General features: G+C 44.2%; 1 protein-coding gene across 1 annotated transcript; it reads right to left on the reverse strand.

Annotated features, from left to right (window-relative positions):
- Positions 1-13,264: 13,264 nt before the first annotated feature.
- LOC144772139 (TRPM8 channel-associated factor homolog) lies at positions 13,265-238,719 on the reverse strand. Its single transcript, XM_078656294.1, has 8 exons — positions 238,633-238,719; positions 209,052-209,687; positions 183,223-184,163; positions 85,166-85,260; positions 73,310-73,523; positions 72,705-72,941; positions 68,756-69,093; positions 13,265-14,906 (listed from the first exon to the last, which is right to left on the reverse strand). The coding sequence occupies exons 2-8, from the start codon at positions 209,666-209,668 to the stop codon at positions 14,664-14,666; spliced, it is 2,685 nt and encodes an 894-aa protein (XP_078512420.1). The 5' UTR covers positions 209,669-209,687; positions 238,633-238,719; the 3' UTR covers positions 13,265-14,663.
- Between the last annotated feature and the right edge of the window lie 49,639 nt (positions 238,720-288,358).

Consider the following 288,358-nt stretch of genomic DNA (forward strand, 5'->3'; position numbering starts at 1 on the left):
CACAAATATATAAGGATCAAGTCGGAACGCTTGTACTTTACTTTTGTGGATCTTTCATCAGCGTTCGACTGTGTGTCGCACACCAAACTGTGGGCAGTTATGAAATCTCTGGGTGTGGATACGATCACCATCTCTTTCCTGAGGGAATTGTACAGTGGAGCCACAGCATCTGTTCGCTACGGCAGGGGGGGCGAATGCTCCAGACAATTTAGTGTGGGCCGTGGAGTGCGACAAGGATGCGTTTTAGCACCTTTTCTTTTCCTGCTCTACATTAATGGGCTTGAGCACCACCTGATGCACGAGTGCGGGGTCATGCCCAGAGTGGGGAGGAGGGCAATCCCTGCACTAATGTATGCGGATGATGCCGTGCTTATGGCACGCACTCCCCGGGCTCTGCAAAAACTAGTAGTAAGCTTCGAGAATTTTATGCTTAACCTAGACCTGCTAGTTAATTGTAGCAAAACTTTTACAATGAACTGTGGTCCCAAATCAGGTAAACAGATGAAACGAATGATTTTAAACAACGTTCCACTAGACAATACCCCAACTTTTTCATATTTAGGTATTTTATTCCATGAGTCAGGTTCCTGGACAAGTGCCATCAAGGCGAGAACCCTTTTATTTATGAAAACTATCATGGCTTTAAAGAATTTTGTAAGAAAACTGGGCAGGAAGCCGATAAAAGAAATGATAACCATTTATAAAGCAACATGTGTATTGGTGGCTATGTACGGCTCGGGGTTGTGGGGCTACTCAAATGTTGATCCAATTCAGGTTGTGGAAAACAAATTTTTGAGGGAAGTCCTTGCTGTTCCACAGTGTGTGGCCACTTTTAATTGTCACGCTGAACTTGCCCTGTCTCACATAACTGATATTATTAAAATCCAACCCATTTTGTTGTGGCACAGGGTATGGACTACAAATGAATGTGTTATGAACCGGGCTTTATTACAGGACACCCTCAATTTGGATCACGTGGAGAGATCACAATGGCTTGCCTACGTTAAGAGCTTTTTGACTGAGATTGGGTGCTATTCTTATTATTCGGATCCACCAACATTGGATAGCATCTCAAGGCGCTCACTGAAGGTCCTCTGCTTGGCTCATCTTGAAGCTAAGAGGAAGAGAGCAGAATCTCTAAAACACTCAGTACAGTCACATCTCCTGACCCTATGTGAGGTTAAGTCTGTACAGCCATATCTATCCCTGCCTATGACAAACTATGATCGTTTTCTTTTAACTCGATTCAGATTTTGTATATTTTTTAGATTGGTGTCACTTCCAAAAATGAACTCATGGACACGTACTTTACCCTTCTGCCCATGCGATGTCACCTCACAACAATCGGATATCCATATCCTTTTCTTTTGTAGATTTTATAGTGCCTTACGTAGAGAAATCATAATCCCCTTTTTAAAAGAAATGAATTTTATCAGATGTCGCCCAGCCTTTTTAGAGCTCCAGAGAATGGACACGGTTTTATCTGTATCTGTGGTCTTAACATTTTTAAAGAGTGTTTTTAAATCACGGAAACATATGATAACAGAAATCTGATTAATGCCTAGTTCTCTTTCCGTTTTAAGTATCTGTCTTTTTGGTCTTCGCTATTGAACTTACTCTAAAAGCTGTAGTTATTGTAATTTGTTTTGATGTTTGTCTCTTTCTTGGTTACTTGTTTTTAACCGAATAAAGATCATTGAATCTGAATCTGAATCTGACTGCAGTCCAGACTTTATATATGCTGACCAGCACCTTGAACTTGACCCACGTAAAATAAGCAAAATCAATCTGTCGCAATAACAAGCCCCTGGGCTCTACCCCACAAAGAAGTTGAAAAATCGAGCATCCAAAGTCATCTGAATTAGCACCATTTATCAGTTCGGCAGAGTACTTCAAAGTGGTGGCCCAATCATAGATCTGAAAATTAGGAACGGACCCCCGCCCCCCTACCCCCATCTCTCGGCAAAGTCATATATCGTAAAGCCCGTCTTGGGCGCTGCCCCGCCCATAAAAACCAAGAAATGACCTGATCAAATTTCCGGAACCAAGCTTTACTAAATTCCAGAGGGATAGCCCTAAAATAATAAAGAATTTTTGGCAAAAAAATCATTTTAATGACGTTACTTCGCCCCATAAGTGTCAAGTGTAGATTACTCATTCTCTTAGTATGAGTTTTCATTTTTCCTAAGAGTGCACAAGATTTAGATCCACAATTGTGGCTGGGTCAGAACTAATCTCGACTCGAGATATCTTGCGCTAGGTACAATCCGTGGATCAGCCATATCTACCTTCTCATTAATCACTATTTGAGTTTTGGTTTCATTCATATGGTAGCCAAAGATTTCCCCAAATCGAGATGTAATGGCCCCAAGCTCAGCTAGAGTCTCCTGTGGAGCTGGAGTAACTATTGCTAGGTCGTCAGTATATCCTAACATTTTTACCTCCCCTCCTGGAGCACATACGGATTTAATTGCCTGGCTCTCTTGTATTAATCTGATTAGGGGGTCAATATAGATTGCAAATAGCAAATAGTTCCAACAAGATTGGGGCAAGCTGCATGGCGAATTTTTTAAAGAATTCTCCTGACCAAAAAATCAAGCCCAGCAGCTTTACCGGATGGAATTGATTCTAGAGCCATACAAAGCTCAGCTAAGGTGATTGGTGCTTCCAGCATACCCAAATCTATGGGGGAGAAAGGTTTAATTGGAACTCGATCAAGGAATCCCGATATCTCATCCTGCAGAGTTAAAGTATGAATCCTTTCCTCTGAGTATAATCTCTGGTAGAATTTTTCAAAAGCTAGAAGAATAGTATCAGAATCTTTTACAAAACCAATATCTGGATCATTGATTCCCATGATCTGGGCTTGAGCATCCTTTTCCCTAATACGTAGAGAAAGGCTATGTCCTGTTCTCTCATTGCTTTTGTACATTTGCGTGCACCAGGCAAGATATCTGGCAGCTGCCTTACTAGCTGAGATCTCGGTTAGAGTAGCTCTAGAAGTTGCAATCTGCGTTTGTGCCGCCTCAATATCCCCTTTATCCAGAATCACCTGGCCCAGGTTTAATTCGTCTCTGCTCAATTCCGCATATTGATTATTAATATTATCCGTCTCAAGTTTTTGAGCCTCCCATCCGAACTGTGTCGTCTCCCCTCTAACCCCGGTTTTTAGCGCGTCCCAAACAAATTGCGGACTAGTGCGCCCACAATTTTCCGCAAAAAACCTAGTGAACCAGATGCCTATATGTTCCACATATTGGTTATCGCTCAGTTTCCCGCTTCTTATTGCAGCCCACACATCTACTAGCCCATGGAGCTCTCTCATTTGGCACAAAGACCTGAAGACCTTCGGTTTCCGCCCCTGGTAACCGGCTTTGGATGAATTCTGTACAGCGCAGCACAAATTTATATTAAAATCACCACAAATAATCAGTGGGAGCGGCCAGCCCTCCAATTCTGTGTTCAGCCAGTCATATACCTCAGTAGCATCCAATACCGGGCCGTAAACAAAGCAAAGGGTGAACACATTATTATCTACAACACATTGAGTCATGGCCCATCTACCATATTTGTCTGAGATTGAGCGTGCAAAGTTCGCCAAACCCCTGCGGGCAAATATAGCAACGCCCCTAGTCTTGGTCTCCTGTTTTGAACATATCACCAACTGAAACCCATCTAATTTCAAAATTTGAATTTTACTAGCTTGGATATGAGTCTCCCGGAGACCGATAATATCGGCCCAGAGAATTTGAATGTCCTCTTTCATCCTGTCCCGCTTGACTGGGTCATTCAAACCACATATATTAATCGTGGCTATCCGGACACCCCTCCCTTGCTTATATATATTGTACCAACAATAAACACAGCGAAGACCTATAAAAAGCACATAAGTTCTGATAGCTACTTTCCACATGCCCATTGCCTTACCCCTCTTACTAAGGATCCACCCACCCCCACCCCGGTCCCCCCCAGACCCTTGTGATGCCTCCCACGTTGAGCGCCCCTGTTGCTCCCTGACCCCAAAAAAAGAGAATAATAACAAAAACATAAGGCAAATGCCCTGGCTGGGCCTATATCAAGGAAAATACAGCCCCCAGATCCCCACTCCATTAACACTTGAAGTCTCCATCCGATAGAATACATCAAGAATACCAGTGGAGTACAGGAGGTCAAAGTAAGGAAGATGAATAGACAAAATACAAATAAATAGCTCCAAACAAGGTCAAATAGTCACCATACGTCAGAGAAAAAAGTACTCTGTAGAAGTAAATGTGGGGGGAGACAAGAACACATTGGCCCCATGTCCCTCTTTCCCTACCTTAACAAATCCCTATATCCCCCCCAGTGCTCCCCTTGCTCCCCTTGCAGCCATTCTTCAAACACCCAGTCCTATTCACCCATAGCTCTTTCAGATAATCCCCCGCTTGGATCTCAGACATAAACACCCTTGAAAGATCACTTTCAAGCGAGCAGGGTTCATCAAATAAATTTCACAACCAAGTTTCTGGATTGATGGAATCATCTGCCTCAGACTCCACCGTCTCTCCACCGTGGTGTGGCAGAAGTCCGGCCTCACAAAGAAAGTCTGCATTTCAGCGGTTTTCTTGGCGTCTGGTCTAGCCTTTTCAAAGACTGCCTGACGCAAAAGAAAGTTCCCCAAAACAATAAGAATGGCTCGTGGCCTCTGATCTTGCCCAGCATTTTTCATGACCATTAGGGGGAACCGATGAACACGCTGGATCTCAACTTCCCAGTTCCAGGATGATAACTCTGGGAAAGCAGACTTGAAAAGCTTGATTACAAAGCCGCGTATGTCCCCCCCTCGGCATTCTCTTCAGTACCCAACAGGTGCAGATTGTTTCGCCGCTGTCTATTCTCCGACTCCTCAAGCTTCCACAAAATGTCCATCATTCTGGCATCGTTAGCAGAGGTCTTCTGCTCGGAGCTCCTAAAGCCAGCTTCAAGGTTCACCACCCGTTCCTCCAGCGCCGTTGTACGAGCCATGACTTCAGTACAGGCTTATGCAGTCTTTCTGATTGCCCCCTAAAAAAATGTTGGCGCCATTTGGGCCCTTTTATGTTCTTGGCGGGCCTCCAATTGCATCGCTTTAAGAGTTGCATATATAAGAGCCTTTGAAGGTCCCTGCCCATCCTTAGTCCCAGATGCCTGGGGGTTCTCTTGAAACCCACGCCCTTCTTCTTCCCCTTCATGGCCGAGATTAATGTTAGAATAGTCCCACTGTAGATGTTGATATGAATCAGATTGGGCACGGGTGTTTTTTTTTGGCGCCCACCCTCCTCTTAGCATGAGTGCCAGCCCGTCTGAGTGTTTCCACGGTGCTGGGTGCACTGTCAGTACCACTGGCATCTGCTGACCCTTCCCCCTCAGAAGACTCTATGTCCAGATCACTTCCCGCGGCAGACTCTGAATCCTCTGCCATGGAGAAATATTTATCTCCATCCGGGGTACCGGGTATTGTGCCCCCGCCATCCTGTGCCTCTGAGAAAGAGGTCAGCTCTGGTTCTAGGCATCTTGAGTCAAGGCCAGCATTCTCCCCTGTCTGACTTAAGGCTTGAGTAGAGAGAATAGATAAAGCAGGACTATCGTTCTCCGACCCTAGTATATCGATTATCCCCATTGATGCCATGGCAGGGGGCACGGGCGACATAGCTTGGGCACCTTCACATAAAGAAATAGCGCTGGCAGGGTTTGACGAAATACTCGGTATTTGAATAGAGTCAGATCCAGAGCCAGGGGTCTCCGTCACACTTGTGGCTTCTGCACCCCCCACCCCCCGGCATAGAAACAGGGGCATTTGTAATTATTTTCTTACTCCTCAATAGAATAGGCGTACGTTCTGCGATACCCTTGGGCTGTGGTAGCGGCTTGCGGCATACCGGTTTTCCTGAAAATATGCCAAGGACCGTCAGAGTTTTCCTCTTGGTTCCTGGATCTGGAGTGTGATCTGTGCGGGCTTTTCCAGCAGCCGTTATGCTGCCGTCCTTGCTGCTGGGAGCCACATCCTTGGCCCCTTCCTTAGCCACATCCTTAACCCCATCCTTAACCACACGGGGGGCCATTTGTTGCCGTCTGAAGAAACTCAAATGGAAAGCTGTAACACACTGCCTCCACCCGACTCCGCTCCGCAAAGTCCGAAAGCGGAGTTTCACCAATTGTGTCCTGGCGATCCTGGCAATCCACAATACAACCATCCACTTTGCACAGCCACAAAATTCTCTTGAAGCCTCAACCACTGCGGAACCACAATGCCGCCAGGGGAGGGAGACAGCTGCCACCAAACAGAGAAGGAAAGCTAAAAATCGAATCCGTCAAAAATCCGCTCCGCACCAGCTGCCACTCTGAGTATGCAGCACGCCCAGGAGAGCCGCGGGGAGAGCCGCGGGCGAGCCTCGGGAGCTGCGGGAGAGCCGCGGGAGAGCCACGAGTGCGTTGGCGAGGTAGGGCAGACAGTTTTCTCTCTTCCTGGATCAGGTAGCCGGTTGCAGTCAGTTACAGGCAGGTCTGCCAAGGCATTAAACTAGCAGGTCAGGGAGCAATCCTTCGCGCTACCTCACGCGGCCACCATCCTGCCTCATCTGAGGAGGTTTTGTTTTCAAGTGAGCTCTGTATTCCCATGTAGGCAGTGTCAGGAGTCTAGTCAACAATAAATTCCACAGGGCTTGTCTACCAAAGGCCACTCTCAAGTATGGCTGGCAAAGAAAGTCATCATGGGATTTGTGCAGCCAAATGGCACCGCGGTGTGTCTGATTTTATTTATACCTTGTTTCTTAAACAGGAGCTTACTCTATTCTTTAGTATGCTTTTTAGGTGCTGCGGTATCACAGCATGACTATTAAGGCATTCTGTATCCAAATTGAATGTGATTGAATCACTTTTGAAATACCATGGAGTCTGCATCTGCTTGGATCACTCAATGGTTAAATTTTACTACATTCTTTTTGCAGTCAACATCCATGTTCACCTGTCCAAATTCCAATCGTGTCAAAGTGTTTCTTGTTGTTTTAGGGAGCCCAAACATTTTCATGTAACCAGCTTAGTGACAATGCCCTAGTGTGTCTGTGAGCATTTCAGAGAATGCAAGGTGCACTTAACTTACAGTGGGTAGCAGTTTGGCACATGTTACTATTCAAATCCCATCAGCTGTTGGGCTCTTTAATTTGTGACAAAGTTCGGTTAAGGCAAATAATGTTTTGGCTGCTTTTCCCTCACAGGCATTTGCCTGATGTAAGGGTTTGCCTGTGTTCTACAGCAACTGCCAAGGTAAATATATTTACCAGCAATGGTTATGGTTAAAGGATCCAGGTTCCAAGTCAGCTGGAGTTTTTTGGCCCTTTGTAAAAAAAACAAGACTTTGGATTTTACAGCATTTGCTGAAAAAGAGCACCTCAGAATTGTCTACGTTCAATTTGAAAAAGTTGGTGTCCATCCAATTGGAAATGCCTTTAAAATACTCTTTGAAACTGAGAAAGGCCGCTTCTGAATGTTCTCTAAATGAGAACATTAATTGTGTATCATCCGAGTAAGAAACAACCTTCACTTCCCAGGTCTTTAAAGGGTGGGCTTGAAGAGCAGCAGAGTGAGGGCAGAGCCCTGCGGCATCCCACAGACCCGTGGTTTGGGAGAAGATGAGAATGGGTGAAGAAAAACACTCGAAGAGCTATCTTCCAGAACAGATTCCATCCAGGATAATACAGTGCCCTGAAAGACAAGAAGGCTTGGTCTATTAAGCAATGTGAAATGTGCTACCATGTCGAATGCTGCCAACACGTCTTGCATCACCACCATGGAGGAGACACCACCATCCATAGTTTCTCTGGTAGTCTCTGCCACTTCCAAACAGGCCTTCTCTGTGCTGTATGCCACATGGAAGCCAGATTGAGTGGCGTGAAGCAGATCAATAGCTACAACAGAGGAGGAAAGTTGTGCTTTTTCCAAGTATCCCAAACTCCTCTCAAGTTGCATTCTAGGGTAAAGATCAGTCTTGCTGGTGTTGGAGTGTTTCGATGTCCATCCTCTTCTTCATCAGCTATCGGGGGCGGTGGTTCAAATATGGGTCCTTGTTGGCTCTCACCCATCCCTTCCAGGCGTGCTCCTTTGTTTGTTGGGGAGGTTTGATGCTCTTGTTCCGCCATCCTTATTATTGTTATTGGTTGATGATCATTTACCCACAACTCCACTGACTGCTGGTTTTCGTCTTCAGTACAGGGAGAACTTAGTTGCACTTGGGCACTGCCCTAGGTGTTATTGGCAACAACCTGTGAGATGGACCCTGAACCCATGTATACATTGGTTTTGATTCTCCTTTTCTTGCACCTTTGTATGAGGCATCAGATTGGTGCTTGTTTGTGCAAAGGCGGCTCCAGGGGTATTTATATGCTGATCTTCTTGTGGAGACTGTTTTTGTGAATCCTTTGGAGTTGTCTTCAAGTTTAAGATTGGTTTAGTGCCCTCTTCCTCCACTCTACTATCATCGTCTTTCCCTTTCTAATTCATTGCTGTATGTGGTCGCTGCTATGTCATATACATTTTGTTTTGACTGTTATGAATTTGCTTTTTTACTTTTATTATTTTTCCTAGACTTCCGCAGTTTATTTTTGTTTCTCATCATGATATTGGTCTTTGAGTATTCTCCGCTACTGGAGGTCGACTGTCATTCATAGACTCTGTTAGCCTCTCCGTTGTATTGTTGCCGGTCAACTGCATATTTGCTACACTCATAGCGGAGCTTGCTCTATTCAGTCCTCACTATTTATATTGTGGTTACCCAGTTGACTAGTGAGGACTAGGGCTGCATTCTGTAAATTCCCACTAATAACGCTTTAAGTTTCCTTGCAATGTGTCCCTTTATTTGATGGCACTATGAGTAGCATGGATTTTGGGTTGCATTGCAGATCCAGATCTGTGTGAGCAGGACTCCCAGTGGGGCCTACCATAGTTGCATTGCCTGCATGTTCCAGGGTCTCCCCTTTTGCGTGATTGTCTCCTAGAGCAGTGTCTCAACCAAGTCTTGTGCTGGGCTGTGTAGTCTGTAGACGATTCACTAGAGTTGTCAGCAGCTCCAGCAGAGTAGCTAACGTATTAATAGCACGTTTGTTCATTGACATTTCAAAGATTATAAGAATATAGTACAATATTAACATTGAATCAGTTTCCTAGGTTTACAATTATTAGCCTACCTTGTACAGGCAGGCACAAAAAATACCCATAAGGGATGGGGTTATAGTCACACTTTTAGAAGGACTAGATGCCATAAGATAATATTAATATACATTTAAAATACAAATTCTTGTCACAGACTGTGAGAACAACATCACTGGCTGGGATGTGGGCAGGGAAGGGCAATCCACTATACTTACGGCAGTTCTAGGACCTGCACAACCCAATCCTAACAGTGTTTTCACTCATTTTCGCAGCCAGGACTCAAACCCACTCTCTGCCCATCCTCAGGGTCAACTGCTCTTCCAGCCCCAGGGGACAGAGTAGCTAAGTTATCTAATATAGCATGGTCAACCGCTCCGTCTTCTTCCTTATGTTGGTTCACCCAGGAGTCTAGTTTCTGTTTGAGCATATATCCAGTTGCATGTCTAGCACCAGTACACTATGGGCGAGCATTTTTATGAGCTGCACTTGGAGTTCTAGTTTGTGTGACTGCCAGGTGAGAGCCTTGACAGCTCCTAATAATGAGGAATTGATGGTCTTTATGTTGGAATCAGGTACATTATCCCTGCTCGAAATGTATTGCAGGGGGGGCTTCCCCTAGTCGTGTGGAACTAGATTTGCTCTGGGTTCGGCCCTCTATGTACACAGAGTTTGCCAATCCAGGTTGTTCCAATGTGTGTTTTTACAGGATTCCAAAGTTTAAAAACTAAGAGCCCCCCACCCAAGGGGCCAGGGAAATCCTGCTCACGGGATTTGTGGGAATTTGCTAGGCCCGCTGTGCCCCCCTAGAGTAGTCTAGTGGGGCTGTGCATTCCTGATTGTATCTCTCAATTTCCATGAACTGTGAGTTGTAGAACTGGGGTCTAGTTGAGTGATGAACCTGAGCCACTATTTTCTGCCTCCTAAATGGCCCGACAGAGTTTGCCCCTTTTAAGTCGTCTATGTGGTCAGTCTGCATATGGTCATGATGAAGGGTCCTTTGACTCATGTCTCCTTTGATCATTGTTGAGGAAAGCTATATGACCTGAAAAAGTCAAGAAGGGACCAGAGGAGAGCAGCACTGAGGCCAAAAATCATGGAAATCATGGAATTTTAAGTATTGATTTCAGACAGCTTGCTTTACAGCCCTGAATACCCTGAGCGGGGCAGTACACCTCGCAAGATCAAGTCCATTTTTGACTTGGCGTTGAACTCACACTGTCACTGCCGCTGCAGCTGTTGCTATGTGCACATTAGGTGACCTTAGGCTGCCTTGCCTCCTTACCACAGGTACGAGGAGTGAGGAATGGAGGACGTGGGTGTTGGTGGGCCTCCCTGCAAGCTGCAAGCTTGGAGCATAGACCAGGATGTTGCGACTTGGCTGGTATGTCAGGTCTGTCTAGGCTTGCGGCTCACTCACTGCTCCCACTGCCATAGGACACGGCATAATGTTGTGCCTCCATCCGAGGCAAAAGGCAGTGGCTCAGGTCTCCATCCTCTTCCTCCCTAAAACGACAGAGGTCAGGGGATGGAAACTGAGCACTCGGCGAGCCCAGCACTCGGCGAGCCCAGCACTCAGGCAGCACTCGGCGAGCCCAGCACTCGAGCAGCACTCGGCGAGCCCAGCACTCAGGCAGCACTCGGCGAGCCCAGCACTCAGGCAGCACTCGGCGAGCCCAGCACTCACGCAGCACTCGGCGAGCCCAGCACTCGGGCAGCACTCGCGCACACCACAATTCCAAAGCTCTGTTGCACTCCGCCTACAACCTCCGTCTGCTCACGTCCTACTCAAATCAGACTTCTCATGTCCAACGTTAGGAAAGGAAGAGTAATCCACAAAATATAGTGCCTGAATCCCAGTATTGAAACACTTTTTCATTCTCCCATTTTACTACACTTATAGAAGATTGCATGAGGGGTATAAGAATAGCCCTGCACTCTTTGAAGCAAGGATTATGGAGATCTGACAAGAAGATCCTGAAGCGTTATTGTGTATTGACATCGACATTACCTATGAAGTCAATGATATCACTATCCTGTCCACCCTATCTAGGGGCCTGATTCACAGAACTAACTTAAGACAAAATCCTAAACTTACTACCATTTTGGTATTCACAGAAGGCACTTACTCATTTCGGTATTCACAGAAGTCATTTAGGAGTCCTAAAGTTAGGAGTCCTAAATGTACTACTCCCAAACTGAGAGAAATCCTAACTTTAAGACTTTCGGCATTCACAGAAGGCATTTAGGTGTCCTAAAGGTAGGAGTCCTAAATTATTTACTACTCCTAAACTGAGAAAAATCCTAACTTCAAGACTTTCGGTATTCACAGAAGTCATTTAGGAGTCCTAAAGTTAGGACTCCTAACTTTAGTACTCCTAAACTGAAAAAAATCCTAACTTTAAGACTATCGATATTCACAGAAGGCATTTAGGAATCCTAACTTTAGGACTACTAAGTGCCTTCTGTGAATAGAGAAATGAGTAAATGCCTTTTATGGATACCAAAATGGTAGTAAGTTTAGGATTTTCTCTTAAGTTAGTTCTGTGAATCGGGCCCTAGGTTTCCGGATATGCCACCTAGAGGGAGTGGTCAGGATAGCGACTCTTAATATGATTTTATTTGGTTATGAATGATATAGTGAGGTTAAAGGATTGCCAGTTGACTTCATGCAGTAGCATGCTTCTTTCCAACCTCCCAAAAAGTTTCAAGAGGTTTCTTAACTTCACGACACATTACGCTGAGCAGGTTATGCCTCTGCACAAATTAACTACTTCAACATTTTCTGAAAAGAATAGTATGAAAACATAAAACTATCTAATATAGACAAGAGGCCTCATTTAATAGTTTTTGAAGCAAGGCAACGCAGCAAGTAACTCTTTGTGATGGTCTGGTGGCGCTAAGCCTTTCGCCTTATTTACGTGGCTTAACACTGCCTTGTGAAAAAGGCCCCTTTTCACACAACACAGCGTGAAAGGAGCAGGCAACTCGTGTTGCAGTGGGCGTTCCGTCGTAACACCCATCGATTTAGACACTGTCCCCTATTTACAAGGGGGGCGCAAATAGGAACCTGTGCCAAAAAAAAGCGGGGAAACCCTGGTCTTAACTATTATTTTCTCCTCTTTTTGCTGTTTCTGTGTGTCCTGCATCCTGCAGCACACATAGAAACAGCAAAACGCCACTAGTAATTGTTCATGTACAGGAAGGTGTCCCTTCCTGCATATAAATAATCATTGAAAAAATGACCAGTTGCAACTTTTAGGTGTGCTGCATAAAGCAGCACACTTAGAATTTATAAATCGCCATTACTGATTGTTTATGTGCAGGAAGGGACACCTTCCTGCACATGAACAATCATACCCCGCAACGCAGGCACGTTTGCACTCTGGTGCAAGGGTGCCTGCATTGGTGCAAAGCAGCTACATTTTACACCAGAGCTAGGAGAAGCACTGGGGTGCACAGCACTCTTGTAAATATCGAACATCCCAGGGTTTTCATAATCATGGAGCACGTGTTAGCAATTTTGGCTTGAAGTCGCACTCCGCCTTTCTCTTGTAAATATGCCCCCAAAACTCCAGGCTGCCCAAGAGGGAAAGGGGCCCAGACCAATGACTTACTTCTAAAACACCAGCTCCCGTGTGTATATTTAGAGACTACACTGATGATAGGCTGACCGGAGAAGACTCATGGTTCCCTGGAGAAACACTTAACTTTTTCTCAGGGCTCAATGTATTTGTTAATCAGATGCCTCATTTATTATATCCAGCTAGGTGTTACCTTGGGAAAAATACATCAAAACATTAGGAATAACCACAGGGGAGGACACTTGCATCACAGGCTCAAATAGGATGTAGCTCAAGAAAGGTACAAGCCATGACCTTAAAAATCAATCAATGAATTCTTTATTTTGTATTTAAGATCAGTAAAGCATGCATACAACATCTCTAACATCATGTGTGCCCCGATACCCTGTGCAAGCAAGCTGGTGTCTGAAATAGCGACAGTGAATGAAGAAGTGGTTGAATGATGCTGAGTATCTGCTGGGTGGAAGCCTGGGGAGGTGGTGCTGCTGGAGGAAGGACAAAGCTCTGATAGGAGTATAGACATGAAGCTGCACCTAAGGACTAAACATGAACTTAAGAAGATACCTCCCTCCAGATGAGTGTCTTACGACTCATCAGTATTGGACCTCCCTCTAGACCTAGCCATATGATTTTAGCAATATTACACATCCCATTACCAATATACGAGCAGTTTAAAAGGAAACTCCTGGGATACAAATAGTTATAAAACTTTAAATGTATTCAGCTCACCACACAGTAAGAATAGATTCAACTATAGGTAAAATATCAGAACAATAAAGAAATCACATGGCACCCCTTTAATAAGATATGTACTGTTGTACTACACAACCCACTGCCTACACCACATCAACATGTGAGCAATCCTACAGGGAAGAACATAAACTACATGCAGTCTAGACCACTTCAAGGGGATAACATCCCTAGGTATGGCCACACATATTATATACACTACCTGCTGCTTAGTACACTTCATGAGATGAGTAACTCAGGAGGGAAATACACATGTATATATATCTGTACCCACTATAGGTTACATGCTGCCTAGTACATTTCACAGCACGAGCACTATTCGGAAGAACAGCACCTCTATGTATATATGTTCCCACTATACACTATTCGCTTCCTAGTCCACTTCAACATTGGAGCAGCACTAGGGGGAACCATGACCACCTATTGGGTGATGTACTTGAAGATACTAGAAATGTCTCCTGTAGCGTCTTTCCCAAAGAGAATGCCCATGATATTATCGCAGAAGATGTATACTCGACTGTCATTCTTTTTCCCCTGTGAGTGGGGGGGGGAGAGGGGAGTTGTGGCATTAAATACTGGGCATGAAGAAATATTCTGCCGCTAGGTTGCTCTGTTTCTCACAGTGAGTCTTGCACTAGCAATACATGCTTTCAGTGGAGGTTAATGTTAATGGGAAACCCTGGAGGCTTGGTTCTGGATCTATTGAGATGTCTCTTGGATCCTGAAGGAAACTAGTGTGCACAAATGCTTCTCGTGTTCATTGAGACTCCCAGGTATAATGCATTAATTCAGCAGCTTGCTCATCATGCTGGCTCTAGGCGCAAGGCTGTGAGTGAGTGTGCACTTACACCGAGCTAGCACAGTGCATGTTAAGATTTTGTATTGACCAACATTGGTGCCTCAGCCACCACACTTTGAAGACCTAGTTGCAAACATAGTGACAGTATTTACTTGGACATTCCTGTCTCTTGCACCACTGATAAAGAACTTACTTCACAATACAGCTATAGCAACCTTACACATCCACTTAATCAGAACATATGCAATCAAGTTGATCATGATCCAAGCTTCTGAGAAGATGCGTGAAAACCATGGTCACATCTTAAAGCGATTAATTTGAATATGCTGAGCACTCCGCTGATGGACCATGTGTCTCCATAATTGCTGCCTTCACACAAATTTCTTCATTGGGTTCTCGTCCCACTCCGGCAGCGAAGACACTTTTTGGGTGGTACTGTCAGTGATCGGCCAGCCCCACATCTTGAAGAACGGGACCAGATTCTTCTTCACTTGTTTGGAGAACAATTCTGCCCAGAGGTTCATCTTGTACTTCTTTTCATTCATAATGTCATTCATTTTCTGGTAGTCGGAGAAGAGCTGGATGAAGGGAGCCCAACCAAAGCCTTCCTGCAGCTGGAAGACAAGGAAAGTACTAGGCATGAATCTGATGTCCCTAAATCAGCACTCAGTGTTGTGTGTTGTATTTAATTATAGAACATAAACCTATGTAAAAAGCAAAAGAACACCATATAGAGTTGGGAGGTGCAAGGGCGATTGTTAATTTTACACGTATAAATGGATAAAAAGAAACAAAGGGCTTACATGTAACATACAGATGAGAAGTGAACTTCTACATAGGAGAGTATCTGCTGATGTGGCCCTACAGGGGGACCAGATGAAGTTGCCCTGCCTCTTCATTCTCATCTAGAACCTGCCTCATCAGTATTCATGAGCGAGGATATTGGTGGCCATAAAAGGGATCATGGCCAGCTTGGTCAGCAGACTACCATGTCTGTGATGATTTTTTAAATGTTTTCATTAATTGCAGTCTGTTTTCCTGCTAGGCAACAGAGCTATATATAAAAGTTTAAATTTAAAAAAAAGTTCCTTTGAGAGTAGACAGTGGTCCGCCAGACCCCACGATTGCATATCATATTCATCTACATTCACAGCTCACAGAGCGGTAGTAATTTATTTAAAGCAGAGTTTTGTTTGCTAAATATTGTGATCCAATTCTGATAAAGAAGGACTTAGGGTTACAGATGCAATAGCTATTGAGCGAAATGTTTCTAAACTAGTTAGCTATTATGGTCCCAATCATGAAGAGTGTATTTTACATTGATGCAATGTCCTGGTCATCGGATAGTTATAGGATACTTACATTAATTACAGGAAATCAATATTGATTCCTCTTAAAAAGATAAGACACATCTAAAACCCTAAACTGCAAAATTAAAGTACATTTTGAAGGCAGAATATGGTTTGATCGACCCTTGGGGAGAGGATAATGATTTACATGTTACTCAAAGAGATTTATTTTGGTTGTTCGAGTACATTTTTTGGGGGGTTCTCAGAATACTGTTAACAAATAAACTGAAATCATTGCAAATAGCTTTTCAGATTATCCCATTATCCAGATTGAAATTAATCAAATTAATTGAAACAACGACATGTGAGAAAAGATTACTACAGGATCATCAATAGATATGGTATATGTGTTTTATTACTGAGTTTTTTTCTAACGAATCTTGAAACAGCAGAGATATCTATTATCTGGGACGCATTCAAAGCTGCTTTGTGGGGGAAAATTATCCCTTATGTGGTTAACCTAAGAAGAATAAGTCATTCAAAAGTTAAAGAAATGCAAATAACTATAAATGATGACATCTCTCAAATGTTAATACAAGGAGATGAAGGACGGAGTGCTGAAACTTTTCAGACACTCACCCCCAGTCACAGATCAGAGTTGAATCCTTCATCATTCTTTAGCTTACTTCCCCACCCCAGGTCAGACCGAGCAATATGCAAATCAGTCTTGACTCTGTTCCGTATGAGAATTATCCAGCCCGAACTGCTAAGCCAGGTTTTCCCTGGACCGAAAACATGTTGATCATGGGTTCTGCTGTGAACAAAAATAATTGGGAGCAAGCCAGACAAGTATTACAAAAAAGTATTTTAATGAGCAATTAATTAATGATCACACCACTAGGCAAGGCTCATATGAAGAAAATGAACATGCAGGAAAATACCAGCTATACTTAGCACAGAAATTCTAAAGCCGGCATCTGTCAAAATTATGAAACAATGTCAAGGTATTACAGACATTATTCTTCAGAATTATAATTTGCTCTATTTTGTGGCAGAAAATATCTCAGAAAATCAGATAAAAAGATATTTAGATCATTTCCAGATCCCTAAAGTAATTCCAAGATAAACATAATTAACGCAACAGACTTTTTTCAGATTTCGCCGCTCCCCCTTTTTGCTACCATTTTGTCCACTAGGTATTGGTGTAAAGGCTCTGAAATGTTATGAGCGCTGCTGCACCAACGTGGACTGCACCTGGTGGCTAGCAAAGGAGAACGGGCTGTGCTTGCTGTGTCCCGGTCATGGAGAAGTTGTTTCAGAATGTTTTGCAATTGCTATTTAAGGCTGTTGACAGGATCCAACCCTCTATTCCTCAAACAACTACATTACAATTCTATACTGATGAAATTTTCTTATATCTTATAGGCAGAGAAAAATTATCTCTTCTACATTAAATCAGATTCAATAATTTGTTATTGAAGAATAGAGGGTAAGTCATGAAAAACAGAAAGAATATGATTCAAAACCTCTGCAGGTTGACTACCTGGCAGTTGAAGTGGGAAATATAATCCTAATTGGTATGTTAGATATCTCAGTATTGATTTCACTGCAGATTATGCCAATTTGTTCAAAATAAATTATGTCCCAACATTTAATAAAGTATAAAGTTAAAACAATGCTAACTATAATAGGATGAATAGTACTAATCAAACTGTACAACTTGCCCCTTTATATTCCTGATCGCAAACATAGAGTCCACATTCATTTTTTTTACTCAATTTGATAAATGATTCACAAACTTTACACGGAAGTGTCAACACCCACATATAAGATTATCTAGGAAACAAATTGATTATCAATAGGATGGATCATTCCTCCCTAATATTCAAATATATTATTTTGCCCCTCTAGCAAATATCCTGTCTGAACAATATTGCATTACATGCTTTAGTATTCACAACAATGATATAATTAAGTTAATGGTTAACAAACTCTCTATGGATATGTCCTTACTAATGAAAGCCTCAAAATCTTCTAAAGAGAATAGATATATCATAATCCAGGACCTGTCTTTTATGAAAGAGAGGTTTTTTTCGTTATTTAAAATTCACAAAAAGTAAGAATATACAGCATTAGGAGATTGTAAACTTCTAGGCCTCAATATTGGAGCAGGTGCTGTCATGAAATTGTAAAAGTTTGGCTTTAGGTACATTTTTTATTTGGATAAAGACCTAATTTGAAAAACCCGGGAGGAGGTTAAGCATTAAAAATCAGTCTTGGTATTGGTTTTTCTGATTTAACTGATTATAAAACCTTTTTTTGAAGTCAAGAAGGAATACTCCCATAATACTGTTAAAATGTTATTTGAGACTTCAAGAAACTGTACAGATTTATAATGCAGGATAGAGTCGGAATGTATTAATTCAACACTTTGATGGATCTGAATGAGAGAATGAGATCAGGAAAACAACTAAATTAAGGTTGAAATCTCACAGTTCAATTACAAATCTTTTTGTGTGGCTAATTTTAGATGCAGTAATTTTTACTAAAGATGGATGCTATCCTCCCAAAGCCCTTAATGCACTTTGGAGCATATTTACAAAGAGGCGGCTCAATACAGAGCAACAAGCAAAGTTGCTGTCCTGCGTTGTGTCATCTGGAGAGAGCAGTACTGCACCATATCTTCAAAGAAATGGTGGAGTTCTGCTCTGTGCATGTCCTGGTGCACTTTGTGCTGCCTTGGACCCGTGCACTATGGTGCAAGTGTGTCTGCGTTGTGGGAACGATTGTTTTTCTGCCGCAAGGGATACCTTCCTGCACAAAAACTATCCTTTCAGGCTATTTCATGTTTGCATGTGTGCTGAATGTAGGAAAGTACCTCCTGCCGCTACTAAAATACCGCTCACTCTACAGTTTTCTGATGACTTAGCAAACGTCTTTAGAAATAAAGTTGAGGTAGTTTACAACAACTTTAACCTCAACAGGGGGACTGCTGCATCACTCCCAGCTGCCACTCCCTTAGATCTCAGCCCTTCAGCTCTTTGTGAGTTTCCCATTATTTCTACTGAATGCATGATCGAGCTAATACATTTCACAAACTTCAGAGTCCCCAAGGACCCTTGCCCTGCTAATGTGTTGCTTAAATAGAAAAATTCATTGCATCCCCACTGGCTTTGCTGCTTAATCATATCTTGATCTCTGTTCTGCCTCTTCTCAGAAAGCCAACTCTAGATCCCCTAGAGGAAAAGGACTATCAGCCAATATTCTGCCTCTAAGTTACTTTGCTCCTTTGCCTCTAAGTTACTTTGCTCCTTTCTTGATGGGGAGCAAGCAGACAACATGGGAGATTTTAGTTCCAAGCGTTTCACTGTACCCTGTGGCATCCTGAAAGGGTCTTTGCTTAGCCCCACACTATTTATTATATATGTGGCTCCTCTTCTGGAACTTAAAAAATTAAAAATCTTTTCCGCTGTCTCCTACGCTGATGCTACCCAAGTTGTGGTACCCATGAAAAACAACATTGAAGAGGTGGTTTTCGATTTACCAAGTGCATGAGTGCAATAGTCAACTGGATGAGCACCCATTGTCTGAAATTGAAGACCGAGGTGCTCCTCTTTGGACAGGACACTTCCTTTTGGAACAATACCTGGTGTCCGCAGCTCTCGGCTCTCTCTAAAAATTGTTGAGGAAAAATATTCCCTTCCTTTCCTTTTGACTTGCAGAAAACAGTGGTCACCTCTTTTGCATTATCAAAGTTGGATTATTGTAATGCCCTATATGTTGGGGCTAAGCAGGGCCTCTTGAGAAGACTTCAGAGACTACAAACTGCTGCAGTCCGGGGGGCATATTATCAAGGGGGTTTATCTCCGCTTTTTTGGCTTTAAAAGCCAAGCGAGCGGAGATAAAATTATCTCCCTATTACCTAGCTGTCGCTAACACCAGTTAGCGACAGCTAGTAGGAGATAGCGACCATTTTGGGCCCCACTTTGCATGTCAGTGATATTTATCACTAATGATATGCAAAGTGGGCGTGCCAAGATGTTAGCGACTGGAAACAGTCGCTAACATCGCTATCTCCTATTACCAACTTTTGGAGATATTCATGCTAAGCGCGAATATCTCCAAAAGCTAACACTTGCCCCAGAGCAGTTCTTAGCCATGTTATCCAATGGGAGGTGGATAACATGGCTATGAGCATTAGCTCGGTAATGCATGAATATCGCTGACTTTTCAGCGATATTCATGCATTGCGGCCGTTTTTTATCGCATTTGCGATAAACCTTGGTAATACCAAGGTTTATCTGCGGTAAAAATCGCCGCAGGTCAGCGGTAAAATTTTCTCTCTAACTAAGCAATAGCGATAATTATCGCTATTGCTTGGTAATATGCCCCCGGGTTCTTAAAAACATTAAGAAATTCAAACCAGTCTCCGAAGGCCAGGGAAGAACTTCACTGGATACCCATCAAAAAGAGAGTTGTCTTTAAAGTACTCTGTATAGCATACACAACGCTTAACCACACCGGTCTTGATTTTCTTAAGAATAAAATCTCCTGATGCACCCCTAGAAGATCACTTCATTCAACCACAGCTAGTAAAGTGCCTGTACCATACATTCATAAAGCTTCTTGGGGTGGCAGATGCTCCTCTCATGCTACCTCCTGTCTCTGGAATAAAATGTCATGGCATCTGAGGAATCAACCTAACTTCTTTGCCTTCAGAAATCCCTTAAAACTTGGCTGTGTACTCTTCTCTGGAAGTACTGATTTCTGGAAGTTTTCCTCTTTGAAGCTCAAGGCAGTGGCAAGAAGGCCATGGGCAAACACCATACGCTATAAAACTCAAATCAAATCTTTTTGCATGATCACCTCCACGTTTTGGCCGGATGACAGTTTTTTTTTCTTCAAATGCACTAGGGCCTTCTGCTGAGGCCTAAAAGCATGTGTGCCTATCCATAAACGTACCTATAAGCAAAGGGCTTATCCCTGATTGGCATAAGGAAGTAGATGATACCCTGGGTAACAAGATTCAGAAAAGGGGGTGGTGATGAACAGAGTGCCTGAATTAAGCAGACCACTCTTACCCAGTCCAAAGATCAGGGCTTGATCCATCACCGTTTTTTAGCTCACTGCACCATCCCAGCTCAGAACTTGGCTATATACAAATTAGTCTGTTCCTGCCCCAGTGCATGATGGGAACAGGGCAAACCAAACTACCAAGCCAATTCTTGTACTGGGAAGGAAACAAGCTTCCGGGGACCGGTTTCTGCCATTTCAGGCGTCGTCGGCCCAGCTTGCTTGAATCCTGATGGTGCAATGAGCAAGGGACTCACATCTGAGTATACCCTTCCACGCTTATGGTGGACAAAATGATTCAGAAAAGGGGGTAACAAGGGCAGGTCAGTTGAAGGCCACCACTGTTGAGAAAAGAAAAATGATAACTTTAGGTGTGCCACTGCAGCCTAGAAACATGGCTGTTTGGCACAGCCATTGTGACCTGTTAAAACAACCTTTTAACATGCTGTATACATTCCTTCCCCTATCTCTAAGAAACTCCTAAGTCAGGCCTTATAAGCCCACGGAGTATCTGTTAGGGTAGAAAAGGAACATGCACATTGAGTATTTATCATGTTCTAGGAGTAAAAGACCCTACTGTTGTTTTTACTGTTGAAAGGCTAGCCTTACCATACAATAACATGGAGTGGCATCTTTGCCACCGTAAAGTACCAGTGATGGAGCAAGGTGGAGAAGCAAAATTTTGTGTACCCCTTGCAAAGTCACATTTCCATAACTATAACTTGAACTAATTGAATGATGTGTGTAATTAATCAACTTAGAATAAGAAATACACCTACACGAATACACGTGGGAGCTAATTTTGCTTATGTTGCAATCATAATTAACTTATTATGTGATTTTGTCGTGTCTTAAACTAACAAGCAGCCTTGAGATAATGGAATGCGTCATAAATGTGCTTTTTTTTAAAGTATTTTGTGGCAAAATATGGGAACAGGTGAGTATATTACACCTGAATGTTGCTTATTTGCTAGGTAACTACTAATAGGGAATCCCTTAGTAAGGGGGGGTAAACAGAAAGGTTACATTTATAAAATGAATGTTCCTTTGTGTTTGTTTCTATGATGGTTCCCATTCTGGCCAGTGAGGCCTACAAAAAGATGGCTGACTTGTTGAATTGCGAATAGAAAAATAAACTGAGCATGCGCAAGCCCAAGTCGGAGTTTGAATGCGAGCTGCTTATGCCTGGAGTAAATGCAGTTCAAGGACGATGTGGCCTGGAAGTATAGATGGCTGCCAAAAAGATGAGCACAATGGTTCTGACCGTGAGAAAAACCTGGGAGGTTGCTAATTGAGAACAGGACTAGGCCGGACATGGACAAAAACAATGACCCATTTGAAAATCTAGCTGACGGAAGAATAACAAATATTGTAAGGATGAGGTGATGCTCATCCACCCCAAATTGTCCAATCAGAACTTGAATTTAAGCTGAAACTTACTCTTTTCGATAGATAGAGCGAGTGAAAAAGGTATAAAAAGTGCTGATTTTATTGACGACAAATTCTTTTTTCGATTTCCTCGAGAGATGCTGTCGGAATGCTGATCTTCCTGAGATGTAGGACTTTGAATAATTTTCTATTTCTTCTGAATGAGATCTGAACTTTAGGTGATGTTATTAGTCAGGGAAGTTAGGGAAGTAGGAGAAGATGAATTTGGGAACTATCTGTCTTTTGCTAATGCTTGCATTTCTAAATTAAGATAAAATGTCTATTTCTGAATTTCTGAAATAAATGAAATTAATTGTCCGAAATAAGTTCTTATTTCCTTTAAATGTCGTTTTTGAATAAAGAAATAAATAAAATGAAATTAATTTGGACATGCTAAAATTTGCTTTTAATAAAAATTAGATAAATTGAGAATTCAGCTGGTCTTGAAGGTAGGGAAGTAGTAGAAAATGAATTTGGGGACTATCTGTCTTTTGCTAATGCTTGCATTTCTAAATTAAGATAAAATGTCTATTTCTGAATTTCGGAAATAAATGAAATTAATTGTCCGAAATAAATTCTTATTTCCTTTAAATCTCTTTTTTGAATAAAGAAATAAATAAAGTGAATAAAATTTGGACATGGCTTTTAATAAAAATTAGATAAATGGAGAATTCAGCTGGTCTTGAGTTTTCCTACGCCTATTTTTTTACTAGCAGATTCGTCAACATTAGTGGTGGCGTGTCAAAATAAATGTTTTGTTAATGAAAACCATGGTAAATTCATTTAAACTGCAGGTGTAAATAGAATAAATATCTAGTTTTGATTTAGACAGTCCACTATGATACAGCAGCTCTCCTTTGAATTTCACCGATCCATGAAGTAGGGTGTAAGTATTTTGTGAGTGACTCGCGGTGTTATGGGCCCCACTGACGAGTAGATGTATGGTTTTGTGCTTCAGGGATAGGTGACATGGTATCAGAAATTATTTCCAGAGTAGCGCTGCATCACCAGCTTCCCTTTTGGAATGGCTAGAAGGTGAATCCAAAGACTCAAATTAACTGGGGCTCCAAACCCGACAAGATGGCATGATTGAATTTGATGTCACCATTAAGTGTGGTTTTTAAAAACTCCCAACCATTTCCCCTTGGTCTCTATTAGTATGAACAAGGGTGGTAGTTATCTCCTGAGATGACTATCTTCCCTTCTATAGTGTAGGTGTGGATGCTCCCAGAACACTAGAACAAAGGATTTGTGTAGGAGGGGGTGTTTTCTCACCCTGAGCAGAAGAAGCCTGTGCTCTGTAGGATTCTCACTTCTGCCACGACTCCCTCTTGTTGCTCTTGACCAATATTTCTCCCGGTCGGGAGAATTAGGTTGTGAAATCTGTTTTTCTGGAGGAGGGCCCATTTTCATGATTACCCCCCATTGGGGATGTGTCCAGTGAAATGACCTAGATGGGAGTAATGTTGCCACTTTGATTAGGGCACATATAGGGCACTGTGAGATACCTAAGTACACTTGCCCACAGGAAATGATGTCAGGGCATGTAGGGTTACACATGGGAACCCTTTGCCCATTCGTGAAGGCATTGTCCTCACCCACAAGGCTCAAGTTGACATAAAAGGGGACACTGCTGGATCATCAGGAGAGAGTCGTACAGGACTGGACAAAGCGAGAAGAAAGACTGGCAAGCTGATTCCCAGAACCACGCAAAGACAGACTGCATCAAAGACAGACTCGAGGATGATGACCCAATGACAGGAAATGCCATTCCTTGTGCCAAAGATGTGAGAAGTGACTTCAAGAACTAGTTAAGCCCCAGGTTAAGCATCAGTGACATCAAAGCTGGAAAGCTTGCACCACTGAGAGTCAAGCTGACCAATACCGATGTGACTATCACTGGATGCTGCAGTGCATCCTGGGAGACAGAGACCTGACACTCAAGAGGTGTCCCCGAGGTCACTTGGTGTGTATTGGTATACGATATACGACAGGAGCATCCTTTATGAGCATTCAGTATATACTCAAAACAATAGTTCGCCTGAAACTCATTTATACAAAATGTGTAGTTAGGCAAAGAAATCTATTCTAAGCATACAATTAATGTAGTAAAACCACTAATGCACTCTAGACTCATGGGCTTTTAATTAAACCGTAAAAGTATAGTAACTGCATGTGTAGTGTTGCAATTTGTAGATCACATAAAACAATTACAAATGTCACGTACAAGATACAAAAAGAAGACAAAGCAACAAATGTGTGCTGATTCCAAATGTGAAAAAACACACAAAAGTGAACAGGTGACAATGAGACAACAGAAACACTCATTAAAGTATAGTCATGAGGTCATGATTGGATGAAGGAACCAGGATGTGTACGAGTTCCAGTGACACCCAAAATGTGAAAGATAAAATGTGCTCACTCTGTTGTGATTGCAACCAAGTGAAGTCAATGTGGGCAACTGATGTGCTCTTTGACCCCTTGAGTTGGTTAATAGGGGACCAATGTCCTCTTAGTTAAGAATATACCCTGCATGGAGCTAGTACATAGAATCCAGGCTGACATTGACTAAATTAGTCCAAAGGTGGGGAGTGGGAGAACAGTGCCATGTCACTATCTCCAGCAGTGAATCCTCTCAACCCATAACATTAGTCAACGTGTCCTCTGGTCCCCCTCCAAGCAAGCCTTCACCAACCACAAGAGTCCAACGAGAGAGCATCACCAGTAGGGCCAGCTGACCAGTGGTGACCAGACCATGGCTGGACCCATCTGAAGCGTTGGATTAGAGACAGTCCTAATGCCGGACGCGACAGTCGAAGTTCAAGGACCCCGGGGAGACACTTGGGAGAACTCTCCCCATCTACATCAACTCATCAGTAGCCTCGAATAAAAGAGATAATGGTGTGGAGGGAGAACCTGAGGCTACCACCCGCACACACGCGGCTAAGGGAATCCGCCTCCCCGCATCCCTGCCCGGATCCGATTTGTTGCCCTCCCCGGCTGTCAAGGAGCCTAGAACGCTGGCAGGAGCTATTTGTTCATTAATGTACCCCTTTTCCCAGGTCTGTGTGGACCCTGTGATTGGTCCCCAACCTGTAACTGGCCCCCAACCAGTTCATCTGCCGTTTATTGTAGTTTGAGACCTTAAGTGCTAGGCTCGTTTCAAGACGTTGCAGTGAACCACAGTCAGTTATTGCCTATTTTTGAAAGCTAGTAAAAATCATTCCTCCCGTTGTGTAAATTCAATTTATGACATTTTGGTCTCCATTTGAAGAAGCAAATACATTATACTTTTTTCCAATGAATCAGAAGGTGATTCGTATTGTCTCATACGTTTCTTTCATTGATGGTTTGGTATTTCTAAATGGTTTACACTTTCCTTTAAGATAAGCCTGACTGCTCTGTGCCAAGCTTTGAAATGGTTGAACAGTGTTTAAATTAAAAGTACGCTAACTGGACCCGACACAGAATTGAGACATTATTATATGTTGAGGCCTCACAACCACAGCACATAATAATCCACCCTCTCATGCTGCAGGATGCAGAACAAATGCAAAGAGGAAATAACCAGGAGAAACAAATACCTCTCTCTGTTACGCCAGCCTCAGGCAGGTGCACCATTTTGGCGCCAATCCATGTCTACAAGCCTTTGTAGATATGGTTTTGCATCAAAATCCATGGGTAGATGTGCGAAAACGCCCATGCACCACCCATGGAAAGCCACCCTGCGGCAAAAAACTAGTAGTAACTTTTCTTTGTGAATACCGAAAAGTAGTGAACTACTTTTGGTCAAAGTTTACCTTTGCGAATGCCGACAAGCAGCAAACTTACACAAAAGTGCAAGCTTACTTTTGTAAATCGGGCCTGCTCTGTGGATGTTGAGGGCCCTTTCAACCACATCATCTTAGGGAACTGAAGGATAACCGTGTACAGAGAGAGCTAATATGTATGAACTTCTCTGCCATCGACCCGTATCTGGACATTGTATGATTCTAGAGCTACTTGATCTAAATCTGGGGTTGTTATATGAATAATATCTTTGCGTGCCCAGGGGCCCTACAGTATTACAGAAGAACTTTTACCCCATTGGTTAAGGAGTAGCCAGGAGTTTCCCCAACCCACAGTCTAGCACTGGGCATAAATGTAGCATCCACAGTACCCTCCTCAGAACACTGCTTGATTAGAGGAAGATTCAGCAGATATGTGAGAGTTCTGAGAAGACTTCACCTCCTTCCTTTGTACTCAGGTTCCCAGAAGTAACTCCCAGGGTCATAAGGAAGGTTTCCTGTTTACCTACAGGGACACAATAAGTTTCAGGAATTCCCAGCTGACCAGCTCCACCTGGACCTATTCTGGACCTTGCCGTTGGTCTCTGGTGGAGTACGTCTTGACCCCCAAGTGCAGTTCCCAAGGTTCTGAACCCTTTGTCGTGGTCAAAGTGTGCTCCTCCTTGCCTAACCCTAAAACCTGGGACTTGGAAACGTTTTGCTAACTTTTTTTCTGTGAACCGTCGGTGGTAAGGGCCATCCTGCTGAGCCTATCAGATGAAGGTACATTGCCTCTGGGCCAAAGATTACAGCTGCACTCACTACATTCTTCTCCACAGCACCAAATCCAGTTCAGCAGGATCTTGCAGAGAAGGTTTCGATCCTTGTGGAACCCTCCTTAGCTACAGCCTGCACCTTACCTCGCTGGAAGAGTACCATAAAAGCTATTTGGTCTGAAGGTAGAAATCTTCACTGGACAACAGCGTGAAAAGTATCAGGCAGCTGAGGGGCCATCTGTGGGTATGAAATTCACATTTCTCCCACTCTGAGATTTCTCGCCAAAAGTCCTCGTCCAGTGGCTATCCGACAACATAAAGCACCCTTCAGCCACAGTCTGGTGCCTTGGCCCACTGATGATTTTTTACTTTGATTCCAGAGACTAAGCCAGAAGGTAAAACTTCTGACCGGAACAAATCTGATCACTATATCCGACACAATATACATCATAGTTGGCCTTAACTTTCACCTTATTACCGGTGAAGCACAACCAGATGACTGTGGTTGGCGCAAAATGCTTTTTGGAGCTATTTTTAACTTCATAAGTTCTTAACTCTGGTCCTACTGACTGATTTTTCTCATTTTAATGTAATTTTATTTATTTATTTTAGTTCTTAATGTTTCTAATTTGGTGTGGGATTTTTCTTGTGCTGTGTTTTGACTTTGTTACTGTTTTGATACTGCATAAATACTTTACACATTGCCTCTGTCATGTATTTCCTTTAGGCCCACCGCATTTTCTCCCTTATGTTAGACTAACTGAAGGAATAGGCTGCTTCTCCTTTGCACACGATACAAAAGAACACACTTACTTTTGTGCTACACATTTAGATGGAACTGGGATGCACATAAATTGTTATTTTGTTCTTCCTTGGAACCCAGACAGAATGTATCTCACACAAACACGGTGGTCTGTTTTCTTGGTGGTCGGACACTGATGCCTAGACATAATGGACAAGGCCAGGTGCTGTTTTGAACAAACTGCTGTTGTCATATAACCCAGGTCTTGTCGTTTTGAGAAATTCTCGTAGATCAAAGGTCCTGTGACAAGGAAGATTTCCACAGCCTGAACGGTAGAACAGCTACCTATGTACAACAGGGATGGGGTCCCCGGCTAAGCCTAGAGATCTCTAATATATATAATAGTATTTCTACAGTGAGGGTTGACCTAGGCAGAACTGTCTTTCATTATGATAGGGCTATTTATTATGTATAGTTTGCTATTGGACTTATCACATATTTCTACTAATTGCAGCACTGCCATTTCAATATGGGGCGCAATAACTAAAATTGTAAGATATTCCTTGTGCCTCCTTTCTGTTTATTGTGGACATGAATGAGTGGGAGAATGAAAGATGATGTCCTTATATCACAATCCCTGTGAGGGTCTAGAGTGCTGTGATCTGGGGTGCCGGAATACTTGTTCCTCTGGAAGCGTTAGTAGGGTGAGTAAGGCGCTAGGAGCTTGTCTGGATTTGGGCTCATAGGTACTGATTTGGTATGGTGACTAAGCTCCTACCTACAGATGGTCTATGACTCAGCATAGTTCATTTTCTGAGCATTATACATGCAACATAGCGCCACCAATGTTTGGTCTGGTACTTATTCAAGCGTTTTCCTAAGTAGTGCTTGTGTGTATCCACAACACTGGAGATAGCCGTGGTATTGGGGATTCGTCTTCCACAATATTTAGGAAGTAACTTTTTCTGTTGGTTTTTCAAGCTTCAAAGTTTCAAAGGATAATAACCTGTTTGTGTTGCACTTTGTCTTACATTCTGTTTCTACCATGACATAGCCTGTGGCCATTCCTGTAAATTGCAACCCTGCAGTGCATGCACATGTAACGCAACATGGACTTACTAAAGCAGGCGGTGCCTTAATTTTTGTAGTGGAAGTGAATCCCATTTTCTGCTTTGAAGTTTTTAATTCATGGGCCAATCTTCCAGCTGTGGATGCTAATTCTAACACTTTTCATACCTACAGTACACCTCCAGCACCAAATCTATAATGACCTGTAGGAAAGTAGTATCAGTTTTTATGGTTACCCCCACATTTTGCCTGGTGCTATGCAGTTTCTGACTAGTCTGGCTGCAATCCTGCTAATCAGGACCCCAGTCTCTGTGCTTTCTCCCCTATATTGGTATCGGATTGGATACTGGTGTGTCCTTATCAGTCCCTAGTAGATGGTACTGAGGTACCCAGTGCATAGGTACACCAGGGGTCCCCCATAGGCTGAATCATGTATTATGCCACCCATGGAGGACCACTTAAACTGTAACTACAGGCCTGCCTTTCAAGCCTGTGTAAGCTGGTGCTAGCATCACTTACAAAAGATATAGGTTTACCTACATCTCAGGTCACTGCACTTAAAACCTATAAGTCACTCCTAAAGCAGGCCTTTCAATCCTGAAGGCAGGGTGCGCAGAACTAAGTTTGTGGGTGCCCCTGCCTGAGCAGGTCACCCCTACAACTTTCGGAGTCCATTCTCCTGAATTGTAAGTGCATCAGCCATTACTATACATAGAGTGGCCATCCATCATTACGCAATGACCAACTCTAAACTGGCTGTGCGGAACCCTGTCAAACATGTTGGAATCATACCCTCTCATGGAAAATGGTGTGGGAGGTATGATTCCATGCACTGGAAAGCTCCTCTGGGAAGCCATCAGTGCTCCCGGTACCAGTCTTCCAGACCCATACAGCACAACATGGATGCTGCAGGCTAGAAGCACAATTCTGCCCTCCTGCTGCTGAGCCATGCTCGTGCAGGGGAAGGCATAACAATAGGTATCCTGTCACAGGGAGTTATGACGACCTCCCAGACAGGGTTTAGTGTATTGGGACAGGGTGGGGGTGCTGGCCAGCACCACTCAGTTTGCTTGAAGGGCACATTATGTGCCCTCCTTGCATAGTCCAGTTCAAACCAGCTCAGGAAGCCGTTGGCCCCCACTCTGGCATGAAACTGAACAAAAGACATGAGAGTATCCTCCCTATTGTCCAACCCCTCCCCTGGAAGGGAACCTTGATTTGTCCCAACCATTTCCTTAGGGTACTTAATGGCTCACCTGTGGGTGAGTCTCTAGATTTGTTGTGGGATAAGATTAATTTCAAGACACCACTTCATCTTCGACCGTGTTGGCATCGTGGCCTTCACTGGACTTGGCTCTGGACATCAAGACTGCAACTGGTTCTCTCTGCCATGCTCGTCTGCTGCAACGTCTAAGCCTGTGCTCCATACAGGAACCTTCCAATACCTGTGGACATCCAAGACAAATGAAGGAATTTCCTTTGAAGTGAAGGAATCACTTTCCTGCATCTTCAGGCGCTGCAACTAAACTGACTGGTCTGCTGATTCTGGACTCCCATGGACTCCGAAAGGCTCTGCAAAATAAGTGGTGGTTCTTTACATCGCTTGAGGTCTGCCCCAAGCTCTCACCAAGTTTGAAGCCAGTATACCTCGTCTGAGTCACAGGAACCGAACCCCTATACATCGTGTTGACTTGTTGTTGCAAAGTCTTGTTGGCTTCCTGCCAGCAAGATTTCAGGCTCCAAGTAGCCCCACCCTCAAGCATCTCCTGTGACCAAGATCTTCATCCTCACCGCGTCACTTCCACCATGGGCTTGCATCTTTGGTGAGCTGCTCGAGGTCCTCTTATGACTCAAGTGCCTCCAGCCTGTGTGTCTCCTTTAATCTATGTGAGCTCCCCTGATTGCTTGGGTCCCGCCCTTACTCCCCTGCTTGTGGTGAGTCACCTCTCCTTGCTGGTCCTGACACTGCACCTTCTTTGCTTTCCATGTTGTTTGCAGTTGGCAAGGCTCCCGACGGACACCGTCCCCAAAACTCTCAACATCCAATTCAGACAGCTTGTGAACAGCTCCAGGTCTTTCACAGCATCCCCTGGTCTGCACAGCTGCATCTCCAAGGCCACCATCAGCTCTCCTGCAGCACCCAGCATTGGTGGGCATTTGTGTCCTGGTCAATCCTGATTGGCATAGGCTTTGGCCCCTCTGCTTGCAGGAACTTCTCATCTTGAATCCACCTTTGGGGTCCACCAGACACTTTCACCTTCTCCAGCAGAAGCATCTTCCTGAAGTCCTCTATTGGGTTCGACTGCGGTTTCTGACGCCACTTCACACCTACGCACCCAACTTCCCTGGTGTAGGTATCCTGGTTTCTAGGGTATTCACAGGTGGGTTGGCTCTCCAACCTTCTGTCTTCCACAGAGTTTCTTCAGGGTCCACTAGGATAGGTCCTTCTTCTTTAAATTTGCAACCACGACTTACCCATTGACTTTTATTGAAACCGAAGTCATGTCCCCACTCTGCACACGGTCTCCGTGGGGTTCCTGGTTACTTACCTCAGGTGGTTCCTTGGGCCCCCAGCACTTCTCCATTTTCTGGGTATAGTCTTGACTCGAGTCGTGGTTCGCATACCACTATTTTTGTACATGGTTTGGTCTCTGCCTGCTGACCACTGTGGGTTTCATGCTACTTACCTGTTTCTATTGAAAAGTATTGTGTGCATTGTGTATTTCTCTGGTTAGGAGATATCTGTATGTGTTAGTCAGTGTTCTATAATAAATACGTATTTGTATAAATACATGTGGTTCTCTCTCACTTAACCTATACCTATAAGATTATGTTCTGATAAAACAAGCTGCTTTACATTCCTTCTGGACTAAGCCTTAAAGCTGCTCTCCACAGATACCACTTAGAGAGCTTTCTAAGGTTATCTAAGACCACTAAAATCACCATAAGTGTTGTCTGGATTGGTACAGGGTGCCTTCTTACATAAGTGTACACTATATAGCAAGCCAGCTTCTCACAAGACCATACCAGCTCATGGAAATAACTTTAATTTACTGGGAACACAATACTTGGTTCCCTGGTGCCCTCCCATGTCTACCTGCCCCTGTATGCATGGGTCCCTTCAGTAATGATGGTGTGACCTGGCTGGCATTAGCCAGATATAAGTCCTATCATTTTATAGCGAACCTTAATTTGGCTCAGACACTGATGCTTAACTTAGCTGCAACAACCAGCAAGGGTCATCCTGCTAGGTCAAGCTCAGTTGCCTGCACTGACTACAATAAGCCCTTTCATTGTTAATTCTGTTATGGGAGAAATGCCCACTAATCATGAGGAAGTTCCATTTTGGATCACCCAAAAGTAGCCCAACTTGAAGCTGTGTTTCCCCTTACAGGACCACAAGACAAATATTGACTATGTGCTTACTCCATGGGATGATTCCTACTATTGGAGACTGTAATATCTAGGGGACAGTATTTGCAGCTGTCTATACAATCAGTCACAGCACTCCCTCAATGTCTGTCTCACCAGACATTTTAAAACAAATACAGAACAAACACGGGGCAGCTGCTGCCCTAGATTTGGGGAATAAACTAATGGGTAATTTTCCCATATTGTCTGCAAATACTCTGTCAAACAATAAAGGTGAAGTGGCTTGTCTGGAATATATGCCAGCAACTCACAGTGGTTGTGGTAGCCGATTGTGCACATGAGTTGCCTATAATTATTGCTGACATGACTACATCCTTAGGACGCAATCATTTGGAAACCAGACCCACTAAACCAGCTCTTGGCAAACATAGCACTGACAAGGAATCCAAACAAGCCCATGATTCTGTGAAGAAACCATGGGACAAATCTAAGCAAACACCTAAATGGTAAACTTTGTGGAGGATTTTTGCTGCCGGAGTCCTCTGAGATGTAGTATGATTTTCATGATCACATTAAAGCCAAGACTCCAGATAGGTATCAGATTCCTGATTAACCCTGGGCGAAGTACTACGCTACGCTCACGTAGTTTGCGAAGTTTGCGCTACTTCACACAGTGCAAACATGAGTAGCATAACGGTCATTTTTTGCTTGCTCACGGTCCTCAACGTCAAGTTGGTGACCGCGAGCGAGCAAATTGACATTCTGGCGAGACATTTTTCCCATTCGCGATCAGCAACATCAAGTTGCCGATTGTGAGTGTGGAAAATAAACCTCCTGGTGAGATTCTCAACGCGGGGAGGTCAGTTTTCTCATTGCGAGTGGTCGTGTAAGCTCGCGACCGCTCGCAATGAGAAACTACTAGTCCGCGTTGAGAAAGCTGCTGCTCGAGGAGAAATCTTTTTGAGTGGCAGAAAACAATCGCTTGCACTATGCAAGATGCAGTTTGCACTTATTGCACAGTGCGGACAAGCATCGGGCACAGTGCAATCAGTGCGAACAGCATTTTGCACAGTGCACTACGCAGTTCACGTAGCTAAGGGTAGCTCGAGTAGTGCGAAGTGCACTTCGCGCAGCTAAGCATATCAATCCTACGCGAACTACGCCCAAGGTTATTCCTGATACACGTTCTCCTCATTCCTTTCGGGAATCATCTGACATGCAGTATGACAGAGGAGGATGATCTGAACGCAGACAAGAAGAGTATGTATGTGCGACAAAAAAGGAGACACAGCATTCGTCTGACATGAGGATTAACAAGGAGGAAAAACCTTCTCAATATAAAGCCCCTTTTCAAAAAAAGAAAGTTGAGGCTATAACCGCTCAATATGCTGCAGATCCTCCTCCTGAAAAGGGTTTTTAGTGGTGGTTCTACTAAAAATCGCTCCTGAAGTCACCATAGTATGCCGGAATCTCCAAGAGTTCATGGTAGCAAAAGCAACTGATTTCATTATTACAGCTGAAATCCCAGACAAACACGTTGCCCCTCCAGATATATTACATAATCTTGACATTCAAAACGAAGGTGGCATACAACGCACCATCAAAGCTGCATTCTTAGAGAATTTAACTTTGCGTTATGACATTCTTCTAGCAAAGGTCGATTGGCTCCCACAGTTTGTACAAGCCTCCCCACTAGGTATAATACTACCCTCCTTTTATGCTTTTGGCCCTGACTCAGGAAAACACGCTTATGCGGAAGAATGTGGTCTTGCACTAGCCCCTGCACTTCACTGCAATTATGTCTCTGGGACAAGGATTCTCCTTAACATGGTATCCCTATTCGGTCCAGCCCACAAGTGCAACAACAGTACCCAATTAAACGGAATGCTAAAGCACATGTTAGAGAAAAACTCTCCAAATTGGAGGGAGTAATTAAACCCTGTTCACTAAGATGAACAATCCTCTTTTTTGTGTTCTGAAACTGGATGGTTCCTGTCATATATTTTTAGACTAGAGACATTTAGATAGTCATACACATACTCTTGCAATACAAAAGAGACTTAATATCGCATTTATTAACAATATAGTCTGTAAAAAATATAAAACAACCATGGGCATTTCCAATGGCTTTTTTAATCAAAATCTCGCAGAAGAGAGCAGAGATTATACCACATTTTCAGCCCTTCGTTTTCAGCATCGATTATCATGTCTGGCCATGGGCTATGAGAACAGTCCTGGACTGGACATCAGAACACACAGATACACTCAGATCATTACAATCTGATTTGCCTGCTACACCTCACTAACATACATGTGTAAATACAACAAACCTGGTGATCCGGATTATACCAGGTTCCATTAGTTTTACCTATATTGTATTGGATTGAAATTGCATTTATATCGCGCTTACTACCCCTGACGAGGCGTCGGAACGCTTTTTCGGCGGATGGTGATGGAGCGAGATAGAAAACAGAAATCTGTTTAAACTCGTGAAGTCACATTTCCATAACAGAAATAATAATATTAATGATTTGTGATATGTTTTGCTAACACAACCTAGATTAAACTCATTACACGGGGACGGTAACACGTGTGCTCATAAACGTGCATAAATGTTGCATCTTTTGTTCGTGCAAAATTACAAATTAATTTTGTCGTTTTCATTTTTGTCATTACTAACTGCAGCAGAATTAAAAAATGGCATGTGCTTATTTTGCTTTCCTTGTCTATGTGGTGTCATTTCTACTATTCTAGGTGCACATAAGGTTTTATGGATTCATGAAGACTGGTAGATATAAAATGCTGCTTATTTGTTGCTTGGTGCTAGGTAACATTAGACTAATTGGGAGGGTTAATCAATTAGTAAACAAGGGGTGGATACAGAATAAATGATATTTCTTACATTAATACTTTTCTTGTGTTTGTTTTATACTAGAAAAATAAGTTGCCTGCTTTTGGGCCTAGTTTGCTCGAGTTTGCTAAACGATGAATTTAATTCTGCATGGAGCACGAGATGTCTATTTTGAAAAAGTGTTCGTCAAAGTCGCATTCACTGAACAAAGTTGATGTGCTGTCATCATTCTGTCGGACGTGGCCAAGGTCAGAAACCGGTAGAAAAGAACAATTTTGTTAACTTGGCATCCGCGGAAGTGGAATGGAGTCAGTGAGAACTATTGCTAAAATTGTTGCAAACCAAGGAAGCTTTGGAACACGTACAAGAAAGGCAATGGTCCTAAAGAATATGACCTAATGGAAGTTTTGAAATGTGGGTGACATGTCATTTGTCACTCTTTGACCAATAGGACATCGACTTTTGCAGAAAATTTTCCTTTACTTAGATTAGCTAGCATAGAAAGGTATAAAAAGTCCATGCCCTAGGGTTGGGCTGGCTGCTGCTTTCTGACTTTCCGATGAGGGTGTCGTGCCGCTGGACATTGCGTGGAGCACGTAAGATTCCTCAAAGAACTTTACTTTATTTCCATTTATTTTAGCTTAGTTAGAGATTTAGGATTTTAGAAATGCTAAACTTATATCTCCTTACTTAAACTATATTTTCTCATGATACTTTTCAAACATGCTTGCTTTATTGCTAATAAAATTACATTTATGAAACTATATTTTGAAATATCTACAATTAGTTAATAAAATCTAACTTTTGAAAACAAGCTGGTCTTGGTTATTCAGAAGCGCAAGGTTACTATTAGCTAGATGTCATCGCCATGGTGGTCATTTAAATAGTTAGGATTTGTTCATGTTGTCATCATTTTCCGCGGATGTATATATAATTTGTAAATAAGGTGTATTTAGGTTTAATTTGACCACCTGATTCAGTAGGCCAAAATATGTCATATTTGGTTAATGGGTCCATGAGTTAGAGTGGTATATTATGAAGTAGGTTATAGAGTTGGGTAGCGTTGTTTATGATATATTTCCTATAAGCCGCTGGATCAATTCTTCTGGTAGCAGAGGATGGTTGCTAAGGGTAACCAAGGTGTTATGGTGGTTGCTAAGGGTAACCAAGGTGTTATGGTATAGAAATAGGATTGATGTTTAACACATGTTGAGTTCGTTTTCGTGCTATATGTAAAGTTGTACCGGTACAGATTGTGTGATGAGAAGGTAGTCACGCAAGACATCTGATCTGTTTGTGATATCGCCGTGTATCACAAGTGATATCGCCGTGTATCACGTGTTGTCGCCGTGCAACACAGTGTTGTGGTCGTGCAACACAGTTTTAGGGCTAGGTGTAAATCTTGTATAGTGAGGATTTTCTAAGAAATTAGAGCAGCATGAGAATAGGGACAAAGCGCCTGTTGTAAAACTCACTGTGATAAGAGTATTAGTTATATTCGAGCTTGAGTGAAGGGTAGGGTAACGTCGGTGCATGATTATCTATAAACAGGTGAGAGTCCTGTAGGGGTACATGTTTTATATCTATAAACAGGTGAGAGCCCTGTACGGATAACGTTGTTATTTTGCTAACGGTGCATGATTTCTATAAACAGGTGAGAGTCCTGTACGGATTTCGTGTGTGTTTGAAGTTAGGGATTTTTTCCGTGTGAAAGTGCGAGTTTGTTTTGTAATTTATGTTCAAGTGGAACTTTCGAACAGTCACTTAGTTGTGCGTTCTGAGGGAAATGAATTCATATTTTACTTGATAGAAGGGTAGAGTAATAGTTGCTCTACTGGCGATTGAAAATTATTCTATGAGAATAGCGCCGACTATTCCGAGTTGTGAATACTTGAATGCATGCAAACTATCCTATTTAGAGAAACAGACAGATGAGTCCTTATTGTCATTGTTAAAAATTAATTTTAACCGAAAAAGTGTTCTCAAAATGGCGCTGTGAAAAGATTTTGTGAAGGAGGGGTAAGCGCTAGGAGTGAGAAGCGAGAAACCGCAGCTGCTGTGTACGTCACAGAGCCGCGCTGGGATTGGGTGACATACGTCACAAGCTGTGTTCTGATTGGTTCTTGAATATCTGACGAACTGTGAGCTGATTGGTTCTTTCGAAAATTTCCATTTTTATTGGTTGAGTAGAAAAGTGACGTAGCTCAACTCTCATTGGCTTGTTGGTGTGTTTCGCGCACGGATTGGTTGCTTTTGCGGAACATCCCGGAAATATTTTACGAACGAATTTGTTAATTGAATTTAACTCTTAAAAATGAGTTATTATTTTAAACACGTTGAGAAAAAGCCAACGTTGTTTCAGAAACGTAAAAATTTTATTTCGCCTGACAAGAAAATTGAAACGCGAGGTGGTAAATTACTTCATAAGTACAAAACACCTGCAGCGTATATGGAAGGTGAATATGGTTATCATGCTGTTTTGTGGTTTGATAGTTGGAAACAATACACAAAGGATGACGGTGTTTTGACTTGGCCTGATGATGGTTCGTTTAATGTAAAGGTTTTGAGAAATTTGAGAGAGAAAATGAATGCTCTTAAACCCAAGCCGAGACCAACTCAATTTGAAGCTTTAGTTGAATGGGAGGATGAGATGTACCAATTACAAAGAGAAGCAAGCGGAATTAAAAGACCTTTTAAACCTCCAAGTTATAGAAGAGAAACACATGAAGACAGGATGAGAATGTGGAGACAGGGAAGCATGAGTGAGGGACTTTATGTAATCAGAGAAATGGTTTTAGGTTCTCCTGAGGGAAAAAGACATGAAAAGAGAAATAATGCCCCTGTCGAAAGTGAATCTGAAGATGCAGTTTTAGAGGAAATTTACACTACAGATAAAAGGAATCAGCCTTTGAGACCTCCTAGGTCATGGTCTACTCCGTTGGTTTCTACAGAAACTACACCAAGTGCACCACCAATTAATGAAGCTCCTAAACTTTATCCAAATAATTGTGAAATTGTTGAAACTCCAAGAAGACCAGAATCTGAGACAAATGTAAATGTCCGTAATGAAGGTAGACATTCTTCATTAATTCCAAGATCAAGAGAAGCTCCAAAAAATTATGTGAGAGAAGCCAGAAATGCGGAGGCTGGAGATTCTTCTGAGTATTTACGATCAAAGGAAGAATTAATCCGACAAATAACAAAAAGCATGGAAGCTGTGACAGTTCCAGTAACAATTGGTCCTGTTCAGCCTGTTTTTGAGCAAAGAGAAGCTAATAAGACAGGGTTGACTGTTCCTTTAAATGCAGAGAGTTGCTGAAAAATTTTACTCAGACATATCTGAAATAAACTCTTCAAGATCGAGAATGCCAGATTTAACTTTTAATGAGGATTTATCTCCAAAAACACCGATGGGTGCAGAATCTGATGCTGAGTGTCCTGAAGTCAGGGTGACCAAACCTAAACTTGATGTTGCAAAATTAAAAGCAAATATTGAGGAATTAATAATTGGTACGATTGGTCCTGACAGTTTAAATTATTATCGAGATGATGAACTACTGTTCATTTGCAAGAGTATGCAGTGGAAAACGAAAAACAAATATGACCAGTTGGAAGAACTGGCAGCTGAACTTGAAATTGATGTGAGCAGGCAAAAGAATTTTGCAAAACATTACAGATTAGACTTTTCAGAAGGTGACATTGAAAGTTTGAATTCAATGGGAAGAATAATGCACATAAAAGATTTGATTGTTTACATTAAAAAACTGGGAGAATTGAGCAAATGGAGAGTGAAATGGACGAAAAAGAAGGAAGATGAGAAATTAGAAAAATTGTCAAAACAATTTCCAATGAGAGAGATTGCAGGTGGAGGATATGTTCATGTCCCATGGTCAAGACAGGACATATTGCTATTCACAAATGATTTTCCAAAACTGAGGGAGAAGCCAGTGGAGTGGTACAGGCAAGTAGACAGGTTTAATCAAAGTCTCAAAAGTTCTATGGATTGATCTGGATGGATTTTTTGACATCGTTGTCCCATCAGATCTTTGGACAGAATGCAAAATATCCATAAGTTGGCCAAAAGTAGAACCGGATCGAAATAAAGAAACAGGTGCTCCAAATCCCCTTGTAATGGATTTTTATGAAAAAGTGATTTACTGGTTGAAAAACAAAATTCCACCAAAAGAGGTTGATTGGGTTAAAATAGAAAGGACAAACCAGGAAACAAAAGAATCAGTTCATTCATTTTACGAAAGGTTACTGTTGATTTTTAAACAATACAGTGGCTATGAGAAATTGGACGAGAAAGACATGAGTCATTTTGTCTATAGATTTGTTTATGGCCTGAAACCAGAAATTGCAGACATGATCAGAAACAGTATTGTCGGATGGCAAGCACTTTCCGTTGATGACATTTTGAGAAAGGCAAAATACTGCAGTGATGAGTTAGAAGTCAGACAAAAGAAGCTCAAGGAGAAAGCCATGTGGGCTCAGGTAAAAGTGGCTGAGCAACAGATTGCCAGTCTTGGTAATAAAAATACAAATTTTGTTCAAACCACAAATTCGAATCAAGGGCAAGGGAAGTTTAAAAATAATAATTTTGTGAGGAAAATTAACCCAGAGATTGAAGAGATGAAACAAAAATTACCTTGTTTTAATTGTGGCGAGCTTGGTCACTGGAGAGACGAATGTAAGAAACCACCTAGAAATTTAAAAAGTCGATTATTAAATCCACAGATGCAGAATGATGTTGACCTGCAGCAACAGCTACAGATGCAACAAAGTTTAAACGAATTAAACCTTCAGCGACAGCTGCAGCAACAGGTGAATCAGGTGAATAATAACCGTCAGAATCAATTGCCACAGCCACCGTTTCCGAATTGTGGGGGAACCCAGAAATATAATTCAGGTGTGGGATTTCAAGGAGATGATCAGGTAATAAAACCGCAAAGACAAAGAGTGCAAAATGCAGCACAACAATTTTTGTTAACAGAAGGGCAGGAGAGTGATTCTGATGATTATTACTGACGGTGCCCGAGAGAGGAGGAAGAGTGTGTTGTTGGAGCCACTCTTGAGGTTGACCAGTCTGGTCCAATTGTAAACGGGAAAGTTAATGATGTAGACATCACTTTTCTAGTGGACACTGGTGCTACCCGTTCTACTGTTAGATCAGTGGAAATCGAAAACCTACCTCTCTCTGGGGATACCATCCAAGTTGTTGGAGTAAGCAATCAACAAATCAGGACTGATTTGACTGATCCAGTACCAGTTGAAATTGGAAATTTCAAAGACAAACACAGATTTGTGGTTTGTAACAGTAGTCCAGTGAATCTATTGGGCAGAGATATATTGTGCAAAATGAATTGCAGAATATATTGTTCTCCTGAAGGAGTTGAATTACAAACAATGGAGGAAGATGGCTTGTACAGGATGACAATGATGCTGATGGAAACAGAGGAAACAAAAATGTTTCCTACGTTTGAAAAAGAAAATCTGCCAGAAGAGCTCAAGGAAACAGTGAAATCAGAAATTTGGGATTTGACTGGGAATGAGATGGGTCTGATGAAACATGTCGATCCAGTCAAAATCACATTGAAGCAGGAAATAGAATTTCCTAATATTCCGCAGTACAAAATGAAAGCAGAGACAATTGAGGGAGTCATACCTGTGATTGAAAAATTCATTAAACAAGGTGTTTTAAAAGAGATTGAGAGTAGTCCTTGTAATTCACCGATCATGGGAATTAAAAAGTCGAATGGAACGTATAGGATAGTTCAAGATTTGAGAAAAGTTAATCAGATCGTTGTTCCATGTTGCCCTGTGGTTCCAAACCCAGCAGTGATCTTGTATCAGATTCCACATGATGCTGAATGGTACACTGTCATTGATCTTTGCAATGCATTCTTTACTGTTCCTCTACATCCAGAGAGTCAGGAAATTTTCGCTTTCAGATTCCAGAGTAGGACCCTCGCATGGTGTAGAATCCCTCAAGGGTATACAGAGAGTCCTTCAATCTTTAATGAGTTGTTAAAAAGATCTTTGGAGAATTTAGATTTACCTGGCAGGTCTACGTTGGTGCAGTATATCGATGATTTGTTGATAGCTGCTAAAACGAGAGAAAATTGTGTGACAGACACAATTATACTTTTGAATCATCTTGCAGATGAGGGACATAAGGTGTCTCCAGCAAAATTACAGTTTTGCAAACAAGAAGTGAAATATCTTGGTCACAGAATTGCAAAGGGAAAAAGACAGGTGACAGTTGAGAGAATAAAAATGATTCAAGCAATGCAACCTCCAAGAACACAGAGACAGGTAAGAATGTTTTTGGGAATGGTTGGCTACTGTCGACAATGGATAAGTGGATTTTCGGTAATTGCGAAACCACTACAGAGACTGACAAGGTCTGATGTGATAGATCCAATTACTCTCAATGAAGCTGAGATGGAATCTTTTGAGAACTTGAAAAAGACCTTATGTCAAGCTCCTGCTTTGGGCATGCCGAATTATGAAAAAGATTTTGAACTGTATTGCAGTGAAAGAGAAGGATGTGCATTGTCTGTGTTAATTCAGAGACATGGGAATCTAAAGAAACCTATTGCATACTTCTCTGCAGTTCTTGATCCCATTGCAAAAGCATTACCAGGATGTTTGAAAGCAGTTGCAGCTACAAGTGTCAGTCTTGAGCAGAGTGAAGGAATCATTATGGGTTTTCCTGTGAAGGTTTTTGTACCTCATTCGGTTGAAATATTACTGACAAGAGGTAAAACTCAGCATTTGACAAGCAGCAGATTGACTAAGTATGAGAAAATCATAATAGGAGCAGACAATGTTTCCATTTCAAGATGTTTGAATCTGAATCCTTCTACATTACTGCCTGATTCTGAAATTATTGATGAAAGTGAAGTGGAACATGAGTGTTTGGATGTCATGGAATTTTGCACCAAACCAAGGCAGGACATTAAAGATGTACCTTTGCCTGAATCAGATGTTGTCTACTTTGTAGATGGCTCCTGTCTGAGGACGGAGGGAGGTTTTTTAAAAGCATCATATTCGGTCTGCACAGTTGCAGATGTCAAAGAAGCATCATGTCTTGAAGGAATTCGTTCAGCACAGGTGGCTGAATTGATTGCTTTGATTCGTGCTTGTGAAGTGTCAAAGGACATAAGAGTTACCATCATTACTGATAGTCAGTATGGGTACGGAGTTGTGCATGATTATGGACAGCTCTGGTCTCAGAGAGGTTATTTGACCTCAGCAGGGTCGCCGATTAAAAATGCAGTTTTTATCAAAAGATTAATTGAAGCCATACAGTTGCCAAAAGAAATCGCAATTGTAAAGTGTGCTGCACACACAAAAGGAGTGGATTATATCTCAAAAGGCAATGCCTATGCAGACGAGACAGCGAAGTACTGCGCGGGAAAAGGTTGTGCATTTAATCGGGGAAAGAGTGAAGAATCTGATTCAAATTCATTGATGCTAACAACTGTTGTAGAGACATGGCAGGAGATTAGAGATTTACAAAATGAAGCAGATGATGAGGAAAAAGATCTATGGTTACGAGCAGATTGTAGACCACGTGATGAAGATGGAGTGTGGGTCTATAAAGATGGCAGAGTAGTCTTACCAAATTGTTTGATTGCTGATATGGCCAGATTGTATCATGGCCCAGCACACCTTGGAAGAGATTCTATGATCAGACTTTTCCGAGAAACTTGGTTCAATACTAAATTCAGAACGATTGCAGAGTCTTTTTGTCAAAGGTGTTTGTCATGCCAACAAATGAACCCAAACAGAAAATCAGTGGTGGGTACAGGAGTAATTGGTCGAGAGGGTGGTCCCTTTACCAGGTTGCAGATGGATTTCATTGAAATGCCCCTACACAATTGTTTGAAATATGTTCTTGTGATTGTGTGTTTATTTTCAAGATGGGTGGAAGCATTTGCTACACGACATTGTGATTCAATTACAGTGGCAAAATTGCTACTCAGAGAAATCATCCCAAGGTACGGTTTTCCAGTCACTATTGAGAGTTATGGAGGAAGCCATTTTGATAACAAATTGATGAAGCTGATATGTGAGGCATTAAGCATTGAGCAGAAAATACACTGTGCATACAGACCAGAGGCATCTGGGGTGGTTGAACAGATTAATGGGACAATTAAAAACAGAATTGGAAAAATGTGTTTGGAAACAGGTGTAAAGTGGACTGATGCTCTTCCACTTGTTTTGATGTCATTGAGAAGTACACCTGATAAAAAGACAGGTTTGAGTCCTCATGAAATACTGATGGGAAGAGTCATGAGACAAGCTTTTGTACCTGTAGGCAAATTATTGAGCATAAATGACAGTGCTATTTTGGATTACTGTAAAAGGTTATCTGATATAGTGACTTCTGTGTCTAATCAGGTGGGAACGGAAGCACAATCAAATGAGAAAGTTCTGACACACGATTTGAGACCTGGTGATTGGGTCAGGACAAAAGTACATCGGAGAAGAAATTGTCTGGCTCCTAGGTGGCAGAAACCTAGACAAATAATTCTGGTCACTACTAATGCAGTGAAATGCAGAGGATTGAAACGGTGGATTCATCCTAGTCATACTATTCCAGTACCAACTCCTGATAGTTCTGATGTTGAAAGTGATACTACAGATGATTCTGATTCTGAAGTAGAAGGTGAAACAAATCCAGATTCTGAAGATCGACAGGGAGGTCGACATCTGGAACATGTGCCTGTGAATGGAGAATTGACAAAGAAAGATCTTGAAATAATTGAAATAGATTCTGGTGAAGAAGAGAATCTATCGAAAGGAAAAACAACTGAGGATTCAGTTGAAGAGATTAATGGAGTGAATTCCATTGAAAACAGAGAAGCAGAACCAAAAGAAATTTCTGACCAGGACAGTATCGAAAAGCAGAAGATAAGCTCTGGAGTAAGGAACAGAATTCCAGAATCTGGGAAGTTAAAGGTGATTGAAGAGGAGGAGGAAGACGAATTACCGAGTACCAGTGATGGAAGACAAAGTATAGTTCCTGAAGGAGTGAAACTGCCGAATAGAGAAGTTCCTGAGTCAATAATTGAAGTTTCAGACTGCGAAACTGAAGAAAGTGATGTGGATGGTGAAAGTGGAAGTGCCAAGAAAAGATCTTGGAAGTCGGAGACAAATGCTTCAGAACCGAAGAGAAAATTTGTAAGAAAAGCAGACTACTGGCCTGGGGGAAGATTGAGAGTCAGGTTGATCAAAAAACCGAAGGAGCAGGTGGAAGAAATCAGTAGTCAAAAGGGTTCTGGAAAAGAAGTTGGAGTTGGAAGAAGAATTGAAGTAGTGACAAGAAAAGGAAAGAGGATAATAAGGCCGAATCAGAAATACAAATCTCCTGAGTGGACTTATTTAGTAATTCCACCTGTTATTGACATTTACGATAGTAGTCAAGAAGAAGGAGAAATTGAAGAAATTAGTGACAATGATTGAGGTACAGAATTTTTGATTGGATTTTTGGGTTTTTAATTTTTGGCAAAAGGCTGAAGAAATCTTGTTAGGTGACATAAGGTTGAAGAAAAGTTGTTTAGTTGAGAACTTATTTGTGATATAAGGTCGAAGAAATACTGTTAGGGTTTAAAAAAAAAAATATATATATATATATATATTTTAAAAGGGGGGTGTAAAAAATTAATTATTTCATTTTTAAAATAGTTTTTTTTTTAAGGCAAAACTAATCAAAGATGCCTTATGTTATGGAACAGAGTACTTCAAGGTGTTCCATTTTTAAGAGATGCTGTAAGATGACTCTGGTGTGTTTGCTCATTTTAATTCTGCTCTGGTTAGTTTTAGCTGTTATTATTCCATTTGAATTTAACAAAGATTTTCACAAAGTCAACATGACAAGCAAAGCTTCAGTTAGTCAAAACAAACATAGTGCAACAGGCAAAGTTATTGATCATCAACCTAACATTCATCAGGTCAAATCTATTAGTGATTTTTCAAGCAATACATTCACAAAGCTTTTGAGTGAATATGTCAAGGTAATGGATGCAAAAGATTGTTATGTCTGTGTTAAGTTACCTGCTTCTGTTTCTGAGGGAGTGACATACAATATGCTTCCTCTTACATATGGTGTGACATGCAGTGTATTAGCTAGCTTGTTCTATCAAACTGGACGTTTAGAATACTATTATTCAGATTTTGACGAGATTTTTGCAAATTTAAAAATTGAGGGTGCTTTAAAATAAGCATAAGAAAGCAAAACAGATGAGGGAATTTTTCCTTGTTACTAATGAACTTACCTATGAGTATGCTTACAAGAACAATTTACCCTGCAAACTAAGTGCTGAGGGAAAGAAATTTTTGAACCTGGTTGAAGAGAGGAGAGCAATTTACAAGAGAAATGAAATAGTCAAGCAGATTAAGTCCAGGTTCTGGCAGAAAGAGGATGAGAAGCTTAATGGCAAAATGCTTGAAAATGTTGCAATTCACATAGACAAACCAGTTAGTGGAAAGCTTTGCATTAGAAGAGACAATACACTTTTTGATAATTACTTTGTGGGTGCAAGTAATTGTGAAGATACTTATCAGATCTTGGGAGGTTGGGGATTTAAAGGTGGAAAAGATCCAATTTTCCCTGGGATTTATTTTGTTTGTGGTGACAAGGCTTACTACAACCTTCCTGATCATTGGTATGGAACTTGTTATGTTGGGATTGTTTTTCCTAAAATGTTCCATGTTGACAGAGATTCGGAAGGATTATTCAAAATTCACAATTATGTAAATAGAGTTAAAAGAGAAACTTTTACAGAGGTTTTGGGAGATATTTTTCAAGCAGTGATACCTTTTGTAGGTATAACCCTGAACGCAGGAAGAATCAGAAAATTGTCCACAATTGTTGACAGATTGTCAACAGATACTGCTGATGGTTTCCAGTTGGTGAATGTTGAGGTCATTGCAATTAGATCCATGGTGATTCAAGATCGCCTTGCTTTAGACATACTCCTAGCAAAAGAGGGAGGAGTCTGTGGCATTTTGCATGTGCAACATTGTTGCACATATATCCCCGACGAAAGTAAGAACATTGAGATGTACATTAAAAACATCACAGAGATGCATTCAGAGATAATTCCATTGGAAGAAGAAGATTTTACAGGGAGACTTTCAAAGAGATTTCAAACAATTAAAAATTGGTTCCATAACATTGGAAGTTCAGTTCTTGGCAAGATATTGGCACCTTTGATCGTGATAATTTTCATTTTCATTTTGACAAAAATTGGTTGTTTGTTGCACAAGAGAAAGAAACAAATGAAAGAAAAAAGAAGAATTTATAAACTCAAAAAAGAAGAGGAAAGGGAGATTGAGTTACAAGAACTACACAGAGCTCGTTATGACAATTGCAAGGATTTTGCAGAAACAGGTTTTTAGGAATACTGACTCAGATGAATTTGAATCATTTTCCAGAAAGTCTAAAATTTCCAAATTTTGGGTGGTTGTGTGGTGATTTGTTAATCACCAGATGAGGGAGTTGATGGAGCGAGATAGAAAACAGAAATCTGTTTAAACTCGTGAAGTCACATTTCCATAACAGAAATAATAATATTAATGATTTGTGATATGTTTTGCTAACACAACCTAGATTAAACTCATTACACGGGGACAGTAACACGTGTGCTCATAAACGTGCATAAATGTTGCATCTTTTGTTTGTGCAAAATAACAAATTAATTTTGTCGTTTTCATTTTTGTCATTACTAACTGCAGCAGATTTAAAAATGGCATGTGCTTATTTTGCTTTCCTTGTCTATGTGGTGTCATTTCTACTATTCTAGGTGCACATAAGGTTTTATGGATTCATGAAGACTGGTAGATATAAAATGCTGCTTATTTGTTGCTTGGTGCTAGGTAACATTAGACTAATTGGGAGGGTTAATCAATTAGTAAACAAGGGGTGGATACAGAATAAATGATATTTCTTACATTAATACTTTTCTTGTGTTTGTTTTATACTAGAAAAATAAGTTGCCTGCTTTTGGGCCTAGTTTGCTCGAGTTTGCTAAACGATGAATTTAATTCTGCAAGGAGCACGAGATGTCCATTTTGAAAAAGTGTTCGTCAAAGTCGCATTCACTGAACAAAGTTGATGTGTTGTCATCATTCTGTCGGACGTGGCCAAGGTCAGAAACCGGTAGAAAAGAACAATTTTGTTAACTTGGCATCCGCGGAAGTGGAATGGAGTCAGTGAGAACTATTGCTAAAATTGTTGCAAACCAAGGAAGCTTTGGAACACGTACAAGAAAGACAATGGTCCTAAAGAATATGACCTAATGGAAGTTTTGAAATGTGGGTGACATGTCACTTGTCACTCTTTGACCAATAGGACATCGACTTTTGCAGAAAATTTTCCTTTACTTAGATTAGCTAGCATAGAAAGGTATAAAAAGTCCATGCCCTAGGGTTGGGCTGGCTGCTGCTTTCTGACTTTCCGATGAGGGTGTCGTGCAGCTGGACATTGCGTGGAGCACGTAAGATTCCTCAAAGAACTTTACTTTATTTCCATTTATTATTAGCTTAGTTAGAGATTTAGGATTTTAGAAATGCTAAACTTATATCTCCTTACTTAAACTATATTTTCTCATGATACTTTTCAAACATGCTTGCTTTATTGCTAATAAAATTACATTTATGAAACTATATTTTGAAATATCTACAATTAGTTAATAAAATCTAACTTTTGAAAACAAGCTGGTCTTGGTTATTCAGAAGTGCAAGGTTACTATTAGCTAGAAGTCATCGCCATGGTGGTCATTTAAATAGTTAGGATTTGTTCATGTTGTCATCATTTTCCGCGGATGTATATATAATTTGTAAATAAGGTGTATTTAGGTTTAATTTGACCACCTGATTCAGTAGGCCAAAATATGTCATATTTGGTTAATGGGTCCATGAGTTAGAGTGGTATATTATGAAGTAGGTTATAGAGTTGGGTAGCGTTGTTTATGATATATTTCCTATAGGCCACTGGATCAATGGCACGCTACTCCAGGACCCATAGAGGATTAGTGTTGAATTAGTATAGTGAAACATGCATGTACATTTTAAGTGGTGGATGGGTTTGTCAGTTATTTGGATTTGGAATGATAGCAGAAGGAAAGAGAAGGAAAAAAAAGGTTTGTATTTATATAGCGCTTGTTACACCTTATGGGGTGTTGAAACATGCTATTCAGGAAGCCCATAAAGGATTAGTGGTGAATTAATATGGTGAAATATGAAAGTAATTTCAGTGGTGGATATTAGTCAGTTATTTGGAGTGAGAAGGATAGCGGATAAAAGGGGAAGAAAGGTTTGCATTCATATAGCACTTGTTACCCCTTATGGATGTTGAAGCGCTTTTCTCGCGAGTAGCATGGCACTCCGGAACTCATCAGGATTAGTGTTGAATTAGTATGGTGAAACATGAAAGTAATTTTAGTGGTGGATATGTTAGTCAGTTATTTGGATCGAGAAGGTTTGGGGAGGGGTAGAAAAGAGGGAAGAGTTTGGAAAGGTTTGTTTTGGGGGATCAGTATAGTAAAAGTGGTGTAAGATAATGCAAGGAGGGGTAGAGTAGGAGATCATAGTAGTGGTTTGGGGTTAAATAAAATAGTGGATGTAGAAGATATATTGATCGAAGTATAGGCTCAGAAATAGGGAAGTGCTTTGGAAATGCTATAATAGAAGAAAGTGATAAATATTTAGATCCATAAGTACATTGAAAGTATATAGATGGATAATGGAGGTAAGTATATTGAGCAGCATTTCTGGCCCTGGCCCTGGTCTGTCTTGAACAGGCTCAAACAGGCAACTGCCCTTGTCCTCTGTGCCCTTAACAGGCTCAAACAGGCAACTGCCCTTGTCCTCTCCGCCCTTAACAGGCTCAAACAGGCAACTGCCCTTGTCCTCTCCGCCCTTAGCCTCGACGCCCGGACTGAGACGCCCTAAGCCTGGCCTTTTATTGCCTTAGTAATCAGGTGACCCAGTCAGCCAATGGGAACCCTAGCCCTAACACTATCCAATCACAACACTAGCCCTAAAAATCTAGAACCAATAGGAGACCAGGACTTTACAGCCAATCTTGGCCATGGTACAAGCACCCAATCAGTTCAAAAACCCTAATCTCTACGTACAATAGAGTCCCTAGCCCTACCAGTAGTCCCACCCCAAGTCTAAGCAACCAATGGCACAGGAAGCCCTTGTCCCTACTTCCAATAGAAAGCCTAACCCTACTCTTAGTCCAACAACCAGTCCAGCAACCAATCACACCAGGAGCCCTAATCGCTACTTCCAATTAAAAGTCTAACTCTAGCCCTAGCCCCACCCTAGTTCCAACAACCAATAACCTACGCAACCCTGGTCCCTACTTCCAATAGAAATCCTAACCATAGCCCTGGCCCCAACCCTACATTGATTGAATCACAGATCCAGAAACCAATCAGAACACTCAAATACCCAACCAATGAGGATACTAACCCTAATCCAATAGAAACATCAGATACAACCACCAATCAGTGTACACATGGACCAAACAATATCAGACCATATAAGGTCACAGCGACCTCAGACAAGGTTTGCTGACTAAGGAGTTGGAAGCTGCTCTTCCTGTTCAGAATCTCCTAGGAGACAGACAGGCTCAATCCACACTTTGGACTTCTGCAGGTAAAGGCCTCACTAACTTGAAATCTAGCAATACTGTTCGAATAAAACTTTACTCCTTCTACTGGCCAAAAAAATGAAGTGCACAGTCCCTAGTAAACACAGTTTAAACAGCTCACAGAAGCACCCTCTGATGTGGAATATCCCTGTTGCTGGGGGGGGGGCAGGAAGGCTGGTTTCACTGGCTTGTGAACACAAAATGGTGGCTATGAAGCTTTTGCGTTTATGGATTATTGCTGTAAAACTTAATTAACTATTTAGAACTTAACTCGCGCTCCAGTGATCTTTTTCCCACTATCTATTAGCTGTGCTTCAAAACTAAAAGCATTAACTATATAACATACACAGCATGCCTCAAGTTGTCTTCGGCATGTATTGCCTATCAACCAGTTTGTACTACATGTCCCAGCATGCACTGAGTAATGGCTAGAAAAGCAGGGACAACTGTGGCTTTTGGGATGGCATACCCCTTACAGCTATTACAGAGGTGAGCTCAGGAGGGGGAGGTTGGGCACTGACTGGTACTCACCCCCTCCCGTTACTCGCAGTGACAGGGATACAAAGGGCACAGTGTGAGATTGTGGTTCTTTAAGAAAGGCCACTCACACAAGGAAAACACATTATTGTTGTTCATCCTGTGCTGGCCTTAGAGGCTGTCAGAAAAGCCAGCATTCCTAACACAAAGGCCCTCACTCCTAGATGGATACAAAGAGCAACATCCTTATCACCTGTTGATGTAGACTTCACCTACAACCCTTCTTTAGAGACACAAGGATTTTTTCAATACGAACATGTATATTCCATGCCCACTTCTCTCTTATCGCTTGATATATAATATCTTATTTGAACTGATAGCTCAGGCCAACCTGCAATAGGTTCTAAACAACATTATTCAGCGGCATGTGAACCTGTTGTTGGTGTCATGTTGGATGGGATATTCCAACCACAAAAAACTCACATACTGTCCCTGGGAGATTGCACTTTACAATTAGCTGAACTGAAGGATTTACCTCTTGCACTTGAACATAAGGATCCTGAATTCCCCACGCTTTTAGTGTGTGATTCGTATTGGTGTACAATCTTTTAATAATAATTTACATAATTGGAGAATGAATGACTTTAAAGATTCCAAAGGCAACACAATCAAGCATAAGACGCTTAGGCTAAAGGTGGCAGACCTCAAGGATAGGTTGCCACGGACTCATGTTACTCATACATTGAGTCATCCGTGTGTGAGCATTCACGTTTTAGGAAATTCTCTGGCTGATGAGGCAGCCAAATCTGTAGCCACAACTGCTACTGTTTCTGCCATTACTCATTCTAAGAAGAAAATAGGATCAGAAATATTGGCTTCCCTTAGTGCAAACAAAGACTGCACTCCCTTACCAAAGGGATTTCCATCCAAGTACACCTATCACTTGAGACCCTTCGGATGAGTAGCTGCGCTTTACAAACCTCCTGATTGATTGACACTAAAGTGAACATTCTTCCTTCCATGACAATTCCTAGTGTTGATGATCGCTTGATGCCCAACCAAGACCGCAGACTAGCATAAGTGATAGCTGCGCATGAGGGTGTCACTTCTGCACATGCAGGTATGGCGGTTACTATTTTGTTGTTACAGCAACGTTATTGGTGTGTGGGATTGTATCAACAAGCTAAAAAATATGTGTTCTATGCTGTGACATTTGTTGACAAATTAAATCTTCTGCTGTGGCTCACCCACTGCAGACACACCTGTTAATTTCCAACGAACATTTTGAGTGCATTTATTTGGACCGCCCTTATCCCCTTGTTTCAGACACAGTGTTTAAATGTATCCTAGTTGTAGTTGATTCACACTCCTTGTTCCTCTGGGTTTCCCACAGTGCTCAGATGACACTCGAACTGTAATTAAAGACCTGCAAACCGTTATCAGGACATATGCGTGTGATACACTCCACTCGAACTAGGGCCTGGCTTTTGTGTTGAAAGCGTACCAGGATACTATGGAATCTCTGGGTGTACACTAGCGTTATTCTTCCCCATAAAGACCAGAGGGCAATTCTGTTTTGGAAAGAGTGAACCACAACATAAAGTAGTTCTTAACTGCTAGAGTATTAGGCATTGGCCGTAGCTGGATCTATCACCTATATGGGGTACAACAAGCTCTAAATAACCTCCCTAGGAGATCTCTGTGTCTGCGGACAGCAAACCAAGTACTTTTTGGCATCAAGGTGTATGTTCCAGACCTTGACGGTCCAGACATTGCAGTAGCTGCCAATCCCTTTGACGGAGATAATTGTTGTGCTGTCTAACAAGATCTACATAATTTCTATGACACCAATTCCATTGAACATTTGAAGACATCTACCGCTGCAAGAATTTTGGAGAAAACGGAAACCCCGAGCTGGATTCCAAAAATTGAGGATCCCGTTTGTGAGAGGTTTGCAGTAAAAAAGGAGTTGGGGGGTCTCTGAGACCGCCAATGAAATACCAGACCTTGGGAGATCGCTCTATTTTGTGGCTCTGTCTAGTGGTGGCCAAAATGGCCATAGCATTAAAGAAACCTGAATCTCCATCTATTTTCCAATGGCACTCCTGACACTGGCGAGCCCTCGCTATGGAACGTATGGCAGATATACTGGCTGACACAAGAAAGGGATTTGACTATATTTGGGACCCTTTGGTACAGTTCCTCTTGAGGTGGCTTTCCCTCTTCTCGTGCCAAATCTGAATAAGAGCGCTTCATCTCTTCCATATTTAGATCAGTCCCAGCCGCTCCCTTCCCATAGGGGGAAGAGAAAATACCCCTCAATTGTCTCTCCTACTGGGAGAACACTCCCATCTCCTGGGATTCTTGTCACATTTGCTGAACCATGCTTGCATGTTTTGTTGAAGTTTTATTTTCTAAATTGAATGTATCTGTATCTATTGATATTTTGATGTTTTATTTAAAACAAAGGGGTACTTTCCGAATCTACGACTCACAACACTGACATTTTTTTATGTTGTCTTAATACATGATTTGTTTATATTGAGTCAATCTTTTAATTGTCTGAAACTGTCATAAGCATATCATAGCAGTTGGATTAACGCATCAATGAAAATATAATGCACTGTAGTGATACCTTATAAACTCAATAAAAGCAATTTGACAAAAAAAAGTAGTTTGGTCCATCATACCAAGCACTGGTGCCAGTCCTGTTATCTTTGAACTACCTTGAGGGTCCAAAGACAAAAATGTTGTCTCTATTGATCATGTCAAACTACACCATGTAGCTGATTTTGAGTAGTAAGCCAGGAGGAGTCCTTGGTAGTTCCTAAGTCCTCTCCCTACCAGGCAAGAAATTCCTCTGCAGCTGGTAAGCTACCAAAGTTGTTTCTCCCCAACAGGGGGGGCAGAGAATGTACTACATTTATTATCTGCATCCTCAACCAGAAGCACATCTGAAGTGAGTATTGATGTTACTTCTGCCTCTTCTATAACTGATGTTGTTTGTATTGATCCACATTCAGTGAACCCACCTCTTTTGGATTTTTCAAATTCTCTCTCATTACTGGAGCCACCAGTTTTTCAGCTAATTGCTACTAGGTATCACATCGATCAAGATTACTTTTCTTCAGACAGTTCCTCAGCTTTTGACACTCCTCCTTTACAGATCTGTGTTTTAATTTATTTCATGATTGTAGCACACTTATATGGTTCCACCTTGGATATATGTTTGGATAGCACTTTTCTTGGTTTTACTATTTCTCTGGATTGGCTTTGTGGCAGTTTTTTTCCTGCTGATTCATGGCCATTATCTTCCAAAACATTATGTTACAGAACTGGCCGATGTGGTTTTGGCCCCCCACTTTTCTTCACAAAAGTTGAAAATAGAATTGTCTCTTGTGAACATTTCATCCATTCCAGTACCAGATGGGACTGGGGGGATAACGTTCATTTCTATATACTCAATCCTACAGAGATCCTGAGGTTTCTATAGGTGATGTAATTGTACCTGAGTTACATTCATATGATTGGGATGTTGAAACAGTGAACTCCGTGCTCCCAGAGATGGAACATTATACTGTTTTTTAATATGAGGACTTGTAATTAAATTCTGCTAATTATGTGTAAATGTTCTGTTATCACCATTATGCCATCATTTCTTAAACCGTGCCAATGTCCAACACCCCATTTTCAATTATACACAATGGCAACATTGCCTGACTCCCTCTTACGGGAGTTCTAAAACTTACAAAGAAAATTTTAATTTTTTCAGGACATGATACATCAGACCCAAAGACATATTATTTTAAATTAGTCCCTACGCCATCAAAGGAATACATGCTTACAGAAACCAAGCTACTGTATGCAACTTTATTTTACACAGAACTAGCCATTAAAGGATATGATTATTGGTAAGATACCATTGTAATGATATAATTTTGGGATAACAATTTTTGACAGGATCAGGGGAAACATGCCTTGTTGAGAGTATGTCTAATTGCGACACAAATGATCGTTCTGAATGACAACGTCCAACAGACTACATGTCTGGGACTGGATAAGATAAAAAAAATGAGCGCTTAAATTATTACCTCTAATGTCGACTTTCACAATTGGTAAAACCTTACAGAATACACCAAAGACCAATTCAATAGTATGTTGCAGAATGGTACATCTGACTCCATACGTTCAGATCCTCACTGGTGGGTATTGTGGCCAATAGACACCAATGGTTGCCATAGTAATTTTCTTAACTCCTGTTAGATGTGGGGCTCTCTAGTTGGCACAGGTAGGTACTTGTGACAAATAGGGACCATCTCCTCTAGTCAGGATAAGGGTAAGGGGGATTACAATCCTAAAATAACCCCTGCTCACCCCCTTGGTATTTTGGCACGAGCAGACAGGCTTTACTTCAGAGGCGTTGTAAGTTAAGCATTTGTGACCACATACAGTAACCCAGTGACAACACTACAAATGGACACCACATAAGGTTTTTTATATAAAAAATAAGTAGACTTTATATAGAGTTACCACACGACCATAAACGACAAAAATACAAAATACTAATATTTTAAGATGGTAGATTTAAGCTAAGTTGAGTTCAGTTCTTAGATGCGACACTTTGCGTCAATGTACCTTCGGTTGCTTTGCGCTTCCACGACAAGCAATGTCGCAGCGAGGGAAATGCGGCAAAGTTCAGGTGCAAAGCAATAAAGACCTGAAGATCTTCCAGGTGCGGCCTGCTTCTCAGCGATACGAGAAATTCTCAGTTCGATGCGTGGACTACATCGGCAACAATCAAGATGCGACGCCAGCAGCTCCAGCAGCGACGCTCTTCTCCCACGATGCGTGAAGCTTCCGCACGATGCGACAACTACAGCGGCAACATTCAAGATGCGACGACAGCAGCTCCGACGGCGGCGCGCTTCTCGGGGATGCGAGGTGCTCTTCTTCGATGCGGCGCAGTGCGACAGTTCCAGCGGCAAAACCCTCCTTCAAAGTTGCGACGGCAGGCACAGCGACGGTGACACGCTTCTTCTCATTGAGTTGCGCTTCCTGCTCCTTGCGACACGCAGTTCCTACTTCATTACAAGATTCTTCTCCTGATGCGGTGCAGTGCGACAACTACAGCGGTGACACCCTCCTTCGGAGTTGTGGCGGCAGCAGCAGCAACGGCGACACGCTTCCTCTTCGTTGCGGCATGCTTCTCTCCGATGTGGTGCAGTGCGACAGTTCCAGCGGCGAAACCCTTCTTCGGAGTTGCGACGGCAGGCACAGCGACGGTGACACGCTTCTTCTCATTGAGTCGCGCTTCCAGCTCATTGCGACACAGAGTTCCTCAGAAGGCCCAAAACAGCACCAGGCACTTCCAAAAGAACTCTGGGGAGCTGGGCGTTGTTGTCCCTGAGACTTCAGCAGGAGGCAATCTCTTTTCCAAGCCCCTGTTGATCCTTCACAAGTGAAAGCAAAGTACACAAAGTTCCTTTCTCCTTCCTTTGGCAGTAAGGCAACCACTACAGGCCAATCTCCCAAGCAGCACTTCAGCTTGGGACTAGTCTCTCCTCAGTTTCTTCAGGTTCCTCTCCTCAGTAAAGGTTTCTTCTTGTAGTCCAAAAGTGATCTAATTTCATGGGATCAGGGTCCCAATATTTATATCCCAAAATACTTTGTTCTCTGAGGGGAGAGGGCCTATGCCTAGTCCAAACCAGTTCTTGAGCACTTTGTTTACCAGACTTCTCCTTTCCTTTCATAGTGCAGGGCAGAAAAATCAGACGCCCCACAGGAGGTGGAGCCAGCATTGTTGAAGGCAAGTACAGTCCTGGGGCACTTTGTTGACAGGACTCCTTCTCTTCTTTCAGTGTGCAGGGCAGAGACATCAGCCGCACCACAGGAGGTGGAGCCAGCATTGTGGAAGGCAGGCATAGCCCTATTCAAGGTTCAGGTACAACTCCTCCCTCCCATCTAGATGCATATCTCTCTATTCACCACTGGGTGTCTCATCCTGTCTCTTGGAATCCCCCAGCCCTGTTACTCACAAAACCAGACAAAGGAATACACAACCTAGCAGAGGCAGGCTTGAAAGGTTAGGCAAGCAAATACCTACTTTCTAAAATGGTATTTGCAAACACAGAATATTACAACCAACTTCACTAAAATATGTATTTTATTATTCTGAGTTCAGGCTTACTAAACTCGAATTTCTACCATGTTCTCTGAGTCAGTTAGGATTATAAAATGTAATAATTCTAACAGTCCATTCTGGCCTATGGAGAACAGGCCTTGCAATAGTGAAAAACGAAAACGGCTGTAATTCACTATTAGGATATGCCACACACATCAGGGCTTGTCCTACCTTTTACTTACAATGCACCCTGCCCTTGGGCCTACCATAGGGGTGACTAATATGAAGAAAAGGGAAGGTTTAGGGACTGGCAAGTGGGTGCACTTGCCCAGTCAGCATGACAGTACCAGACTGCATGCAGGCTCTGCAATGGCGGACCTTAGACACATTTTACAAGGCTGCTTCTGTGGGTGGCACAACCAGTGCTGCAGGCCCACCAGCAGCATTTGGATTTACACGCCCTGGGCACACTCAGTGCACTAGACTAGGGCCTGACAAGTAAACCAAATAGCCAAACATTGAACCACTGATTAATACATCAATTTACAATAGGGAGCACAGACAGCAGTGGCCCAGTGCCCAAGGCATCTAACACCAGCAAAAATACATGAGGCAACAGCAAAAATGGAAGGGAGACCCACACCAATGGTGCCAGGTGTAACACTCCACACCAGGGTTTAAGGTAAGCAGACCTGACCCACGATATACCCACTCTCAACATTGAGGTGTCGATACCACCTATTCGTTGGGGAAATTGTACAGCAATGGTTGAACCATTCCACACTACAGTGAAACAACATTTTTCGCTCCTGTCAGAGGACATGGATTTGTCAGATTTTTTTATTAGGTCCTATACCTTCACATGCTAAAAGATTTATTAATGCTACCTATAAAGCAATTTGGAAAATATCACAAATGGTTAAGACAAATTGAGCAAGATAATTTGGATAAAGGGTTTGCTGTTGTTGATTATAGTATTAATATGCTGTCTTCTCAAATTTATAATGTGAATAAATGGTTCCATCTGTTATGGATATTATCCAAAGTGACATGTCAACATTGTATCACGGGCAAAATCAATTTAGATCTGTCAGGCAATTTAGCTGGATATTACAGACCCTTAAAAATGGGCATGTACCATGGCGCTATCTGAATGTCAGTAACCTCTTCTTACCTTTCAATTTCATATGTAAACAACAACTCATGGTGAAGAAAGATGCCACCTATACAATGTTGCATTTAGAGATCTTAGAACAGCTCCCATATTACAGTGGCTGAAACACATTCAGCTACCTGGTTATTACAAAGGGTAATATAATTACCCATCTCAACATTTTAATTCCTACCTGCATGAAACATTTGTCAGTCGGTAAATCTGAACCCTTAGGAGGCAGTTACATACAGGTTATTGTTACTTCCGTTCTCTTATCATTGTGAACGTGCTAATAAGGAGGTCTTCCATACTGGAGAGGAATGTGACTCCTCTGTGGGAAATTCACTTGTTTGTAAAGATGGCGCATGTAATGCTTCTGTATCAAATTTGGCCTGTTATCTAAATGAAATACCAGCCCAGGACATATTTACCCTTTTCACGGTCATTTCAAATGTTAGCTATTTAATGCCTAGTGATCAAGACTGCTGTGAAATGTGAGCAGAAATACCCTATATTTTGCTGGCTTCCCAGCTCATCACCTGTTGCAACAATGTCCTGTCCCCACCTACGCAGGGAGCTATTGATAACTCATTGTGGACTTCCATTCCAACTTTGAAGGCATATTTTAACAAACTAAGCAGACTCAAAGCACTATTGTTTCAAAAGGAAGTCGCTCTCACATATGCTCATGGGACTTTTGAATTGTAGGGGGTCGCTGCAGGAGCACTATGGTACGCCGTGAGGGGAACCGCTTAACGTACCTGCATTTCTCCCTTTTCCTGCCGTGAGGGCAACGGCATCTCCACTCCATCATGTGCCGTGAGGGAAACGGCTGCAGGGTGACCACGCCGGACCCGCTGCCAGTGGGCGGACTACAAATCCCAGAAGCCCCGGGGTCTGGCGCAACGCTAGTGACGCCATCAACGTGCCCGGAGGCGCATTAATAGCCGGGAACGCCTCCCGCCCCGCGGGACGCGCGCGGGCGGCGCTGGGCTAAGCCCGGGCAAAGGGCGGGCCCTCTTAGGCCCTCAGAGGCCAGAAGAGACTGGGCTGGGCCACAGACCTTGATTTTGTTATGATTTGTCCAAGACTTGTTAAATTCACGTGAGACTTCGGTGTTTAGTTTTTAATCTTGAACTGTGCATAGTGCGTAAGACATTTTCCGACTGTGTTCTTTTATATTGCATATATCTTCTACTGTGTAGGGACAGGACTGTGTAATGTCCAAATCTAGAGCAGACAAGTCTGTTCTCGGCTCGGGCCCCATGGATAATTACCTTGTTAAAAAGGTGAACCAGATCAACACTGAGAGAAGGGCTTTGTTGGGACTAGTTGGTCTCCCCTTGCTGCATGATGAGGTTTTACCCCTATCGGGGGATATTCCACCAAAAAATAGCTATGTTATAACTGATCAGGCTACTAAAACCGCAGTAGTACAGGTACATAGGGAGTTACTTGATGTCCTGCCTGATACTTCTATGGAGGAATCAGAGCAGGTGCCACCAGTAAGTATAGCAAAAAAAGACCTGACCCTCCACGAGTAGTCTGCAATGGCCCTATTTTAGGACCTTGCCCTGTGGATGGAAATAAAGAGGAGGGTATGCTCATTCATTCTGAGCAATTTGAACTACTTGTTAGCTCTATAGTAGCAAAAATAGAGGCCAAAATGGAAGACCTGTTGAGACCCCTGACCACTAAGCTGGACACTGTCTCGCTAGAAGTGGATATTGTCAGCATATTTGGCAACAGCTCCAGCTGGCCCTCCCAAGGTAGTAGATAAGGGCCAGAGTGTTAGGAAAGAGAATGTGCAGCAGATCGGTCAGCAAGCACTTGCCACTGAATCTGCTCCCCCGGCCCAACAACTAGCAATTGTACAGAATAGACAACCTTTAGTAGACTCTGATGCCAGGTCCGATTTCAAACATATAAGGAAAAGTCGTTATATTAATTTGCCCCCGGATTGTGCTCCTTTTGTGGCAGTATTAACAAACGTTCCGCCCATTGATGATCTCTCTGCCCAGCCTCATGGGGAATCTCACGATTCCTTAAAAAATAAAACAGTTGCGTGGCTGAATAAAAATTGTGGATCTCCAACTAAATACTCAGACCAAATACTATCAACACGCAGGGTGAACTGGATAGGAACATCAGTCAAGAGTACCAGTGGGGACTGCATTGTTGTAAATTTTAAGCATCCACAACATGTGGCAACAGTATTATTAAGGGCGGCCTCTCTAGTTTATAACACGAACAGTGTATGCGTACGCCCACTTGGCTATTTTTATGCCCACCTGATTGTTGCACCCCCTGAATCTAGGAGATTCAGACCATTGTCCCAGTCCTTGACACCGGTTCTGAATATATATAAATCTTTGCAGTGTACTCGCTCATGATATACTTATTTATGCATTCTATTTCTTTTTAGAATTTTCAAGTGGTTCTCCCGAAGAAGGCGTGTGTAACGCCGAAACGCTCGTAGAGATTATCTATTCACCCACTTAGTTGTTTTTATGAATATATTTTGTTTTTTATTTATGTATGTAAATTGATTTTAAATACGATGAATGAAATATACTGAAAATGTTTCATATTTTGTGTTAAAAAGTTTTTTTAATAAACCTATGTCATGTATGTATAAATAAATAAGATTCATACCATATTGTTTTTCCATTTATCTGTCTTGTACACTGCTTCATTTTATACCCTTATCATTGTTGTGTCTTATTGTACCTGATATCCTCACAGGACCACATAGTTGCCTAGGAATTGTTATTTTGATAAATATTGTGCCCTGACCTAGGAACTTGCCACTAGTTTCAGGGGGTCCCTTTCTTATATATTCAACCTGTTCTGAAGACACCATATTTGCATAATGTTAATACTCACTGTTGGAATGACCCCACTGTGGAAATACTTAATAGTCATAATGCTGCGATCCAAGGTGGGAATGGTTTTAATGTAGATATTCAGAACAGATATGACTTGCTCTCTGGTCTGGAGGTGTGTGATTGACGCAAGGAGTGTGTGGAGCAAGGACAGGAATATGTGGTAGAAGAAGGTCTGGAACATATACCTGAAGTGTTAGCAAATTGTAGTAATGTCATTTGTTGGAACATTGCGGGATTGGGTTCAAAGATGGGTGATTGTAATTGGATTAGGTTCATCAAGCAATATCAGATTATTTGCCTCCAGGAGACCTGGTCAATTGAATGTGACTTTTTCCTTGAAGGTTACAAATCATTTTATGTTCCTGCGTCTGCACAGGCAAGGGTAGGCCAAAGGGGGGTTTAGTCATATTCATTTCTATTTCTTTACCATATAATATACGCAGAGTTTTAACTAATAACCCAGGTATTATTGGGCTGATTTTATCTGAAGATAACTGTTTGGCTGGCATGGTTAATTTCTATAATGGTGTAAACCCATGCTCAGTTCTTAGTCAAGTTCTGGCACTAAATAATTTTATTCGCCTTTCTATGAAAGAATGTCTCCATAACCTCTTGATTATGGGCGAATTTAATGTCCATCCATGTGGTGATCTCTTGTTGAAAAGCATTTCGGATGTGCATTGTGTACGCTCCCATGGCCTACACATGGAACACACACTGGAAGGGGAATTACTCAATGATCTATTGAACGATCTAGACCTAATAATAGCTATGGAACTGAGGGACCCTGATAAGTGTTTTCTTAACCAAACCTTTAAAGGGCATGGACGGGGAACCTTCAGTGACTTTGTGTTACTCACATTGCCAATGCAGTCTTTTGTGGATTGCTTCTCAATCGAAAATAGTGAATTTAGTGATCACAACCCGCTCACTTTTCAGTTGAAGGGCCCCTGGGTGGTTAAGGAAACTCGGAACTGTGCTTTAGGTAGGCTTAGCACAACTGACAGAAGACGCCGCCTCAAATGGTCTATGATCGCTGCGGACGTGCTATACAGAAAAATAATGGACACCTGTACAGATGAAATCTTGAGCTGTACTTCAGCTGGGACAGAACCAATTAGGTTCCTGGACGCTTTTCAAAATCTGTCGGACAAAGTATCTCAGCTGATGCTGGCCCCTGCAAAAAATACGGAAGTCAGGGGACCTAGATGGTTTAATCAGGAGTGTTCGAGAGCAGTACGCAATTTAAGGTTGACTCTGGCAGCTAAACCCAGAGTAAAACTGTTCAAGCATGTAGGAAAGAATATAAATCAGTTATTGCCACACACAAGGACTTTCTAAGAGAGGAGGCATGGGATGAGATCCTTGACCCTGATATCTTGCAGTGTAGCTCCAGATTTTGGGCAATGATAAAGAAACCCTTCCTGGTGCAGGATTTGGGTGATGGCCTGGAATCTTGCATAACTAAGGATGAGTGGGTAAATCATTTAAAAAAAGTATACTGTTGCACGTCAACGGAAACTTCTAATTTTCCTCCTGGCGATAGCGATAGTGTTACTAGGTTTGAAAGAGCCGAGATTATGGAGGGCATAGCTGGATTGACAGCGGGGAAAGCTCAGGGCCCTGATGGAATCCCCCCTGACCTGTATAGATCTGACCCTAGTTTTTGGGCACCCATACTGGAGGCGGTCTTTAACGCGGCTGCAACAGCTGGTTGTCCACAATCATGGGGGGTATCCACAATTGTCCCGGTTTTTAAGAAGGGGGACAGGGGTAGTCCACTCTGTTATAGGCCAATCTCACTGATTGATTCTATGGTTAAAATAGTTGGCAGAATGCTACTGCAGAGATTGTCGGACTGGGCATTGGAAAAGAACATCATGTCCATTGCGCAGTATGGCTTCTGCAGTGGACGTTCGACTATAACACAGTGCCTCAATCTCTTCTTAATTTTAAGCAAGTATACTATAGCACAGAAGGGTACAATACACCTTGCCTTCATGGATTTGTCATCTGCCTTCGACTGTGTCAACAGGGGAAGGTTGTGGCAATCCATGAGGGCAAAGGGTGTTGATAATGGGATTGTTAATTTTCTTGTTGATCAACACAGCAACACTAGTGCCAATGTAAGGTATTCTAAGGATTTGGGCGTAACCAGTAATTTTGAAATCAGAAAGGGTGTGCTCCAAGGTTGCATTTTAGCACCCTTTCTTTTTAATTTCTATATCAATGATCTTGATAGCGACCTGCAGAATATCCATGCCGACTGTCCTAGAGTCAGTAGGCGGGGTATTCCTGTTCTTTTATATGCAGATGATGCGGTTTTAATTTCTAGAACTGAGAGGGGACTCCAGGCCCTGCTTATGGCTTTTAAACAGTTCATGTCAGATAGAGACTTATTGGTCAATAATTCTAAATCTTATATAATGCAAGTTGGCCAACAGCCAAGTAGAAACTTTCTGTTTAAGCTAGATGATGTAGTTATTCCTGTATCGAAATCATTCTCGTATCTTGGGGTCACTTTCGATAACAAACTTAGTTGGGGTCCACATCTTCTCAAGAAGAAAGGCGAATTGGCCAGGGTGAACGCTTCTATTTTTAATTTTGCAGCAAAGCTTGGGAAAAAACCCACCAGTGCCATGATGAAACTTTATAATGCGAAATCAGTGGCAACTGCCGTTTATGGAAGTGAACTGTGGGGTTATGTTGTGGGGGAGCAGTTACCCGACTGCTGAGAACTCTTTCATGAAGCGCCTTTTGTGTGTACCAGCCGGAACTTCTAATTTCACTCCCCTTCCACATGCTCCACAACCAGCTATGCCAGCCAATAAAGTCTGATGTCACAAGCTGATGGTAGCGAGAATATGGGGAAAGTAGCATGCTTCATTAACCCAACACTCCTTCCTGTCAATATAGGGGAATCTGGAAGTGTTAAGAGGATTGTAAAGCACTAAAGGGCTTTGGTGTATCTGCATCTCAAATATTTTGATCCAATCAGATGGCCACACAGCTCAATATGGAGAAGCATCTCCTAAACTTATGTGTAGGAAGCTGGCTCTGTATATACTATACCAAAGTAAGGTATAGTGTGCACAGAGTCCAGTGGATCCCCAAAGGTTTACAGAGGTTAAAGTAGATAATACCTTACTCTCCATTTGTGGTAGTGTGGGCAAGCAGTAAGGCTTCATCAGTGTGCAGTGTTAAGCATTTATTGTACACTTACAGGCAACAAAAGATGTCACACTCAAAGATTGAACTCTGACCAATTTGTTTTGCACACATATTATTTAGTTGTATTTTATTTCTAGTACCAAGCAAGGCCTGACACAAGAAAGTGTAATAGTACTTTGCAAGACATAATGCAGTTGAATGCAATTGGTTTGGTTACAGGTAAGTCAAATGTTCATAAATAGTTACAATTACTATACAGTTACTTTATAATTAAATTGAGAGATGTTTGTTGGATTACTTTTCAGATTACCTTTCTTACTCAGTGTGGTATACCTAGATACCACACTGTGACATTTTCTGGATAAAGGTAAGTAATGCAATGTGTTATAAAAACACACACTTGTATGACTTTTCATAGAATTTCCAACTCCGCGCTTAGAACTTTTTCATAGAAAATCAGTCAATGCAAATCTATTGGAGGAAATTAAGTTATTGGTTTACAGGTAAATACTTGGTTTTCGGAGTTGGGTTTCTGGGGTTAGAACAAGGATCCCCCTGGGTCAAGGATGCACTCAAAGAGCACCCTCAATGGCACTAGGGTGGCCGGTTGCAGAGTGCTGAGGCCCAATGTTATCCAACAGGTGATAGGGGATCTCCGGTTGTTGGCTGCTCAGGAGCAGGCCACTAGGTTGAATGAGCAAAGCTCCTGGAGTTAATCTCAGGACAAAGGGGGGTTAAAGTTAGCACCCAAAGTGCACCCACAGCGGCACAGTGGCAGCCGGGTGCAGGGTGCTGTTTCGGTGTCAGGTGCCCAGTTGTTTTCAAAGGGGATTCTCCGGTTTCAACAAACACTGCAGGCTCGAGCACAAAGATCTTTTGGAGACGACCACGAGTTAGAAAGGTAAGTTGGAATGCCATGGGATGCTGGGACACCGCTGGTTGGGCCACCCAAGGCCGTGTGGCTTATGGTGCAGGGCTGTCTTCCGGCGTTGGGTTTTCCTTAACGGCTCAGGTCATGATCAGGGGGATCCTCCAGAAAGGTGCTGCAGGATTCATTGGGAGACTTGAGCTAGGTCAGGGGCCACCAGATCCCAGGACAGGATCACCAGGGAGACTTTGTGGTGTTGGGCCACTCGAACTTGGGCCGTAGGCGTCGGGTGCTGAGTGATGCAGACTCGTGGATTTCACCGGAGACAGTGTCCGTTGGTAAGCAAATACAGTGCTCACGGGAGACACAGTCTTTTCAGTGAAGGCAGAGCAGGTCCTCAGGGTTCTGGGGGGCTGCTGGCTGCAGGAAACGCTGGAATTCTGCTGGACCAGGTCGAGGTCGGGACAGGCCAGTAGGGCAGGAGCCAAGTCAGTTGATGTCCTCCTCTTCTTCCTTCAGCAAGGCTCTTTGGTCCTTCTTGTTCTTCTCTCTTCTTGTCTGATGAGGCAAGGTTTGGAGTTCCCCCTAAATAATAGATTTAGGGGTGTTTCAGTCAGATACAGGTTGGGAACAATGGGTCCTTTCCTTGGGGTGGGTTCACCGACTATAATGCCACCCTCCAGTGGGAGGGAGGCATATGCCTCTCTCTGGTTGGCTGGGTCGCCCATCTTCAAGATGGAGGGGACATAGAGCTGCGCTTCACCTCGCCTGCCCCACCTGAGGGGTGGGGTTGGCAAAGGTGGGCACACCTCTACTCCTATCTTGGTTTTCACACCAATTCTCCTTCCCAAAGTGGGGGGCAGAACCTGTGGAGGCCAGTTGATGGGAGCTTCAAATGGCTGGGTCAGTTCACAAAGGCGGCAAGCCTTTGAAGGTTCCCCTTCGAGGACCCTGCCCATCCTAGGGGAGGAGTCTTGGCACCAGGGTGGCAGTCAGTCAGTCAGGACACTAGAGTTAGGTCATTTTACCCAGGTTTCATTAAAGCCATTATGGTGCTGTGGAGTTCATTAGGACAAACTCCCAGACCACATACTCTTTATGGCTTTACTTCACTTACGTTGTCTAAGAACAGACTTTATCACTGTAGGGGTACATGGCTTATGCACTTGTACCCTCACCAATGGCATAGTGCAAGCAGCTAGAGGGGAGGCTGACCTCAGCCATAGGCAGTGGGTTGTAGGCATGGCACACAGGGATGTGTTTCATGATGACTCTTCACTTTTCTCTGCACCAAAACACAGCCTGCAATGCCAACGTGTGTTTTAAGGTCCAGGACCCTTGGTTCATGCGGTACCTTTAACAAGAAACTGCCATGTGGCCTGGGAGGTGCCAATATGGGGGTACACATTAGAGTTTTAGGGAAAGAACATAGGCTCTGGTACCTGCTTGGCAGGAACACAGGGCACACTCATTCAAAGAGCATCAGGCAAAAAGTGGGAGGCAACCATGCAAAAAGAGGCACTTTCCCACATTATAGCAGCATTGTTTCACAGGGGTGCACCAACATCTACATTTTTACATATTTTTACTTTCCTGTTAGCCACTGCCCATGACTGTTCAGGGTAAGTTGGAATCACCAGTAGGATCATCATTCCATAGTGAGCCTTTTCCTGGGAAGTATTGAACATATTTCTGTTCCATTCTTGCCCACATCAGAGAAATATGACAGGAAGAAGCCTTTACACCGCTACTCCAACCATGCTGGGCATTAACATTGCGGTCTGAACCATGAATGCATCTTTACAACGCATTCCTTTACCACACAGGTCATTACAACAACTTGCCATACCATAAGGATTGATTTTGGACTTTAAGTCCAATACTTTCCCTACTGTTGCACAGAGTTGAAATGCATTTCCTGTTCAGACTGCATGATTAACGCCTGCGTGGTTCCTACATACATCCGATTACGATAAGCAAAGGCTATAGAGCAATTTTGCTAGTTGGTGTATTATATGATATCCAAAAAAGTCAGGTAATTGGAGGGCACTGGATGGGGTGGCAGCATGCAACATGGTGAGTTCGAGTCTGGGCGTCCTGCTCCGTACAAACACTCTAATTCCCTTATTAATCAGTAGAAGTACTCATTTTGGGTAGGTGATAGGTTGCATGTTCAACAGATATGTATGCTTTGCTGCCTCTACCATATTAATTACTGGGACTCAACTCTGTAGGGATAATTGTAGTGAAGACAACTTGGCATATTCATTCTCCATTTGGGTTATGAGAGTTTACTGTTGTCAGTCACAATTCCATCTGTACCCTTATTCACTAGGAGTATTTTAGCTTTAGTAGTAAGCAACGAAAGCCCTAACCTTCTGCAGTCACTCTCATTGTACATCTGGAGGGGGAGCTGGGAATCGCTCGTATCCCAATTTATTTTATATCCAGAAAATAGGACAAATTCAGAAATCAGGGAGAGTGGTGATGACCCAGAGTTCCCCTGGGGGAAGTAACAAATTATCTGCATAAAGTAGAGGTTTAGAGAATCCTGCTGCTGTATTCACTATTTGCTCACTGCATGTTCAAGTTGTGTCTAATGGCTGCCACCCATTTGAGTGCCAGCAAGAATAGCATAGAGACTAGTGGGTAACCTTGCCTCATTCCAGTGGTATTATAGAAGGAGTCAAAAACAAAACATCCACATTCAATTTGGGCTGATGGGTTTTTCTCACATGGCTGGTAACAAGTTTTCCCAATACATTCTGATTGCTTGTTTTTTAAAGTTAGGAACATGTAGCTGGAGAAAAGTAATGGATCTCTGACAGTTGTATATGAGACTTGACGGTGCTTTTTTGATCTCTTTCCAGATTCTATCCCTCTCTTCTGCTTGAATACCTAGGAAAAAACTGTGCTTTTTAGGGCATGTTGAGTCTATAAAATGTACTAGGAAGTCCCTCATCACCCAATGCTTTACTGTAGGGCACATCTGAGATCATAATTTCAATTTCTTTTTAAAGTAATTTCTCCTTCCAGCAGGCTTCTTCCTTTCTTAGACAAGAAAGGGAGGGGTACCTTTAATAAGAACGTTAATTAATCTTGAGGGATGTAATTAAGATGCAAAAGTCTGTTACGTCAAATGGCTGTGTAAAAAAAAATACTGAGTTATGAAATATGCCAGATATGGCAGAATACCCTCCCTCTGATTCAACCAGGCTGCCAATACGCAAACATCTTTCTCCTCTTGCTCATAGTGCATCAATGCATTTTTCTCCTATGATGTAAATAAAAAGCTTAGGGTGAATGGTGTTGGGTTAGACTTGGCTAAGAATGAAAATATGTTCTTTGCCTTAAGGCCCTCCAATTCAAATGTTGTTCCACCTTCTTTTGCCTTCTAAATCAACAGTTTATCCATGTAGAAGCCATCATTCTTTGTCTAGGTCCCGTCGTTGTGACATTGGTCCAGGTGGTCTTCTTCTGTCAACAGAATGTGATTTCATTCAGAAGGATGCCAGATCTGCTATTAATGACCTCTCTTTGGTGGCTGTGTATGCTGTATCCTCAAAGACATAACCCATAAAGGTTGTGATAGATGTGAGTTCCTTCAGTAACATTTCCTATGTAATCTCAGAGTCCCCCAGAGGCTGCTTATGTAGGAGACATTTACCCTCCACTTCCTACAGGAATAGGAGCTGACGGGACTAGTTTGGACATGAGACTAGGATTCCATTTCTACATGAAGTGATAGTCTATTCTGAAGTGCAAAAGTATGTCAGAGAAGACTTGTAATCAAAGGGTTAATCTGTGTCACCCAAATCAACATAGTACTGTCAACGAATAGGAAGGGGCCAGAAGCACAGTCATAGTTCCCAGTAACACATTTCTTAGTGACCCGCATCTAGGAAGGATAGTAGATAAATAGTTTCCTTCCCTCTCTCTTGTATGAACATAAACTCCCTGTCTTGCTATGCTGTATTCTAGGGATTCTAGCATTTGCCATGAAATGTTTCCTTCCATTATCTTACTAGTAAAGGGACCAGGGGTTAAAGGCAGGTCTGTAAATTGCTGGATCCATTGGGTTGACCACAGTTATTACAGCATGTTGTAGAACCTCAAGGACCATGGTTTGTTGTAGAGACATGTTTAGAATAGTTTGTATCTCCAGTTCAAGCACAGAGAAGTGAAATTTTACTCTGTTGGCTGTGCAGTACCTGGATGAGATATTTGAGGCTCCGAGTAAGACTGCAGTTTACTTGCTTGTTATGGGATTAAAATTGAAAAAGAAAGTAAAGATAGAACTTGGGGAAAGCCTACCCATTTATGGCACCTTCATATGTTCTGATATATCCACTCAGATCCCCAGTATATTATTCTCAAAGAAGTTTTTCACAATGCTTATCTGAAACAATTGTGTCATTCTATACTATCTGTGTCTTCTCACAAAGTGCTGAATAAGTTCCTTTTTCAGTTCATTGCCTGAGTAATCTGTTCAGTTTCTGAGAGGAAGCACCGTGTTATGTTTTTAGGATTGAAGGTCCAATTTGTGCAGAAGAAGTGAAAGTAGCCATTTTTTAGATGGGGAACTGTGATTGAAGTGTCAATGTGTGGAATATTCTGAATGCATACGTTTACCATGAAGATCATTCTGGAGACTTGATTATATAAATCTATGTTAATTCTGCCCTTTATAGTCATGCAAACAGATCGCAGTCACACAGTATGCCTCCTATCGCCCCAAAGCTCACCTGCAGATATGTCTCCAGAGCCGTCCAGACAGTCCAATCCTCCAGCTTGGCACCATTCCTGATGTAGTTCTTGATGGCTTCCGTTCGGACTGCTGGCTGAAGGGCCTCATGAGCTTTGCTTCTTGGGATCCCCAACACCTTTTCGCTTATGTAGACAGACCAGAGGTTGCAGGTGGCCTCTGTAGTATTAGGTGCGATGTTCCAGCCCCAGCATTGCTGATTGTGCCCCAACTCATGGAGGGGACCCCATGTACCAACACTTTTAATGTGCTCCAGGTCTATGAGGTCTTTCACTGATTGCAAATGACACATAATAGGATAGCCAGAGTGCATCCATCCTGCAATGAGAAGACAGCGGAACCAATTACCACAAATCGCATTAGACACGTGCAAACACATTGTTGAGCTTATACAATAATCTGAGGTTGCTGTGTTTTTCCCTAGATTCTGCAGAGAGCCCAGCCTTTGCAGAAGCCACAGACCATCACTTGCCCACCACTATCTCCTGCTTCAACAGACTCAGGCACGCTTTGGATTGTTGGACTAAGTGTAAGCTCCTTGGCCTTGTAGCGGTAATTGAACACACGCAAGATAGGGGTGCATGACGTGACACAGATCTGAAACATGCAAAACGTTTTCCATGATATTAACATCAAAACAATCCACACAATGCTGTGACCACTAAGCTGTATCACTGCAGCACCCTAACTGAAATCAGTGATAGCCTTCTAGAGAAAGCCCTACTTTGGCAAGATTCAGCCCCAAGACTTAGTTCCCAATATGACACAGAGGACTGTATGAGCCTGGCATGTTCACACATCAAGAAGATGTGTCAATCTGATGCCCTCATGAGCAAAGTTTCAGAAAATATGCCTGATTGCATTACAGCTTAGATTCTTGAGTGAGCTCTTGAAACCTAAAGAAAGAACATCATTGACATGTCTATCCCAAAAACCCTTCTCACTTAGGATCATCAATCTTCAGCCTCAGAAGCAAATCTCTAAAGCTGTGAGTAGGAAAGACATAATTCACTTTTTGATATAGTGCGAACTTGACACAAAGGTATCAGGCATCAGAGTGCTTTATATGAGTATCAGTCGCGTTACACAAGGACACATTCATTTTTGTTAGGCACGGGGAGATTAAGTGATTTGACCAGTATCACATGATGTTGAGCGTCATTGTCGAGACTTGAACCTGGTTCCCCAGCTTTGAGATTGACCGCCCTAGCCATTAGGCTAAATCCTCCCCCCATTTAATGCCTTCCAGAAATTGAGGAAGCTGGTTTTGTGAAAGAGGCTTTACCAGACATTTGGACAAATGATGTCCTTCTGTGGCCACTACCCAAGCACATTAAAGTCTAGGCGCATATTTGAAAAGCAGCTGAATCTTAAATGATAGTAGAATAATTATTACATTTCTGAAGATGTTACATAGATTGGGAGATACATAGGGTGCTGCGAATCAGGGGCCTAGGACTAGATGTAAGGCTCTGCATAGAAAAGAAGAGGCTGGAAAATCAGGATGAAAACTCAGGTAGTGAAATTTAAAGTGTGGATGGTGTTGATGGAGCAAGGATGTGCACGTAACGCGACTTGCTTGCACTCAGTCCTCTCGACACAATATTAATATACTAATCAACATGTTTGTTTTATTAATATCGCATTACACGACATCCGAGGGAAGATTGCATATGTGCTTTTACTAATGATAATCCGCTTGCAATAAAATGGCTGCTGCAATGCGGGATTTTTTACTGCACATGCATCTGTCATACTCACGTGACATGACGTATCTTTCGCTTGGGGGGAAACTTTCGCTTCTGCGCACTAGAATCAAAATGGCTGCTCTGTGTAACCGCATGCATGAAGCTTACTCAGCTGCTTTTGCTAAGCTGTTCGTTCTGCTTAACCTTAACGCAAATAGTTAAATATAAAATAATGGGAATAGAGTAGAGATAAGTGGTATACAGTGCATTCATTTATTCTGTGTTCTCAAACTGTTCTTTTTCTATTCTTACATGTAAATCATTTTGGTCCTGACGCCTATCGCTGAACTCCATATTGAAAGAAACTGCGTCTGCGCAGAAGAGACACAAACCCTGAAGCATTGGCATTGAAACCCGGCCAAGTCATGACTTGCTAGAAGATGTTCCTGGGAAAGTCAACTTCCGACCCCTGTGAAGGAAGCTAAACTAAAATATGGACTACATTGTAATTATTATTGATACATTCACTGCTGGGTGGAATAAAACATACGTGAGAAAATAAAATGATGGGCGGGAATGCAAACTTTAATATTCATATAAAATGTGTAATTTTGGTGTGGTGTGATGACCTCTCCTCATTCTTCGTCCAATCAAAATTGGGGATCCTTATACTTGCAACATTGAGGGGTGGTACACTGACCTGGAAAATAGTATAACAAGGGTAGGCTTAGTTAGTTAATTTGTCCGACTTGTTCGAATAGCTGATCTGTCTCTGACTCAATGCATTCAATAGGTGACCAAGAGCAGAGGGCTGCGGAGCACTCTATCAGACGATTCGATAACCCAATCGGGGTTCGGGTAGCTGAAGTGATGACTAAGCACTTTGATGGTGAAATCGATAACCCAATCGGGGCTCTGGCTGTTAGCTGCAGAGAGGGAGTAGCGCAGACGTTGCAACTGAACTGCGGGTGCTGGTCTTACACTTTGGTGGTCCTGTCCTGATCCAATTTGGCTTTACCTGTCCTGGTTCTGATCTGCACCTGCTAGCCTATTGGCAACTGCAACTTTCGGGGTTCCGTCCTTTTAAACTGACCCGTCGCCAGGGTTGGTCTTCACACCATTCTAGGTACACATACATTTGTGTGGGTTTGTCAATGTATTGTTCCCTTTCTCTTTACCCTTCCTACCGTTAAAGTATTGATTACATATGTTCCCTTCTCTTACCCTCCCCTTTTGTTAAAAGCTCGGAATCATTTGTTTAATTACATATTATGTTTTCTTTCTTACCCTCCCTATTGCTAAATGTCTGAAAACTGTTTAATATCTCTATTACATAGCTATATAGTGATTCTGATTTTCGTCATTGAGTCTTTTGGTGTTTAATTTTTGGATCATGACCATTTAAGAAAATTTAGATAAAGAGTTTAAAACTTTCCCGAATCTGTAGTTATTATATGAGTGCAAATGTTATTTTTCTCTATCTATCTTCAAATCTAACACCCTGATCCTATAGGTTTACAGGTACCAGCGCCAAGGATTGGTAAATCAATAGTATTGAATCTAGTAAGTGAAAATAACTGGTAGTAGAGCGAAGGTTACCTGATTAAGTGATGAGTTATTGATTATGGGCCCAGGTGAGTATGGTAAATTTATAGTCGGGTGACCTGCGTGCTCTATCAGTGTATATGCAACTGAGAGACTTGGGTGCAGTAAGAAGCAGAGGATCTTTGTGAATAGCTAGTCCAAGCTATAAGTTCAAATACTAATATGTATTTACTTAAAGATATCTGACAAGATAATTGTAGATATTACTGTATTCTATCATTTAGAGAATTGTTCATTTCCTAAATTAAATGAGTTTTGAAAACATCTCAAACTTGTGATCCCTCCTACTCTCTTGAGGAGGAATTAATGCCTGATCGTGTGAACTGGAATGAATGCCTGACCTTGTGAGCTTGAATTAATACCTGCTCCTGTGAGCTGAAATGACACCTTATTATTTATTGCCAATCATTTTCAACTTAAACCTGATGAATCTGTTAACGCTGCTCATCCAATCATTATTTAACAAGTCAACTTTGAATCAGAGAAGGTTCTGTGTCTGCAGGAGAAAAGAGGAATTTGCTCAATTGAATAGTTGAAGTGCACTGTGCATAGACACTATACTGGCCTTCCTGTGTGGGATAACCTCGCCCTACCTTTGGCACTGCCTGCCAGTGAATGCCAAGGTGCAGTTCTTACCAGCTGATATTTGGACATCTGCCACAATTCTCTCCGGCCTCAAAAAGGATGGGATGGCAGCTAGCTCTGCAATAGGTGCCATGATGCGGTCCCATGTGGACATCAGGGCACCAGGGTTCTTCACCAGGCAGGCGTTCTCCGCAGGGACAGTGAGAATGATGTTCTCAGTGGCAAACTCTGCCCAAGGGGCAGAGTAGTGGCGGACAGTGTCCAGCCAGGCAGACTCAGTGGTTTCTCCTGAGGCGGAAAGAAAGATTATGTGACTTGTAAACCTAGATTGAACATAAACACCAGGCATTTTATATAAGTTGATCTCACACAAGTACTCCTGAGTGGCAGGATTTGCTTCTGGGAAGAATTTTCAACCAGAACAGAGCAATCACATGGCCAAATAAGTAATGATCTTATGTAAAGAAAAAAAACACTAGGACGAACTTCAAATTCTTAACTTCATTCATTTACATGCAAAACATCTCTTTCCATTTATACCTGAAAACTTAGAAAGTAATCATGTACCACTGATTAATTATTCAATAATGGGGTGAGAAGAAAAGCTTTGTATTTTATTCAATGACGCTTTAATTCTAATAGCATAGTCTACCCACCATGTTTATAGAAGGGTGCATGCACTGCCCCTTGTATGGTGACTTGCACAAATCCAAGCTGGCATCCAGAAGGCACCAGGATATAGATGAGACCGCCCCACAGGTTAGAGATGGTCATCTTCTCACTCTTAACCTGGTAAAGCTTGATGACCACTGGTGGGCGACAGAACTCCTCCGCATCACTTAGGTTATCCGAATGGCATCCAATCTGTACCTAGAGGAGGTGGAGTCAGGATGCGGGAATGGTTACCATTTATACCAAATTAACACAAGTGAGAAACAGCAGACCACATAGATTATTGTTGCATGGATGGACTCTTCAAAGAAGTGCTGTCATTGCTCAGCAATATCATGTGGATATAATTTCATCAATCAACATGATTAGGGGTCCAGCATACCACACACACACTAATGTAATCAATGAATAGTATCTTGGGAGATAAAGATTCCCTTGTATATGAACTGACCTGATTGGGGGTACAGCAGACCAAACACATATTCTAGAAATGTGGAAGCACTTCTTTGGTGTGGAGGTTACATTATTGTGTAGAAATGGGATCACCTTCAAGCTCCATACCCACGCACACAAAGTACTCCACAACATCGGACCGGCATACCTCAACAGGCGACTCACCTTCTATATCCCGACCGCCAGCTCTGCTCCGCCGACCTCGCCCTCCCCACTGTCCCCTGCATCCGAAGAATAACCTACGGCAGACCCAGGACCCACCCAGGACCTACTCACCTTCAGGAGGCTACTCAAGACTTGGCTATTCGAGCAGTAGCAGCTCCCCCTCCCCCCAGCGCCTTGAGATCCTCACGGTTGAGTAGTGCACTTTACAAATGTTCTGATTGATTGATTGATTGATGTACTTCCCCAGTACATGGATTAATATGAGTGGAGGTACAGCAGACCACATGCATGCTATAATAGCTTGGAAGCACACTTTTAGCCAGGAGGTTGAGTTATTGTATGGGAATGGGTTGTGCCTCCCTTGTGTATGAACTCAGATGAGTGGGAGTATACATACTTTATAAGTGGTAAAGACCTCTTTGGCAAATAGGTTGAGTTATTGTATGGGAATGGGCATGCTTCCTGTGTATGAATTGACATGAGTAGGGGTACAGTAGACCACCATGTACTCTAGACATCTTTGGTGACACATTTCCATTATAGTACGGGAATGGAGTGAGCTTTGCCTGTGCATGACATGAGTGGGGTACAGCAGACCAGACACACATTAGAGTAACATGGAAGCAAATCATTGATGAGGAGGTTTTGCTATTAAATGGCAATTGGGGATTCCTTCCATGTGCATAAACTGACATAAATGGTGATACAGAAAACCACACATACTACAGTAGCATAGAGGCACATCTTTGGAGAGGAGGTTCAGTCATTGCGTGGCAATAGATTGTGCATCTATTGTGTATGAACTGATTGATTGTGAGTACAGAAGACAACACACAATAGAAGTACGGAAGTGTATGTGTGGCAAGGAGGTTTCAATATTTTGTAGAAATGAGCTGTTGCTTCCTGTGTGTATGAATTTACATAAATGGGGGTACTGCTGACCACACACTTATTGTAAAAGCTTGGCATCACCTCTTAGGAAGGAATTTCAGTTAGTTATTGGAATGGGGTATGGCTTTTTGAATATGAATGGACTACAGTGGGATAAACCAAGTAGGGCACACATTATGGAAGCTCGGCTGATCTTCATGCAGAAATTTGAATCTTGGGCTCTGTTCTTAATTAATTTCTTTATTTATTTTAGAGGTTTTATATAGCGCTGGCTGGACTCAGAGGTATCAGAGCACTTTACATGGGAAGAGGGCCGTCACTGTATAAAACAGTCAATAGCATATAGAACCAACATGTCAACAAATTAGGAACAGCTTGAGTTTACATAAATCAAATGGATCACTGACATAATATCGGGACAAAATATAGACTACTAAAAATATCGATACCGGAAGGAGCCACGCTCGCAACCAAGATGGCCGCATAAGCTCCCGGCTCCGCCGACCTCTGCCAGCCACTCGTCAATCCTGACAAATATCCTGAATTTGCACCGGGCTCCCACGTGGCTGAAGACTTCCTGAGTCTGGAGATGCAATCCCGAGATTTCCATCTTTTCGGATAATAAAGATATGCCGTGTGTCATTCTCGGCCTAACCCAGTGCGGAAAGCCGGGGCTTCAATTTCGAATCCATCCGGGTTGGAAGTGAACAACATCGGCCGCGAGACTTGGGCCGTGTCCGGTCCCCTGAAGGGGAGTATATCCTGCCTGTTTTGAATGGCGATTTGATGATTGGTTGAATCCGAAGTATAACGGCGTGTTGCACCGGTTGCCGTGGTCGGGGGTCCGCTGCCCGGAGGCTTTGCTGCCCGCCCTGGGTCGACGGGCTCGGGCCCTCGCAGGAGGCAACGGTGTTGATATTGCGACATTGAGAGCGCCCACTGTCTCCCACGGCACCACCTATGCCTATTACCTCGGAGTAGTCGACCTCCGGGGTTCAATACCTGCTCGGTTGTTTTGCCAGTGGGGAGGGAGCGGGTGGAGACTGAGCCGTCGTTGCTGACCGTAATGGCCACCATTGGGGTGTTCCACTCGAGGGTAACCGCCATCATCCAGAAACTGATCGATAAAGCTGACTCTATCAGTCTTATACCGGACACCGGCCCTTCAATTTGTCTCCAACAAGTTTTGTTACCTGCGGAACAGACCATGCCCGTGATTGAGGACCCCGTGCCGCAGCCAGATCTGGCGTTTTTAGCCTATTCCCACGCAACGGATAGTGAGCCCGGGACTACCACACGCTCATTACGATTAATGCCGACACCGCCCGAGATGGACAGAGAAGTTCCTGTACGCTTTACCAAGTTTGTCAGAGACCATGGGAGTGATTCACTCTCCTTTCCCTCCTTATTGTTGCAACCCCTCTCCTTGGACCTTTCTTTTGCGGACAATTGCCATTTGACTTGTGGTCTTCCAGCGCAGATGTCTTGGCTTCTTTCCGGCCAAATTGACTATGACTTTGTTAAACATTTCACCTTTACTATTGATATGGCGGTCCGAGCGGAGAGGGTTCGTACGAAAAGTCGACGTGGCCAAGGTTGATTTGATTGCCTGGGTGTTACGAAAGGGTTTCATTCGACGCGGGATTTGTAGTTTGTACTAATGTGGGAGTCTGGCGATCCTTTTAAACTCCCCCGATGTTGGTAACTGTTGCTTAATATTGTCCTGTTTATGATCGGGGGTGGTTTGCTTCTGGCCGGGGGTACGGGAGACCAGGGGCCTGTTTGTCTTCTCCTCCTCCACTTTCCTTCTCCGTTCTTTTAGGGCACGTTTCTGGGGCGACAGGCACGCTGCTAGTGGGGTAAGGCTGTAGCCATTGCAGGGGTGCAGGGTGGGGGATTTGGGGGGGGTTTGTTATTTTGTCTTTGTTTAGTTCTATGGCCTCTTTTTCTTTTCTTTTCCCTCTTTGCGGGAGGTGTTTCGTATATCCTGAATCGTGTTCTCTCACTCATCTTGGTGTCTACTCTGGTCCTAACTATCCTGAGTCGCGGGTGGAAGGGTACTGCAGACTGTAGTTTATCGAATTGATTGACCGTATTGACTCTCCTGTTCATATAACGCATTCTGTTGGTATATTTTACTTCCATGTACTGCTTTCTCTGCATTTCCTCACACGCCTACCGAATATTGTAATGTAATTGAGTATGACACCAGACTTGTGTAACGTTTACTCCTGCTTTTCTTCAATAAAAATATATATAAAAAAAATATATATATATCGATGCCAAAATATCGACAGTCAAAATATCGACTTCCTATCTACAAACAGGTAAGTACAAAAATATCGACTCCAAAATATCGTTTAAAAATATATATAAATGTAAAATAAAAACATTATTAAAAATAAATAACTAAAATATACTCAATAATATTTAAATAACATTCCAATTATTAAATAATTAATCTAAGTTATAAAAAAGAATTCAATTTTATTTGTTAAAACATATATATATATATATATATATATATATATATATATATATATATATATATATATATATTAACATAATATTATTAAAAAATATGCAATATTATTACGATAGGATAGCGGGAGTGTAAAAATTACTATTCCCACTCCAGAGAGTGCAACAGTAGGGAAATCGTTGGATAGCGTAGGTGTAAAAATTACTATTTCCACTCCAGTGAGTGTAACAGTAGGGAAAGCGTTGGATAGCGTAGGGGTAATAATTACTATTCCCACTCCAGAGAGTGCAACAGTAGGGAAAGCGTTGGATAGCGTATGGGTAAAAATTACTATTCCCACTCCAGTGAGTGCAACAGTAGGAAAGCGTTGGATAGCGTAGGGGTAAAAATTACTATTCCCACTCCAGTGAGTGCAACAGTAGGGAAAGCGTTGGATAGCGTAGGGGTAAACATTACTATTCCCACTCCAGAGAGTGCAACAGTAGGGAAAGCATTGGATAGCATAGGGGTAAAAATTACTATTCCCACTCCAGTGAGTGCAAAAGTAGGGAAGGCGTTGGATAGCGTAGGGGTAAAAATTACTATTCCCACTCCAGAGAGTGCAACAGTAGGGAAAGCGCTGGATAGCGTAGGGGTAAATATTACTATTGCCACTCCAGAGAGTGCAACAGTAGGGAAAGCGTTGGATAGCGTAGGGTTAAAAATTACTATTCCCACTCCAGTGAGTGCAACAGTAGGGAAAGCGTTGGATAGCGTAGGGGTAAACATTACTATTCCCACTCCAGAGAGTGCAACAGTAGGGAAAGCGTTGGATAGCGTAGGGGTAAAAATTACTATTCCCACTCCAGTGAGTGAACAGTAGGGAAAGTAAATACTTCATATATTATTAAAAAATATATCTATATTAAATCTAAAAAAATTAATTAAAAGCAATTACCAATTTAATATAATATAATAATTAATCAATTAAAAATTCTGATTAAAATTAATTATTACAATTAGTTACCTATTAATAAAAATTCATTACAAATTAACAAATAATGAATTAGCAATTTAAAATTAATTAACAATTAATTCAAAATAAATACCAACACATAAATTAAATTATTTAATTAATTATAATTAAATTACTTCCCACCCTATTCCCCTATAGACCCACAACCCGCTACAGAAAATAAATTAGTAAAATTAACATAATTATCAATTAATCAATTAAATAAAATTAATTGACAATTAAAATGTAATTAATTACCAAATAAAAATGAATTAACAATTAATTCTTAATAAATACCAATAAATAAATTTACATATTTAATTAATTTTAATTAAATTACTTCCCACCCTATTCCCCTATAAAACTACAACCCGCTACAGAAAATAAATTAGTAAAATTAACATAATTATCTATTAATCAATTAAATAAAATAAATTGCCAATTAAAATGTAATTAATTACCAAATAAAAATTAATTAACAATTAATTCAAAATCAATACCAATAAATAAATTTACATATGTAATAATTATAATTAAATTACTTCCCACCCTATTCCCTCATAAACCCACAACCCGCTACAGAATTAAATTATGCAAAAATTAAATAACATAAAATTCATTAATTAAAATAAATTATAACATAAATACACATTTTTCACACATATAATAACATAGAAAACACTATAAAAATTCGATATTATTAAAAATTCGATAATTTTAATAACCTATATTATATACTTCGATATTTTGACTATCTATATTTTTTTAATTCAAAATTACATTACTTACCTTAAAAACAATATTTTTGATGACTATATTCTGTCCATTCGATATTTTTTCCATCCTATATTTTGAAGTCGATATTTTGTCCATTCGATATTTTGTAGTCGATATTTTGTCTGTTTACCAAATCAAATACACAGGTGAGGAGGGAGGGTGCTATATACATAAGTAAAACAAGGATGTGGGAGATCAGATTTCGTAAGATATTATGGGAAGGGGAAAGGCATGAAGGGCAGCAAAGGGTAAGCAGTTAGAAGTGAGACAGGGAGGAAGCAAAGGGGGGGAAATTTGGTAGGAGGGGTAATAGTGGGCGAGGATGAGAGAAGTGGGTAAGGGGGGGAAGTTGAGCCAGTAGAGTCTAATGGGTGAGGAGGGGGGGTAGGAGAGACGGTGGGACCAGAGAAGTGTAAGGGGCGAGTTCAGGGTGCTACTATTGAGGAGGTACATTTGAGGTCTTTTTTGAAGCTGGGGTAGGAAGGGTTACATCACAGGTCTGTTGGGAGGGCATTCCGGATGTTAGGGGCATTGCCGGAAAAGGAGCGGGACAGAGTAGATTTATTTTTTAGCAGGGGTGGGACTAGGAGGATACTGCTGATGCTTTTCATGGGTCTGTGCTGCCTGCTATGCAGATTTTATTGGCCAGGTATTGCGAAGTATTTTGATGGAGGACTTTGTGTGTAATGCAAGCAGTTTTGTAAGCGGACCTGCCTTCAATGGGGAGCCATTTAAGGGTTTTGAGGGCAGGGGAGATGTGGTCGATGCGCTTTCAGTCGCTGATGAGCCTAGCTGCAAGTTTCAGCACAGCTTTGATTGGAGCAAGGTGGACCTTGGAGATTCCGGTGAGGATGGCGTTTCAGTAATCAATACGCGAAAGGACAAGAGATTGGACAACAAATTTAAAGTCATCAATAGGGATAAAGGGCTTCATTTTCTTTAGATGATGGAGCGTGAAGGCCCCCCTTTAGCCTGATGTGAACATTGAGAGTTAGGCTATCACCAATGGAGATACCAAGGAATTTTACAGGGTTGATAAGGCTAGGGAGCAGTTGAGGGTATTGAGGTCGGAGATCCAGGTTTGAATGGGGAAATGGATGTTTTTAGAGGAGAAGAGAATGATTTCAGTTTTTTGGGGTCAAGTTTGAGATGATTTAATTGGAACCAGGATTGAATCTTAGTGAGGGGGTTGTTAAGGTGTAAGATGTCAGCATGGGTTGAGAGTGAGATGTTCCATGAAGAGGTTGAAGAGAAAGGGAAAGAGAATGGAACCTTGGGAGACTCCTAGGGAGATCACAGTAGGGTTAGATAAGCAGTAGTGAAGTTTGATTCGCTGTGATCGGTGTTGGAGGTATGAGACAAACCATTTATGTGTCGTGCATTTGAAGCCGAATCGATCTCTGAGAACATTAAGTAGGGCAGAGTGGTTGGCTGTATCGAACACAGCAGAGAGATCTAGGAGGATCAGTAGGCAGGTTTTGCCATTGTCGAGGGAGTGGTCGATGTCATCAACAAAAGGGAAAGCTGTCTCATGTTGATCAGTACAAGTTTTACAGCGTTCTTATATTCGAGGTGCACCACAAACTATTAATCGGTTGTTGACACCCTCTGTAGGAGAAAGCACACATATTTTATAAGGAATATGTGCTCAACAACATGTTAGTAGGTACATGGATGTGTAGCAGACCTTATATACAGCATCTACAACTCTATTATGGGGTGGTGTATATTTTGGACCTTTCCTGCTTTGCTTCATGATTATTTGCACTTACTTTTCGATCGCAGGATTTTTATTGAGGGCACTGATTGCTGGTGCTCTGGAAGACTTTGAAGAACAGTCTTGAAAATAACAGGTGAGATAATTTTTCCTGTGTATGAACTGCAACTGATGAAGCATTTCACTAATGTGTCGCATGCTAGGCAGAGAGTCAACCACTCTGGTTTAACGAATTGTAGATGGACTTTCTTTGTTTAGATGTTAACAGTGAGTGGTGTTACAAAGGATACCAGTGTCTAATTAGTGTTCTTTATATACACAGCTGTGGATCTCACACCACCAGAAGTACAAGAAATCTCTGGTGCTTGATGAACACCTACTGAGCGTTTTGCCAATCGGTGGGTGTCAGGTTTTTGAGCTAGTTGTTTCTTTCGAGGTCCTCAGGTGAACTTCGGGTGATCATCCTATAAACACTGGGTGACTCCATCTCTAGTTTCAATCTTCAATAATAAGACTTTTCAGCTCTTTCTTTCGGTTCTTGGATCTTTTTACTTTCATTCAAAGATACTGATATGAGCCATGCTTGATAGATTATGTAAAACTGTTATAAGAACATGGATAATGATGAAGCCTGTGGATACCAGCAGGTATCATACAAAGGAGAGATTTTTGTCCAAACTTGGATTCTTGCAGTTTCTGGTTTATTATGTTTATGATTAGAAATGTTTTATAAGTACTACAAGACATATGTCTGTGGATATTTAAAAATGTGGGGTAGCCTGTTGGAAATCAGCAGAGACAACTGATTGAACTGTTTTTATATACGTTTTTTATAATCTTGTGTTACAGCCTTGATAAAGTCACAGTGGAGACGAAACACGTGCTGGCATAAGTGGCAACCATTTATGATGGATGTAACAGCAACAAGGAAATAAAAGGAGTCAATTTGAAGAAACTGCGTATAGTGGTCTCAGTTTATCTCGCATGAACTTGGAATTTGGAACGAGCTTCACTAAGTGGCCAAATTGTTTAAGGAATAGATCTCTATTTTTTGGTCAGATACAAATCTCTCAAACTGAAAATTGCTTGTGAGATATAGGAACACTGGAGGGTGTGCATGAGTTGCTCTTTTCTTTTCATTAAGCATGGCTATTTCGGTGCTGTAACCTTTCCTGAAATCTGATTGTAGAGGGTGTAGTATGTTGAAATTTACAATGTGTTTATATAATTGGAGCAGGACAAATTTGTGAGGGCTTTGGAGAGAAGGGGAGGTTAGAGATGGGGCAGAGAATGTTAAGGTCATTGGGGTGGGCCATGGGGTTTTTGAGAATGGGAGTGATTTGTCCCAGTTGAAGGGAGGTAGGGACGCAACCAGTGGGAAGGGAGGTGTTGATGATAGAGGTCCAGGATGGGGTAATGATGTGTTTTAGGTCCTGGACAAGGTTGGAAGGGAGGGGGGGTCTTTGGTGTGGGAGGACGGTTTAAGTTTGGCAATGATGTTAAAAACTGCATGCTCCATTACAGGCTGGAAATTGTGCCAGGAAGCATTGTATTTTAGTGGCGGGATAGGTAGATTGATTTTAGGAGGTGTGGTTATGGGTAAGTGCAGGGAGAGGTTAAGCGGAGGTGATGTAGAGAGAGTGTGTGCAGAAAGGTAAGGGAGAGGAAAAGTAGTATGTAGGTTCTAAGTGGGATCAGGGGGTATGGTGGTTGCGGAGTGAGTTTTTGAGGAGTAGTCAGGAGTGAGATGGGGGTGGTTGGGAGAGTAGTTGAAAGGAAGGATTGATCTATCTTCGTGATTTTTTCAGAGAAGAAGTGGGCGATTTATTCACATCTGGTCGTCGAGGCCATTGGAACTGGAGGTGCGGAGGAAGTTTGATTACGAAGAACGTTGAACAGTTCTCTGGGTCTGTTCTTGGCCCGGTCAAGTTGAGTTCTGAAAAAGGATGCCTTTTCATTAAAAATTTGTTTTTTGTATGTCGATCTAGCTAATGTGAGGAGAGCCAGATGTGAGGGAGAGGGATGCTGTCTCCATGTTCTTTCAGTCAGTGTACATCAATTGGTGTTTAGCTCTGAGTTAAACCATGATTTGGAAGGGATATTTCTTTGATGTTTTAGTTTCAGCTGGGTCAATTGGTCTAAGGTATCGGTTACTGCTTTATTAAAGTGTTCAGTAAGCTCATTTGCGTTTTGTGAGGGAGGGATGAGGAGAAGTTGAGCATGCAGTTTGGACTCGTGTACATCAGGGGGAATGAGATTTAGATTTCTGGTCCATTTCTTAGGTTTAATGATTTTAGTGGCGGGGTGGTATTGAGGTAAGTATGGTGAATAGTATGAGGTGGTGGTCAGACCCCTCGATGGGGACAATATTGGATAAGAAGACCAGATCTTTATTGGTAATGATAGCGTCCAGGGTGGCTCTTTTGGTGTGGGTAGGGGGATTGACATAGTTTTTTGAGGTCATTGATCTCAAGAAGATTGGAGAACAGGGTGATTGTCGGATCATTGGTATCGTTCCAATGGAGGTTAAGGTCACCAAGGAAGAGATTTAGAGTTGGATATTGAGGCTTGCGTCGGAATGTTGGATAATTCATCCACGAAGGGATGAGGATCTCCAGGAGGGTGGTAGATAATATGTAGGTGAATAGGGCGTGAACCTTGTTTAAGTTCTGCTTGAAGGTATTCAATGGTGGAGTGTTCGAATTTCTTAACAAGGAAGAGATGAATTTCTTCTTTCAAGATGATGGCTAAAGCACCACCTATTCTGTCATGTCGGTCTTTCCTAAGGAAAGAATATCGTGGAGGGGAGAGTAGGTCAAGTTTGCTAGTAGAATGGTCATTAAGCTAGGTTTCCGTGAGGAACGCAATGTCAATGGATTCGGTAAGGATAGTTTCGGAAATTTCGATGGCATGCCGGAGAGCGGATCGACAATTCACAAGCATGCATTTTGGGTTAGGGTTGCATTTGGGGGGTGGGCAAGAGTGGATGGTGGTGAGTTGAGGAGGGGGTCTGGGTGAGACCTGAGAGAGGGAGATTCTGTTTGTCCCCTGTATAACGGGAATGTTCGAGTAGTGTGGTGGAGGATTATTGATTGATGAGCTGGAAAGGTTGGAGTTGCATAGGTCAGTAAGGTCGGATGGGGAGAGATGGCAGGAGGTGCGGAGAGGTCTATGCATATTGCTACGGAGAGGAGTAGTTCTCCACGGTTCTTTTTACCTGGGTAAGGGGAGTTAACCCGAAAAAGGAGGGTTCTAGAGCTGTGAGCATTAAAATCTATTCTGAGATGAGTGAGATCTCTCGTCAATGTGGAGAAATCTCGTTCTATGTTGGGTAGAGACTGGGTTATTAGAGTGAGGGGGATATGGTTGGAGGGGTGGAGAAGGATAGGGGGCATTCAGTATTAGCTGTAGAAGGAGGTCCACCATTTGTAGGGAGTGAGAGGTCAGTGGGGGGTAGGAGGAGTGCAATGGTCCTAGGGCATGAGGGGATATGTGAAGGGGGCAGGGGATTCAAGACCTCAGCGAAAGAGGTTTGAGGCAAAGGAAGGGTGAAGTGATTGCAGAGAACATCAGGGTTAGGGAGCGATGTGTATTTCTGATAGTAAGAAGGTGGCTTCGGAGAAGGAGATGATGGGGTCAGAGGTGGTATGATAGGGGATTCAGGGTAGAGATGAAGTGGTTCAGTTTGGGGGGAAGGTAGAAAGGGAAGGGGTTAGAAATATAGGTATTAGGGGTAGAAATGGAGAGGACGGTAGAGTGCGTGTGGGGTTGGGAGCGGGAGTGTGTAGGTGGAGATCAGGAAGAGAGAAGGGGGAGCGTATATATGGAGTTCAGCCATTGAGGGGTGGCATTAGCTGTAGAGGTGTCAGGGCAGGGAAGGAGAGAGGTTATTGATTGGGGGATGGTGTTATCTGAAGGGAAGGTATGGGGGGACAGGGGTAGGATATAATGGAGAGAACAGAAGGGCGTTGTGTGGTTGGGAAGAGAGAAGGCTAGGAGTGGATTTGTAAAGTTGGAGGCTCAAGGTGTTGAAGTGGTGTTCGAAGGTGGTGAGGTGGGATTCTGCAGCTTGAAGGAGGATGTTGCCCATTTTGAAAATTGAGATGTCGATTTCACCAGGAAAAGCTGTGGAGGGCGTGGTAGATAATTTAAAGCCATAGGGGATTTTGATTGAACTGGTGACTTAGAGATATTGGGAGATTACTGCAATATGCTCACAGAAGTGTTTTGGGTTGGTCACCAAACTCCTTATTGTTCATCATTTATCTTGGCCAAATTAATGACAGAATATATTCTTGATAGACATAATGGAACAGCTAAAACTTTAAGGACATTTATTTCTATTATAATTAGTGTCTTACCTGCAGGTCTGCTTCAATGGCAGCTGGTGGGAATACAATGGTTGCATTCTGCAGAGGGTAGAGGTAAAGTCCTGTGCTTCTCCAAGCTGTGGATCCTGCAAGAATTGAGACATGGTTAAAGAACGATTGCGATAAAAAGTATAATACCACACACGGATTGAAGATTGTATATTCAGCATTTGTTCATCAAAATGAACTGTTGTTCACGCCCAGATCCAGTAAGAAAGAGTGGGCAACATTTGTGTGTGGATTACTGATGGAGATGTGAGCACCATGTGCAAAATGGATTGTTACAGGCTGTATTATATGCTCTTTGCGGTCAATTACACAACCATGGTTTGTCATTTGGTAGGATCTAAGAGCCAGGAGCAGGAGGAGTGAAATTTGGGTAATGCGTGGGAAATGTAGGAAGAGTAATACATAACATTTTACAAAATATCTGTTATATATTGTTGACTCTGGCACAATGGTGGTAATTGCTGGGATACTGTGGGCATCTTTGAGGGTAGCCCTGGCATAATGGTGGTTAGTTTGGCATTTGTAATGTAATGTAATGTAAGTATGCTTTTATAGAGCGCAGCTATCACTCCAAGGAGCATCTTGGTGCTGTAGCACGTAACCTAGGATGGAAATAGGCCGAAAAAACTACTCACACATCAGTCTCATCTTCGCATGTATCCTTATGTTTATACCAGAGTCATACATGCTGTATCCGGGAGGTTGAAGATCCAAGTCTTCAGGGCCTTTCTAAATTGGTTCTCAAAGGGATTTGTCGCAATTTGGGTGGAAGCTTATTCCAAGCCCCTGGCACCCAGTACTCCGAGAGATTTTCCTCCCTTCGTGGATAACCTGAACTTGGGAATCAGCAGCAGGTTCATGTTAGAGGACCTGAGGGGAACGAGACGGTACATAACGCCTGAACCGGGTTAGGAAATACTTGGGTCCTTGCTGGTGGTATGCTCTGAAAGTGATGACCAAGATTTTGAACAGTACACGTTTGTGGATAGGCAGCCAGTGCAAGGTCCTAAGCGCAGCCGAGGCAGATGACCTCCTTGGCCAGTTCAGGACCAGACGGGCGGCAGCGTTCTGGACCAACTGCAGTCTATGCAGGACTGATCTATTTAATCCTGCATATAGGCTGTTACAGTAGTCCAGACGAGATGTTATGAGTGCTACCGCCACCGTCTTCCTGGCTGCCAGTGGAAGAAAATCAAAGAATTTTCTGAGTCCTCTGATGATACTGAATCAAGACCCTGCCACAGCCCCTGCTAGTTGCTTAAATGATAATGCTTCATCAAACCTAATCCCCAGGTTGCGGGCCGTATCGATAGTGTTTTGGGGGATCTCCGCGTCTAGCGGCCACCATATTCTGGGGAAAAAAGGGTTTTGGGGCCCGAACGGTAGAATTTCGTTTTTTCCCGTGTTACATTTGAGATGATTTTTCCTTATCCAATCGAAGGTGGCGGCGAGGCAATCTCTAAGATTTTCCTCTGCCTTCACCGTTTCGCCATCTACTACAAGGATTAGCTGAGTATCATCAGCATACGATATGGTGCTGATGTGGAAAGATGTAATCAGCTCGATCAGGGGGGTCATGTACAAATTGAACAGTACAGGGCTCAAACTTGAACCCTGAGGCACCCCTGTTGGCATTGCTTTTTCTTCAGAGCAATACTCTCCCAGCACCGTGACTTGCCTCCTATGGCTGAGGAAATTCTTTAGCCAGTCAAGCATAGTCCCTGCTACCCCTGATGTTACTAGGCTGTGGCTGTACCAGCTGCATTCCCTGGTGCAGCTGTCGTGTTATTGGCTGTTATTGTTCCTCATTGTCTTGTGCTAACAATCTGTGATTTCGTTTGCAAGGAACTCACACTGCAAGCCTTCTACCATGTGGTCTATGCGTTTGGATGCAGCACACTACTAGACTGTATGTGGAACAACAGCCTCAGTATGGACAGCGTTATTCAAGTTTGACATGGCAACAGCATCCCCAGAGGCAGACATTTCATATGAGAGAAGAAGTTATGTGACAGATCCGAAAGACTCTGCCACAGAAACTAAGAAGCACATGATACCTTTCCAGACTGCACCAACCTTGCTGCGGAATGCCTGAGACCAGATGGCAATCCTCAGCTAAGGAGCCTGTACGGATTTCATATCCAAACCCCAGAACATCAGAACCAAAAAGTAACATGAACAAGAATCACATTCCTCTGCTGTTGGAGGGATTATCTGCCTCACCAGGAATACAGCAAAAACATTCCTCAATCAGTGATACTGGGTTAATTTTGGAATACTTACAAAGCAAAACACTTTAAGACAAATTCTCACCTTATTACCATTGAATAATAGGTCAAGACATTAAACTTCAAGATGACAATGCTTCAGGATGTCACCCAAATGATGAAAAAATGACAATGTAGTTACAATATGCATATTTCCACATCCTAATAAATCCAAGGCACCAAGAGAACCTAAAATGTGTGCTAAGTGGCACACATTACAGACAGGTACTTCTGGTTTATAAAGTGTCTAACAGTAGTAAAAGAGCTCCTAAAGGTAGGGAGCATGTGTGTGTGTACCTATGTCAGGAACGTAGTGTCTTGTGAGTTAGAGATAGCGGGACTCTTTTGGTTCTGGATGGACTCTATAGAACAGTGATGTAAGTGCTTGGGTGTGGTTGATAGAATTCTTGATGTAGAATGTTCAGTTAAAAGTTACACGCTGAGGAATAAAGGCGTGCAATAACAAGCTCTGTGTGCTGCATGATCCTTTACATGCCACGAGGCTGGGGAGGCTGCTACACGGATGACTGGAGTGTAAAAAGGAATGTTCCAAATGTGTTTCATCAAAGCCAGAACATCATAGACAACAACAGTTTGATTGTATTCCAGTTAGGCTTCACAGTCAATTTAGAGAAATTGTCTCCAATCTACATATAACATTTGCTTTGACTGGAAATAGACACAGTAAAGCATTTGTGACTCCCTCATAAAAAAGACTAAAGATATTTCATTTCATATTGAATTGAATTGAATTGACTAAAGATATGTCAGCACCACATTTGCCTTTATGAGGGGCCTCAATCTCTGAGCGGTTGTCATATGATTGAAGCTTCATTAGTGTTTTACCCTCCTAGAAGCAGTGCAGTTTAATGGCCCATGCACAGGTTTAAATTGGGATGCACTCTTGCTGTGGTACCTCACGGAGGGGCAGGGGCATCACTAATGTTTCAGTGGATGATGGGGAGCTGCAAGAAAGCCTCAGCCACACCGAATGCTTTTATTAAAAATGCTCCCTAAGTCTCCTCTGGACACATATCCATGACCCGACAAGAGGCTTCTTATTATTTCAAAGCTTCGTGAGCCTGTGCTTTGTACATGAGCTAAGGATGACAGGTTTTTTTGTGGTTGGTCCAATCACTGCTGTACCAGTCTGACTAAAGTAAATGGAAGGGCTCAGATAAATTATTTGAATTTAACCCTTTAAGTGCTGCCGTCGGCCAACGGTCGTCACGGGCACTACCTCCCCAGTGCTGCGTGCGACCGTTGGACGTCCATTCAGCACTGGATAATGGACAGCGCAGCACTGGGGAGGTATATTTACGAAGCTCCTAAGGTGTTAAAATGCTAAATGTATGAAGTTGATGATGAACAATGGAACAATGCAATGTTTACAATTGAAATCATTGTCCATATTGATGTTCCCATCAATCACCACTCTTCCCTAGAAATAACCTCCAGTCTTGCCGCGTTACAACTTCAGCAACTAGTGCTGGCACCAACCCACTCTAAGGGCCACCTTCTTGATCCCATCTTCAGTAACTGTGCAGACCTCCTAGTAGGAAACTCCTCCCCCTTCGCTGGACAGATCACTTCCTAATCCCAATTTCCTGGACTACCCCTCTCACCCACCCGTCTTCCACTGCAGTCACTCGGAGGGAACGCAACTGGTCAAACTCCCCAAGCGGATTGGGCAGCAACTCTTAGAACATCCTTACCAACATGCAATTCTGACCCTATCCTAGCCAATGAAAATTATAACAGCTGGATCACAAACTCACTAGATCTTGTACTTCCCATAAAATGCACCATACCCAAGAGCAGAACTAAAACGGACCTTCGAGAAAAAACGGCAATGCAAAAAACTGGAGAGGAAATGGTGCCTGGACTACTCACCCTTAAGTAAATCCACATACAGAGCTGCAAAAAAAACCTATAAAAATGAAATCAAAACCGTCCAAGCGGCCTTCTTCGAAAAGAAAAGATCAAAGCACCCGCTTCCAGGCTCAAGGAAATCTATCAAGTTGCAAAAACTCTTATTAAACTCCCAGAAAAACCTCCAGATCCCCTCAACGCCCAACCCCGTTGTAATGACCTAGCAGAGTTCTTTTACAATAAGATACAAACCATCTACTCCTCCTTTCCCAACACCCAGGTCCCCACTCCACCCATCAAACCTCCGGAGCTAGGACCCCACCCCCCTGCAACACTCGAAAGTCTACCCCTATCGACTCCTTCGCACTACAAACAATTATGCACCAGGTGAAATCCGGCTCCACCAACGACCCTGCTCCACCGCGCACTCTGGTGACAGCAATCTCACACATCCTACTCACCATTCTCGATCTGATCAATGCCTCTCTGGCCACTGGGACCGTCCCACCCGCCTGTAAATGAGCTATGGTCAAAGCTCTCCTCAAAAAGCCTAACGTAGACCCAAACAACCCAGGGAACTACCGACCAATCTCCCTACTACCCTGGCTAAGCAAGATTGCTGAAAAACATGTCAATAAGATTTTGACTGAGTTCTTAGGGAGCAACCACCTGCTTGACCCCTCCCAGACAGGATTACGACCCATGCATGGGGCTGAGACTGCCCTCGTTGCTGTGACAGAGGAGGCAAGGAAGATCATGGATCAAGGAGGCACCGCAGCTATTATCCTCCTTGACCTAAGCGCCGCCTTCGACACCGTAAATCATAACACCTTACTACACAGACTTACAAATCTCAGAGTCTCAAAGAAAGCACTCACATGGTTCGAGTCCTTCTTGTCTGATCGCTCCTTCCAAGTCTTTGAGGGCGAAATCACCTCCCCCAGCAGACCTCTGGGCTACGGTGTGCCGCAGGGCTCCTCTCTGAGCCCTACGCTTTTTAATATTTACATGTACCCCCTAGCTGAGATTGTCCGCCCCTTTGGGATAAAAATCGTCACTTACGCGGATGATACTCAGCTAGAGGTGGCCCTAAATCAACCTCACACCGAGCCCAACAATCTGAGTGTCTGTTTAGAATCGGTGACCACATGGATGACAACGTCCTGTCTCAAATTAAATGGGGACAAGACCGAGCTGATGCTCTTAGGTAACCCCCCCAGCCCCGCTATTGACTCCTTGTGGCCTTCATGTCTTGGACCCTCCCCCGTACCCAAGGACACAATTAAGAGCCTGGGCATTTGGCTGGATAAGTCTTTTAATTTTAATCACCAAGCAACTAAACTCTCCACTACCTGTTTTGGCATACTTAGGCTTATCCGGAAAATCCTCCCTTTACTACCCTTTAAGGCCAGGCAGATCATGCTCCAGGGCCTCATTCTGTCTCGCCTAGATTTTGGGAATGTCCTCTATTTAGGAGCCTCCCAAGCCACCCTAAACAAGCTCCAGGTCACACAGAACTGTGCATCATGAACCCTCCTGCAGATCCCCCGCCGTCTTCCTGTCAGATCCAGACTTAAGAATCTGCACTGGCTGCCAGTGAGGGAAAGAATTAAATTCAAAAGCATGTGTATCGCCCACCGAGCCTTCTGGAAAACAGGTGCCACCATCAATCACCCCCTGATCACCCCCTACCACCCTGATAGAAAGCTCAGATCAGCCTCCCCCTTCCTTGTGACATTACCCAGGATCAAGAGCGCCAGATGTGGGGGCTAATCATTCTCCTACAATTCAGCCAAACTCTGGAACTCCCTTCCCCTCCCCTTTCGATCTGAACCTAATCTACTGACCTTGCATAAAAAGCTAAAAACCCTGCTGTTTACCAACTCTGACTAGGCCCCTACCTCTCACCCATGCGCGTCTGTCTACAGTGCTAGGATGCCTCAGGGTAGCCATTCCATCCCTAGTAAAAAGGGTACTTATTACTTGAGAAGGACTCACATCCTAATAGCCCAACATCCTACAAGACATTATTAGTGATGCCATCAAGTACGTCATTTAACATGTCATGAGTGATGTAGCATGTGTACGTTATAGTTTACTTAATAAACTATACTGGTGAATTTCCGAGCGCAAACATTACTTTTTGCCTTACTTCAACTTGCAACACACACACACACACACATATATATATATATGTATATATATTGGTCATCCTGCTGGGCACTCGAGCTGGAGTACAGCCCATGTCCAGCAACTGGAGACATCACCTGATGTGAGGAGAGGCTCTGTCACTGCACAAGCACCCTTATGGACTGCATCTACCAGCATGCATTGCTTGGCAGGCTGAAAGCGCGTGTGGTCAAGACATCGCCCTTTGGAGGAGGAGCATGATGACATCATTAAGGAGCAAGTTTCCACTCACATGCACCTTGTTTCAACCAGCAAAGAGAGCGCGGAGACCCAGGAACAGGCACTGATGAGAGCCATTTGGAAGGCTTGAACCGCGTCTGCCTTAGCGTTTCAAGGGGACTGCTAGCACCACGTGCATAATATTTTAATAAAACCCTTGCCCTTGAACTCCGGAGTGTGCTGTGCTTTTTCCGATGAGTAGGAGGTACTGGTTTTATATATATATATAATACATCAGTGAGCAAGGACACGGACGTGCCCGAAACGCATCTGATGACATTCTTTTACCCACATGTTGTAAAATAAAATACAGCAACTTCATACCAACTTGCCTCGAAGTGCTCAATTTGCTGTCTGCGTGCCTTTCTGTGCGGCTAGCACATCGGAGATAGGCTGGATCGATATATATATATATATATTCACTGAAAAAACCATAGGTTATAGACCATATATAGTTAGGAAATAGCATTTAGAAAACCTTATTTTACTCACACAAAACCATTGAAATTCCATATATAGTTAGTTGCACTAACTATATATCGCGCACCTGCAATCCACTGCTGATGATGTCACATATTACATCATTCATGACATGGTCAGTGACATCACTGATGACATCACTGATGACATCTCAAATGACATCACTGATGACATCACTGATGACATCTCATTTGACATTACTGATCACATCACTGATGACATCATTCATGTGATGATACAATGAACCTCTTCAGACTCTAATATAACCTTAGATACACTCAGTGTAAACAGACACTCACAGACTGTCACTCATCCATGGAGTTACTCACACACCTAGTCAGTCTTGCAAAGAATCAATCACACCTCGATTTCCTCAACTATATAGTTATACACACCTTACTTATTGGAACATATAATAACACATATTTACTCTGTTATACAATCCCTGATACAAGTTCACAATAATCCATACAGCCACTCACACATTCACTGGCTCTTATGCACAGTTATTTATATATGTCAACTATCACATGTACTGTGTTTTACATATGTACTTACTTTGACATGTAGCACTGAGATATCCATTCACTCACCAATACACTCATGCACACAGTCAACCGCCCATACAGATGTTTCCACATGCACTTTTGAACCCATACATCTAGTGAATCAACTGCTCACACATCTATGCACAGAGTCATACACCTCCCAGACACCCACACACACACTCAGTCTCCCATACAAATACTTGGGCAACTAATCAATAACCCATATAGTTAGTCATATAGCTAATGATCAACACATGCATCAGATTACAAAACAACAGACACAATGATGCACAATTTAAAACAGTTTTGTCACTAACCCATGCACTCAGTGAGACACATTTAATCACTCACTTATACAGTCAGTCATGCACCTACTAAATCCTTCATCCAGACACTTATACATCCACTCATTCTTCAATATGTAAGACATATTTTAACTTTACAGAAGCATACAGTCACTGGATGTTGTCATCAGTGATGTCATCAGTGATGTCATTTGAGATGTCATCAGTGATGTCATCAGTGATGTCACTGACCATGTCATGAATGATGTAATATGTGACATCATCAGCAGTGGATTGCAGGTGCGCGATATATAGTTAGTGCAACTAACTATATATGGAATTTCAATGGTTTTGTGTGAGTAAAATAAGGTTTTCTAAATGCTATTTCCTAACTATATATGGTCTATAACCTATGGTTTTTTCAGTGAATTTTCAAGGTTTTGTAAATGCTAATTCCTAACTATATATGGTCTATAACCTATGGTTTTTTCTGTGAATTTCATTGGTTTTTTAACAGCTAATATCTGTAGCTGTAAAATGTATTCTTCTTTAAATCCAAAAATATATTTTATATGTTTATGAATAATTTTTTTTTAAAATATTTTTTTTTCTTCGTTCCCGCTTCGCGAATCGGGAAGCTTCCCGTTAGCTGACCTTGATGCCGCGAAATAGACCGCGAGCCGGTAAACGTTTCTTTACCGCAAGTGCCGCGTTAGAAAACAACATCGTGACGCCTCCCGTCCGCATGACGTTCCACGTTGTCGCGTGATACGTCATATGACGTGCTACGTTAGCGAACTGGTACGCGAAGCGAGTGCCAAAGCGCAGGTTTCTGGAAGCAAACCGGGAGGCCCTGCAAAGCGCTTAACGTAAACACAGCAAGTCATGTGACTTGGTAATAACACTTTTCATTGGTTCATTTCACTTTTGGTTTCCTAATGATGTAAGACTAGGTCATATAATCTAAAATGAACACTTTTGATTGGTTGAGAACTCTTGTTTTTCCCAAATGATGAAAATCCCTCCTTCTTTCCTCACTCTGACTTTCATCATTGTGAGAGAAAGACCCTTTGTGATCACTGAGCAATGGCTTCTTTAGTAGCTTCAGCTGGTGCTTCCCCACCACCTCCACCACATCCAAGGAAGAGTGGACCACCTGCTCAAGTTGTAATTCAACAAGAAGAAGAAGAAGAGGAACAGGAGGACGAGCACGAAGAGAGGCAGTTTTTGCCTGAGCAGCCCAAGACGTCTCACCGGAAAGAAAACTTCATTTGGCAATTTTTTAAAATTCCCAAAGGTCAGAAAAAAGTAAATGCAAGATACGTAACTTGCCTTATATGTCAAGATAGACTGTCCAGAGGGACCGACAAAAAATACAGTTTCGGAAACTACACAATGCATCGCCATATGACTAGGTGGCATCCTAACAACTACAGTGCTGCACAGTTTCGGAACGACCTAGATAATCTCCCTATTATGGCCAGAAGATCTGTTGTACCGGAAGTAACGGGACCAGAGGGCAGGGAGATGGTGCCAAATATACAAATGAGATTTGGTGAAGTAAAACACACCTGCGTATTTTGCGATGGATTCATTTCCTACGGAGAAAGAAGCATCACTCTGATCAACAGAGCTATTGACTATCATATGCAAGTTTGTCCGAAACGCCCAAAATAATAAATACTTCTTTTTTTTGTTTTGTTGCTCCTGTTGAGCCCTTTACAATGAATCGTTTTCATTGCCCCCTCCAAGAAAAACCCCAAAAAATATAAAACTGTTCCGAAAAATTCAAAAACAGTAAAAAAATGTTCAGAAAAATAAAAAAAAAAGTTCTTTTCAGAACTACCTCCCCGTTATTAAAAAATTGGTACAATATTTGGAACTGTGCCAACCTCTATTTCTCTTAGTTCGCTTCCTAGTTCGCTCGCTGGTACGCGAACTGGAAGCGAACCAAAAACAGTAAGTATAAGGGAAGGAAACACACACTTATGTTAAAAGAAAGACAGCTATAGGGGAGTAAACTAGAGATACTATTACCCATAATCCACTACTGATGATGTCACATATTACATCATTCATGACATGCTCAGTGACATCATCAGCAGAGGATTGCGGGTTTTTTGGCAACATGCCTTATCCACGGTTTAATAACGCTGCCTTTTGCTTTATATAAGTTTTCAAATTGTATGAAATATATACCAATAGGTCTTTATGAACCTTTAGGTAGTGCTTTTGTTCATGAGGTCTGGTCGCTTCCATACACATACAGATGTTTCAAAGATGATCAAGAAGTTTATCTGAATGGAGAGGAATGCACTGAGACGCCAGATCATTCACTAATGTGTAGGCACATACAGTTACACGATTCATGCAACAAACACCGACCAAATATGGCTTGCGTGTTGCAAGGCACGCCAGTTCCTGCTATCATCCCCACGTTCAAGTTGTTGGAAAATGGTAGTTATTTGATGCTCAATAATGAAGATTGTTCTGAGTTAATTAAAAAGTATTCCTTTTATCGTAACAGTAAGTGAACGGGTTATTTGCTGCAGAAATGTTCTATTTCCTCCCACACATGAACATAGGGAGTTTTCAATCTGGCCACAAATACCAACCTTGGGACACGTTTCAACGGCATGACAAGAATAAGAGCTCTTTTGTCTCAGAGAGAGGTGGCCTTGAGTTCGGCCCGTGAAACTTTCGTACTTCACATAGCGAACACCCGTACACAGGTTTGCCTTTCAATTTCAGCAACATGTTTCCGACTATCTTTAACGCATCCTCCACAAAATCCCTGGCACACTTTTTTAAAGTTGTTACCAGTGGTCTCGTGACTTCATTTGAGAAAATCTTTGGAGTCATCCCTGCTCCCTTTCATTCCATTTTCTCCACTCTGGTTCGTGGATTGCATTTTTACTTGCATTACCAGCGGACGCTCTTGTGCTTTTTTACATTTTTAAATATGGATGTCCCTCCTATGCAACCTCCGACCCTGCAGCTGCTGACACTGTTCCGCAATCGCATGCTAGAATATTATGGCACAATGCCGTTGGCGATATTAAGCACGGCATATGGATTATCTTTTCGGTTCTCCTACTTCACCTGTGTCCAGCCTGTATTTCACTGCCTGACCTGTGATTTCGATTGGGCCATTGATTTGTGTCTCTGCGGACCGGTTTCTCCTGACGTCGACTTTAATCAGCTGATGACTCCTATCATTACTCACGAGTTGATTTGTCCTGGCGAAAGGATTATGGCTGTGGCATTGATGCATGGACTACTTGGTCCCTGGAATTTACTGGCGGCAGCACAGTCTTTCTTGGAACACAGCTTTCTTGAAAACCCACCGAGCTGTCCTCTGATGGTGATAGAGGATCCGGTGCTGGGAGAGCACGTATGTTCTTTTCCGCTTTTAAATTGGATGGCTGAACTGTTTTCGGATGAAGACGGTGACTTCCTATTGGAGGCTGTTGCAGCTTATTTTGCATACACAGTTATGTCATAGACCTTTTTCATGTTTGATATGCTGAGTACTAGCATTTCATTGACAATTCATTGACTTATTTGTCAAGTTTTTATTATTTACCTTGCCTATTGGCTTAAGACTCGATAAAGTACTTGGCTGTTTTATTTTTCTTTAGCATTGAATTTTCCTAGTTTTTAATGCTTTACCTTGCGGACCGTCCACATATAAACTTGCAATCTGCTCTCATGAGATGGCACTTCTATTATCTTATTCAGTTCGTTTCCGGATCATGAGGAGGTGTCATCTAGGTCCTGGATATCTTTACACCGTGTTAAGTTAGCATGGGCTCATTACCGGTTTAAACGCCATTTTTCCTTTTTTGCAACTTCTGCACACGACACTTAGTTGTTGCTTTAGCTTTCCACCTAGTAGTTCATCGTGGTTTACATGAGAATAATATGTTATTGGTCTACTATCTGCTTTACTTGTTAAACTATATCTGTACAGCGAGTGCTAAAGTTTCAAGAACAACACGATACAGAATTGTTATGAGGTCTGATCTCCACGACTTCATACTCATAACATAAGTGCAACTTCTGCCAATTCTGGGCATGAGGCGGGTTTTATATTGCTTTGCCGAACACACATACACAACAGTTGATGCGGTTCACATGAAGAGAGAGCTGGTGTATGCTGATGTGATTCCTTCAAATCTAAGACACTAAAGTATGGACACGCCCTAAACCAACACAAAGAGACCTTCTTAGCAAATAATATAATATGTGTATTAGGGAGGGTGAGATATAAGCAGCCGCGGGCCGTGGAGGGAGTTACGATGGGGCAGGGAGGCGGGGAGGGGGAGAAGCAGGGTGGAGCCCTCTCTACCTTGCCCCTCCCCCTCCCCGCCTCCCTGCCCCACCGTAACTCCCTCCACGGCCCGCGGCTGCTTATAAGTGTTGCTAACTCTTATTCATTTACAGCATGTTAACATACTGTCACCATTCGCTTTTTATGTACTAGTAACTATGCTGGTAATTTTGCTACTGATAATATGTGTACTTGTATTCTCCACCCTGCTTCTCCCCCTCCCCGCCTCCCTGCCTCACCGTAACTCCCTCCACGGCCCGCGGCTGCTTATAAGTGTTGCTAACTCTTATTCATTTACAGCATGTTAACATACTATCACCATTCACTTTTTATGTACTAGTAACTATGCTGGTAATTTTGCTACTGATAATATGTGTACTTTTATTATCTAAGGTACTACGCCTGAGAAGACGGCATTAGTAAATAAACATTTCAAATACACATGTGTTCTTCTTAACTCCATGTTCTGGTTTCTAAGAAATATATAACGACCGACTGTTCATGAGTTCCACGTATCCTGAGGTACTATAAGTTCATATTCTGGATTGTCTAAACATTGAGAGTTTGTTATATCCAATGTGACACTGTACCTAGCTTGCTAAATAGTTTTTGATTACTAACGTGAGTTTTGGGACACCCTAATTCGCCGAGGTTCCAATCCTCTGTCCACAGTTCTGTGTGAGAACAGAAACCCTGCGACAGGGGCACCCCCGACCCTTGCTGGAGCTTCATCACACTTGCGATACAACTCCAGCAATGCGCCACCTTTACGGCACAGATACATCACGCATCTGTGCTGTTTTTGCCCCATGATGCGCCGCATTGTAAATGCAGCACACCATAGGTGACGGAACAGCGGCACAGAATGACTAACACATCCCTGGTGATGCGCCAGTCATCATAAATCTATCCCTATGCTTCTTATCTTGTTAGAGATGAACCGCCATATGTATCATAAAAGTTATTTGCATTTCCTAAATAGCGAACTTTAAGGAATAAATAGCGATTCTTTACCATTCCTAGTTTGCGATGAGCTATTTGCTAATTAGCCGAATGTAGCCCAATGAAGCCCAATGTAGCCCAATGTAGCCCAAAGATGGCCGCCAGACACACAAAAAAACAAATGTAGCCCAAATATCAGCCAGATGTAGCCCAACTATAGCCCAGTGACAGAATGACCAATCAGCTTCGCAAACCTCCGTTACGCGAAGCGGAGCGCTGTTACAGATATATATCTTTTTTTGAACGTTAATTTCTCAAAATCCACTGGAGCACATATATTGAGACCTAGCAAAGGCACATCGGGCTACCAGTCCCTAATATTTTGCCAAGTTTCGTGCAAATCCATTCAGCCGTTCAATTATTATTTTTATTTTTTTTTTTGCCCCGCGGGGCCCTTTTAAAACCTCCACATCAAACCTAGGGGGTCAGCGAGGATCTACTATGCCCCCTTATAGTTATTTCCCCCTTTGTTTTGACCTCCTCTTGTCTCTCGATCCTACCGAGAGACAAGATGGCGGCCGCTACGGACTGTTTGGAATGTTGACAGACGCCGGAGAACCAATCAGCTTCGCTTCACAAAGCTCCGTTGCGCGAAAAGTCCGCGAACCAGAGCGCTAACCGGTCCGCTGTTACAGATATATATCTTTTTTTAAACGTTAATTTCTCAAAATCCACTGGAGCACATATATTGAGACCTACAAAAGGCACATCGGGCTACCAGTCCCTACAATTTTGCCAAGTTTCGTGCAAATCCATTCAGCCGTTCGGGCTAAAAGTGAGGCCAACCGCCCTATGGAAAACTCAATGTTAAAAACACGTTTTGGGACCCCCCTTTTTTCTCGGCCCCCACTGGACGAACCCCCCCCAAATTTTTAAGGGCTGCTCAGAAACAAAATGTGCCATTTTCCTGAAAATTTCAGCCGATTCCGTCCACAAACGCCAAAGTTATTAGACATAGAATTTTCAAAAAACCCATAGAGAAAAAATCCTAACTATATATACCTACTGGCGACCGCCAGTAGGTAATATATATATATGTATATATATATATATATATATATATATATTCACTGCAAAAACCATAGGTTTCACACATGTTATAGTTATCTGGACATTTCACTCATACAAAACCATTGAAATTTCCCCGTTATAGTTAGTACAGCTAACTATAACTTGCGCGCCCGCAATGCACTGCTGTTGACGTCACATATTACATCACTCATGGCATAGTCAGTGGCATCACTCATAACATCACTGATGACATCACTGATGACATCATCCAGTGAATGTGTGTCTTTTTAAAAAATAAATATTTTTATATAGGTATATCTAAAGGTCGATGGAAGGATAAATGGGTAAATAAGTGTCTAAATGGATGTTTTTTTGTAAAATTGATTGTATAACTGACCTATTAAGTGTATCTTAGTGAATACATGTATTATCGAGTAATGTTTAAATCTGTAAATATCTGTATCAGTGTCTCACTTTGTGTATAAGTGGCTGCATGGGTTGGTGAGTCGCTAAATGAGTGTCTATATGGGTTATTAGTTGGTTTTTTGAGTATCAGTATGAGTGTCGGTATGGTTTGGTGGGGGGTATTACTTAGCGTACAGATGCATGAATGACTGACTCACTGTTTGTATGTGTTTTGAACACAGCATGTATGCAGTACTGTATGGGTGGATGAGTGGATGTATGGGTGTGTTAGTGAGTGAATAACTGTCTCAATAGTATCTTTATGAGTAACTACATATGTTTTAAACTAGTATATGTGAGTATTGATGTATATATCTGAGAGTGAGAGATTGCAAGAGTTCCTGTATAAATAAGTATGGGTTTCTATAAGTGATTGTTTAAGAGAGTAAGTATGTGTATGTTTCTGTAGAAGTAAGTGTAGTGGTGTTTGTATAGCTGTATATTTGCATGTCTGAGTTTGTGTGTGAGTAACTCTATGGATGAGTATCAGTGTGTAACAGGATGTATAAGTGTATGAGTACATATGATGAGTGAGTACATGTATGAGTGACTATATAGAACTGTTGGTGAATGAGTGGATGTGTATGTAGATGTTGGAATTACTGAATAGGTTGTTGTAACTGGTATTGGTATCTCCATTTTTTTATAAATGTTAGTTTCCATTTTTGAATGTGTGTATCAAAGGTTATATTAGGGTGAGAGGAGGTCTGCCACTCTTTCACAAGGATGATGTCATCAGTGATGTCATTTGAGATGTCATCAGTGATGTCTGACCATGTCATGAGTGATGTAATATGTGACGTCATCAGCAGTGCATTGTGGGCGCACGAGTTATAGTTAGCTGAACTAACTATAACGGGGAAAATTTCAATGGTTTTGTATGAGTGAAATGTCCAGCTAACTATAACATGTGTGAAACCTATGTTTTTTCAGTGAATTTCTAAGGTTTTTTAAATGCTAATTCCTAACTATAACGTGGCTGAAACCTATGTTTTTTTCAGTGAATTTCAAAGGTTTTGTAAATGATCATTTTTAAATGTATTAATTGTTATATTTTTTTATACTGATTTACTACATTGTATTGATTTTTAGATATTTTATTTTTTAAATTACATTACATATTATTTAATATAAATTGAAAAAAATGTTTTTAAAAATATTGAAATTGTAATATATATTTTTTGATTTTATATTTTTTTAATATATATATTTTATATAACAGGCAATGATATCCTATGGAAGGAAATTCAAGTTACAGTAAGTATGGTTGGATTACTTTTCAGGATCAATAGTGGGCTGAAAGATGCAGCACTGAGGTCTCTACTGATAACAGGTGAGTAAACCGGAATTCGTAGTTTGGCTGATTTTAGAGGAATATTTTGCTGAATAGTGAAGGAAGGGGGCGGGGCCTGAAGTGACATGTGTGCAAACACGCCCTGTGGTGAATTTTAAGTTGGAGAATTAATGCCTCTTCCCTGGTACTTCCAGTATGCGCCAGGGAGCTGCAGAGAGGTGTTCAGAGGCCACGCCCCCTTTTTACAACACTGCAACGCAGCTCCGTGGCACTTACTGAAGGTACCTGTTGGGATAGCTAACATGCTGCTCCCCATGTAGAAAAGCAATCAGCTTTGGATTTTGGAAGAGAGAGCAGGTTTCCTGCTCTCTCTTCCAAAAACCAAAGCAGTTTGCTATGGTGGCGCCCGTCCTACCAAAGCAAACAGCAGGTCCCGGGGGCACGCACCCCTGGACACTGCAGGAGCCGGCCCTGGGGGGTGGCGTTCCCCAGGGCCACCACAAGGCTCCAGGAGGGGGGGCCACGTGGCCCCCCTCCCAACAGTTAAAAGCCCCGGGGTGGTGTCACGGACCCCCCAATTTCAAAATGTAGTTGCCCAGGGAGGTGGCGGTCCCCAGGTCGTGTGGGAGGGCTTGAGCCCCCCACACAGGTTTTTTTTTAAAAAGAAGTCATGGGGGGGTGGCGGTCCCCAGGGCTGCGGGGGGCCTTGTGCTCCCACTATTATACTTACTTTGCCAAGGGGATGCGGTCCCCGGGGCAGTGTGGGGGGGGATTGGGCCCCCCCACACTTTTTTTTATAAAGCCCCGGGATTTGGCCCCCCGGGGGCTAATTAGAAAAAAAGTAGACCGGGTTTTTTTTTCACGGGGTACACATATCCCGTGATTTTTTACATTTTATTTTTTATTTTTTTGGGCCTTGGGGGTTCTTGTGGGACCCCCTGAGCAGGCCTAGGGGGTCAGGGTGTTTCTACCCTGCCCCCTTTTCGCGTTTTTCGCGTTTCTTTTTCTGTTTTCTTGTGCCTCGGTTCTACCGAGGAACAAGATGGCTGCCCACACTTCCTGGTTTGGAGTGTTGACAGCCAATTAGCATAAAGCTCGTGCTCGCGAGGATACGCGTACGGTACTTTGTCTATAGATATATCTATGATTTTACTTTTGATTTTCTCAGGAACTACTGAACGGATTTACACCATTTAACAAAAAGCATAAACTGTGAACCAAACTCTGCCTTTTTGCCAAATATGGTGTAATTCCGTTCTGCAGATCGGGCTGTAGCATCACTTAAATGTCCCTATGGAAAATTGCATGGGGAAAACACGTGATGGGACCCCCTTTTTTTCTCGGCCCCCGCTACACGAATCAACCCGAAACTTTCAGGAAAGGAGCGGGCCATCTTCTTAGAGAATAACACAGAGATTTGTCGACGGGCGCCAAAGTGATTCCACATAGAATGTTGCAGATTTCCTATAGAAACTAGGTCCTAACTATAACTACCTACTGGCGACCGCCTGTAGGTAATATATATATATATTCACTGAAAAAACCATAGGTTTCACACCAGTTATAGTTAGCTGAACATTTTACTCATACAAAACCATTGAAATTCCCACGTTATAGTTAATTGGACTCACTATAACTCGCGCGCCCGCAAACCACTGCTGATGATGTCACATATTACATCATTCATGACATGGTCAGTGACATCACTGATGACATCACTGATGACATCTCAAATGACATCACTGATGACATCTCGAATGACATCACTGATGACATCATCCAGTGACTGGGTGTTTCTGTAAAGTTTAAATATATTTTACATATTGAAGAATGAGTGGATGTATAAGTGTCTGGATGAAGTATTTAGTAGGTGCATGACTGACTGTATGAGTGAGTGATTAAATGTGTCTTACTGAATGCATTGGTTAGTGACTAAACTGTCTGAATGTGTGCATCAGTATGTCTGTTGTTGTGTAAGCTGCTGAATGTGTTGATCAGTAGTTATATGAGTGGCTATATGGGTTATTGATTGGTTGCCCAAGTATTTGTATGTGAGGCTGAGTGTGTGTGTGGGTGACTGGGAGGTGTGTTACTTGGTGTATAGACGTGTAAGCAGATGATTCACCTGGTGTATGGGTTCAAGAGTGCATGTGGAAACACCTGTATGGGCGGTTGACTGTGTGCATGGGTGTTTTGGTGACTTAATGGATATCTCTGTGCTACATTTCCAAGTAGATATGTAAAACACAGTGCATGTGAGAGTTGGCATATATAAATGACTATACATGAGAGCCTGTTATTGTGTGAGTGGCTGTATGGATCAATGTGTACTTGTATCGGTGAATGGTATAAGAGAGTAAGTATGTGTTAGTATATGTCTGTATATTTGAGGTGTTGTCTGTATAACTGTATAGATGAGGAAATGGGAGTGTGATTGATTCTTTGCATGACTGATTAGGTGTGTGAGTAACTCCATGGATGAGTGGCAGTGTGTGAGTGTCTTGTAGGTGTATGAGTGCATGTACAGTGCACTGTAAATAACTATTGACAGGTAGGCGTTTTATAACTTTCGTTTGATGTACACTGGGGAAGAAAACTGTATCTGGAAATAGCTTTTGAAATGTTAGGCGAATTATAACTTTATAAACACTGTGAGTTCGGTGAATGTACTTTTGACGTATATTTTAATGCATTTTTGATAAAAGTTAGATTGTTAAGTAGGCAGGTGGAGTTGAATACATTGCTAACTGATGTGAGTTGTTATGGAAAATTGTAATTATTGTAAATATGTGATTTGTGGTCACAATGATGTAATGTATTTTTCTTTTTTTAAATTTATTTTTCAACAGCCCTGATGATGTCCGTTATCGGACGAAACGCGTCGGCTGTCTGTTGTTTTGATTAGTCTGGATTTACTTGGAATATTAAAATTAACTTTGGAAGCTGTCGTCATTTTGTGACTGATACTTGAATAAAGTGAAAAATTTGGGAATCAATGATCTTTGACCCTGTGATATTTATATTAAGTGGGATCCGCTCCCTCGAATCATTGGAGTTACATTGGACATTTTTGGGATCTTTGGACGGTGGATCAATTTGGGGTATTGAGCGGACAGCATACCAAGAAAAGACAATTCTGTGAATTTCATTTATAAATTTGGTTGTTTTCTGTGCTACAGTGCGTTTTGCCCTCACCGTTGTCTTTTTGAGTATAGTGCATATGATAGTGTTGTATTGATGAGTGTCTGTATGTATGAGTGATTGTATGTGTGAATGAGTGGATGTGTGTGTAGACCTAGGAGTCAGTGAGTGCATATGTAGTTACTGGTATTGGTGTGTCAATAATTTCATGAATGGTAGTTTGTATTTAACACTTGGTGTATCAAAGGTTAGATTAGAGTGTGAGCAGGTGCATCGTATTATCACATGGATGATGTCATCAGTGATGTCATCAGTGATGTCATTTGAGATGTCATCAGTGATGTCATCCGTGATGTCATTTGAGATGTCATCAGTGATGTCATCAGTGATGTCACTGAACATGTCATGAATGATGTAATATGTGACATCATCAGCAGTGGATTGCGGGCGCGCGAGTTATAGTGAGTCCAACTAACTATAACGTGGGAATTTCAATGGTTTTGTATGAGTTAAATTGTTAGACCTGTCAGCCCTAGGGTGGTCTTTCCCTGTGTTTTTTTTGCCCTTGCCTCATTTTTCCCATTATCTTTTTGTTGGCCCTTAGGTCTTCGGGCACCTTTTCATGGCTAATCCATGTTAGGGTGCAGGTGCTCTCTACTTCAAACATGGCTGCCACTGGCCCCTGCTACTGCACAGTGGTCTTTTTAGTCTAGCACCCTAGTTGCCAGGAGCAGGCTGGATCCCCATACAATGTTGCAATGCCAGCCACCCATCCCCTGTCCATAGGTAGAGTGGGGAAGCTCCTGGAACCTTCCAGAAGAAAGGCGGAGCTGATTTTTGCCACCTTAGAGAGTGGTCACCTGACCTGGGCATACTTAAGCAAGGGAGGGAACTTTTTCTAGTCAGTTGGGGCATCATTGACCTGGGGAACCCATGCAGGAGTTTTAGGCGGGAGGGCCTAGTTAGGAACCTCTGCTACTGGGAGTGACAGGATTTAGGTGCTGCCTCTTAAGCTGGGTGAGGTGTCCTAGACTAGCCCCCTGATCTGGCCCAGCGGTAGGGAACCCCAGGGTCCATCTGCAGTGACTGAGGAAAAACTCATCAAGCCTTCAACTCAAACCCCCCCCCCCACTTCAAGAAACAAACATCTAAGGGCGCAGAACCATCCAAGCGCCAGGAAGAATACTTTTCTGTGAGCAGAGACTGCTGGGGGATCGACCAGGTACTGGACTGTGCTGCCCTGCGCACTCCCCACCTTCATCTGGGCCCCTCTGACCCTACCTGTCTCCCCCTGACTGAACTGTGTGCAGTCCCTGCTGAACTGAGGGAGAAACGCTATAGCCTGCTCCCCCCTAACCAGCGCTGGGTCAGAGACTGCCTTCCCTGTCAGAACCGCCGGGGGAGGGGGGCCCCCCACATCGTGAATCACCTGCAGCGCTGTTGCCCCCATCGACTGTGAAGCACTGTGCCCCGGAGCGCTGCTGCGCCTACGCAGTGCTCCCTAAAGTACTCACCCCCACAACCCGTGGTAAGCGCTAGCCTTGAGGCGCTGCTGTCTGCCCTCGGCAGCCCTCGGTGCCAGGAGAGGGCTGCCGCCGTGTTCCCTGAGGGCCGCGCCCGGCCCGAGTGTGTGCAGCTCCCCCGCGGCGGCCCCCGGAGCCTTGGGGAGGCCGCGCCGGGATTCCTGTCAGGCGGCCCTGGGCCTGTCAGGCCGTAAAGCCGTCACTACCTCCACCACGTGACGGGGGGCACCGGGCCTCGTCATTGGCCGCACCCCCGCCTTTCCTGCAATGCCATTGGTCCCACGGCCCGGCCTGGTCCCTGGCCGTGCCGCGATTGGCTGCTGACTCTCCCGCCCCCCGAGAACGCCACCGGATTGGTCCCGGGCCCTCATCATCCCCGAAAAGGAGCTGGGACTGCCCTGGGGGCCGGAGGGAGACCTGGGAAGAGCACGAGTGTGGCGCGGGTCTCCCCCACAGCCTACCACCCCCCCCTGGGGCTTGTGACCACTACAGGAGGGCTCCGTGGGTCGAGGGAGCCGTCCCCTGTGACGGCGAGTGTCCCCTTCATCTGCTCGGCCTGCCAGAGGGCCGAAGCCCTCCCTCTCCCGCAGCGAACCATCGCAAGGGCTCCCGAAGGAGCCAAAGACAACAGGTAACCCTGGGGAGGAGGGCGGAAGGCCGGTTTTGGCCCGAGTTCGCCCCTCCCCCGGGAACAGTGGTGACTGGGCCCCGTTGGCCCCGCATGAGCTTTGAAAGACTGGGAGGCCCTAACTGAGAGTCTAGGTGACTTGGGCCCAGTAACTGTGGATGCCTGAAGAGCAGGCTATACTACATTAACTGTTGCCGGCCCAGGGGACAAGATCTTTTCACCCCCCCTTGACTGTTGGTGCCTGGTGGAAGCCTCATGCTGCCAATACAGCTCATGCCTGTTCAAATGTTTTCAAGCCTGCTAATGGAATTGTGATCTTTTTCATTGTACTAAATTTCTTGCAGGGGTGGGCTTCTACAGTTCCTGATGGGGCCGAACTCTGATACTTGTTGATTCATTTCTGTACTATTTTGATGACCTGAGTTCTGGTATTGAACTGTTGATAATTACAAGGGGGACTGTTTATGATTGCTTCCTACAGGTTAATATAAACATAAGAGGAGTACCATCAGAAAATGTTTAAAGAAAACAGTCTGAGTGGGATGACTACAGAAAGAAGAGAGTCCTTCTTTTGTGCCATCAGGGTGTGCTGCGACACCTGAATTACAGTGGAGCGGGTATTCGTGTGTGAGAAGTGAAAAAAAGTGTTAAAAATTGTCCTGGTATACTTGTGTGAAAAGAATTTTTATTTGCAAGTTACTGGACAATATTAAAATCAAGTGTGTGGATACAAAAAAGGTATATTATGACCATGTGTATCACTATGTGTAGGGTCCACATGTTTCAACCCGTAGTATGGGAGTACCGGGTTTTCATCAGGACTAAAAAGAAGGAAGGTGGGTGGTCAGGACACACTAACGACCTGCCAGTCCTAAGTTCCTTGAGGCTACTGACAAAAATCTGTCGTAGTCAGAATCGTCACACCCAGGTGGGGGTGAGAAAACCAAAAAGACCTGGGGAGGAAAATAAAGGGGGTCACGAATATACATGTTACAAGCCTGTAACGTCGTGCCGTGCTGATTCTCACGTGTCTGCTTGCTTACTGTACATCCCATTCAGAAGATATTACAAACGGTAGTAGTGTGTAAGACTGCACATCATTTGATTCCTAATGATGGTGCCGACACTTATTGTGAAATATAAAAAGCCTGCCTGAGGCTAGACACTCATACTGTATCAATATCGTCGTGCTCTGTGATCAATAAGCCGTTATTTCAACAGTCGACAGCACCCATCGTTTTAGTTGTGCGTGGCTCGGCTGCTCAATGCAAATTTAGCGTAAATCAATAACGGCGTGAAACATTACTCATTTATACATACATTCACATCCGACAAACATACATCAACCACACAAATTGAGACCACATTGTGAATAGGGCTTACACTAACTATGGGTCTTTTGGGCTTCACGGGGTAGAGGGAAGGGAAAAACCACGTGAAATAACGTATTCTGTTGAGGGAAGAAAGATCGTATTATAACGGAGCTCGCGGGTGGTCAAACGATCCATGTGCGGGCTAAGAAAAAGGGGGAGGATAACTTACAGTGACCGCGTGGTACAATTGCCGAGTACCTACTCGCCTCTCCGTGTTTTCCCGCTAAGGCTGTAATGCGCCCGGTAGCGTTTAGTAGGGACGGGCTGGTTTCCAGGGAGGGCGTGGTTGTACGCAAGCGTGATGAAGCTGTGCGGCATACAGGGAAATAGAGAAAAGACTAAGCGTGGTGTTGCCAGGCAACTCTGTACTCAGTGGATACAGAGGAGAAGGAGGAAATGATAGCGAGCAAAAGTCTGCCAGTATAAACCTGATCGATAACAACAAAGATAAGTTAAAAATAAAAACGACAAGGCAGTTAATTATCTCACTAGGCATCAACTTATTCCGAATGAAAAATAAACGGACTGCTGCAGGAAAAAAAGGGTGTTAGTTATCAAACTAAATAGCAGCATTAACGTTGTGCCATAAACTGGATGCGATGGTAGAGGGGAGGGTGCTCTGATTGTAGCACAAGTTGGTAACCCAATGTTCTTCTAAGTATATTTGCTAATACTAGCTATTAATAGGGGCACGTGGGGACAGGACATGGGGCCAGGACAGGAGGTGCCCTGGTTAATCATAGGTGAAGGTGGAGTGGTGTGGCTCACTGGTTAGAGGCGGCAGACCCGGAAGCAGAGGACAACCCGGGACCAGGGTTCTATTCCCGACGTGGCAGGGTCGAGGACCAGGGTCAGCGGACTCGATAATTCTTGCTTCGGGTGCCTACTCTAACCAGGGATCACACTCTGCAACTCTGGGCATTAGCTTGCCTCATCTCCACAACGGCCTCCCACATACGCCAGGGATGCCTGGTTTCACCTTGGAGATACCCAGTAGGGACCATCTCACAGGGAAAGCCAGGACGGGTTCCCCAGCGGTCTACAGCGCAGAGATACTCCTTCGGGAGTCGATTCTAGCGCTTAAGAAACCCACAATTAATTAATTAATTAAAAGGGCAGAACGTAGTTATGAGTTCAGATTGTGCACATCAACACTGTGCAGCAGTTTATATAAAAATGGATTATTACATGACACTGGCCCACGGAATGTTATCGTTCAATCCTGTGACATGGATGGATAGCCTGTATATCCATCTTTGTTCTTTCTCAAATAGACGTTTCTGCAAGTTTGGACCAGGAGTGATTTGCTCAATCACTGTCCATTTCATGTCGTTGGGCGTATGGTTGTTTTCAAGAAAATGATCTGTGAGTCTCGTTGCGTTCTTTCTGCAGAGAATGGTGCTGTGGTGCTCACAAATTCTCTGTTTGACCTTTCTTGTCGTCATTCCCACGTAACGTTTGTTGCAGGTGCATTCTATCAGATATACAACGTTACAACTATTGCAATTTGTGTGGGATTGTTGTCTCCATACTTTGCCGATCTCAATGTTCAAAGTTTTGGTGTCACTAGTTAGGTGGCACACGCTGCAATTGCTACAGCAAAAGTGTCCTGTGACATCAGGTAGACCCCAGATTTTTGTTAGTGAGTTGCTGTTAGTTTGTTGTTTGGTTTTTGGTCTTGTGTTTACTAAGCTGTCTCTCAGGCTGGGTGATTTTTTGTAGGAGAATAAAGGTTTATCCCAGCAGAGATTGCCGGTTCGGAGAATAGACCAATGTTTATTGATGCTTTTAGACACCTGGTTAGAGATGGCATTAAAAGTGTTTACACAGGTGAGTGGAATTTCCTCTCCTCTTGGTGGTTTCTTCTCAAGAAGGGCTTCCCTTGGTTGGTTTCTGGCACGTTTCTGGCATTTGTTTATGATTTTTGTTGGATATCCTCGGACCTGTAGTTTTTCTGTTAGGTCAGATGCTTGTTTCTTATAGTCATTGAGTTTGCTGCAGTTGCGCCTAAGCCTCAAAAATTGTCCATATGGAAGATTTTCCCTGAGAGGACGCGGGTGAAAGCTCTCAAACTTGAGGAGATTATTCTTGGCGGTGGGTTTATAGTGCGTTCTGGTTTCTAGTCGTTCATTCTCCTTCGTGATAATTACATCAAGGAACACTATTTCTTTGTCGTTAAAGCAGTGGGTGAATTTCAGATTTCGATCGCATGTATTGATCCAGGTGGTGAACTCGATCAACTGGTCAACTGGTCCTTGCCAAATGGCAAGGACATCGTCAATATAGCGTTTCCAAAATTTCAAATTGCTTCTGAAAGGATTGTCATCATTTAGAATGTACTTGAGTTTGAAATTATGGACATAGAGCCCAGCTACGCTGGGAGCAAAGACACTTCCCATAGACGTGCCCCCCGTCTGGAGGTAGAGGGACCCTTCGAATTCAAAAAAGTTACGTTTTAATGCTAGTCTCGCACACTCAACGATGAAGGCTCTCGGTGTGTTGAATGTCCAGTTCATGTCCCCTAAGGTTTTCACCAGGACTGATAGTGTGTCATCTTGGGGTATGCTCGTGTAGAGGCTCTCTATGTCGAAACTCAACAGAATCGTGTTCTCATCCACGTTGAACTCCTGGAGTAGACTCAGTAGGCTTTTTGTGTTCTGTAGTTAGGTTGATGTGGATTGCACAATAGTTTTGAGAAAGAAGTCACAGAACCTGGATAGTGGTTCCAATAAAGAGCCAATGCCTGAAACAATGGGGCGTCCCGGTGGTGGTAGTCTCCCCTTATGCATTTTGGGTAGGGTGTAAAAGTACGGTATTTTGCATTCAGTATCACACAGGTAATCAGCCTCTTGTTTAGAAATCTTTCCCATCGTTTCAGCAGATTCCACTAGTTCCTTGATTTCAGATTGGAGAGCACTAGTAGGATCCGATTCTAGGATCTGGTAGTTTCTGGTGTCACTCAGTAGTCGTTGGCATTCTTCCCGATATGCACTCATGTCCATTACCACTAGACCGCCACTAGACCGCCCCCCTTGTCGGCGGGTTTGATTATGATATTGTCGCAGGTGCGGAGGTCATTTAATGCAGTGCTTTCTGCTCGGCTCAAATTCTGGAACAGTGATGCATGACTCATTCTTTCTACATCGTTGTAGACTGCCTGTTCAAAGGTGATAATCTCCACTGGGACTGCATGTACAGGTGGCATAAAGGACGATTTCTTCTTAAGTCCACTCTCATTCGGATTCTCAGTGTTAGTATTGGTTCCTTGCTTCTCAAAGTAAACCTTGAGTCTAAGCTTCCTAAAAAAGTTAGCCAATTCACAATTGCCCACACTTATTGTGAAATATAAAATATAAGGCAGTCTTTTTATATTTCACAATAAGTGTGGGCACCATCATTAGGAATCAAATGATGTGCAGTCTTACACACTACTACCGTTTGTAATATCTTCTGAATGGGATGTACAGTAAAGGCATTGGCTCTTTATTGGAACCACTATCCAGGTTCTGTGACTTCTTTCTCAAAACTATTGTGCAATCCACATCAACCTACCTACAGGACACAAAAAGCCTACTGAGTCTACTCCAGGAGTTCAACGTGGATGAGAACACGATCCTGTTGAGTTTCGACATAGAGAGCCTCTACACGAGCATACCCCAAGATGACACACTATCAGTCCTGGAGAAAACCTTAGGGGACATGAACTGGACATTCAACACACCGAGAGCCTTCATCGTTGAGTGTGTGAGACTAGCATTAAAACGTAACTTTGTTGAATTTGAAGGGTCCCTCTACCTCCAGATGGGGGGCACGTCTATGGGAAGTGTCTTTGCTCCCAGCGTAGCTGGACTCTATGTCCATAATTTCGAACTCAAGTACATTCTAAATGATGACAATCCTTTCAGAAGCAATTTGAAATTTTGGAAACGCTATATTGACGATGTCCCTGCCATTTGGCAAGGACCAGTTGACCAGTTGATCGAGTTCACCACCTGGATCAATACATGCGATCGAAATCTGAAATTCACCCACTGCTTTAACGACAAAGAAATAGTGTTCCTTGATGTAATTATCACGAAGGAGAATGAACGACTAGAAACCAGAACGCACTATAAACCCACCGCCAAGAATAATCTCCTCAAGTTTGAGAGCTTTCACCCGCGTCCTCTCAGGGAAAATCTTCCATATGGACAATTTTTGAGGCTTAGGCGCAACTGCAGCAAACTCAATGACTATAAGAAACAAGCATCTGACCTAACAGAAAAACTACAGGTCCGAGGATATCCAACAAAAATCATAAACAAATGCCAGAAGCGTGCCAGAAACCAGCCAAGGGAAGCCCTTCTTGAGAAGAAACCACCAAGAGGAGAGGAAATTCCACTCACCTGTGTAAACACTTTTAATGCCATCTCTAACAAGGTGTCTAAAAGCATCAATAAACATTGGTCTATTCTCCGAACCGGCAATCTCTGCTGGGATAAACCTTTATTCTCCTACAAAAAATCACCCAGCCTGAGAGACAGCTTAGTAAACACAAGACCAAAAACCAAACAACAAACTAACAGCAACTCACTAACAAAAATCTGGGGTCTACCTGATGTCACAGGACACTTTCGCTGTGGCAATTGTAGCGTGTGCCACCTAACTAGTGACACCAAAACTTTGAATATTGAGATCGGCAAAGTATGGAGACAACAATCCCACACAAATTGCAATAGTTGTAATGTTGTATATCTGATAGAATGCACCTGCAACAAACGTTATGTGGGAATGACGACAAGAAAGGTCAAACAGAGAATCTGTGAGCACCGCAGCACCATTCACTGCAGAAAGAACGCAACGAGACTCACAGATCATTTTCTTGAAAACAACCATACGCCCAACGACATGAAATGGACAGTGATTGAGCAAATCACTCCTGGTCCAAACTTGCAGAAACGTCTATTTGAGAAAGAACAAAGATGGATATACTGGCTATCCACCCATGTCACAGGATTGAACGATAAACATTCCGTGGGCCAGTGTCATGTAATAATCCATTTTTATGTAAACTGCTGCACAGTGTTGATGTGCACAATCTGAACTCATAACTACGTTCTGCCCTTCACCTGTGATTAACCAGGGCACCTCCTGTCCTGGCCCCATGTCTTGTCCCCACGTGCCCCTATTAATAGCTAGTATTAGCAAATATACTTGGAAGAACATTGGGTTACCAACTTGTGCTACAATCGGAGCACCCTCCCCTCTACCATCGCATCCAGTTTATGGCACAACGTTAATGCTGCTATTTAGTTTGATAACTAACACCCTTTTTTCCTGCAGCAGTCCGTTTATTTTTCATTCGGAATAAGTTGATGCCTAGTGAGATAATTAACTGCCCTGTCGTTTTTATTTTTAACTTATCTTTGTTGTTATCGATCAGGTTTATACTGGCAGACTTTTGCTCGCTATCATTTCCTCCTTCTCCTCTGTATCCACTGAGTACAGAGTTGCCTGGCAACGCCACGCTTAGTCTTTTCTCTATTTCCCTGTATGCCGCACAGCGTCATCACGCTTGCGTACAACCACGCCCTCCCTGGAAACCAGCCCGTCCCTACTAAACGCTACCGGGCGCATTACAGCCTTAGCGGGGAAACACGGAGAGGCGAGTAGGTACTCGGCAATTTTACCACGCGGTAACTGTAAGTTATCCTCCCCCCTTTTTCTTAGCCCGCACATGGATCGTTTGATCACCCGCGAGCCCCGTTATAATACGATCTTTCTTTCCTCAACAGAATACGTTATTTCACGTGGTTTTTCCCTTCCCTCTACCCCGTGAAGCCCAAAAGACCCATAGTTGGAGTAAGCCCTATTCACAATGTGGTCCCAATTTGTGTGGTTGATTTATGTTTGTCGGATGTGAATGTATGTATAAATGAGTAATGTTTCACGCCGTTATTGATTCACGCTAAATTTGCATTGAGGAGCCGAGCCACGCACAACTAAAGCGATGGGTGCTGTCGACTGTTGAAATAACGGCTTATTGATCACAGAGCACGCCAATATTGATACAGTATGCGTGTTCTAGCCTCAGGCAGGCTTTTTATATTTCACAATAAGTGTGGGCACCATCATTAGGAATCAAATGATGTGCAGTCTTACACACTACTACCGTTTGTAATATCTTCTGAATGGGATGTACAGTAAGCAAGCAGACAAGTGAGAATCAGCACGGCACGACGTTACAGGCTTGTAACATGTATAATCGTTACCCCCTTTCTTTTCCTCCACAGGTCTTTTTGCTTTTCTCACCCCCACCTGTGTGTGAAGATTCTGACTACGACAGATTTTTGTCAGTTGCCTCAAGGAACTTAGGACTGGCAGGTCGTTAGTGTGTCCTGACCACCCACCTTCCTTCTTTTTGGTCCTGATGAAAACCCGGTACTCCCATACTACGGGTTGAAACATGTAGACCCTACACATAGTGATACACATGGTCATAATATACCTTTTTTGTATCCACACACTTGATTTTAATATTGTCCAGTAACTTGCAAATAAAAATTCTTTTCACACAAGTATACCAGGACAATTTTTAGCACTTTTTTTCACTTCTCACACATGAATACCCGCTCCACTGTAATTCAGGTGTCGCAGCACACCCTGATGGCACTCGGCTATCAGGGTGGACCCCGATGATGAAGCATGTCACCAACTAGGTTGGTGAGTGAGGGGTTTTTAAACAAAAGAAGGACTCTCTTCTTTCTGTAGTCATCCCACTCAGACTGTTTTCTTTAAACATTTTCTGATGGTACTCCTCTTATGTTTATGTAAACTTTGGACCTAGGGGACCAGGAGTACACTCCGTTCGCCTTTGCGAATTGATCCCTTACTCTCTCTTTGTTTAATTATATTCCTACAGGTTAACCCATGGTTTATGAAACTGCCTTCCAGCCTGCTGAATAGTTTAACGTGACAGGCTGTGCATTTGGAGTTTTCTGCTGTACTGAAAGTACTTAATGAAATGTTTTACCCTTTCATAGGAAATGCATTTTGAAAGGCGTTCATGAAATGTTTTAATGTGGTATTTTAAAGTAATTCTGATGATTTGCTAATGCATTATTTGCTTAATCTAAAGCCTACATAAAAGATCTTGATTTTCAAACACAACTAATGGTGTGGTCTCCATTATTGCGCCCACTTCATGTCTCATTGGATGCGGGTGTTGAGTAGCTGCTTTACACGTAAGCCCCTGGCCGCCTTCCTGCTCGAGCCAAGCTACCCTACGGAGAACTGGTGGTTCCAGTTCTTACATTGGTGGCAAGCGGTGGGATCCAGGACCTGTAGCTACCTAACACCCTCCAGTGGGACAGAGTGCGCTGCAATTAATTGGACACCTATCGTGCTACAAGCTAACTCAATTGCCCACCACTGTCTAAGTCTGCAAAGTGTGTAGGAACCTGTGTTGAACCAGCATTGTTGCCCACGTCCTAGAATCTTTCTTTCAGGTTATCTGGGTCGCCACCTGACAGAATGGAGTTCCAGCTGGCTGACCTTGATAGGTACACGGCAGTGCAGTTAAGGGAGTTTTGTCAGGGGATGGGGGTGCCTGTGGGGACGAGAGCTGTAAAAGAAGAGCTCCGTACCGCCTTGAGGGCATGGGTAAGGGCCCACCCAGAGGAAGAAGAGGATGGGGAACAGGTCACACAGAGGGAGGCGGACACTCACGAAGACCCAGGCCTGCTCAACATTGACATGTCAGACAATATATTGCCAGGAAGACGTTCCGGGGCAGGGAGCAGTGTATCTAGAGAGAGTGTGTCACCGCAGGAGTACGAGGACAGGAGGGAGGAGAGGCGATTGAGGTGGCAGCTTGCCCAGTTAGAGCACGAGAGGGAGAGAGAAAGAGAAGATAAGAATCTTGCTTTAGAGAGAGAAAGACTAGCTATGGAGGAAAGGAAGCTGGAGAACGAGCTTCAGCTTAAGGAAATGGAGCTGCAAGCATTGCAGTTGAGTATGCCAGGAAGTCCTAATGGTGGCAGCTTACCAGGAGCTCATCAGGAGCCCAGATGCTGGTTACCTAAGGAGGTGATAGCGAGCTACACCAAGGGGGATGACATTGCCAGGTGGTTGGAGGTGTATGAAGTGGCCTTGACTGCCCATGGGGTGCCTGAGAAACATTGGGGAGGTGGTTTGTACCGGTATATACCTCCTGATGTCAGGGACTCACTCCTGTATTTGGATAAGGCAGACCAGTTTAGGTATTCCCCCATGAAGGAGGCGCTTATCAAGCATTTTGGCCTCAACCCTGAAAGGTATCGCCAGAGGTTTTGTGGCAGCCATAAGCTGTCCACGCAGAATTGGGTGGATTTTCTTGAGTATGCCCGAAAGGCTCTGGATGGTTGGGTGCGTGGCAGCGAGGTGCGTGATTTTGAGGGTCTGTTTAACCTTTTTTTGAGAGAGCACCTCTTGGATAAGTGTTTTCCGGAGTTGCGCCAACATCTGGTGGACCGCAAGCTTACTGATCCCCGTGAGCTTGCGGAAGAGGCGGATACTTGGGTCAGCACCCTGGTGTCACACAAGGGCCCCGGGGGAGATGGCCCGATAGGCGGACAGGGCGCCCCTCAGAAGAAAGAGGGTGGAGATAAAAGACAGGAGTTCTCACGAGGCCCACAAACTAGACAGTTTGGGAAAGGAGTAGGTACCCCACCTCAGAACCGTTCCCCAAAACCCACTTACCCTGACAAGAGTCAGCAGCCAAAGGTGATCCGGTGCTATGAGTGCGGAGAGGTCGGACACTACAAGGGAGATGCCCAGTGTCGCAAACGACCCCCAGCCCCCATTGGTGGCAAGAGTCCCGGGGTGGCTAGTGCAGCGCTTGGGTTGGAGCTGCCCCTAGATAGGGAAGGGGAGTGGACAGGCCTGACCCTGGTTTCACTTGGGGATAGAGAGATGGTCCCAGTGACGCCCTTACCATTGAATACTGCTAAGTACCAGCAGAGGGTGAAGGTCAATGGGGAGGAGGTGGACGCTCTGAGGGACACAGGTGCCAGCAGGACCACCGTAGTGAGGCGGCTGGTGTCCCCTGAGCAGGTTGTTCCTGATGTGTACCATCCGGCCCTGTTGGTTGACGGCAGAATGAGCTACTATCCCGTGGCTCAAGTTCCCTTTGAGTGGGGAGGAGTGTCAGGCCCGTTGAGAGTTGCGATCAGCCCTGCCTTGCCTGTGGACTGTCTGCTCAGTAATGACCTCGAACATATCGCCTGGAAGGAAGTGGAGTTTAAGGCCCACACTGAGATGCTGGGATTACCAGGGTGGACTTGCGTAGTCACGCGGTCCATGGCTGCCCGGCAAGAAGCTCAACCCGGGTTGGAGCCTGAAACAAGGGCCCAACCCAATGCCGGTCCAGAGGAGAGTGTCGTGGAGGACACACGCCGTGTGATGGATGGGGAGCCTGCGGAGGTGAATCTATGACATAATATCGACCACAAAAATATCGAGGGACAAAAATATCGCAACAAAAATATCGAGGACAATAATATCAGGATCCTATCTCTAAAAAGGTAAGTACAAAAATATCGAAAATAATATGTCGATGTCAAAAATATCGTTTTTTAGAAAATATCATTTTTTTAAAATGTAAATAAAATGTAATATTAACAAAATAATACCTATAAATATAATAAACATAGTTAAAAATATATTATAATATTTAAAATTAATACATGATGTAATAAAAACTAATAATAATAAAAATATAATACATAGTATATACTTAATTAATTTTAACTCTAAAATATTTATTTTAATAACTTATAAATAAATTAAAATATAATAAATTACAAATACATTTATATACATAAATTAATAATATAAATAACAATTATTAATAATGTAAAACTAATTAAAAAATTAAGTAAATTTTGGATAGCGTACGGGTAAAAATTACTATGTCCACTCCAAAGAGTGCAACAGTAGGGAAAGTGTTGGATAGCGTAGGGGTAAAAATTACTATTCCAACTCCAAAGAGCGCAACAGTAGGGAAAGTGTTGGATAGCGTAGAGGTAAAAATTACTATTCCCACTCCAGACAGTGCAACAGTAGGGATAGCATTGGATAGCGTAGGGGTTAAAATTACTATTCCGACTCCAGTGAGTGCAACAGTAGGGAAAGAGTTGGATAGCGTAGGGGTAAAAATTACTATTCCCACTCCAGTGAGTGCAACAGTAGGGAAAGCCTTGGATAGCGTAGGGGCAAAAATTACTATTCCCACTCCAGTGGGTGCAACAGTAGGGGAAAAGTTGGATAGCGTAGGGGTAAAATTTACTATTCCCACTCCAGAGGGTGCAACAGTAGGGAAAGTGTTGGATAGCGTAGAGGTAAAAATTACTATTCCCACTCCAGAGAGCGCAACAGTAGGGAGGGTTAAAATTACTATTTCCACTCCAGAGAGTGCAACAGTAGGGAAAGTGTTGGATAGCGTCGAGGTACAAATTACTATTCCCACTCCAGAGAACGCAACAGTAGGGAAAGTGTTGGATAGCGTAGAGATAAAAATTACTATTCCCACTCCAGAGAGCGCAACAGTAGGGAAAGTGTTGGATAGAGTAGGGGTAAAAATTACTATTCCCACTCCAGATAGTGCAACAGTAGGGAAAGTGTTGGATAGCGTAGGGGTAAAAATTACTATTCCAACTGCAGACAACGCAACAGTAGGGAAAGTGTTGGATAGCGTAGAGGTAAAAATTACTATTCCCACTCCAGAGAGTGCAACAGTAGGGAAAGTGTTGGATAGCGTAGTTGTAAAAATTACTATTCCCACTCCAGAGAGTGCAACAGTAGGGAAAATGTTGGATAGCGTAGAGGTAAAAATTACTATTCCCACTCCAGAGAGTGCAACAGTAGGGAAAGAGTTGGATAGCGTAGGGGTAACAATTACTATTCCCACTCCAGAGAGTGCAACAGTAGGGAAAGAGTTGGATAGCGTAGGGGTAACAATTACTATTCCAACTCCAGAGAGCGCAACAGTAGGGAAAGTGTTGGATAGCGTAGGGGTAAAAATTACTATTCCCACTCCAGAGAGTGCAACAGTAGGGAAAGCGTTGGATAGCGTAGGGGTAACAATTACTATTCCCACTCCAGAGAGTGCAACAGTAGGGAAAGAGTTGGATAGCGTAGGGGTAACAATTACTATTCCAACTCCAGAGAGCGCAACATTAGGGAAAATGTTGGATAGCCTAGGGGTAAAAACAACACACTTATAAATAAGTGTTTTATTTTAAATAATAAAAATATGAACTATTAAATAAATATAAACCATTTACAAATACCAATACATAATTATTAAAAACATGTGAACAAAATATATGTAATTTAAAAAATTATTAAAAATACCATTTCATAATATTTAATGAACAATTAATAATTAATTAACAATAAGATAATTAACCAAACTATTAATTAAAGAACATTATTACTTAATTACATTTAAATTACTTCCCACCCTATTCCCCTATGAACCCACAACCCACTACAAAACATTATTATCAATTAATCAATTAATTAAAAATATTTAGCAATTATTTAAAAGTAATTACCAATTAATAAATATTAATGTATAATTCCTAATAATTAATAATGAATGTAACATAATTAAATTACTTACCACCCTATTCCCCTATAAACCCACAACCCACTACAGAACATATTTATCAATTAATCAATTAATTAAAATTAATTAACAATTAATTAAAAATAATTACCAATTAATAAATATTAATTTATAATTCCTACTAATTAATAATTAATTTAACATAATTAAATTACTTCCCACCCTATTCCCCTATAAACCCACAGTCCGCTACAGTACTAAAATACAAAATGTAATTAAATTACATACAAATAAATTAAATACATAATAAATACATAATAATATACACAAAAATAATTTACAAATCGATATTAGTAACATCGAAATTATTAACATCGATATTACTGACATCGATATTTAATATTTCGATATTACTAATATCGATATTTAATTTATCGATATTACTTACCTTCTATATTTTGTCCCATCGATATTTAAACTTCGATATAATAGTATATCGATATTTAAATATCGATATTTTGTCTGCATACCTGCGGAGGTATCCCCGGAGTCCGTGGAGGTGGATGTCGTTCCCGTGGGGGACTTGCCGACCCTTGCCGAGTGGCATGTGGAAGGAGGTCCTACCCGGGAGGAATTCTGTCGGGAGCAGAAGGAGTGCCCCACGCTTGAAGGCATGCGGCGACAGGCCGAAGCCCAAGCAGTTAACCAAGAGACTGGCAGCTATCACGTGTATTGGGAGGATGGCCTCCTGTACAGTGAGCCAAGGGTTCCGGTGCATGGATCTTCGAGGGCCTTAGTGGTCCCCCGGTGCTACTGGGCCTTTTTGATGGAACTGGTGCATGAGATACCCTTAGCCGGACACCTGGGCCAGGACAAGACCTTTGCGAGGCTTGTCCCACACTTTTATTTGCCTAGGATGAGAGTTGCCTCTGACACCTATTGCAAGACCTGCAAGACATGCCACGCCAGTGGCAAGACTGGGGCCAAATTGAAGGCCCCATTGGAACCACTCCCGGTGTTCGGGACCCCTTTCGAGAGGGTCGGTATTGACATCGTTGGGCCGTTGGACCCTCCGACCTCTGCGGGACATCAGTTCATTCTGGTGGTGGTGGACCACGCCACTCGGTACCCGGAGGCCATCCCTCTGAGGACCGTTACTGCACCTGTGGTGGCGCGGGCCCTAATGGGGATATTACTCGAGTGGGATTCCCCAAGGTCGTGGTGTCGGACAGGGGCACAAATTTCATGTCGGCCTACATGCAGGCCATGTGGAAGGAGTGCGGAGTGACCTATCGGTTCTCCACTCCTTACCACCCCCAGACTAACGGGCTCGTAGAGCGCTTCAACAAGACCTTGAAGGGGATGATCCGGAGCCTGACAGAAGACTTGAGGCGGAAATGGGACATCCTCCTCCCTTGCTTGCTGTTCTCGTACCGCGAGGTACCCCAGAAGGGAGTTGGGTTCAGCCCCTTCGAATTGCTCTATGGCCTTCCCGTTAGGCGACCCCTCAGCCTGGTCAAAGAGGGGTGGGAGAAGACTTCGAAGAAGCTTCCCTGTGATGTTGTCAGCTACATGCTGGCATTCCGCAGCCAGATGGCCAAGCTGTGGAAGGAAGCCTCAGACAACTTAGAGGCCAGCCAAGCCGTCATGAAGGAGTGGTATGACCGCAACGCTCGGGCGGTAGAGTTGTACGCTGGACAGAAAGTGTGGGTCATGGAGCCTGGGGAGCTTAGTGCCCTCCAGGACCGGTGGACTGGTCCGTAAGAGATTGTGAAGCGTAGAGGCCAGACCACCTACGTTGTGGACTTGAAGACCCCCCGACAGCCCCACCGGGTGCTCCACGTCAACCGCCTGAAGCCTCATCATGAGCGATCGGAGCTTGCTCTCCTCATGGTGATGGATGGGAGCGAGGAGGAGGAAAGTGAGCCTCTTCCTGACCTTCTAGCGGCTCAGGAGAAGGATGGTTCAGTGGAGGGAGTTGTCCTCTCCCCATCCTTGACCCCAGAACAACAGAGGGACTGCCGCCAGGTTTTGGCACAGCACGCCTCGTTGTTCTCCCTCACGCATTGAATTACACATCTGTGTACCCATGATGTGGACACAGGGGACAGTCCGCCAGTGAAAACCAAGTCTTACCGGCTGTCCAATAAAGTAAAGAACAGCATCCAGGGTGAGGTGACCAAAATGCTGGAGCTGGGAGTGATCGAACCCTCCAGCAGCCCGTGGGCTAGTCCGGTTGTGCTGGTGCCGAAAGCAGCTCCACCGGGCACCACACCAGAACTTCGGTTCTGCGTGGACTATCGGGGGTTGAATTCTGTCACCAAGGCAGATGCTCACCCGATACCACGGTCAGACGAGCTGATCGACCGGCTGGGAGCCGCCAAGTACCTCGGCACCATCGACTTGACATCGGGGTACTGGCAGATTGCCATGGCCGATGGAGCGAAGGAGAAAACAGCATTCTCCGCCCACGAGGGCCACTTCCAATTTCGAGTGATGCCCTTAGGGCTCAAGAATGCTGCGGCCACCTTCCAGCGGTTGGTGAACCAGGTGCTATTTGGCCTGGAGTCCTTCTCAGCGGCGTACCTGGATGACATAGCTGTCTTCAGTAGCACCTGGGAGGACCATCTGCAGCATCTCCAGGAGGTGCTGCGGGCGTTGCAACGTGCTGGCCTCACCATCAAGGCTAGCAAGTGCCAGATTGGACAGGGATCTGTCGTGTACCTGGGACACCTGGTGGGCGGGGGTAAGGTGCAACCCCTCCAGGCCAAAATTGAGACCATCATGGCCTGGGAGCCCCCCAAAACTCAGACGGAGGTCCGAGCTTTCCTCGGACTCACTGGCTATTACCGCAGATTCGTCAAGGGATATGGCACCATCGTGGCCCCCTTGACAGAGTTGACGTCCAAAAAGCAGCCACGCAAGATGATCTTGACGGCTGCTTGCCAGGAGGCATTTGAAACACTGAAGCGCGCGATGTGCACCGCTCCGGTGATGGCCACTCCGGACTTCCAAAAAGAATTCATCGTGCAGACAGATGCCTCAGAGCATGGTGTAGGCGCTGTGCTGTCGCAACTCAATGATGATGGCCAAGACCAACCTGTGGCCTTCATCTCTAGAAGACTCCTCCCTCGGGAACAGCGATGGAGTACCATCGAGCGAGAAGCCTTCGCTGTGGTCTGGGCTTTGAAGAAGTTGAGGCCATACCTTTTTGGCTCTCACTTCCTGGTTCAAACCGACCACCGACCCCTTCGCTGCCTCATGCAAATGAGAGACGAAAATCCCAAGTTGCTAAGGTGGTCCATTTCCCTACAGGGGATGGACTTTAGGGTGGAACATCGGCCCGGAGTTGACCACGCCAATGCTGACGGTCTCTCCCGGTTTTTCCGCCTTAGTGACGAGAACTCCCTAGAGGTTGGGTAGCTCTCCCCACTTTCAGCTGGGGGGGACGCATGTTAGACCTGTCAGCCCTAGGGTGGTCTTTCCCTGTGTTTTTTTTGCCCTTGCCTCATTGTTCCCACGATATTTTTGTTGGCCCTTAGGTCTTCGGGCACCTTTTCATGGCTAATCCATGTTAGGGTGCAAGTGCTCTCTACTTCAAACATGGCTGCCACTGGCCCCTGCTACTGCAGCGTCGTCTTTTTAGTCTAGCACCCTAGTTGCCAGGAGCAGGCTGGATCCCCATACAATGTTGCAATGCCAGCCACCCATCCCCTGTCCATAGGTAGAGTGGGGAAGCTCCTGGAACCTTCCAGAAGAAAGGCGGAGCTGATTTTTGCCGCCTTAGAGAGTGGTCACCTGACCTGGGCATACTTAAGCAAGGGAGGGAACTGTTTCTAGTCAGTTGGGGCATCACTGACCTGGGGAACCCACGCAGGAGTTTTAGGCGGGAGGGCCTAGTTAGGAACCTATGCTACTGGGAGTGACAGCATTTAGGTGCTGCCTCTTAAGCTGGGTGAGGTGTCCTAGACTAGCCCCCTGATCTGGCCCAGCGGTAGGGAACCCCAGGGTCCATCGGCAGTGACTGAGGAAAAACTCATCAAGCCTTCAACACAAAACCCCCCCTCCACTTAAAGAAACAAACATCTAAGGGTGCAGAACCATCCAAGCGCCAAGAAGAATACTTTCCTGTGAGCAGAGACTGCTGGGGGATCAACCAGGTACTGGACTGTGCTGCCCTGCGCACTCCCCGCCTTCATCTGGGCCCCTATGGCCCTACCTGTCTCCCCCTGACTGAACTGTGTGCAGTCCCTGCTGAACTGAGGGAGAAACGCTATAGCCTGCTCCCCCCTAACCAGCGCTGGGTCAGAGACTGCCTTCCCTGTTATAACCGCCGGGGGAGGGGGGCCCCCCACATCGTGAATCACCTGCAGCGCTGTTGCCCCCATCGACTGTGAAGCACTGTGCCCCGGAGCGCTGCTGCGCCTACGCAGTGCTCCCTGAAGTACTCAACCCCACAACCCGTGGTAAGCGCTAGCCTTGAGGCGCTGCTGTCTGCCCTCGGCAGCCCTCGGTGCCAGGAGAGGGCTGCTGCCGTGTTCCCTGAGGGCCGTGCCCGGCCCGAGTGTGTGCAGCTCCCCCGCGGCGGCCCCCGGAGCCTTGGGGAGGCCGCGCCGGGATTCCTGTCAGGGGGCGCTGGGCCTGCCAGGCCGTGAAGCCATCACTACCTCCACCACATGACGGGGGCGCCGGGCCTCGTCATTGGCCGCGCCCCCGCCTTTCCTGCACTGCCATTGGTCCCGCGGCCCGGCCTGATCCCTGGCCGCACCGCAATTGGCTGCTGACTCTCCTGCCCCCCCCCCGAGAACGCCACCGGATTGGTCCCGGGCCCTCATCATCCCCGAGAAGGAGCCGGGACTGCCCTGGGGGCTGGATGGAGACCTGGGAAAAGCGCAAGTGTGGCGCGGGTCTCCCCCCACAGCCTACCACCCCCCCTGGGGCATGTGACCACTACCGGAGGGCTCCGTGGGTCGAGAGAGCCCTCCCCTGTGATGGCGAGTGTCCCCTTCGTCTGCTCGGCCTGCCACAGGGCCGAAGCCCTTCCCCTCCCGCAGCGAACCATCGCAAGGGCTTCCGAAGGAGCCGAAGACAACAGGTAACCCTGGGGAGGAGGGCGGAAGGCCGGTTTTGGCCCCGAGTTCGCCCCTCCCCCGGGAACAGTGGTGACTGGGCCCCGTTGGCCCCGCATGAGCTTTGAAAGACTGGGAGGCCCTAACTGAGAGTCTAGGGGACTCGGGCCCAGTAACTGTGGATGCATGAAGAGCAGGCTATACTACAATAACTGTTGCCGACCCAGGGGATAAGATCTTTTCACCCCCTCTTGACTGTTGGTGCCTGGTGGAAGCCTTATGCTGCCCATACAGCTCATGCCTGTTCAAATGTTTCCAAGCCTGCTAATGGAATGGTGATCTTTTTCACCGTACTAAATTTCTTGCAGGGGTGGGCTTCTACAGTTCCTGATGGAGCCGAACTCTGATACTTGTTGATTCATTTCAGTACTATTTTGATGACCTGAGTTCTGGTATTGAACTGTTGATAGTTACAAGGGGGACTGTTTATGATTGCTTCCTACAGGTTAATCCATGGTTTATGAAACTGCCTTCCAGCCTGCTGAATAGTTTAACGTGACAGGCTGTGTATTTGGAGTTTTCTGCTGTACTGAAAGTACTTAATGAAATGTTTTACCCTTTTATAGGAAATGTATTTTGAAAGGCGTTCATGAAATGTTTTAATGTGGTATTTTAAAGTAATGCTGATGATTTGCTAATGCATTATTTGTTTTATCTAAAGCCTACATAAAAGATCTTGATTTTCAAACACAACTAATGGTGTGGTCTCCATTATTGCGCCCACTTCATGTCTCATTGGATGCGTGTGTTGAGTAGCTGCTTTACACGTAAGCCCCCGGCCGCCTTCCTGCTCGAGCCAAGCTACCCCACGGAGAACTGGTGGTTCCAGTTCTTACAAAAATGTTCCGCTCACTGTAACTGGTGTGAAACCTAGGTTTTTTTAGTGAATTTCAAAGGTTTTTTAAATGCTAATTCCTAACTATAACGAGTGTGAAACCTATGGTTTTTTCAGTGAATTTCAAAGGTTTTTTAAATGCTAATTCCTAACTATAACGATTGTGAAACCTATGGTTTTTTCAGTGAATTTCAACGTTTTTTTAAAGCAAATTCCTTGCTATAATGAGTTTGTAACCTGCGATTTTTAAAGTGAATTATTAAGATTTTTTAGCAGCTGTTTTTCATAACTATTAATTATTAATATTATTATTAATTTTTTCTAGAATGAATTTTTCAATGTATTTTTCATGTTTTTTTTTTTTTTTTATCATTTTGTCTCGGAGCGCTCAGGATGCGCGCACCGGTAAGCTCACCCGAGAGCGTAGCGAGAGCGCTATTCCCGAGTCCGGGAAAAAAAAGTCTGTATTTAAAGTTCAAAAATAATGCAAGACATTCAGCGGCATACTTATAAAAGTAGTATTTTTCATTTTAAATACCCGTATCTTAACTTTAAACGCATTTCCGAAAAGCTAGCAAAACGTCATTCAGGCACGCCGCGTAAGCGCCCCCAGAAGCGCCTACGTTCGTGCCGCGAAAGCGCCCCCGGAAGCGCTCCGGTGCGCGCAGCGTAAGCGCGTCAAGTCATGTGACCTTAAAATAACACTTTTCATTAGTTGTTAACAGTTTTTTTTTTACAACTAATGAAAACCCCACCCATTTCCTTCACTACCTCTTTCACTTTGGAGAGAGCAACACCTATTTTCTTGTACTCTTCCATTCTTTGCAAAAAATGGCTGCAAGACCACCCAGCAGCAGTGAGGACTCAGATGAGTTTCTTCAAGAGGAGTCTCCTCAGCCCAAAGTGAAGGAGCACTTCATATGGACATTTTTTACCATTTCTGAAGGACATAAAAAGGTAAATGCTCCAAAGGGGGAGTGCAAAATTTGCCAAACTGTTCTTTCACGGGGTGATCCTAGCAGAAAATATAGTTTTGGCAACTCCACGATGATTCGGCATGTTTAAAGGAGGCACCCCCAGAACTATGCCCGGGAGAGTGTCAGGGACCTGGCACGTAATCCCCCCAGAGATGTCGCCTCAACTTCTACCGGAGGAGCAACAACATCCGTGAGAGAAAGACCAGTTGAATTAATTCCAAACATTCAACCTGTTTTTACGGACATTGCAATTAAATGTAAGCAGTGTGACGAACTGCTTTGCTACGGAGAGCAGAGTATTCTGCTATTTGTACGAAAAAGGGAAGAACACATCTGTCCTCCCCAGCCCTAATTTTTCCCCTTTTTTTTGCTCCTGTTGAGCAGTTTGCAATTCCCTATTTTTGTTTTTGTTCAGAAAAAAAACAAGAAAATGTAAAAACGTTCAGAAAAAGTAAAAAAAAAACGAAAAACGAAGAAAAAAAACAGTACTTTTTAGAACTACCTCAAATTCTCCAAAAAGAGCTGTATTCTTTACAAATTCAAAAGGAGTGAGTGAAGTGGAGTGCAGTGAGAGAGGAAAGGGAAATGAGTGAGGGAGCAAAGAAAGGGAAAAGAGGGGAAGGGAAATGAAGTAGGAGGATTGAAAGAAGGTGAGTGTGGGAGGTGAGTGGGAGAAGGGGAGTGAACAAGGGGAATGAGGATAAGTGAAGAAAACGGAGTAAGGGAACGGGGGTGAGGAAGGGTAAGAGAAGAGCAGTGAGGTTGAGGAAAGAGTGGTGATAGAGAGTAGATAAAGGCAAGTGAGCGTGAGACAAGGGGAGTGAGGGTGTGAGGAGACAGAGGGAGTGAAGGAAAGAGTGAGAGAAGAGGACTGAGTGAGGGAGCAAAGAAAGATAAGTGAGGGAGTGTGACTGAGTTATAGGGAGTAAGCTTAACAGAAGAGGAGTGAGAGACTAAGAGGACGGAGAGAATGGGGGTAACAGAGAGAGAGTGAGGTAAGGGGAGTGAGTAAGTTAAAGGACAGAGGGATTGAGAGAAGGAGTTACTGAAGTGGAGTAAGGAGAGTAACAGAAGGGAAAAGAGTGAAGGAGTGAAGGAAGGGAAGAGAGAGGAAGGAAAGTAAAGGAGAAGATCTGAAAGAATGTGAGTGTTGGAGTATGACTGAGTTATAGGGAATGAGCGTGACAGAAGAGGAGTGAGAGACTAAGGGGACGGAGAGAATGAGGCTAACAGAGAGAGAATGAGGGAAGGGGAGTGTAGAAGTAAGAGGACAGAGGGAGTAAGAGAAGGAGTTAGTGAAGTGGAGTAAGGAGAGTAAGGGGAGGGAAAAGAGTAAAGGAGTGAGGGAAGGGAAGAGAGAGGAAGGAAAGTAAATGAGAAGGTCTGAAAGAAGGTGAGTGTGGGAGTATGGCTGAGTTATAGGGAGTGAGCGTGACAGAAGAGGAGTGAGAGACTAAGGGGACAGAGAGAGTGAGGCTAACAGAGAGAGAATGAGGGAGGGGAAGTGTAGAAGTAAGAGGACAAAGGGAGTAAGAAAAGGAGTTAGTGGTGTTGTAGTAAGTGGAGTAAGGGAAGGGAAAAGAGTGAAGGAGCGAAAGAAGGGAAGAGAGAGGAAGGAAAGTAAAGGAGAAGGTCTGAAATAAGGTGAGTGTGGGAGTATGGCTGAGTTATAGGGAGTGAGCGTGACCGAAGAGGAGTGAGAGACTAAGGGGACGGAGAGAATGAGGCTAACAGAGAGAGAATGAGGGAAGGGGAGTGTAGAAGTAAGAGGACAGAGGGAGTAAGAGAAGGAGTTAGTGAAGTGGAGTAAGGAGAGTAAGGGGAGAGAAAAGAGTGAAGGAGCGAAGGAAGGGAAGAGAGAGGAAGGAAAGTAAAGGAGAAGGTCTGAAAGAAGGTGAGTATGGGAGTATGGCTGAGTTATAGCGAGTGAGCATGACAGAAGAGGAGTGACAGACTAAGGGGACGGAGAGAATGAGGCTAATAGAGAGAGAATGAGGCTAACAGAGAGAGAATGAGGGAAGGGGAGTGTAGACGTAAGAGGACAGAGGGAGTAAGAGAAGCAGTTAGTGAAGTGGAGTAAGGAGAGTAAGGGGAGGGAAAAGAGTGAAGGAGCGAAGGAAGGGAAGAGAGAGGAAGGAAAGTGAAGGAGAAGGTCTGAAAGAAGGTAAGTGTGGGAGTATGGCTGAGTTATAGGGAGTGAGCGTGACGGAAGAGGAGTGAGAGACTAAGGGGACGGAGAGAATGAGGCTAACAGAGAGAGAATGAGGGAAGGGGAGTGTAGAAGTAAGAGGACAAAGGGAGTAAGAGAAGGAGTTAGTGAAGTGGAGTAAGGAGAGTAAGGGGAGGGAAAAGAGTGATGGACTGAAGGACGGGAAGAGAGAGGAAGGAAAGTAAAGGGGAAGGTCTGAAAGAAGGTGAGTGTGGGAGTATGGCTGAGTTATAGGGAGTGAGCATGACAGAAGAGGAGTGACAGACTAAGGGGACGGAGAGAATGAGGCTAACAGAGAGAGAATGAGGCTAACAGAGAGAGAATGAAGGAAGGGGAGTGTAGAAGTAAGAGGACAGAGGGAGTAAGAGAAGGAGTTAGTGAAGTGGAGTAAGGGGAGTAAGGGGAGGGAAAAGAGTGAAGGACTGAAGGAAGGGAAGAGAGAGGAAGGAAAGTAAAGGAGAAGGTCTGAAAGGAGGTGAGTGTGGGAGGGGAGTGAGGAAAAGGGGAGTAAACGTGGAGATTGAGAATAAGTGAGGGAAGCGCAGTAAGGGAACGGTGGTGTGGGTGGGTGAGAGAAGCGTAATGAGCTTAGGGAAAAGAGTGTTGAGAAAGTATATTGTGTACATCAAACTTACCTTATAAGTAATGTAAACTTAATTACATATTTTCAGTAAATTTAATATCTGTGAAAGAGAAAAAAAAAGTAAGTTATAATATTTACAATATAGATTTTACAATACAAGAGACAAAGCAGGAGATTAAAAGTCATAAAAGGGTAGTAAGAGATAAAGTAGGCGTGAAGGACTCAGAAAGGAAAACAAAGGAATGGTGAAGGTCAGAGAGAGTGAAAAAGAATTAGAGGGAGAGCAAATTACTAAAAGGATAATGACATGGATACATTCAGTGACAGAGAAAAAGAGCAGGAGAGAGAAATGAAGTGACAGTGAGTAAGATACTAAAGGAATGTGCATTAGGAAAACTAAAGGAAGAAAGGGGAGTAAAGAAAGGGGAGTGAGTGACAGGGAAGCAGGAGTAAGTGACGGTGGATTCATGACAATGAGGGATGGAAGGTGAGTGAGGGTGAATGTAGGGTTGTAAGACAGTGAGGGGACAATGGGATTGAGGGTAACAGAGAGGGTGTGAGGGAAGACAAGTGATAATATGAGAGAACAGAGGGAGTGAGAGAAAGAGTGAGTAAAGGGCAGTAAGGTAAGTAAGGTAAGGAGAATGACTGAGGGAGCAAAGGAAGGAAAGAAGGGGAAGAGAAGTGAAGCAAAGGGCCTTGGAAAAGGTGAGGAGAGAAAGAGGAAGGGGAGTTAAGGATGATGAATGAGGATAACTGAGGGAACCGGAGAAAGGGAACAAGGGTGAGGGAGGGTGAGTGAAGGGCAGTGAGGTTGAGAAAAGAGAGAAGATAGAGGGATGATAAAAGCAAGTGAGCATGAGACAAGGGAAGTGAAGGAGTGAGGACATAGAGGTAGTGAAGGAAAGAGTGACAGAAAGGGAGTAAGTGAGAGAGCAAAGAAAGATAAGTAAGGCAGTGTGGGTGAGTTATAGGGAGTGAGCGTGATGGAAGAGGAGTGAGAGAGTGAGAGGACCGAGAGAGAGAGGCTAAGAGAGTGGGAGTGAGGGAAGGGGAGTGAGGATGTGAGAGGACAGAGGGAGTGACAGAAGGAGTGAGTGAAGTGGAGTAAGGTAAGTGAGATAAGGGGAATTATTGAGGGAGCAAAGATAGGAAAGAAGGGGAAGGGGAGTAAAGTAGAGTGACTGACAGCTGGAAAGTGGTGGATTGGAGAGAGGGAAAGGGCAGTGAAGGAATGGAGAATGAGGATAAGTGAGGAAAGTGGAATAAGGGAAGGGAGGTGAGGGAGAGTGAGAGAAGGCCAGTTAGAGTGAGTTAAGAGGAGTGATAGAGGGTGGAAAAAAGGTGAGTGAGCATAAGACAAGGGGAGAATAATATATATTTGATAATACAAAATACAAAATAATTTGTACAACATGTTATATGGTTTATTTTTGCTGTTCTCAGAATATATTGAATTTCACTTAAAACAGTGACTTCAATACTACTCGTCATATAATAGCGGGCAAAAAAAAAACAATCAAAATGATTGTGTTTAAAAAACCCATACAACGTTACAATAAATAATATAAAATTTAGAGAAAACATATCTTAACTCACTTTTGATCCACGTACTTTTCCACGAGGCCAAATAGTATATGGAAAGTCCTTTTCTTTGGAAATTACTCAAGAGTATTCTTAATCTCTCATTTACCAGAGTTTCTGAAAGAAAAGCTCCATCTTTTACATTATGAAAAAATTGTATTATTTCCACCTCTAGTTTACTTTTTATTAATATTTTCTATAATACTCACAGCACACACTACGTGATATACTTATACTACCTCTATGAAAAGTACATGTTTTTTATTAGCTTGATCACTCTCACTCGGAAAGTATTTTTGAACAGCAAACTAAGTTTTATTAACTGCTGCAATCTTCATAGGCCAATTACCTTCCCTAAAATTTCGGTTGTAAGAACACTAGGTAAGAATTTTGTAAGTCAGAAGGCAAACGTTGTTTGAAAGTCAATTGAGTATCATTACAGTGTTTCCAGCCTTTTTGACATTTTAAATAAGCTGTGTAATGTCCTGATGTTGTTGAAGGACCATCATGGTAAATAATTGCTGCAGTTGCAAAGGTTCTTCTTGAAATTGATAATTGAGAAGCCACAACATTTTGAATTAAAGTTGTCAATTTAGTTCCATCAGGTCTACACCGTTGGAACATTAAAATTACATACTGTCCATATCTTTGTATAAATAATGTTGATAGCATTGCAGATTTACATTGAGTACAGACCATGTTTTGATTTGCTTGTCTAACTAGATTATTAAATGACACTGATTTGCAGTCTGGTAAAGTCAAATATATAAATCTTTCAGTGTGTATTGTAGTAGTACTTGAAAAGGAGCAATTGTCGCAGTCATGCTGCCATTTATAAGAAAGGCTAAAAAGATTTTCTACATCTACACCTTCATCTTGCAATACAACAAGCATATACATTAGAAATTCCTGACAATCTTGCTGAATATTCTGTGAAAATTGATTTACACCAGAACATATGTCTAAAACATTTCGAATTTCAGAAACACTTTGTATTTTTGTTCTATCACTGTTACCATTCTCAAACACAGAATTCAACAAACAACAAAATGTTTGATCACGATTTTCAGCAATCTGTTCTTGTACAGTTTGCAGAAAAAAAACAACGTTAACCACTACATTAGCATAGCAGTTGACACCAGAACTGTTTTCAAACTGAAATCCAACAACATCTTTAACTGAATCCTTTTTGTTTCTGCTTACAATTACTGGTTCATCTACTTTTTTTCTTTTTGCTACAAATTCACTACAATTTTTCTTATTTCTTCTTTTTCGGCTTACCACACACTTTTCAAATAGAGGATATTGAGGTAAATTTGGAGCATACTCTCTTCTTAACCTATTATATTCTTTTACACAATTTAGATCTGCATTAATCTTTGTCTCATCAAAATCAATCAAGTACAATCCAGATAAAGTTCTAACTCGAGATAAAGCACCATATGCCATACCCTCCTTGAACACGGAACTTCCAATATTCACCAAGCACTATCTACACTTAAACCTTGAGATTTATGAATAGTCACCGCATATGCCAAAGAAACAGGAAACTGTTTTCTGCGGACATATAAATCTTTCACAAGCAAAAATTGGGCAGAACACTGACTGATTTGTTGTACTTCTTCAATACCATCAAATTTAATTTTTATAAATTCAATTCCATCTCTATTTCGGTAATTCACAAAATCAACAACATGACCCATTGCTCCAATTACTAAACCTCTTTCCACATGTAAATTACGTCGTAAAATTATACGACAATTTAAAGATGCATAAAGAGTCTTTTCTAAACCAGGAGTTTTAGATATTGTCTTCTCTAAAGAATCCAATTTTGATTTCAATTTTTCTGACAAGATAATAGTTGCTCCTTCATGTTTTATTTTATCAATAGCTTCCAGTTTCACAATCTCTTGATTTTCCAACTTTAACATTTTGTTGTTGAAGATTGAACATTCTTGCAGAGTTGGCATCAAGCATATGACAGATTTGTTTTCTGGAATTTTCTTAAAAATATTCTCTGGGAGAATGTTTTCTTTTGGAAACAAATTTGAAATTAATCGTGCATGTAAAGCTGCTTTCCCATGCTCGCTTACTTTTCCAATTCTTACATCTTGTAGAATCTTTTTATAATCTTCATCCTTTGCCTGTCGCATATTTTGTAGCAGTTCTGCATATTTGAAATGTAACCATATGTTAACATTTCCAATGCTTCCTAGGCACTTCCTTGTATCTTCATGTGTAAGCATTTTAAACACTGGTTGTCCTTTCACTGGAGTTAGTTGCAGTAGATCTCCAAAAACAATGATGTGTATGCCTCCAAATAACACATCATACTCTGTTTTAAGAATTTCTTGCATTCTTAAATGCACAAAAGCAAGCATTACATTTGATACCATACTTACTTCATCAATGATAAGAAGTTTCATTTTCTTCAAGACTCGGGAAACTTCACAAGAAGCTTCTCCAGATAGCTTGTGGTATTGTAACTTATTATCATGCTCTACAGGCAGCATCAATAAACGATGTAAAGTAATCCCTTTAATTTTATGTGCTGCCAACCCAGTTGGAGCGGTAACAACACAAGACATGGATGACTCCGTTCTTTTCTGCAGATAAATTGCAATTGCTTTAATCAGAAAACTTTTTCCAGTTCCTGCTTCTCCACTCACGTAGAGTCGGACAGGTATAAATGATGTACATGAGCACTCTTTTTTCTCATGAGATAAACCATGCTCAATCTGTTCTGTGACTTCGTCATATATTTGTCTCTGCTCAACGTTTAGTTCTTTTTCCAACTCTTCTAAGTTAATTACATCCTCCTGAACTTGTTTCATGTCTCTTTCAACTTCATCCATGGCAGTGGCAGCTTCATTTTGTATAATTGGTCCTCCTAGTGGATCCTGACTCAATGAATCAGAACTCTGACTGTCTTGAGAACTGTCTCTAGCAATTTCTGCTGCAATTGTAGCTTCTTGCTGTATTTCCTCGTTCAACATTTGCAGATAATTTGGAAAAACAGGACATTCTATGGTATCCTTGGTTGCATTGAACGAATCTTCATAAGTAAGAAAATCTCCAAGTAGTTCCTGTTCCGTACGCCAATGCTTAAAGAGTTGCAAAAGAGCTAAGTAATAAAATTCTCTTTTGTCTAGAGATTCACAACTCAGTTTTCGATGATTAATCAAATGGCCTTTTCTTTGTTTCACCAGACAGCCTTCAGATCCAATTACAGCATATATACTTTTATTGATATCTTCTGTGACGTTCCTCTTAAAAGTATAGGTTTGCAGAACTTCATAGAGACAAACGTTCTCAAGATGACTACTTCTATTTGGATAGTATGTATCCAACATGTTTGTCTTCAAAATATCTGTACTGTCTGGTTCTTTCTCCGCCAAATACTCTATTTCTTGTACAGATTTCAAAACTCGGTTTCATGTTGCAGCAAGACATAGACTCACCCAAATGATGGTTCTAGATTTGGCATATAGACTTGCTGATGATAACCGATCAGAACATTCATATGCTCCAATTTCTCGATGCAACAACATCTTCAGACTGTAACTGTATAATTTCTTGCTTAGACTCTTTTCATGTGAAATCTCCTCCCACATTTCCTTCAGTTCTGTCTTTTCTGATTTTGTGATGTAAGACGTCACATATCGAGCCACAGCAATAGAGTTGTCAGCAACATATTGAATATCCATGTTAGCATTCCACATGGACAAAATGACTGGGTTGTAGTCATTTATATATTTGGACTCATCATTTCTTCTTAGGTTGTATGTATTGTTAGGTGATTTTCTTGTCACAGTATGGCGCAGAGAAGACATAAAATTATTCACTCTTCCTTTCGATGTTACTGGACGTAGAAATGCAAAACGACATTTTGTGTAGAACTTGTCCTTGGATTTGTATTTTCGACAACAGTATTTTCCACAACGATGGGTTTGAAAGCGTAAAACTTGATGTCTTAAATTGTTTTCTTCTGTACTTTTCAGAACAGCACATGTAGAATACTGTTCAATGAAACTCATCACTTTCTCATCTGAATCTGTTCCAAATTTTGGTGCATCTTTAATCCATAGCAGCATATGTATGTGAGGAGCACCTCTTGCTTGATACTCCTTTCTCCAAAAGAAATCCAAAACCTCTCCAAGCGGAGGATTTTGTTTGTTTGTAATAAAAGACATCATAGCTTCAAACCTATGATTGAAATATCTGCATACATTAACTGGATCCAAAGAGCACAGTTCTCCAGGTGTCTTGTATTCAATATTTTCAATGTTTTTATTTCCATCTCGTAGAAATTCAAGTAAGTCTTCCCAAACATACCATGTAGGAGTTCCTAAGTTTCTTAGCATACATTTTAATTCCCCATGACGACGGTACCAATACTCATTAGTACCATGCTGACATGCCATGAGATTAATTAGGTGAGATTCCAAAACACTGTCTTGCAGATTCACTTTATCCATAAAGTCCCTTGCCGAAACATTTTGCAGATGTACTCCACTTTTCAGTATATGGTTCACTGCATAAGAAAGTACAGACAAGTCACTCTCAAACAGTAGATGGAACAAATATGGAATGCATTGACGAAACCTTGGATCTTCTGCATATATTCTGGATGTCCGGTATTCAGATGCAGGAATTTGAACAGGTCGGTCGTCATATCGTCCACCTTGACCTGTTGGAAATAACTGTGGAAAACAACGATGTTCCAAACTTTCTTCCCATACACTAATGGGACTTCCTTTTGTCTTCTTTCATTTGAAAAAAGTCAATAGCATTCCCCATTACTTCTTTGGAATGCAATGGATGAACACTATAATGTTCATAAATGTATTCACTTCTAGAGACATCAACTTTTTCAATTTGCCCAGCTGAGAAATCACTGTCCTCTTCTACAGTTGTTTCTTCTTCTCCAACATATACATTTTTGTAGTAGTGATTGTTTTTTACCAAATACAACGTTGCCTTTTTGACTTTCCTAACATCCACTAATTCTTGGCAGATTTTCTGACTCTTTGTCGGAACACCATTAACTTGAATAACCAGAGGTTCCTCTTCTACTTTTTCTACAACAATTGTATCAATATTTTTCTTAAAATCTAGAGGCAAATAAACAACTCTTCCCTTTAATCCTCTTTGTAAATCTGAAGGAGGCAATTTCCCTGTCTTAGGCTCCATGCGAACAATAGCCTGAAAAGGATGCACACATTGAATCAGAATAGACTCATAGGTATTTAATTCAGAAGGAATGTCTACCAACACCAGATTATTATGAATAGCCGAACAGGCATTCTGTTTTCATTTAATTTATTATAGCAATATTTACAATTACGTTGATCAGAACCCAAATCAAAACAATTTTCTACCAACAAATAAGTTGCAAAATCCTTCCACTCATTATTATTTACCTTTTCGCTTTTTACATATAAATCAACTAACCTAGTCTGATGCTTATAATGAGTTCGTCGACAACACACACAAGTAAAATTAGGCCTTTCACTTGAATTGACTTTAAACTTTGTAATTTCATGGTCAAATTTTTCTGTACTTGAAATCTCTACCTTCTCTTCTACATTACGTTCTATTACTGTATCCATTTCTGCACTGTCCTCTTTTTCACCAAAGTAACAAAACTCAATTTCTTCACAAATGTTCTTCACATCTAATTCAGTTCCATGCAAAAGAACACTGTTTAACTGTTTTAGTTTAAGTGCTGGACTTTTTGCATAATACAACCTTCTCACTAATTTCCTCACTTTATTATGATGCACTGCTAACATCCTAAAATGGTGAAAAACACTCTGACATACTTTTCTTGAAAGACAAGCCAGTGAATGCCCTTGCAAACCTGTTTTTTCTCTCACTCTACAAGGATCTAACTCTAGCAAAATTTTCATTTTTTGTTTTACACTTTTCTTAGTATATGTCCGTAAGAAACTGTGAAACAAATAAATTGAATCATGTCGCACACTGCAAATACTACTACAATTCCAAGTATACACTGGAGCCTTAGGACATCTCCCTAAAACTTCATCAGCTAACACCTCTTCTGAGTGGAAATACATGTTTTCTTAAAGTCAGTTAGTCTTTAGCATATGTACTAGTAGGGAATCTTAGGCAGCATGTCTGTTAGGCCACTTACTTCAGAAATAGGCTCTAAGCTGTGCAATCATGATTTTAAGAAAGCACCAATCATTTCTTGTTTTTCAAGTGCACTGAATTGTGGAAAAGTAAATTTTGCCATGTTATATGTGCCTACGTGTTCCCCATATTATGCTATATGTGCATGATCGATATGCATGTATCCCCCTGTGACCGATTAAAGACGCAATTACAGTTGTGTCCATCTCTAGTATGCCAGTTTCCAATTCTCGTGAAAGTAACGAGTATTAGGCCTATGTTGCCACATTTTACAGTGTGCACGTTAATTCATTGAATTGTCCCCGTTTCTAGGCCTCAAAAGGGCCCGGACATCTGATTCAAGCTCCAGTCTCCTGAACCCTCTCAGAGGAGCGATACAGCCCCCACCTGCATCCCTGACCCTTCACTTACTTCCTGCCTCGCAGTGCCCGGCCCGGCCTGGCTCTGCCTGCCAGTCTGCCAAGAGTATGTTATGCTTCTAGTTATCAGTCCAGCCCTCCTTCTCTGCATTCCTAAGCTACTGAATCGCATCAACAGTTTCAGTCATGGTCTAGCCTTCCTGTCTCCATGTAAGAGAAATACTGTATTAATATTCATAGAATATTCCTAGCACACGCAATACATATAGAATTATGCACGCACCAGTCTTAGTGTCTAGTAGCCTTTGCCCTGATAACTTTTGGATTCTATCAACATGTACTCCAAACACCAGATACCAGATATGATATAGGTACATGTCGCTCTGACACTACAGACTTTAGTCTCCTCTTCTAGCGCAGAAGTCATAGCCCCCAGTTCTTCCTGGTAACACGTCATTGCCCGTTTGCGCGCACCACTAGGTTAAAGGTCCCAGCTGCTCAGGTAGCCCCCTCCATGTTTCTGCCTCGTTTATGACACTTCTGTGACGTTTACATCACATGTCTATGTATACGCCCTGTACACGCCTTCTTGTTACACCCATTTTTGTCCTTATCTTTCGCGACTGCTACGAGTTACGCCTACTGCTACGCCTACTGTATTGAATGTAATGTAATTGTTTAAGTATATATATACTGTGTACTGTTACTGAAAGTTGCCAATCCCCCGATTCCCATTTTCCCGGCAGCTGCCATCAGTCTATTCCCGTGCAGGCTATCCCGTTCCTGTTCCTGTCCCTTATGCCTGATTAAAGCCTGTAGACTTCGATACCCCGAATCCTGTCTCTTATTTATTGAGCTATCTGTTTTATTCCCTGTATTCAAAAATAGTACCGGTAATTAATTATTTATTTACCACATAAAGGCGCCCGAACAGGGACTTGCCCTTTCCCCACGCGCCGGCGAAGCCACGCAGGCCCCCTGATCCTCTGCAGCCGTGACGGAACCATACCGTGCACGTGCAGATATTTCTGCTTCATGTATCCCTCAGGCCCACGGTATCCGGAGGCCCACCTGTAACTGAAGTCCGAAGTTCGTAGTCCGTCGTCGTAGCAGTCCAGTCCAGTCCGAGGCCTTCCGTTCTTGCTGCCCGGTGAGTACCGTTGCTGGGGTAGTATCTAGACAGGGTCAATTAATTTGTCTCTGGTCCGTGGGTTTGGGTACGCAGATCCAGTCCGAAGTGTTCACCTAGGTGGACGCGGGTCCGACGTGTCTCTTTATGGGACCGGTAAGTTTCGTACTGTTTAGCAGTACATCTAGTCATTCTAGTAAGTTTCGTTCTCGAGAAATTCATGTGTTCTGTTCTCAGTATACCAGGTAATATTCTGTCCGAACTGTTATTTTAAATGTCGTTTAATGTGTTTTCAATGTCGTGGTATGAGTGATTTGTTTTTCCAGTCATTATTGTGTTTATCGTGTATTGTATTGTGTTTGGATTCCAGTCTAGAGAATGCCTCTATTTTCCAAGTTACGTCAGTTAAAAACCAGAAAAGGGTTGCTCGAGGAAGCAGTTCCTGTCCCGCTTAGGGACAGTCCAGGTCATTTTATGTATCATAAGCATGGCTTAAGTGCCATATTATATCTAGACTTATGGGTGGATTATACCAAGGAGTTAGAAGAGAAATATAGATGGCCCATATCAGGTACATGGGATGCCGAGTGCATCATGCAAGTAGAAGAAGCATTATAGAAAAAGAAAGCCAGACAGTCCCAGAAAGATGCCATCGAGTTATGGCGCAAAGAATCTCACAAAAGAACCGAAAAAGAAATCAGAAAAACAGAATTAAGTAGGGAATCCTCAGAAAGAGCCCAAGAAAGGGAATTAATCGAAGTAGGTGAACGAGTTAAAGCAGAACAGTCAGACAGACAGAGAAATGCCCTTATTAAGGGTATGTATCCTCTTCTTGCCGAGGGCTTGCCAAAAGCAACCCCGGAAGCACCATGTAATTTTCCACCGCCATTAGTTCCGATTAAGCTACGTCACAAACCGACCGCAGCTGATATTTTTCTCTCGTCCTATTTGGACGATACAGTCCCGGAATATGCAAATCCTGTCCCGCCTGCTCCCGTAAATAATGTAATTCCTGTTCCTCCAGCCACCGGGGCACCCGTTGCAGCATCTGTTACGGCACCCCCGGTCCAGCCCACAGTACATGTACCCGCTACATCAGTCACTCTCCCAGCACGTACAGTACACACCGACGATTCTAGTTTAGGAGCCACGGGGGGAAGTCCTCCTGGTACCCCGCCTCAACACAGATGTATGACGCTGCTTGAGCTACATGAACGAGCGTTACAGCGTACGCCAAAAATTCAAACATTTACAGATATCAAGCGAGCACTTACCGAATGTCGTTATGATCCAGTTTCAGGCGATGGTAATATGGTCATATATTCATTACGTTTAAGACGGGTGACCGAATATTTGGACACCCTGCCCAATATGAAAGAATATCTAGACAGAATATATCGTTTTATCCGTACAGGAGTGGATCCAGAAAGTGTTTGCGACGCCATGATTCAAAGAAAAGTCGAGATTCAGCTCATGCTTTTAAAGTTTTTAATTAATTGTTTAATAAGAGAACAAGATTATCCGGATAAAGATCAAGAAGAAATGAAAGTCTTGACCAGGTGGAGTGACCATATAACCGAGGGAAGACACAAGACACAGAACTGTATAGAGAGTATGTACAAGAAAATTCGTAGGGAAATAATAAAGTTACACGAGAAACGGGAAGCAGCACAAGTAACCGAGAAAGAAGACGACTCTCCTACTGAAGAGGTAGACGACGAGAATCCCTCCAGAATAGCGTATGTAGGTAGAACTAGACTTCCCGACCGACATTCACGCCTAGATCACAAGAAAGTTTTTCCTCCTCCAGCACCAGAACAGAGTTCTCTTGAGCAAGTATTCCAAGCTACCGATCACATTCTGAAATCACGAATCGGTTATAGTGAACTTGGTACAATGCATGAACAAGAATTAGCCCGATCAGCAGTCCGATGGACAACTGATTCTACCACTTTTCCAGACGAAATAGTGGCACAAATGTTTCTGAAACTGCCCCCAGCCGAGCAGCGACTGGTGGGTATGTATATGATTCAGCACCTCATTACACTGTATGAGGGACAGCATTCTGATCCAGGTCCGTTACATGATGTTTTGAATGAGTTACTCCAGTATAGATGGAGAGGTCTAGGTACTGATTTAATTAGTGTCATTCTAGAACAGCGCCACAAATATAGAACGTTTCTAAATCCGCATTTTGTTCACGTCTCACCTCCAGAAAGTAAATCATTTTACATAGATAGACAGCATCCGTTACGAGAAGTACACCCAGTTAGAGGAGCGGGTGGTGATCTAGAACGAGTATTTGTATACACCCCTATCACAAAAATGGAACTCTTAGAGATGAAAAAGTTAATTCCCTGTCACGATAAAGATCCAGCAGGGTTCCACCGTGAATTAAAAGACATGCTCCGTATGGGAGAATACACGTATCCTGATATCATTAAAATGTTAAAGGTTCTGTTGCCCGCAGGGGTATATGAAAAACTCAAGGAAAAAGAATGGGAGGTGGGAGAGAAAAAGATTGATTGGACAGCTCTAGAAGCTGAAGATGGTTTACGAGTACCAGGTACCGGTCTTGGGGATAAATGTAAAGATTTGCCCGAGTTATTGATACAAGTTTTGCCAAGATTACTAGCCACGAAAAAGGAGGATTGGGATGCAATCTCAGCTTGTAAACAGAAACAAGATGAAGACACTAGTGATTTTTATTCTAGATTAGAATTTTTTTTTATTATTAACAGTGGTCTGAAAACAAGTAGTGAATCGTTCCCTCATCTTTTTGTTACCAAACTAGTCGAGAATTCAAGTCCACAAGTTAAAAATCGAGTTTTGAAAGTCGAAAGTACCTGGCAAGCTAATACTCCGTCACAAATGTTACAAATGCTCCAGTACCACCAGAACAGAATCAGGGAAGAGCAAGAACACGAAAGGAGACGTATGAAAGACACGAAAATGAAAGTATTAGTTGCACAATCTGTTCCACCAGACAGTCAGAAGAGGGGTCCGAATCAAGCCAGTCATCCTGCAGCTCCCGTTAAAGGGACATGCAATCACTGTAAAGAGCCAGGTCATTTTATAAACGAGTGTGCAGTTCTGAAACACAACATAGCTACTGGTAAAACTAAAGAAAGACCACGTCCGCCCAGACAAGAACAAGTTTCACAGACTTCTCAGTCACCACAGAATGCACAACAGACAGTTACAGCACCGCAGCCTATCGCTGCAACACAGCATGTTACACAGCAGATGTACCAGTATGCCCAGACAGAGTATCCAGATTATCAGCCGTATTCATGAAACAGCCTAGAGAGGGAGGTAGGCTTGCCTCTCATCGAGATACCTGTAGATCAAGAGGGTCCCTATGTACACAGTCAAGTATTAGGGAAAGACAGAAAGTTTCTGATTGATACAGGGGCAAGTAGGACTACCATCAGTCATGTCGAGGTTCCAGGGGCTCCGCTCTCAGGCTCTAAAAATGTTTCCCTTGGATTTTCAGGAAAACCTATTGTTAATGAAATTTCGAAACCAGTTACTCTAGAAGTCGGTCCATTGTCCCGAACTACTGATTTGTTACTTACGAAATCATGTCCAGAAAATTTGTTAGGCATTAAGACATTGAAAGAATTAGGAGCAGTTATTTGCTGTTCCCCAGAAGGGGTCCGCTTGTTTTTGAGAGACTTCAAAGGTCATTATGTATTACGTGATTTTGATCCAAGATTGTTGAATGTACCACAGCATTTATGGGCGCAAGGTCCAACTGATGTAGGATGCATGCATATCACACCCCATCGTGTGACTCTGAAGCAAGGTGTAGTTTTGCCACGAATCAGACAGTACAAATTGCCACCTGAGGCTGTAGCAGCCTTATCCAAAATTATTGACGAACTTATTGCTCAAGGAGTGGTTGTAGAAACTGACTCCAATGTATGTAATTCTCCTATCATTCCAGTCCTGAAACGTACTGATCCAAATGCACCTCCAGTATATCGATTAGTGATTGATCTCCGAGAGCTTAATAAATGTATCATATCTCAGTATCCAGTAGTCCCAGATATTTCGTCACTTTTGACAGCCATTGATTCTGAAGCTACGTTCTTCACAGTTATCGATCTCAAGAACGCATTTTTCAGTGTCCCCATTCACCCAGACAGCCAGTACCTTTTCGGTTTTTGTTTAAATGGAAGAAGCTATAAATTCACACGAGCTCCTCAAGGTTTTACAGAAAGTCCTAGTATTTACAGTCAAGCACTTAAGAGACAACTAGACAATATTCACATGCCAACTGACACTGCCCTGCTCCAGTATGTCGATGATCTACTGATCACAGCCCGTTCTGAACGTGACTGCGAGCGTGCGTCACTTACAGTTCTGTATTTTCTGGCCGAGCAGGGGCACAAGGTGTCCCCTTCCAAATTACAATTCTGTGTCCAGCAAGTGGTATACTTGGGACACTTGCTGTCCAAGTGGGGTAGGCAGTTGACACCTGACCGTATCCAGTTAATAGCGAGTCTTCCACAGCCCAAGACACAGAAGGAGGTACGAGCTTTTATCGGCCTCACTTCTTACTGCAGACAATGGATTCCTCAGTATGCATTTCTAGCCCAGCCACTGATACAGTTAACGACACAGGAGGCAGCCGTATCGACTGTCCTCCCTTGGACCCAGGAACATACATTTGGTTTTAATGAGTTAAAGAAAGCCTTATGCCAAGCACCTGTTCTAGCAACACCGAACTACAGTAAGCCTTTTACACTTTTTGTCACAGAACGTGATGGTACTGCATTATCTGTTCTCACACAAGACCAAGCAGGACAATACAAGCCCTGTGCTTATTTCTCAAGCACATTAGATCCAGTGGCCCAGGCTCTGCCTGCGTGCCTCAAGTCAGTTGCAGCCACAGCTCTAGCGATCAGACAAAGTGATTCCATAGTGTTAGGACACTCCCTGACAGTACAAGTTCCACACTCCGTGGAAGTTCTTTTAAACCGAACACAGACTCAGCACTTGACAATTGCACGTTTAACAGGTTATGAACTGACACTGTTCCAGCCACACATAGAAATGAGACGCTGCAACATTCTAAATCCTGCTACACTGTTACCGTCAGTCACTTCCAATCCTGCCACACATGACTGTGTGGAAGTTGTTAACACTATGACAAAGCCAAGACAAGATCTGACAGATATTGCATTACCTGATCCCGACCTGACACTTTATGTGGATGGTTCATGTATGAGAACAAGTACAGGAGAACTAGTAGCCGCGTATGCAGTGACTACTGACACCGAAGTTATAGAAACACGTCGTATTGACACCCTGTCTGCTCAAGCAGCAGAGCTAGTCGCTCTGACCCAGGCCTGCATACGTGCCAAGAACCAGAAAGTAAACATATACACAGATTCACGTTATGCATTCGGAGTCGTACACGACTTTGGAGTGCTCTGGCAAGAACGAGGTTTTATGACTTCTCATGGAACCAAGATCCAGGATGGTCTTCTCATTCAAGCTCTGTTAGATGCAATACATTTACCGACAGCTATTGCTATCATGAAGTGCAAGGCACATACGAAAGTCACTCACATCATTTCCCAAGGTAACGATCTAGCAGATCGAACAGCCAAGCTTACAGCTCAGACTCCAGACATTCCAGTTAACACGACACAGACACTCACTCCAGATCAGACTACTTGTATGACTGTTAAGGACCCTACACAAGATGTCATAGACATACAGTTACATGCTACTCCTGAAGAAATCAAGAAATGGTCCGAACAAGGAGGGGTCCAGACAGATCAAGGATGGTTGACGAAGGGAAAAGCCACATGGTTTCTCCCCGACTCTATGGTTCAAGTCATTATTAATACCGCACATAGTCCAGCACATCTAGGAGAAAAAGCTATGTTAGACAGTATTCAGAACCTTTGGTTCAACAAGCATTTACGAGCTGCAGCCAAACAGAAAGTCCGTACCTGTATGATATGTTGTCAGTTCAATCCAGGTAAAAGTGTCCCGGTGGAACAAGGTGGATTCCAACCTCCTGACCACCCTTTTGAAGTCCTCCAGATGGATTATATTCAGATGGAGCGATGTCGAGGTTTCAAGTATGTCCTCGTAGTTGTATGCGCTTTGTCCAGGTGGACAGAAGCATATCCAGTTCCAGATTACACAGCTGCGACCACTGCCAGACAGTTGGTTCGTGAGTTCTTTCCCCGCTATGGATTACCTAGGGTCGTGTATTCAGATAACGGCCAGCCATTCTCATCCGAGCTCATGAAACATGTTTCCCTTCTGTTAGGGTACCAGTGGAAGTTCCATTGTGTGCGCCATCCTGAAGCAGCCGGTCTCGTAGAGAGACATAATCAGACTTTGAAAATCCGCATTGCTAAAGTATGTAGAGAAAAAGGTGTAGATTGGTTAGTTGCCCTGCCAGTTGCTCTATTCTACATGAGAATGGTTGCACATTCCAGATCAGGCCTGTCCCCGTATGAGGTCGTATTCGGCCGCCCTCCAAACATGTGGGGTACACCTAGACCCTGTAGTATTACAGATGTTTCCAGTAATATGCTGACAGATTACCTAGCTTCCTTGATGTCTGCCCTACACTCTTGTCGTTCACAGGTTGCCGCTGCATTTCCAGACAACACTGAGGTGAAACCGCATGAAGTCGTTCCGGGAGACCATGTCCTGGTGCGCAATTTTGATCGTTCAAGTCCGCTGGAGCCCCGTTGGAAGGAGCCTCACATGGTGTTGTTGACAACAAGGACCGCGGTCAAACTAGAGGGCCGGAAGGGATGGGTCCACACCAGTCATATCAAGAAGTTCCATGGATTACGACAAAAGACATTTATTAAGGACTGCCTTATTCCTAAGGACTGCAAAAAAACAGACTCTGAACTCAAACTTCCCCTGTTAGAGAAAACTCCGCAGCAGGAGTATAAAACGAAACTCCGGTCTAGTAAAATAAGTCAGCCAGTTTAATTGTCTAAGTCCCTCTCGGGTGAAACGGTTAGACAGGTTCCTGACATGTATGAGACAGACCCACATAGTGAGAGAGTTAGTCAAAACTCTAAAAGATGTATCATCGTTCTATTTTTCTTGTTATTTTTGAGTCTTATGATTACCTGCACAAGTTATGCTTTACATTTATGTTTTCCAATTTCACATGTACATATGTTTTCCAATGCTACAGTAGAGCACACATTTAGTGATCTGCCTCCTCACGAGCTATCCTATCGTCTTGCTATGCGTAACAATACATTCATCCGAATGTTACACTATTCACATCAGACCAGCAATGCCACTAATTGTTGGGTGTGTGGTCGACTCCCCCCTTTCCAGACGCCGAAGGGAGTTCTGCCACTCTTTCCTTATCCGTTTTCACATAATGGTTCGTGTGGAGCATGGTCCACGTTAACGTCATCCTCGAATGATATGTCCTTTCTGAATCGAACATGTTTCCCAGACAAGCAAGGTCTTTCCCATAGAACAGGGTTAGATCTAGAAAATGAAGTATATGATTTAGGTAATTATTCTTCGAATTTCATGGTCCTGAATGTTCAGTCCGATACTACTCCAGATTTGCCTGCTATTTCAGTACTACCAGTCAAAGGCGAATTATGTATCAGAAAGAATGGTTCCGCACATGTAGGACATAGTGATTGTTCTACTATTGTCGAGTATAGTGACAGTGGGAAATCTATTTTCAAAGCCTCACGTCATTCTTATTTTATTTGTGGTCAGACCGCATATGTTCGTCTGCCCCTCGATTGGGATGGAACATGTTACATTGCCTTCCTACTGCCACCAGTTTTTCTAGCCCCATCCGATTATCACAGAAACACACATCTAGTACACGTCAGACATAGAAGGGAGATCGAGCCCCCAATTGTCGATCAAACTGAAACTACTCTAGAACAGTATACAGACTTCAATAAAGGTTTCTTTTTCTTTATAGGACCTATCCAGAATAGTAAGTTAATACGTAGGTTAACCAGAACCCTTGAAGCAGTAGTGAATGAGACTACTTCCGCTCTAGGTAATTTAACTGAAGAACAATCTGCTATGCGTTTTGTTGTGCTCCAAAATCGTCTCGTTCTTGACGTCATACTAGCCGATAGAGGAGGAGCTTGTAGAGTCATCGGATCTAGTTGCTGCATTTTCATTCCTAATAACGCGCCGTCTGTTTATTCAGCTATAACCAGACTTCATAAAATTGCCCATCAGTTACACCAGAATCCAGGCACCTGGACATGGTCCGGTTGGCTCTGGAGTATCATATCTGCCTGGGAATGGAAAGTATTGTCATTCCTGGGTATTGCAGTAATGATCGTATTCAGTTGCTGCCTCTGTATACAATGTGGCCCTGCGATTTGCGGCATGTATGCTACCTCTTGTATTCCTAGTCCTAAATCCCGTTCCAAGACAATTCGAGACGAGCAAATGATGCTATATGAAATGATAGATGGTATCATGAATATTGATGTTTCCCGATGGAAACGTAGGGCACAAGGAGGGAATGTGGAAAAGTAAATTTTGCCATGTTATATGTGCCTATGTGTTCCCCATATTATGCTATATGTGCATGATCGATATGCATGTATCCCCCTGTGACCGATTAAAGATGCAATTACAGTTGTGTCCATCTCTAGTATGCCAGTTTCCAATTCTCGTGAAAGCAACGAGTATTAGGCCTATGTTGCCACATTTTACAGTGTGCACGTTAATTCATTGAATTGTCCCCGTTTCTAGGCCTCAAAAGGGCCCGGACATCTGATTCAAGCTCCAGTCTCCTGAACCCTCTCAGAGGAGCGATACAGCCCCCACCTGCATCCCTGACCCTTCACTTACTTCCTGCCTCGCAGTGCCCGGCCCGGCCTGGCTCTGCCTGCCAGTCTGCCAAGAGTATGTTATGCTTCTAGTTATCAGTCCAGTCCTCCTTCTCTGCATTCCTAAGCTACTGAATCGCATCAACAGTTTCAGTCATGGTCTAGCCTTCCTGTCTCCATATAAGAGAAATACTGTATTAATATTCATAGAATATTCCTAGCACACGCAATACATATAGAATTATGCACGCACCAGTCTTAGTGTCTAGTAGCCTTTGCCCTGATAACTTTTGGATTCTATCAACATGTACCCCAAACACCAGATACCAGATATGATATAGGTACATGTCGCTCTGACACTACAGACTTTAGTCTCCTCTTCTAGCGCAGAAGTCATAGCCCCCAGTTCTTCCTGGTAACACGTCATTGCCCGTTTGCGCGCACCACTAGGTTAAATGTCCCAGCTGCTCAGGTAGCCCCCTCCATGTTTCTGCCTCGTTTATGACACTTCTGTGACGTTTACATCACATGTCTATGTATACGCCCTGTACACGCCTTCTTGTTACACCCATTTTTGTCCTTATCTTTCGCGACTGCTACGAGTTACGCCTACTGCTACGCCTACTGTATTGAATGTAATGTAATTGTTTAAGTATATATATACTGTGTACTGTTACTGAAAGTTGCCAATCCCCCGATTCCCATTTTCCCGGCAGCTGCCATCAGTCTATTCCCGTGCAGGCTATCCCGTTCCTGTTCCTGTCCCTTATGCCTGATTAAAGCCTGTAGACTTCGATACCTCGAATCCTGTCTCTTATTTATTGAGCTATCTGTTTTATTCACTGTATTCAAAAATAGTACCGGTAATTAATTATTTATTTACCACAGAATCTCAACCACTTTTTTTCATAATTCCTACTTTCAAACTGCCATTTCATTTCCACAACTCATCTGATTAGAAGCACATCTACCTTCAAGATGCCAAAAGTCTGGTTTGTGGGACATAGCTTTGTCTACTGGAGTGAAAACTTTGCAAGTAACAGAGGTATTTACAACCTTGATTTACCAAATGTGGACATTGTGTGGATTGGACAGAGAGGATTAGGAAGTCACCAATTGATACCATTAATAAAACCCTTTATGCATCTACCACAGCCTGACCTCATAATTGTGCACTGTGGTGGAAATGACCTGGGCCCTTTGACTGGGGTAGGTCTGGAAATGCTTTTAAAGGGCATGTTTGGGCAATTGATGTCTCTTTTTCCAAAAACTGCATTGGTATTTTCTAATATATGCCAAAGGCAAAAATAAAACTATTCCAACCAATTTTGTCTACAGATTGAGAAAGCAAGGAAACATGTGAATAAAACTGTTTCTGCTTTCCTCAGAGACTATGGTATGGGTTCCATATACCACAACGACTTGCGTTACAACATGCAAGGCATCTATAGGAGAGATGGTGTACATTTTACAGATGGAGGGAATAGAGTCTTCCTCTTGAATTTGAGACTCTGCATTGGTACCTACTTGTAGGTACAAAAAACACCCACATGACACAACAGCTCTTTTCAGAGCTACCCTACCTCTAAGCACTCTAAATTTTTTTACTTTAATTTTCTACAATGTTTTTCCCCGTGGTGCGCTCAGGGTGCGCGTACCTGGAAGCGCACATGGGAACGCACCCAGCGCTTACCCCGTGAAAATAAAAAATAAAAAACTTTTTTTGCCCTTCAGGGTCCTTCTAGGCCCCCCTCAGAAAACCTAGGGGTCAGGGGGTGTCTACCCTGCCCCCTTTTATTCATTTCCCCCTTTTTAGTTTCACCTCTTGTGTCTCGGTTCTACTGTGACACAAAATGGCAGACTCTTCGGACTGTTTAGAATGTTGACAGACATCCAACAGCCAATCAGCTTTCCGCTCGCTCACTCCCGTGGCGCGCTGGGTGCGCTCCCCGGTACGCGTACCGGTAAGCGCTCGAAGCGCGCTTAGTGATATATATGTGTTTTTGAAGTTGCTTTTCATAAAAACCACTGGACCAATTTTAAACAAATATAGAAAAGGCCCTACTACCTACCAGTCCCTACCATTTTTCCAAATTTGGTGGAATTCCGTTCAGCCATTCAGGCTGTAGCCGTGTCTAAATGTCCTATGGAAAATTGCATGGGGAAAACACATTTGAAAGTGTTGACATTTAGAACCAATCAAAATGGTACTTAGGTTTTGTATTTGTGTGTGATGAAGTTTGATTGGTTATGTATATATCTAAAATGAGAGGAAAACATTTTGTGATACTACTGTCTGAGGTACAGTTGTGAGGAATTTTGGGTGCTGAATTTGTGGAGTTTGATTTACACAGTACTAACTCTTCTCCTACTTTCAAAAAGGTGAGTTGTTAATTTGTAAGGAGCACTATGTTGTACACTTTAAGATCATTTGAAAAATGTTTTCTATTAGTTATTTACAGTCCTTCTGTAATAGTTATGCATTAAGATAGGCTTCATCACATGCAGTGCTTTATATTTCTAGTTCCTGCCTGATACTATACACTACCCAATTAATTTTAAAGAACTAAATACTTGATAAAGTTAGTTTTATATTATGTATTACTGAAAACGAAAAATGAAAGTGATTATTTTTTTCTGCAATTTACAGCAAGAAATTTCAAAATAAAATGGATCACAATGATGAGACCGTGGAAATTTCCTTTGAATTATCCACTACATTTTTTGAAATTGACAGCACCAATAATGAACTATTTTCACAAGGAGGAGATGACTTGAATGATTTTTTTGATCAATCTCTTGATAACGAATTTATCAAAAGTTTGGAGACCATAGAATTACAAGAATCATCATTGCAGACTTTTCATGAGAAGATTCCTGATGATACGATTGAAGACGAAATTCCTGATGAGGACATGTTACTAGTTCTTTGAAATTATGAAAATTCAGAAGAATAAATTTATATTTAGAAATTTAAAATTGTTTGAGACATTAATCATTTTTATTTCTAATTTATGAGGTAGTGGCGAAGTGATTGTAGTATAAAATGACACTTATAGTATAGAGTGCAACATTTGTATGTTACATAGTAAGTTTACTCATATTTACTTCCCTTCTCCCACTATATTATCTCCAATGTGTATTTGACATCTCTTCTTCATCTCCAGCCTCCTTTCTCTCACTGTCTGTCACTGATGCACCCTATCGCTGCCATTTTGTGTAGTTACAGAAGAGAGAGAAATATAACAGTTCAGACAAGAAAAGGGGGCAAAGTAGACTACCCCTCACCTCCTAGGCCTTTTCAGGCGGTCCCATAAGGATCTGTTCCTACTTTCCTGAGAGACTATGGTATGAGTTCCATGTACCACAATTACTTGCATTACAACATGCAAGATATCTACAGAGGACATGGTGTACATTTCTCAGATGAGGGGAACAGAGTCTTTCTCTTAAATTTTATACTCTGCATCGGTACCTAATTGTAGGTACAAAAAACACCCACATAACACAACAGCTCTTTTCAGAGTTACCCTACCTCTAAGCACTCTAAATTATTTTTAACATTTTTACACTGTTTTTCCCCTTGGTGCGCTAAGGGTGCGCGTACCGGGAAGTGCACATGGGAACGCACCCAGCGCTTACCCCACGAAAATAAAAAAAAATAAAAAAGTTTTTTTGCCCTTCAGGGTCCTTCTATGCCCCCCTCAGAAAGCCTAGGGGGTGAGGGGGTGTCTACCCTGCCCCCTTTTATTTATTTCCCCCTTTTTATTTTCACCTCTTGTGTCTCGGTTCTACCGAGACACAAGATGGTGGACTCTCCAGACTGTTTAGAATGTTGACAGACATCCGACAGCCAATCAGCTTTCCGCTCGCGCACTCCCGTAGCGCGCCGGGTGCGCTCCCCGGTACGCGTACCGGAGAGCGCTCGGAGTGCGCCTATAGATATATATGTGTTTTTGAAGTTCATTTTCGAAAAAACCACTGGAGCAATTTTCACCAAATATAGCAAAGGCACTTCTGCGTACCAGTCCCTGCAATTTTGCAAAGTTTGGCGTAATTCCGTTCAGCGGTTCGGGCTGTTTCCGTGCCAGAACGTCCTATGGAAATTAACATGGGGAAATCATGTTTTGGGTCCCCCCTTTTTTCTCGGCCCCCACTTCACGAATCCCCCCGAAATTTACAGGGAAGGAGGGGAGCAGAGCTGGCCAAAATTTTGGAAAATTACACGCAAATTCCTCAACCGGCGCCAAAGTTATTCCCAATAGAATGTTGCGGATTTCCTATGGTTGCTAGGTCCTAACTATAACAACCTACTGGCGACCGCCAGTAGGTATTATGTATATATATATTTATATATATATATATATTTATATATATTTATATATCTGAATGCTGCCCGTGAACAAGGAAGTCAATTTTGAAACGCGTTGGGCAATTTGAAAATTAATGAGGGAACATACTGACCTTTCCCATGCTGAGCTTTATTTTTGAAACCCGGTGAGGAGTGCACTTGTTTGGGCAAACTGTGAAAAGGAATAGATGCGATTGGTCCGGCCGCTGAGTGCACCTCCGCCAAACATACAGGGCGGTTCTGTGGCTTTGGGAGTATGAAGCCATGCAGACTCCGTGGATGCTATTATTTGGCATGGCTAAGACACTGTGTTTCTTCTACCGTATCAAGGGTATTTATGAAATTTGAATGGTATTGAGCAGCAATTCAGTGTGATTAAAGGAATGGGACTTTATTCACCAGCATGCAATGTGTGACACGTGATATTCACTTGAAACAGGATTAAAGCAGATTAACTAACAGTGCTTTGCGGTCTCTTGTGATTTCAGAATCTGCTGCTGCCCGTGAACAAGGAAGTCAATTTTGAAACGCGTTGGGCAATTTGAATATTAATGAGGGAACATACTGACCTTTCCCATGCTGAGCTTTATTTTTGAAACCCGGTGAGGAGTGCACTTGTTTGGGCAAACTGTGAAAAGGAATAGATGCGGCTGGTCCGGCCGCTGAGTGCACCGCCGCCAAACATACAGGGCGGTTCTGTGGCTTTGGGAGTATGAAGCCATGCAGACTCCGTGGATGCTATTATTTGGCATGGCTAAGACACTGTGTTTCTTCTACCGTATCAAGGGTATTTATGAAATTTGAATGGTATTGAGCAGCAATTCAGTGTGATTAAAGGAATGGGACTTTATTCACCAGCATGCAATGTGTGACACGTGATATTCACTTGAAACAGGATTAAAGCAGATTAACTAACAGTGCTTTGCGGTCTCTTGTGATTTCAGAATCTGCTGCTGCCCGTGAACAAGGAAGTCAATTTTGAAACGCGTTGGGCAATTTGAATATTAATGAGGGAACATACTGACCTTTCCCATGCTGAGCTTTATTTTTGAAACCCGGTGAGGAGTGCACTTGTTTGGGCAAACTGTGAAAAGGAATAGATGCGGCTGGTCCGGCCGCTGAGTGCACCGCCGCCAAACATACAGGGCGGTTCTGTGGCTTTGGGAGTGTGAAGCCATGAAGACTCCGTGGACGCTCTTATTTGCCATGGCTAAGACACTGTGTTTCTTCTACCGTATCAAAGGGTATTTATGAAATTTGAATGGTATTGAGCAGCAATTCAGTGTGATTAAAGGAATGGGACTTTATTTACCAGCATGCACTGTGTAACACGTGATATTCACTTGAAACAGGATTAAAGCGGATTAACTAACAGTGCTTTGCGGTCTCTTGTGATTTCAGAATCTGCTGCTGCCCGTGAAAAAGGAAGTCAATTTTGAAACGCGTTGGGCAATTTGAATATTAATGAGGGAACATACTGACCTTTCCCATGCTGAGCTTTATTTTTGAAACCCGGTGAGGAGTGCACTTGTTTGGGCAAACTGTGAAAAGGAATAGATGCGGCTGGTCCGGCCGCTGAGTGCACCGCCGCCAAACATACAGGGCGGTTCTGTGGCTTTGGGAGTGTGAATCCATGCAGACTCTGTGGACGCTCTTATTTGGCATGGCTAAGACAATGTGTTTCTTCTACCGTATCAAGGGTATTTATGAAATTTGAATGGTATTGAGCAGCAATTCAGTGTGATTAAAGGAATGGGACTTTATTTACCAGCATGCACTGTGTGACACGTGATATTCACTTGAAACAGGATTAAAGCGGATTAACTAACAGTGCTTTGCGGTCTCTTGTGATTTCAGAATCTGCTGCTGCCCGTGAACAAGGAAGTCAATTTTGAAACGCGTTGGGCAATTTGAATATTAATGAGGGAACATACTGACCTTTCCCATGCTGAGCTTTATTTTTGAAACCCGGTGAGGAGTGCACTTGTTTGGGCAAACTGTGAAAAGGTATATATATATATATATATATATATATATATATATATTACCTACTGGCGGTCGCCAGTAGGTATATATAGTTAGGATTTTTTCTCTATGGGATTTTTGAAAATTCTATGTCTAATAACTTTGGCGTTTGTGGACGGAATTGGCAGAAATTTTCAGGAAAATGGAACATTTTGATTCTGAGCAGCCCCTGGAAATTTGGGGGGGGTTCGTCAAGGGGGGGGCCGAGAAAAAAGGGGGGTCCCAAAACGCGTTTTTCCAATGTTAATTTCCATAGGGCGGTTGGCCTCACTTTTAGCCCGAACGGCTGAATGGATTTGCACGAAACTTGGCAAAATTGTAGGGACTGGTAGTCCGATGTGCCTTTGCTAGGTCTCAATATATGTGCTCCAGTGGATTTTGAGAAATTAACGTTCAAAAAAAGATATATATCTGTAACAGCGGACCGGGCAGCGCTCCGGTTCGCGTACTTTTCGCGTTACGGAGCTTTGTGAAGCGAAGCTGATTGGTTCTCCGGCGTCTGTAAACATTCCAAACAGTCCGTAGCGGCCGCCATCTTGTCTCTCGGTAGGATCGAGAGACAAGAGGAGGCCAAAGCGAAGGGGCAAATGACCATAAGGGGGCATAGTAGATCCTCCCTGACCCCCTAGGTTTGATGTGGAGGTTTTTAAAGGGCCCCACGGGGCAAAAAATAAAAATAAAAAAATAATCGAACGGCTGAATGGATTTGCACGAAACTTGGCAAAATTGTAGGTACTGGTAGCCCGATGTGCCTTTGCTATGTCTCAATATATGTGCTCCAGTGGATTTTGAGAAATTAACGTTCAAAAAAAGATATATATCTGTGACAGCGGACCGGGCAGTGCTCCGCTTCGCGTACTTTTCGCGTTACGGAGCTTTGTGAAGCGAAGCTGATTGGTTCTCCGGCGTCTGTAAACATTCCAAACAGTCCGTAGCGGCCGCCATCTTGTCTCTCGGTAGGATCGAGAGACAAGAGGAGGCCAAAGCGAAGGGGCAAATGACCATAAGGGGGCATAGTAGATCCTCCTTGACCCCCTAGGTTTGATGTGGAGGTTTTAAAAGGGCCCCGCGGGCCTGGGGAGTGTAGTACAAGGAAACAAGAATGATTGACTTTTAACTTATTGTATGATTATAGACTTTTTTTTTCTTTTTTTTCTGCTGAGTGACGTCTCGGCCTATCTCCACGGGATGCAGTCCCTACCATCTCGGCGTTTAAGCCCAGGGGGACCGGTAGTGTGGTAGAGATAACGTCTGTTAACGTTCGATTCGAAGGAAATCAGGAAGTGTTGATAAACATTGTCTGCGCCATCTTGCCTTTTTTCAAATGCCACGCTTTTGTCGTGCACGGCAGCCATTTTAGATGCCTTGACCAGACCCACTCTCTGCACGCTGTCGATCCTTAGCATGGCTCCCCACCCTTGCAAGCATCTCCCCCAGGCACTGGTCACCCCCGCTCTCTGTCTTACGCATGGGCAATAAACCTCCCCCCATCTGCGCTGCTCTTCCCTGAGAATCACACCCTGTGCCTGTCCGACACCTCCCTTTCGCCCTATTCACTACCGCACCCTCTGACACTCCTCTTCCTCTGTGTCCGATTGTCCAGGCCGGTCCCAGGCTATCAGCTAGCCCTGCAGATGTAGTTTATGGCCCCAGCTGTAAAGAATCACCCCTCTTCAAAGGAGTTATAGTAGATCAAGGCCCACACCCGATGAGATCCGTCACACCACACGCGTTCCTACTATCTGAAAACCATTCTGTATTGTGATTGGGGAGGGGACCGAGCCTGAAGCGGAAGATTCCAGGGATGCCTCTTTGTACATCAAAGTTTTTACAATTATGTGTCACATTAAAAATATATAGCACTCCAACAAAGTAGTAGGATTATAAAACTTTAATAACTTATAAATATATACAACAAAACAAAAACAGTAAAAACATTTAAACATTTTTAGGGAAAAAGAAGGAAGTAGCGGTCGGTTGTGCGAATAGTCCCAACGCAGCACAACGTCCAGATTTCTGGATGGCACCCAGGTGATGTTGCCTGGGTGCCGCACTGATTTCGGTATCCGGCGTGGGGCGTCGCGGGGGGTGGGTCATCAGTAGCGGTCTGTTGTGCGAATAGTTCCAAGGCAGCAGAACGATGGCACCAAGGTGATGTCCAGTAAGTTGCCGCCCTCCGAATAACGGCGTGGGGCGCCCCGGGGGGGGGTGAGGCGGCGTGAACGGGCCTCCCCAGGTGGAGGCTCGTCTGCTGTAGTGGGGCGCCCCTTTACCGTTTCAGTTGCCATTCCGTCCGCTTTTGGTCCACTGTGTCAAAATCCACCATTCAGCTGAGTTGCGCCCACTCTTGCGGTGCAGCGATAGGCGGCTGCCACAGGACTCTCAAAATGGCGGCAGGCTCTTTCCTTTTTGGGCCTGGTCCACTGAAATGGCCCTGGGACACCTTGGAAATCGGACGCTAGTCTGCTAGGTCTTGGACCCCATTCTCGAAAGCGTTCCCTCAGCCTTGAGGATTGTACAAAAGTCTTGGGGGCCCCCGACTCCTGCAGGCTTCCGGTGGGGAGAGGCTGCCATGATTGCTCGCGGAATGACCACGACGGAGCCACGAGATGGTGGTGCTTTCATGCTGACGCCAGCTTCAGTCTGAAACATCCAGAAACAAGGTGGGGCTTTCATCGTTTGGGAAAAAAGAAAGTTTTCATCCAATGAAAAGTGTTATTTTTAGGTCATATGATCAAGCCTTCCATCATTAGGAAACCAAAAGTAAAATGAACCAATGAAAAGTTTTATAAACAAGTCACATGACCTGTTATGCGGCATAGGGTATAAAAAGCGTAGAAAATCCGTTGGCACGTGAGGCAGCGTCAGTAGCGGACCGATGTGCGAATAGGCCGAAGGCAGCACAACGCGCCAAGATCCGGATGGCACCGAGGTGGTGTCTAGCAAGTTGCCGCACTGGTGTGGCCATCGTACAATGCTGAAAGTGGGCGTGGGGCGCCCCGTTGGCCTGTGAGGTGGCGTCAGTAGCGGACCGATGTGCGAATGGGGCCAAAGGCAGCGCAACGCGCCAAGATCCGGATGGCACCGAGGTGGTGTCATAGTTGAGAGTTCTGAGCAGCGGTTGTAACACTGTCTGAAGCTTATTTGCAGCTGCTGCAGCTTCACTACGCGCCAAGATCCGGATGGCACCGAGGTGGTGTCTAGCAAGTTGCCGCACTGGTGTGGCCATCCTATAATGCTGAAAGTCGGCGTGGGGCGCCTCGTTGGCCTGTGAGTTCGCGTCAGTAGCGGACTGATGTGCGAATAGGCCGAAGGCAGCACAACGCGCCAAGATCCGGATGGCACCGAGGTGGTGTCTAGCAAGTTGCCGCACTGGTGTGGCCATCCTACAATGCTGAAAGTGGGCGTGGGGCGCCCCGTTGGCCTGTGAGGTGGCGTCAGTAGCGGACCGATGTGCGAATGGGGCCAAAGGCAGCGCAACGCGCCAAGATCCGGATGGCACCGAGGTGGTGTCTAGCAAGCTATGCAGCTGAGTTGCGTGCGCACTTGCGGCGAATAGGTCGAAGGCAGCACAACAATATTTTCTGAATAGAAGACACCACAAGGCGCTGAGATTCGGTTGGCACCGAGGTGGTGTCTAGCAAGTTGCCGCATTGGTGTGGCCATCCTACAATCCTGCTCCGAATAACGGCGTGGGGTGCCCGAAGGGGGGGGGGGAGGCGGCGTGAACGGGCCTTCCCAGGTGGAGGCTCGTCTGCTGTAGTCGGGCGCCCCTTTACCGTTTCAGTTGCCATTCAGCTGAGTTTCGGCCGCTCTTGATGCTACAGCGACAGGCGGCTGCAACAGGACTCTCAAAATGGCGGCCTGTCCTTTGGATTTGGGCCTGGTCCACTAAAATGGCCCTGGGACACCTTAGAACTCGGACGCTCGAATTTTTTTTCCTTTCCTCTACATGCAAAAAAGGTAAATTCCCGGTACGTTACACGCTTCATCTGCCACGATGTACTCTCCAGAGGAACCGAAAAAAAATATAGTTATGGTAACTATACCATGCATCGTCATATGGAGAGGTGGCACCGATTAATTATAGTGCTGCATAAAAGAGAGATTTGGAGGAGAACCCCCGACCTGCCAGTACATTCATCAAAGAACTGGCACTGACAGCATCAGAGGCAAGGGAAACGGTCCCAAATATTTAGAAGAACTTTGGAAAGATTAAAATGACATGTTTAGATTGTGGCAAATTAATTTCATGTGGACAGATGAGTGTTACACTAATAAATACAGCATATGAACATCATCATACTCGATGGTTGGTAGAGACATTTTGACTATATCCTGGACCTGCCCGTCCTCGCCCAAAATGGCGCCAGAATAAATGGGAGTCGTAACTCCTTGTTGTGTACTGGTTGCAGAACATTGAAATCACGAGATACGTATGCAGTTTTGAAGCACATGGCGGGCGGGGACGAGAATTGTTTGAATATTTCGACATCCCTATTGATATTAAGTTCTGATGTGTTATTGATTACTGTACTATTGAAAGTTCGAATTAACGTCACCCATGGTACTTGCCCGCAAATGTATATCTAGATAATTTTATTGTAACTGGCCCTGTCGTATTTTAATTATAACATGTACGTCCACCGATTCCGCAACTGTTAGACACCTTAGTTCTTGCAACCTAATGGCCCGCCCGTTACGTTCCTCTACAGTGTAAATGTCTACTCATCATATACGATTACAGTTTGCTCCGTGGCCGGCCCACGTGGTTATAGGCCCGTATTTGTATACTGACATTTTCACAATAAAGGTTTTTAAAAGAAAACATGGTAGTAGTATTTACATTGGTAAAGTTTTTAATAATAGTCACTGTTTTAGAATCAGTAAAAGGCAAGTGAAATAAAGCATTCGAATTACATGAAGGGTAAAAGGTATAATACGCAGGAACGCAGTAAAGATAAATGGTCAAGGGTTGTTGTGTTTTCTACTCCTGCAACATAAAGTGATCGATAAGAATCTGATATTCTGGCGTATCGGCGACTAAGACAGCAGGCCGACCCTCTTTTGCTCAACGGCTCCGTCATGGGACGAAGAAACGCCCTTTTTCTCGAAAAAGGAATATATTTTACTTGCAGGACAGTTGTAAATTTTCCGGGAAAGTACATTAGCCTGGAACATTATAACATATGTTTAAGAAAAAATAATGTTCGAAAGTAATAAAAAGCGTAATTTTTAGGTCATATGACCAAGCCTTTCATCATTAGAATAAGAAAAGTAAAATGAACCAATGAAAAGTTTTATTAACAAGTTACATGATCTGTTATGCTTACGTTACGCGCTGCGCGCCGCGCCCCGGATCACTTCCGGATGCGCTAACGCGGCGCGTCATATGACGCATTACGCGACAACGCAGGTCCAGAATATAGTCAAAATATCTCCACCAACCAGCGGTCGGAACACAACCCCTTTCAGCAGGCTAAATAGTTCTGTTAAATAACAACAGAGGGGACAGGCAACAAGAACCATCAGTCAAAGAGGGGAGGGCAAGTTCTTCTCTACCGGGTCACGTTGGGGCGCTACTGGAACTGATCGAATTGGTAGTCTACAGAGTTTCTGGATGTTTCAGACTGAAGCTGGCGTTAGCATGAGAGCACCACCATTTCGTAGCTCCGTCGTGGCCATTCCACGAGCAATCATGCTAGCCGCTCCCCACCAGAAGCCTGCGGGAGTCGGGGCCCCCAAGACTTTTGTAGAATCTTCAAGGCTGAGGGGACGCTTTCGAGAATGGAGCCCAAGCTCTAGCAGACAAGCGTCCGAGTTCCAAGGTGTCGCAGGGCCATTTTAGTGGACCACACCCAAATCTGAAGAGCCGGCCGCCATTTTGAGAGTCCTGTGGCAGCCGCCTATCGCTGCACCGCAAGAGCGGGAGCAACTCAACTACATGGTGAGCGAGACGTTGTAGTCGAAAGAGCGGGCGGTAAACAGCTGAATAGCGGAAGAGGCACAGTGTAGCAAAAGCGGGCGGAATGGCAACTGAAATGGTAAAGGGGCGCCCCACTACAGCGTGTCTTTAGATGAAACGGATTGTGGGACAAGGTCAAGAATGGAAGAGTTACCAAAAGGCAAAAAGTTCCGCTTGATCCCGGGAGCCGGCCACCTATGTCGGGGGCGATCTCAGGCCACACCAGGAGAACACGACTTGGGGAGGGGGCTGGAGCCAAGCACCCCCTCCGAGTCAGCGCCATCACACCGTCCCTCGGGGGCCTCCGTTAAGCGGTTCAGGGTGGCACCGCATCACATTGTTTACAAATGCAGTAACGTACTCAAACAGCCCCCACTTACTTTTAGAATAGTGAAGATGAAGCAAGTGCAAATAGGCTTCAGACAGTGTTACAAGCACTCTTCAAAACTTTGAATCATCAGAGTGCATGAGTTTCATGCTCGATCGATTGAGCTAGCCGGATCGGGCAACAAAAAGTTTAAAATAGTTATGTAAATAGTTGTTTAATAAAATGTTTTACCCTGTTACTTTGCTGGTGTGTTGTATATATTTGCATAGAGTTTATCGTTATTTTGGGCGGGGTGGGTGGCGGAGCCGAGCTGTCTTGCAGCCATCATGGTGTGGAGTTCAGTTCATCTCACTAGTTTCGTATTTGTCATGAGGGGTTGTTCCTAATGTTTCTATTTTAGCGAGGTCAAAAAGAGATCCCATTAGTGGCCTACTGATTTTGCTCGATTCCTTTTGTTTTTTTACACAATTTTTCGCTATCTGCAAAGACTAAACAGAGTATTGTGACTCTGTGCTTGTTTGTAAATAGAGAATGAACCAAAGAGAACCAATTCTAAAACAGTAAATGCTTGGATAACAATCAATCAAATGGAGAGAGAAGCAGCCACGACGGATTACAACGGGGGCAAAGGCCTGCGTTAACTACCCTTCACTATCTGCAAAGAGAGAGTACTCCTAATAGAAATGAGGGGGGGGCAGCATTCAAAGCAGATCAGTGTGCATAAACACGAAAATGTTTTTTCTTACCACGTACTTGACATTCGACAGCTTATGATATTTGCTATTAAAAAACCATTGAAATTCACTGAAAAAACCATAGGTTATAGACCATATATAGTTAGGAATTAGCATTTACAAAACCTTGAAAATTCACTGAAAAAAACATAGGTTATAGACCATATATAGTTAGGAATTAGCATTTAAAAAACCTTTTTTTACTCACACAAAACCATTGAAATTCCATATATAGTTAGTAGTACTAACTATATATCGCGCACCCGCAATCCACTGCTGATCATGTCACATATTACATCATTCATGACATGGTCAGTGACATCACTGATGACATCACTGATGACATCTCAAATGACATCACTGATGACATCACCCTATTCATGCCCAGGAAGAAGGGGCCTTGAGCCCCGAAACGCGTCGGCAAAGGTAACCAAATGCCGGAGATTGAATATGCAAACAGCACAATTAGGCTGGATGGCAGAGCATGGAGTGTGCCTTCTCAATGCTTGGGGCAATTTGCGGAATTATATATATATATATATATATATATATTACCTACTAGCGGTCGCCAGTAGGTATATATAGTTAGGATTTTTTCTCTATGGGATTTTTGAAAATTCTATGTCTAATAACTTTGGCGTTTGTGGACGGAATTGGCTGAAATGTTCAGGAAAATGGAACATTTTGTTTCTGAGCAGCCCCTGAAAATTTGGGGTGGGGGGTTCGTCAAGGGGGGGCCGAGAAAAAAGGGGGGTCCCAAAACGCGTTTTTCCCATGTTAATTTCCATAGGGCGGTTGGCCTCACTTTTAGCCCGAACGGCTGAATGGATTTGCATGAAACTTGGCAAAATTGTAGGGACTGTTAGCCCGATGTGCCTTTGCTAGGTCTCAATATATGTGCTCCAGTGGATTTTGATAAATTAACGTTCAAAAAAATATATATATCTGTAACAGCGCTCCGGGTAGCGCTCCGGTTCGCGTACTTGACGCGTAACGGAACTTCGCGAAGCGAAGCTGATTGCCTCTCCGGTGTCTGTCAACATTCTAAACAGTCCGGAGCGGCCACCATCTTGTCTCTCGGTAGGATCGAGAGACAAGAGGAGGCCAAAACAAAGGGGGAAATGACCATAAGGGGGCATAGTAGATCCTCCCTGACCCCATAGGTTTGATGTGGAGGCTTTAAAAGGGCCCCGCGGGGCAAAAAAAAACAAAAAAAAAAAGTTTTTTTTGCGTGGAGACGCTTTTGTGCAATGGGCGGTGGTAATCTAAATGATGAGGGGGGGCAGCATTCAAAGCACATCAGCATGCATAAACACGAAAATGTTTTTATCTACCACGTACTTGACTAATCTCTCTGAGATGCATTCCCTTGTGTTTCGGGAATGGTAGTCTGTTCATTACATAGATCGCCCGAGGGCGGTCGTACAGACCGCGCGTAGGAAAGGGTCAAAAGCCAGGGGTATAGGAGTATGTAACAAGCGAGCCATTTAATTGAAAAAAATAAACGTGACAAACGGTTGCAGGATCAGTGAAGGTTGATTTTATAATTGAAAGTATAACAGGATCAGTTACAATAAAATCGTCCATACGCACACCATGGGCGAGTATCATGGGTAACATTACTTCGAAGCTTTATTGATACAATAATCAATAATGAAAAATCGACATCAATAGGGTTGTCCGTAGGCCCAGTCAGTACCCTTCCCCGCCCGCCATGTGCACAAAGACCGCATACATCCCCCATAACGTCAAGGCTAAGTAACTAGAACGTCATAAGGAGCTGCAAGTCGCTCCCATACTGGCGCCATTTTGGTCAAGGCCAGGCAGGTCCAGAGTATAGTTCAATGTCTCCAATAAGTAGCGGCAGGACCAGAATCCCTTTCGGCAGTTCAAAACAGTTCGTTAGCGCCAACAGAAAGAACAGGCAGCATGAACCATGACTCAAAGGCGAGGGAGGCAAAATCTTCCCTACCGGGTCACGCTGAGGTCCCACCGGAGCTGATCAAGTTGGCAGTCTACAGTGTCTCTTAGTAATTCGGACAAAAACTGGTGTCAGCATGAGAGCACTACCATCCTGTGACAATGTTGTGGCCACTTCCGGAGAGCGGGACAGCAGGCGTTTCTCTCCGCCGATGCACTGAATCAGCCTCCCTCACGGCACCAGATGTGGATAAGGCGGCGGACACCCGTGGCAGCGGTATATCCATGGGGGATAGTCGAGCAACAGTGGCGGTTGCCCCCATCGGAAGCCCGCGGGAGTCGAGGGCCAAAGACTCTCGTAGAACCTTTAAAACTGAGAGGACGTCTTCAAGAGTGGGGGCTCATGCCCGAGCAGGCAAGCATTCGAGTTCCAGGGTAGTCCAGAGTCGTTCTAGTGGACCAGGCCCAAATCCGGGGAGTCGGCCGCCATTTTGAGCGTTCCGCAGCAACAGCCGCTCTTCACCCCGGCCACTGGTGCGGGTCCCCGGCCATCCAACTGAGTGGAACGCCAATGGCAGTCATGGTGCAGCGGGGAGTGAAACGCTAAGGGTCGCCCTGCTGCAGCTGACCGTGGGGACGGGCCTTGGCGCGTGGTGTCACCCCCGGGCTATTTGCACAACGGTCCTCCACCCCTAGGCCGCCACCTATGCTACCTCGACAGGAACAGGGTCATGCATTTGGATCGATGTTGCAGCAGGCTGCCATGTAAATAGTTATTTAATAAAACGTTTTACCCTGTTACTTTGCTGGTGTGTTGTATATATTTATAATATTTGCATAGGGTTTGTCGTTATTTTGGGCGGGGTGGGCGGCAGAGCCGAGCTAACTTCTCTTATTTAGTCAGCACATAAATTGACTTACTGGTGCGCATTATTTTGGGTGTACATTTGGAATATCGGTTGGGGTCGGGTTCGTCGTACTGAAATAACCCTTCAAGTTTCTGGTGTAGGCTACTCTCCCATTCACTAGCTCCAGAGAGAGTCGTTCCTAAGTAAGGAAAGTGCTATATTCTTTTTCGTCCTTCACATGCGGATACCATGTTCGGGCTTATTTTTCTCATTCCATTAACCGTTCGATCAACGCCTCAGTCATACAAAAAGCATTCTTTTATTGACCCAGTCGTGCGCCACACATACGCATTCATACCGTACAAATCAGGGCCCATGCGCACATTCATACCATGCAATCTTTCACGCTCCCAGAGATAGCTCGTACATATAATGTACCGTCTCACAGAGCTAGCCTATTTTTCCTCGCGTGGAACACGGTGCGGTTTAGGTATTCTCCATACTTTAGCTGAAATTCCAATGTAACCTGCAGAAAAAGAAAAGAGGGGGGGGGCAGCGTTCAAAGCACATCAGCGTGCATAAACACGAAAATGTTTTTATCTACCACGTACTTGACTTATCTCTCTGAGATGCATTCCCTTGTGTCTCGGCAATGGTAGTCTGTTCATTACATAGATCGCCCGAGGGCGGTAGTACAGACCGCGCGTAGGAAAGTGACAAAAGCCAGGGGTATACGAGTATGTAACAAGCGAGCCATTTAATTGAAAAAAATAAACGTGACAAACGGTTGCAGGATCAGTGAAGGTTGATTTTTTATTCGAAAGTAATACAGGATCAGTTACAATAAAATCGTCCATACGCACACCAAGGGCGAGTATCATGGGTAACATTACTTCGAAGCTTTAATAATACAATAATCAATAATGAAAAACCGACATCAATAGGGTTGTCCGTATGCCCAGTCAGTACCCTTCCCCGCCCGCCATGTGCACAAAGACCGCATACATCCCCCATAACGTCAAGGCTAAGTAACTAGAACGTCATAAGGAGTTGCAAGTCGCTCCCATACTGGCGCCATTTTGGTCGAGGCCAGGCAGGTCCTTTCAAGTGGTGTGGGACCTGCCTGGCTTGGGGAATCTTTCAAGTGATGTGACTGAGGAGCAAATTGTGGACCTCTTTAAAGACTTCAACCAACTACATGTCAAGAAATGTCAAAGCGGAATGAAATGCTTTGCATTTGTAGACTTCAGTTTGGCGAAGACCCAGCAGAATGTTATAAGTAAATGTCATGGCACGAACTTCAGTGGGCGGTCTGTCATTGTGAAAGCTTCAATTAAGTTGAATGGCTGCAAGAGCCCCGATTACACCAGCAGCCCCGTTAATATGCCGATCTTGGAAAAAGTTCCTCTGTTGGATTGCAATGGCTGCAGTGATGGTCTTGGGAAACTGCTTCCGAAAACTCTAAAGGCCACGAAAGCTTGCTATGCTGTTTCTTTGGAATTGCGGTGCTGGGTGATGGAAGTTATTGAAGAGTTGGCAGTGGTGTTTTTTGAGATTTTGGACGCTCTGCCACAGTCCTGGCTTCGTCATTACGAGCACTTGAAAACAAGACATTCTGGGCAATACCACCCTTGACGCAGCCCTTTATGCTACAAGATGGTGTCTTCCATACAGAAAATATTGTTGGCAGCATTTTGAAAGGAAAGATAAACGGCTGTTCTCCTAGTGAGTCTCACATTCTTACATTTATGAAGAATGTTGAAGAGTAGTATGTTGAAAATCTGAAGCCATCGTTCTACAAACTCTCAACCAGCATTGGATGGAAAAATCCTGAAGAATGTACAAACTGAAAACCAGTTTTTGTCTGCATAGCATCAGCAGCAACACTTGAGTCAGCTTTGTGTGAAGCCGCCATCTTGATCCAATCAATACCGTCCCCCCGCACACATTCAGGGACCAGGCCGCATTGCGAGTGCACCGCAGGACGTGTCTTCAGGTCAAACGGATTGTGGGACAAGGTCCAGAATGGAAGATTCACGAAAAGGCTAAAAGTCCCGCCGGACCCCGGGAGCCGGCCGCCTATGTCGGGGGCGATCTCAGGCCACACCAGGGCAACAAGGCTTGGGGAGGGGGCAGGAGCCAAGCGCCCCCTCCGAGTCCGCGCCACCACACCGCCCCTCGGGGGCCTGGAACAGTCGCCCGGTCGGGACGTGAGCCATGAAGAAGGGCACCAGCCGCCATCTTGATCCAATCAACACCGTCCCCCTGCACACATTCAGGGACCAGGCCGCATTGCGAGGGCACCGCAGGACGTGTCCCCAGGTCAAACGGATTGTGGGACAGGGTCCACAATGGAAGAGTCACCAAAAGGCTAAAAGTCCCGCCGGACCCCGGGAGCCGGCCGCCTATGTCGGGGGCGATCTCAGGCCACACCAGGGCAACAAGACTTGGGGAGGGGGCAGGAGCCAAGCGCCCCATCCGAGTCCGCGCCACCACACCGCCCCTCGGGGGCCTGGAACAGTCGCCCGGTCCGGACGTGAGCCATGAAGAAGGGCACCAGCCGCCATCTTGATCCAATCAACACCGTCCCCCCGCACACATTCAGGGACCAGGCCGCATTGCGAGGGCACCGCAGGACGTGTCCCCAGGTCAAACGGATTGTGGGACAGGGTCCAGAATGGAAGAGTCACCAAAAGGTTAAAAGTCCCGCCGGACCCCGGGAGCCGGCCGCCTATGTCGGGGGCGATCTCAGGCCACACCAGGGCAACAAGACTTGGGGAGGGGGCAGGAGCCAAGCGCCCCCTCCGAGTCCGCGCCACCACACCGCCCCTCGGGGGCCTCCGTCAAGCGGCTCAGGGAGGCACCGCAGGCAGCGGTTCTTCAGATCAGTGGCTCTCACCGGCAAGGCTCCCCTCCATCAGCAGCGATCGTTGGCGCTGTGGTTGCGGCCGGAGGCCCCGCCTAGTCAACGCCCCGGCCTCTCCATCTCGTAGGCCGCAGAGTAGTCGGGGAGAAATCCCGGGAACGGCGGCATGCATTACACATCACTAAGATGGCCGGGCCTACGACCCTGGGTTTAGGAGTCTCATGCTCGATCGATTGAGCTGGCCGGATCAGGCAACAAGAAGGTGGGGGGGGTGGCGGCATCAGCAAGGCATCCCCCCACACAACTTGCTGGACATCATCTCTGGGTGTATTGGGGACGAGCCTTGGCGCGTGGTGTCGCCCCCGGGCTATTTGCACAACGGTCCTCCACCCCTAGGCCGCTACCTCGCCGGCTGATGGCCTTTGTAGACTTTCTAAAGCCCACATCCTACTAAAAAGTAGCCCAAAGTAGCCCAGCATTGCTACTTTAAGGAAGGAGGGACAGGAACAGCGTCATGCATTTGGATCGATGTTGCAGCCGGCTGCCATGTAAATAGTTATTTAATAAAACGTTTTACCCTGTTACTTTGCTGGTGTGTTGTATATATTTATAATATTTGCATAGGGTTTGTCGTTATTTTGGGCGGGGTGGGCGGCGGAGCCGAGCTGTCTTGCAGCCATAATGGCGTCGAGCTCGGTTCCTCTCACTAGTTTGATATTTCTCATGGGGGGTTGTTCCTAATGTTTCTATTTTAGCGAGGTCAAAAAGAGATCCCATCAGTGGCCTGCTGATTTTGCTTGATTCCTTTTGTTTTTTCTAACGATTTTTATGTTATAGTTTGCTTGCACGATACAGCGGCTAGTCCGCATTTTATATATATGTCCTTTTTATTAGGGGTGTCCTCCGGTGGAGTCGGATGATCTACCTCTAATAAACGGTCCGGGCTGAACCAACTACCAACAAACGGGGCAGAGATAGGCATGACGGATTACAAAGGGGACAAAAGTCTGCACTACCTATCCTTCACTATCCGCAAAGACTAAACAGAGTATTGCGACTCTGTGCTTATTTGTGAATAGAGAATCACCCAAAGAGAACCAATTCTGAACGATCAATGTTCGGCCAAACAATGAATCAAATGAGGGATAAAAATAGGCACAACGGATTACAACGGGGGCTAAAGCCTGCGTTACCTATCCTTCACTATCTGCAAAGACTAAACAGAGTATTGCGACTCTGTGCTTGTTTGTAAATAGAGAATGAACCAAAGAGAACCAATTCCAAAACAGTAAATGCTTGGATAACAATCAATCAAATGGAGAGGGAAGCAGGCACGACGGATTACAACGGGGGCAAAGGCCTGCGTTACCTACCCGTCACTATCTGCAAAGAGAGAATACTCCTAAAAGAAAAGAGGGGGGGGGCAGCGTTCAAAGCACATCAGCGTGCATAAACACGAAAATGTTTTTACCTACCACGTACTTGACATTTTAAAGCTTTTGATAAAACCATAGGTTATAGACCATATATAGTTAGGAATTAGCATTTACAAAACCTTGAAAATTCACTGAAAAAACCATAGGTTATAGACCATATATAGTTAGGAATTAGCATTTAAAAAACCTGATTTTACTCACACAAAACTATTGAAATTCCATATATAGTTAGTTGCACTAACTATATATCGCGCACCCGCAATCCACTGCTGATGATGTCACATATTACATCATTCATGACATGGTCAGTGACATCACTGATGACATCACTGATGACATCTCAAATGACATCACTGATGACATCAATGATGACATCTCATTTGACATCAATGACCACATCACTGATGATATCATTCATGTGACAATACAATGCATCTCCTCACATTTTAATATAACCTCTGTTACAACCAGTGTTAAATACAGAGTATAGTTTTTGAAACCATTGACACACCAATACTAGTTACTACATACGCACTCACTGATTCCTACGTCTACACACACATTCACTCATTCACCCATACAATCATTCATACATACAATCACTCATCTTTACAACACTATCATATGCACTCATACACCTATACAGACACTCACACTCTGCCACTCATCCATGGAGTTACTCACACACCTAGTCAGTCCTGTAAATAATCAATCACACTTCCATTTTCTAATCTATACAGTTAAACATAGAGTACCTTACATTTTCAAACATATACTAACACATACTTACTCTCTTATACAATCATTGATACAAGTACACATTGATCTGCACAGAGTCACACATCTCCCAGCCAGCCACACACACACTCAGTCTCCCATACAAATACTTGGACAATCAATCAATAACCCATATAGTTACTCATATAGACACTGATCAACACATGCAGCAGTTTACAGAACAACAGACATAATGATGCACAAATTAAGACAGTTTAGTCACTAACCCATGCACTCAGTGAGACACATTTAATCACTCACTCATACAGGCAGTCACGCACCTACTAAATCCTTCATTCAGACACTTATACATCTACTCATTCTTCAATATGTAAAACATATTTAAACTTTACAGAAACACACAGTCACTGGATGATGTCATCAGTGATGTCATCAGTGATGTCATTTGAGATGTCATCAGTGATGTCATCAGTGATGTCACTGACCATGTCATGAATGATGTAATATGTGACATCATCAGCAGTGGATTGCGGGTGCGCGATATATAGTTAGTGCAACTAACTATATATGGAATTTCAATGGTTTTGTGTGAGCAAAATAAGGTTTTTTAAATGCTAATTCCTAACTATATATGGTGTATAACCTATGGTTTTTTCAGTGAATTTTCAAGGTTTTGTAAATGCTAATTCCTAACTATATATGGTCTATAACCTATGGTTTTTTCAGTGAATATATATATATATATATATATTACCTACTGGCGGTCGCCAGTAGGTATATATAGTTAGGATTTTTTCTCTATGGGATTTTTGAAAATTCTATGTCTAATAACTTTGGCGTTTGTGGACGGAATTGGCTGAAATTTTCAGGAAAATTGAACATTTTGTTTCTGAGCAGCCCCTGAAAATTTGGGGGGGTTTCGTCAAGGGGGGGCGAGAAAAAAGGGGGGTCCCAAAACGTGTTTTTAACATTGAGTTTTCCATAGGTGGGTTGGCCTCACTTTTAGCCCGAACGGCTGAATGGATTTGCACGAAACTTGGCAAAATTGTAGGGACTGGTAGCCCGATGTGCCTTTGCTAGGTCTCAATATATGTGCTCCAGTGGATTTTGAGAAATTAACGTTCAAAAAAAGATATATATCTGTAACAGCGCTCCGCTTCGCGTACTTTTCGCGTTACGGAGCTTTGCGAAGCTGATTGGTTCTCCGGCGTCTGTAAACATTGCAAACAGTCCGTAGCGGCCGCCATCTTGTCTCTCGGTAGGATCGAGAGACAAGAGGAGGCCAAAGCGAAGGGGCAAATGACCATAAGGGGGCATAGTAGATCCTCCTTGACCTCTTAGGTTTGATGTGGAGGTTTTAAAAGGGCCCCGCGGGGCAAAAAAAATAAAAATAATAATAATCGAACGGCTGAATGGATTTGCACGAAACTTGGCAAAATTGTAGGGACTGGTAGCCCGATGTGCCTTTGCTAGGTCTCAATATATGTGCTTCAGTGGATTTTGAGAAATTAACGTTCAAAAAAAGATATATATCTGTAACAGCGCTCCGCTTCGCGGAGATAAAATTATCTCTGTATTACCTAGCTGTTGCTAACACCAGTTAGCGACCGCTAGTAGGAGATAGCGACCATCTTGGGCTCCACTTTGCATGTCAGTGATATTTATCACTAATGACATGCAAAGTGGGCATGCCAAGATGTTAGCGACTGGAAACAGTCGCTAACATCGCTATCTCCTATTACCAACTTTTGGAGATTATCGCGCTAAGCGCGAATATCTCCAAAAAGTAACACCTGCCCTGAGCAGTTCTTAGCCATGTTATCCAATGGGAGGTGGATAACATGGCTAAGAGCATTAGCTCGGTAATGCATGAATATCGCTGACTTTTCAGCGATATTAATGCATTGCGGTCGTTTTTTATCGCATTTGCGATAAACCTTGATAATAGCAAGGTTTATCTGCGATAATTTCTGACGATGCTTAGCGGTAAAAAATTAGTTGCTAAGCATCGTTAGGGATAAATATCGCTTAACTTTGGTAATATGCCCCAACGTCTGTTAACGTTCGATTCGAAGGAAATCAGGAAGTGTTGAAAAACATTGTCTGCGCCATCTTGCCTTTTTTCAAATGCCACACTTTTGTCGTGCACGGCAGTCATTTTAGATGCCTTGACCAGACCCACTCTCTGCACGCTGTCGATCCTTAGCATGGCTCCCCACCCTCGCAAGCATCTCCCCCAGGCACTGGTCACCCCGCTCTCTGTCTTATGCATGGGTAATAAACCTCCCCCCATCTGCGCTGCTCTTCCCTGAGAATCACACCCTGTGCCCGCCCGACACCTCCCTTTCGCCCTATTCACTACCGCACCCTCTGACACTCCTTTTCCTCTGTGTCCGATTGTCCAGGCCGGTCCTAGGCTATCAGCTAGCCCTGCAGATGTAGTTTATGGCCCCAGCTGTAAAGAATCACCCCTCTTCAAAGGAGTTATAGTAGATCAAGGCCCACACTCGATGAGATCCGTCACAGCACACGCGTTCCTACTATCTGAAAACCATCCTGTATTGTGATTGGGGAGGGGACCGAGCCTGAAGCGGAAGATTCCAGGGATGACTCTTTGTACATCAAAGTTTTTACAATTATGTGTCACATAAAAAATATATAGCACTCCAACAAAGTAGTAGGATTATAAAACTTTAATAACTTATAAATATATACAACAAAACAAAAACAGTAAAAACATTTAAACATTTTTAGGGAAAAAGAAGGAAGTAGCGGTCGGTTGTGCAAATAGTCCCAACGCAGCACAACGTCCAGATTTCTGGACGGCACCCAGGTGATGTTGCCTGGGTGCCGCACTGATTTCGGTATCCGGCGTGGGGCGTCGCGGGGGGTGGGTCATCAGTAGCGGTCTGTTGTGCGAATAGTTCCAAGGCAGCAGAACGATGGCACCAAGGTGATGTCCAGTAAGTTGCCGCCCTCCGAATAACGGCGTGGGGCGCCCCGGGGGTGGGGGGGAGGCGGCGTGAACGGGCCTCTCCAGGTGGAGTCTCGTCTGCTGTAGTGGGGCGCCCCTTTACCGTTTCAGTTGCCATTCCGTCCGCTTTTGGTCCACTGTGTCAAAAGCCGCAATTCAGCTGAGTTGCGCCCACTCTTGCGGTGCAGCGATAGGCGGCTGTCACAGGACTCTCAAAATGGCGGCAGGCTCTTTCCTTTTTGGGCCTGGTCCACTGAAATGGCCCTGGGACACCTTGGAAATCGGACGCTTGTCTGCTAGGTCTTGGACCCCATTCTCGAAAGCGTCCCCTCCGCCTTGAGGATTCAACAAAAGTTTTGGGGGCCCCCGACTCCTGCAGGCTTCTGGTGGGGAGCGGCTGCCATGATTGCTCGCGGAATGACCACGACGGAGCCACGAGATGGTGGTGCTTTCATGCTGACGCCAGCTTCAGTCTGAAACATCCAGAAACAAGGTGGGGCTTTCATCGTTTGGGAAAAAAAAAAAGTTTTCATCCATTGAAAAGTGTTATTTTTAGGTCATATGATCAAGCCTTCCATCATTAGGAAACCAAAAGTAAAATGAACCAATGAAAAGTTTTATAAACAAGTCACATGACCTGTTATGCGGCATAGGGTATAAAAAGCGTAGAAAATCCGTTGGCACGTGAGGCGGCGTCAGTAGCGGACCGATGTGCGAATAGGCCGAAGGCAACACAACGCGCCAAGATCCGGATGGCCCGAGGTGGTGTCCAGCAAGTTGCAGCACTGGTGTGGCCATCCTACAATGCTGAAAGTCGGCGTGGGGCGCCCCGTTGGCCTGTGAGTTCGCGTCAGTAGTGGACCGATGTGCGAATAGGCCGAAGGCAGCACAACGCGCCAAGATCCGGATGGCACCGAGGTGGTGTCTAGTAAGTTGCCGCACTGGTGTGGCCATCCTACAATGTTGAAAGTCTGCGTGGGGCGCCCCGTTGGCCTGTGAGATGGCGTCAGTAGCGGACCGATGTGCGAATGGGGCCAAAGGCAGCGCAACAATATTTTCTGAATAGAAGACACCACAAGGCGCTGAGATGCCAAGATCCGGATGGCACCGAGATGGTGTCTAGCAAGTTGCCGCACTGGTGTGGCCATCCTACAATGGTAAAAGTCGGCGTGGGGCGCCCCGTTGGCCTGTGAGATGGTGTCAGTAGCGGACCGATGTGCGAATGGGGCCAAAGGCAGCGCAACAATATTTTCTGAATAGAAGACACCACTAGGCGCTGAGATGCCGAGATCCGGATGGCACCGAGGTGGTGTCTAGCAAGTTGCTGTACTGGTGTGGCCATCCTACAATGCTGAAAGTCGGCGTGGGGCGCCCCATTAGCCTGTGAGATGGCGTCAGTAGCGGACCGATGTGCGAATGGGGTCAAAGGCAGCGCAACAATATTTTCTGACTAGAAGACACCACAAGGCGCTGAGATGCCAAGATCCGGATGGCACCGAGGTGGTGTCTAGCAAGTTGCCGTACTGGTGTGGCCATCCTACAATGCTGAAAGTAGGCGTGGGGCGCCCCGTTGGCCTGTGAGGTGGCGTCAGTAGCGGACCGATGTGCGAATGGGGCCAAAGGCAGCGCAACAATATTTTCTGAATAGAAGACACCACAAGGCGCTAAGATTCGGTTACCACCGAGGTGATGTCTAGCCAGTTGCCGCACTGGTGTGGCCATTCTACAATACTGCTCCGAATAACGGCGTGGGGTGCCCGAAGAGGGGGGGGGAGGCGGTGTGAACGGGCCTTCCTAGGTGGAGGCTCGTCTGCTGTAGTGGGGCGCCCCTTTACCGTTTCAGTTGCCATTTAGCTGAGTTTCGGGCGCTCTTGATGCTACAGCGACAGGCGGCTGCAACAGGACTCTCAAAATGGCGGCCTGTTCTTTGGATTTGGGCCTGGTCCACTAAAATGGCCCTGGGACACCTTAGAACTCGGACGCTCGAATTTTTTTTCCTTTCCTCTACATGCAAAAAAAGGTAAATGCCCGGTACGTTACACGCTTCATCTGCCACGATGTACTCTCCAGAGGAACCGAAAAAAAATATAGTTATGGTAACTATACCATGCATCGTCATATGGAGAGGTGGCACCAATTAATTATAGTGCTGCATAAAAGAGAGATTTGGAGGAGAACCCCCGACCTGCCAGTACATTCATCAAAGAAGTGGCACTGACAGCATCAGAGGCAAGGGAAACGGTCCCAAATATTTAGAAGAACTTTGGAAAGATTAAAATGACATGTTTAGATTGTGGCAAATTAATTTCATGTGGACAGATGAGTGTTACTCTAATAAATACAGCATATGAACATCATCATAGTCGATGGTTGGTAGAGACATTTTGACTATATCCTGGACCTGCCCGTCCTCGCCCAAAATGGCGCCGGAATAAATGGGACTCGTAACTCCTTGTTGTGTACTGGTTGCACAACCTTGATATCACGAGATACGTATGCAGTTTTGAAGCACATGGCGGGCGGGGACGAGAATAGATTGAATATTTCGACATCTCTATTGATATTAAGTTCTGATGTGTTATTGATTACTGTACTATTGAAAGTTCGAATTAACGTCACCCATGGTACTTGCCCGCAAATGTATATCTAGATAATTTTATTGTAACTGGCCCTGTCGTATTTTAATTATAAAATGTACGTCCACCGATTCCGCAACTGTTAGACACCTTAGTTCTTGCAACTTAATGGCCCGCCCGTTACGTTCCTCTACAGTGTAAATGTCTACTCATCATATACGATTACAGTTTGCTCCGTGGCCGGCCCACGTGGTTATAGGCTCGTATTTGTATAATGAAATTTTCACAATAAAGGTTTTTAAAAGAAAACATGGTAGTAGTATATACATTGGTAAAGTTTTTAATAATAGTCACTGTTTTAGAATCAGTAAAAGGCAAGTGAAATAAAGCAGACCAATTACATGAAGGGTAAAAGGTATAATACGCTGGAACGCAGTAAAGATAAATGGTCAAGGGCTGTTGTGTTTTCTACTCCTGCAACATAAAGTGATCGATAAGAATCTCATATTCAGGCGTATCGGCGACTAAGACAGCAGGTCGACCCTCTTTTGCTCAACGGCTCCGTCATGGGACGAAGAAACGCCCTTTTTCTCGAAAAAAGAATATATTTTACTTGCAGGACCGTTGTAAATTTTCCGGGAAAGTACATTAGCCTGGAACATTATAACATATATTTAAGAAAAAATAATGTTCGGAAGTAATAAAAAGCGTAATTTTTAGGTCATATGACCAAGCCTTTCATCATTAGAATAAGAAAAGTAAAATGAACCAATGAAAAGTTTTATTAACAAGTCACATGACCTGTTATGCTTACGTTACGCGCTGCGCGTCGCGCCCCGGATGACTTCCGGATGCGCTAACGCGGCGCGTCATATGACCCATTACGCGACAACGCAGGTCCAGAATATAGTCAAATTGTCTCCACCAACCAGCGGTCGGAACACAACCCCTTTCAGCAGGCTAAATAGTTCTGTTAAATGACAAGAGAAGGGACAGGCAACAAGAACCATCAGTCAAAGAGGGGAGGGCTAGTTCTTCTCTACCGGGTTACGTTGGGGCGCTACCGGAACTGATCGAATTGGTAGTCTACAGTGTTTCTGGATGTTTCAGACTGAAGCTGGGGTTAGCATGAGAGCACCACCATTTCGTAGCTCCGTCGTGGCCATTCCGCGAGCAATCATGGCAGCCGCTCTTTATCGTTATTTTGGGCGGGGTGGGTGGCGGAGCCGAGCTGTATTGCAGCCATTATGGTGTGGAGTTCAGTTCATTTCACTAGTTTCGTATTTGTCATGAGGGGTTGTTCCTAATGTTTCTATTTTAGCGAGGTCAAAAAGAGATCCCATTAGTGGCCTACTGATTTTGCTCGATTCCTTTTGTTTTTTTACACGATTTTTCGTTATCTGCAAAGACTAAACAGAGTATTGCGACTCTGTGTTTGTTTGTAAATAGAGAATGAACCAAAGAGAACCAATTCTAAAACAGTAAATGCTTGGATATCAATCAATCAAATGGAGAGAGAAGCAGGCACGACGTATTACAACGGGGGCAAAGGCCTGCGTTAACTACCTTTCACTATCTGCAAAGAGAGAGTACTCCTAATAGAAATGAGGGGGGGGGCAGCATTCAAAGCAGATCAGTGTGCATAAACACGAAAATGTTTTTACTTACCACGTACTTGACATTCGACAGCTTATGATATTTGCTATTAAAAAACCATTGAAATTCACTGAAAAAACCATAGGTTATAGACCATATATAGTTAGGAATTAGCATTTACAAAACCTTGAAAATTCACTGAAAAAACCATAGGTTATAGACCATATATAGTTAGGATTTAGCATTTACAAAACCTTGAAAATTCACTGAAAAAACCATAGGTTATAGACCATATATCGTTAGGAATTAGCATTTAAAAAACCTTATTTTACTCACACAAAACCATTGAAATTCCATATATAGTTAGTTGCACTAACTATATATCGCGCACCCGCAATCCACTGCTGATGATGTCACATATTACATCATTCATGACATGGTCAGTGACATCACTGGTGACATCACTGATGACATCTCAAATGACATCACTGATGACATCACTGATGACATCTCATTTGACATCAATGACCACATCACTGATGATATCATTCATGTGACAATACAATGCATCTCCTCACATTTTAATATAACCTCTGTTTCACCCAGTGTTAAATACAGAGTATAATTTTTGAAACCATTGACACACCAATACTAGTTACTACATACGCACTCACTGATTCCTACGTCTACACACACCTTCACTCATTCACCCATACAATCATTCATACATACAATCACTCATCTTTACAACACTATCATATGCACTCATACACCTATACAGACACTCACAGTCTGCCACTCATCCATGGAGTTACTCACACACCTAGTCAGTCCTGTAAAGAATCAATGACACTTCCATTTTCTTGTCTATACAGTTAAACATAGAGCACCTTACATTTTCAAACATATACTAACACATACTTACCTTCTTATACAATCATTGATGCAAGTACACATTGATCTGCACAGAGTCACACACCTCCCAGCCAGCCACACACACACTCAGTCTCCCATACAAATACTTGGACAATCAATCAGTAACCCATATAGTTAATCATATAGCTACTGATCAACACATGCAGCAGTTTACAGAACAACAGACATAATGATGCACAAATTAAGACAGTTTAGTCACTAACCCATGCACTCAGTGAGACACATTTAATCACTCACTCATACATTCAGTCATGCACCTACTAAATCCTTTGTCCAGACACTTATACTTCCACTCATTCTTCAATATGTAAGACACATTTTAACTTTACAGAAACATACAGTCACTGGATGTTGTCATCAGTGATGTCATCAGTGATGTCATTTGAGATGTCATCAGTGATGTCATCAGTGATGTCACTGACCATGTCATGAATGATGTAATATGTGACATCATCAGCAGTGGATTGCGGTTGCGCGATATATAGTTAGTGCAACTAACTATATATGGAATTTCAATGGTTTTGTGTGAGTAAAATAAGGTTTTTTAAATGCTAATTCCTAACGATATATGGTCTATAACCTATGGTTTTTTCAGTGAATTTTTTAGGTTTTGTAAATGCTAATTCCTAACTATATATGGTCTATAACCTATGGTTTTTTCAGTGAATTTTCAAGGTTTTGTAAATGCTAATTCCTAACTATATATGGTCTATAACCTATGGTTTTTTCAGTGAATATATATATATATGTATATATATATTCACTTAAATAAAGCCTTAGAAAAGAATTGAAAAAAACAAAGGCTAAAGTAACATTATAGTTAGGAGAGTTTCTCATTGACAATGTTAACATTTTAAACTAAAAAGACACTGAAATTCAGTAGGTATAATTAATATAACTAACTATAACTTGCACCCCCACCAAGGACTGCTTATGACCTCACACATGACATCACTCATGACATGATCTATGACATTTATTTATGACATCACTGATGACATTAACCAATAGGTGTGCTTTAATAGTTCACATAGTGGCGGGTAGTTGTCATGTTACTTTTCTACTTAATTGTGTACAGCCTGTGTCCAGCTAATCGCTATCACTGGTTAAACAACACATGTGCTCCTAATGCATGATAGATATGTAGAGGTACTGATCATGTTATACATCTTTGTATTGAAGAGTATCTCTGTGTGCAGGTGACAGCTGACTTATGTTCATTATGTTCCACACAAGTGTTTTGGTACTGCAGAAAACGTTCTCAGCTGAGCAAAGATTCTACATACTACGTACTACATAAGTCTGCACGAGCATTTATACTTCGCAGAAAAGATTGTTTGTACAAGGAACTAAGATATACATGTGTGCTAGTTTTGCTTTAATAGATGAGCTTCTGTAAAGTTTTCTCTAAAATGTGAACAGTGCAGGTAGTATGTTCTTTAGCACCTTCAGTTTGTAGTTATTTTTAGGCAATAGTGTTGTTTGACAACTGCTGCATAGAGAGTTTCACTGTCTGCAAACAGTATGATACCCAGTAAATTCTCTCCATTGAGAAATAACTGTTTACAATACCTACTTTTCAGTTTATATCAATTCCATTTTCTCAATCTAGGTTTCGGTGAGTGTCAAGGGATTGATACAGATAAAAGCTGTCCATAGTAGGACATTTGTTTTTTTGCTGACATTGACTATTTTGTCTTTCTGGCAGCAATTGTATATATATTGAACACTGCATTCACTGAGTGTTTCCCATATTTCTGTGGTCGATTGTTAATACATTCTATGCTATCTGTAAAGTGTATGCTATAGGCTGAATGATACTTTTAACTATAACTTACGCCCCACAATACACTGCTTATGACCTCACATATTACATCACTCATGACATGGTCAGTGACAACACTGACGGCATCTCAAATTACATCAATGATGACATCACTGATGATATCATCTAGTAAGTGTAAGTATTCAGTAAATGTTTCTGAGAGTCAAATATATATACTAAGCTACTGCATAAGTCAAAATACTATTCTTTCTGTACTAATCAGTGATACTATTTCTAACATATGTCATCTGAGCGGATGTGTGACTGTCTGTATCAGTGTGTGAATGGGTATATGAGTGGCTGCATTGATGTGTGAGTGGGTGTGTGAGTGGCTGTACAGGTCTGTCATATGGGTCTGTGAATGGGTTTGTGAGTGGTTTTCTGGGTGTGTGAGTGGCTGTGTGAGTGGTTGTATGGGCATTATCTTATGTTAATGTTACAACGATGCAGTGCCAATTGATCTAAACTGGAAACCAAAATGTCAAACTTTTCAGGTACACAAGTATCAATTTCAGGAAGAACTTATAGTACTTTAGCTGCTATCTTTCATGAGGGAGTTAACATAACGTTTGGCCACTACAATGCTTATTTAAAGACTGAAAGTGTATGTAAGGAATACAATGACAGCAACCTTAAATTGAAATGAAAATTACTTTTCAAACTAGGAAATTCACACCTCTTATTTCTTCAACCAAAGTTCTAAGGAGTATTTTTGGGAAAAATAATAAAAGGTCTTTCTTGTATATGGATCGCCAATCTTTTAGACAGCATTCGGCCTATTAGGGGTGATGTCTACAAAAAGTTGTCCAATGTTCAACGGTGCATTTGCATTATAGGAAGGAGTTAATATACCATGTATGCGAATACTACATTCTCTAGTACCAGGCTTCAACGGTACTCAATGACATAATACAGAGAATGGAATAACAGCAGTCTTCAATCGATAACAACACCACCTTTCAATTTTCAAATTTGGTACCTCTTCTGTCTTCAACCAAACTTATATGAAGTATTTCTGGATAAAAAGTAAATTGATGTATTTTATCTACATGACTAATCATCATTCTACATATTACTTGGCCTTCTTGGGTTCATATTTTGAAAAGGACTTCCAGAACTCAAGTTTGGATTACATTTATGAGTAGTTGAGCACTATGTATAGTAACAAAGGGAAAGGTTTGAAAATACATTTCTCTACATTACTGTAGTTAGTGTAGGTAAAACAACAGTTTAACAAATTATATTGAGTGCTATGCATACTGTCACTTATTTACAAAGGTGTACTGAGTAGATAGTTTTTTTCCTACAATCCATACAATTGTTTTTATCCCACTGTTCAATGAAGTTTCAGATAGTACACCATTTATGGTGTAAAAGTATGAAAGCTGGGAAAAGTAAAATGGGAAATGATATGTTTATTATATTGTGATATACCATTGCAGCTTGAGTAATGTATACTATTATGTTTCTTGAATTTTGTAAAACAGAATCTAACTGATATTTGAATTCTTTTTATTTTACAACAGGGCTTGGAGTGATATATGTTTAGATGTATCAACATAGGTCTACAGTTACAGACATATGTATATGACATAGCAATCCAGAGTGTGTTCATGTAAACTAAACAGTAGATATAACTTCCTGACAGTTTCTATCACCAGGTAGAGATCCTAGGAAACTCCAATGCAATTCATTGCCACTTTTATGACCTCTGGTTTTTCATTTCAACTCGCCCTTGTAGGTACTCACACATGCATCTATTCTTTAGTCATACACTTACTCATGCAGCCTGTCACTCACTCATACAACTATGAACACACCATCTTACCATTTACACATCCATACAACCACCGAACACCTTCTCACTCACCTATAAAGTCACTAATATACATCTCACTCATCCATATACCAGTCACGCTTTAACATACTCACACATACACCCACTCACACAGCCACTCACTCACCTGAACAGTTATTCACACACTTACACATAAACCACTGACACCGATTCAGTAGCCCATATAGGTACTTAAGAACCACTCCCTCACCCATGCACACACTCATGCACCTTTTCACTCACTCATTCATATTGGGACTGATGCAGCCAGTCAATAACCGATACATTCACTCACACACACACTCACCCACTTATAGAGCCACTCACACAGTAACTCACTCTTCTATTGCATTATTCACTGTCACTTACTCACCTATGCAACCACTAACACACACTCTTACTTACAAATTTAGGCACTCATGTACCCACTCACTTAGCCATACATGCACACACGTGTAGGGATGGACTCTTCTCTCATTGTGAGAATAGTGCAGCATCTTAAGCAAAATTGCCCAACTGCTGCTAATTCTGGGACCCAGGATGGAACAGGGCTAGTGAGAGTCACACCTGTAATGTACTAGGCTGATCATCATCCAAAGTAACTGTTGGGCTATCCCTCTTCTTTTTTTTCCATTAACGCTCTTGATAACCGTGTTAAATGGATGGTCCGTAGATGCTTCAACATGCCCGAGGTTTGGCAAGAGTATTTGCAGTTGGACCCATGAGACCGGACTTTGTTGCACAGGACTCGATTCACAGAACTAATTTAAGACAAAATCATAAACTTACTGCCATATTGGTATTCACAGAAGGCACTTACACATTTTGGTATTCACAGAAGGCACTTACTCATTTCGGTATTCACAGAAGTTAGGAGTCCTAACTTTAGGACTCTTAAATACCTTCTGTGAATACCAAAAGTCTTAAAATTAGGATTTTCTCAGTTTAACAGTAGTAAAGTTATTACTGATGCACCCACTCACAGGCCCAGCCATAGACTCTCACACCCACTCACAGACCCACTCTGACACTGACACATCCAATCACAAACCTCTTCACACTCATTCACCCACTCACTGACCCAGCCAGATATTCACACACCCAATCACACACCCACTCAAACATTTATACACACACTCACAGACCTACTCAGGCTTCTGCACCCACCCATAGATCACTGAGTATTAGGACTGTCTAGTTTCTGGAGGACAAGCATCATACCAGCAAAATTGCACTAGAAATAAATGTTATCATATTTATGATCTTTGTTTCCAATGGTTAATAACATGTTTGCACCCAGATCTTTGGCACTCTACAATAGGCAAAGTGTACCCACTTGGGTGACAGATGATGCTTCTAAATAACTGGTAAAGATTAGGATACATATATTTGTCCTTATGATGATATACTGACTGGGGTAAGATAGATGTTACTATGAATTATTCAATGAGATAAAACATTGCAATTGAATTGTCACATATGGGGACCACATGGCAATGTTTATATAAAAGACAGGACTGAGAACATAGCTGTTACTATAAACAAGATAATTTTGGTTGGTTGATTAACATTAGCTGATAGAATGATCCACCATGTTTTTGAATAGTTTGTGTTGAGTTGAGGGATATTGGTCCCTGGAGCCAGGTTCTCCCTATCTTGATTGAGGAGTAGCCCCAGGAAGGCTCTGTCATGGGATCAACACCCTCAGCATCCTGCAACAACTTCATAATCCTGTATCTCTTGCATCAGGACCACTCCATTGAAGTCTATGGCAGTTCGATCATTCAGTCTGGAACTGGATTGGAGACTGCTTTGACTGCAAGGTTCCTGTTCTACCAAGTCTTATTGGCCTCTGTGACTTGCTCTCTGCTGGAGTAGGTTGCCCAAAGTGAGCCGGAGTACCCCACAGCAACTTTATAGAAGTTTACAAAATTTCTCATAGTAACCACTAACTGCTCTAATTGCCATTGCTTGTTTGTAATTTGTATGACAAACTGGGATATAAAATGTGCTTAAATATTTATACTTCCGGAATCGTCCGGTGGATTTTGTTGATTTTGGTGTGTAAAAACGAATTGAAATAAGCTATAATTTTATAAATTGGTGTATGAGTTCTCTTGTGTCATGTTTCTTTCTCATTCAATTGTTTTGATACTTCTAAATGCTTTGCACATGTTCCTTTGTTAACGCCTGCCTGCTCGAAGCCACAGCTACCCAGGGTTGAGCAAACATTTTACAAATGAGCCTGACTAGACCCAAGATGGATTTGTGAGTTTGTTACACGGAGAGGTTTCGCAATCACACCATATAATAAACTACATTCCTCACATATTTTATTTATTGTATACCCTACATTCCGAATGTATGGGTATTATACATATAATACGTGTTTTGTGTTTCCATTAAAACAATTAGGGCCTAATTTAGAGTTTGACCGAAGTGTCTCATCTGTCTTTATTCCTGCACAGTGAAAACTATTGGCAGGAAAAATTTACATGTTTCTATAACTGAATTTTACTTTAAATTTAAAAAGATAAATGAGAAAAAATACTTTACTGTGAGCTTCCTTTACATTTGAATTTCAGCAGCCATTTGGTTGACAGCATTTTCAAAGGAAATTCCTACATTTTGCAGCTGCAGGGACATTTTACCTGTGTTATTGTTGGAGTGCAAGTATGGAAAGAAGGGCTATTTGTATATTTTTCCCCTTCATTACCAGTGTGGAGAATTATCTGCATGGTGACAGTGACAGATATTGTACTGTAAATCTGTCTGTTTATCAAAAGACACATGTTATACCATCAACCGAGGTGTTGGTACGTGGCAGAGGTGGCGCACAGATGTCCAACCTCAATTCCAAAAAACTTTAAATAAGGTAGATGGAATTTCATGAGAAGAAAATACACCACCAATTTTTGGGTGCTTATTCACATCTGCCAAGCTCTGACCAAGGCCCCATGTCCAGTTTGTGAGTATAAATATCTAGCTTCCTATAAATTAAAGATCCTAAACAACCATCTTGTTATACAAGAATAGTAAGTCAGTTATATGACAATGATACAACAAATTTGCCCATACCTTGGTTCTTTGCATCGATGGTTAGGATGACATCGGAATAATCGGGGTATCGATCATAAAGAGATGTCGCCAGCTGGATCAGAATTGACTCATTTGAGTTGTTTTTAATCGGCTTGCCTTTACTCACTGTTGGAATCCCAGTGCGACGCAGCAGATCCTTCAACATTTGGTGAATAGAGAAGACCGCTGCAGAACCTTCTGCGGACATCTTCACAAATTCAGCACAATCTTGCCCCAGTTTTTGGAGCCAATGTGATGGAGATGGCTTTGTATCCTTCTTTTCACTGTTATCTTGCAGGAACCTGGAAAGAGCTCTACGAAAGTGGTACACCTGTGTCACATCTTCAGGCTTCATAGGTTTGTAAGTACCAGCCTTCAAGGATTTGCCCAGGATGCAGATTCCAAATGTATTCAGTACTTTATTGCCGGGATAGTCTGCTACAGCATATTGGCTTGGATGCTGCGAGGCCCACCACCAGGCCTGGCCTCCAATGAGCAAGCCCCCTCCTTCAGCCACAAACTCCTGGATCTTCTGTGCCTTATCATCAGTGTATGACTGGCAGCAGTAGACACTAAGACTTGGGATCAGGTCAGAAATTCCACTTGGCACCTTGTTCTCATTGAGAAGATCATTGAGTCCCTTCAAGCTGTTGTCAATGCCAATTTTCCCCTTCCTCCCTGCATCCAGCCAGGAGATAGCATTGAGTAAAAATGGTTTAAGGTAAGGTGTGTTCAGTTGGCCCTCATGTGTTGCAACAACAACTCTCCCTTTGCCATAGTATGCGGCAGCCAGAAATGACTGATGAGACTCATCAAGTCCAACAGGGCAGGCCAGTATCCCATGGACCAAGAGCTGGGAAGGCACTCCTCCATTTTCAATGTTCAAATCTGTAACTCCAGCGAGAAGGCTTCTTAAATCTTGGATGAAGTCAATTCCATGTCTGGAAAACAAGACAATCATCTGAGATTATGCAGCAAGGACAAACAACAAGCACTAAGAGAAAACAAGACAATCACTTTGGAGAGTGAACCAAGGGAAAACAACATGACAATCATCCGAGAGAGTGCACTAATGGAAAACAGCAAGTACTAAGGGAGTACAACTGAAAAATCATCTGAGGACATGCACTTAGGGAAAGCTACATGACAATCATTTGACAGAGTGCACTGGGGTAAACAACAAAACAATCATCTGAGAGCATGCACTAAGGGACAACAAGTAATAAGGGGAAAAAACAAGACAATCTGAGAGTGTGCACTCTCTTATATGATTATTTTCTTTCCAACCTACTCCCCTAAAATAAATAAACCAGTATTAAATATACAAGCGTAAGAAACATATAAAAACTAAATACACATTAAGGGCCTCATTATGAGTTTTGGTGTTAATGGAGTGGCATGCACCACCATCACGCACCTGCACCGCCACTACTCGCTGCTGCCCGTCCACGAGATTACAAGTTTTTTTATGGAAGTGCAACCTTCTCTGGCCTGCCCAGATCCACAACAGACCCATCAAGGGTCTCCCTTAACTCTGCTGCAACACTCCTTACAGGATGAAAAAGGAACAATCACATCTCTCTGGACCTCAAATCCCTTAACTGACTCCCCGATGAAGCAAGAATTCAGCTGAAAATGGCATGCATGATTCACAAAGCTCTGCACTTCTATACCCCAAGCTATCTCGCCAAGAAGCTTGAACTTTCTGGAGGCTCATGATCCTCTAGAAGCCCCATCACCTTACTGCTGAAACCACAGAGATTCTCCAGGAAGAAAATGTACAATAGAGCTTTCGCTGGCATTGCCCCGAGAATTTGGAACTGCCTCCACCCTGAAATAAGATTGATGCCTTCAACTACATCTTTCAAGAAAGACGTCAAACTTTTATTTATGAAATAAATTCTAAAATAGAATTTCAGAATTCCTAGGCTAGGTGTTCCTTCCTGCACATAAACAATCCATAATGGCATTTTTTACATCTATGTTGGCTGCACACATAGAAGCAGCAAATCATCATTATTTAATGATTGCTTATGAGCAGGAAGGGACACCTTCCTGCACATGAACAATCATTCATGGTGTTATGTTCTTTCTATGTGTGTTGTGGCACAATGCCCTTGTAAATATGCCCGTCTGTCCCTTCTGCTCAGCTATTCAATTTACCCATGAGACCAAGACCCTCTATGAACTTAAGCCAGAAGCAGTGTGGCAATATTGCTTATGAAAGTCATGAGACACATCCTTTTATTTTTCCTTCCATTCACACACTCTGCATGTGAACACTAGCAGCCAGTTCCTGTTCTTCCATCCTGCCCAGAAAGCCACCAACCATTACAAGTGGTAAACAAGAGTTTGTCCACTTCTTCTAGGTTATGCCTGATGTCACCATTAATCGGCCACAAAAGGTTGACATTTATGACAGGTAGCACAGTGCCTGCTCTTCGTAAGGCAACCATGTCTGCCACTGGCCTGGGGTGGCACAGGGCTTCTCTTGTATAGTGGCACAATAACTGCCATTGGGCATAGGTAGCACAGGTCCTACTTTTCAATACTCAAAGTTCCTGCCATGAGGTGCAGGTGGCTCAGAGCCTGCCTATGCTACAGATATGCTAAGTGCCACTGAGCGCGGTTAGTAAGATAGCATAGAGCATCCCCCACAGAGAGTGATGTTGCCCACCATTGAGGGAAGGTGACAAAGGGCCTGAACTGAACTGAATAAAAACTGCACTCATCACACAAGCTCTAAATGGGAACAAGGTTTCTTAGTTTAAGTCTCAAATTTGATGGTTCAGAACTCGTTCTTAGCCTCTTTGTGCGAGACTCTGGGGCTCATTTACAAGTCCTGTGAGCTGCCAGAACATCATTTTTGACATTCAGGGCTTAGCCATATCTATAAGGCCACATAAAGCCACCCTATGTGCACAAGTTGCTGTAATGCGTTGCCTCAAAATACAAGGGGTAGGTGTGTGATGGGTGTTACGGTGGGTGTTCCCATGTAACACCCATGGCATTTGACATATTCCCAGATTTAAAGTTGTACACCTAGGAATGCGTCAAAAGCCTACGACTCCCAGGAGAGGCATAGGGGAGGCGCAACAAGAAGAAATAACATTATTTCTACATATTTATTCTTTTTATGTGTGCTGCATTCTGCAGCACACATGGAATGAGGAAATCCCCTTCATTGATTGTTTTTGTGCAGAAAGGTTCCCCTTCCTGAACAAAAATAATCATCCCTACAACACAGACACCCTTGCAGGATGGTCCAGGGGTGCCTGCATTGGTGCAAGGCATCCAATTGAGTGCCAGCACAGAGAAAGAGGAGAGGAATGCAAAATATCTGATAAATATGCACAATCCTGTCCTTTTAGGTACATTGTTCATCGGGCCTGCACAACTCATGTCCCTGGCCTGCTCTTCATCGTAGTCAGCTTGAACTGTTGACTTTGCCCCGGTCAAGCGCAACCAGATAACTCCCGTAAGTGCTAGAACTCTTTTTATTCTTTAAAAACTTGATAACTACTTATACTTATTGGATGTGTGACGTTTCTTGATTGGTTCATATGCTCTGTCCATCACCACCCCCTTTTGTACCACTTAAGAGAGTGAAGCATTCCTCTCCCTGTTCCTATGATGTCCAGCCCCACCCCATACCAGCTGGGCCATCACCGAAAAATAAAATAATAATATCATTTGTTATTATCATTTCATTTTTTCTTTTTCAACTGATCACAGAGCAGTGGGGTGACCCTCGTCCGCCTTAGCAGAGGAACCACCCCTGCTTAAGAAACAGATCATTGCCTGATCTTAAAGGTCTATGTGGAGTGAATAGAAAAGATTATATATTCATTGTCTGGGTTGGGCTCGATAGAAGAAGGTAAGCAGGTAAAGTGCTCCCACTCTGATTGTCCTTTGTCCGTATTCTGTGTATCAAGATAGTATGAGATTCTGTATCGAAGGCAGCGCTGAGATCCAATAGCACCAAAGCAGCGTTGTCCCCCTTATCCAAGAGCATTCTTAGATCATCAAGTACTGTCAACAGGGCTGTACCTATGGGTGGGATGGAAGCCTGCTTGGGTCTGATCCAGGATGTGATCAATATACAGTTGAAGTTGTTTATCAACTTTCTTTTCTAGAGTTTTCACTGAGAAGGGAAGTCAAGAAATGGGCCATCAATTGCTCAACTGCTGAGGCCCTACAGGGTTTCTTTAGTATTGGCTGGATTTGAGCATCCTTCCATTTCTGAGGATATATTTCAGTTTTCTGAGAAGCTTTACATAAGCTCCTTATCACTGGAGCAAACCATCTTCAACAATATGTAAGCAAGAGGATGTCTTCAAATGTTAAAAGCTTGATAATGTGGACCTTTGTATCAGGGAGAAGGTCTTCATACTCTGCTTCTTCGTGTCCCCCAAGTTTAAGGGTGATATTATTTATCTGTTCGTAAAAGGAGGTTGAAAAGGATTCACCACTTTCTCTGACCCATTCATACCTTCTTATGAAAAGGAGGGAGACAGAGATCTTTTGCAATTTTAAAAACGGCAGCTGCTGAAATCCACTCAGTTAAAAATGTTCTTTCTGCTACCCTACAGGGTCTCTCAGAAGTATTTTATTCTCACTAATATAGCCTTATAAACCTGCCGTAGCGAGCTATACCAGCTATTAAAGGCCCGCTGCAGCGCTAAAGGCCCAAGCCGAAGCCGATTGTTTTCAATGGAGCTTCTAACATTCCAATGTTCTAATATATATTCTTAGCCTCCTCCAAAAATGCCTTCATCCATTACTGGTCGCATGCTTTATAGTGTCTTATAGAAGTCGCAAGCTCAGTTGAAAACCAAGGGGCTGATGGTGTTTTCCATTTGTCATTCTTTATTGTAGGAGTGGCTACAATGTTCAAACCCTTTCTAGATCAGGTATTCAAATCTGAGGCACAGAACAACATATCTTTATAACTATTAGGCTCAGATCGTGGCAATTCAGTAAGGTTTTAAGAAAAAAAGAAATGTAACTTTTGGACAGAAGGGACATCCTATACACTTTGACCTTAATGACATCACAGAAACTGACATCTTATGACATATAACCCCAAATCTCCAGGGATTGATGTCACATTACCTTAACCCAGAGAACACCATATTGATGACAATATTGATGTGAAACAAATGTCTTTTTTAGACGCCATCTACAATAGAGACCTGCCGTGAACTTTGAAATAGCTGGGGCATACGACTTGCACTGAATTGTAGCGAATGAGCGAAGTCACATGGGGGTTATCGCCTGAGAACATTTTGAAAAAATAGGTCAAACATTGCATTTTGAAGCAACGTTTTCACATACATTTGCTAAAGGTCTAAAGGCTCTGAAAGGGCACTCAAAGTTGATTTATGATATGTCAGGCCAATTAAACCTGACGATCGCCAATAGGTGATCCAAATGTTTTTTGTTCAAAATATTCTGTTTGCCCTCTTGCATCAAAAAATGCCACCATTGTGCTAGGCTCGGCAATTTGTAATTAATGCACATTATGCACTGCCTGTCTCGCTAAACAACTGTCTGCTCCCATTTGCTCCCTGCTGAACGCATCGTTAAATGAAGGTCACTTACCACCAGAACGGAAGGTAGCACAGGTCATCCCACTCCGCAAAAACACCAAGGCCTCTATGAACGATCTCTCGAATTTTGCGACCAGTATCCCTCCTACCACTCCTGAGCGAAATCTTGGAAAAGCATATTATGAAACATCTGTCAGCTCATGTCGAAGCGTCAGGCAGCCTGGATGTGAAGCAATCAGGCTTTAGGCCTAAACATAGCACGGACAACATCAGGCTAGCACTAGATAGAGGGCAACCCGCTCTACTGGTGTTATTAGATCAACACGGTTGATCACCAGATTTTGATCAGGAGACTAGAGGAATCCGAGATAAAGGGAGAGGCCCTGTGGTGGATGTCTAGTTTCCTCTCTGATCGTTTCCAGACAGTTAACCTGGGACCTTATAGATCTACGACTAAGAAGTTTACCAAGGAAATACCTCAGGGCTCTCGTCTAAGCCCCACCCTATTTAATATCTATCTTGCGCCCTTGGCCGATCTCCTGAGGACATATGAGTTCATGCCAATATTATATGTGGATGATACCCAGCTTACCTTCTCTTTTGACAAATCCTCCGTGATGGCCCAGACCACCTTCTCTTCCGGCATGCTAGCAATATCTCAGTGAATGTGTAAAAACTTTCGACAATTAAATGCCGGGAAGATTATGCTCTTCGGAGAGGCCGCATTGGTGTGGACACCAGAGTGGTGGCCAAGGGAGCTGGGTGTCTCTCCCGTCCCAAAGCCGTCAGTAAATAAATCTAGGGGTTTGCATTGAGCAGAGCCTGAACATGAAGGAGCAGATGGCCCACATGGTGAGCTCCTGTTTTTAAGAGCTGAGTCTGCTGAGACGAGTATTTCCTTTCCTTCCAGACGACACACAGAAGACTCTAATTAAGATGCTAGTTTTGAGTCAACTCGACTACTGTAATGCTCTACTAGTCTCGGCTAACGAGGCCTCTTTAGACCGCTTACAGGTAGTCCAAAATACAGTGGCACAGCTGGTATTGAACGCCCCTTACAGATCACCTTCGATTCTGCTGCTGCAGCAGCTTCATTGGCTTCTGGTGCTCAAACTAATAAAACTCAAAGTTTGCTGCATCGTTCATAAGGTGGTGTATGGCAATGGCCCAGCAATACTTCGCAGAGAAATCTAACCAATATACTCCCCTTAGCTCTAGCTCAAAATCCCTCCTCAAAGTTCCCCGGATTAACAAGTCAAGGACAGGGGGGAAAGCGTTCTCAAATCTCGGTCCCCGGCACTGGAACTTGCTCCCTATTACACTGAGGCAGTGTCCGGACCATCTTCAGTTTAGAAAGTCCTTGAAAAAATGTTTGTTCTAGACGCTTCTCATAGGGCCAGTACTCCCACATCTGTCTACGAGAGCAGAGATACCCCTTCCGGGTTGATTCAGGTGCTATATAAACTTTTTGTAATAATCATAATAATAATAATATGCTGAAAATTCATTCAATATGCTCTTGCTGGAAGTTTGCTATTAATGCCTTGCATATACCATGTGTGATCATTATGTCAAACATTACCTCTAGTATGTAATGGCCACCATTTTGTCATGGTTTACTCATATGCCATGCTTGTACTCCCTTATGAGGAAGAATTACCTCAAATGTGCTATCAATTTTTTGCCAAGAGTTTCCTCAAGTATCTCAGCACCAGCATTTATCCACAGGTGTCCCTTATACCAAGATTTACCCAATTTATGCCAGTACCACTAATTTACCATGGGTGCCAATTATCCCAAAAACTAACTCCCTCCAGTATGCCAGTTCCAGCTTTATGCAAAAAACAACAAGTGATGGACTGAATGTGGATCAATGTCACACACTCCCCCAGTCAAAAGATCTGGGCCCAAATCCATCGTTTTTTTGCACTCCACACCACCCTGGGTCAGATAATGGCTTTATGCAAATCAGCTCTGACCCTGTTGCCCCATGGGAACAGTCCAGTCCGAACTACAACAGCCATATCTTTCCCAGACCGGAATCAAGCATCCGAGGACCGGACCGGTTTCGAGGTAACACCTCTCTTCAGCCCGGCTAGCTTGACTCCAAGTGGTGTGGAGTGCCTGGGACCCACGTCTGGGCATCCCCAGCGCACTTAGGGCGGCAATTGCAAAAAACAACAAGTGATGGACTGAATGTGGATCAATGTCACACACTCCCCCAGTCAAAAGATCTGGGCCCAAATCCATCGTTTTTTTGCACTCCACACCACCCTGGGTCAGATAATGGCTTTATGCAAATCAGCTCTGACCCTGTTGCCCCATGGGAACAGTCCAGTCCGAACTACAACAGCCATATCTTTCCCAGACCGGAATCAAGCATCCGAGGACCGGACCGGTTTCGAGGTAACACCTCTCTTCAGCCCGGCTAGCTTGACTCCAAGTGGTGTGGAGTGCCTGGGACCCACGTCTGGGCATCCCCAGCGCACTTAGGGCGGCAATTGCAAAAAACAACAAGTGATGGACTGAATGTGGATCAATGTCACACACTCCCCCAGTCAAAAGATCTGGGCCCAAATCCATCGTTTTTTTGCACTCCACACCACCCTGGGTCAGATAATGGCTTTATGCAAATCAGCTCTGACCCTGTTGCCCCATGGGAACAGTCCAGTCCGAACTACAACAGCCATATCTTTCCCAGACCGGAATCAAGCATCCGAGGACCGGACCGGTTTCGAGGTAACACCTCTCTTTAGCCCGGCTAGCTTGACTCCAAGTGGTGTGGAGTGCCTGGGACCCACGTCTGGGCATCCCCAGCGCACTTAGGGCGGCAATTGCAAAAAACAACAAGTGATGGACTGAATGTGGATCAATGTCACACACTCCCCCAGTCAAAAGATCTGGGCCCAAATCCATCGTTTTTTTGCACTCCACACCACCCTGGGTCAGATAATGGCTTTATGCAAATCAGCTCTGACCCTGTTGCCCCATGGGAACAGTCCAGTCCGAACTACAACAGCCATATCTTTCCCAGACCGGAATCAAGCATCCGAGGACCGGACCGGTTTCGAGGTAACACCTCTCTTCAGCCCGGCTAGCTTGACTCCAAGTGGTGTGGAGTGCCTGGGACCCACGTCTGGGCATCCCCAGCGCACTTAGGGCGGCAATTGCAAAAAACAACAAGTGATGGACTGAATGTGGATCAATGTCACACACTCCCCCAGTCAAAAGATCTGAGCCCAAATCCATCGTTTTTTTGCACTCCACACCACCCTGGGTCAGATAATGGCTTTATGCAAATCAGCTCTGACCCTGTTGCCCCATGGGAACAGTCCAGTCCGAACTACAACAGCCATATCTTTCCCAGACCGGAATCAAGCATCCGAGGACCGGACCGGTTTCGAGGTAACACCTCTCTTCAGCCCGGCTAGCTTGACTCCAAGTAGTGTGGAGTGCCTGGGACCCACGTCTGGGCATCCCCAGCGCACTTAGGGCGGCAATTGCAAAAAACAACAAGTGATGGACTGAATGTGGATCAATGTCACACACTCCCCCAGTCAAAAGATCTGGGCCCAAATCCATCGTTTTTTTGCACTCCACACCACCCTGGGTCAGATAATGGCTTTATGCAAATCAGCTCTGACCCTGTTGCCCCATGGGAACAGTCCAGTCCGAACTACAACAGCCATATCTTTCCCAGACCGGAATCAAGCATCCGAGGACCGGACCGGTTTCGAGGTAACACCTCTCTTCAGCCCGGCTAGCTTGACTCCAAGTGGTGTGGAGTGCCTGGGACCCACGTCTGGGCATCCCCAGCGCACTTAGGGCGGCAATTGCAAAAAACAACAAGTGATGGACTGAATGTGGATCAATGTCACACACTCCCTCAGTCAAAAGATCTGGGCCCAAATCCATCGTTTTTTTGCACTCCACACCACCCTGGGTCAGATAATGGCTTCATGCAAATCAGCTCTGACCCTGTTGCCCCATGGGAACAGTCCAGTCCGAACTACAACAGCCATATCTTTCCCAGACCGGAATCAAGCATCCGAGGACCGGACCGGTTTCGAGGTAACACCTCTCTTCAGCCCGGCTAGCTTGACTCCAAGTGGTGTGGAGTGCCTGGGACCCACGTCTGGGCATCCCCAGCGCACTTAGGGCGGCAATTGCAAAAAACAACAAGTGATGGACTGAATGTGGATCAATGTCACACACTCCCCCAGTCAAAAGATCTGGGCCCAAATCCATCGTTTTTTTGCACTCCACACCACCCTGGGTCAGATAATGGCTTTATGCAAATCAGCTCTGACCCTGTTGCCCCATGGGAACAGTCCAGTCCGAACTACAACAGCCATATCTTTCCCAGACCGGAATCAAGCATCCGAGGACCAGACCGGTTTCGAGGTAACACCTCTCTTCAGCCCGGCTAGCTTGACTCCAAGTGGTGTGGAGTGCCTGGGACCCACGTCTGGGCATCCCCAGCGCACTTAGGGCGGCAATTGCAAAAAACAACAAGTGATGGACTGAATGTGGATCAATGTCACACACTCCCCCAGTCAAAAGATCTGGGCCCAAATCCATCGTTTTTTTGCACTCCACACCACCCTGGGTCAGATAATGGCTTTATGCAAATCAGCTCTGACCCTGTTGCCCCATGGGAACAGTCCAGTCCGAACTACAACAGCCATATCTTTCCCAGACCGGAATCAAGCATCCGAGGACCGGACCGGTTTCGAGGTAACACCTCTCTTCAGCCCGGCTAGCTTGACTCCAAGTGGTGTGGAGTGCCTGGGACCCACGTCTGGGCATCCCCAGCGCACTTAGGGCGGCAATTGCAAAAAACAACAAGTGATGGACTGAATGTGGATCAATGTCACACACTCCCCCAGTCAAAAGATCTGGGCCCAAATCCATCGTTTTTTTGCACTCCACACCACCCTGGGTCAGATAATGGCTTTATGCAAATCAGCTCTGACCCTGTTGCCCCATGGGAACAGTCCAGTCCGAACTACAACAGCCATATCTTTCCCAGACCGGAATCAAGCATCCGAGGACCGGACCGGTTTCGAGGTAACACCTCTCTTCAGCCCGGCTAGCTTGACTCCAAGTGGTGTGGAGTGCCTGGGACCCACGTCTGGGCATCCCCAGCGCACTTAGGGCGGCAATTGCAAAAAACAACAAGTGATGGACTGAATGTGGATCAATGTCACACACTCCCCCAGTCAAAAGATCTGGGCCCAAATCCATCGTTTTTTTGCACTCCACACCACCCTGGGTCAGATAATGGCTTTATGCAAATCAGCTCTGACCCTGTTGCCCCATGGGAACAGTCCAGTCCGAACTACAACAGCCATATCTTTCCCAGACCGGAATCAAGCATCCGAGGACCGGACCGGTTTCGAGGTAACACCTCTCTTCAGCCCGGCTAGCTTGACTCCAAGTGGTGTGGAGTGCCTGGGACCCACGTCTGGGCATCCCCAGCGCACTTAGGGCGGCAATTGCAAAAAACAACAAGTGATGGACTGAATGTGGATCAATGTCACACACTCCCCCAGTCAAAAGATCTGGGCCCAAATCCATCGTTTTTTTGCACTCCACACCACCCTGGGTCAGATAATGGCTTTATGCAAATCAGCTCTGACCCTGTTGCCCCATGGGAACAGTCCAGTCCGAACTACAACAGCCATATCTTTCCCAGACCGGAATCAAGCATCCGAGGACCGGACCGGTTTCGAGGTAACACCTCTCTTCAGCCCGGCTAGCTTGACTCCAAGTGGTGTGGAGTGCCTGGGACCCACGTCTGGGCATCCCCAGCGCACTTAGGGCGGCAATTGCAAAAAACAACAAGTGATGGACTGAATGTGGATCAATGTCACACACTCCCCCAGTCAAAAGATCTGGGCCCAAATCCATCGTTTTTTTGCACTCCACACCACCCTGGGTCAGATAATGGCTTTATGCAAATCAGCTCTGACCCTGTTGCCCCATGGGAACAGTCCAGTCCGAACTACAACAGCCATATCTTTCCCAGACCGGAATCAAGCATCCGAGGACCGGACCGGTTTCGAGGTAACACCTCTCTTCAGCCCGGCTAGCTTGACTCCAAGTGGTGTGGAGTGCCTGGGACCCACGTCTGGGCATCCCCAGCGCACTTAGGGCGGCAATTGCAAAAAACAACAAGTGATGGACTGAATGTGGATCAATGTCACACACTCCCCCAGTCAAAAGATCTGGGCCCAAATCCATCGTTTTTTTGCACTCCACACCACCCTGGGTCAGATAATGGCTTTATGCAAATCAGCTCTGACCCTGTTGCCCCATGGGAACAGTCCAGTCCGAACTACAACAGCCATATCTTTCCCAGACCGGAATCAAGCATCCGAGGACCGGACCGGTTTCGAGGTAACACCTCTCTTCAGCCCGGCTAGCTTGACTCCAAGTGGTGTGGAGTGCCTGGGACCCACGTCTGGGCATCCCCAGCGCACTTAGGGCGGCAATTGCAAAAAACAACAAGTGATGGACTGAATGTGGATCAATGTCACACACTCCCCCAGTCAAAAGATCTGGGCCCAAATCCATCGTTTTTTTGCACTCCACACCACCCTGGGTCAGATAATGGCTTTATGCAAATCAGCTCTGACCCTGTTGCCCCATGGGAACAGTCCAGTCCGAACTACAACAGCCATATCTTTCCCAGACCGGAATCAAGCATCCGAGGACCGGACCGGTTTCGAGGTAACACCTCTCTTCAGCCCGGCTAGCTTGACTCCAAGTGGTGTGGAGTGCCTGGGACCCACGTCTGGGCATCCCCAGCGCACTTAGGGCGGCAATTGCAAAAAACAACAAGTGATGGACTGAATGTGGATCAATGTCACACACTCCCCCAGTCAAAAGATCTGGGCCCAAATCCATCGTTTTTTTGCACTCCACACCACCCTGGGTCAGATAATGGCTTTATGCAAATCAGCTCTGACCCTGTTGCCCCATGGGAACAGTCCAGTCCGAACTACAACAGCCATATCTTTCCCAGACCGGAATCAAGCATCCGAGGACCGGACCGGTTTCGAGGTAACACCTCTCTTCAGCCCGGCTAGCTTGACTCCAAGTGGTGTGGAGTGCCTGGGACCCACGTCTGGGCATCCCCAGCGCACTTAGGGCGGCAATTGCAAAAAACAACAAGTGATGGACTGAATGTGGATCAATGTCACACACTCCCCCAGTCAAAAGATCTGGGCCCAAATCCATCGTTTTTTTGCACTCCACACCACCCTGGGTCAGATAATGGCTTTATGCAAATCAGCTCTGACCCTGTTGCCCCATGGGAACAGTCCAGTCCGAACTACAACAGCCATATCTTTCCCAGACCGGAATCAAGCATCCGAGGACCGGACCGGTTTCGAGGTAACACCTCTCTTCAGCCCGGCTAGCTTGACTCCAAGTGGTGTGGAGTGCCTGGGACCCACGTCTGGGCATCCCCAGCGCACTTAGGGCGGCAATTGCAAAAAACAACAAGTGATGGACTGAATGTGGATCAATGTCACACACTCCCCCAGTCAAAAGATCTGGGCCCAAATCCATCGTTTTTTTGCACTCTGTCCATCAACTGTGTTTTTTGCAATTTTCAACCCGAGTGGGCTGGGTATGCTCAGACGTGAGTCCCAGGCTCTCCACACCACTGGAGTCAAGCTATCCAGGCTGATGAAGGCTGATAGCCAGAAACCGGTCCTTGGATGCTTGATTCTGGTCTGGGAAAGACATGGCTTGGTAGTTTGGACTGGACTGTTCCCATGAGGCACAGGGTCAGAGCTGATTTGCATATAGCCAGTGTCTAACCCAGGGTGGTGTGGAGTGCAAAAAAACGATGGATTTAGGCCCAGATCCTTGTACTGGGGTGAATGTATGACATTGTTCTACATTCTGTCCATCAACTGTGTTTTTTGCAATTTTCAACCCGAGTGGGCTGGGTATGCTCAGACGTGAGTCCCAGGCTCTCCACACCACTGGAGTCAAGCTATCCAGGCTGATGAAGGCTGATAGCCAGAAACCGGTCCTTGGATGCTTGATTCTGGTCTGGGAAAGACATGGCTTGGTAGTTTGGACTGGACTGTTCCCATGAGGCACAGGGTCAGAGCTGATTTGCATATAGCCAGTGTCTAACCCAGGGTGGTGTGGAGTGCAAAAAAACGATGGATTTAGGCCCAGATCCTTGTACTGGGGTGAATGTATGACATTGTTCTACATTCTGTCCATCAACTGTGTTTTTTGCAATTTTCAACCCGAGTGGGCTGGGTATGCTCAGACGTGAGTCCCAGGCTCTCCACACCACTGGAGTCAAGCTATCCAGGCTGATGAAGGCTGATAGCCAGAAACCGGTCCTTGGATGCTTGATTCTGGTCTGGGAAAGACATGGCTTGGTAGTTTGGACTGGACTGTTCCCATGAGGCACAGGGTCAGAGCTGATTTGCATATAGCCAGTGTCTAACCCAGGGTGGTGTGGAGTGCAAAAAAACGATGGATTTAGGCCCAGATCCTTGTACTGGGGTGAATGTATGACATTGTTCTACATTCTGTCCATCAACTGTGTTTTTTGCAATTTTCAACCCGAGTGGGCTGGGTATGCTCAGACGTGAGTCCCAGGCTCTCCACACCACTGGAGTCAAGCTATCCAGGCTGATGAAGGCTGATAGCCAGAAACCGGTCCTTGGATGCTTGATTCTGGTCTGGGAAAGACATGGCTTGGTAGTTTGGACTGGACTGTTCCCATGAGGCACAGGGTCAGAGCTGATTTGCATATAGCCAGTGTCTAACCCAGGGTGGTGTGGAGTGCAAAAAAACGATGGATTTAGGCCCAGATCCTTGTACTGGGGTGAATGTATGACATTGTTCTACATTCTGTCCATCAACTGTGTTTTTTGCAATTTTCAACCCGAGTGGGCTGGGTATGCTCAGACGTGAGTCCCAGGCTCTCCACACCACTGGAGTCAAGCTATCCAGGCTGATGAAGGCTGATAGCCAGAAACCGGTCCTTGGATGCTTGATTCTGGTCTGGGAAAGACATGGCTTGGTAGTTTGGACTGGACTGTTCCCATGAGGCACAGGGTCAGAGCTGATTTGCATATAGCCAGTGTCTAACCCAGGGTGGTGTGGAGTGCAAAAAAACGATGGATTTAGGCCCAGATCCTTGTACTGGGGTGAATGTATGACATTGTTCTACATTCTGTCCATCAACTGTGTTTTTTGCAATTTTCAACCCGAGTGGGCTGGGTATGCTCAGACGTGAGTCCCAGGCTCTCCACACCACTGGAGTCAAGCTATCCAGGCTGATGAAGGCTGATAGCCAGAAACCGGTCCTTGGATGCTTGATTCTGGTCTGGGAAAGACATGGCTTGGTAGTTTGGACTGGACTGTTCCCATGAGGCACAGGGTCAGAGCTGATTTGCATATAGCCAGTGTCTAACCCAGGGTGGTGTGGAGTGCAAAAAAACGATGGATTTAGGCCCAGATCCTTGTACTGGGGTGAATGTATGACATTGTTCTACATTCTGTCCATCAACTGTGTTTTTTGCAATTTTCAACCCGAGTGGGCTGGGTATGCTCAGACGTGAGTCCCAGGCTCTCCACACCACTGGAGTCAAGCTATCCAGGCTGATGAAGGCTGATAGCCAGAAACCGGTCCTTGGATGCTTGATTCTGGTCTGGGAAAGACATGGCTTGGTAGTTTGGACTGGACTGTTCCCATGAGGCACAGGGTCAGAGCTGATTTGCATATAGCCAGTGTCTAACCCAGGGTGGTGTGGAGTGCAAAAAAACGATGGATTTAGGCCCAGATCCTTGTACTGGGGTGAATGTATGACATTGTTCTACATTCTGTCCATCAACTGTGTTTTTTGCAATTTTCAACCCGAGTGGGCTGGGTATGCTCAGACGTGAGTCCCAGGCTCTCCACACCACTGGAGTCAAGCTATCCAGGCTGATGAAGGCTGATAGCCAGAAACCGGTCCTTGGATGCTTGATTCTGGTCTGGGAAAGACATGGCTTGGTAGTTTGGACTGGACTGTTCCCATGAGGCACAGGGTCAGAGCTGATTTGCATATAGCCAGTGTCTAACCCAGGGTGGTGTGGAGTGCAAAAAAACGATGGATTTAGGCCCAGATCCTTGTACTGGGGTGAATGTATGACATTGTTCTACATTCTGTCCATCAACCGTGTTTTTTGCAATTTTCAACCCGAGTGGGCTGGGTATGCTCAGACGTGAGTCCCAGGCTCTCCACACCACTGGAGTCAAGCTATCCAGGCTGATGAAGGCTGATAGCCAGAAACCGGTCCTTGGATGCTTGATTCTGGTCTGGGAAAGACATGGCTTGGTAGTTTGGACTGGACTGTTCCCATGAGGCACAGGGTCAGAGCTGATTTGCATATAGCCAGTGTCTAACCCAGGGTGGTGTGGAGTGCAAAAAAACGATGGATTTAGGCCCAGATCCTTGTACTGGGGTGAATGTATGACATTGTTCTACATTCTGTCCATCAACTGTGTTTTTTGCAATTTTCAACCCGAGTGGGCTGGGTATGCTCAGACGTGAGTCCCAGGCTCTCCACACCACTGGAGTCAAGCTATCCAGGCTGATGAAGGCTGATAGCCAGAAACCGGTCCTTGGATGCTTGATTCTGGTCTGGGAAAGACATGGCTTGGTAGTTTGGACTGGACTGTTCCCATGAGGCACAGGGTCAGAGCTGATTTGCATATAGCCAGTGTCTAACCCAGGGTGGTGTGGAGTGCAAAAAAACGATGGATTTAGGCCCAGATCCTTGTACTGGGGTGAATGTATGACATTGTTCTACATTCTGTCCATCAACTGTGTTTTTTGCAATTTTCAACCCGAGTGGGCTGGGTATGCTCAGACGTGAGTCCCAGGCTCTCCACACCACTGGAGTCAAGCTATCCAGGCTGATGAAGGCTGATAGCCAGAAACCGGTCCTTGGATGCTTGATTCTGGTCTGGGAAAGACATGGCTTGGTAGTTTGGACTGGACTGTTCCCATGAGGCACAGGGTCAGAGCTGATTTGCATATAGCCAGTGTCTAACCCAGGGTGGTGTGGAGTGCAAAAAAACGATGGATTTAGGCCCAGATCCTTGTACTGGGGTGAATGTATGACATTGTTCTACATTCTGTCCATCAACTGTGTTTTTTGCAATTTTCAACCCGAGTGGGCTGGGTATGCTCAGACGTGAGTCCCAGGCTCTCCACACCACTGGAGTCAAGCTATCCAGGCTGATGAAGGCTGATAGCCAGAAACCGGTCCTTGGATGCTTGATTCTGGTCTGGGAAAGACATGGCTTGGTAGTTTGGACTGGACTGTTCCCATGAGGCACAGGGTCAGAGCTGATTTGCATATAGCCAGTGTCTAACCCAGGGTGGTGTGGAGTGCAAAAAAACGATGGATTTAGGCCCAGATCCTTGTACTGGGGTGAATGTATGACATTGTTCTACATTCTGTCCATCAACTGCGTTTTTTGCAATTTTCAACCCGAGTGGGCTGGGTATGCTCAGACGTGAGTCCCAGGCTCTCCACACCACTGGAGTCAAGCTATCCAGGCTGATGAAGGCTGATAGCCAGAAACCGGTCCTTGGATGCTTGATTCTGGTCTGGGAAAGACATGGCTTGGTAGTTTGGACTGGACTGTTCCCATGAGGCACAGGGTCAGAGCTGATTTGCATATAGCCAGTGTCATCCTTGTACTGGGGTGAATGTATGACATTGTTCTACATTCTGTCCATCAACTGTGTTTTTTGCAATTTTCAACCCGAGTGGGCTGGGTATGCTCAGACGTGAGTCCCAGGCTCTCCACACCACTGGAGTCAAGCTATCCAGGCTGATGAAGGCTGATAGCCAGAAACCGGTCCTTGGATGCTTGATTCTGGTCTGGGAAAGACATGGCTTGGTAGTTTGGACTGGACTGTTCCCATGAGGCACAGGGTCAGAGCTGATTTGCATATAGCCAGTGTCTAACCCAGGGTGGTGTGGAGTGCAAAAAAACGATGGATTTAGGCCCAGATCCTTGTACTGGGGTGAATGTATGACATTGTTCTACATTCTGTCCATCAACTGTGTTTTTTGCAATTTTCAACCCGAGTGGGCTGGGTATGCTCAGACGTGAGTCCCAGGCTCTCCACACCACTGGAGTCAAGCTATCCAGGCTGATGAAGGCTGATAGCCAGAAACCGGTCCTTGGATGCTTGATTCTGGTCTGGGAAAGACATGGCTTGGTAGTTTGGACTGGACTGTTCCCATGAGGCACAGGGTCAGAGCTGATTTGCATATAGCCAGTGTCTAACCCAGGGTGGTGTGGAGTGCAAAAAAACGATGGATTTAGGCCCAGATCCTTGTACTGGGGTGAATGTATGACATTGTTCTACATTCTGTCCATCAACTGTGTTTTTTGCAATTTTCAACCCGAGTGGGCTGGGTATGCTCAGACGTGAGTCCCAGGCTCTCCACACCACTGGAGTCAAGCTATCCAGGCTGATGAAGGCTGATAGCCAGAAACCGGTCCTTGGATGCTTGATTCTGGTCTGGGAAAGACATGGCTTGGTAGTTCGGACTGGACTGTTCCCATGAGGCACAGGGTCAGAGCTGATTTGCATATAGCCAGTGTCTAACCCAGGGTGGTGTGGAGTGCAAAAAAACGATGGATTTAGGCCCAGATCCTTGTACTGGGGTGAATGTATGACATTGTTCTACATTCTGTCCATCAACTGTGTTTTTTGCAATTTTCAACCCGAGTGGGCTGGGTATGCTCAGACGTGAGTCCCAGGCTCTCCACACCACTGGAGTCAAGCTATCCAGGCTGATGAAGGCTGATAGCCAGAAACCGGTCCTTGGATGCTTGATTCTGGTCTGGGAAAGACATGGCTTGGTAGTTTGGACTGGACTGTTCCCATGAGGCACAGGGTCAGAGCTGATTTGCATATAGCCAGTGTCTAACCCAGGGTGGTGTGGAGTGCAAAAAAACGATGGATTTAGGCCCAGATCCTTGTACTGGGGTGAATGTATGACATTGTTCTACATTCTGTCCATCAACTGTGTTTTTTGCAATTTTCAACCCGAGTGGGCTGGGTATGCTCAGACGTGAGTCCCAGGCTCTCCACACCACTGGAGTCAAGCTATCCAGGCTGATGAAGGCTGATAGCCAGAAACCGGTCCTTGGATGCTTGATTCTGGTCTGGGAAAGACATGGCTTGGTAGTTTGGACTGGACTGTTCCCATGAGGCACAGGGTCAGAGCTGATTTGCATATAGCCAGTGTCTAACCCAGGGTGGTGTGGAGTGCAAAAAAACGATGGATTTAGGCCCAGATCCTTGTACTGGGGTGAATGTATGACATTGTTCTACATTCTGTCCATCAACTGTGTTTTTTGCAATTTTCAACCCGAGTGGGCTGGGTATGCTCAGACGTGAGTCCCAGGCTCTCCACACCACTGGAGTCAAGCTATCCAGGCTGATGAAGGCTGATAGCCAGAAACCGGTCCTTGGATGCTTGATTCTGGTCTGGGAAAGACATGGCTTGGTAGTTTGGACTGGACTGTTCCCATGAGGCACAGGGTCAGAGCTGATTTGCATATAGCCAGTGTCTAACCCAGGGTGGTGTGGAGTGCAAAAAAACGATGGATTTAGGCCCAGATCCTTGTACTGGGGTGAATGTATGACATTGTTCTACATTCTGTCCATCAACTGTGTTTTTTGCAATTTTCAACCCGAGTGGGCTGGGTATGCTCAGACGTGAGTCCCAGGCTCTCCACACCACTGGAGTCAAGCTATCCAGGCTGATGAAGGCTGATAGCCAGAAACCGGTCCTTGGATGCTTGATTCTGGTCTGGGAAAGACATGGCTTGGTAGTTTGGACTGGACTGTTCCCATGAGGCACAGGGTCAGAGCTGATTTGCATATAGCCAGTGTCTAACCCAGGGTGGTGTGGAGTGCAAAAAACGATGGATTTAGGCCCAGATCCTTGTACTGGGGTGAATGTATGACATTGTTCTACATTCTGTCCATCAACTGTGTTTTTTGCAAGTTCCAGCTTTATGTCACAGGAAAGAAAAAAAAAGACATTGTCCATGCACTAATTATAACCATGTCCTTTTCCTTGGGGCACCGCAGGAGCTGATCAATAGAATACAATGGGTTCAGAATGTGGCTGTTCGACATGCACTGAATATTCCTAAGCAGAATTCGATTTGGCAGGTAAGCACAACATTGGCTGCTTAAAGGGGTTTGTCCGGTAAGCCAAACCATGTTATGCATTCCTAGAGTGCATAAAGTGAAAGCTGCTGGTAAACAATATTTGATTCTTAATAGGATCCCACGGGGACTGAGATCTAATATAATACCAACCTATGAGGACTTAGAACCCGATTTATATGATATATGGGAGAAGGAGTTAAATAGCAGTTCGCGCAACCTAATACAGATCTTGATCGATAATGCGGACAGGAAGATAGCTAAATTACTAATTGAAATCAACAAATTAGAAGACGAGATTAAGGAAATGAATTTACCTGAACTTACCATCAAGAATTATACTATCCTTGATGATAAACTAAATGATCTTCAGATGGACATCAAGAGAAGAAAGGCACACAAACTTAAACGTGATGAGAAAGATTATAGTATGGGGCGAGTGTACACATTCGCCAAAAGATTTGACTATTTGATCAAGAAAGTTTCTCCTAATACCATGAGTGGCAGCACCCCCGTAATGAGTGATACAGATGCATCCTCTTTAATATCGAGTAGTGAGAATGAAGATGCACCTGAGACAGCCTCGACTGTTAATACGAATAATTTTTTAGAGGAAGTACAGAGATTGAGGAGAGGGAATCGGGACTCAGAATTGAGGAATCGAGAGTCCACTGTAAAAAGACAAGGAGAGGTAGCAGGGGCGGCAGGGGATCCGGGCGCAAGAATAAGAACTCTCAGATCTTGGAAACAATAATGGAAAATGATGATACTACAGCATGTAACATAGAGGTGATCAATCTATCTTCTTATGATTTGTCTGATAACATGTTATCTGTACTCAAAAAAGGTTTGGGTTTTTGTCCTGCAACTCGTATGGATTGGTGTATGGCCAAAATAGATCTGTTTAGATTTACTAGAACTCTGAAGTTAAAGAAGTTCTTTACATCTGTGTCAGAGAAAGATAAACAATCCTCTAATAAAGTACTCAGTGAACTGACTATACAAGAACTGAAAGATACTCAACTTCTTTTATCACTAACTGAGAGGGAGGATGACCCTGTAACCATGCTTAAACTGATGGAAGACTTAGAAATCACCAGATTTCAGAGGGAGGGAAGTGGACTCAAAGCGAAGTCCAAGTGGACTCCACAACTTATACCAGGTAATACCATAGATGTGTTTTTCAAAATGGTCAGTACTGAAATCGATAGAGAAATTGATACATCTCGCAGATTGGGTATGAGAGGGTTTCAGCATAATCTGACCTTTGGTGAAAGAGAGGCATTACAAGAACTTATCAATAACAAATCTATTACTATACGCAGTGCCGACAAAGGTGGTAATGTTGTGGTACTAAATACTTTAGATTATAACAATGAAGTCTACTCCCAGCTCAACAACACTGTTTACTATGAAAAACTTACTACCAATCCATTACCAGAACTCATCATCAAGATTAATGGGGAGATTAAGATATGGTATGACTTAGCACTCTTGGATCACGATGAATTCCTTTACCTGACTTTGAGTAGTCCCAAGGCACCTTGTCTGTATACTCTTCCGAAGGTCCACAAATGCCGGGACAGTCCGCCAGGGCGGCCGATTGTCTCCGGCATAGGTGGTCCGACTGAAAGATTATCTGAATTTATAGACTGCTTTCTGAGACAGTATGTATACAACCTTCCGTCCTTTATTGAGGACACAAAGCATGTTCTGAACTTACTTGAAGATATAATTTGGGATGATGGCATGTTGTTAGTTACACTAGACGTGGTATCATTATATACTATCATTGATCATAGTCTAGGTATACGTGCTCTGGACCACTTTCTTAGCCAACGACCTGCTGAAATGTATGACCATACTCAAATGCTACTGCGAATGACAGAATTAGTCTTAGACAATAATGTGTTTATGTTTGACGGAAAGTGGTTCAGACAGCTCCTTGGGACCGCGATGGGTTCACGATTCGCTCCGTCTTTCGCCAACCTGTTTATGGGTTGGTTCGAGGCGGAGCGAATCTGGGGCCCAGCGGGAAGTGAGTGGACCCAATATATACATTATTGGGGACGCTTCATTGACGACTGCCTGTTGATATGGACAGGCTCGGTTGACTTGCTGAAAGGTTTCTTTGAATACCTTAATGACAATGTATATAATTTGAAATTTACTACGTCCTATGATAAAAAGAGCATAACTTTCTTGGACGTTGAGTTATTCGTTGAGGGTGACAGAATTAAGAGTAGGATGTTTAGGAAACCGACGAGCTGCAATGCAATTCTTCATGCACAGAGCAGTCATCCTAGTTGTCAGAAAAGAACCATACCCTATGGTGAATTTATTAGGGCTCGTCGCAACTGTGTGAATGACAATGATTTTGAGAGCAATCTGTTGGACATGTCAAATAGATTTCGTAACAGAGGTTACAATGAGGAGACAATCAGATTAGCTGTATCTAAAGCAAGAAAAATTACAAGAGAATCCACCCTGAAGAGACACAATAAGGATGGTAAAATTGGTGATCAGAAAGTGAGACTAATTACGAATTATGGCGTAGACAGCTCTAAACTATTCACAATTTTGCAGAAACACTGGCACCTTCTTACAATGGATAATGATTTAAAACCACATTTGTTTGACAGACCAAGCCTAACCTTTAGGAGAGGTATCACTTTGAGGAATTTATTAAGCCCAAGCTACCCCAACAAATTGAACAAAACTGATTGGCTCAATAGTTTCAAAGGGTTTTATAAATGTGGCCGATGTGTGTCCTGTAGATGGGCCAAAAAGAAGGTGTTAACCTTTGAATATAACAATTCTGGTACATATACAATTGGGATGTTTATGAACTGTGACACCACATTTGTGGTTTATGTGATATCGTGCTTCTGTGGGATGATTTATGTAGGGAGCACCATCAGAAGACTTAGGGACAGAATTGCAGAACATTTTAGAGCTTTAAAAAATGGTGATACACGCTATCCGATTGCATCCCATCTAGTACAGAATTTTGCAAATAAAGATCAGCATTGTTTTACATATCATGGTATAGATCACATTAAAGCAGACCCACGTGGTGGGAACAGACTTTTGCAGTTGAGAAGACGTGAAGTTCAATGGCTGATCAAATTGAAAGCTGTAGAATGCGGTCTTAACGTGGATCATGAATTTGAATTCTACCTGGGTAATTAATTTTAGTATTATGTACATTTCACAATATGAATGAAGAGCTGGAACATGTCCTTTGACATGTCATGTTGTTGTTGTGTCGCCTCAAAGACATACTCAATATCCGATGTGTACATTATATTACATAGTACTGTTGAGATGCTCTATTGTAAATTTGATCAAAATTTATAGCGCTAAGGACACCTATCTTTCAGCTACCTCTCACCTTGTGTTGGTAATTTGTGACTTTGATATGAGACATTATGGTTCGTGTAACTCACATGTAACGTGGACCGCTTGGTTATCGCATTGCAATAAATACTTGTGCATTAGAATACTACTGGGATATAGATATACTAATAATTTGGACTGGAATTTTACAATTATAGCTCTAGATATTCAGACAAACAGCTAGAGAATTTGTGAGAATATGAATATAATTAATCGAATTTGGCACTTCCAGCACATTTATTTGAAATGCATCATAAATAACAATTCATAGATAGAATATGGCACGTAAATATATACTTGATTACTTCGATTTATTGGATATGGTGCCCTGGCCAAAGCAATGTAGACAAATGATTGTGTGTTTTTTTCATAAGGACCTCACCATTCGTAGATGGCGCCCGCAACACTGGTGCGTTTTACGCGCTTTTGGTTACTTACATGAAGTCTTTATATGTTGGCGCAATTAGTTTATTTAGCCGCCAAGGCTCAAAGATAATTTCGTATTAGTATTATATATCACTATACTAGTGAAATGTCCCAATTAGGGTCTGAGTATAGTCAGGTAACGAGAAGTCGATATATTATATAGGGCAGTAAACACCACTACAAGATGGCGCCCGTAGTAATGATGCTTTACACGAGGTTAACTTGTCTATATTAAGCCATTACAAGATGGCGCGCATGCAGTACGCCACGAACTACGCGAGTCGGGAGATACTGAAGGGTAAGTCTTAGACTGGTGGGACTATTATGAGAGATAGCATTAACAGATATATTTATAATTGTATGGTTTGACTTACAGATACGTACTCGTATGGATTTTGAATTTTGGAGTTTGAGAACTAGGAATATAGAGATATACAGAAGGATTGACAACGTACATTAGGTGAGAATAAGTACTTAACGGGCTATAAGGTGCCAGATACAAATCTATTTATGTAAGCTGGTTTTTCTGATATTCGATAGGAGACTCATTCAATTTATTATATTTTCTATAGATGTGCTCTTACCCCATAAACATGTGTGGAGAATATGACTACTTTTTGAATCTGAATTGAGAACCTTGGATATTGAGATTTGGCTTGACATCGTACATTAGGTGAGGCCATGATCCAATTAAGGGATATAAGGTGCCATGTATCTATCAATACATGAGCTAGATATGCGACTTATTTATTTAATGCATTTTTGTAGAAATGTTCGTACTTCACTACGTTTGAGGAGAATATGATTATTTGAACCTGGACTGAATTAGTCAGTTGCTGATCTGCTCTGACAGAGAACGCCAATATACACTTTTTGGTGAGTTCCTACTGACTTTCTGATGTATGAGACATTATCAACTTTTATACATAGTTGAGGAGTTATATTATTACTATGGACTTTTTTGTAGGGTGAGATATATATTTATACCTACATTGAAAATTACTGCTTAACGCAGGCGGAATATTGGATCAATTGTGACAGTCTCTGATTGGATCACGTGTGGTTACACAGAGTTAAGGGTGAGTGTATTATCTCATTTATAGATATTATGCAATGCCATATCCGGCTAACCATGTATCATGTGGTGAACACAAACCATTCATTAGAATGAATTAATTTAAATAGTTAATGCATATATATATTTTTTATGAATACAGAATCACGAATTTGGCGATTGTTTCTTCTTTATCATTCACATTGATATAGCTGTGAATTTGCCTTTGGTTTGAGGGTGTTTCCCCTTTATTTATTTTGACTGCTTCTTGTGGAAGCAAATGTTGACAACGTATATGATACTGTACTTAGAATTAATTGTAACTGTTTTGGGTTGCAGCCCTGAGGAAGTCATTGTCTTACAGACAGACGAAACACGTGTTGGCTGCGCATTTGAATAAATTGGAACTGTTCAGAACATTTCAAGACAATTTACCTATTTGGATTGAAGATTTGATGATATTGATGATTGATGATCACTACTGATAAAGACATTGATTGCTGAGTGCTCGGAGGATTACCTTTACATTGACTTTGGTCTCTTCAGAGGTTGTGGTAACCAATCTCTACTCTCTTCCTGAGCACCAACCGTACAGTTACTATTGTTATAGACTTGATACCTATACTCTGCTGTGCGCTCCTACAAACCGTTACCATTTGCTATTGTTGCATAAAGTGAAAGCTGCTGGTAAAGTCTTCTCAACTCTGGCTCCCATTCTGTGGAATTCATTTCCAGAAGTTCCTCAGAGTCCGCTTTCAAGGCTCTTCCGAAGACTCACCTTTTCAAAGGAGTGTAAGTCAGGCTTCCCCTTCCCTTTTAAATATTCACAAGTCAAGTTTACCAAGACTTTTCAGCCTATACAGAGTGCCTATATTTCTTTATTTTGTACAAAGGTACAAAGGGTTTTAGCATTTGCAAACCCTTCCAATCACCAAATCAGAGAGTTTTTTTAATGCAAAAACCTTTTTTCGTATGTAACACGTTTTCCAAATCCCTAAAATATGTTTAGAAATGGATTATGATTCAGTATTTGGGAAGGGATGTGTTTTGGGTTTCCCTTCCACATACTGAGTTGGTACTAGATGTATGTAGAAAAGTGTAACTTTGTCACTGATTCAGTTTTAATCACCATAGTTCATTTTTGACCTTGTTTTTACTTACCGGACAAGCAATGGGCAAATCGGGACTTCTTTTGAGATTGAAAAAACTCCTGTATCACCATAGTTGGATGTGAAATAGATGCCGGACACATTGATCACTTGGTTTCCAGGAAATTCAAAGCAGACTTTTTCTGTGCCGTGTGTGTAGGACCAATTCCAGGCTTGACCTGCGATGAGGAGACCACCTCCGTTCTTCACGAATGCAATAAGCTGTTTCTTCTGATTGGCATTATAAGCATCCATGCAATACACGCCAAAGGATTCCAGAAACCCACCAGTGGAGTGCACCTTGATGCCATGATCAGAGAACATCTTCACCAGGGAGTCAAAGGTAGACTGAACACCAACCAGAGCATCTGCTGAGGGTTTCAGCCAATGGACAGCATTGAGCAGGAGCTTTGAGAACTTTGGACTATAGAGGTATCCCTCATGAGCAATGGCTACGATCCGACCCTTCCCGTAGTGAGAAGCTGCGACGAGTACTTGGCCAGAGGTACTCACGATCAGAGGGAAGGCTTTATCCCCGATCAGGAGCAAGTCACATGGAACAGAACTTCCTGTAAAGTCCAAAGTGTCAACACCTTGAGTCAAGGCTTTGTAAGATTCTCTGAGGGTCATTTCAAAGTGGTTCTTGTTCCTGAAAATATATAAACAAAAAACAGATTTAATAGTATTCAACTTTAAATACCACAAATGTGTTGTTCTTTGGCTGAACACACTATCAATGGAAGAATATGTTTGAATATATTCCTCTCCCTTTTGTAAAAGCAAATGTGTACCTGCTGAGGGAACATTAACAACCTCTGTTTCTGTGGTAACTCTGCAGTGAAATTTTCTGATAACACCAACTTCAGCTCTGAGGGATGTTTAGGAACATTTGTTTCTTCAGTACTCTGTCTCTCACACGGATATGTCCTACCTTGTTTTAACTCACAACAACCTCAATGCCATTAAGGATGCCACTGTACCCCAAGCATGTCACCTTCTCTGTACCCAGATGCTTGCAGTTTGTCAATCTTTCACTAATGGTCCACCAGCTGCCACTGGCAGGGTAGGGGAAGGGATTCCACTTTAGCAAGAACCCAGGGGTGCTACATGTGATGATATAGCAAAGACCCCAGGCTCTTGCTTTTGATGAGTACCGGCTCAGTCTGATGGCATGTTTGCAATGGTCTGCTCACCTTAGAGGAGGATCTCAGTCTATCACTGCACATGCATGTTCAGAAGACCTCAGATTCCCAACACCAGGCAGACCTCAGCCTAGAGACACGCAGCCAGGAAATGGCTATTAGGGACTACCAGACCAGAGGTGCTCCTGCAACATAAGTGGCCAGTGCAATTTCCATGAGGAAACCTCAGATGAGAGGTCTTAAAAGCACCCAGGAGATATAAGGATACCAAATTAAGCAGATGATTAAACAAATGAAAGGTTGTGCCTCCACTGCACCACTCCATTCATACATTTAGACCCAAATGACTAGGATCCTGGAGGAGACCTCGAATGTGTACCCTAAAAGGAGCCCCTATCCTCTGGGATGGCAGCAATGATTTTAGTGACCTTTCCATTTCCAATCTATTGCACTCCTATCTATGCAACTGTATCCAGGCCCAGGAGAAGAAGGCAGGGTCACTATTCATATGCCCTGGACTCCCTGTAATCTCTTGACTATTACTAGACAATTCCATGAAGTCTGACAGAACCGCCAGATGTTTATGGAAGAACTGGAAACTCTTTTTGAATATTATGACTCTAATGAAGCCAGTGTGAATCAATTGTGTGTTATTGTGCATAGGAAAATGCCTCTTTTTGCATTGTTACCCCCTAATTTTTTACCAGATACCTGATGCAAACTTGACTGAGTGTGCCCTGGGTCCCTGCCAATCAGGCTCTCAGGGCCTGTTTTCTTTCCTAAAACTGTACCTTTGACTCCACAATTGGCACATTCTGGGCCCCCATGTAAGCCCCTTGTAAAAGGTACCCCTGGTACCAAGGGCCTTGTGACTGGAAAAGGCATCTGAATGCTGCAACATGTATTGTGCCACCCTCAGAGATCTATTACCTTAACACGCACACACTCCCACTGCAGGCTTCGTATTTTGGTACAGACCAAACTGAAGAGCTGACACGGCACACATCCCTGTGTGCAATCACTTCCAAAGATGCCTGAGGCATGGTAAATCACCCCTTTAGCAGGCCCTACAGCCTCAAGGCAGGGTTCACCATATCACCGGTGAGGGCATTGCTGCATGAACAATATGCCCCTAGAGTGTATGTGCCAGTCACAGACATTGTGAGTGTAGTAAAGCCATTTTGAGTACATGAGCCGGGAGTTTGTCATTATGAACTCCAAATCTCCATGATGGCTTTACTGAAGACTGGGAAGTTCGGTACCAACCTCCTCAACATAATAACCCCCCACCGATGCCAGTGTTAGATTTATTATAACATGCACTCAGAGGGCACCTTAGGGATGCCCCCTGAAAAAGCAATCAAGTTTTAGTGTATTGGCTGACTGGTACCCGCCAGTCACCACCAGACTGGTTTCTGACTTCATGGTCTTTGTGCTCTAGGTGTTCAGAAGCAAAACCTGCTCTTGGTAGAGGTGCTTCACGTCTCCCCCTGGCAGGAACAGCAACACTTGCGGTGAGCCCCAAAGGCTCTTACCTTGAGCTATGCTGATCTGGGCAGCTCCAGCTATTGTTGAATCCCCACTTTTGACAGCCGGACAGGTGAAATAATTAGTAAGCAGATTAGGAGTGTTCACCTCAGCCTGGCGCACACCTAGGGTCACCAGGAGCTGAGGTGAACTACTATCTTCAAAATTCTCCATCTTGAATTGGAAAAGGAGGCCCAATTGGAACAGGGATGTGCTACTCTCCCCAAAGGGAGGGGTACCCATAGGGTGTAGTCACCATAGGGGACACTAGACATTGGCTACTGCCCCGAACTCAATAATGCCCTTAAATGTAGTATTTAAGGGCTTGCCTGAACCTTGTTCCTCAGATTTGGCAGACCAAAGAAGAAGAAGGAAGAATACCACTACCTGACCAGAAACGGTACTGTTACAGACACAATTCGGTCAGAACACTGCCACCTGTAACCAGTTCGACAACTGGATCTGCTGTCCTTCCAGAGATCCTGCAAGGTCTCCAAGAACCCCTGGGGACCATCCAGCCTTCACAAAATCGCCAAGAACCTCTCTTTAGGCTGCAGGCTCTAGCTCCCCGGCGCCCGCTGGTACACAAACCGTGGTAGCTGAGTACTGACACTTGAGTCGACACCACTCATTACTGCAAAGGAATTGCAAGACCGCAATGGAAGAGGACAGACACTTGTGTCGATGCAACTCTGCCCTGCCAAAAGAAAGCACTATAGATGGACTTCCAAGGCTCAATGACCCCAGCTGTTCACAACTATGTTCCCAAGAGCCTGTACCCTCCTGCAAGTGGACCTCTTGGCCTCCTCCTGCCCCACCTGCTCAATTGTGGCCACTCTGAGATGGCCCATCATCAATTAAACTCCTCCATCACCTGTGCATCTCCATCCCCATGACTGGGACAGCTGGGCTGGTAGTGCCTCCCTTTGATCTACAGTAACTCACTGACGCCAACCGGTAGGCAGCCCACTGAATCCCATTCACCTCCATTTCTCTCCTCTGACCGCGACTTCGACCACCGAGAGCAACCATCATTGCCAGTACTGACCGCCTCTGCATAGATAATCAACCCATACCACTTCAGGTGCCCCCAGTCTCCATTGACTAGCCCTGAACTCGCCAACCCTGCACTGTGCCGCTGCTGGTGCAGAACCTCACTTAAACTGACCCTTGCCCAGGGCTAGTCTAAAACCCTGGCGACTGGAAAAGTAAGTTGTGTACTTATCTGCTGATGCATAACAATGCTCTTCCTTCCTTATGATTGCATTGCCTTCTAACTGTTGTGCCCAACTTTCTACCTATTTCAAATACCCAGTGTTACTGTTTCTAATTGACAAGCCCAGAATTATATCCAAGACTTTAAAACCGTTTCTTGCACATGTAAATTATTGATTGATACTTTACAAACCTATTGCCAGTAATCTGAGAGTATTGCAAATAAAAAGTACTTACTTGTAACTGATTTCAACTTGGTTCATAGAAATAAAAGTAAACTAAGGTAATATTTTTCTATAACCATTAGCCCGGTGTTAGTTATTGAGTGTGTGTTTCCGCCTTGTATGAGTATATACACCAAATGCATTCACACTACCCTCTGATAAGCCTAACTGCTCAGGCCAGCTACCATTAAATTGAGAGTAAGGTATTATCTACATCACCCTCTGCCATACCTTTGTACTCTCGCTGGACTCTGTGCACTCCATACATCTCATTAAGTATAGTATATACAGAGCTGATATCTTACATTGGTTGATCAGCGGGGGGTCTACGGCTTTGCATTTGTTTGACTACTCGGCCAACACCTGATCACACAGCGAAACTCCTAGAACTGTGTTTAGATTCAGATTTTTGAATTGACAATTATTTTTCAATTTTTTAAGTCTGTTAGGGCCATAGCTAAGTCCCATTAGCATTTCTTTTAAATAACATCTTACTATAATGAGGGAAAATGTATGTTAGATGTTTTTAAACCTCTTCTAAAAAGCTCTCCACTAATAGTGAAATAATGACTGATACACCAGACAGGGTAGAGTCCTTTGACATCATGAAGGGTACCCTGATTATGGGCTTTGGACTCACAACTGATGAGTATCAGATTAGATTCCGGGAGACTCACAAAACCCTGAGCCAGTTCTGGGTTGACTTCATAGACTACTCAGTAAAAACACTAGATAGTTGGTTAACTGGAAGTGAGATGCATGACTATGTGGAGCTTTATAATCTGTTGATGAAAGAACATATGTTTAGTAATTGCACAAATAACATTTTGGATCAGTATCTTGGGACCTAGGTATAATTTCTACTCAAGTACTGGGAAAGAAGGCAGACCACTGGGCCAAGAGTAGGATAACCAGAACATCCACTGGGGGTGACCAAAAGAAAGGGGTAATAAAATCTACCCAAGGTAAAGGGGGTGATCCCCCAAAGGCAAAAACCAAGAGTCTTCTAAGGGCCCCCAAAAACCTGTTCTAGAGAGTGGGTCCCGGAAGTCTTCCCAGCCCACTGGTGGGTGTAAGGGTAAAGATATTGATCCTTTTAAAGCCTGGTGTTGCACCTGTAAGATGGGTGGACACTAAACTGGAGATTCTGTCTGTCCCAACAAGAATGCCCCGGGTCCACCGCCAGTTAGTAATGGTGTGGTAAAACTCCAGCTGGGATCAGCAGTGTGCCCAGAGCAAATCAGGGTCCGTACTGAAGCTGTTTTAGTTTCTGAAGGGGAGGGCGAGTTAGCCAGATTAGCTGTCTGACCCTAACTTGAAAAAGTACTTGCAGTCGCCCTTGTTGAATGGACTAAGATAGAAACCCTGAGGGATACAGCTGTTTGTCACTAAGGAGAGGAATACACTGGTTTTGCAAGGACAATATCTGACTGGAAAAACCTATCCAGTCACCAACGCTGACAGAGTCACTACAGCCCATTCCATGGCTATGGTGACATTAGACTGGAGGGGGTGGGGGTCTGGCCAGCAACAGGTAGTGGTCTCTCCAAAGCATCTAGCTGCCTGTCTGCTTTGAAATGACCTGAAGACCTCAGCACGGGCTGAGGTAGAGTGAAAAATACATGCAGCCATGCTGCAAATCACTGAGATAGTGTATGTGAATTCAAGAGCACAAACTCGCGCACAGGGTAAACAAGAAGTGTTGGGACCTGAAAGGATGGCCCAACCTTCCAAGAGGAAAGGCAGGAGGATTGGGGGACCAGATTTTAACCATCAAAAAGCTCAGGAAGCCTCTGGTCTGGGAGATGGCTTGTCGCCTGAAGAGGTAACTGAGCCCATGGGACTTGGGCCTTTCCAGGTTGAACTCCTGGGCCCAGTGGGACCCTCTAGTGAGCAGCTGTGCCTTGGACAGCAGGTCTGTCCAACTCTTCAAGGCCTGCAACAGCAAGCTGCTGCCAAGGAAAAGGGAGATGTCAGTGACTCCCACCGGACGAACTGGAGGCCAGAGACCCTAAACCTGGTGCCACTAGGAGAGTGTTAGTGCCTCAGCTGTACAGAAAGTTTCTACTTACAGTGGTCAATGACATCCCCCTAGCCGGAGATCTGGGAAAGAACAAGACGTATGTCTGCATACCTGAAAAAATGTGAGATGAGTGTGGATTGAACTACAAATTCACGACACCTTACCACCCACAAATCAGTGGCCTTGTTGAGAGATTTAATAAGACATTGAAAGGCATGATCATGGGGCTCCCTGAAAAACTCAAACGGAGATGAGTTGTCCTCTTGCCATGCTTTTCTCTCACTTACAGAGAAGTGCCATTGAAGGGATTCGGGTTATCCCCCTTTGAACTACTGTTTGGGCATAGTAAAAGAAGGTTGGGAGAAGACTCTCCACGTACCTAAGCAAGATGTAGCAGACTATGTGTTAGGCCTCTGCTCCAGGATGGCAGAGTACATGGAAAAGGCATCCAACAATCTTGATACCAGTCAACAGTTCCAGAAGCTGTGGTGTGACCAAAAAGCTGCATGGGTGAAGTTCCAACCAGGGCAAAAGGTGTGGGTTTTGAAGTCTGTGGCACCAAGGGCTCTCTAGGACAGATGGAGTGGCCCTTACCATATCTTTGGTAAGAAAAGTGAGGTCATCTACTTGGTAGATCTGGGCACTAGCAGGCACCCCAAGAGGGTGATCCATGTAAACCGCCTAAAACAATTTTGTGACTGGGCTGAGGTGTCCATGCAGTTGGTCACTGATGAGTATCGGAAGACAGAGATTGAACCTCTCCTTGACATCCTCTCTTGCAGTCCAAAAGACGGGCCAGTTGATGGAGTCATGTACTCAAACATCCTCACTCTCAAACAACAGGCTGATTGTAGGCATTTACTACCACAGTTTGCTGGTCTCTTCTCCGTACCCCCGGGCAGACACACTGGTGTACCCATGATGTGGACACTGGGGACAGCTTGCCTGCCAAAACAAAGATCTATTGGCAGTCTGACCAAATTAAGGAGAGCATCCAAACCGAAGTAAGCAAGATGCTGGAGTTAGGCATTATTGATCCCTTTGAAAGTCCCTGGGCCAGCCTGGCGGTCTTAGTCCCCAAACCTTACCCCTAGGGTGGAAAAAAAGAGATGAGGTTTTGTTTGGATTATAGCGGACTCAATGCTGCCACTAAGACAGATGCTCACCCCATACCCAGAGCTGATGAGCTGATAGGCAAGCTAGAGGTAGCCCAATTTCTCAGCACCTTTGACTTCACTGCAGGGTACTAGCAGATTGGCATGGCCCCAGGAGCCAAAGAAAAAACAGCATTCACCAAACGTGATTGGCATTATCAGTTTACTTTTATGCCCTTTGGTTTAAAGAATGCCCCTGCCACCTTCCAAGGGTTGTTGAATCAAGTACTTGCTGGGTTGGAGACCTTTAGTGCAGCATATCTATATGATATGGATGTCTTTAGCGTCCTCCTCGCACGATCGTCTGCTCCACCTGCAGAAGGTTTTACAGGCCCTGAAATCTGGAGGCTTAACTATCATGGCATCCAAATGCCAGATAGGGCAGGGAACGGTTGCATACTTGGGCTACCTTGTAGGTGGAGGCTAAGTGCAACCCTTACAACCCAAGAGACAGATAATTCTGGACTGTGAAGCTCCAACAACCCAGACTCAAATCAGGGCATTCCTTGGCTTGACTGGGTATTACTGGAGGTTTGTGAAGGGATATGGGCCCATTGTGATCGCCCTCACAGAAAGTACCTCCAAGAAGATGCCAAAGAAAGTGAACTGGGCAGTTAGCTGTCAAAAGGCTTTTGACACTCTGGAAGAGGCAATATGCTCAGCACCTATTCTCAAGGCTCGGTACTACTCCAAGCAGTTTATTGTACAGACCGATGCCTCTTAGCTAAGTAGAGGGGTGGTCGTATCCCAGACAAAGTCCCTAGTATAGAATAGGGCATTGCAGTTTAGAGGCCAGCAGCCTTTTCTGCACTGGCATGTGTGCACTGCTGAAGCCTAAGGTCAGTTTAAAATCAACCTGGTGATGCAGAACTGCTTTTAAAATGCACATTGTGCCCAAACTCGACTTTGGTGTTTAGGGCACTTACAAATTGATAACCTACAATGTATTGGCATGGACGGTACCCCCCAGGGTCTCTCCTCGGTGCCCCAGGGGTGGGGGTCAGAAACTTATAAGAGGAATCTTTATAAAAAGGTTTTTATATGCCCTGGGTTAGTGAAATTGCACATTTAACTCCCCACATTGTAGTAAAGTGCTTCCCAAAATCGTCTTTTGTGCTAGGAGCACTGTGAAATGAGGATCTGCAATATTTTGATATATTCAGAACCCCTAAAGTATTCCCTAGGTGTTCCAGGGGTAGGGGGGTCATGTAGGGACAAGCAGGTTTGTTATAAAACCTGTTTTATAGGCCCTGGTATTGAATAAATTGTCCACTTCATTTTTCCATTGAAGATCCCCAGCCCATAGGTTAACATTGGAAAAGGTTATTAGTTGATAACTGAAGAAATAAAAGCCATGAAACTATAATTAAAAGACTGAGTAGAATGGTAATGATAAATCCAACAATATGGTATTGTTGAAAGTATTCTAAAATCTTTAGACAAGAAGTGATAATACTTTCTTGTCTATAAAACAAAATTCAGCCCTCTATTGTTCTGCCCTGATTGCTCACAGATAAGTGGGTGAGCCAGGCTCCTTTGAAGCGGTGATAAATGACCCCTGGGGTTAGGACGCCTCTCGGGGAGGAGAGGTTGCTGTGCATAGGAATGCCAGAGCCAGGGGGAGGGCTAGTAATAATGCTCTTCAAGGGAAAGTGGTGAAAAGCAAAACACATCAGTTTCATTTACAACTCTCTACTTTGAACCCAGCCAGATGTGAGGCTTAAGAGAGGAATGAGCAGATGCAAATGTTGTAAATGTTTTTATACTTGTATAGCACACAGCTACCCGCAGTGGGTTTCCCGGCGCTTGTACGAATACCGCATGGGAACCCTTCCTGGCTTTCCCTGTGAAGTGTCCACTCCTGGGCACCCCCATGGTGCAGACCAGGCATCCCTCGCGTTGTGGGGGCCATTGTGGAGACTAAGCAAGCTATTGCCCAGAGTTGCAGCGTGGGACCCCTGATCAGAACAGGCACTGAGGCGAGAATATCCGGTCAGGGGAATTAATGAGCCAGAGACCCGCAGAGGCGGGAATCGAACCCTGGTCCCTGGCCAGACCTCTGCATGAAGGTCTGCCTGCTCTAACCATTGAGCCACACTTCTCCACACACTTCTCCCCATGCAAGGGGGAAAGACTATGGAGATTAGCCATCCGAAGGGTGTGTTTGGATAGCTCTTCTCTCCCTGCTGAAAATTCTGCCAATATGGAAAATTGGTGCACTCTGGGACAAAATAGTTACACACTCTGAAGGAAGTGGTCATACCTTGGGGTGGTACCCTACACCCCATTGGACAGGAGTGATTTCCTGCATGACCCAGAGAACTTGGAATAAGTATCTGAGAGGGGCAGAGCCTCTCAGATCTGCTGCTTGAAACTTAAGAGAATAAGAAGGGTCTACGCTGAAGAGTATGATTGTGCATTCACCAGGCCTGCACGCTGAAGAGTGCACATTTTTCACCATCTGAAATGACAGCGCTGTGGATCAAACCTGCTTCAAAGGACTAAAAACAGACTCACTGCGAGCTACAGGTTAACAGAGCACACCTGGACAGCCCCACAAAGAATCCCCAGCCTGGTGTAGTACCAGTTGATTTGTAAGGATTTTGTCCAAGTGGATTGTGGGAATTGAAGTATCACACTTTCAAATACCCTCTTGGAGATTCCAGAACCTTGGATTGTGTGTTGGATACTTTTGGACCCGCAAGAAGAACTTCAGGAAAGAGTTCTAACAGGATCCAACCTGCTGGAGGGAGCAGCACAAGACTGGTGAGAGATCCTCCAGAACAATTGCTAAATGTGACTGTGTCCCTGTCAGAGGTGGCAAAATGACCAAAAGTGTTGGTTTCTAAGCACTAGAAATTGACTAATCTTTAAAAATTCATATCTCTGGTTCCCTACAGTGGATTATTTTCGTGTTGGTGTAATTTAAAATATGAATTGTGTGGGATTTTGATTGTGTGTGTCTTAATTATTTACTGAATTGGTGTTTTTGAATGCTTTTGCATACCTGTCTTTGATGTTAAGCCTTCCTGCTTGCAGCCAAGCTACCAAGGGTTGAGTATGGGAATAATTTTCTAAGACCTATTCTGAGCCCTATATCGTGTCAGTGGCATTATTGCCAGTGGTAAATGCATATCTGCCCCTACTAATAATCCATTTTCCAACATTTGGTGCTTACGGTGTGGATAAGGACTTGCGTTTAGAAAATACACTTTCAGTAAAGTGAATTACGATTGTAAAAATCCTCTAAATTGCCTTAGAACAAAACTGTTGAGTTTGGTTTTTGGAATTTGGAATAAAAGAGTTTTTAGGTCGAGTCTAAACAGCGCTTGTTCTGCAGGCGAGCTGATGTACTTACTTTGTGTAGTCTGACTCCTCTTTTGCTCTGAATTGGCTTATTTGTGTGTCACTAAATAATGCGAGTGTGGTAATGGCCCATGGGTGTTGCATGTCCCACTTTTCCCTACATGTTAACGACCATTGAGTATTGCCTTCGGGAGCGATCAGCAGTGCGCATGCTGCTTACATGCCTTTATCTTCTTGTTTTTAGGTCGAGCCTGAGCCAGCATGCAAGCACTGCTCTGGGGATGATCTGTGGTAGTTCAGTATGTGAGAGCAGACTCGCCCTCTCCCTGCCCATATTTTTAATTGACTTGTGTCTTTTTCCTTCATAAAAAGCTGTTTTCTGATATCTAAATTGGCTTGTTTGTCCCTCCTTAGTACGGGTATATAGACATTTGTCACCTCCCATGGCTACTGGCCCCTTTACTTGGTTTTTATACATTACTTGTACTATTTTATTTATTGAGTTTCTTCTACTTTAAGCACAACATGCTTTTTTTACATTCAGTGCGCTGTGCGTGCATTCACTTTTTAAAGCAGCGCAGACAATGCGGCCATTTGTTTGCATTGCCATAGGTTTCAAATTTAAATGTGAGACCTATAGCATTGCTCATATGTTTTTTGCCAGAAGCAGCTGGTGGCAGGTTTCCGGCTTCTAAAGTTTCAGGATACACCGTTTCGGGGTGTCGGTCCCCTTGCGGCTGAGCATCATGGCCTGGCACAGTGCATCATGAATGACTCATGACTTTCACTTTTTCAGATTGCCTATTTACAGGGGCAGAGTGAACCCTACCCCGCCCCACCCCTTGCTTTAGGAACTACAGCAAAGGTGAAATTCTTGATGGGCCTCTTCTGTCTAGAACTCTACAGACAAAGACGCAGCTCAAAATTAATATGAAAAGGTGGGCGAGTGAGTAAGTGAAGGGATGGGTGGATAGATTAGTGAAAGGGTGAATGTATGAATGAAAGGGTGAAGGGATGGATAATGAAAGGATGGATGGATAAGTGAGTGAGTGGAAGGATGGATGGATGAGAGAAATTTTAAATAGATGGATGTATGGCTTAGATTTTTACACTCACCGCCCGGAATTTGCACCCATGTCAGTTGGTCGCCCGAGCTGCAAGGCACCAGCCCACTGAGCTTCTCCTCCCAGGAAACTTTTACCAACTCCAGACTTCTTTCTGCCTTCCTGGTATCGGTGCAACTTACCCGGGCCGGGTCCGATGGTCTTTATGTGGGCACTGGCTTATTTGTTCACTAAAATAGTAACGCCATTCCACGCTGTTCAAAATATCACCTTTCCTGCGTTGTAAACTCTGCCTCACTCCTCTAAGGAGACTACCTCGCTAGAACCCCAAGACACTGCCGAGCTTCTACATAAATCATATCAGCTCTTTATGGCTTCGCTGAAGTGAAAAAAGGCAAGGCTGTGTAGGAGAGACAAATCTTCTGTTGCATAATGCTCTACATTAGGATTTATTATGCTTTGGCATAGAATACAGGCTCCAGAAGAACTGTATGTTCATTCTAACAGGGTTAAAGCTGCTACCGAAGTGTTATTGCATGGGGTCTCTCTCCTAAACATTTGCCTCGATAGTCAGGTGTACCAAGAGGGGCATTTTACCAGCTCAGTCGTGCAGAATGTTCTGGTTTGAAGCCATCACAGACCCACCTCCAAATAGGTACAGCTATGGTGTCTATTCAAAAGAAGAAAAATCTGTAGCTAGAATTCTCTACCAGAAGAACAAGTGACTCACCTTTGTAACACTCTGTTTGATAGAGACTCTGTCTAGCCACAGAGATCTCACTGACTCTCCCATCCTCCACCATTCTGAGGATGCCCACTGTCAATTAATAAGATCCCAAGTCTAGGAATCTGCACACTGGTCACATCAATTTTCTTTTGAAGCTCAGTGTCTGGGGGCGCAAACAGTCTCAACAGCAATTGACATCAACACGTGGGTATAGTGCCTATGTAGGCTCCATACATAATTTCCGGAGCGGCACCATCGCGGAGCCGCAAGGAGCTATCTATTTGCACACAGAAGGATGCTGAAATGTTTCTAGATCCAGCCTGAAGCCTGGATAATATTAAAAAGGTAAGGAATGTGCAGCTAGATAGAGTCTCTAACCAAAAGAGTGTTACAGACGGTAAGTACTTGTTCAATAATGTTGATAATTATCATTAGAATGTGAACAAACACAATATCTGACAATGCGCTCACCCCTGTTGTTTCTGACCAGTACTGACTCCTCATAGTGTATGTATAAATGCCCCTCCCTAGTCTGTACACACTCGGGGGTGGGTGGGTCACACACCTGAACAGAAATCCCCTCCCTTTGCCTGCACACAGGGGGGTCACACACTTGATAAACACATACTTTGTCTGTGTTTGGACACACTGGGTAAATACACACCTGCCACAAACACAAACATTTCCTGTCTCTGCAGACGTTCGAAGATCACACACCTGGCACCAAAATGTGATCCCTTTGCCTGCACATACTCCGGGAGACATACACAAACACACACCCTCCCTGTGTCTGCATATACTGAGGGTCACATGCCTGGCATAGAAATCCACTCCCTGTGTCTGCACATTCAAGGGGGGATTTAACACAAGTGGCACAGAAACCCTATCCCTGTGTCTGTATATCAGACACTGGGGGTCACACACCTGGCACAGACATTACCTTTCTGCACCTTCTGAGGTGATTTTTGCAATATTATTTATATTAAACCATATATACATATAAATAAAACCACCTTTCATGCATTCACCTATTGACTGTGGAACAAACTCAGTTCTGAACAATTAGAAACAAGGATAACATCCAGTACACATCTAAACACAATAACTTCAGTTCAAAAAACTATATGAGTGGCTACAGAAAGCTTTGGATATCCTAATACCACTAAAAACGACACAACAGACCAAAAGAAAACAGGTACCTTGGAGAAATACAGAGCTAAACGGGATAAAAGAACACATTAGAAAGCTGCAACGTGCCTGGCTCAAAACAAACACCAATCAAGACAAACTTCATCTACAGTAACTTAACAGAATATACAAGTCATGTATCAAAAAAGATTTAAAAATATACTATATCAGACAGAATTCAAAATGCTAAATGTGTAAATAAAGAATTCTACAAAATTCTCACTGAATTTTGTAAACTAATTTGCCTAGAAAAGCTCACACCCATTACTCAAGATTTAACAGACAAACTGACAAATCATTACACAGCCAAAGCAAACACATTGGACTCATATTTAAAACAGTGTCAAACCACCAGCACCAACCTTTTTCAAAAACAACAATCCAAGAATATGCTAATTCAATCCCTTTATTGCTTCCAACAAATTTCACACATTGAATTTATGGACCTGGTCAAAGCAATCAGACCTGCCGGCAGCACTTCTGACCTGTGTCCACCGCAAACCTTCAAGAAAATTCTTCGAATAACCTCTGCTGCCAGACCTGTAAGAAGAATCATCAACAATTCCCTATCTATGAGAATATTTCCAGACAAACTAAAGCAAGGCAGACATACACCGATTACTAAAGAAAACAAACCTGTACCCCCTGAACCCTGACAACTACAGACAGATTACAAGTGGACCTTACCAGGGCAAACTGATAGAAAGAGCAGCATTTGCTCTGATGTCACAGTTCATTGAAGATAATGCCATACTTTCACACTTCCAAATGGGATGCCTTCCAGGAAGAGGCACATAATCTGCCCTTGATGCCATCTGGGATGACCTGAAGGACACATTTGCTGCCAACGGGGTTGCTGCACTACTTCTCTTGGACCTCTCGGCTGCCTCGACACAGTTGACCATGACACTCTTGACAGAAAGACTCTATGAAGCCGGCATAGTAGATACGGCTCTAGACTGGATCACTTCCTACATCCAAAACAGAACTAATATCATCCTGACCGCCCATTTCTCTTCCAAACCGTACTTCACAAAAGCAGGGGTCCCTCAAGGCTCTATCATCTCACCCATGCTTTTTAACATCTCATAACCAGCACTGATCAAACAGTTTCACAAAATATATTCAACAAAGGAACCTTTGCTCTAGAGTGGCACCTCGCCTCAAAATCCAACCATACAAGAGCAAAAACATGTGTGGCACATCCTTCTCTGTTCAACCAGCCAAACTATGGAACTCTTCACACCCAAACATAAGATACACAGATAACCACCTTATCTTCAGAAGAACTCAAGAGTTGGCTCTACAACACATAACCACTATACTCAAACATAAATATACAGAATATCCTTCTGTATGTAAGCATTTATTTGGACTATAGATGTGTACCTACATGTGTGTACTGCTTTGTATAAACCTCTATAATAATTATGCATTTAACGATGTAGATATGTGTTTGTTCTGCTTAACAAATGTTCATATTACTTTAGTAACACTATAGTTACATTATTCTATGTTTACCATGTATATAAGTGACTACATAAATAAGTACATCTTTTATCATAACTATTTATCTACAATTCCTCCACTATTAAATTACAACCAAAAAATATAAAAATAATTTAAAGCACAGAAACACTGGAAAATCTGAGGATATTAAATGCAACTTTAATCTACATATATTACCTTTTTTATATATATAAATGTCCCATGTACGTATGTAATCTTTATATTTATTACATTGCTTCTAATTCAGCATATCAAATGCACCACCCTATATCTCACCCGATATCTCTTGCAATGAATCCACTACATCCACTCTGACTCAGCTTAAACTTCTTTCTACTACTCTTTCCAATACACTACCCTATTTCTCACCCTATACATCCCTCAATATATCCTCTTCCTCCACTCTCTCATTCATCCCAAACGCCATGCCACTACAATAATTCCTAAAATAACCCTTTCTAGACTCTTCCCTCCACTACTTCTCTTTGCATCTTCTCGTACCTCTTTTACTATTTATATCTCCAAAACCAGCCTTTCCAAACACTTCCCTCTGACTCTTCCCCCTCCACCCACCCTTACTCAATCCAAACCCCCTCTTACTGCTAAGAACTCCCCCCAAAAAATAGACCCTTCCCTCTTTTATCATTCTATTATTCCTTTTCAATCCAAATAACAGACTAACATGTCAACCCCTCAAAACAAATTAATTTCACATGTCCCTACACTAATTCACCACTAATCCTTTTCGGGTTCCAGAGTAGCGTGCTATCCGCCAAAAAGTGCTCCAAACCTCATCAGTGGAGCAAGTGCTTAATAAATGTAAACCCTTCCCTCTTCCATCCCTCAACTATCATTTTCAGTACAAATAACAGACTAACATGTCCACCGCTCAAATTAATTTCATATTTCCCTAGACTAATTTACCACTAATCCTTTTTTGGTATCACCGAAAAAGCACTTTGATACCTCAACAGGGCTAGTTAGCCCTATATAAATGCAATTGCCATACAATTTGATATACACAGCTCTCTGTGTCTGCACACCCAGGGTGGCCAAACAACTAGCACAGACACCCCCTCCCTGTGTCTGGAGTGGGATCACATACCTCCAACACACACACATACCTTCTCTGTACCTGCACACACCTGGATGGTCACCCATCTGGCATACACACTGTGTGTCTGCACACATGGGTATACACTCCTGGCACACAAATGCCATTCCTGAGCCTCCATACAGTAGGAGCAGGATGGCACCTAGCACACAAATCCCCTCTCTATGCCTACATACATTGGGAGGTCACAAATGTACATGTGGCACAGATAACCCCCTGTGTCTGCAAACATTGGGAGGCTCACAAACATAGTTGGCACAGAAATCCTCTCCCTGCATCTGCACATACAGGAGGCTCGCACAGCTGGAACACACTCACCTCCCTTATTTCTGCACACATTGGGAGGGGGGGCACACATTGGCACAGAAATTCCTTCCCTGTGTCTTTACACAATGGAGGAAAGGGAACACACCTGGCACCGAAATCCCCTCCCTGTGTCTGTACACACTGGAGGAAAGGAAACACACCTGGCACAGAAATCCCCTCCCTGTGTCTGTACACACTGGAGGAAAGGAAACACACCTGGCACAGAAATCCCCTCCCTGTGTCTGTACACACGGGAGGAAAGGAAACACACCTGGCACAGAAATCTCCTCCCTGTGTCTGTACACACTGGAGGAAAGGGAACACACCTGGCACAGAAATCCCCTCCTTGTGTCTGCACACACTGGAGGAAAGGGAACACACCTGGCACAGAAATCCCCTCCCTGTGTCTGCGCACACTGGAGGAAAGGGAACACACCTGGCACAGAAATCCCCTCCCTGTGTCTACACACACTGGAGGAAAGGGAACACACCTGGCACAGAAATTCCCTCCCTGTGTCGGCGCACACTGGAGGAAAGGGAACACACCTGACACAGAAATCCCCAGCCTGTGTTTGTACACACCTCAGGAAAGGGAACACACCTGGCACAGAAATTCCCTCCCTGTTTCTGTACACACTGGAGGAAAAGGAACACACCTTGCACAGAAATCCCTTCCCTGTATCTGTACACAATAGAGGAAAGGAAACACAGCTGGCACAGAAATCCCCTTCCTGTGTCTGTACACACTGGGGGGGGGGCACACACCTGGCACACACATTCGCTGTTTCTGCGCACACTGGGGGGGTCAGACACCTGGCACACACACACACACACACACACATTCCCTGTGTCTGCGCACACTGGGGGGTCAGACACCTGGCACACACACACCTTCCCTGTGTCTGCACACACTGGGGGGTCAGACACCTGGCACACACACACACCTTCCCTGTGTCTGCGCACACTGGGTGGTCAGACACCTGGCACACACACACACACACACATTCCCTGTGTCTGCGCACACTGGGGGGTCAGACACCTGGCACACACACACCTTCCCTGTGTCTGCACACACTGGGGGGTCAGACACCTGGCACACACACACACCTTCCCTGTGTCTGCGCACACTGGGTGGTCAGACACCTGGCACACACACACACACACACCTTCCCTGTGTCTGCGCGCACTGGGGGGTCAGACACCTGGCACACACACACCCACACACACACCTTCCCTGTGTCTGCACACACTGGGGGTCAGAAACCTGGCACACACAAACACACACCTTCCCTGTGTCTGCACACACTGGGTGGTCAGACACCTGACGCACACACACACACCTTCCCTGTGTCTGCGCACAATGGGGGGTCAGACACCTGGCAAAAACACACACATTCCCTGTGTCTGCGCACACTGGGGGGTCAGACACCTGGCACACACACACACACACCTTCCCTGTGTCTGCGCACACTGGGGGGTCAGACACCTGGCACACACAGACACACACACCTTCCCTGTGTCTGCGCACACTGGGTGTTCAGACACCTGGCACACACACACCTTCCCTGTGTCTGTGCACACTGGGGGGTCAGACACCTGGCAGACACAGACACACACACCTTCCCTGTGTCTGCGCACACTAGGTGGTCAGACACCTGGCACACACACACCTTCCCTGTGTCTGCGCACACTGGGTGGTCAGACACCTGGCACACACACACACACACCTTCCCTGTGTCTGCGCGCACTGGGGGGTTAGACACCCGGCACACACACACACCTTCCCTGTGTCTGCGCACACTGGGTGTTCAGACACCTGGCACACACACACACACCTTCCCGGTGTCTGCACACACTGGGGGGCAGACATCTGGCAGACACAGGCACACACACCTTCCCTGTGTCTGCGCACACTGGGTGGTCAGACTCCTGGCACACACACACACACACCTTCCCTGTGTCTGCACACACTGGGGGGGTCAGACACCTGGCACACACACACACATTCCCTGTGTCTGCACACATTGGGGGGTCAGACACCTGGCACACACACACACACATTCCCTGTGTCTGCACACACTGGGGGGTCAGACACCTGGCACACACACACACCCCTTCCCTGTGTCTGCACACACTGGGGGTCAGACACCTGACACACACACACACCTTCCCTGTGTCTGCGCACACTGGGGGTCCGACACCTGGCACACACACACACACATTCCCTGTGTCTGCGCACACTCGGGGGTCAGACACCTGGCACACACACACACACACCTTCCCTGTGCCTGCACACACTGGGGGGTCAGACACCTGGCGCACACACACACACACACACACACACCTTCCCTGTGTCTGCGCACACTGGGGGGTCAGACACCTGGCACACACACACCTTCCCTGTGTCTGCACACACTGGGGGGTCAGACACCTGGCAGACACAGACACACACACCTTCCCTGTGTCTGCGCACACTGGGTGGTCAGACACCTGGCACACACACACCTTCCCTGTGTCTGCACACACTGGGGGGTCCGACACCTGGCACACACACACACACATTCCCTGTGTCTGCACACACTGGGGGTGTCAGACACCTGGCACACACACACACACACACCTTCCCTGTGTCTGCGCGCACTGGGGGGTTAGACACCCGGCACACACACACACCTTCCCTGTGTCTGCGCACACTGGGTGTTCAGACACCTGGCACACACACACACACCTTCCCGGTGTCTGCACACACTGGGGGGCAGACACCTGGCAAACACAGGCACACACACCTTCCCTGTGTCTGCGCACACTGGGTGGTCAGACTCCTGGCACACACACACACACACACACCTTCCCTGTGTCTGCACACACTGGGGGGTCAGACACCTGGCACACACACATACATTCCCTGTGTCTGCACACATTGGGGGGTCAGACACCTGGCACACACACACACACATTCCCTGTGTCTGCACACACTGGGCGGTCAGACACCTGGCACACACACACACCCCTTCCCTGTGTCTGCACACACTGGGGGTCAGACACCTGACACACACACACACCTTCCCTGTGTCTGCGCACACTGGGGGTCCGACACCTGGCACACACACACACACATTCCCTGTGTCTGCGCACACTCGGGGGTCAGACACCTGGCACACACACACACACACCTTCCCTGTGCCTGCACACACTGGGGGGTCAGACACCTGGCGCACACACACACACACACACACACCTTCCCTGTGTCTGCGCACACTGGGGGGTCAGACACCTGGCACACACACACCTTCCCTGTGTCTGCACACACTGAGGGGTCAGACACCTGGCAGACACAGACACACACACCTTCCCTGTGTCTGCGCACACTGGGTGGTCAGACACCTGGCACACACACACCTTCCCTGTGTCTGCACACACTGGGGGGTCCGACACCTGGCACACACACACACACATTCCCTGTGTCTGCACACACTGGGGGTGTCAGACACCTGGCACACACACACACATTCCCTGTGTCTGCACACACTGGGGGGTCAGACACCTGGCACACACACACACCCCTTCCCTGTGTCTGCACACACTGGCGGTCAGACACTTGACACACACATACACCTTCCCTGTGTCTGCGCACACTGGGGGTCAGACACCTGGCACACACACACACATTCCCTGTGTCTGCGCACACTTGGGGGTCAGACACCTGGCACACACACACACACACACACACACACCTTCCCTGTGCCTGCACACACTGGGGGGTCAGACACCTGGCGCACACACACACACACACACACACGATTTCCCTGTATCTGCACACACTGGGGGGTCAGACACCTGGCAGACACAGACACACACACCTTCCCTGTGTCTGCGCACACTGGGTGGTCAGACACCTGGCACACACACACACACAAACACACACACACCTTCCCTGTGTCTGCGCACACTGGGTGGTCAGACACCTTGCACACACACACACAAACCTTCCCTGTGTCTGCGCGCACTGGGGGGTCAGACACCTGGCACACACACACACACACACACATTCCCTGTGTCTGCACAAACTGGGGGTTAAGACACCTGGCACACACACACACACCCTCCCTGTGTCTGCACACACTGGTGGGTCAGACACCTGACACACACACACACCTTCCCTGTGTCTGCGCACACTGGGGGGTCAGACACCTGGCACACACACACACACACACACACACACCTTCGATGTGCCTGCACACACTGGGGGTCAGACATCTGGCACACACACACACACACACCTTCCTGTGTCTGCGCGCACTGGGGGGTCAGACACCTGGCACACACACACACACACACCTTCCCTGTGTCTGCACAACACCTGACACACACACACACCTTCCCTGTGTCTGCGCACACTGGGTGATCAGAAACCTGGCACACACACACACACCTTCCCTGTGTCTGCACACACTGGGGGGTCAGACACCTGGCACACACACACCTTCCCTGTGTCTGCACACACTGGGGGGTCAGACACCTGGCAGACACAGACACACACACCTTCCCTGTGTCTGCGCACACTGGGTGGTCAGACACCTGGCACACACACACCTTCCCTGTGTCTGCACACACTGGGGGGTCCGACACCTGGCACACACACACACACATTCCCTGTGTCTGCACACACTGGGGGTGTCAGACACCTGGCACACACACACACATTCCCTGTGTCTGCACACACTGGGGGGTCAGACACCTGGCACACACACACACCCCTTCCCTGTGTCTGCACACACTGGCGGTCAGACACTTGACACACACATACACCTTCCCTGTGTCTGCACACACTGGGGGTCAGACACCTGGCACACACACACACATTCCCTGTGTCTGCGCACACTTGGGGGTCAGACACCTGGCACACACACACACACACACACCTTCCCTGTGCCTGCACACACTGGGGGGTCAGACACCTGGCGCACACACACACACACACACACAATTTCCCTGTATCTGCACACACTGGGGGGTCAGACACCTGGCAGACACAGACACACACACCTTCCCTGTGTCTGCGCACACTGGGTGGTCAGACACCTGGCACACACACACACACAAACACACACACACCTTCCCTGTGTCTGCGCACACTGGGTGGTCAGACACCTTGCACACACACACACAAACCTTCCCTGTGTCTGCGCGCACTGGGGGATCAGACACCTGGCACACACACACACACACACACACATTCCCTGTGTCTGCACAAACTGGGGGTTAAGACACCTGGCACACACACACACACCTTCCCTGTGTCTGCACACACTGGTGGGTCAGACACCTGACACACACACACACCTTCCCTGTGTCTGCGCACACTGGGGGATCAGACACCTGGCACACACACACACACACACACACCTTCGATGTGCCTGCACACACTGGGGGTCAGACATCTGGCACACACACTCACACACCTTCCCTGTGTCTGCGCGCACTGGGGGGTCAGACACCTGGCACTCACACACACACACACCTTCCCTGTGTCTGCACACACTGGGGGGTTAGACACCTAGCACACACACACACATTCCCTGTGTCTGCACACACTGAGGGGTCAGACACCTGGCACACACACACACACACACCTTCCCTCTGTCTTCACACACTGGGGGTCAGACACCTGACACACACACACACCTTCCCTGTGTCTGCGCACACTGGGTGGTCAGAAACCTGGCACACACAAACACACACACACCTTCCCTGTGTCTGCACACACTGGGGGGTTAGACACCTGGCACACACACACACACACACCTTCCCTCTGTCTGCACACACTGGGGATCAGACACCTGGCACACACACACACATTCCCTGTGTCTGCACACACTGGGGGGTCAGACACCTGACACACACACAAACATCTTCCCTGTGTCTGCACACACAGGGGGGTCAGACACCTGACACAAACATACACCTTCCTGGTGTCTGCCCACACTGGGGTGTCAGACACCTGGCACACACACACACATTCCCTGTGTATGCACACACTCGGGGGTCAGACACCTGGCACACACACACACACACCTTCCCTGTGTCTGCGCACACTGGGGGGTCAGACACCTGGCACACACAGACACACACACCTTCCCTGTGTCTGCGCACACTCGGTGTTCAGACACCTGGCACACACACACACCTTCCCTGTGTCTGTGCACACTGGGTGTTCAGACACCTGGCACACACACACACACACCTTCCCTGTGTCTGCGCACACTGGGTGGTCAGACACCTGGCGCACACACGCACACACACACACACTTCTTCCCTGTGTCTGCGCATACTGGGTGGTCACACACCAGGCACACACACAGACACCTTCCCTGTGTCTGCGCGCACCAGGGGGTCGGACACCTGGCACACACACACACACCTTCCCTGTGTCTGCACACACTGGGGGGTTAGACACCTGGCACACACACACACATTCCATGTGTCTGCACACACTGGGGGGTCAGACACCTGCACACACACACACACACCATCCCTGTGTCTGCCCACACTGGGGGTCAGACACCTGGCACACACAGACACACACACCTTCCCTGTGTCTGCGCACACTGGGTGTGTAGACACCTGGCACACACACACACACCTTCCCTGTGTCTGCGCACACTGGGTGGTCAGACACCTGGCACACACACACACACACCTTCCCTGTGTCTGCGCACACTGGGTGGTCAGACACCTGGCACACACACACACACACCTTCCCTGTGTCTGCGCGCACTGGGGGGTCAGACACCTGGCACACACACACACACACACACACTTTCCCTGTGTCTGCACACACTGGGGGGTTAGACACCTGGCACACACACACACATTCCCTGTGTCTGCACACACTGGGGGGTCAGACACCTGGCACACACACACACACACACCTTCCCTGTGTCTGCACAACACCTGACACACACACACACCTTCCCTGTGTCTGCGCACACTGGGTGATCAGAAACCTGGCACACACACACACACCTTCCCTGTGTCTGCACACACTGGGGGGTCAGACACCTGGCACACACACACACATTCCCTGTGTGTGCACACACTGGGGGGTCAGACACCTGGCACACACACACACACACACCTTCCCTGTGTCTGCACACACTGGGGGTTCAGACACCTGACACAAACATACACCTTCCTGGTGTCTGCCCAAACTGGGGGGTCAGACACCTGGCACACACACACACATTCCCTGTGTCTGCGCACACTCGGGGGTCAGACACCTGGCACACACACACACACCTTCCCTGTGCCTGCACACACTGGGGGGTCAGACACCTGGCACACACACACACATACACACACCTTCCCTGTGTCTGCGCACACTGGGGGGTCAGACACCTGGCACACACAGACACACACACCTTCCCTGTGTCTGCGCACACTGGGGGTTCAGACACCTGGCACACACACACACACACACACACACACACACCTTCCCTGTGTCTGCACGCACTGGGGGGTCAGACACCTGACACACACCATCCCTGTGTCTGTGCACACTGGGTGTTCAGACACCTGGCACACACACACACACACACACACCTTCCCTGTGTCTGCGCACACTGGGGGGTCATACACCTGGCAGACACACACACACACACACACACCTTCCCTGTGTCTGCACACACTGGGGTGTAAGACACCTGGCACACACACACACACACATTCCCTGTGTCTGCGCACACTGGGGGTCAGACACCTGGCACACACACACACACACCTTCCCTGTGTCTGCACACACTGGGGTGTCAGACACCTGGCACACACGCACACATTCCCTGTGTCTGCGCACACTGGGGGGTCAGACACCTGGCACACACACACACCCTCCCTGTACCTGCACGCACTGGGGGGTCAGACACCTGGCACACACACACACCTTCCCTCTGCCTGCACACACTGGGGGTCAGACACCTGGCACACACACACACCTTCCCTGTGTCTGCGCGCACTGGGGGGTCAGACACCTGGCAGACACACACACACACACACACCTTCCCTGTGTCTGCACACACTGGGGTGTAAGACACCTGGCACACACACACACATTCCCTGTGTCTGCGCACACTGGGGGGGCAGACACCTGGCACACACACACACACACACACACCTTCCCTGTGCCTGCGCACACTGGGGGATCAGACACCTGGCACACACACACACCCCTTCCCTGTGTCTGCACACACTGGGGGTCAGACACCTGACACACACACACACATTCCCTGTGTCTGCGCACACTGGGGGTCAGACACCTGGCACACACACACACACACACACCTTCCCTCTGTCTGCACACACTGGGGGTCAGACACCTGGCACACACACACACACACCTTCCCTGTGTCTGCACACACTGGGGGGTCAGACACCTGGCACACACACACACACACATTCCCTGTGTCTGCGCACACTGGGGGGTCAGACACCTGGCAGACACACACACACACACACACCTTCCCTGTGTCTGCACACACTGATGGGGCAGACACCTGACACACACACACACACCATCCCTGTGCCTGCGCACACTGGGGGTCAGACAACTGCCAGACACACACACACACACACACACCTTCCCAGTGTCTGCACACACTGGGGGGTCAGACACCTGGCACACACACACATTCCCTGTGTCTGCGCACACTGGGGGGTCAGACACCTGGCACACACACACACACCGTTCCTCTGTCTGCACACACTGGGGGTCAGACACCTGGCACACACACACACCTTCCCTGTGTCTGCGCACACTGGGGGGTCAGACACCTGGCACACACACACACATTCCCTGTGTCTGCGCACACTGGGGGTCAGACACCTGGCACACACACACACGTTTCCTGTGTCTGCACACACTGGGGTGTCAGACACCTGGCACACACACATTCCCTGTGTCTGCACACACTGGGGTGTAAGACACCTGGCACACACACACACACACATTCCCTGTGTCTGCGCACACTGGGAGGTCAGACACCTGGCACACACACACACACACACCTTCCCTGTGTCTGTGCACACTGGGGGGTCAGACATCTGGCAGACACACACACCTTCCCTGTGTCTGCGCACACTGGGGGGTCAGACACCTGGCACACACACACACACCTTCCCTCTGTCGGCACACACTGGGGGTCAGACACCTGGCACATACACACATCTTCCCTGTGTCTGCACACACTGGGGGGTCAGACACCTGGCACACACACACACCCACACACACACACCTTCCCTGTGTCTGCACACACTGGGGGGTCAGACACCTGACACACACACACCTTTCCTCTGTCTGCACACACTGGGGGTCAGACACCTGACACACACACACACCTTCCCTGTGTCGGCACACACTGGGGGTCAGACACCTGGCACACACACACACCTTCCCTCTGTCTGCACACACTGGGGGTCAGACACCTGGCACACACACACACCTTCCCTGTGTCTGCGCACACTGGGGGTCAGACACCTGACACACACACACACCTTCCATGTGTCTGCACACACTGGGGGTCAGACACCTGGCACACACACACACACACACACCTTCCCTGTGTCTGTGCACACTGGGGGATCAGACACCGTGGCACACGCACACACACATTCCCTGTGTCTGCGCACACTTGGGGGTCAGACACCTGGCACACACACACACACACACACACACATACACCTTCCCTGTGTCTGCGCACACTGGGGGGTCAGACACTTGGCACACACACACACACACACCTTCCCTCTGTCTGCACACATTGGGGGTCAGACAGCTGGCACACACACACACATTCCCTGTGTCTGCACACACTGGGGGGTCAGACACCTGACACACACACACCTTCCCTGTGTCTGCACACAGTGGGGGTCAGACACCTGGCACACACACACACCTTCCCTGTGTCTGCGCACACTGGGGGTCAGACACCTGACACACACACACACCTTCCCTGTGTCTGCACACACTGGGGGTCAGACACCTGACACACACACACCTTCCCTCTGTCTGCACACACTGGGGGTCAGACACCTGACACACACACACACCTTCCCTGTGTCGGCACACACTGGGGGTCAGACACCTGGCACACACACACACCTTCCCTCTGTCTGCACACACTGGGGGTCAGACACCTGGCACACACACACACCTTCCCTGTGTCTGCGCACACTGGGGGTCAGACACCAGACACACACACACACCTTCCATGTGTCTGCACACACTGGGGGTCAGACACCTGGCACACACACACACACACACACACCTTCCCTGTGTCTGCGCACACTGGGGGATCAGACACCTGGCACACGCACACACACATTCCCTGTGTCTGCGCACACTTGGGGGTCAGACACCTGGCACACACACACACACACACATACACCTTCCCTGTGTCTGCGCACACTGGGGGGTCAGACACTTGGCACACACACACACACACCTTCCCTCTGTCTGCACACACTGGGGGTCAGACAGCTGGCACACACACACACATTCCCTGTGTCTGCACACACTGGGGGGTCAGACACCTGACACACACACACACCTTCCCTGTGTCTGCACACAGTGGGGGTCAGACACCTGGCACACACACACACCTTCCCTGTGTCTGCGCACACTGGGGGTCAGACACCTGACACACACACACACACACCTTCCCTGTGTCTGCACACACTGGGGGTCAGACACCTGGCACACACACACACACACCTTCCCTGTGCCTGCGCACACTGGGGGTCAGACACCTGGCACACACACACACACACCTTCCCTGTGTCTGCACACACTGGGGGGGGTCAGACACCTGGCACACACACACACACCTTCCCTGTGACTGCGCACACTGGGTGGTCAGACACCTGGCACACACACACACACACACCTTCCCTGTGTCTGCACACACTGGGGGGTTAGACACTTGGCACACACACACACACCTTCCCTGTGTCTGCGCACACTGGGTGATCAGAAACCTGGCACACACACACACACCTTCCCTGTGTCTGCACACACTGGGGGGTCAGACACCTGACACACACACACACCTTCCCTGTGTCTGCACAGACTGGGGGTCAGACACCTGGCACACACACACACCTTCCCTGTGTCTGCGCACACTGGGGGTTAGACACCTGGCACACACACACACCTTCCCTGTGTCTGCGCACACTGGGGGTCAGACACCTGGCACACACACACACCTTCCCTGTGTCTGCGCACACTGGGGGTCAGACACCTGGCACACACACACACCTTCCCTGTGTCTGCGCACACTGGGGGTCAGACACCTGACACACACACACACCTTCCCTGTGTCTGCGCACACTGGGGGTCAGACACCTGACACACACACACACCTTCCCTGTGTCTGCACAGACTGGGGGTCAGACACCTGGCACACACACACACCTTCCCTGTGTCTGCGCACACTGGGGGTCAGACACCTGGCACACACACACACCTTCCCTGTGTCTGCACACACTGGGGGGTCAGACACCTGACACACACACACACCTTCCCTGTGTCTGCACACACTGGGGGTCAGACACCTGGCACACACACACACCTTCCCTGTGTCTGCGCACACTGGGGGTCAGACACCTGGCACACACACACACCTTCCCTGTGTCTGCACAGACTGGGGGTCAGACACCTGGCACACACACACACCTTCCCTGTGTCTGCGCACACTGGGGGTCAGACAACTGGCACACACACACACCTTCCCTGTGTCTGCGCACACTGGGGGTCAGACACCTGGCACACACACACACCTTCCCTGTGTCTGCGGACACTGGGGGTCAGACACCTGGCACACACACACACCTTCCCTGTGGATGCGCACACTGGGGGTCAGACACCTGGCACACACACACACCTTCCCTGTGTCTGCGCACACTGTGGGTCAGACACCTGACACACACACACGCACACCTTCCCTGTGTCTGCACACACTGGGGGGTCAGACACCTGACACACACACACGCACACACACCTTCCCTGTGGATGCGCACACTGGGGGTCAGACACCTGGCACACACACACACACACCTTCCTTGTGTCTGCACACACTGGGGGGTCAGACACCTGACACACACACACGCACACCTTCCCTGTGTCTGCACACACAGGGGGGTTAGACACCTGGCACACACACACACACACACCTTCCCTGTGTCTGCACACACTGGGGGGTCAGACACCTGACACACACACACACACACACACCTTCCCTGTGTCTGCACACACAGGGGGGTCAGACACCTGGCACACACACACCTTCCCTGTGTCTGCACACACAGGGGGGTCAGACACCTGGCACACACACACACACACACACACCTTCCCTGTGTCTGCACACACTGGGTGTTCAGACACCTGGCACACACACACACCTTCCCTGTGTCTGCACACACAGGGGGGTTAGACACCTGGCACACACACACACACACACCTTCCCTGTGTCTGCACACACTGGGGGGTCAGACACCTGACACACACACACACACCTTCCCTGTGTCTGCACACACAGGGGGGTCAGACACCTGGCACACACACACACACACACACACACACACACCTTCCCTGTGTCTGCACACACTGGGTGTTCAGACACCTGGCACACACACACACACACACACACCTTCCCTGTGTCTGCACACACAGGGGGTACACTCCTGCCGCACATACACACTGTCTGTATGTCTGCACACCAGGCACACACACACATTCCGTCTCTGCACCTTTCCTGGCAGAGACCTCCCTCTCCCTCGTGCAGGGCGGACAGTGTACAGGCTGGGAGGGCGTCTCACGCCTGGGACAGACTCCGGGGCGCATTGAGTACAGAAGCCAGGAAGAGTGCCATGCGCCTGCCACCCCTCCGCGTGCCTCTCGGGTCCCACAGAGCAGACAGGGGCGGGGGGTCACTCAGCCCTCCCCCCCCCCCCTCCACGGGCCAGAAAAAGACTCTGCAGATCTGACAGAGAGGGTTCAATTCCTGGGAATCAGCGTCTGTTCTGGTCAGACACAGGTACACTCACAGTGCGTGTGCGGAGCAGCGCCTTGTGCGGCGGGCAGGGCTTCTGGCCTCCTCTGGCCCCTGGGTCTTCGCCTCCTCGGCCTCAGCTCTTGGGCACCGGCAGTGTAGAGAGGGTGCGCTGTGGATAGTGCTGCGCGGCGCGGAGAGGCGCTATAGTTAACAGTGAGTGTGAGAGCCGGCGCGCGGAGGATAGCGCTGCGCGGCGCGGAGAGGCGCTTGAGTGACAGTGAGTGTGAGTGCTCGAAGTGAGGGGTGCAGGCTGGCAGCTGCTGGGAGTGCAGTGGTGGCCAGGGTGGAGCAGGAGGGCTTTAACAGGAGGAGGCCGAAGGGGGTGGTGGCTGCAGGCTTCACCCCGGTCCGCCTTTTTTGGGCTGAAAACGTTTTTCCTCAGAAAGGAGAATGAGGAAGTTATGTTTAAAGAATAACTTGTTTGAAGGCCCCTGACCCCGGCGCGGCCTCTTCTTCCAGCTAAATGTACATTCCAGCGCCATGAACCCGCATGTGGGCGCTCACGACAACAACCAGCCCCCTCGCCCCCCCACCCCCGGCTGGCACCGAGGGGGCTCTGCAGCCCTCTCTGCCCCCTCCTGGGCTGGCACCGAGGGGGCTCTGCAGCCCTCCCCGCCCCCGCCAGGGTCGCACTGGCCTAGAGGGCAGTCAGGCAGTGCGTGGCCGGTTTTTGGCTGTTTGAGGGACAGTGCCCTGGTCTGCTGAGCAGAGTTTACTCTCGATTACCCTGCAATTAAAAGAAACATTGCCTGCAGCAAGCCGCATCTTCTATGCAGTCGTATAAACATGATAAAACCCCTTCTAATGCGTGTCTTTACAAGTTCAAAACTGTCCCAATGTGCAAATTGTGCATGTGTCAGCTTTCTTATTTACTAAGGGGCCCCATTTCATTTCCTGCCCGGGCCTATGTTCCCTCCCAGGGCCAAGGGCTTTCTTCACTCACTGTTGCCCGTAAAACTCCACCTATAGACAACAAGAGGGGACACAAGGCACCGGAAGCCATTCAAAGAGAAACACTGTGAGATTGTCAACATACCTACAAGATGGAAACAATAACGACAAAACTATTCACTAAACATGGCCCTTACTTTATAGAAACAAGATATAGAATTTTTTTTTAAATGGCCCGTGGCCGACCCCTTAGAATTATGCGATTTTGCGGCCACACCCACATAATCCATTGTCTACTACATAATCTGGAGATTTCCGCAAATACATTTAAAAAAAAAACGTTACAAACTCAAACGGATGAAAAGTTAATTAAAACCACAGCAACAGTGTTGCCTGCAACTCTGTAGAATGCCTTTCGCACAAGTGACCGTAGAGGTGGGCGACCAGAGAAAGCTTGAGCCGCGTGTCTGTTTCTGACTCTGCCGTAGAGGTGGGTGAACAGAGAAAGCTTGAGCCGCGTGTCAGTTTTTGACTCTGCCGTAGAGGTGGGCGAACAGAGAAAGCTCGAGCCGCATGTCTGTTTCTGACTCTGCCGTAGAGGTGGGCGACCAGAGAAAGCTCATGCCGCGTGCCTGTTTCTGACTCTGCCGTAGAGGTGGGCGACCAGAGAAAGCGCGAGCTGCGTGTCCGTTTCTGACTTTGTCTTAGAGGTGGGCGACCAGTGAAAGCTTGAGCCGCGTGTCTGTTTCTGACTCTGCTGTAGAGGTGGGTGACCAGAGAAAGCTTGAGCCGCGTGTCTGTTTCTGACTCTGCTGTAGAGGTGGGCGAGCCAGAGAAAGCTTGAGCCAGGTGTTTGTTTCTGACTCTGCCGTAGAGGTGGGCGACCTGAGGAAGCTCATGCCACGTGCCTGTTTCTGACTCTGCCGTAGAGGTGGGCGCGCCAGAGAAAGCTCGAGCCAGGTGTATGTTTCTGACTCTGCCGCAGAGGTGGGCGACCTGAGGAAGCTCGAGCCAGGTGTCTGTTTCTAACTCTGCCATAAAGGTGGATGACCAGAGAAAAGGCGAGCCATGTACCTGTTTCTGACTCTTCCAAAGCTCGAGCCAGGTGTCTGTTTCTGACTCTGCCGTTAAGGTGGGCGACCAGAGAAAGCTCAAACTGTGTGTCTGTTTCTGACTCTGCCGTAGAGGTGGGCGAGCCAGAGAAAGCTTGAGCCAGGTGTCTGTTTCAGACTCTGCTGTAGAGGTGGGCGAGCCAGAGAAAGCTCAAGCCAGATGTCTGTTTCTGACTTTGCCGTAGAGGTGGGCGAGCCAGAGAAAGTTCAAGCCAGGTGTCTGTTCTGACTCTGCAGTAGTCATGGGCGACCAGAGAAAGCTCAAGCCGCGTGTCTGTTTCTGACTCTGCCAAACCTTGAGCCAGGTGTCAGTTTCTGACACTGCCGTAGAGGTGGGTGACCAGAGAAAGCTCGAGCCACCTGTCTGTTTCTGACTCTGCTGTAGAGGTGGGCGACCAGAGAAAGCTCAAACCGCGTGTCTGTTTCTGACTCTGCCGTAGAGGTGGGCGATCCAGAGAAAGGTTAGAGCCAGGTGTCTGTTTCTGTCCCTGCCATAGAGGTGGGCGACCAAAGGAAGCTTGAGTCGCGTGTCTGTTTCTGACTCTGCTGTAGAGGTGGGCGAGTCAGAGAAAGCTCAAGCTAGATGTCTGTTTCTGACTCTGAGATAGAAGAGGTGGGCGAGCCAGGGAAAGCTTGAGCCAGGTGTCTGTTTCTGACTTTGCCGTAGAGGTGGGCGACCAGAGAAAGCTCGAGCCAGGTGTCTGTTTCTGACTGTGCCATAGAGGTGGGCAAGCTAGAGAAAGCTCAAGCCAGGTGTCTGTTTCTGACTCTGCCGTAGAGTTGGGCGAGCCAGAGAAAGTTCAAGCCAGGTGTCTGTTCTGACTCTGCCGTAGAGGTGGACGAACCAGAGAAAGCTCAAGCCACATGTCTGTCTCCGACTCTGCCGTAGAGGTGGGCGAGCCAGAGAAAGCTCAAGCCACATGTCTATTTCTGACTCTGCCATAGAGGTGGGCGAGACAGAAAAGCTCGAGCCACCTGTCTGTTTCTGACTCTTCTATAGAGGTGGGGGAGCCAGAGAAAGCTCGAGCCGCGTGTCTGTTTCTGACTCTGCTGTGATCTTTCTTGCCACCCAGACATCACCCTGAAGATGTGGCAAAAAGACATGGCTGTGATTTTTTGCCAAAGATATAGCCATCATCATCATCATTGATAACTTTATTGCGGTCATAGACCATAAAAGCACAGATAAAATATGTACATACACAAGATAAAATAGATAAATAATTAAGAATACATGGTTTAAAAATTATTAAACAGTAAGTTATCAAAGGTAAGGTAGCAAACATCACAGTTAATCACCATTTATCGCATTTCATTAAAGTGAGCCTTCTGCGCCACATACCATGTAAAAACCGTGAAACCGCAAACACAATAAGAGGGGAGGTGTCATATCTTAAAATTCTAACAGCTTGTACACATTTCCTTAGGCCAAGACTTCTGCATAACGGTGCCAACCAGCATCTCCGTATTATGGATCACTGACATAACCTCGACAGACCGAATATCGACTGTACAAAATATCGATGAAAAATTATCGACTACAAAATTATCGATTGCCTATACTTAAACAACAAAACACAAAAATATCGAAACCACATTATCGACTAAAAAAAACAACAACTACAACAATATCGACTAACAACATTATCGATTTCTAAAACATCGATTATCACATCTTTAAATGAAAAACTGACAAAATATCGAATACAAAAATATAGATAGCAAATTTATCGTTTTTTTTAAATATCGAAATTACTACATCCTTGAATAAATCACTGTATTATCTTAAAATTTAGTCATACTATTCATATTTATTCACTAATTGTTTCTAAAAAGCTATAAAACATACTATATATTTTCCTAACATTTATAACACAAAATAAATACAAACATACATTTTATAATACATAAACAATGTTTTGAACAACTAAACCTTTCTTACTGCAAATTATATATATTCCTCCACTTTAAAAATATAAAGATAACATTACCTATACAAAATAAGGCCTTACACATTAAATAAACGTTAATTGGCGCCACCCATATAAGGAAAGCAATTAGCATAACAGGTTAAAAAATTCAAATCAACGAATTAAAACAGACTATCAATTTAAACAGAGGTCTGGTCAGTCATCAGGCTGCCAGGAATATGGAGCAAGGAGATAAGTGAGTTTTGTTTGTACACAGTCACTCCGATTGAGTAGGAAAGCCCTCACACACCGACCTGGTCAGTGTCATGCTTCATCATCGGGCCCCACCGAAGAGACCGAGTGCCTCTTCGATGTGCTACGACGCCAGAAAGACTGCGGAGCTGGTCGTGTGGGGAGGACGTGATGTGAAAATTGGAAAATTAAAAGTGCCTAACAGGGTATCAAAAAAATTTTTTTTTAATGAGTGATCCCTAAGACACGTGTGGGTGGTTTTATGTGTCTGAATTTACGTGCCAAGGTTATTACGAGTTGGGATAAATTCAGCTAAATACCACGCATTTAAAATTAATCAGTCAACATGTTTCTGCCGTACTTGTGGTATGTATTCACCAAGGCATTCTTCAGGACTATACCCCGGCGGTATGGACACTCTAATAGTCCACCCTGACCTGGGGGCGTGAAAGTGAAAAAGAAAAAAGGGTGAAAAAGTGCTTAAAAATTAGAAGAGCTATTGCTCATTCCAAAAAAAAACCAAATTCAGGGGTGTGTCAGCACCTGTAAATGAAAATATACTAACAAACAGATACAGACAAACATACAATTAGTATATGCCACAATACACTTATCATAGTGCTCCTAAGATGGTGACAAGCTTTTGTGTGCACACAATAAATGATATCTTATGCACCATCCAAGTAGCCCTTAGGGATATTGTATACGCTAGGAGGTGGAGTGCTAAAGGTGGGTTTTATTTAAAAGCTACTGTTGTAGCAGGGGAAGTAAAAACACGATGTGAATTCTCCATGAGCAGGGATCAATATGACCAAGTGGTAGGCGACCCCCCTAAGCTGATAAGTATGGAGAAAATCTCACTTTAAAATAGGGCGCTACTAGCACCATGGGTCTCGGGAGGAGGATTGGAGCGCGCCTGGCACATCCTAGGAAATGAGAGAGTTAAACGTCAGAATGACCCAAGCATACAGGTACTTAGCTTGTGGTGATCGCAAAAAGTCGTTCCGCCGGAGATGCAGACTCACGCCCTCAGCGTTCGCAATCCACTTCTAAACCTGCAAGAAGCCTCTTAACCGGACCCCGACGATGGAGAGCGGGGCCGGTAAATGTGATTAAAAGCACTTTGTTGCTTGTTTGCGCGCCCGTTTCCTGGTTGGGCGTGTCTCGCCCAAAGTGAGGCTTGGAGCGCACACGCCTCTCTGGGCGCGGTGTGCTTCAGATCAGAGTGAGGCTTGGAGTCGCGAGCCTATCCTAGAGCAATACGTGAAAGGGAATTTAGGCACGCTGACGGTTGCTAAGGCGATCCTTTCTATTCAATGGTAATTCGAGTTTAGGTGAATGAATACCATATAATCATGAGTATTGGTGCTGCTATGATTGAGGGGACAGATGAGTGATATTCTAATAGAAATGCACACACAGTGTATTAGTTTCGAACATTAATGTTTTGTTGACGGACAAAGTTCCACTTTGATGTCTTTATGCTCAATGTGCACAGAATATGAAAAACGCGGCAATTATTTAGTATTTGGTATTTAGAAATGCACACACAGTAGATTAATTTCAAACATTAATGTTTTGTTGACGGACATAGTTCCACTTTGATGTCTTTGTGCTCAATGTGCACAGGATATTAAAAATGCGGCAATTAGTATTCGATGGTGTATTAGTTCAGATCACCCTATATATCTCGCTGGAAGACACAAGAGGCTAGTAGTAAGGGAGTTCACGATAGGACTGTGTTCCAGGGGATATCGTCGTTGAGGCCGTTGGTATTTGTCCCCAGACGGTATACCCAACGCTGTTCTTTTTCAAACAGTCTGTTTTGTACATTCCTTGTACCTTCGATAGCTTCAATCACAGTCCACCTCATATCGTTGGTGGTGTGATTTTTATCTAGGAAGTGGCGACTCAGTTTTGTTGTTACTTTTTTGCACCTTATGTTGCTGCGGTGCTCGCAGATCCGTTGTTTCACTTTTCTGGTGGTCATACCCACGTATCGGAGCTGGCAAGGACAGGTGATCAGGTAGATCACATTGTTCGAGTTGCAATTGGTATGTCCACGTTGGGTCCATACTTTCCCTTCTTCTAGAGCCAGTGTTTTGGTAGCTTGTGTTAAGTGGCACACACTGCAGTCCGAACACGGGTAGTGTCCGGTAATTTTAGGGAGACCCCATGTTGTTGTCACTGATGGTGTCATGGTTTGTGGTTTCTCTTTTGGGCGTGTGTGTACCAGGGCATCTCTCAAGCTGCGTCCCTTTTTGAAAGAGAACAGTGGTTTTTCCCAGTCCTTTTTAAAGGTTTTTACAATGTTCCAATGTTTGTTTACGCTCTTTTTCATAATGTTTGAGAGACTGCTGTATGTGGTGACACATGTAAGTGGGATCTGGTCTGGTTTGTTAGTCCTTTCTTCCAGAAGTGCCTCCCTTGGCTGATTTTTAGCTCTTTTAAATCCTTTGTTAAGGGTAGGTGTAGGATAGCCTCTACTTTTTAGTTTTTTCGTCAGGTTGGTTGATTGGTCTTTGAAGTCTGTGGTCGTGCTGCAGTTCCTTCGTAGCCTAAGGTATTGGCCATAAGGGAGGTTTTCCTTTAGCGGACGCGGATGGAAACTGTTAAATTCCAAGAGGTTGTTCTTTGCTGTAGGTTTATTGTGGGTTTTTGTGGCGAGTGTCGTTCCACTGATTGAGATGGCCACATCCAAGAACACAATTTCTCTTCTGCTTTTGGTGTTAGTGAATCTTAAGTTGTGGTCTAGAGTGTTGATCCATGTGAGGAAATTTTCCAGATCATTATCACTGCCTTTCCAGATAAGCAGAATGTCGTCAATGTAGCGTTTCCACAGTAACATTGACGAAAAAAAGGTTGCAGTGGGTGGTAAGATATGTTTGGCTTCAAAGTCTGCCACATACAACCCTGCCACGCTCGGCGCGAAAGTACTGCCCATGGATGTCCCAGAGCATTGTAGGTACAGTTGGTCTTTGAATGAGAAAAAATTCTCTTTCAGTGCTAGAGTGGCACACTCAATAATGAATTTTTTTGGGGTCTGGAATTCCCAATTGGTTGAATCCAGTACCTTAGTGAGGACCTTGATTGTGTCGTCCTGTGGAATGCTTGTATAGAGGCTTTCCACATCTAATGTTACCAGAGTGATCGAGTTTTCAGGGAAGGTGATCTCTGCCAGCAGACGCAACAGACTTTTTGTGTTGCGTCTGCTGGCAGAGACTTCAAAGACCAATCAACCAACCTGACGAAAAAACTAAAAAGTAGAGGCTATCCTACACCTACCCTTAACAAAGGATTTAAAAGAGCTAAAAATCAGCCAAGGGAGGCACTTCTGGAAGAAAGGACTAACAAACCAGACCAGATCCCACTTACATGTGTCACCACATACAGCAGTCTCTCAAACATGAAAAAGAGCGTAAACAAACATTGGAACATTGTAAAAACCTTTAAAAAGGACTGGGAAAAACCACTGTTCTCTTTCAAAAAGGGACGCAGCTTGAGAGATGCCCTGGTACACACACGCCCAAAAGAGAAACCACAAACCATGACACCATCAGTGACAACAACATGGGGTCTCCCTAAAATTACCGGACACTACCCGTGTTCGGACTGCAGTGTGTGCCACTTAACACAAGCTACCAAAACACTGGCTCTAGAAGAAGGGAAAGTATGGACCCAACGTGGACATACCAATTGCAACTCGAACAATGTGATCTACCTGATCACCTGTCCTTGCCAGCTCCGATACGTGGGTATGACCACCAGAAAAGTGAAACAACGGATCTGCGAGCACCGCAGCAACATAAGGTGCAAAAAAGTAACAACAAAACTGAGTCGCCACTTCCTAGATAAAAATCACACCACCAACGATATGAGGTGGACTGTGATTGAAGCTATCGAAGGTACAAGGAATGTACAAAACAGACTGTTTGAAAAAGAACAGCGTTGGGTATACCGTCTGGGGACAAATACCAACGGCCTCAACGACGATATCCCCTGGAACACAGTCCTATCGTGAACTCCCTTACTACTAGCCTCTTGTGTCTTCCAGCGAGATATATAGGGTGATCTGAACTAATACACCATCGAATACTAATTGCCGCATTTTTAATATCCTGTGCACATTGAGCACAAAGACATCAAAGTGGAACTATGTCCGTCAACAAAACATTAATGTTTGAAATTAATCTACTGTGTGTGCATTTCTAAATACCAAATACTAAATAATTGCCGCGTTTTTCATATTCTGTGCACATTGAGCATAAAGACATCAAAGTGGAACTTTGTCCGTCAACAAAACATTAATGTTCGAAACTAATACACTGTGTGTGCATTTCTATTAGAATATCACTCATCTGTCCCCTCAATCATAGCAGCACCAATACTCATGATTATATGGTATTCATTCACCTAAACTCGAATTACCATTGAATAGAAAGGATCGCCTTAGCAACCGTCAGCGTGCCTAAATTCCCTTTCACGTATTGCTCTAGGATAGGCTCGCGACTCCAAGCCTCACTCTTATCTGAAGCACACCGCGCCCAGAGAGGCGTGTGCGCTCCAAGCCTCACTTTGGGCGAGACACGCCCAACCAGGAAACGGGCGCGCAAACAAGCAACAAAGTGCTTTTAATCACATTTACCGGCCCCGCTCTCCATCGTCGGGGTCCGGTTAAGAGGCTTCTTGCAGGTTTAGAAGCGGATTGCGAACGCTGAGGGCGTGAGTCTGCATCTCCGGCGGAACGACTTTTTGCGATCACCACAAGCTAAGTACCTGTATGCTTGGGTCATTCTGACGTTTAACTCTCTCATTTCCTAGGATGTGCCAGGCGCGCTCCAATCCTCCTCCCGAGACCCATGGTGCTAGTAGCGCCCTATTTTAAAGTGAGATTTTCTCCATACTTATCAGCTTAGGGGGGTCGCCGACCACTTGGTCATATTGATCCCTGCTCATGGAGAATTCACATCGTGTTTTTACTTCCCCTGCTACAACAGTAGCTTTTAAATAAAACCCACCTTTAGCACTCCACCTCCTAGCGTATACAATATCCCTAAGGGCTACTTGGATGGTGCATAAGATATCATTTATTGTGTGCACACAAAAGCTTGTCACCATCTTAGGAGCACTATGATAAGTGTATTCTGGCATATACTAATTGTATGTTTGTCTGTATCTGTTTGTTCGTATATTTTCATTTACAGGTGCTGACACACCCCTGAATTTGGGTTTTTTTTGGAATGAGCAATAGCTCTTCTAATTTTTAAGCACTTTTTCACCCTTTTTTCTTTTTCACTTTCACGCCCCCAGGTCAGGGTGGACTATTAGAGTGTCCATACCGCCGGGGTATAGTCCTGAAGAATGCCTTGGTGAATACATACCACAAGTACGGCAGAAACATGTTGACTGATTAATTTTAAATGCGTGGTATTTAGCTGAATTTATCCCAACTCGTAATAACCTTGGCACGTAAATTCAGACACATAAAACCACCCACACGTGTCTTAGGGATCACTCATTAAAAATTTTTTTTTTTGATACCCTGTTAGGCACTTTTAATTTTCCAATTTTCACATCACGTCCTCCCCACACGACCAGCTCCGCAGTCTTTCTGGCGTCGTAGCACACCGAAGAGGCACTCGGTCTCTTCGGTGGGGCCCGATGATGAAGCATGACACTGACCAGGTCGGTGTGTGAGGGCTTTCCTACTCAATCGGAGTGACTGTGTACAAACAAAACTCACTTATCTCCTTGCTCCATATTCCTGGCAGCCTGATGACTGACCAGACCTCTCTTTTCTTGTTGTTTAATACTTAACTGGGGACTAAGAGAGTGTCCTTGATTTCCCTACCTCTCTCTTTGTTGAAATATATCAATTTAAACAACCAATCCTACTTCAGAAACTATTAGACTAATACTATATAAACAAGATTACAGCAAACTAAAAATGCAGCCTAAATCTCCTAACGAAAGGAAGACGAAACTCTGCAGGATTTCTGAAAGAAAACGTATTGACTTCAACATAAAGACAGCTACACCTATATAAAGTAAGTACTACTACATTATTTTCCATCGAAAATGTAACTCTCAAACCTCACACCTATGTTTAAAAGCCAAACACCTAAAATATATGTTTTTTTTTTACTATTTATCCTACAGACAAAAAGAAAATACAGAAGACCTAGACAACACCTGGACATCAAAAGTTAAATATAAATAAGTAAGTATATAATTTAAATGTAACTTCGACATTTAATAGATAGGTAACTAAATAGAAACTAGCTAAAAACCTCTACCAAAATATCATAAATAGTTATAAAATATTTGTACACATTTTCTCAACTTCCACAGGTACATAAATATATACACAGAAAATAACAGTTTGAAGAACATCAACACCTGAAAAGAACTACTTGAAATCATAAAAAGATTTACAGGTAAATCAGAAATGTGTTAAACTGTATTATTAGAATACAACATTATTTTATCCAAAAATGTAATGACATTCTCTTTTAATTACCTCCTAGCACTACAATACAAGCATGACTGAAGGAGCTAAATTCATTTATTCACAAAAAGGGAAAATGCTTCTTTGTTACATGGGATATGACTACACTCAAGAGAAACAAAAAGATTTGAACGTTTTTTGGAAGTGTACGAAATATTATGCCAACAAATGTTATGGTAGAGCTATAACTCAGGAAACTACTGTTACTTATACTAAGGAACATAATCACCCACCCAATGTAACAGAAATAGAGATTAGACAAATGCTAGATTCCCTTAAAGAAGCTAGTACTAGTACTGATCAACCAACAACTGCTATTCTGAAACACCATTTAAGTGTACTTCCCCAACATGCTTCTAGCCAATTACCATCTATCGAATCCCTAAAAAAGACTATAGCTAGACAAAAAAGAGCAACATGCACTACTCCTCCCACACCAAAAACTTTTGAAGAAGTGCAAATTCCCCCTGAACTCTCTGTAACTCACAATAAAGATGATTTTATACTCTATGACAACAAAAGTAAAGATAAAAGAATTATACTGTTTGCCACAGCAAACAACATGACTAAACTTACCCAATGCCAAACTTGGATGATGGACGGTACTTTTTCTGTATGCCCCAAACCTTTTTTATCAATTATACACTAGCCATGGTCATTTCCAAAATGCTAATATTCCATTCCTTTATGCCCTTCTACCAAACAAACAGCAAGCTACCTATCAAGAAATACTAACTGAAGTCAAGCAACATACTAACAACTATTTTCCACAAAAAATTATCATTGACTTTGAAAAAGCAATGATAAACAGCATCCTTAAAACATACCCACACACAGCAATACAAGGTTGCTATTACCATTTTAACCAATGTATCTGGCGACATCTACAACAATCTACTTTGAGTATCCAATACGCCACTGATAGCACTTTTGCTTATCAAATAAAAAAACTCATCGCCCTAGCCTATGTTCCACTGACAGATGTAACTGAGCACTATAACTTGTTAATAGACAGCCCCTACTATAAAAGAAACGAAGAAAGACTAAGCCCTATGCTTGACTACTTCGAAGACACATGGGTAGGAAGGCTACACAGATCAGGCCATAGAAGACAACCCAAATACCAAATAGCTTGGTGGAATGTCTACCTTAGCACACTAAATAAGGAAGCAAAAACAAACAATGCAGTTGAAGGATGGCACAATGCCTTCCAAGCAACTACAGGCCGAGGAACACCTACCCATCACAAATTAATACAATCCTTACAAAAAGAACAGAGTTACCAGGAGCTCCGAATGGAGCAATCAGTAACTTTGATCGGACCTAAACTCACCAAAGAAAGGAAAAAAATGTATAACACACTCCAAAGTCAAGTTACCCTCTATCCAACTAGCAAAGGACTAGACTATATATCAATGATTGCAAAAACTATTCTTTAAAACATAACATAACTATACACGTTACATTAAGCATTTTTTTTTAATTCCTTAATTTTTACATGTAACAATTTGCAATTAAATTATCAAATACATAATATTAACATATATAAAATGTATTTAGATAATGTATTTACAAAATGTTACATACAACGTAACTAAAGCAAAAATTAAAAGTTTCCCCACCCATAAAAAGTTTTGTAAATACTGACCTTTCTGTTGCACCTTCAAACGTAATCCAATTCCAAGCAATCCATACGACACCATAGCAAAAACCCATACAATCCATGGAAGCCCCAAAAAAAATGCAAAAATACAAGCAAATCCATAGCGACTCCTCTCCAATGTAATACACACGATATACCATTGAAAACCCGAAAATAGTAATTTTAAAAAAAAAACGCTCCTGGAAAACGTGAAAACCAAAATATTTGTGTGCAAAAATAAGAGTATATAATACTCGTCACATAACTCTGATCGAAAAAGAAGGACCTCCTCAAAAACAGTAAAACGCGACGATAACCTGGAAAAAATAAAATACATACCCACCCACACAAAAACACCCATACATATATAAAAAGACATATTTATACACCAAACATATTATCTTTGTAACATTTAAACATATTAGCTCACGTCACACACCTACAACTAAAACGCGGTAAAAATGAAATATCGTACACTCTACCTAACACCGAAAACACAATCTTCTCTTAATAACCCTATGTACATAAACTTAAACACACCACACATACACTAACACTAACTTCATTAACTTCTAAAATACAATAAAAACAAACTTACCCTCTCTAACGCGAAGCAGCATCCAACCGCGATCTGTTGAAGCACCAAATAAGCCTAAATAACATTACGCGGTTAAAAAGTAGTCCCTGTATACAGCAAAAACCTCTTTAATTTCTATATTCCAACACTTTAAAAAAATACACTGAGTATTATATTAAGTGTAAATAATTATTTAAATTGTAGAAAATTATTTCTTAAATATTCATTACTTTCAAATAATTATTCAACTGTTATCTGTTACTTTAAATAATATTTTATTATTTATATATACATTTTGAAAATAATCTATGTTAAACAAATGTGAATATATAACCTTGTTACAAATAATTTGTTTATAAAAATAGCTCATATTGGTTTAAACATTATGTATGTATATAAAAATGTATTTGTGTGTTTATCTATGTAAAAATTAATATTATAAATATTCATAATATTAATTTGTAAAAAAAATATGATTACTTTGTAAAAAACAAAAATGTTACTGTTATAAAACAAATATACATATTTATCTATGACAATATATTCAATGTCTATGTGAATAAAATAATTGTTATTAAATGAAAAGTACATATTACCAATTTGTTTCTTTAACTAATTAAATTACAATATTTGTGAATAAACATATAATTATTTAAATATCATGTATTTGTTAAAAACATATATATGCACTTCATATATTTTGTTGGATAATAAAAACTGTTTACTTACAATTTTCAATAGAAATAAAAAATACATCTCTACTTACAATTTATTTTTTATATGTTAATAAACTGTTTTTCATTTATTCCATTTAACCCTGTGTATGTTTCCTTCTTTATTATTCTATATGAATATTAATTACATTTGAAATATTCTATTTAAAAATGCATTTTAAATGTTAATACATTTAAAAATGTATGTATCTTTTAACTACTACAATAACAATAATTATAATTAATACAAACATTTTCTATGTAATTTTAAAACTTTATTATAGTATCCTACCAATAATAATTATTTGTATTAAAAATGTTTTCTTATTTCCACTGCACCAATTATAAACTCACAAAACCATACTACACATTAAAACCATACAAATTACAATTCCCACTTCACCAATTGTAAACTCATGGAAGGTGCTGGACACTGAACCCATACTAATTACTATTCCCACTCCACCAAGTATAACATCAGGGAAGGTGCTGGACACTGAACCCATACAAATTACTATTCCAACTCCACCAAGTATAAACATAATTTTTACCCTGTACCCCTGTACCCAAAAACCCCAAACTGACCCTGAACCCTAAAAATACCCCTTTACCCAAAAACTGAAAACTTACCCTGAACCCTAAAAATACCTCTTTACCCAAAAACTGAAAACTGAACCTGAACCCTAAAAATACCCCTTTACCCAAAAACTGAAAACTGACCCTGAACCCTAAAAATAACCCTTTATCCAAAAACTGAAAACTGACCCTGAACCCTAAAAATACCCCATTACCCAAAAACTGAAAACTGACCCTGAACCCTAAAAATACCCCTTTACCCAAAAACTGAAAACTGACCCTGAACCCTAAAAATACCCCTTTACCCAAAAACTGAAAACTGACCCTGAACCCTAAAAATACCCCTTTACCCAAAAACTGAAAACTGACCCTGAACCCTAAAAATACCCCATTACCCAAAAACTGAAAACTGACCTTGAACACTAAAAATACCCCTTTACCCAAAAACTGAAAACTGACCCTGAACCCTAAAAATACCCCTTTACCCAAAAACTGAAAACTGACCCTGAACCCTAAAAATACCCCTTTACTCAAAAACTGAAAACTGACCCTGAACCCTAAAAACACCCCTTTACCCAAAAACCCAAAACTGACCCTGAACCCTAAAAATACCCCTTTACCCAAAAACCCAAAACTGACCCTGAACCCTAAAAATACCCCTTTACCCAAAAACCCAAACCTATAACATTTTAAATATAATTATATACTTACAAATACTTACGTTGTAATGGTATGCATTGTAAAAGTACCTGCGTAGTAAAAACATTCGTTGTAAATACATGCGTTATAATGGTATTTGCGTTGTAAAAGTTGCGTGGTAAACGTTGTATACCTTTAATAAATATTATTATTTCCTTCTTCATTATTAAATTACTTCCCACTCTATTCCCCTATAAACCCACAACCCGCTACAGGAAATAAAAAATTTAATTTAACATAATTAGCAAGTAATCAATTAAATTAAATTAATTACCAATGAAATTTTAAATAATCAACAAATATTTTTTAATTAACAATTCATTAAATATTACTAACAATTAATACATTTACATATTTAATGAATTATAATTAAATTACTTCCCACCCTATTCCCCTATAAACCCACAACCCGCTACATGACATAAATTATTTAAATTAACATAATTACCAATTAATCAATTTAATTAAATTATTTACAAATTAATTTTTATATAATTAAAAAATATTATTAAATTAACAATTAATTAAATCGTACTACCAAATCATAAATTTACATATTTTATTAATTATAATTAAATTACTTCCCACCCTATTCCCCTATAAACCCACAACCCGCTACATGACATAAATTCTTTAAATTAGCATAATTAGCAATTAATCAATTAAATTAAATTAATTACCAATTAAATTTTATATATTTGAAAACTAATATTTAATTAACAATTATTTAAATATTACTACCAATTAATAAATTTACATATTTAATTAATTATAATTAAATTACTTCCCACCCTATTCCCCTAAAAACCCACAACCCGCTACATGACATAAATTATTTAAATTAGCATAATTAGCAATTAATCAATTAAATTAAATTAATTAGCAATTAAATTTTATATAAATAAAAAATATTATTTAATTAACAATTAATTAAATATTACTACCAATTAATACATTTACATATTTATTATTATTATTAATTATAATTAAATTACTTCCCACCCTATTCCCCTAAAAACCCACTACCCGCTCCTAGAAATTATTATACTATTTGAAATAATTTTTATATTTATTAATTTTTTATAAATTTATTTTCAATATAAATAACTAAAAAAATAACATATATTTAATCATGACTGTCGATAACACAACTTTCGATATTCTTAAAACCGATATTTTGACTTTCGATATTTTTAAACTACTAGAAATAACGATATTTTTTACTATCGATATTACTTACTCGATATTTTTTCAATCGATATTTTTTAACATACATGAAAATCAATAAAAAATACATCGATATTACTTACCTCGACAGTAATGCCATCTCAATATTCTGGAGTCGATATTATGTCCAGTCGAAAATAAAAACTCGATATTTAGACTGCACACCCCGTATTATACTATAAGCTGGGCAGAAGAATAAAACGTGGGCTATATCCTCTTTGATATTGTTACAGACTGGGCAAGTTCCCTCCTTTCGTCCATCCCATTTACAAGTGAATGCCTCAATAGGTAGGCATCCATGTCTTAATTGTGTATAGAGTTTCCTTGCAAGGGGAGGCTGTATTAAGTCCAAAAACTCCTCCCTCTTGGACACGAGTTTTACCTGCAAAAATTCTGTAGACAATCTGCCCAAAGTTGTCGAGCTATACAGCAGACTTAGGTTGTAATGTCTCAGGGAGGCCAAGGGCTCTATTCTCTTCACTTCCGGGCAGCTCTCCTCCGGGGTCTCTCATAATTGGGGCATACCAATTTGATGTACAAGGGTTTTAATGTGGGCTAGCCATGGAATGTTCTTGTTCTTCAACTGCCCCCAAACTGCAGTGAATTCAGCTCTATAATCCTCGAGCTCAGGTACTGTCCAAAGCCTTCTCCAATACAGGAGAGGTCGAGCAGCTAGCAGTTCTGAGATGGACTCTAAACCTAGGTCTAGTCTCAGGGGTGTGAGCAGGATGCTCTGGGGGAGGCCTACCAAGTTCCTCATAAATGCCTGTTCCACCTTAAGAAGGCTTGGTGTGCTCATATGGCCCCAGATTTCTGCACCGTACGTCACAGCTGGCCTAGCTTGTGTCCCGTAAATTTCAAGGGCTGGGGCAAGTGGCTTAAACAGGGTTGTTCTCTGGAACTTGCCAATGCCCCCTACGATCTGTGACAATCTCAGAGCAGATTTGGATACCTGTGGGCCCCAACCAAAATCTTCAGTCAGGGTGACGCCCAGGTATACAAAGGTTCTCACCCTTTCCAGCGGGACACCATTTAATACAGGGTTAGGGCGTGTGTACTTTGGGGGGTGAAAAATCATAAGTTTAGTCTTTGCTAAATTAATTTCCAATCCCCTCGAAGCGCAGAATGATACGAAACCGTCCAAAACCCTCTGGATACCTGATGATGTTCGAGACAACAACAAGGTGTCGTCTGCGAACATCAGAGCAGGCACCCGACCAGTGGCCAACCATGGAGCGTCACTGTCCTTAACATTGTCCAATTCACCCACCAGGCCATTTATATAAAGACTAAAGAGCGTGGGAGCCAGGGCACAGCCCTGGCGTACGCCTCTGGTCACGGGAAAGCGAGCTGATAGTTCCCCGTTCTTCCCACATCTCACCTGGGCGTAGTTCCCTGCATGGAAACGCTTCAGGACGTCTAATAGATAGGGCGGGAGGTCTAGTTCTTTCAAGACCCTCCATAAACTCTCCCTGGGGACGAGGTCGAAAGTGGCCCGCAGGTCTACGAAGACAAGGTAGAGGCTGCCACCCTCTACGCTTGCTGTCTTCCAAAATAGGACCTGCAGCCTAAAAATTTGGTCCAGGGTCGAGATTCCAGCTCTAAAGCCGGCCTGAAGGGTAGTCAATACTTTATGCTCCTCCATCCACCCCAGCAATCTATCCAGGAGGACTTGGCCCATTAACTTCTGCGAAGTATCCAAGAGACTAATCGGTCGATAATTTGATGGCACTAAAGGGCAGCCCTTCTTAAAAATTGGGACAATCTCGGCCCCTACCCAGGTGTCCGGTAACTTAGCTCCCCAAAGGACCGCATTAAATAAGACAGCCAAATACGGCGCCCAGATTTTTTGCTGGGAGCGGAAAAGATCTCCAGGTAATCTATCAAGGCCTGGGGCTTTGTTAGGTAGCTGCCTAATGATCGCCAATTCCACCTCTTTAACTGAGATACTCTCTATGTCTCCGGGGTCCACCCTCGCCCTGGCATCCCACTGACCTATCGGATAGCCCAAGTCCGAGGCCCCCCACAGTCGGTACTCGTGCGGGAGGTCTGGGGCTCGGGGCATCCGGAAGGCATCATCTGGCACCGATACTCTACCTCATTTAAATGTTCACTGGTGTCAGTCTCAGGGCTAGTGTAAAGCGCAGCAAAGTGTGCCTCCTAAACTAACGGAGCTATGTTTGGTAGGAGAGCCTCCCCTCCCTCTTTCGCACCAGAATTAACTATTGCCCAGAATAGGTTGGCATCTTTTGCCAGGAGGGTGCCTCTCAGTTCTTCCCACCTGGCTTCTTCCCACTCCCTCTTACCCCTAGTGAGCTCCTTTTTATACAGCAGTCTGGTTGCCCTAATATTCACTCTGTCATTAGATTTGATTGCCGCAAGTAGCTCCTTTTTTAGTTTTTTGCATGCATCATCAAACCAGGGGTGAGATTTCGGGACACGCCTTTTAGTTCCACTTACAGGGTAGAACACGTCCCCTAGTGCCGTGACTAGCTGCCTGTGTGTCTCCACTGCCTGATACCTGCAGGGTGAGTCACCCATCTGGGTTATGAGTGGGACTGCAAGTTGGTAAATTTTTGCTAGCGGGATGGCGAATCTGCTAGGTGGGGCCATTTAACCCTCCTTCTATTGTTAGCCAACATGAGGGGAGGCATCATCGCAGCGGGTTTGAGTTCAGGGTTAGTTAGACCAAAGGACCCCGGCTTAAGAGTTAAGACCAGGACATTGTGGTCGCTATCGTGTCTTTGTACGACCCTAAATTCCTTTAGCTTGTCCCAATTCTTAGCATACACCATGAGATAGTCAATGATGGATGTTTGGCCTACTCGGTTGAACGTGGCTGTGGCTGGGCAATCAAGTTCCAATCTCCCATTGCACGCCGAGCCAGGTGTCTGTTTCTGACTCTGCCATAGAGGTGGATGACCAGAGAAAAGGCGAGCCACGTACCTGTTTCTGACTCTTCCAAAGCTCGAGCCAGGTGTCTGTTTCTGACTCTGCCGTTAAGGTGGGCGACCAGAGAAAGCTCGAACCGCGTGTCTGTTTCTGACTCTGCCGTAGAGGTGGGCGAGCCAGAGAAAGCTTGAGCCAGGTGTCTGTTTCAGACTCTGCTGTAGAGGTGGGCGAGCCAGAGTAAGCTCAAGCCAGATGTCTGTTTCTGACTCTGCCGTAGAGGTGGGCGAGCCAGAGAAAGTTCAAGCCAGGTGTCTGTTCTGACTCTGCAGTAGTCGTGGGTGACCAGAGAAAGCTCAAGCCACCTGTCTGTTTCTGACTCTGCCAAAGCTCGAGCCAGGTGTCAGTTTCTGACACTGCCGTAGAGGTGGGCGCCAGAGAAAGCTCGAGCCACCTGTCTGTTTCTGACTCTGCTGTAGAGGTGGGCGACCAGAGAAAGCTCAAACCGCGTGTCTGTTTCTGACTCTGCCGTAGAGGTGGGCGATCCAGAGAACGGTTAGAGCCAGGTGTCTGTTTCTGTCTCTGCCATAGAGGTGGGCGACCAAACAAAGCTTGAGTCGCGTGTCTGTTTCTGACTCTGCCGTAGAGGTGGGCGAGCCAGAGAAAGCTCAAGCCAGATGTCTGTTTCTGACTGTGCCATAGAGGTGGGCAAGCTAGAGAAAGCTCAAGCCAGGTGTCTGTTTCTGACTCTGCCGTAGAGTTGGGCGAGCCAGAGAAAGTTCAAGCCAGGTGTCTGTTCCGACTCTGCCGTAGAGGTGGGCGAGCCAGAGAAAGCTCAAGCCACATGTCTATTTCTGACTCTGCTGTAGAGGTGGGGGAGCCAGAGAAAGCTCGAGCGGCGTGTCTGTTTCTGACTCTGCTGTGATCTTTCTTGCCACCCAGACATCACCCTGAAGATGTGGCAAAAAGACATGGCTGTGATTTTGTGCCAAAGATATAGCCATCACTGAGGCAAGAAGACATTCTCTTATGTTTTTCTTTTATAGCATTTGACTATCAGGTGCTTAGCCACGCTTTATAAATTCTGAATGATTGATTGACTTGTCACAACAGCTTCTAGGTGCTGTTAAGGTACAAGGAGGGAAGGGCTCAGTAATGGCTTGCAGACCAGGACCCCCAGCAGCATGGTTCAGTACGGGATGTTCCACAGCACCAGGTGCGGAGTCGGATTGGGAAGGCTGGCATTCAGGCAATGGGCTATTGGCCGTTGTTGGAAAGTGGGTTATTATTAGTGGCAAATATGCATCTGCCACTGGCAAAAAGGCCACTAACACAGTCTAGAGCTCAGAATAGCTCTCAGAAAATGTATCCCATGCTCAACCCTTGGTAGCTTGGCTGTGAGCAGGCAGGCTTATCTTCCGAGAAAGGTATGTAAAGCATTTAAAATCACCAAGTCAGTAAATAATTCAGCCACAACATAAAAAAATCCAACACCAATTTATAAAATAGGAAATATAGTTATTTTTAAAATGACACTAAAACGAAACAAAATCCTCTGTAGGGAACCAGGGATATGAATTTTTAAAGATTAAACACTTTCTAGTGCTTAGAAACCAATAGTGCCACTTCTGGTCATTTAGTCACCTCTGACCGGGACAAAGTCAAAGTTTGAGGCCGACAGTGATGTAGCCCCAGTCAAGATTTTACCTTCACACTTAAAAACTTTTCTGGAGGCAGCCTCCTCCAGCCTCCTTCAGCAGGCCGGATTTGGCGAGAGTTCACCGGATTGTCTTTCTGTGAGAGTCTGGTCACCCTCTGGACTTTTTCACAAAAGTTCAGCAAATTTTCCCAAACTTCTGGAACTTCTTCCTGAAGTTCCTCTTGAGGGTCTAAAGTGACCAAAACACAATCGAAGGGTCTGGAACTCCACTTCAAAGAGATGGTATTTGAAAGGTCGGGCCACAATTCCCACAATGCAACACCCTTAAAAGTCCACTGGATACACTCCAGGTGGGGACTTGGTGGAAATGATGCAGGTGAGCTCTGTTTACCTGTAGCTTGCAGGGACCCCTTCCTCTATTCCTCGTTAAAAAAAAGTATATTAAAAGGGCTGCAGTTCCAGATAATGCAGCAGGCGCAGTCAGTCAGAAGGCAGGGCCTGATGGTGCAAATCAAGTTTTTAGCTTGGCAATCCCCCTTTCAGATAATGATTCAGTGTTCTCTGGGTCAATCAGCAGGGCACTCTTGTCCAATGAGGTGGATGGCAAAACTCCAGAGCATTACCATTTCCTCCAAGGTGTGGCACTGTGGTCTCACTGAAAGCACTATTTCTCCAAAATTCAATATGGCTCAAGTCTTGTCTCAGCAGAGAGGCAAAAGCTGGCTAAACTAACCTCCAGGATGAAAGCTCCATTTACTCCCTCCCCCAGGCATCCACACATTTCGTCCGTAAGCCTACCATCTGACTGGATTAAAAGAGTAGGGGTGTAAATGAAACTGGCTTTTTCTGCTTGTCCCTTCCTTCTTTTGAAGATCATGGTTTAACACTCCTCCTCCTTGCTCTGGCATTCCTATGCAGCAGAACCCTCTTCTACCAGTATGGCTCTTTCACCCCAGGGGCTACTTATCACTTCATCAAAGCAGTCCGGCTAATCCACTTAACGGTGATCAATCAGGACAGATCACTGGAAGGCTGAATTTTGGCTTACAGTTTTTTTAAAAACCTTTTTTATTTTGATGCTTAACAAGAAAACAGAAAAAAAAGAAAAAAGTTGTGGCAGTCATACTTAACACAGAATGCGGCACCGAACAGACATTAGGAAAAAGCAAATATCAATACATGACAAATCATATACAGTGGAGAAAAAAACAAAAAGCAAGAGGCCTCATTTATGAAAAGTGACGCATCGCTGCGTGAAAACAGCGATGCGTCACTTTTCACTCCGCCCTCCTTGCGACACCAATGTTGCGTCATATTTACAGTATGACGCATCATGGCGCAAGAAGTTACAGATACGTCAGTATTTCTGTCGTATCTGTATGGCGCAAAAGTGACGCATTGCTGGAGTGTGTCACAAAAGTGACGCAACTCCAGCAATGTGCCCTTTCACATGGGGCAAGCCCCATGTGAAAGAGCCTGCATCAGTCTTATGCCGGCTGTGAGGCAGGCGTAAGAAATTGACGCATTTGTGTCCTAGAAGTGGCGCAGTGAAATCTTATAGATTTCACTGCGTCGCTTCTATGACCCTTTCTTGCGTCAGAACGCCCCGCTGCATACATTATACCTGGCGTAGGTATAATGTAGCGCAGGAGTTTACAAAGTGACGCATCTACCTGGATGCGTCACTTTGTAAATATGGTGCAACAAGGCACATTTTTTACGCTGCTGGTGTGTCACAAAAAGTGACGCACCGGAGGCGTAAAAGTGACGCATGGCCTCATAAATGAGGCCCAAGGCATTAAAAGGTTCATTATACAACTCAGCTCAAGAGGGAGTGTAGCAACGAATAAATTAAACTAAAAGACAGTGCTTTTCTTTTCATTGCTTGAGCCACTCCTTCAGCGGAGCTCAGATCTTACGGCCCAACTTCCGCCTCCTTCTGCCCCGTCTCAGATAGACTGAAGACTCCAAATTATAAGGAGCCAGAATCCGGGCTCTCAGATTAAAGAAAGTGGGGGCTTCGGGACTAAGCCATTGTGATGTAATACACAGCCGGATCAAAGATATTGTTATAAGCAAAAAAGCAGAGACATGTCTCACTCTTTCGACCGAAGAAGTACCCTCGCACCCCATTATCACCATCTCTGGAGAGATGTTAAACAGGATATTGAGCGTAGAATTTATAAAGCACTCAACATCAGATAACCCCCCCTCTGCTTTGGGCAAGAATAGAACAGGTGTAAATCATTAGCTGCTTGAAGCCCACATCTAACACAGCGGTCACCCTTGTGACTCCCCCATTTTGCAATTTTTGCAGGTGTGTAATATAGATCGAATAGTTCCATATAACTTTGGGTACGTAAACTCCCAGAAACTAGGGCATAGCTTGCTAAATCCAATGCCAGGCTTATACCCACACCAGTCTTACCCAATGTTCCCTCCCACTTGGCGTTCTATAATGCAAGATCATCAGGGAGATCAGATAACAGATGATGACACACTGTCCCAATTCTATCCCTTCTTTGAATTAGTTCCAATAAGATAACCTTATTAAAAAAGTTGGAGGTTTGATGCTGAGTTTTATCTATGAAACTTCTGATCTGCAGATATTTGAAGAAGTCATGAATATTGAGATGAAACTTATCCGTTAGAAAGGAGAAGGAGGCCATTTGTCAGCCAGTACCTAGGTCACCAATGACTTTCAACCCCAATAACTGCCACCTAAAGGTAACCTGATTTTGAAAAATGGCAGGCAAGAGTCGAGCAGCTGTGAAGGGATTATAGAAATGAATGTTTAAAATTGACCATTTACGTCAAATTTCACGCCAGACTGAGAACATGGCCCCAATAACCTTGAACCTTGTTTTCTTAAAGTAACTCGGCGCCAGAATCCGCGTCAAAACCCCCTTGGCTGCCTCCCCCAACCCCAATTCGCAAATAGTGGGTCTACTAGAAATCGGGACCTCAGCGCAGTCACCAAGTAATGGCAGCCTAAAATGTTGAAGCATGGCGGACCAATAGTATATAGTAAGATATTCGGGACCGACCAACCACCACAATCTCTAGAGAGGCACATTCACTTGGCTGCCCTGCGTGGGCGGCGGTATCCCCAGAGAAATCTATAACAGATCCTTTCGGCCCTAGCCAGACTTTGTTGCGAGAAATCAAGTGGGATAGTCCTAAATAGATACAAGAACTTTGGGAGGACCAGCATTTTAAGGACATTGCATCGGCCATATAGAGAAAGATGTAAGTTGTCTAATCTTCCCAACTTAGAATTGACCGATTCGATAACCGGAAGAATATTTAGATCTGGGATATTGCCAACTATAGCAGTAATTTTGACCCTTAAATACATTGCTTCTGAGACCACAAGAGCTTGGGAGGGGCCCATAGCGGATGTTTGAAAGACCTGTGTTTTTGAGACATTGAGCCTGTAACCTGATAGCCGGCCAAACTGTTCTGCTAGAATCTTTAAAGCAGAAAAGGCTGTGGCGACATCCCAAGTTAGGACTACAATGTCGTCCGCGTATGCTAGCGTTTTGTACTCTGTTGCATTGACCCTGACAGGCAAGATATCCAAAGTGCCTTCGATCTTGCTAAGGAAGGGATCAATGTACAGAGCGAAGAGCAGGGGTGAGCAGGGACACCCCTGCCTTGTGCCACTGCTGATGTTAAAAGACGCTGACACCAGACCAGAGATACGCAATGTTGCCGCTGGGGAAATATACAATGATTGGATAGCCTGAATAAACATGGCACTGAAGCTCTTCCAGCGGAGAACTGCCCATAAGAATCCCCAGGTGACGGGGCGCTAGGTGGCTCGGTTGCAAATGGCCGCACGTAAGTGAGGCTCTTGCCGCCCGGCAGCCTTTATCCTGCAGTTATCCTGTTTATTGACCCCCTCTGTGGACATTATGCCATCTGTTCGATAGAGCTGCCCCTCCGGTTGCTCCGTACCAAAACTGGTGCGGATCGGCAGTCTCCTGCGCCCATGAGGGTCTGACTGAACTTGGCCGGGAGGTCCTGTGGAGCGGAGCGTGACTGGGCGCCGGCCTGAGAAATCATGGCAGCCCGCGCTGCCACGCGGTGACTAGGCCGCTCTAAAGGACTCTCTTTACAATTCTGAATAATGTCTCCCCAGAATTGCCCTTGGCAGCCATTTTTTTAGACACCACTAAGGCTTTCGATTCTATTGAATGGAATTATATCTTTGGGATAACGCTCCGGATGGGGTTCCCGCCACTATTCCTCTCTTGGATACGCTTATTGTATCATAAGCCGGGAGCCAAGGTGATTATTAATGGACACATGTCTCAAAGATTTTTGATTACTAGGGGCACTCGACAGGGGTGCCCTCTGTCCCCATTGCTTTTTGCTTTGGCGACCGAACCACTAGCAGCAAGGCTGCGACAGCACCATAATGACATGGCTTTGCGATGCAACATGAGACAAATTTTGGTTTCCATGTATGCCGATGATATTACTTTGTATGTGCGGGACCCCCAAACCAACCTAAATACACTCCTTTGTGAGTTCATTGTATTTGGACATCTGTCAGGGGTCCAGATCAATTGGGGGGAAATCCTGCCTGTTTCCGTTAACAGACTCGGTTGTGCGCTTCCCACTAGATTACCCTTTGGAATGGTGTGAAGATGAGCTACGATATTTGGGTATCGGCATTACTAGCAATAAAGAGGAACTCATGAGACTCAATTATGGGGTGGCGCTGACTCGAATAATGTACAATGTGAACCGATGGATAACACTCCCGCTCTCCGTGGCAGGTAGAGCGTTGCTGATTAAAATGGTGATATTGCCCCGATTGCATTATTTGTTTCTAAACATCCCGTACTATCCGGGCCGTCATTTTTTCCAATCTCTCAGAACAGAAATGATTAGACTGGTATGGGGGGGGGGGAACAGGCTAGATTGAAGTGGGATGTTCTGACCAGGCCTTATTCATCAGGTGGATTTGGCATTCCCGACTTTGAACTCTATTACATAAGTGCTCAGGACCATTATTTATATTTCTGGATCGCCAGCCCAAATATATGCCACAATTAGCAGCCGAACACTGGCTTGTGCACCCAACTCCGATAGAGGGGGCCTTGTACATAGCACTGAATGTCCGGGAACGCACACAGATTACTGTATATGCCACAATTACGTCATGGAGATGCATTGAGAACCTCCTGAAGGCCCTTATGCTCTATTCCCCTCCCTGTTACTACCGCTAACATATCATCCAATCATGCCTCTCCTACAGAAAACACTGTTTCATAAATTTCAGGAACGCACGTCACTCAGAAACTGGGGCGATCTATATGAAAATGGTCAATTCCGGGATTCAGAGGATGTTTTTCAGGGTGTACAGCGCACTCCATTAGATACCTTCCTGTACATAAGACTCAGGCAAGGGGTCCGGTCTTTGCACCCTGACTTTCCCACTGAGCCTCAGCTACTTGCACCATTACAGTTGCTCCTACAACGAACAGCACCCAAGCGCTTAGTTTCCTTAATATATAGTACAGTTCACACGCAGCGAGAAATGGAATCTCGACCTCCCGTACACAATGGGGGGAAGAATTAGGGTTTGAATTGACGGAGGATTAGTGGGAACATTGCTGCTCACAGACTGAGCGAATATCGGCCAGCAGCATGCTCCGCATCATACACTATAAATATTACACAGGCTGTACCACACACCGGTTAGACTGCATAGACACCGTCTTCGCGACTCTGATAGGTGTGATTGATGCTATGTGCCCCAAGTGGACTTTTTGCACTTGGCCTGGAATTGTCCGGGTATGCTCGAGTACTGGGGACTTGTCTTTGAGGCCTTGAATCAAATGATTAACACGCATATAGAACCCACACCACTGCTGGCATTACTGGGTTATGTTCAAAATGTACCTCTGACACATCGTAGATACACAGCCCTTGCACTTTTGATGGCCAAGAGGCGGATAGCTTGTAGGTGGGGCAGGGGGAGAGCGCCCAAATTTAAGGACTGGCTTAATGATATGGTTTATTGCCAGGAACAATCTGCCATGTATGCCGAGTTTATGCCTGAAGCGTCCCGACCTCGAGACATATGGGCGCCACTAGCGTCCTACTTACTGACGAGACCCCAGGAGAATGACCATTCATGAGGACCTGTATGTGGAGTACTATGAGGCGACATCCTCCGAAGGTACACGCGTGTGCTTCTGACACTACTGAATAGATATAGGTAACACTGTACTGGGACTGGAACGAGGAGAGAGAATTGGATGCGTCTGCGCATGCTCTCTGGTGTTTTTTTATTTCTACCTGACCCCATATAGACTGACGAGGTCATATGTTTTATGTTATGGTATGGTGTATATAGTGTGGCGCTGAACTTTGAACGGGTATTGACTGCATCAATGTGACTTTTATGTATGTTTCCTACCAACCTGCACAGATATATATTGGACTTTTATTTCATGAAACGCGGCCGGCCCGAAGTGGTTGTAGGTGACTTGCTGTGTTTGCATACATTGCCTATGTTGTTTTTTACACTTGAATATTGCACTAACAGAATTGCCGGCCGGTATATGGTTGTAGGCAAAGAGATGTATCTAATGTTCTATATACCCAATACAGCTTTTTTGAAAAAAAAAAAAAAAAGAATCCCCAGGTGACGCTGTCGAACTCCTTCTCGGCGTCCAACAGGATCACTCCGAGGGGGGAGCCAGTGACTGGAGCCCAATCCAAGAGAGCGATAACACGCCGGACATGGTCAACCGTGTCCCTACCCGGGATGAAGCCATGCTGGCGTAAAGAAACCAATGGGGTGATAACCAGCGCCAGTCTGATAGATAGAATTTTGGAAAATATTTTATTATCTGTGTTTATCAGGGAAATAGGTCGAAAGGATGAGGGGTTTAACCCTGGCTTATCTTTCTTCTTAAAGAGGACAATAGTGGTTTGAAGCCACGAATCCGGTGTAGTACCCCCGTGCTGCCCTGAATCCTGACGAATCTCAGAATAGAACACTCTGTAAAACTCCAACAGAATGGCGTCAGGACCAGCGGCCTTGCCATTAGCAAGCAATTTAATTGCCAGCTCAACCTCCTCCCACTCAATAGGGGCAAAAAGATCTTCCTTCTGCTGAATTGTGACTTGGAGGGTGTCAATGTCCTGAAGGAAATTCCGGACTTCAGGCTCAGTATTGGAGCCAGAATTATCCTCCGTACAGAGCGTAGTATAAAACTCCTGAAAAACCCCCATGACACCCTCCTGTGTATCATAAACATAACCCCGGTGATCTTGAATTCTAATAATACAGTTAACCAAGCTTTTCTGCTGAAGTCATTTGGCTAAGATTTTGCCGGATTCATCCCCAAATTCGTACATCATTGTACGATGGCAGCCAGGTCCTGACCGAAGAATTCCAGGAGTTTGGACTTAATTATGGCGACAGATTGCTGACTTTGACCTATATCAAGGCCCTCCTTTATTGTGCGTGTTAGTTCCACCTCTGCCACCCTAAGCTCCTCGATACGCCCCCTAATTTGTTTCTGCATAGTTTCCCATCGGAAGGCTGAAAAGCTCTTGGTCTCCCCACGTACTGCAGCCTTAAGCGTGTCCCAAACTATACCGTTAGAAGCAGTACCCCAATTAATATTTAAAAACTCAGTTAGCCACTTCCTGTTCCGACAATAATTTCCTTTCAAATGTCCAGATCATAGGAACACTGGCCCTACGAGAAAATGGACATTTCACGATCAGAGGATTGTGGTCAGAAAAAGTTCTTGAGGGGGCAGAGATGGAGGCCGCATCTGCTACCTGGTCAGACATAAAAAAAATAGTCCAAACAAACTATTTTGGTGTGGGGGCAGAATAATATGTGGAGCCATCTTGATCCTTCTTGTGCCTATACCAAAGGTCAATCAAACATTGTTCTTGAGTTAATGCTTGAAGAGCCATAAAGACTCTGGGTTTCCTACCCGAATATTTTTGAGCCGCCACTAAGTTAAAACCCCGAGACAGATTGATATTTATATCTCCACAAACACAGATAGGATGTGGCCAAGCAGTTAATTCTAAATTCAGATGATTTAACACTTCCGGATCATCTGTATTTGAGCCATATATCATGCAGATAGTTAGAGATCTATTATTAATCACTAATTCAGCTATGACCCATCTACCTGCACTATCCTGACGAGTTTTACTACAAAATCCAACCCCCTGTTTCAAGAAAATGGCCACCCCTCTATTCATAGACGTCTGTCGGGATCATCCAATTTCATCACAACCGGGGATTTTCAAGTAGTCCCGTTTGTCCCAGGGCATATGTGTCTCTTGTACACAGAGAACTTCAATTTGCATGAGGTGAACAATTTTGGAGAGCAAAGCCCTTTTTTACCATCATTGAGACCACACATGTTCCATGAGCATAGAGACAGTTTATCCTGCCCCATTTAAATAAAAAAAACCTAGGGGCAGATTTACAAGCCCCTTGCCCCTCATTTACGCCACCGTTGCGTCACTTTTGTCCTGTGCCATGGTGCGGGGTACTTACAACGTGACGCATCTGGGAGATCGTGAGAAGTTGGCCTGATATGTGATGTCCACTATTCTAGTGGGCACCCTGTATCAGTCCAAACAACCCTTATGGTGATGGTTGTAAAGTCAACCTTATAGACCAGCTATCCTAGTGGTAGCATGGACAAAGCAGTCTTAGGCTAAACTCAAGAGGGCATGTGAAGCCAGCTGTTTTACCATATGCAATCCCTTTAATACCAAATGAAAGGACACCACACAGGATATATATAAAATATATATGTATTTATTGCTAAATTAATCCTCTGAACTCTTTATGAGGTCAGAGGCACAAGCACATAACAAGATACTTAATAAACATACAATAAGTGGCACAAAATAGAGCAATGCCCTAGGGGCACTTCGAACGATATACTAAAATAGTGGTATAAGAACCACGTCACGAACAAAGGAAAGGCCTAGGGCCTGGCGGATTGCTGGGGCTACGCTGTACTACCAAAGGATAGGAAACAGGAGGCCCACGGGTTGCGCGTGCAGTGTCTTTACACGCATGCGAGTTACCATTGAGTTAGAATGGGAACAAAAAAAATGGAAACTAGTTCTTTTAGGACACTTCCGGATGGACTAGGGAAAAGCTACATGAAACTAGGACACTAGGATAGTCAATACCCACAGGAGTACCGAAATACTCGCGTTACCTCACCCACAGGAAGCGGGTACATAGGTGTCAGTGTGTCGGGTTTCGTCGCTGATTCCTATGGAGCCTTGGAGAAAGATGCTGCAGGCAACCAGGAGAGAAGTGTCCGGTTGGATCCAAGGGCGGATCGAGGATGAAGAGTACCTGAAAGCAGAGAGGACAGAGTCTGGGTCACTAGCCAGTGACCAGGATGGAACCAGGAAGGAACCAGGCGATGTCGCGAAGCAATCAGGTGATGTCATGAAGCTTGTTTCTGCAGCCACGTGGACCAGGAGGTGTCGACGATGGCCAGGTGCTGGATACGGACTGTCCCACGAAAGCTCTCGCTGTCAGCGGTGTCGGCGTCCGGATTGGAGTCAACACGCCTTGGCAAAGGCAACCAACGCAGGAGTCGAAGATGGCTTCTTGATCAGACCAGCAAGGTCTGATGGGCTTCTCCTTTTCAGGGAAGCAAGGGCCAGTCTGGAGCAACCAGACCAGCAGTATAGATTTAAGGTTTCATCGTCACAGAGGACACTAGCCTACGGGCAAGTGACCAGACAGACGCGTCGAGCAGGACAATGCAGAAGGGCCCCGCGCAGAACTCGTGGAGTGTGGAGGGCTGATCTTCTGTGCAGTTGGTGCTCGGGGCTGGGGCTTCTCAATCCCCAATGCACAACTTCGAGGGTGCCTCTGAAGTTGCACAGAAAGCAATTCGCTGGCTTTCCAAGATGGCCAGTCCCACGTCTCTCGTCGCCTCCACGGGTCTCAGCTCTCCTGTGACTGTGGATCGGGCTGTTGGAAGTCTGGAAGTCTGGGTCTTGTCAGGCTCTGTGCTCGGGCTCTGGCGGGAGCGTCGACAAAGCAAACTGTTGATCGCTTACTGGTACCTGCTTGTGCAGGGTGGTCACTCCTTGACCACAAGGGAGATTCTTCAGTCTTCTATGTCGAGTAGAATGTCGAAGGTCCAGAGTTTCATTTCAAGTTTCAGTCAGGATGCAATCTAAAGTCTTGGGACTCAGCTCCTACCTATATACCAAATTTAGGGGCTGGATTACCTGCTAGGTCCCTCCTATGGGTGGGACCCAGGAAGGGGGTGGTTATACCCCTTTGCCTTTGTCCAGTTTCGTGCCAGAGCTGGGGCTGGAGTACCCCAGCACCGGTTTAAACTGAACTATGCATGGGACACCTTATGTGCCCCAGGCAGTGTCTCTTTTCATTCAGCCCTCCCTGCCCCAATACACTATGGCCTATCTGGGGTGGTGCTCACACCTCCCAAGACAGGAAACCTATTGTCCAAGCCTCCCTCACGGGAAGGGCTCCCAGCAGCAGGAGATCAGACTTGTGTCTGTGGCAGCAGCATCCATTTTGTGATGCTGAGGCTCTGGTTAACTTTAACCGGGATTAGTAGGAACAACATGTCTTCTCCCTCTAGAAGGATGGAATGCTACCCCCGTCACCAGAACTGGCGAGGGGGTAGTATTCCAAAGCGTATGACACCTTACACAACATGTTTTGATAAAGCCAAACCAAAGTTAGCATTTAACCGCGAGGTTCATAATGCACTTAAGAGTATATGGTATGGCTATATCCTAGAACAGCTATAAGGACATGGTTCCGAAAGCTGCAGACAGGCTCAGCTCATGCTAGAGCCTCATCTCACATAAAACCAAGCACTCTGCTTCCAGGATTGTTAAGGCCTGCCATAGGAGTGACTTATAGGTGTATATGTGTCTAGATATACGGGTAGATATAGGAATACTATACCTAAGCAAGGGGTGATTACACAACCTTGCCCCAGCTGAGTGATCAGCCAGTTGTGTCAGTTTGGATGGCCAGCCAGGGGTGGCAAAAGATATGCTGCAGCCCCTGGTAGGCCTTGGGTGCACCTATGCCCTTGGTTCCTATGGTACACTGTACAGGGACTCACAAGAGTGACCCAATTCCCAATTGGTGATGTGCCTAAAGTACATGGTGTGAATTTAGAGAGAGAACAGCAGGGCTGTGGGTCTGATTAGCAGGCCCAGAGCCACATCTAAGTCGAAAACCAGTGAAGCAAAAAGCAAAAAGTGGGGTGACCATAGGAAAGCAGACCCTACTCTCCTACAGAGATGCATCACGTTGTAAAGCCCTGCACCACATGTAGGCGTTCCTGCACAGGGGGAGGCGTTCCGGAGCAGGAACGCCTCCTAAAAGTGGCTGAGTGAAATCTACAAGATTTCACTCAGTCACTTTTAGACCCATGCTGCGTCAAAACCAACGATAATCTCACAAAGTTTGGCGTTAGCTTGATGATAGGGGCTCACAAACTTAGCCATGACATCTACCTTCCATAGGATATCATGGCTAAGTCAGGAAAATACCAGGTGTAAAAAAAGCAGCGCTAACCACGGTTAGCGCTGCTTTTTTTATCACTAACAGTGTTAGCGATGTCCTTGATAATAGGAGAAATGTCGCTTAGCAACATTTCTACTATTATTTTTCTCTGGAATGCCCCCTTTGCATCTCATAAGAGATGCAAGGGGAAGCGTAGAGAAAAAGGGTGCTGCTAACATGCGAATTTGCTTGTTAGCACCCTGTTGCTGATAGGGAGATAATTTGATCTCCGCTTTCTTGGCTTTCAAAGCCAAAAAAGCGGAGATAAATCCCTTGATAATATGCCCCAATGTATTTTTGTGTGCTGTTGGGAATATCAGCACTAGTCGGACCACTGACGTGTGCGATTTGACAGCACTGCAAAGGTAGAAGTTTGCACGGTCCTAAAAATGTCAAAGTGTATTTCTGTAACATGTGGAAGCTTTGACATTATCACGTCACATTATAGCACCGCACTGAGAAGCATTTGTTTATAGTGATAGTGCTTAAACATTAACTTGTGATCATTCTGCCCCTACCCCCAATCTGGTGACAGTGATGTTAGTTCACTAAGAGACAAGACAGTTGTCACGTGAACTCCTGTGGCAGGAAATCGGACACCTCCCCAGCAACAGGCAGCACCCCAACCCGGGCCTTATCTCACCAACCTGCAGGACAGACAGCGCCTCCAAACGGCCAGCAATGTAAGTTTAAAAATCTAAAGTGCTTATTTACAAGCCTCTTGCGCCGCCAGTGCATCACTTTTAATATGGAAAAAAGTGACGTACCAGTGGTGCTAGGGGCTTGTAAATGAGTCCTTAAATATTTTATGTTACCGATCTTCCTTTTCTGTAAGCACATTACATGTTCAGAATGCAAGCTGTACAGAAACATGGTGTGTTTGATTTGCTAGACTGTGATGTTGCTCAAGCTAAATAGAATCACACATACATTTGTGATGTATTCCTATGGGTACTGTATCGATCCCCCTATTCCTGACCCTGGTTTGGTTAATAAATTAACTAGCAGCCATCTAACGGCACAGAAACCTGTTATCTGATCAAGCCACACCATGGCACAGAAGCGCGTTATCTGATTAAGTCATAACGCATGCCATCTAATTAGGCAAACGATATTCCTCCAGCCCCCTGATAGGCATACGGAGTTCTCAAAACAAATCAAACCTACAGCGACCTGGGAAAATCCCCGCAGCCATTGTTTTGATTTCATCGAGAACTTCAGTAAAGAATGTGCGAATGAACCCGTTCGTATGACATCCTTATTGACGTATTTATGTCCATCCTTACGTCAATCTCGGCACCTTTCAGGTATAAATATTACCGACATTGCCTTAAGCAAACACACGCGGTGGTGACGAGATTGGAGCAGCGAGACGTGCCGAGGAGCCCAGCTGAGAGCGAAGCCCACAGACGCTGCCCCGCCTTTCTGACACGCTGAGAAGGAAACGCTGCCTTTCTCCTGCCGAGAAATCCAGCTCTGGCGCTTCCAAGCCGCCCTCGCAGGCAGCTGGAATATCAAGACCTGGGATAAGAGATTCCAGCCCTCCAACCTTCTAGATCCCAGGTACAGAACTGAATAACCCCTTGCAGAGAATTCTTGATTCAGTCCCTTGGCAAAACAAACTTAACTTAAACTGCTACTTATCTACTCCCGCCCACGTATTAGGCTTAGGTCAGGTACACTGGGGTAGGCGTGGTTAGAAGCACCAGTTGAGTACGATTAGTCAAATGTATATATGTATGTATCTATTTTATCCCTTTTAAAGTATCATATGGCTCAGAAACCAAATCAATGCTTTTACAGTATTATTTTATAATTCTGTCTTTACTGTATGCACTTTACTTAACTATAAGTATTGCAATAATAGCGATTCATTTCTCTTGTACGAGAAAAGAGACTGATCAATAAATAACATCTTTTATCGAACACGCCCGTCTCTTCCTTTTCTCTACAATCTGGTGAAACTAAGAATGCACTGAACTGACTGAGTAAAATAAGTTGTCTTTTGTTTTCACACGACTCTAGAGATACACTCTTGATTAGGGGAGAGCAAAGTTGTCATGTTCTATGGTTGTCAGAAACTAAATCCCTTCTTGTCTACCCAGGGAGGTTCAGGCCCTCCTTGCCTATTCGAGAAAGTTTCTAGTGAACTCTGAGCTAGCTGGCAAATACAAAACTTTAAGTCTAATATCGTCGGTAGAAGACCTAGTTAACCTCTGCCCTAGGTCTATACTATTGAAGATATTATTCCAATGCGCAGAGCCTATTGGGATAATAGGAACTACACTACATGGCGCCCAACCGTTTGGATAGGCGATAAAACTAACGCAAGACATTAGAGTAACTCAGTCGTGCTTTTTCACACAGAGCCCCCTTTTTCCCATAATACTCCAAAGACGTCTGGAGTGAAAGGTCATATCCGCCAAACTTCGCAGGAGGAGACTCCTATGTATGGTTCTTGGTTTATTCAACGTTGAAGGATACACTGTTCCAAAATATTGTGCATCTAATCTTTGTTTCCATGGAAACCTGATCTGCAAACAAACAAAATAACCTTTCTAACAGTAAAATGTCAGACAGTGAGGTAGAAAGGGAGACAGCTAGAATAACAGCTGAACTACTAGCTGCGGATAATACTCTGCAGGAAAATGACCCGGATATAATACTCATCCCGGTCAACATAAGAAAATCTATAACTTTAAAACTTATAGAAAATGGGCTGACACCAAGAGGTGGTACAGTCATATTCGGAATTGAGGCACACGAATATCGGCAGACAGAGGTATTCTATTCATGGATAAACTTTCCAGCAGCAAACGCTGTAACAAAGGACTTCCACTATTACAAAATAGAGGAACCTCCTAATGAGTACACTCCTTTCGAGGAGGTGGAAATACCACTCAAATTCCAAGAGCACCTGCTCTTGTTTAATGGCGCCCTAAAACATAATAATCACATCACCAGGCTCGGTCCACTAGGTAGACCAGGAGCAAAGTGGCCGGTCCTAGCCGGATACACACCACATCCAGACATTGAAGAAATGCCTGCAGCAGACCTTTTAGCACAGCTAAAACAATTAATAAAAATACATAGACAATTAGTCCAGTATGTAATGCGGACTTCAACAGTCCAACCAGCAATTAAAATTCCACAGCTGACCCCTCATAAGGGGAACACAAATAAAATTACACCACAGAACATACAGTCCTGTCTAGGTAAAGTACCCGCAAAACGGGAACAAATTCCTTTCTGGCTAGCACAGAAAATCACTCAGATAGAGGCGGTGTTTCCAGATACCACCCCTGTTGAGAAACACAGGATTCTGACTATCTGTCTTCCAATGGGAATCGCACCACATGTGGAGGACTGTGACACTTGGGGAACAGTCTTTGCTTCCATTTACACAAAAACACATGGTGTACCATCCATGTCAGTAATACCAGATGTGCTAAAACAGATTCAAGATGAATACGGTCCAGAACCCGCTTTAACTCTCGGTATGAAATTACTGAAAGACTTCAAGCAGGTCTCGGCAATATTATTAGCCAACATAAAGGGAGAAGCAGCAAATGTGGCGATCCGCCAGAGGTTAAAAGAGACAAATATAGCAGACCAACCATCTGAAATTGCCAGAATTATAGAAAAATCCTATGAAGAACTAGGAAGAGATAGTTTGGGTGGAATACCAGTGAAACCCCAACTAATTGAAAGTCCTGAAAAGGTTTTTATCAAAAATAATCTGAACACTCAAAAAAAGAGCTGGGATGGAAATAAACAATCCAATCCTAAAGAAAAAAGATTCCAGTCCAGAGGAAGGTCTCCTCGGCGGAGAGAAAGATCTCCGGACCAAGGACGCAAGTCTTCCCAAAGGGAGCACTCTGTGAAAAAATACAACCTTAGAAATAGGGATAATATAAAAAAACCTGATAGATATCAAGATATTGATACACGTCCCTCTCAATCTTTTCAGACTTCCTCGCAGAAATCGGAAAGAAGAGGACGATCAGAACACAGGGAAGAGCACGTCAAGTCCAAAGACAAGGAACCTGCTCATCAAAATAAAAAATTACAATTTCCAAAGAAGAAGGTAGCCAGTATTAAAGTAATAAATCATGCAGAGAATACTGAGGACACAGCTGAAAAACGGAGAATGGGCTCAGACAATGCTAGACAGCGCAGCAGAAGTGAGCATAGCTCGCAAAGTCCTTATGAATCATCTGGAGACAGTGGACACGAATGAATACATTCAAGTGGAAACTGCAGATACCAGAGTTAGCAAACCTCATAAAATATATGAAATAACATTGCGTATAGAGGGGGATAAGACTAGAAAAATAAGGGGTCTATTTTGGGATAATCTCTCCAAGGGCTATGACATCCTTCTAGCTGAAAGTGACTGGCCACCAGAGTTTGTCAAGGGAGTGCCCACATGGCGAAGAAATAATTATGCCTGCCTTCTCAAATCATATTCCAATTCATAAAAAATATACACTTGCAAGAAAGTGGGCAGTAGCTCAAGCCCCTGCCTTATATAAAAATCATGTGGGATGGGATGAGGACTCTCCTCCTCACAAAATCCAGTTAAAATCACAACCTACTGCACAGAGGCAGTACCCAATTAAGCAAGAAGCTAAAAAACAGGTAAAAGAGATCCTAGATAAACTTGAATACCAGGGGGTGATTGAAACTTGCACCTCACAAATGAATAATCCTTTGTTTCCTGTCTCCAAACCAGACAATTCATATTGTCTTGTTTTGGACTACAGACATCTTAACTCATGTTGCAAAACCTTTGCGGTACAAAACTCGCATAGTGCTGCACTAATGAATAACATAGTGCGCAAAAAATACAAAACAACATTCGACATCTCTAATGGATTCTTTTGTCAAAATATAGCACCAGAGAGCAGATATTTGACGGCGTTCTCAATAAATGGCGCGCAAAAAAATTTCTGTTGTTTGCCCCAGGGGTTCAAGAACAGCCCAGGATTATTCTCAGCGAGAGTAACAGAATTACTGCAAACATATGATGACGAGGCATTATCTTATGTCGACGACATCTATCTAACAGATGATGACTTGGATACTCACTTGAAGCGAGTGAACACCATAATACTTGGGTTCGCAGCAGAGAGTTACAAATTCAATTTTAAAAAGTCAAAAATTGCCCATCTAACAGTCCTGTTTTTAGGATATGAACTATCAAGTGAAGGCCTGGCTGACAATTTCCTAGAGAAATGTGCTGTAATCCAAGCACCTAAAACAATAAAAAACTTGCAATCAATTCTAGGTTTCCTAAATTTTGGAAGAACTTACATTATAAATTATGCAGAGAGAGTTAAACCTCTCTATGATCTAATAAAACCAGATTTTAAAAGAATCAACTGGACTCAAAAACACACAGAAATTTTGAGATCTTTACAAACAGACATGTTAGTTAAAACAAAATTACAAACACGTGATAACACACGCAACCTTGTGATTCGAGTCATCCCAGGAAGATGCGGATTCACATACCTGACCTCTAATGAGGGAGAAAAGGTACCAATTGCATACAAATCACACTTGTACACAGAAGCTGAAAAAACGTTCAGCATTAAAGAAAACATTGTTCTTGCGGTTCAAACGGCTGTAGCAAGAGAAAAAGACCAAGCTAACAGTAGACGTATTACAGTAAGAGCAGCAGAATCAGCTTTTGAGGCATTAACAACCCCATGTAATTTACCGACAACGACATTGAGTACAGAATGGATACAATGGGTAAATTCTATTGCTACAGACAAAGTAAAATACTATTTTGATCCAGAATTGAAGGAAATAAAATATCTAGAATATGAAAGAGAATATCCTCTGCCAATCGACATTCTGCCCTTACGACAATACGCCTGTGTAATATATACAGAAGGACATGCTCAACCCTCAGTTTGGGGAGAGCAAGCATATAACGCCACATGTGAAGTTACAAAAGAAGTGTGGCGCGGAGGTAAACTAAGACCTCTATTGACAAAAACACACTCAGTGGAGAATAATTCAGAACAACAAACGGAAATTATAGCGTTAAAAATGGCGCTAGATAATGCCGATCGCGAATTCCCGACACTTATAGTGTGCGATTCGCATTACTGCGTCAAATCATACAATAACGATTTGCAGAAATGGATTAAAAATGGTTACAAAGATGACACAGGTGCCACAATAAAGCAGAAAGCGCTTTGGGAACAAGTAGTTCTTTTAAAGAAAGAACTACCAAAAACTCACGTGATACATTCAGTGAGTCATCGGCGTGATGGCGTTCACGTTGCAGGGAATTCATTGGCTGAGACAGCCACAGCGGTTGCAACTAAATCGGCTTCCGTAGCTAGAAAAAAGCGTACAGTAAAATACATTGACGGTGAAACAGTGCTGGTGGTAAGAACGTCATCAAAAGGCGACTGCTCAGCGCTACCGATCAATTACCCACTCAACTATACATACATAATCGATGCAAACTCCGTTCCTTTTGCTCGAATCCCTGGAGTGGGGGACAGAGTAATTCCAAACATGGACAGGAGAGGCTTGTTAATCGCAGACGCACATATGGGTGAGGGTCTTAGACACCTCAAGCTAAAAGATTCCCTAGAAGAATTACAATCAGTGTACTGGTGGCCAGGCATGAGTCTGCATCATCACATTTTTGCAAAAAACTGCCCAGGCTGTAACAGAGATCGCAGTGGCGAGCGAGGAGGACTATTGCCATGGCATTTCACTCCACATAAACAACAACATTAAGAAAGTACCCATCATGAAAAAGCGTCATATTAACATAAAAAGACTAATTTTCACTTATAAATGTAGACCCCAGCGCTCGGCTGACGTCTGTACTGTTATAAAAAGATTTGCGAGTCTATGATGGCATATACGCTAGGAGCATGCTACGTTTCGACTAATATTTTCCCTTTAGCCCTCAAGCTTATGGGGAAGCATGGCCAAATGAGCATTGCATAGCGGGACTCTTCTCACTTCCTTCCTGAGGGATACGGGATGGTGTAAAGAAAAAACCAAGGCATAAAGCTATCTATAATGGAAAAGGTATTAGGTTCGGGAGCTGGGTGGGTCAAACATTTAATAAGTGTCCAACGTAGTCTAAATAACCTGCCAAGAAATTCTCTGAAAGGATTCAGTCCGTACGAACTATTGTTCTGGACTAGAATGATGATCCAAGATCTTGATAGTCAGACTTCAGTGGTTAAAGATAAATACTTTGATATCAAAGATCGTTTGGCTATTTTACAGGACTTAAATGAAACAAGGAAAGACCTGAGTAACATAAAGTTGAAACAGCAGCCAACAACCACTGAAGAGAAACCACCTGTCCCAGCAAGGCCTGTCTGGATTCCGAAAGTCGGGGATCTAGTCAGAGAGAAGATCGCGGTAAAGAAGGAATTTGGGCCTTCTTACAGAAAAGCAGTTCCTGTCTTGTCTATCAACGGAACAAGATCAGTAGTACTACCGCCCCTTGCTGGTAAAAAGGAGAACAGAGTTGTATCCATCGACCTGGTAAAACCACAATCATGTGGCCGATAACAAACAGTAGGCCAAGTGGACTCCCAAGAAGTAGTAGAACACCAATGTTTGCTACAAATCCAGAGGTTCAAACTAAGGGGCTCATCACATTCGAAATGCCTACAGAACATCAACAAGGACTATGCAATAAAGCAATGGAACTTAAACCTCTAAAAACCCAAATAAAAACATTTAGTAGAGACACACCAACCTACAATGAAGTAACATATGACTATGCTGATGAAACAAAGGAAACTTCTAGAACAAAAAATAATCCAGAAGCAATTGGAACAATTGACAGAACAGCATCCGGCTACTTTATCAACTTCGATGATTCATCTGAAGAACTGAGTGAATCTAAGAAACAGCCATCAACAAAAAGTTTTAAAGATAAAGCTAAGGAACTTTTTCAACAACTGAAAGAAACCTATCTGATTTCTCCATGGATTGAATTTTGGGTGGCCTTAGGTGCATTTATCCTCATACTGTGGCTCATCATGGTACTATGCTTGGGACATTTCATTGAGGGAAAATATGCAACAATGGACACAGCAAGCCAGAAAATCAACTTGGTCCTTAAACCACACACATCTTCACACGTCGAGAAAAGAGAACTTTCTTCCGTGAACTTCACAGCCAATCCTATACCAGGCGGTGTAGCATGGGACAAAACTGATTATGAAATCTATGGTCCGGTTGAAATCCTGAAGTATCCACACCAATTCAAGATGTCATTGAGTGACTTTGTAAAACCAAGCACATTTGCTGATGATTGGGACTTTTAAAGTATTAATGATATGATGTCTGACCTAGTGATGTCTGCTAAATTTACAGAACATCATTATTTACAGGGTTCGTCTAATTATGATCAGATGTTCTGCTACAACCACTATGGTAACCATTATCTACATAAATCTGCACAACCTGGAAATGTTTTAAATTATAACCAATCGGAACATTGTGCTACTCCTCCAAAAGGTAGCTCGAAAACATTTTATGATAAATATTCATACTTTTCAGGTTTTAACACAAGTCAAGCAGAAACATTTTATTTCAAATTGTCAAATAAGACAGGTATGAAGACCATGCTTACAAACACAACATTGATATATTCAGATTCATCTATAGATGTTGAGATAGACGTGAACCACATATTAAACCAAAACAGAACACATCCTGAATAGAAAAAATGGTTGATCTGGCCCACAGATACAAATAACTGTCAAGACAGATTCCTGAACAAAATACAGGGGCTCACATTGACCAGGCCAGACCCTAGATATTCCCAAAGACAACATCCAGGGATAGTAACCACCTACAGCGTGGGCAAGCTCTGCCTTCAATGGCTACAAACGTCCACACTGGCAGAAATTAAGCAACACCTACCTTTACTTACAGAAGGTGTTGACTTGCGTGATTTCATTATGGGACCACGCAAACAGCGTCAAAAACGTTTCATAGCGGCCTCTATATATGCAGCTTATAACGAAGCCTGGAAAGAAACTCAAATTGAGTCAGCAGAGAAAATACGGGAAATTGACCGTATTAATTTGGAAAAATCACTTTCTGTGGTGGACAATGGGTTAATGACTCTGTCCTCCAGAATATATTCTCTGGACAGCATTGTGTCTTCAGCAATCGATATAATATCGCAAGACTTACTGTTGTTACAACACGGTCAGTCCCAATTGCGTTCTATTGTACAGCTTGGCTGGACGTTACAAAATCTGCGTTCAGGCTATGTGCCTTGGCGTTTAATCAACACAACGTCATTATTTAATATCTTTAACCTTACTGATAAACAAATCAGTTTGGCACAGAAGGGTGCTGACTATACAATTCGGAGCATTGAAAAACTTGAGAGATTACCATTGACAATGTCAGAACGACCTGTCATTGAATGGATAATACATGGGATAATAAATATTCCGATAACTACTTTCCAGTTTCAATACTGCCAAAAATATATACAGGCAGGCCAGTATGAAAGGTTGGGTAAAGGGTACATTAAGTCAACATGGAACTTGCCCTATACACACGAATGTGTCAGTAATAAAGGCCAGAAAGTGTTTCTTAGTGGCAATAATTGTGCAAGATCACTAAGCGGTACACTTCTGTGTCAGGGTATTAGCTTGCATGGAGCCTGTGAAGGGACTTCTAATAACCTTTCATGTTACCAGCTAGGCACACCTGCAACACAAATAGAACCATTCTTTAGGAGGCTCTCGAACGGGAGTTGCATTCTAGTAGTAGATCGCAGATGTTGTAGTTTGCTGCCCGGAAAACCTTATCTCATAACCGTGACTAGGAAGGTCATGTGCTGTGAACGAGTATTGTTCCTGAACGATTCTCCAGACAGGGAGGCAAGGTTATGGCCCAACTTGAAAATTGCTTCTATTCGAATTGATACTTTAAGCAGAATGAAGACAGTGCTCCTACAGACGCCGACCAGGCTAACGTCATCTAAAGAAACGTATGATCTCCAAGTTGCAAGGACAACGGCAGAGATTCATTCATTGTTATCAACTAATTCCCCCATACATTTCGCAGAAATACTGAACGAAATCTTAAATATTTCTGATACCAGTGGTGTCTCAAGTGTATTTAAGACAGTGTTTTCAGGAGTTTTAACACCATTCAAAGCCATCCTGGGTATTTTTCCAGACTTTGTCCATTCCATTTTTGGCGGACTTCCTCTCCTTTTGGGACTAGTGGCAGGCATCCTTTTTTGGTCCTGTTGCTTCGCTATGGCAAACCATGTCACAGACAAAACACCTGCGACAAGGGAAGAAACGATCCTAGCCATTGGCTACCGGGACCGCATAACTCAAGTCCTTGGACTAGCACGGCTTCGGGACTTGAACATGACTTGGTTTCTTTCATTTAGACCGATGTGGCAACGCTGTGTTATGCCTGTATTAAGGTGCTTGCTATGTGATGAAGAATGCGTGTTGGACACCTGTCTGACGCTACAATCGGATGTGCAAATGGACGCAGATACATTGTTGGGTCCGGTAACGGCTCATGCATTGTGCTGTCCCCAGCGGCTACCAAATCTGATGACGGCATTCGTGGAGACTTCACCACTGCGATTGAGGGGTAGTGAAGTACGAGATGAAAGCAGCATCGATCAGGTACGACCTTCAGTCAGCTATGCTGATCAAAACATCAATGAAGGCAATCATGCTCATGAATGCATGGTAGCAACTTTTTCCGAGTTAGTGGAACTTTCGCAAGAAGCTGTTGACAGTTTTTTCAACAGTCTGAATGATATGATGTTTTCACCAGAGCAGAAGGAATGACTTTGAGCAAGCTAGCACACGGAGTTCCCTACATCCTGAATTTGGCCTTCAACTTTTTAAAAGCGATATGGGAATTTTTTCTCATCAGTTTTTCAGACAGCGGGAACCTTTTTCCCCAATCCAAAAATATTTACAATTTTTTGGGACACTTATCTTCTGCTTAAAGTAGGAACTATTCCTAAAGAACTGAATTTCTATTTTAGGTACTCTAGAGACATTAGCTACCCTCTAGCATGTTCATACAAATTTTATGTTGTGATGAAATGGTCTCGCACTTTTCTTCTGTATTAAGAGCCATTTCATGTGTAGTTTTTGCATTTTATTCATGCTGAGTTTAAAATATGCGTTATAGATTTAGCATTATTATACTGCTTGAGTGCATATAGTACATACAATTATCTTTCGTATATTTCATGTTTCCAGTTTTCAGAATGCATATGAATGTATTTTGGGGTGGTACGGTATACACATGCACTACTAGTTTTTTACTATGCCTAGATTTGTAAATATGGACATAGTCTACGTGGAGTGGGTGTGATGTTTTCCTATGGGTACTGTATCGATCCCCCTATTCCTGACCCTGGTTTGGTTAATAAATTAACTAGCAGCCATCTAACGGCACAGAAACCCGTTATCTGATCAAGCCACACCACGGCACAGAAGCGCGTTATCTGATTAAGTCATAACGCATGCCATCTAATTAGGCAAGCGATATTCCTCCAGCCCCCTGATAGGCATACGGAGTTCTCAAAACAAATCAAACCTACAGCGACCTGGGAAAATCCCCGCAGCCATTGTTTTGATTTCATCGAGAACTTCAGTAAAGAATGTGCGAACGAACCCGTTCGTATGACATCCTTATTGACGTATTTATGTCCATCCTTATGTCAATCTCGGCACCTTTCAGGTATAAATATTACCGACATTGCCTTAAGCAAACACACGCGGTGGTGACGAGATTGGAGCAGCGAGACGTGCCGAGGAGCCCAGCTGAGAGCGAAGCCCACAGACGCTGCCCCACCTTTCTGACGCGCTGAGAAGGAAACGCTGCCTTTCTCCTGCCGAGAAATCCAGCTCCGGCGCTTCCAAGCCGCCCTCGCAGGCAGCTGGAATATCAAGACCTGGGATAAGAGATACCAGCCCTCCAACCTTCTAGATCCCAGGTACAGAACTGAATAACCCCAGGTTGTGCATGTGAGTGACATCGCAGGGTCATGAGTTGAGTCTCATGACCCTGTGAGGTCATGTCATACTAGCTAAAACACATTTGTTTTAAAAAATACAGTGTAAGGTGTGCGAGTATTTTCGTCATATTTGAGTGGCGAGATTACCATGAAATCAGCGATTCCGTTCTGAACCCTCGGGTTCCAGTTTGTGCACGGCAGCCATTTTGTGGTTGCCCTCACATAGGCCGATGTTTAAAGCCTAAACGAGTCTTTTGGGACACGTACACCTTCAGCTGACTTCTATGTGACCTGGGCAAGCTGACTCCACTGCCCGAAGCCAAACCTGTTCGACCAGTTCCTTTCCCAGTGGCCGATCGAGATTAGGGATCAAGCCACAACATGCCATAAACCCTGTATTGCACACAACTATGTCTAATCTTACTCACACCTGTCCCTGTTCTTTCTTTATGGCCTGCTTTACGATGAGGAGGTGCCCGTTTTTATTAGGGTCCGTCCGATATCTGATGAAAAGTGTTGGACCTTGCCGGGTAATTGATTGTGGGCTGGACAAACTGAAATATGGGCTTGTCATCATGATTATGCTTTTTCTTTGTCGTGAAAATATGTGAATGGTCAACTGTAAAATAAGGAATGTTTGCCTGAAGCATAATATTTTATATAAAAAGGGTTGACTGGCTTTGTAAGATTGAGCAGTCTCCTGAGAATATACACCGTGTTGTACTTCTAGGATACCTGTTACTGGCTGCAGCCAATAAATTCGATCTTTGACTTCACCAAGAAGACTCTGTGTTTCTGTAGTCTGAGACAGGAGAACTCAAAGTCTTTGGGTGTGTCCCCTGGGACCCGCTGGGTTCTTAAAAACCCAGTACTTCATTTGGCGCCCCACGTGGGGCGATTTCAGCGGTACCGTTCCAAGCCAGAGGTTCGTGAGGAGCTTTGTGTGAAATTCTGGGGGAATGCCAACCACTTCATCGACCCCTGTATGTCGTCGTGGTCCGAAAGTCTTTGCTGCGAGGTTCCCCGCTTTCTGACGGCTACGAAGGACTGCTGCCCTGACTATCGCCCTGTCTTGGACCCTTTGATGATTTGTAGAGCGAGACGATAGATGAGTCTTCTGGTGACGTCATCGATACCTCAGTTAACTATGAGTGGAGCGTCTCCCAGTCCTTAGTTTGGTTCTTAGTTTGGGTATCCCCTTGGGATCTTTGATTTGGAACTTGCAAGTACCAAAGCCGAGGGACTCATGTATTCACGAGACTATCGTATTCGATATTCCCTTGAAGTTTGAAGCTAGACTAGAGAGCGAAGATGCCTGGTCTTAGCAGACTTGGAAATTTGTTTTGTCTTGGTTGTAATAGGGATTCCCGATTGGAGGACTCGTGTCCGGTTTCTCCGATTGGACCTACAACCTATGAGCTTTATGTGAAGCATGGCGTAGGTCCCATCACATATAATGAAGTATGGATCCGATATACCAGGAAGGATGGTGTTCTAAAGTGGCCCCAATATGGTCGTTTTGACACGGAGATTTTAGATAATCTAGAGGTTACACTTTTTAAGAAGAAAGCCCGGCCGGCGATGTTTGACTCTTTCCGCCTATGGCGAAAGGAAGCCAAACAGAAAGAAATTAAATTAGCAAAGAGGAATAAAAGAGAAAAGGATATTTCGATAATGCAAGCTGCTATACAGTTTAAAGACAACGAAGAAGAACAAGCGAGTGAGCAGTTGCACAGGCAACGTAAAATGGCGATTGACAAATGTTATACAGTTTTGCCGCCTCTCCAGCAAGATGCAGCAAAAGAACTTGAAAGAGATCCTTTAATATCTCATTTATTGAGTTTGACACCCCCCTATGCGCAGAGTGCTACAGCACCTCCGCAACCTTTAGTTGTGCAACCTCCAGTTGTTTTGCCTCAGGTTCTTCCACAGCCGCCAACTCCTCTTCAGTTGGCTCCTATTCTTCTGGTGCAGCCTGCTCAAGGGCCGCCGACTTTGCCATCTGCTTCGCCATTACTTCCTACGACTTTGCCTACTATATCGACTACCATTCCCGGTATTCCTTCTGATACTGCCTCTGCGTCTGCCTTGCCTCACTCTGCTTTTCCTCCTGTCCTTTCATCAACTTCTCCCTCTGTTCGCCAGAGAATGACTGATACTGTTACTAGTCTTCTATATCCTCTCTTCGGAGCAGCAAGTATGACCCCTGTGTCAACGCGCAAACAGTTGCGTAGTGAACTGCCTGACTCTAGGGAGCGGGAAACATTGGATTATTTGGCGCATAAATGGGTTACTGACCCCACAAGATATGAGCTAGAGTCTGTTATGGATGTCTTCCATCAATGGGAAGCACCGAAGCAGAGATGTTTTTGAGAAAATGTGTGCTTTTCTTTGTGAAGAATTGGAGGACAATGATTTGGAATCCAATCCACCTGAGTTGTGCGTGTACGGTTCGAGTTTGCGAACGGCACGATTGTGGGTTCCGATGTTGAAAGAGCAGTTGCGACATTGTTGTTATTTAGGAGTGAGGCTATCTCTCGGTTGTTGTTTGAACCTGATCCCTCTGCTAGGAGAAAAGCGCGACAATATCCAATGAGAGAGGTTCCTCCGGTATGGAAGGAAGAAGTACCTGCTGGTGCAAAAAATAACCCCCCAGCTGTGCCAGCACATTTTCAGTGTGTTTGGGTACATGTTCCATGGAAACGTGCTGAAGTTTTGGCTCTTAAGCAGACCTTACCTGACCCCCGTAAAAATCCTGCAGGGTATTATAAGGAATTATCACAGACAGCAGACTCATGTGTTATGAATCTAGCTGATATAGACATGTTGTTTGGAAATGTGGTTCCACAGCCTTTATGGGGATTGATTCGTGACACGGATCATGTGCAGGAGTTAGGTGATACCTGGGTTAATATTGCTGCTGCAGATGGCCGACAAGTTGGTGGTGCTAAACCTGAGCCTTTAGTTGCAGAACTCCCTGGTAAGATCGTTACTTACATGAAGACTTTAATGCCCGCGATGCGTGTGAATTGGGATAAACTGTCTGCGTGTAAGCAGAAGAAAGATGAAACTGTATCTGATTTCTTCACTAGGTTTGAAGAGATGTTTATCGACCACAGTGGTCATGATATGAGTACAGAAGGTGGTCAACGGTTGTTTGTTGACAAATTTGTGCACAATTTGCTTCCCGAGCTGTGTAAGAAATTGAAAAATTCAGAGAGTTCTTGGGCCGTTTCCTCATCAGCACAGATATTGGCTACGGCACAGTATTATGAAAATAGAGATAAGGATGAGAAGGATAGAGCAGACAAGAAAACTAGAGAATTGAAGACGAAGGTTCTTTTACAGCAGGCGTATCCGCCTCGTAGTGGCCAGCGTGACTGTCAACAACCTCAGCAATTTCAGAGAAGCTCGCAAAGGTTCGAGTTTTCTCAACCACGTTTTCCTGTAGGCCCTAATCAGGGTGCATATTGTAAAGAGGAGGGTCATTTCAAAAGTAACTGTCCTGTTTTGTTACAACGTATGAATGGTGTTCCTAGCTCAAGAGGTCGGGGTGCTCCACAAGCTCCTAGAGGTAGAGGACGTGGAAATTTCCCCCAGAACGCGAGTCCCTTTCCGCCTCAAAATTCAATGAATAGTTTTGTTCAGCAGAATAACGCGTCTGGTAGGACGACTCAGTACTATGCTGATGACTATTATGCAGAAGGTGAGAATATGGAAGGTGATGATTGCTAGGACAGCCATAGACAAAGAGAGCGAGTTGTTTCAGTTCCAGTAGATCAGAGTGAACCTTATGTTGAGGTGATTACATCAGGTGTGTCAGAGCCTTTTCTGTTGGATACTGGTGCTACTAAGAGTTCTATTATGCACTCTAAACTCCCTGGCACACCTTTGTCTGGCGAAATGAACGTTTCAGTAGGTTTTTCTGGCGCCCCGGTTAGAAACCCGATTTCAAGTCCTATGTCTCTTTCTGTTGGACCTTGTGAATTCGAAGCACCCCTTATACTGACGACAGGTTGTGGTGAGAACTTGTTAGGATTGGATCTGTTGAAAAGATTGTATGCGACATTGTATTGTTGTCCTTCGGGAGTACAACTTACACTGGGTAAGAAGGTGGTCTCCTCGATGTATTTGTCAAAGGATAAACTTCCGACAGAATTGTCGTCCCTCCCTGATATTCTGTGGGCTACTGGCCCTAATGATGTGGGTCTTTTGGAAATACCGCCATATGTTGTGACGTTAAAAGAAAATGTTAAAATGCCACGCATTCCCCAATACAAGATCTCTAGTGAAGGTGAGAAGGCGTTGCTAGCGATCATTTATGATCTGATTGAAAAAGATGTAGTTGAAGAAACAAGAGGCAACGTTTGCAATAGCCCTGTTCTGCCTGTTTTGAAGCGTACTGACCCTTCTCAGCCACCCGTTTACAGGTTTGTGATTGATCTTAGAGAGGTGAATAAGATAGTTGTGCCACAGTTTCCAGTTGTTCCTGATATCACTGCCCTACTGACCATGATTCCAGCTTCCGCCACTTGGTTCTCGGTGATTGACCTGAAAAATGCCTTTTTCAGCATCCCGATTGCCAAGGAGAGTAGGGATATTTTCGGCTTCTGTTTAGGAGGACGAAGCTTCCGGTTCAAACGCGCTCCCCAAGGCTATTGTGAGAGTCCGTCAATATATAGGCAGGCTTTGAAAACACAACTTGATACGATTGCTTTACCTGATGGTGCTGCTCTTCTCCAGTACGTTGACGATTTGTTGGTAGCTGCAGATACTGAGGAGATTTGTAAAGAAGCCACGTTGTCATTGTTGCGTAATTTGTCTGATTTGCATCACAAAGTGTCTCTTTCAAAATTGCAATATTTTCGACAAGAAGTGACCTACTTAGGTCATCTCTTATCGAAGGAGGGAAGGAAACTGACCCCAGAAAGAATTCAGGCAATTGCAAAATTGAGTGTGCCAAGGACACAGAGAGAAGTACGTGCTTTCTTGGGTATCACAATATATTGCAGACAATGGATACTGAATTTTTCTTTGCTGGCCAAACCTTTGGTAGCATTGACCTGTAAAGATACACCAAATCCCCTTCCGTGGTCTGAAGATTGTCAGAAAAGTTTTTCCGAATTGCGTGATGCATTGTGTTCGGCTCCTGTGTTGGATACCCCCGACTACAGTAAGCCCTTTACACTGTATGTCCATGAGAAAGAAGGATGTGCGTTGTCAGTGCTGACACAATCTTTTGGGGACAAGCAGCGTCCAAGTGCGTATTTTTCGTCAACTTTGGATCCGGTAGCTAGAGCGTTGCCGAGTTGTTTGAGAGCCAACGAAGCCTGGAAAGAAACTCAAATTGAGACAGCAGAGAAAATACGGGAAATTGACCGTATTAATTTGGAAAAATCACTTTCTGTGGTGGACAATGGGTTAATGACTCTGTCCTCCAGAATATA

The sequence above is a fragment of the Lissotriton helveticus genome, chromosome 8, assembly GCF_964261635.1.
Source record: "Lissotriton helveticus chromosome 8, aLisHel1.1, whole genome shotgun sequence".
Lineage (NCBI taxonomy): Eukaryota > Metazoa > Chordata > Amphibia > Caudata > Salamandridae > Lissotriton > Lissotriton helveticus.

Bases quoted from the DNA above. Each gene is read 5' to 3' on its own strand.
- LOC144772139 (XM_078656294.1), bottom strand. From the start codon at position 209,668: ATGACCCTCAGAGAATCTTACAAAGCCTTGACTCAAGGTGTTGACACT. The intron at 184,164-209,051 runs GTAAGTAAAAAC...CTTGTTTTCCAG, and splicing joins ATTTGCCCATTGCTTGTCCG to ACATGGAATTGACTTCATCC. The intron at 69,094-72,704 runs GTAAGAACTGCA...TTCTCATTGCAG, and splicing joins AGATGTCCAAATATCAGCTG to GATGGATGCACTCTGGCTAT.